Source organism: Geotrypetes seraphini, chromosome 1 (assembly GCF_902459505.1).
Source record: "Geotrypetes seraphini chromosome 1, aGeoSer1.1, whole genome shotgun sequence".
NCBI lineage: Eukaryota > Metazoa > Chordata > Amphibia > Gymnophiona > Dermophiidae > Geotrypetes > Geotrypetes seraphini.
In genome coordinates this window covers 164,523,440-164,811,797 of record NC_047084.1, presented here as the reverse complement: position 1 = coordinate 164,811,797, position 288,358 = coordinate 164,523,440, and the positions used below count along the sequence as shown (strand labels likewise).

Genomic DNA, 288,358 nt, shown 5'->3' with positions numbered 1-288,358 from the left:
ATACTTGTACAAGCAATGTAATTTTATAAGAAACATTTAACACATGCGTACTGGCACACCCATGCAAAAAAAAAAAGTCTTTATACAATTCCTCTCTCAATGATTCAGCCCAGGCCTTAAAGGCTAAAAAGGTCTTCTTTCCATGTGTTGAATCAGTGCAAAGACAAATCTGAATTGGCATGATTTTTATTCATACTTCACTTAGTCGATGTGATTAATATTAAGCGTTTCATCACTGACACATGTATGACATACAGTAATCTCCATCTCCAGTTTGTCCTCATTCCCTCTAGCAAAGGAGAAATAACACAGAGATACAACAAGCCACTTGAATATTCAGGTAGCATTGCTACCGAGGAGCTAACTTAAGTTCAGGATGTAAATGGAGTAATTTATCTGTGAAGCAGCTACTTTAGAAAGGATTCAGATCTTTCAGTGGTTGAGTGTCCTTAGAATTCTGCCTCTCTCCTGAATTGTATCAGAGATACAGATCGTGTCTTCTTTTCTTTTTGTGGTGAAAGTACAGTAAATATGGAATTGCTTCCCATGGCACATTCGTCTTAAATTCTTTGCTTTGTCATATCAGATCTTTGAGGAATGGTCTGGTGGTTAGAGTTGCTGCCTCGGAACCCTGAGGCTGTAGGTTCAATCCCAGTGCTGTTCCATTGCACCAGGTACCATAGTTACATTGTGATCCCACTGGGACAGATAGGGAAAATACTTAAGAGTACCTGGTTACTATTCAATATAAACTGCTTAGGATATGTGGGATATAAATAAATATCTGAATAAGCTACTGGTAGAATTACAACTGCAGTAGCAAAGACTTCCTTTAAAAGGATAGGAGAAAGCAAAGTACTGGGTGTCAGGTGAAAAGCGTGCCGGGACAAAGGCGCGCCCAGACAATTGAGCGCAGCACGGTGGTGCACGCCACTCAAAATTAATGTTTTTAGGGCTCCGACGGGGGTGTGTGGGGGGGAACCCCCCCCCCCCACTTTACTTAATAGACATCGTGCCTCATTGTGGGGGCGTTGTGGGGGGTTGTAACCCCCCACATTTTACTGAAAACTTCACTTTTTCCCTGTTTTTAGGGGAAAAGTTAAGTTTACAGTAAAATGTGGAGGGTTACAACCCCCCCAAACCCCCCATAACGCCGGCACGATGTCTATTAAGTAAAGTGGGGGGTTCCCCAACAAAACCCCCCGTCGGAGCCCCTAAAAACAGTAATTTTGAGCGGCATGCGCCTCTGCGCTGCGCTCAATTGTCTGGACGCGCCTTTGTCTTTCGCGCCGTGTCTATGAACCAAAGTACTGTAATTCTGAATTCAACAACAACAAAATACCCCATAAGGCTGTTAGAGTGAAACAGAGTAGCAAGTTACATTTGTTGAGAGACTTTAATCTCTGGCTTTTTTTCTTTTTAAAGTGCTGGTGTATGCTATGTGCAAGGTTTACCGTATATACTCGAATATAAACTGGGATTTTTGGGCCAAAAAATGGAGGTCCCGGTTTATATTCGGTGCAATGCCCCCTCCCAGAATTGTTTAAGGCCGCTGCCGCCACAAGGCTCTGCCCTCCTTCCTCCTCCCTGCCCTATCATACCTCTGCCGGTCCCTGGTGGAGGTGCAGTGGGTCCTCTGCCAATCTCTGGTGGAGGTGTAGCGGGCAGGAGCAAACTTTCTGAACTCCTGCCCCGCTGCCAACTGGCTGCACAGATCCACTCTGTTCATCTCAACGGCGTGAGTAGCAGCGCGATTTCACGCTGCTTCTCGGTGCTGAGTGACTTCTGTACCGGCTCCCGCAAACTCTCAAATTCACTGGAGCCAGTACGGAAGTCGCTCAGCGCCGTGAAGCAGCGCCTAATCGCGCTGCTGCTTGTGCCTCCGAGATGAACAAAGTGGATCCACGCAGCCGGTTAGCTGCGGGGCAGGAGTTTAGAAAGCTTGCTCCTGCCCGCTGTACCTCCACCAGAGATTGGCAGAGGTATGAAGATAGGGCAGGGGGGGACAGAGGGCAGAGTCTGGGGGGGTGGAGAATGCAGAGTCTGACAGGGGAAGGAAGAAAGGGTGCAGGGTGCAGAGCCTGAAAAGTGAAGGAAGGAAGAGTGCAGAACCTGACAGGGGAGGAAAGGAAGGAAGGGGGCTGGGTACAAAGCTTGGCAGGGAGGGTGCAGTGCCTGACAGGGGAGGAAGGAAGGGTGCTGGGTGCAGAGCCTGACAAGTGAAGGAAGGAAGAGTGCAGAGCCTGACAGGGGAGGAAAGGAAGGAAGGGGGCTGGGTGCAAAGCTTGGCAGGGAGGGTGCAGTGCCTGACAGGGGAGGAAGGAAGGGTGCTGGGTGCAGTGCCTGACAGGGGAGGGATGGAGAGAAGGGGGCTGGGTGCAGAGTTTGGCAGGGAGGGTGCTGGGTGTAGAGCAGGACACTTGAATATTAAGCCACCCGACTTATATTCGAGTCAACAATTTTTCATCTTTTGGGGGGAAGGGGGTCTCGACTTATATTCGGATCGACTTATATTTAGGTGTATACGGTAATAGTTTTAATAGTTTGAAACAATTTGATATTCCACACTTCAATAATATGTCAGAGTGGATTACAATAAAAACAAATACAGTAAAATAACTTTAATAAAAATACTTTTAAGGCAATGGCCTATTAATCGTCAGAGCTGGAGTTCACTAGGTTCAACTAGAATCAGTTCAGATTGTCAACTGTTCAACAATGAACAATGAAATGTATTGAAAACAGAAAAACACCTTCAAATTAATGATGGAATGTTACTTTTATTTGGGTTTCTGTCAGGTACTTGTGACTTAGATTGGCCACTGTTGGAAACAGGAAACTGGGCACACTGGTCTGACCCATTGTGGTAATTCTTATGTGTGGTGATGAGGAACATGTTTAAAAAAAAAAACTCAACTCTGCCACAGCACTTATAAAATAAAATAAAAAATCCAATATTCAATACCTCTCTATGGATACATTTACGCCCACATTCTATATATGGCACCTCAAATTGTGCGCCCAGTTTAATTGAATAATGAGCCAATAGTTGGCATAATTGGGCGCTTGCAACCAATTATTTCAGTTAATTGAGTCCATTTAGGATCTGCCTGCATATCTTCTTAAGTGCTACTCTATAAAGCTAGGCGCAATTTTTTTTAATGTTTTTTTTAACACAGCTGAAAAGAGGGCAAGGCGGGGGGGAGGGGTATGGACAGGTCAGGAGCATTCACTACAAGATGAAATTTGGGATATCTGTACCCACCTTATGTGCGAGGATTTACACTAGGTGTCAGTTGGTTTAAATCCTTGAATCCAAAGTTGGGAGCAGATCCTGGTGCTATACATATACTATTTTATAAATGGCACTCAACTTGGAGCATTTTTTCCTGTGCCCAAATACGGTTGCTATTTATTTATTCAATTTTCTATACTGTTCTCCCAGAAGAGCTCAGAATGGTTGACATGAATTTACTCACTAGAGGAACGAAGAGAGAGGGGGGACATGATTGAGACGTTCAAATATGTCACGGGCCGTATTGAGGTGGAAGATGATACCTTCTGTCCTATAGGTCCTTCGACCACCAGAGGGCATCTGCTGAAAATCAGGGGAGGGAATTTTCGAGGTGATTCCAGGAAATACTTCTTCACAGAAAGGGTGGTCGATCATTGGAACAGTCTACCTCTGCAGGTGATTGAGACCAGCAGCGTGTCAGATTTTAAGAGAAAATGGGACATTCACGTGGGATCTCTAAGGGAATAAAGTCAGGGGGGTGGGTCATTAGAGTGGGCAGATTTGATGGGCTATAGCCCTTTTCTGCCGTCATATTCTATGTTACTATTTATTATTTCTAAAGTGCTGAAAGGCGTACGCAGCGCTGTACATTTTAACATAGACCAGGAGTATCCAACCTGTGGCCCGAGGGCCGCACGTGGCCCCGTGATGTATTTTGTGCGGCCCCGGTCGAGGGCGATGCAGTGTTTTCCTCTGCTGCCCCCGGGTGTTTACCGTCTTGCCGGCTCTCTCTTCTGTCTTGCTGCAGCGTTGGTTGTGTGTTTGTGCGGCTCCAGAAAATTTTTTTTCGGCCAATGCAGCCCAGGGAAGCCAAAAGGTTGGACACCCCTGCAATAGACAGTTCCTTCCCAGAAGAGCTTACAAGCATTTTTCCCTGTCTGTCCTTGTGGGCTCATAATCTATCTAATGTACCTGGGGCAATGGGGGGGGGATTAAGTGACTTCCCCAGGGTCACAAGGAGCAGCATGGGTTTGAACCCACAACCTCAGGGTGCTGAAGCTGTAGTTTAACCACTGCATCACTTTAGAAATTGAAATGTAGTAGAAGTGAGCCAAGCATAGGACAATGAAGCCATTGTGACATCACTGATGAGGTTGGCTTAGTCATTGGTGGAATAAGGCATGATGATGTCACAATACCAGCTCTGGTTATCAGAGGCTGAAACTTTTCACACTGTTTATTTAATCAGTTTTCTATTCCATTCTCCCCAGGGAGCTCAGAACAGTTTACATGAATTTATTCAGGTACTCAAGCATTTTGCCTTGTCTGTCCCGGTGGGCTCATGTTCTATCTGATATACCTGGGGCATTGGGTGACTGAATCTAATCCATAGTGCCTAGATTTTTGGCATTGGCCTTTTATAGAGTTGTTCTCGTGTGCATAAATGGAGGAGAATGTGGCATAGTGGTTAGAGAAAAAAGTGGAACTGGTACTTTGTTGTACAATTTATTTGAAAAATGGTGCAGTGGTCAATAAAATAAAATATACAATAGCATGAAATGCACAATATAAATTTGGCATAGACCCGGCATGGGCTGTGTTTCAGTCATGACAACGACCTTCCGGGGTCCGGTCTTGCTATGAGCCACAAATTTAAAAAATGCAAAAAACTCAAACCATTGTGTACATAAACAGTATCTAATATAATAAAACGCTAGCCGCGCATGCGCACTCCATCTGCATTTCTGTTTTCCGTGCACTGTAGGGCACCGCAGGTAGGAGTGCGCATGTGCGTAAAGCTCTCTCTTTCCCTCTCCCCCGAGGCGGAAGTCGGCCGCGGCGGCTGTCAGCGGCCCGAGGTGGCTGCTGGCTGCGGCGGCTGTTGGCGGCTGCAGGCCGCGGCAGCCAAGCCCGGATGGCATTTAAAAATAAAACAGGCAAGTTTTTAAAGTCCTGAAAAGCCGTCAGCTGTGAAGTATGCAGGCGGCATACTTCACGGCCGATGGCTTTTCAAACCCCACCACCACCGCCGCCGCCGCTGTACCTTTTAAAACCCTCCCCCCCAGCTTTTTGGTTAAGGCCTGGCTTCTTCGGGCAGCAGCAGCATTTAAAATTCGCTGCTGTTGCCGGCTTCAGGCCTTTCTCTCTGGCGGGTCCTGCCTGCTTCATGTTTTCATGAAGACAGGACCCGCCAGAGAGGAAGACCTGAAGCTGGCAACAGCAATTAATTATAAATGCTGCTGCTGCCCGATGAAGTTGAAGGAGGAAAGGGAGCAGAGGGGGACAGAATGGTAGGGCATGGAGGTAAGGAGAAAGGTATGGGGGGGGAGGAAAATGCTGCACAGGGAAGTGGGGTGGGAGGGAAATGCTGCAGCACAGGGAAATGGAGGGGCAGAAAAAGGAAGGGAAGCGTACTGCTGGGCAGGGGGAGCAGGAAGGAGGTGATGGACAGGGGGGAGGTAAAACAAAGGGAGAAGGGCTGCTGCTTGATAAGGTGAGCAGTGATGGGGTGGTGGAGGACACAGGGGAGGTAAAAGGAAGGGAGAATGGACAGGGGGAGCAGGCAAGGGGTGGTGGTGGAAAGCCAAGGGAAAAAACCAAAAAGAAAGAAAGACAGAAATACAGAAAGTGGCTAAGGAGAGAGAAAAAAAATAAAGACAGACACACACACATATATTCTAGCACCCATTAATGTAACGGGCTATAAGACTAGTAGTCTGTAAAACAGTTAGTGTTACAATTAGAAGTTGTGGGTTCAAACCCTGCGCAAGTCACTTAATCCTCCACTGCCCCAGGTACATTCGATTGTGAGCCCACCAGGACAGACAGGGAATATGCTTGAAGTATCTGTATGTAAACCACTTTGAGAGTAGTTGCAAAACTACAAAAAGGCAGTATTCAAATCCCAGTCCCTTTCCCTGATGTCATAATGCCTCATCAGTGATGTCATAATGTTCTATATTTGGCTCACTGCTGATATTGTGCTGGAGGAGAGTGTGGCACATTGGTTAGAGCTACAGCCTCAGCACCCTGAGGTTGTGAGTTCAAAGCCCACACTGCTCCCTATGACCCTGGGCAAGTCACTTAATCCTCCACTGCCCCAGGTGCATTAGATAGATAGTGAGCTCACCAGGACAGACAAGGAAAATGCTTGAAGAATCCATGTATAAACCACTTTGAGAATGGTTACAAAAAGGCAGTATACAAGTCCCATTTCCGCATGCTCCTGCTGCCTAAAACTAGACAACTACGAGAGCAATTCTATAACTGGGCACCTCCATATATGAAGCCAGAGGGTGCACAATAGAAGCCTCTTCAATAAAGAAACTGAAGCACCTAACACTGTGCTCTCCAAGCTGAGTAGGTATTCACCAACCGCATTGCCGCCAGTAGGGGTGGTGCTTTAATATTGCATAGGTGCCAGGCCTGTCCCCGACCTGTCCATGCCCTTCCCAGGCCCATGCTCCCTTGCAGTTGTGCACTATGGAAACTGCACACCCATTTTGTAGAACACCGACTAGACAGTTACACATAGGGTTTGCCAGATTTTACGATTGTAAAATCCGGACACTCTAGACCCGCCCCCCCAGGCCCGCCCATCTCTGCCCCAGTCCTGCCCTAGCTCCATCCCCTGACGCAATTGAGAGGAGCAGGCTTTTCAAAACCCAGACAAAGTGCCAGCTTTTGAAAAGCCATACGGGGAAATCCAGACATCTGGTAACCCTAGTTACACACATGCTCGTAACTGTCAGTTAGTGCCCATAAACACCAATTATAGTCAATAATTATTGGTTATAATTATTCAATTAAATTAGGTGCATAACTGGCCTTTTTTCTATCATCTGGGAGCTCAACTTTGCACGCTGTCAAGCTAGACACGCAAGTTTACAGAATGAGGAGAATTGAACAGATGATACAAGGCAAGCCAGAGGAGAGGTGACAAAAGTAGTAGGTCAGGGGTAGGCAATTCCAGTCCTCGAGAACCGGAGCCTGGTCAGGTTTTCAGGATATCCACAATAAATATGCATGAGATAGATTTGCATCTCAAGGAGGCAGTGCATGCAAATCTATCTCATACATATTCATTGTGGAGATCCTGAAAACCTGACCTGGCTCTTGAGGACCGAATTGCTTAATCCCTGTACTAGGTGAAACAGTGTTTGACAGGCGTTTATCCAATATTCATGTGAAAACAATTCTATAATGCCAATAACGTATGTATGTTACAGAGTGCTGGCACTTCCGTGTGGGATTGGTGCCAACAGAGGCATAGCAAGGGTAGGTGCCCCCCCCGTGCCCTCCTCTCTGCCCTTCCCCCACACCATCCGTGCCAAACTCCCCCCGTGCCACACTCGCGCCCTCCTTTCCTACCCCCACACCTCTTTAAATCTTCATGTGAGCAGCTTCTCCGATCTATCGCTTGCACTGGCCTTGGCTTGCCCTCTGAAGTCACTTCCTGGACCCGTTACCCAGAAGTGATTTCAGAAGGAGCCAGGCCAGCACAAGAAGCAGGCTAGAATAGTTGCTCATGCTTGTGAAGATTTTAAAGAGGTACAGAGGGGGGAGAGGACATGGGGAGGAGCAGTGAGGTGCCGGCACCCTCACCCAGGTGGTGCACAGGGCATTCTGCCCTCCCCCCCCTCACTACGCCACTGGGTGCCAACAATTGAAAGCTGAAGGGAATCACTACCACTTTTACTGGTCATTTAAAAACCTATATATTAATGGCAATCCCATTAGCATGATAATTGAAAAACTAATATCCGTTCTCTAATGCACGCTTGGCACAGAGATCTCATCGATCAGAGGAAGGTGGGAATCCAAAGAGAAGGCGTAACGTAATTTGTAGCTATGCAGGGTTTGTTGCAGGATACCACAAGAATGAAGACACCGACACTGCAATCTTCTTTAGGATATTCAACAAGCATTCTGTTACTCATGCTCATTACTGAACATTTGACACATTTGAGATCAGCAATCGGCATAAAATGAAAATCTGAAACTTCAGACAGCTTCTTAAAATATAATTTCACTTGTAGGTGAATGCCACTGAATACATTAGAGGCTAGATGTACCCTGGCAATTGACTGTACAAGTACTGGTGCAAATTTAATATCTGTAGTAATTACAAAGGCATAATAACTGTCACAGGAGGGCATTATCAGATAGCTAAGATAAACACAGAATTTTGTTAGTAGATTGGCAGAATTGAAACGTCCTATTTGAAATTTCAGACAGGTCTTACAACTTGGATGTTCAAAGAGGCATTTAAATTGGATTACAGTACAATATCTGTTTTATCGTTACATTTTTTTTGTGGGCTGGGATATATAAGATTGTCTTAATGCCTAATGTTTACCGTTTCATAGCTAACTGGATATACAGGTACTCGTTGACTTACGACCTATGCAGTTTATGACTGTTCAACTTTACGATACGTTTACAACAGTTTCCCTCACCACCTGTTAACAGCGCCAGTCTCCTGCACTCCCAAGTCTTGCTACGCAGCGCGAGAGTAAGCCGGCATCAACGGCTGGTCGCCTCTTTTCTGTCGCCGTGTTCCCGCACGTCGCTCTGCAGCTAGCGAGAACATTCGCCCAGACACGAAAATTTTTAAACAAATGCACGAGCTGTGCTAGCCAATGAAATGGATGAACAGAGAAGGTGGAATAGCACCGCCTGCTGGTCCGGGAACTTCTTCTGAAGTCTAGAAGGGGCGTGAAGTAGCTTGTTGCGATCACTCCCGTTAAACATATTTGTTGGTGATGTAACAGCAGGAATATAGGCCTTAGTCAGAGTCTCTTCAGTACAAGGAGAGATGGTAACATGCTCTCCTCCTCCACATAACCTATATATTCATAACATAGGCCGACTTACGTCCCGATCAACTTACAACCAATTGCGTTCGTAAGTCAATGAATACCTGAACTACTGTTGTGCTTTTTCATCCCCTCCTGGATGTGTCATGAATCTGTACTGCTGGTTATTTTATTTAAGGTTATGTCTGGTTTTATGTCTGGAATAATAACACAGGCCAACAACAAAAAAAATTTGCTTGGTGCTTTGGGTTTTTGACCTGTTCCTGGGGTTATTTGGGGCACTGATTCAGAAAATTGCATTGGATAGAAGAGCCAAACATGAACACCGGGCAAAAAAAGATTAGCCTCCAAGGGAATATATGATGGTTAGAGGACAAAATGTAATCAATAAACCTTTCGTAGCACAAGATAAAATCATACTGCCACCACTACATATAAAGCTGCTGAAACAATTTGTAAAGGCTTTGAATAAAGATGGTTCATGCATAGAGGAGCATAATCAAATAGCACCAGTCCCAGTACAGACCCTTGCGGCACACCACTGTTTACTCTCCTCCATTGAGAAAAATGACCATTTAACCAATTCTTAATCCACAACTGAACTTTGCTACCTGTCCCATGACTCTTTAATTTTCTCAGGAGCCTCTCATGAGGAACTTTATCAAAAGCTATCTGATAAACAAGATACACTACATCAACCAGCTCACCTTTATCCACATGTTTATTTACACCTTCAAAAAAGTCAAGCAAATTGGTGAGGCAAGATCTCCCTCAGCTGAACCCATGCTGACTCCGTCTCATTAAATCATGTTTGTCTACATGTTCCACAATTTTATTTTTTTATAATTGTTTCTACCATTTTACTCGGCACTGAAGTCAGGCTTAACAGTCTCTAATTTCCTGGATCTCCTCTGGAACCCAGTGCAGTGCGGACCGGGAAGCAGAGGGGAGGCAGGCAGCCGGGCCAAGCAAGGGAGTCAGAGGGGCAGTGAAGCGGAGGGGCGGAAGCCGGCGAGGAGGGGCGGAAGCCTGATTGGGGTAGCGGCGAGAGGAAGCTCCGCCCACCCCCACCACGTTGGAGGTCGTCTCGGCGCTCGGGCTCCCCCTTAAAAGCAAGGGAGCCAACGGTTCGCAGCCGTTCGGCGCGCGGCAAAGGCGAGCAGCAAAGGCGCTCGCCTTAGCGAGAGCGCCTTTGCGAAGGAGCCAGGAGCCCAGGCAGCCCAGCAGCAAATTCTAACTAAAAAAAAAAAAAGGACTTTTTTTCTGTTCTCATTTTTCTCTTCTCTATCTATTCTTTCAGCTAGCTGCACGCCAAGCACCACTCCTGCACACCAAGGGACTTCAGGTACGAGAAAGGAGAAATGGAGGCTACAGGAACCCAGCGAAGCTTTCCAGTGTACTGCACCGGGTGTCATATGTATGACTACCTCCCCTCCGGGAGGCAGGCGTACATATGCGGTTGATGTCAGGAACTGGAGAGCCTGAAGAAGGAGGTTGGGAGCCTGAAGAACGAGGTCAGAAGACTGCAGGTGAAGGTCCAGGAGCTGGAGGGACTACACACCATAGAGGAACCAGACTGGGCAACTGAGGATACCACCAGAGAGTGCCACATCAATGAGCAGGTTAGAGAGCTCGAGAAATTAATTAAGGAGGCCTGCAGGATGGTGGAGCCACAGGACCACCAACAAGTCGGAAGGGAGCCAACAGTTGGAAGACAGAATCCACCAGATGCCGGGGGATAGGAACCAATATATGGAAGACAGATTCTACCAGATTCCAGAAGGGAAGGACTGTTTCTACCAGATTCCAGGAGGGAAGGACGGATTCAAACAAGACCTTGCGGAGGAACTGAGCAGACAGAGGAGGCGGAGTCCCATCGGAATCCGGAGGAAGGATTGGCGGATCGAGTCACTGATGTAGACCTGAGACCCAGAAGGAAGCTGAGAAAGGGGAAATCCGCAATCGTAGTGGGAGACTCAATCCTGAGAGAGGTGGACAGTCACATAGCAGGAGGCAGAGATGACCGACTAGTGACATGTCTCCCAGGGGCGAGAACTAAGGACATCACAGACAGAATCGAGAAAATCTTGGAAGGAGCTGAGACGGAGGAAACAGCAGTGATAATCCACGTTGGAACCAATGATGTCAGCAGAAGGAACTACAACAGGACAACACTGACCGAGCAGTTCAAGATACTGGGGAGGAAACTGAAGCTGAGGACAAGGAAGATAGCCTTCTCAGAGATCTTGCCAGTACCGAGGGCGGATACAAGAAGGCAGACCGAGCTGCAAGCAATTAACGGTTGGCTGAGGAGGTGGTGCGAGGAGGAAGGTTTTCACTTTGTACGAAACTGGACAACTTTCCTGGGAAAGAATAAGCTCTACAGGAGGGACGGACTACACCTGAGCACCGATGGGACGAGGAGGCTGGCACACAACATCCAGAACAACATAGACATGGCTTTAAACTGAGGAAAAGGGGAAAGCCGATAGTCGATCTGACATCGACACATCGGACTAGTGTATCAAACAAGGATACTGGACCAGGAAAAGGCGATAGAAGGATCGAGACTGAGTGGACTTTTTTTGATAAAAAAATCCAAGGAGACTGAGTGGACTTTTTTTGATAAAAAATCCAAGGATGCAAAGCAGAGGCCCAGGGAACTAATGAAACCAAAGAGCAGGAAATGGAGGAAACAGGGGAAGCAGGCTGAGGACGAGATAGATACACCACAGGAGGGAGATGAGGATGAAATAGACACACCACATGAGGAGGATAAACAAAGCGAGGCACGGGGACTGGCAGCCCATGAGGGGGTAGGCAGGATCACCAAACCACAAGGAAAACCAACAAGGAAGGTAAACAACTGGGACTTAATGTGCCTATACACAAATGCTAGGAGCCTAAGAGCCAAGATGGGGGGAGTTAGAAGTCATAGCCAGAAAGAAGGACATAGACATAATTGGAGTCACTGAAACATGGTGGTCCGAGGACAACAAATGGGATGTGGTCATACCAGGGTACAAACTTTACAGGAGAGACAGGACATACAAGAAGGGTGGAGGAATAGCGCTATACATAAAGGACTCCATTCCTTCAACCAGGATGGAAACAGCAATAGGGGCGGACAACTTGGAATCACTGTGGGTTAAGCTACCAGGAGGAAAAGGAGCAGACATAAAATTGGGACTGTACTATCGCCCACCAGGACAACTGGAAGCAAACGATCAGGACCTGGAGGCTGAATTAAGGCAGGTATGCAAAAGCGGTAGTGTGGTGGTGATGGGGGACTTCAACTACCCTGGAATAGACTGGAGTATTAGACACTCAAACTGCACAAGGGAAACAAAATTCCTGGAGGCTATAAGGGACTGCTTCATGGAACAGCTGGTCATGGAACCAACAAGAGGAGAAGCCACTCTTGACCTGATCCTCAACGGGCTAGGGGGACCCGCAAAGGATCTGTTAGTACTAGCGCCACTAGGTAACAGCGATCACAACATGATCCAGTGCAAGCTAGAAATAGGAACACCAAAAGTGAAGAGAACCACAACGACAGCACTCAATTACAGAAAAGGGAACTATGAGGCCATGAGGAAAATGGTGGGAAAGAAACTCAGCAGTAGCTCAGGGAAGATGGAGACCGTAGAAAAAGCCTGGTCCCTACTCAAGAACACGGTGCACAAAGCACAGAACCTGTACGTCCCCAGGTTTAGGAAAGGGTGCAAAAAGAATCGAACAAAAAACCCGGTTTGGATAACAAATGCAGTGAGAAAGGCAATAAGTGACAAGAAAGCATCGTTCAAAAAATGGAAAAAGGATCAAACCAAGGACAACCAGGATGAACACAAAGGGCACCAAAAAGAATGTCACCGGGTGATAAGGAAAGCAAAAAGAGAAAATGAGGAGAAACTGGCAGGGAAAGCAGGAAACTTCAAACCATTCTTCAAGTATGTGAAGGGGAGACAACCGGCCAGGGAGGAAGTGGGTCCCTTGGATGATGGAGGCAAGAAGGGAGTGGTAAAGGAGGAAACAGAGATAGCTGACAGGTTAAACAAGTTCTTCTCGTCAGTCTTCACCAGTGAGGACACATCCAATATTCCAGAACCCGAGGAGATCTTACATGGAGACCAGGATGGGAAGCTGGTCAAACTGGAGGTAAGCCGGGAGGATGTCCTCCGTCAGATAGACAGACTAAAGAGCGACAAATCACCAGGTCCGGACGGCATCCACCCAAGGGTACTAAAGGAGCTGAGAAACGAAATAGCAGAAATATTTTGCCTTATATGTAACCTTTCCCTAGAAACAGGGGAGATCCCAGAGGACTGGAAAATAGCAAATGTCACGCCCATCTTCAAGAAGGGATCGAGGGGTGACCAGGGAAACTACAGGCCGGTGAGTTTGACCTCGGTTCCGGGAAAGATGATGGAAGCACTGATTAAGGACACCATCTGCGATCACATAGAAAGCAATGGGCAGCTGAAGGTAAGCCAGCACGGCTTCTGCAAGGGGAGGTCATGCCTCACAAACTTGCTGTACTTCTTTGAGGGAATAAACAGCCAGATGGATAAAGGGGAATCCATAGACATCATTTACCTGGACTTCCAAAAAGCCTTCGACAAGGTACCCCACGAACGGCTGCTATAGAAACTGTGGAACTACGGGGTGCAAGGGTATATCCACCGATGGATCAAACACTGGCTGGCAGGCAGGAAACAAAGGGTTGGAGTAAAGGGCCATTACTCAGAATGGCAAAGGGTCATGAGTGGGACCGCTCCTGTTCAATATATTTATTAACGACTTGGAGACAGGGACGAACTGTGAGGTTATTAAATTTGCGGACGACACCAAACTCTACAGCAGGGTTAGAACCAAGGAAGACTGTGAAGACCTGCAAAGGGACTTAACGAGACTGGAAGACTGGGCAAAAAAATGGCAAATGAGTTTTAACACTGAGAAATGCAAAGTCATGCATGTAGGGAAAAAGAACCCGATGTTCAACTATAAAATGGGGGGATCATTGCTGAGGATGAGCAACCTTGAAAGAGACCTGGAGGTGATGGTGGACACAACATTGAAAGCATCAGCACAGTGTGCGACAGCCTCAAAGAAAGCGAACAGAATGTTGGGTATCATCAAAAAGGGTATCACGACCAGGACAAAGGAAGTCATTTTGCTGCTGTATCGGGCAATGGTGCGCCCGCATCTGGAGTACTGTGTCCAGTACTGGTCACCGTACCTCAAAAAGGACATGGCGGTACTTGAGGGAGTCCAGAGAAGAGCGACAAAACTGATAAAAGGTATGGAAAACTTCTCATACGCTGACAGATTGGAAATGCTGGGGCTGTTCTCCCTGGAAAAGCGGAGACTTAGAGGAGACATGATAGAAACCTTCAAAATCATGAAGGGCATAGAGAAGGTAGACAGGGACAAATTCTTCAGGCTGTGGGGAGCCACAAGTACAAGGGGGCACTCAGAGAAATTGAAAAAGGACAGGTTTAGAACAAATGCTAGGAAGTTCTTTTTCACTCAGAGGGTGGTAGACACATGGAACGCGCTCCCAGAGGCTGTGATAGGCCAGAGCACGCTACAGGGGTTCAAGGAGGGTCTAGATAGGTTCCTAAAAGAAAAGGGGATTGAGGGGTACAGATAGAAGTGGAGGTAGGTTACAGGAGTAGTCAGAAACCACTTCACAGGACGTGGACCTGATGAGCCGCTGCGGGAGCGGACCGCTGGGCATGATGGACCTCTGGTCTGACCCAGTGGAGGCAACTTCTTATGTTCTTAACCCTCTTTAAAAATAGTCATAACATTGACTACCCTGCCTTTTAGGCCATCCAAGTGCCGACTTATGCAGGTTTTTTGACGTGTTTAAATTTTGATTACGAGCCCCTTTTCGTTTCATTTTTAATGTGTTTCTTTCATGCTTAAAAGATATTAATTTAAACACTACATTAAAATATCCTGATTTATTAACGGGTGAGCAGAGTGAAGAGTGGCATATGGCACATGTTCTGTATCTCAAAACCTAGAGCTGATAGGAGAAAACGTGCCATTTTTGAAATCAGCGGGTCAAATATACCCAGAAACAGGTCTAACATTTGAGGTACCAAAATGAGTGTTGACCAGTGTAATCTTTTTTTTTTTTTTTTAATATATATATATAAACTGCATTAATACGATTGAAAAGTGGGGTGTCAAATGCAATTAAATAAACAAAACTGATGTATAAACATGACCAGGGCCATAGCGTTTGGGTTTTCTTAACGCCCACCACCATAGGCTTTTTATACCTGGATACTTGGGGCTACTTTTATCAAGATGCGCTAGTGGTTTAACGCGCGTAATAGCGTGCGTTAAACCGCCGGCCGTGTTAGCTGCTAACGCCTGCCTTGAGCAGGCGGTAGTTTTTTGGCCAGCGCGGGAGTTAGCGCATGATTAAAAGTCACGTGCGCTGACCCCGCTAGCGCGCCTTGATAAAAAGGAGCCCTTAGTACTGGCTTTACCTGTATAGTCACGCTAAACATTCAGCTATAGTGTGGCTACCAGCTCTAATGCGAGTTCTGGAGGTGTAGCCTAGTGGTTAGTGCAGCAGCCTGTGAACCTAGGGAACTGGGTTTGATTCCCAGTGCAGCTCCTTGTGACTCTGGGAAAATCACTTCACACTCCACTGCCCCAGGTACAAGATAAGTATCTGTATATAAGACATAAACTACTTTGATTGTAAGCACAGAAAGGCAGCATATCAAGTCCCATTCCCTTACAGGCAATTTTCAGACCAGTACCTGGATACAGTTAGGACAGCTGTCTTAATTCCCTCTAAATAGTTACCTGGTTTGAGATCTGAACTAGAGAATGACATGGCGACAAATTTCTCGCCATCCCCGCAGGAACTCAATTTCCCCGTGAGTTTTGTGGCTGTCGCTGTCCCTGCTCCATTCCTGTAAGCTCTGCCTTAACCGCACAGGCCTCAAACCGTTATGATTTTAAAGTGTTTGAGGCTTGTGCAGATGAGGACGGAGCTTAGGCATTGGTGGAATGAGGCATTATGACATCACAATCTGAGCTCTAGAATGTTGCTACTTAGGATTTTAATGTGTTTGAGGCTTGTGCAGATGAGGACGGAGCTTAGGCATTGGTGGAATGAGGCATTATGACATCACAATCTGAGCTCTAGAATGTTGCTACTTATGATTTTAATGTGTTTGAGGCTTGTGCAGATGAGGACGGAGCTTAGGCATTGGTGGAATGAGGCATTATGACATCACAATCTGAGCTCTAGAATGTTGCTACTTATGATTTTAAAGTGTTTGAGGCTTGTGCAGATGAGGACGGAGCTTAGGCATTGGTGGAATGAGGCATTATGACATCACAATCTGAGCTCTAGAATGTTGCTACTTATGATTTTAATGTGTTTGAGGCTTGTGCAGATGAGGACGGAGCTTAGGCATTGGTGGAATGAGGCATTATGACATCACAATCTGAGCTCTAGAATGTTGCTACTTATGATTTTAATGTGTTTGAGGCTTGTGCAGATGAGGACGGAGCTTAGGCATTGGTGGAATGAGGCATTATGACATCACAATCTGAGCTCTAGAATGTTGCTACTTATGATTTTAATGTGTTTGAGGCTTGTGCAGATGAGGACGGAGCTTAGGCATTGGTGGAATGAGGCATTATGACATCACAATCTGAGCTCTAGAACGTTGCTACTTATGATTTTAATGTGTTTGAGGCTTGTGCAGATGAGGACGGAGCTTAGGCATTGGTGGAATGAGGCATTATGACATCACAATCTGAGCTCTAGAATGTTGTTACTTATGATTTTAAAGTGTTTGAGGCTTGTGAAGATGAGGACAGAGCTTGCAGGAATGGGGCAGGGACAGGAAAAGAACTTGCGGGGACGGGAAAATGTATTCCCACGGAGACGGGGAAAAATTTGTTCCTGTGTAATGCTCTAGTCTGAACATTGCCACCAACCAGGTAGCTCCCAGTTCCTCTCAGACTCTGACCCCAGTACTTGGTGATCTGCTCAGGTCAGAAGTATTATGGAGTACGTGCCACTTAATATCCTGGTTTGGCCAGGTCAGCAGAATTTATCTGCTTAGGAGTCCCTTCTACTAAGATAACTTCCTTTGAATATTGATCCCAAAATTTCCCTTTGCCTATTGCTGCTACTGAAGAACAAAGGCAACGGTTCCCTCATCCATCCATCCAGTTTCTTTGGATTCATGTGTTTCAAAACAGCAAATAGAAAGTGCTGACATTACAGACAGCCTTGGTTCAAACCCCTGTGAATTTCTTTTGAAAGGTGCCCCCCTATCATAACTTTGAATGTGACAGGCATCACTCTACCAATGTTTGTGTAGAGGTAATTCCTTGGAAACACATGAGAGACTTTTCCACTTTTGAAAGTGTCGGCACAGGAACACCAACACACAACCCACACAGTTCTTATGAGAAAACTACCAAATTTCTCTCTCCCACATTTATCCCCTCCCCCCAAGTCATTCACCAGTTCTAAAAGAAGAAAAGTCAGATATCCATTTCTGGAATCTTCTTCCACATAAGTTTTGTGCTGCTAGATATAATCATTCTGAAGTTGCAAGGGAAGAAACACAGAAATAAACGTGTATCCCTTGCTCCAACCCATACGCTTGTGCACAAAAAACACACACACGCACGCACACACATATCTGGGAGTGGAACAATCTTCCAGGATACATTCGCCAGCAGCAAAATGTTCAGAGCTGTAGGAAACTGCTGAAAAGACTTCTGTTCTGTGAAATGAAATCTAGGGTCTGAGTTTGGCTGAGGGAGAAGGAGTGATGACTCTTGAGGGCTGAGGGCTGGTCACGGAGGCGTTCAATGGTCTGGTTTGTTTTATTTGGTTTATTGATGTCTGTTTTTGAGGCATCTTGTATGACTTATGGCATTTTTTATATTTTGACGTATGTGTGGGTTTGGTCAGTTTTGGTCTTAAATGAATTTTGTTGTTGATATGATTTGTAATTTGTTATAGTGTGTCTCTAAAGTGTTTTGTACGATAAATGTAAATCTTTTATTTTATATGTTAATATGTAACTCGCCCTGGATAAGGGCAGGTGAGAAACAAACAACAAACAAACATCTCTCTATTCTACTAAACCAAGGCCAGTGGTCTCAAACTCGCGGCCCGCCAGGTACTATTTTGAGGCCCTCGGTATGTTTATCAGAATCACAAAAGTAAAATAAAACAGTTTCTTGATCATAATGTCTCTTTAGCTATAAATGACAATATTATTATTAAGACTTAGCCAAAAGGAAAGATTTATAAACTATAAAGAGTTTTACCTCATGCAAAATTGTCATTTCTTTAATAAGACATTAACTATTTTCTCTGAGGCCCTCCAAGTACCTACAAATCCAAAATGTGGCCCTACAAAGGGTTTGAGTTGGAGACCACTGACCAAGGCCAAATGGTAAATATTTCTCTCAGGATCACAGAACAGTTGCCCAACATACTGTAGTTGCTGGTTTTCTTCAATATAATGAAGACAGGATTCAATAAAGTGCCTTAATTAGTTTGGTTGTGTACAGTGGCATAGTAAGGGGGTGTGGGGAGGGTGATACGCCTCAGACACCGTCATGGTGAAGGTGTAGGCACCTGTCCTCTTCTCTGTTCCCCCCACCCCCACTCCTTCCCCCACAATGGTCACACATGCCCGCTGCTTCTCTTCCCCGTACCTCTGTAACATTCCTGGCGTGAACAACAACCCCCAACCTGCTGTTGCGTCAACATCAGCTCTTCCTCTGATGTCACTTCCTGGACCTATGCCTAGAAAGTGACATCAGAGGAAGAGCCAATGCTGCCACGGCAGAAGCTTGGGGGAAGGGAAGCGGTGCGCAGGAGGATGGAGTGGGGAAGGAGCATGTGGAGGTAGAGGGCGGTGAAGAGGGTTGGGAAGGGGCGTCACCTCTCACCCTCGCTACGCCACTGCTTGTGTATATCTTTGAAGGCTCTGTTTTGTTTCCTAATTTGCTAAACTAAACATTAGTGGGCTGTGGCAAGATTGCCTGGCAATTAGAACTTGTGCAAGTCTCTTCTTTTACTTCCAGCTGCTTTTTCTTGACTTGGACAGCCACTGACGCTTCAGGATGGATAGAGTCCATTCTTTGCTCACACTTAAACGCTGTAAGAAAGGCAGTTCTGTAGTTGCTGTTCATCCATCCATAGAGGATGGGGTTGGCAAAAGTTGAGCACATAGCAATGACATGAAATACCGTAAAGATAAGTTTGTACTCATTCAAGAATAAGACTTTCCCATCAATGTCGATAGCGAGCTGAAGTGCAAGCAAAGGCAACCAGCACACAGCAAACACTGCCACCACCGTCACCAACATTTTGGTTGTTTTTCGCCGGCGGTTGTGATAGTGATCATTTGCTCCTCCGGGGCAGATATGATGCTTGAGTTTTGTCCATATCCTTATGTAGGCATAGGACGTGATACTCAGGGGTACAATGTACTGAATCAGAAGCATGGACATGCTATAGATCGTGCCATAATTTACTTTGTCCACTGGCCAGTTCTCTGAGCACACCTGGATTTTGAAATCAGAAGATATCTCAATGAGAGAATACTCCCTGAAGATAGCCAATGGGCTGGCCAAGAGTGCACTGAAAGTCCAAGTAACGCCTATAATCAGGAAGCTGATTTTCATCGAGATTTTGCTTTCCAGATGGTAGACAATGCAACGATGCCTGTCCAGAGCGATGACCATCAAGGTGACTGTAGACACACTGACTGCAAGTCCCTGAGCAAAATGCACCAGGTAGCACAGCACAATCCCGAACTTCCACTCATCCAATAGGGTGTAAGCCAACGTGAATGGTAGACACAGGGTATTGACCATCAAATCTGCTACCGCCAAATTGGCAATAAAAAAGTTAGTTACGGTACGCATGGTTTTAAATTTAATCACTACGTGGATCACCAGTGAGTTTCCGATCACCCCCAAAATGATGATGGAGCAATAGGCAAAGATAAGAATAATTTGTACACCAACCATTTTAGTGAAGTCGATCAGCTCTGGTTTGGAACCCTCATTATATGGTGTAGGGAGGCCGGGCAAATAAAGGCGTGTGTTCAGTTCAGTTTTAACTCCCTCTGTCCTGTTTTCTTCACTCTCCGCTCCAACCATCCCCATGTTTATGCCAAATTGTTCAATTTGCTGAAATGACTGAAAAACAAAGCAATGAAGTTAAACTCTTATGCAGTTCTCAGATGATGAGTTTAGTCATCTCAGTTTATTCCCTATTTGGCATTGCCCTCATTAGCATGCAGTTCAGCAAAATTAATTGTTTCTTCTCCTAAGAAACGCCGAATACTTAACTCTACACAACAAACTATTAATGCCTAACTTTCAGAGGCATTATATAAAGCAGATTAAGAATAGCAAAGAATGGCGAATTTAGCAGAAACCAGTAGGGGGCGCAGCCAAGATATTTTCCTTTTGTTTAGATTCCCGTATCATTTACAGGAATTCTTGGTTTTAAGGGCTTTTTTTCTGGGGTAGGGTTACCATATGGCTGTTTTCAGGTTTTTAAGAATTTGGGGAGCCAGTTGTGAAAGTAGGCCCCCTGCAGCTACTTTAACAACTGGCTCCCAAAATTTGGGCTTGGGCCCCCTCCTGAATTCCATTTTGCCTTTGTTGGTGGGGATGCAGAGCCCCACCAGCCAAATCAATGGACTGCTGCCACTCCCCACTGCTTGTTTTCAGCTCTGAGCAGCATGCCACTACTTCTCAGATCGTAGAAACAGAGAAAAATTATGGCCCATCCAGTCTGCCCATCCACAGCATCCACTATCTCCTCCTCTGAGAGGCTAGAAAGGCTGGGGCTCTTCACCCTGGAAAAGCGGAGACTCAGAGGAGACATGATAGAGACTTACAAGATCATGAAGGGCATAGAGAAGGTGGAAAGGGACAGATTCTTCAGCCTATTGGGAACTACAAGAACAAGGGGGCATTCAGAGAAATTGAAAGGGGACGGGTTAAGAACCAATGCTAGGAAATTTTTCTTCACTCAGAGGGTGGTGGACACCTGGAATGTGCTTCCGGAAGCTGTGATAGGACAGAGTACATTAAGGGGATTGGACAAGTTCCTGAAGGATATGGCGACTGAGGGATATAGATAGAGGTAGAGATTGGTTCATAAAAGGGTATATACAGAAGAATAATGAGGATTGTAAGGTTTTAGCCAAAGGATCACTCACAGGTCACGGACCTGATGGGCCGCCGCGGGAGCGGACTGCTGGGCGCAATGCACCCCTGGTCTGAACCAGCGGAGGTAACTTCTTATGTTCTCTCCCTATGAAATCCCACGTGCCTATTCCATCCATCTGCCACCCTTTCTGTAAAAAAGTATTTCCTTAGATTACTCATGAGAATATCACCTCTTAACGTTATCCTATGCCCTCTCATTCCAGAGCTTCCCTTTCTAATGAAGGAGACTCGACTCGGGCGCATTTACATCACGTAGGTATTTAAACGTCTCTATCATATCTCCCCTCTCCCACCTTTGCTCCAAAGTATACAGATTGAGATCTTTAAGTCCGTCCCATACCTTATGATGAAGACCACTGACCATTTTAGTAGCCTTCCACTGACGCCATCCTGTTAATATCTTTTTGAAGGTGCAGTCTCCAGAATTGCATACAACATTCTAAATGAGGTCTCACCAGAGTCTTATACAGGGGCATGAATGCCTCCTTTGTTTACTGGCCATACCTATCCCTATACACGCTAGAATTCTTCTAGCTTTTGCCATCACCTCTTTGTTTATTTATTTATTTATTTAGTTTTTTATCCCGTCCTCCCAGTAGCTCAGAACGGTTTACAAGTAAACATTCACAATGGAGTGAATTGGACATACAAGATTTAAATACTTGGACATACGAGACTGTGCAGCAGTGTAAATATAGGGACTATACAGCAAATTAAGAACAGTAGTTTAAATATAAGTAGTTTAGTTTAGATACGAGTTATTTGAGTATAGGCTGAGAGTGGACTATACAGAAATTTTTGGCAGAAGATTAGAATGGAGAAAGAAGGGTAGAGGTGGGGTTTAAGGGGTTGGGTGTAGACTGAGGGTGACCTTTAGTTGAAGAGGAGGGTCTTTACCATTTTCCGGAATGTCATTAGTGAGTTCTTTAGTCTGAATTGAGGGGGGAGTTGGTTCCAGAGTTGGGGAATGAAGTGGCTGTAGGAGCGTTTGCGGGCGATTTCTGAGAGGAGGGACCTTCCAGGGGGAATGCATAGGCGTATCTCCGTTTCTGAGCGGAGGGTGCGGGTGGGGATGTAGATGGGTAGCTTGGATTTTATGTAGGAGGGGGTGGTGGCATAAATTATTTGACCACCTTAAGATCATCACATACTATCACAACCAAGTCCCGCTCCTCTTTTGTGCACACAAGTTCTTCAACTCCTAAACTGTACCATTCCCTCAGGTTTTTGCAGCTCAAATGCCTGACCTTACATTTCTTAGCATTAAATATAAAAATCATGCGTATGAAGTCCTCAGAGCTGGAAATAATTAACAGGGAGTGGTAGCAGTCCATTTATTCGACTGGCAGGGCTCAGCATCCCTGCCAGCAAAGGTATGCCTAGTGTGCCTACATGGGGAGAGAGGAATGCGTTGCCCTCCCCCTAGTCTATCTATCCCTGGGACCCCCCAAATTTCAGGGCTGGTTACGCCCAGAGAGAGAGCCCATTGTTAAAAAATTAACCAGCACGCCACTGGTTAGAGGGATTGTTTCTCAGATGGGAAGTCCTTCTCTGCACTGCATGGGGTGTGAGATTTTTACCAGATTTTGGAGAGATGTCCCCTAGGTTAACAGGCTGGTTAGCAGAGGGAATCTCAGACTGCAGCTAACATCTGCTTTGGACGTCCTTTTACTAAGCTGTGATAAAACATAGCCTTACCTGGGTCATTCCCGCATACTAAGGATCATTTTTCCACAGGAGTAAAATGGCCATTTTTTTTTTTTTTTCTATTCAAGTTTAATAAATATTTTGAGAAAATCACAATTTCAAAAATTCAAAGCAATGCACAATAAAACGTGGGGAAGACAGACAAAACCCATTAAGAACGTGGGGAAAGTGTGGCGCAGTGGTTAAAGCTACAGCCTCAGCACCCTGGGGTTGTGGGTTCAAAGCCACACTGCTCCTTGTGACCCTGGGCAAGTCACTTAATTCCACCCCCCCCCCATTGCCCCAGGTACATTAGATCAATTGTGAGCCCACCAGAACAGATAGGGAAAAATGCTTGAGTACCTGAATAAACTCATGTAAACCGTTCTGAGCTCTCCTGGGAGAGCCGAGGCCAGCACGAGCAGCAGGTTAGAGCTGCTGCTCATGCCGGCAAAGAGCTAGAGAGAAGTGAAGGCGCGCACGTGGCGGAGGAGGAGTGGGAAGTAGTGGGGCAGAGAGGAGGAAAGGTGCTGGTGCCCCAATGAACAAGGAGCCCCCCCCTTTACTATGCCACTGAGCTGTATTAATGGCCACGTTAGTGTGTGGCCTTTAGCGCATGAGCCCCTACCACCACCTATTTTGTACGCAGTAAAGGCTCTTGTGCTAGCCAAGTGTTAATTGGTAAGCATGAATATTGTTTACACAATTCCTTTCTACACATCCCCCTCCATATTCGTGATATCCGTATCTATGGATTCGCTTATTCGCGGGGGGTTTTTGTTTTGTTTTTTTAAAATTTATTTATAAATTTCAAATTAACAAATCAAGATGAATCTTGTACAGAAAGTGATTACAACAAAAGGAACAAAAGAACCTCATAAATTTACATAGGAACCAAATATTGTATAATCTCTCAAGTCCACCATATGATCCATGATGTAAAATGAACGGAACTAACAAAGAAATATTAATTAAAGATAATTGGTGCGTGGTTAACTGATGTTCAGGCGTCTAATATCTTAAAGCCCTCATTCTTTTCCCTTCTCCAGGCGGGTCAAGGAGAGAAGGGCCGTCAGCTGGTTTGGCTCAAAGAAAACATATTTCTGAGAATTATATTGTACTATGCATTTGCAGGGATAGCGAAGATAGAAAGTTCCCCCAAGAGCGATTCATGGTTTTAAACAAAAAAAATTACTTTAATTTTTTGGGGCTATTTTAACCCCCCCCTCACCCCCCCCCCCCCGCTAAGCCTTACCTGGTGGTCTAGTGGGTTTTCAGGGCAGGAGCAATCTTCCCACGCTCCTGCCCCGTGCAGATCGCTCACAGGAAATGGCTCGAGAGACTACGGGAACTCAAGGCAGCCATTTCCTGTGAGCGATCTGCATGGGGCAGGAGCGTGGGAAGATCGCTCCTGCCCTGAAAACCCACTAGACCACCAGGTAAGGCTTAAGGGGGGGGGGAGGCTCACAGGGCTAAAAATAGCCGGGGAAGTGGGGGATAAGGGCAGAACCGGCCCAAATATTATTCGCGGTTTTTCCATATTCTCGAGCCAGCTCTGCCCCTAACCCCCGCGAATACGGAGGGGGAAGTGTATTTGCTTACAACGTTCACTACCATTTGCAGAAAACATATGTAACAGTGCACAAATATTTTAAAATCCAAATACTGGTAATAACAACGATAATACTAATACCGTGAGGTGTGTAGTCATAAGCGATAGGCCAACCACCTGTGCTTATAGCAGCAATTCTCCCCCAGAGCTAATTTTGCTCTGTGGCGCACACCATGGTGGGACACACCTAGTGTGCAATGAGTTCAAATGTGCCCAAATCGTGAATAAATTAAATGTGTGCACTGTATCACCCTATTTCCTGCAATGAGTGGATGAGTGAGTCCAAAAAGAGAGTTAGATCGAGCACTTATCTTTAATGCTCATCTCCTATTTGTTGCTCTGCTTACTTTCACAAGTAGGCAGCCGTTCCAACTTTAGGGCCCTTTGGAGCTGTAAATATTCTTTGCTCGTTGCAAGTTAACAGAGTCTGACGGTTCAACAAAGCTTCATTTCGAGGCCATATGCCTCTTCTTCAGGAACCCTAAACGGACTTGCTAAGCAAGAGACAGACACAGGGGGTGGGTAGCCACTGCTTGCCCTGGATCGGTAGCATGGAATATTGCTACACCTGGATTGGCTACCGTAAAAATGGGCTATTGGGCTTGATGGACCATTGGCCTCACCCAGTAAGGCTATTGTTATGTTCTTACATGAACCAAATATAGGACAATTAAGCCATTGTAACATCACTGATTAGGTTGGCTCTGAGGCACTGTGGATCGAGACATTATGACATCACAATCTCAGCTCTAGAATGTTGCTCTCATTGGGGTTCCAGAATCTTACTATTCTTTCAGATGCTGGAATGTTGCTACTCCTTGGGCTTTGGCTAGGTACTAGTGACCTCACCGTGAGAACAGGCTACTGGGCTCGATGGACCATTAGTCTGACCTATCACTGATGAGGCCCATTGTACCATCACTGATGAGGATGGCTCTGAGGCATTGTGGAATGAGGCATTATGACATCACAATCTTAGCTCTGGAATGTTGCTCTTATTGGGGTTCCGGAATCTTCCTATTCTTTGAGATACTAGAATGTTGCTACTCTTTGGGTTTTGGCCAGGTACTAGTGACCTGAATTGGCCACTGTGAGAAAGGGCTCCTGGGCTTGATGGACCTTTGGTCTGACCTAGTATGGCTGTTCTTACGCTCTTATGTCTGCCAAGTATAGGACAATCAAGCCATTGTAACATCACTGATTAGGTTGGCTCTGAGGCACTGTGGATCGAGACATTATGACATCACAATCTCAGCTCTAGAATGTTGCTCTCATTGGGGTTCCAGAATCTTACTATTCTTTCAGATGCTGGAATGTTGCTACTCCTTGGGTTTTGGCTAGGTACTAGTGACCTCACCGTGAGAACAGGCTATTGGGCATGATGGACCATTGGTCTGACCTAGTAAGGCTATTCTTAGGTTCTTATGAGACTTTGTAAACACGAGACAATATAGCTGCGCACACCAGTTAGCACAAAATATATCCACTCTCCCCCCCAGATCCACCCCCAACGCTAAAAAATAAATGTGGGCAATGCACACCGATTCCAAAATTACCACGGGATGCCCGAGCACGCTACTTAGTAAAGCTTTTTTTTTTTTTTTTTTTTTACTGCAGTAAGCATGTGTTAGTGCTAATAAGTACCAGTATATAATATGTAAACCACTTTAACTGTAACGACAGAAAGGCCATATATCAAATCCCATCTCCCTTTCTCCATCGCAGCTTAGCAAAACCTTTTCTGTCTTAATATGTACTTCAATCTTGCAACGGTGCTACTCAGCGCAAGTTTCACCATGCACTTGCTAAAAATGTTTAAATAATGCATGAAAGCCCATTTTAAAATTCATGCAAACATTTTTCAGCACATTTTATTTTTTATTTGCAGCAAATGTTTTGACTTCTTTCCAACTGGATCTTGGCCTGCAATAAAGCTCATGGTAAATTTGCTGAGCCTGGAAATGCAAATGCCAGCCTCATTGTTGTTAGCCTCGGAGCACGTTTTTCTCTCTCTTTTTAAAATCCTTTGCTTTTTTTTTTTTTTCTAGCTATAGTCTGTGGACAGTGTACTGGCACATTAATAAGTGCAGTCGCACTGTGACCCCTATCTGATTGCTCACTGAAAGGCTAATGTTTATAAACCATGCCTTAGAGTTGTGTTCTATGCGGTAAATAAGGTATCACCATCACCCTATGTTCCTTTCTCTTGTTTTATTTCTGTACTATTTCTCGTATTACCTTATAAAGTTTACAGTAAACAAGCTGAATACAAACTGTGTGCACAAAACCCTCACCAAAGCTGGACATAGAAAAGTGAACTAAATTGTCTAGTCCTCTCAAATTACAAGCTACATCCCCAGCATTAGAAAATCAGGCATTAGGGGGAGAGTGTGGCACAGTGGTTAAAGCTACAGCCTCAGCATCCTGAGGTTGTGGGTTCAAACCCACACTGCTCCCTGTGAATCTGGGCAAGTTACTTAATTGCCCCAGTATATTAGATAGATTGTGAGCCTTGGGAGGGATTGGGAGGGATAAATGCTCGAGTAGCTGAATACAGTAAATTCATGTAAATTATTCTGAGCTCCCCTGGGAGAACAGTATAGAAAATTAAATAAATAGTATGAAAAGTTTCAGCCTCTGATAATCAGAGCTGGTATTGTGACATCATAATGCCTCATTCCACCAATGCCTAAGAGCCAACCTCATCAGTGATGTCACAATGGCTTCATTGTCCTATATTTGGCTCACTTCTGCTATATTTTGATTTCTAGAGTGACGCAGTGGTTAAAGCTACAGACTCAGCACCCAGAAGTTGTGGGTTCAAACCCATATTGCTCCCTGTGACCCTGGGCAAGTTGCTTAATTGCCCCAGGTACATTAGATAGATTGTGAGCCTGCTAGGACCGTCAGGGATAAATGCTTGAATACTTGAATACAATAAATTCATGCAAATTGTTCTGAGCTCCCCTGGGAGAATAGTATAGAAAATAGAATAAATAGTATGAAAAGTTTCAGCCTCTGATAACCAGAGCTGGTATTGTGACATCATAATGCTTCATTCCACTAATGCCTAAGAGCCAACCTCATCAGTGATGTCACAATGGCTTCATTGTCCTATACCTGGCTCACTTCTACTGCATTTTGATTTTTAGAGTGGCGCAGTGGTTAAAGCTACAGGCTCTGCACCCTGGGGGTTCAAAACCCTACTTCTCCCTGTGACCCTGGGAAAGTTGCTTAATTGCCCCAGGTACAGATTGTGAGCCTGCTGGGACAGACAGGGAAAAATGCTTGAGTACCTGAATAAATTCATGTAAACCGTTCTGAGCTCCCCTGGGAGAAAAGTACAGAAAATTAAATAAATAAATTAGCCCACTAATTCTATAATACTGTGAGCCCAATTTTAACACCTCTGGGAAAATTCTATAAATGACACTTAAAAATTGGTACTAAATGTAATTGGTGCTAAGTGCCATTCTATAAGGGCATGCCCCCCTTTATACAATCATGTGCAGCCCCGATTCCCATGCCTAACTTTGGGCGCCAGACTTATGTTTGCTGAAACCTGGTGCCCAAGCTGGGTACGCTGACCCGGAATTCTAGAGCTACACACATACCTTTTCAGAACATCCCTAGGCCCCTCCCATGGCCACACCCCCTTTTGGGATATGCACTAGACTAGAAGAGTTAGGCGCCCTGCCTTGTAGAATAGTGTGCAGCCAGATGCATCTGCAAATTGTAGATTGTAAACAATTTTTACTGACATGAAAAAACCAACAGAACGAAGAAACCAACAAGTGACAGAACCTAATGAACAGAGGCAAAAAATCTGCATAACAAAGTACAGCATGACAAAACATGTGTCAGTTATAGCCACCCATAAACCCCGACCCCACCCTTGTTCCCCCCTTCCCGCAAGTCTCACTCACCATCCCCCCTTCCCCCCCTTTCCCAAATGGAGAGGAATGCAAGGGCATGAATAAGAAAAACCACAGACCAAATTCCCCCCAGGGTCTGGACTCTGATGACCCAGGGCACCTAAATGAACAAGGCATCCCCCTCCAAAAACAGTCCCCCCAAACCTATTCCCCCCCCCCTGAGAGCAGAGAGATTGCATCTGCAAATTGTAATGAGTGACAATATCAATGCAGTGGCCCCAAGATGCATTGGGAAGGGAAGCCCCGTCATTGCAGCACGCGGCCCTGTAGGCAGGAGGGTAAATGGAAGTTACAGGTGTACATAAGGTAGCACTAAGGGGCTAACTTCATTGGCAAAATACCCTTAACAAGCTCAAAAATTGGTAAAAAAAAAATAAATGAGCGATAGGCGTCTATCTCATGGTGCTCGGTGGCGCTTAATGCCTAAGTGGGTATTTCTATGGGCAGACCGTGACTTAGGCGCCATTAAGCGTGATTCTCCAAAAACTTAGGCGCCTGAGATATAGGCCTTTAAAACCCCGGGCTTACATTTCAGGAACCTAAGTTTTTACATAGGCGCCACTAGCCGCGATTCTGGAAATGGCGCCTAACTGTGATGGGCACATGACTGGTGTCAGGCACCGGCCGATTTATGCACCATTTATAGAATCAGCCCTTAAATGCTTTAGCATGTAACTGCAAAAGGGTGGGCCACACACGTAAAACATAAAATATTATAAATTGACGTGTTAACATTTGAACCCACCCTTTACATACATAAGTGATAGTGCAAACATTTAGGCACGATCTCCTCACCAGATGCCAGTACAATATACCCTTGCGAATTCGTGGTTCCGAATGCGCCGACTCAATAATTCGCGGTTTTTTACCTGAAGGTAAAATTGCTGCTGAATGAAAGCGACAGCTAAGAATGAGCGATTCTGTGGGCAGGCACGTGCGTGTGGGAGAGAGAGGAGAGAGCCTCGCGATAATATCCAAAGGTGGACACTTCAGCTGAAGCTGTCTGGTGAGAGGGTGGGGCCGGAGTGAGAGGAGGAGGAGGGCGAGTGCCGAGAGCGTGAGGTTTAAGGGCAAGCAGGCGACAAGGGGTTTTAAGTGTTTTGTCTTCTACGCACTGATTCCAGTACTCATCTGATATTCGCAGTTTTTCAACATTTGTGGTCACTCCGAGAACATAAGCCCCGCAAATTTCGGGGGAGTACTGTAGAGAATGACATGGGGAAAAAATTTGTCCCCGTCACCGCCCCGTCTCTGTGACCACCATCCCTATCACCGTGACCACTGTGCCCGCCCCGTACCCGTCACCGCGACCACTGTGCCCGCCCCGTCCCTGTGACTACTGTCCACTCCCTCCTTCCTAGTATGAGGGAATATGTGTGATCATGGATCGCGCAGTCCAGAAGCCCCCTCCCGCCCAATCACTGCATCCTGAAATCTCCCTCCACCTCATCTTAGGTGCCTACTGAGTCCGACTTTAATTCTTCTCCCAGCCACACGCTTTTGATAAGCCACGCGCGCGGCTGCTTGAGCTGTTGAATCTTCTCCTCTGATCCAACGTTCTGTTCCTGGTTGCGTCAGAGGAGGAGAGTCAACAATTCAAGCAGCCACGCACGCATGGCTTATTGAAAGCGTGCGGCTGGACTTGGCAGGCACCTAAGGTGAGGTGGAGGGAGGGAGATGGCAGGACGTAGGATGCGGCGATCGGGTGGGGATGCTGGACCGCGCAATCCGTGCTGGCTTCACTGAGGAGACAAGACCATTCACCGCTCCACGGGGCGGTGAATGGCCTTGTTCCTGTCCCCACAGCGACCACTAATTTTTCTCTCCATGTTTCGGCGGGTTACCCACAGCTACCTACGGGTAACAACCACCGTGTCATTCTCTAGTACTGTACATAGGTTCTTGGCAACGTTGTGTGTACTTCCTTGCATCCAGGTTCAATAGCTGGATTTATGCGAATGGATGTCTACTAGACTCTGTGCAAAACACTGTGTGCATCATTTCCGCTAGAGTGCGCAATAAGCGGGACTTGGGTGTGATTGTATGTCATGATCTTAAGATGGCCAAACAGGCTGAAAAGGTGACGGCGAAAGCTAGAAGGAGGGAGAGGTATGGCCAATAGAAAAAAGAAGGTATTGATTCACCTGTATAAGACTTTGATGAGACCTCATTTAGAATATTGTGTACAATTTTGGATGCAGCACCTTCAAAAAGATATAAAAAGGATGGAGTTGGTCCAGAGGAAGGCTACTAAAATGGTGTGTGGTCTTCGTGATAAGGCATATGGGGACAGACTTAAAGATCTCAATCTGTATACTTTGGAGGAAAGGCGGGAGAGGGGAGATATGATAGAGACGTTTAAATACCTACATAATGTAAATGTGCATGAGTCAAGTCTCTTTCATTTGAAAGGAAGCTCTGGAATGAGAGGGGATAGGATGAAGTTAAGAGGTGATAGGCTCCGGAATAATCTATGAAAGGGTGGTAGATGCATGGAACAGTCTCCCAGAAGTGGCAGTGGAGACAGAGACTGTGTCTGAATTCAAGAAAGCATGGGATAGTCACGTGGGATCTCTTAGAGAGAGAGTGGAAGAGAGATAATGGTTGTTGCGGATGGGCAGACTGGATGGGCCATTTGGCTTTTATCTGCCATTATGTTTCTATGCATTATTTCATCAGCCCTTCAGCAAGAAGAAGGAGCTTTTATCTCCTGCATTAATGTCTATTTCCCACAGCAGGAAAGGCAGCACAGAGCAAGCACCAGTACCATCACCACCACTGTGAAGATTATAAATCAAAAGAGATAATGGAGGGCAAAAGCCCCGTGGGGACGCTAGAACTTCTCAAGGGATGCCTTTTATTCTGCTTCACTTTTCCAGTTGCCTGTGAAGCTTCTCCTGTGCTTTACTATCCTATTCTAAAGTATTCCCTTGCTGGTCCCACCTAGATCCCAGGAAAAAGGAAAGGCAGGTGCAAACAGATGACCAACCTCCCGACGATAAGTTTCACAGTCCCTCATTCACAAAAGAGCATATTATCACAGGAAAAGATGTACTGAGAGATATGCAAAAATGCGAGTCCCCAGTTTATACATCTGTTAGACAACTCATCTTCATTGAAATAAGGCTCAGAAATCTATAATTGGTTCACTATCCCTCCTCCTCCCTCCCCTTTTGTTCCCTTCCCCTCTTCCTCGACCACACTCTCGATTGTTGTACCAGCTAAATGTGATCTAAAAATAATAAAGAATTGTCAAAACCCACTCAAGTATTGTGACATCTACTTTTTGCCTGGGTCACCTTCCCAGAAGACCAGCAGGTCTTGCGAAGGTCGAGGATCTTAATGCATTCCGCTTCATTTTTTCAATCAAGTTCCTTAGATTCAACTTGATGCATTTTATCTGTTCCATGTATTACTTCTTTCTCTACCATGCCGGTATTTTCTGCATTATATTGTAAACGCTTTCTGTCTTTATCTGTTTTTAAGTCCATTATTCTAATTTGTATTTGATCTGTATCCCATGTATTAGCTCACCTTGTTGTGAACCGCCTAGAACTTTTTCGGTATGGCGGTATATAAGAATAAAATTATTATTATTATTATTATCTGGACTGTGGTGGCTCACTTTATGCCCAAGAGCCCGTGACAAAGCACCAGCCAGCCTTTACCAGAGCAAGAAGCAGGGTAGGAAGGTAACCGAAGCAGAGATGAAGCAGACAGAAGCAAGTTCTAATCAAGCGAACATGCAAAGATTTGCTAGGGAATTAGTAATATTTTGTTGGTAAACGTGCCCCCCCCCCCTAGATTCAATAGCATCTCCCTCCCCCCCTCCTATTGAACTTACCACGCCACTTTTTATGCCTTTCTTCTTTTGGGTTTATTTTCTAGTTTTTTTTTTTTTTTTTTTAATTCCAGTGTCTTCCTATCTTCCGAAAAGCAACGAGTCTGTTTTCTTCCTGGAGGCTTCTTGTAACAAACGCAGAAGAGGTAAACTTTGCTGAACTTCCGTCTTAAGGTGCATGTTCGTTCGGTTTTACGCCTCCGGGGCCCATGGAAATGGGAATCGCCTGAGCCTCGGCTTCACCGAAGGCTCTGTCTTCTTAGAGACTAGCTGCTGCGCTTCTCTGCCTGCATTCCTTTCCTCTCGGAACCGCTGGTTCAGCAGCTGTACTGGAGAAGAAGTGAAATGACAGCCTCGACTCCAAAGCCGAAAGCGTGGCCGGACTGTGATCTGCTGACTGTAGCGCTCTGCCTTGCTCAGGTAAATAAAGCGGGGGGGGGGGGGGGGGGGAGGGAAAGGAGGAGGAGGGGCAGCTCACGACCTGAGCCAGACTTTTCCTAGCCCTACCAGTGTAAAGTGGTTTTTTTTATTTTTTGTCTGGTGTGAACAGTTTCCCTGTGATTTCAAAAGTCTGGATCTTTCCACCCGCCTTTTGGAGAGGGCTGCTCTGATGACTGCACCCTGCTGTAGAGCTGATTGAGTGAAGGATCTGGGTAAAAGGACAGGCTGGGTGCCTGTGTGTCTGAGGGAGAGGACAGCAGGTACTCTCACAATGATTTCCTCTAATGAGATGCCTAGCAGAGAATAGACACGGTGTCAAAATTAATCACCGTCCCCCGTCCCCGCGGATAACCGCGGGAAGTAACCCCATGTCATTTTCTAGTGTCTATTTCAACCTCAGTCCTTCTACGCCAGCATTCTTCAAAGCAAAGCTTGTGGGTCAGTGGTTGTGGCCATTCATACTCTGATTCTTCCCTCTCTCCTTAAAGAATGACATGAAGATGGTTTCCCGCGGTTATCCACGGGAATGGTGATGAATTTTGTCACCATGTCATTCTCTAATGCCTAGCTCACTCTGGAGGGCAGTAATCGGTTTTATGTCTTCCCCAGATTATATAAAAAAAATTTAAAAAAACACAAAAACAAAACAAAACACCCCCACAAAGGAAATAGGGCGATATCTTTTTTATGGAATTAAATACATTTTATGATGAGCTTTGGAAGATACCCCTTCTTCAGATCAGAAAAAAAGCAAAGGTAGACAAATATCTGTATATATAAGGAAAACATGAAAGTATTCCGGGGATATGAAGAGGGAGGGGTGAGTGGTCGGGCAGGAGACAGAAAGGTGGCAGAGCAGTTTTAAATGGGCAGGATTCACTAAAGTCCCGAAATCTATCCTATTCGTGTCCTATCCGTTTCCGAGTCATTGTAGCCGGTCGATTCCGTAAAGCTTGTCCATGCAAATGATCCAATCGTAAACACGCCGCTATTAGCACGGAAACATCGATCGACGCACGTGCGCACTGTATTGGTTTTGAAGCTGATAACGCATGCGCTAGCTCTTTCGGACTTCACTGCGTAGAAATGGGGCGTGGTTTAATCAAGCTGGGGGAGGGATAGCTGGCCCTTAAAGTTATATTTGATTTAGGATTTTTTTGGTTATTTGGCATTGATATTTGAAATGTAGAATTCGCAAGGAAAGCACGGGATTAAATCCGCTATTTTCTTGCCATGCGTATTAAAAAGCTGAGATTCACTCTCGCGCTCGCTATGCGCAGTCCAAAAAAATTAAAAATATATTTCCAACACTTATGTACATGAAAGTTTACATATATTTAAAAGTTTAGATATATTTTGGATTTTTGGAGGGGAAGATACATATTTTTAATGGGGTTCTTAACATGCACACGTTAGTTGCTAGGCAGAAGTAAACGACTGGTCCTCAGCAGTCATAACTTTTTGGACAGGAAAGGCCAGTCGGTTTGGGCAAAATGGTTTCATGAATCGACGCGTTAAGAAATTTACATGTCTTTTTACTCATTTGCATGCGCAGATCGGATGGGGTGCGGATGGGGTCTGGAGGAAGGTTAGTGAATCGAGCCGGAGTTGGAAAGTGAGTGCAAATCGAATGGTACATGATCAATTTGCTTAGTGAATCAGTCCAATGTCTTTATAGTGGGAAAGAAAGCCCAAGGTCTCTAAGGTGTCAAAACACCTTATCGGGAAGGGGTAAAACGCGGACCTCACGGACCTGACGAACCACGCGGATCTAAAACCGCACGTCCTTAAAAATCTGAGGTCTGTGTCTGTGGACCTCACGGACCTGACGGACCTCGCGGATCTAAAACCGCACGTCCTTAAAAATCTGAGGTCTGTGTCTGTGGACCTCACGGACCTGACGGACCTCGTGGATCTAAAACCGCACGTCCTTAAAAATCTGAGGTCCGTGTCCGTGCCACTTGTAGTTTCTGTCTGATAGACCTCTATGAGATTTTAACGCTGACAGATCCGTCTCAGCATAGGGAGGGAAAAGTATTAGGATCCGTCAGCGCTAAAATCTCATAGAGGTCTGTCAGAGAATGAGGCCCGCGTTTTACCCCTTCTCCAAGAAAGGTAGAGCAGAGGGGTACATCGAGCGATTCAGAGGAAGGAAAGCAGCCGAGACTCTGCTTCATGCCTACGATCCTCAGACTGAACCCCGGCAGCACCCAGCAACGTCTGGAGACTTCTTTTCCATAACGCACGTCCCAAACCTATGTTCCCGCTCTCTTTGTCTTTCCGAAAACCTATACATAAGGCTTCTGGTCTGCCGCTCCAGCACTAGTCTCTGGCTCTGACAGACCTCTATGAGATTTTAGCACTGACGGATCCTAATACTTTTCCCTCCCTATGCTGAGACGGATCCATCAGAGCTAAAATGTCATAAGTCATAAGTGTTTTACCCCTTCCCCTTATCATCTCATCCCCTGAGTGAGAGAGGGAAGTTCCTTTCACACACCTCCGCTTTCCTGCTTTCTACAGCAAACCCTTATTCCAGCCAAAAATCAAACTGAGCAAGTAGCCCTACCTGCCCCAGAAGAGCCAGCATGAAGTGTTTGATATGCTTTAGTTGTCAAATAAGAAATTTGCGGCTTTTAAAAAAAAAAAAAAATTCTCACATTTAGATCACCTTCCCAAACTGCTGAAAGTATGGTACTTTAAAAAGTTCAAGAAATAATAAGAAACTCAGTCAATATTACATTAAAACGCATCCTCTATAAAGCAAGGGACTAAGGGCTAGATTCACAAAGCAAACCGATCGTGTACCGATTGGTTTGCGACCAGATTTCCCTCCTGCACTATTCACTAACCTCTACTGCGATCCGCTTCAAATCTGTGCATGCAAATGAGGTGAAACGCATTCAAAGTAGGCAGGGACACAATTCACAACACAAAATTTCACATCCGATTGGTCTGGCCGATCAAGAATAGAAGCGACTGCTGGGGACCAGTCACACACATCTCTGCCGACTTTCCTGTTCCATTGCTGCCCTGCACTCAGCCCTGATCTTACACTGCCGCCCTGCACTCTCCCCTCAGAGGTTTTTTCCCTGCCCTGCTTTCTCCCCCATGTCTGCTTGGAGCCCTGGATCTCTGCTGCCTTCCCTGCAGTACGAGCCCACAGGTTTAAAGTAGGGCTGCACCCCACAGTGCAGCCCCGCTTTAAACCCGTGGACTCGCACTGCAGGGAAGGCGGCAGAGAGCAGGAGAGTCTGGGTAGCAAATTTAATCACCTCGCTCATCATACCTATGTCCAGATCATTTATAAAGATGTTGAAGAGTACAGGTCCAAGCACCGAGCCCTGCGATACCCCACTGGTGATGCTCTTCCAATCCGAGTATTGCCCATTTACCCCCACTCTCTGTTTCCTATGCTCCAGCCAGTTTTTAATCCACGTGAGTATTTCTCCCTCGATTCCATGGCTCGCAATTTTCCAAAGTAGTCATTCATGCGGAACCTTGTCGAACGCCTTCTGAAAGTCCAGATATACAGTGTCGACCGGGTCGCCCTTGTCTATCTGCTTGTTTACTCCCTCGAAGAAGTGCAGCAAGTTTGTCAAACAAGATCTGCCTTTGCTGAAACTGTGCAGGCTGGTCCTCATCAGACTGTGTCTGTCAATGTGATCCTCGATGCGGTCCTTTATCAGCGCCTCTACCATCTTTCCTGGTACCGAGCTCAGATTCACTGGTCTGTAGTTTCCCGGGTCTCCCCTTGAACCTTTTTTGAAGATTGGTGTAACATTCGCCACCTTCCAGTCCTCCGGAATCTTTCCTGTTTTGATTGACAGATTGGCTATTAGTTGAAGCAGTTCATCTATGGTCCTTTTCAGTTCCTTGATGATCCTCGGATGGATGCCATCCGGTCCCGGGGATTTATCGCTCTTAAGCCTATCGATCTGCCTGTATACCTGTTCTAGACTGACCGTAGACCCTGTCAGTTTCTTGTTTTCGCTTCCAGCATATAGCCTGATGGGTTCCGGTATGCTGTGTATGTACTCTTTGGTAAATACAGACGCAAAAAATGTGTTCAGTCTATCGGCGATTGCTTTGTCCTCCTTTAGCGCTCCCTTTATTCCTTGGTCATCCAACGATGCGCCTGCAGCCCCGGAGCCAGCCTCTTTCACGGCTTTTCATCAGCAGCTGCTGTAAAGTTAAAAAATTAAAAAGACGAGTCTAGACACATGCGTAGGTTCGCAGACCTGAAATCTGTGCCGGCAGATGGGGGGCGTTCCTCAGATCGCCCCCATCTGAATATTGGAGTTTATGAAATTCATCGGACCTGCCCGGATCGTGAATCTAGCCCAATGGGCCTAGAGATTCACTAAGCCCACCGATTTTACTTGATCCGTGGGCGATCTGAGGCAGGCTGACCGATTCACCAACCATCTTCATGGAAAAGGGGGTGATCGGAGGCACGCCCCTCACCAACACGGATTGCTGGAAAGCGATTCCAATGTATGCGCAGACCATCTACTTTGCCTGTAGATGGTCTGCACATGCGTTTGCTGTCCAGGTTTTTTCTTTTTTTTTTTTACTCATCCCAACTCTCCTGCTCTCTGCAGCCCTTCCCTGCAGTGCGAGCCTGTGGTTTTAACCCGCGGGTTTAAAGCAGGTTAAAAACATGGGCTCGCACTGCAGGGAAGGGCGGCAAGCAGGAGCAGAGAGCAGGAGAGGGAGAATCACGGCAGAGAACAGGGAGGGAGCAGATAGCTGCCTGGTTTTTCCACTCAGGAAACAGGGGATTTCATTTAAAATCTCTGCACAACTCGCCTTACCTGCCGCGTGTGTTTATATTATTGCTGAGTACACACACATATGAAAAGAGCTTTTTTCAGCAGGAGAATCATGGCAGAGAGCAGGGAGATTTTATCCCTCTGTGCCTTTATGTATTTGTGTATTTTATAAAGGCACACATTTACAGCTGCTCCATAGCTTGTGGAAATGTGTGCACAGATTGGGAAAAATTTTGTAAAGGTTTTTTCACATGGTAAGGCTTTTCTTTCACATGTGTAAAATTGTTCTACGTATGGTATACACACACATATATGTACATGTACTAACAAGATGTGAGTCACATGTAAGTATTCTCAGGGGCGTAGTTTGGGTGAGCAGAGATCGGGGTTGTGATGTACGTGTAAATTTTATAAAAGACTAATAACCATTACTTAAATGGAAACTCGTGTGGTGATGCCTTCCTGGTCATCTTATCGCCAGTCTATGAACCGGGGGGGGGGGGGGGAAGACTTCAAGTGCTCATAGCTGCAGACTTTAAATGGCTCTTGTCTGGTCAGCCTCATGTGAGCTATCATTAGTCTTAAAAAAAAAAAACCCCAAAAAACCAAAACCTTTTCTATGAATTATTTTAAGATTTTTAGTTCCAGTTCTTTTTAGTACCAGTTCTTCTTTTTCAGTTTTAAATTTGTACTTAACTTTAGCTGCAAGTTGATAGCTCAACACTGAACTGGAAACTAGATTAGACCAAATCTTGGTTCTCTCAATGGAGCGTCTCCATTTCACTTGACTCAGAGCTTCGTCTTCCCTGTTGTTCCCCATAACTGTCAGAAAGCACAACCCACCATAAAAGAGGCAACTGGCCACTGTTTAGACTTTTTAATTTCTTTAAACATTGTAATATCACACTATTCTTTTAATTACAACACTCTATGGAGAAAAATAAAAGAACCAATGTTTTACCTGGGGAATGTATTAATCCTTTCTATAAGGACACGCCCAGTTTTAACAGAGGGTTTAATGACTTTTATAAAAGATGCTTGTGTACCTGTAGAGTATGCACACACATTTACATTTACATAAGAACATAAGAAGTTGCCCCCGCTGAGTCAGACCAGAGGTCCATCTTGCTCAGCGGTCCGCTCCTGCGGCAGCCCATCAGGCCTAGTGCCTGAACAGTGGTCCCTGATTAATTTTGTAACTTACCTCTTATCCCATCCCTATAATCTACCTTTACTCTTATCTGTACCCCTCAATCCCTTTGTCTTCCAAGTACCTATCCAAAGCTTCTTTGAACCCCTGTAGCATGCTCCTGTTTATCACATCCTCTGGTAGCACGTTCCATGTATCCACCACCCTCTGTGTGAAAAAGAACTTCCTGGCGTTTGTTCTAAACCTCTCCCCTTTCAATTTCTCTGAGTGCCCCCTTGTACTTATTGATCCCCTTAATTTGAAAAATCTGTCCCTGTCTATTTTTTCTATGCCCTTCATGATCTTGAAGGTTTCTATCATGTCTCCTCTAAGTCTCCGCTTTTCCAGGGAGAAAAGCCCTAGCTTTTTCAGTCTGTCAGTATATGAGAGCAAGTATACGTTTGTGTTAAAACATCTGCACGCTACTGCAAATATATCTGAGAGCCTATTTTATAAAGGCATATTCTGCTCTGAAAAACCAGAGCACAATATCTGAAATTTAAATCTAAGCTAACCCTGTAGTTACTGTGCATTTCTCGATATAGAAAATATTCGAAAATTTACGAGCTATGGAATCGAGGGTGAAATACTCATGTGGATTAAAAACTGGCTGGCAGATAGGAAACAGAGAGTGGGAGTAAATGGACAATACTCGGACTGGAAAAGCGTCACCAGGGGAGTGCCGCAGGGTTCGGTGCTTGGACCCGTGCTCTTCAACATATTTATAAATGATCTGGAAATTGGTATGACGAGTGAGATGATTAAATTTGCAGACGATACGAAGTTATTCAGAGTAGTGAAGATGCAGGAGGATTGCGAACATCTGCAACGTGACATAAACACGCTCGAGAAATGGGTCGCGACATGGCAGATGAGATTCAATGTGGATAACTGTAAGGTGATGCATGTCGGTACCAAAAATCTTATACACGATGTCCGGGGTGGTACTTGGAGGGACCCCCCCAGGAAAGAGACTTGGGAGTACTGGTCGACAAGACGATGAAACTGTCCGCGCAATGTGCAGTGGCGGCAAAAAGGCAAACAGAATGCTGGGAATAATTAAGAAGGGGATCACGAACAGATCGGAGAGGGTTGTCATGCCGCTGTACTGGGCCATGGTGCGCCCTCACCTGGAGTACTGCATCCAGCCCTGGTCGCCATACATGAAGAACGACATGGTACTACTCGAAAGGATCCCGAGAAGAGCAACTAAAATGGTAAAGGGGCTGGAGGAGTTGCTGTACAGTGAGAGATTAGAGAAACTGGGCCTCTTCTCCCTTGCAAAGAGGAGACTGAGAGGGGACATGATCAAAACATTCAAGATACTGAAGGGAATAGACATTCCCTCTCCAACTAGAGAGTGCCCTCTCCAAGATAGGGAGAATGAGAGGGCACTCTCTAGTTAAAAGGGGATAGATTCCATACAAACCTAAGGAACGCTCTTCCAGAGGCTGTTATAGGGGAAAACACCCTCCAAGGATTCAACACAAAGTTGGACGGGTTCCTGTTGAACTGGAACGTAAGCAGGTAGGGCTGGTCTCAGGGCTGGTCTTTGACCTGGGGGCTGCCGCGGGAGTGGACTGCTGGGCATGATGGACCACTGGTCTGACCCAGCAGCGGCAAATTCTTATGTTCTTATTTGGATGCATCTTCAAGCCTGTAACAAACGTCCAAAACACAGTGGGCCTGATATTCAGCTGGCAGCGCTTTGGCTGCCTGCTGCCAACCTTAAGCCCAGATATTGAATGCCATGCCATTTCACAACTGGCATCAAATATCCAGTTTTGTTTTTAGCTGCATCACCCTAACCAGTTATGCCGATATTCAGCACTAATTGCCGAAGTGCTTAGGCCCAAATTCTCAACAGTGCGCCGTAGGTTTGGCACCCTGTGTAAGCCACCCTACTGCCACCTAACTTGTTTTAATTGGCTTAATCGGTGCACTAATTGGTTGAAAACTGTGATTTAAGAGAAAAAATGAAGGTGCCTTAGAGAACCTTCTAAAAGGCGGCCGATATCCCACCCACTTAGGTGCTTTATGACGCCTAACACCATTGTAGACATGGTTAATGCTGGAAGCGGCATTAGGTGTCATAAAGCGCCTGTATGGACGCAATTCTTGTGGAAGATAGGTGCTAGAAACGTAGACCTTTAAAACCCTGGCCTATATTTCCAGCACCTATCGTCTATGTAGCCGCAATTCTGTAAATGGCACCATTGCATGATTGGCATGCGATCAGCGGACATTTTTAGGATGACCGCTAGTAACAGCGCCATTTACAGAATCCAGGCTTCAGTGGCTAAAGATAGGCCTGATATTTTGACCACTAAACATAGCCAGTTTGGCACTGAATATCCGTGCCTTGCCAGCTATATTACACAATATAGCTGTTTAGCGGCTAGCCACTAATGGCAAATATTCGGCAAGAAATAGCCGGTAATCTCCCACTGAATATCAGTGGTTAGGTGCCAATATGCTATTTAATCAGCCAGGAGCTGTTTCTCATAGCTTTGAATATCAGGGAGTGTATCTCTTGATAAATGGAAGATATGTTAAACCAGAACACAGTACTATATTAGTTTTGGTCAAGAAGAACTTCATGGGGTTTATTCAAAGAAATCAGTTTTCTGGACTTTTCTCAAATTTATATTCTCAACAGTCACTGTGTTTTGGCTTTTCAGGGTAGTAACCGAGCTGCCTTTATAGCATAAGCTCGAAATAGGCCCTTTTTGGATTCCCCACATACATCTAGGTACCCTATTTTAAATCAGGCCCTAAACATCTACAGTGGAACCTCAGTTTGCGAGTGTTTTGCAAGACGAGCAAAACACTCAGCAAACTTTTGACTCGCAAACCGAGCACTGCCCCGATAAACGAGCACTTACAGCCCAGGAAGCATCGCTTTGGGGAATTTCTCTTCCGTCTTCTGGCCAGCCTTCCACGTCGGGTGCCTTCCGCAGGTTGGAGGACCTCTATCTGGGCCTGCGCGGCCGGGTGCCGTCCCGCCTGCGCGTTGCGTGTGACGTGCACAGTGTCAATCATCGGTGTTGTGCGTGTCGTGCGGGTGGGGCGGCGCTCGTCTGCATGGGCTCGGGTGGGGGCTCTCCAGCATGCGGGGGGCATCTGACGTGGAGGGCTGGCTGGCGGAGGCATCCCTCTGAAGCGGACTGCGGGGTTCTCCGGCGGACATTAGAGGCATCCCCCCGAAACAGCACTGTGGGGTTCTTCTTCGGATGACGGACGGACGGAGGAGACAGCACTGCAGCACCCGGCACCCAACAGGTACAGACCCCGGGTTCTGGAACGAATCGTCGGTGTTGCCACTATTTTCTATGGGGAACTTTGCTTTGATAAACGAGCATTTTGGATTATGAGCATGCTCCTGGAACGGATTATGCTCGTAATCCAAGGTACCACTGTATTTGTATATTTTATAAAATGTGCAACTGTACCTTTCTTCTGCCCAAACTGTCCTGCCTACATATGGTGCACTTAAAATACATGTAATCTATGAGTAGCTGTGCATGCATATATGCACATGCAGTAAATGATTGCACAAGGTTATAAAACTGGCTTTATTTGCAGAAAATATTCCTCCCCCCTTTTACTAAACTGCGATAGCAGTTAGCGCAGGGAGCCGCGCTGCTCCTGATGCTCAGAGTTCCTATGAGTGTCGGGAGCAGCACAGATTCCTTACGCTAATAACCGCTTTCGCAGTTTAATAAAAGGAGGGGGTTATAACATTCACTCCCAAGTATCTGTTTCCCTATTTTTTATGCACATATACCTCCTGTCAATTTTATGACCCCGTTTGATTGAATGAAACACATGGTGAGGGGAAGGGAGGGGAGGGTATTTTGTGGAGTTAAATATTTGAGTATAATGTTGTAGAAATAATATGATTTAATGTATTCATAATTGAGAGATGGATGGGGGAAATGGTTGTTTTCTTTCTATTGATGTATTATGGTGCATTTTATGTAATCTTTTAATGTTATATTATTTACTAGCTGAATGACATGAATGGGTGAAATCTGATTTTCTGTTTGTAGCTCTGCCCACAAGTGCAGGTGGGCCGCAAGACCCCCAGAACATATCACCCCCGGTAGTGAGGGATCTGCATACCAATTTTCGTTCAAATCGGTCCCACAGCTTTTTACATTTTTTCCATTGACTTGAATGGGTGAAATCTGATTTTCTGTTTGTAGCTCCGCCCACGTGTGCAGGTGGGCCGCGAGACCCCCAGAACATATCACCCCAGGTAGTGAGGGATCTGCATACCAATTTACGTTCAAAGCGGTCCCACAGCTTTTTACATTTTTTCCATTGACTTGAATGGGTGAAATCTGATTTTGTTTGTAGCTCCGCCCACGTGTGCAGCTGGGCCGCGAGACCCCCAGAACATATCACCCCCGGTAGTGAGGGATCTGCATACCAATTTTCGTTCAAATCGGTCCCACAGCTTTTTACATTTTTTCCATTGACTTGAATGGGTGAAATCTGATTTTCTGTTTGTAGCTCCGCCCACGTGTGCAGGTGGGCCGCGAGACCCCCAGAACATATCACCCCAGGTAGTGAGGGATCTGCATACCAATTTACGTTCAAAGCGGTCCCACAGCTTTTTACATTTTTTCCATTGACTTGAATGGGTGAAATCTGATTTTGTTTGTAGCTCCGCCCACGTGTGCAGCTGGGCCGCGAGACCCCCAGAACATATCACCCCAGGTAGTGAGGGATCTGCATACCAAGTTTCGTTCAAATTGGTCCCACAGCTTTTTACATTTTTTCCATTGACTTGAATGGGTGAAATCTGATTTTCTATTTGTAGCTCCGCCCACGTGTGCAGGTGGGCCGCGAGACACCCAGAACATATCACCCCAGGTAGTGAGGGATCTGCATACCAAGTTTCGTTCAAATCGGTCCCACAGCTTTTTACATTTTTTCCATTGACTTGAATGGGTGAAATCTGATTTTCTGTTTGTAGCTCCGCCCACGTGTGCATGTGGGCCGCGAGACCACCAGAACATATCACCCCCGGTAGTGAGGGATCTGCATACCAATTTTCGTTCAAATCGGTCCCACAGCTTTTTACATTTTTTCCATCGACATGAATGGGTGAAATAAGATTTTATGTTTGTAAATATGTCCACGTGTGCAGGTGTGCCGCGAGACCCCCAGAACATATCACCCCAGGTAATGAGGGATCTGCATACCAAGTTTCGTTCAAATCGGTCAAGCCGTTTTTGAATTACTGTGAGAATGGCAGCTTTTTACATTTTTTCCATTGACATGAATGGGTGAAATCTAATTTTCTGTTTGTAGCTCTGCCCACGTGTGCAGGTGGGCCGCAAGACCCCCAGAACATATCACCCCAGGTAGTGAGGGATCTGCATACCAAGTTTCGTTCAAATCGGTCAAGCCGTTTTTTAATTACTGTGAGAATGGCAGGTTTTTACATTTTTCCATTGACATGAATGGGTGAAATCTGATTTTCTGTTTGTAGCTCCGCCCACATGTGCAGGTGGGCCGCGAGACCCCCAGAACATATCACCCAGGTAGTGAGGGAGCTGCATACCAAGTTTCGTTCAAATCGGTCAAGCCGTTTTTGAATTACTGTGAGAATGGCAGCTTTTTACATTTTTTCCATTGACGTGAATGGGTGAAATCTGATTTTATGTTTGTAGCTCCGCCCACGTGTGCAGGTGGGCCGCGAGACCCCCAGAACATATCATCCCAGGTAGTGAGGGATCTGCATACCAAGTTTCGTTCAAATCGGTCAAGCCGTTTTTGCGTGATCGCGGCACATACACACATACATACCTCCGATTTTATATATAGAGATAATGCACTGTTAAAATCTGGAAAATTAATAAAGAATGACAAAAGAAAGAATAAAGCACTTTTCTAAATGCTCAATTCCTGTACAAAATTATCCCCATACTGTTTGTAGAGGTAGTGTTTGTTTTCTGTTTCAGTTCACCTCTTGCCTTTATTGTATTTGGAGTTTTCCGTTGTGCCTGTTGAAATATTGAGATTGGTTCAGCTACTGGTCTCTCTGTTCCTGAGCTAATCTCAGACATGGAGAGTTCCTACTTTTTCCCCTGAGGAAGAAAGCTCATTCCACTCCAAATTCATCCCTATATGGAAAAAAAAACCTCTTTGGCAACCTATTTGAGAACAAAGTTGCTCTTGGGATATGGGATGCAGTTTTGACATCTGTTTGTGTATTTTTACGGAGAGGAAACCTGTGTTCAGTTTAACCTCTGGAGGGAGAGCCTGGAAATAGCTTTAGCAGAAACCCCATTGGTTCTGGGAAAGGCTAAGGGCCTCTTCTATCAAACTGCGCTAGCAGTTTTTAGCGCAGAGAACCACATTGTATGGCCCGCGCTGCTCCTGATGCTCATAGGAACTCTATGAGCGTCGGGAGCAGCGCGGACCATTCAGCGTGGCTCTCTGTGCTAAGAACTGCTAGTGCAGTTTGATAGAAGAGGCCGTTAAGAGCCAAGGGAGGCAAAGAGGGCAACAGAAACGTTAACTTTGACTGTCTTTGGTATTAGATTCTCTCCGATTGGATTTTAACTCTGCCTTCATTTGCTATGTTTGTAAGTATCTTTTGTCACTGTATTACTTTTATATTGGATTACACAACAGCTTTTATGTATGCAATGTGAATGTTGATTCGTTTTGGGCCTAGATCAGGGGTTTTCAATCCAGTCCTCAGGGCACACTACCAAGTAAGGTTTTCAGGATATTCCCAATGAATATGCGTAAGATACATTTACAACCAGTACCTTCATTCTATGCAAATGTATCTAATCTAATTCTTAGGGCTCCTTTTACAAAGGTGCGTTAGGGCCTTAATGCGCAGAATAGCGCGTACTAGCCGCTGCCGCCTCCTCTTGAGCAGGCGGTAGTTTTTTGGCTAGTGCGCACTAATCCAGTGCGTGTGCTAAAAACGCTAGTGCACCTTTGTAAAAGGAGCCCTTAGTCTTATATACCAAATCATCTCCTAAAAATAGGAGCTCAATTCGGTTTACATAACTAGTTCACAAAGAAAGATCCATTAACATTCATTGGAGCTATAGTAACATAGTAGATGACGGCAGATAAAGACCCGAATGGTCCATTCAATCTGTCCAACCTGATTCAATTTTATTTTTTTTCTTCTTCTTAGCTATTTTTGGGCAAGGATCCAAAGCTCTGCCCGGTACTGGGCTTAGGTTCCAACTACTGAAGTCTCCGTCAAAGCTCACTCCAGCCCATCTACACCCTCCCAGCCATTGAAGCCTCCCACAGCCCATCCTCCACCGAACGGCCATATACACACACAGACCATGCAAGTCTGCCCAGTACTGGCCTTAGTTCTTCTATATTTGCTATTATTTTCTGATTCTAGATCCTCTGTGTTCATCCCACGCTTTTTTGAACTCCGCAATGAAACATGGTGGTTTTTAAAGTTTTGCGAAGATCTGAAGAGATGAACACGATCTAATTTGAGGAGGTAGTCCATTCCATATCGCAGTTAGCAAGTATGGAAAGGAGCGTGAAATTTTACTAATGGACTTGATTCCTCTTAATGAGGGAAAAAGAGAGCTTATACATATGAATTGTTCTCATGCCCGAAGATCTCATGAGGTTTAGAGATAAAGATATCAAAGGAACAAATAGTCCATGTAAAATTTTAAAGGCACATTTAAATGGAACTCTCAATTGAAATGGAAGCCAATGTAATTTTTTCGTACCAAAAATCTGTCTGGCTGCAGTGTTTTGCATCAATTGCAGTTGTTTTTCATTTCCTTTGAGCAGCGGGTAAAGGTTCAGAGAAATCATAGGGAGGATGAAAGGTAGTAAGGGACTTAAGGACGTTGTACAGCCTTTTTGAGTGATTTCATCTATTGTGGCAGGTTTAGTCATTTTCAAGGGAGTAGTTGAAAAGTGCCAGAAAATCCTTTTATGTACATGATTTTCACTTCCTCCCTTGTTCTTTCATACAATAAACACTGCAGGACTATATTCACACTGCTTTTGACTGTTTATTCAGTTTTCTGCAGTCTCCTTTTTAATAGAATGGATTCCTCAGAGGCAGAAGCTCTAAAACCAGCTGAGCCAGCAACAATGAACATAATTCTATACAGAATCCTGGTTTATGGTTTGTCTATTTATTTAAAGTTTGCCTTTTAACAAAGTGGATTACAAAATCACACATAATATAAATAACAAATATACAATAAACTAAACTAAAACTTAATTTTATAGACCAGGGAGCTCATAATTGATACAGAAAAACATCCAAAAACCGGCCTAAGTCGGCACTTGGACGAACATTGTCAAAATAAGTCCAAGTGCCAATAATAAAAACGGGTTTTGGACATATTTCTAAACAACCTAGGCCTTCATAGTGCCGCTGAATGACCATAGGTAAACGGGGTGTTTCAGGAGGAGTGTCGAGGGCGGGACGTGGGCAGGCTTAGACTTAGTCATACTGCATGTATAACCGAAAGTTATACAGAACAGGATCGACGGAACTTTGACATTGTGACTTAGACCATTTAAAACATGGTCTAAGTCACAAAAACCCACCTAAAGTGACCAGATAAGCACTGCAAACACATAAAACAGACCCCAACACACTACCACAGTGATCACCGACCCCCCCACCCCTATAAAAATATTAATCACAACTTGAAAATTGTGCCTCCAGAACATCATCACTTGGCAGCCTGGCATAGGAAAGCCTAGTCGTGCTGCAGAGGCGTCTTAAGCCGTCTTGGAGGTGGGTTAGGGACTCATGGAGGAGGACCCATGCCCATAAGCCCCTGTAATCACTGCATTGATACTGAAACATGTGCACTCCCCTATACACCCCCAAAACCTTTTTTACTGGCATATAAGTGGCTCCTGCAACCATAAAGGCTATTGGGGTGGTAGGTAAGTGGGTCTAGGGGATTCTGGAGGTGGTTTGGGGGGCTCACCATGACCTATAATGGAGCTGTAGTGAGAAGACATGGCACCCTTTTTGTGACGTTCATAGCAGTGCCCTTTAAGGTACCCCACTATTTAGGTGCCACGTCTGGGTGTTCAGTCCATCACTTTGCAGACTCCTCCCATGTTTAACAGGGCTTGTTCTAGGCATTTTTGACTTGGACAAAAAGTTGGACGAAAATGTGGTATAAAGATGGACAATTTAGCGACTTGGACGATCAGATCGACACGACGTATACTTAGACGATTTTTGAAACGAAAAAAAATGTGGACGTATTTTTTGAAAATGTGTCCTAAGCTCTTTTTTACTTTGGGAGACTTAGACGAAACGGACTTAGATGTTCCTTTCGCTTATGCCCCTCCAGGTCTTTAGCCAAAAAGATGCTCAACTTGGTTTATAATAATGTAAGTATAGTACATAAATATAGAGAAGAATGTAATCTAGAAAGCACAGTTACTTACCATAAGTTATTATCCAGGGACAGCAGGCAGCTATTCTCACATATGGGTGACATCATCCATGGAGCCCGGATGCGGACGGCCTCGCAAGCAGACTTGCTTGTAGAAAACTTCAGATGTTTCGAGTCTGTCGCACCTTGCATGCGTGAGTGCCTTCCCGCCCAGCACAGGGTGAGTCTCCTCAGTTCATATAGCTAGCAGAGAAGCCAACCAGGGGAGGTGGGTGGGTTGTGAGAATGGCTGCCTGCTGTCCCTGGATAACTACTGTTATGGTAAGTAACTGTGCTTTATCCCAGGACAAGCAGGCAGCCTATTCTCACATCTGGGTGACCTCCATCCATAAACCATAAATTAAAACAGGGTTACACTCAAATAAACTGTCTCTTAACATCAACAAATCTAAACTTATGATTTTCCCTTTCAAAGAAGGAATAACGCTTCAGGCTCCCCTGAAGTTTGAATCGCTCCCTATCAAAGTCGTCCCTACTCTAAAACTGTTAGGAGTCACTTTTGACAGTAAATTTTCTTATCACAACCACATTAGCACGGTTGTTCAGAATTGTTTTTATCGTCTTAGAATGATACGTTCTCTTGCAAAGCTACTAGATCCAGCTTCTTTGAATACATTGATCCATTCTCTAGTAATTTCTTGCATAGACTACTGTAACACCCTTTATAAAGGCATTACAAAAAAGGAAATTAGACGACTTCAGATTGTGCAAAATACAGCTATCAAGATCATTTATGGTGCTAAGAAATATGATCATGTCTCACATCTCCTATTCAGTGCACATTGGTTACCCGTGGAACATAGAATTAGTTAAAAAATCTTACTTTTCACCTTTACAACAAGACTAAATAATCAACCGGAGTTTATTAACAGACTTTTAATTCCTTATAATTCTCTAAAATCGCTTCGTTCAATTTCACAAAATCTTCTCGTCATACCTTCATTAAAATTAATCAAAACGTTGCGTTCCAATAACTTTGCTGTCACTGCCCCTACTCTCTGGAATTCACTGCCCAATCATTTGCGCAGTGAATCCGAAATAAAACAATTCAAATCAAAATTAAAAACATTTTTGTTCCAGGATGCCTTTAGACTGTAACTGTCCTTTTAAGGACAATAAATAAACAAATTTTATTGCTCTTTACCCTTACCTATTGTATTTTCCTTTTTTTGTTTCGCTTTCTCTTTTACGATTGTAGTTCTTCCCTTTTTTTCCTAATGTTTGAAGTAAGCCCATCTGTCATATTATGTGTTTTATTAAGTTGTTTTGGTATTATCTAGTACCCCTGACTTTTAATCTATTTTTATGTAAATTTTATATTGTACACCGCTTAGAAATTTGATTAAGCGGTTAAAAATTTTTTTTTTTAATAAACTTGAAACCAGAATGGGATGGTGGGAGCATTGGCAACTTAGGAGAATAAATTTTGTAATACTCTCTGGTCAAAATGGCCATCCCGTCTGGAGAAAACATCCAGACAATAATGAGAGGTGAAAGTATGAACCAAGGACCAGGTGGCAGCTTTGCAAATTTCCTCAATAGGAGTGGATCTGAGGAAAGCTACTGAAGCCGCCATGACTCTAACTTTGTGGGCTGTGACTCGACTCTGTAGATGCAGTCCAGCCTGGGAATAGCAGTCCAGTTGGAGATGGTACGCTTAAAAATCTTTCCATAAGTACAGGAAGAATCCCGTTGGATTGGAAAATGGCTAACGTCATTCCACTCCACAAAAAGGGATGCAGGACGGAGGCTGAGAATTATAGACCGGTGAGTCTCACATCGATAGTGAGTAAACTTATGGAAATACTAATCAAACGCCAATAGGATACGATCCTGAATGAGGAGAATCTACGAGATCCCCATCAACATGGTTTTACGAAGGGAAGGTCCTGCCAATCAAATCTGATCAGCTTCTTTGACTGGATAACAAGAAAGCTGGATAGAGGGAGTCCCTGGATGTCTTGTACTTGGACTTCAGCAAAGCGTTTGATAGCTTCCCACATCGCTGGCATTAGTTCTAGAAACGTAGCATGAAGTAATTTTCTGCGTGCGCTAAAAACGCTAGCACATCTTAGTAAAAGGAGTCCTATATCTTCTTTACCATTGCCTGTATGTGCCCTTTAACAGATAATTGTAAATCAATAATCACTCCCAAGTATTGAGTCTCGGAGGAAAATTTCACGACCATATCAAGTATTTTAACAGAAGTCAGAGTATCTGTACTAGGATTTCTTGATAGCTCCATTATCTTAGTTTTCATAACATTTAACATCAGCTTATTCGCATCCATCCACTCTTTCATCCTAGTCTTAACCTCATTCAGCCGTTCAATAGATTGTGTTAATAAACCGTGAACATGATTCTACCCAGAGTCATCATTCCACTGCAGTGCCACTCTTGGATCTAACCATCTATCATGTGATACTACTAGTCAGTTAAACTAATCAAACCATTAGACAAATTATCAATTGAGGGATTTAAGATACTCCTGCAGCATTTATACCTTCTTTAATTAGCCTGTATATAATGCTTGCACTGTTCCTGTTGTATTAAAAGCCTGGATTCATCAATATTAATAAGTTCATTATGCTTACTGCTCTGCACGATGACTCGGTAGAAATAGACTAACTAATAATCTTCAGAAATTGTGCAATCATTCTCAGTTTAATCTATTATTTTGTAAGGATCATCAGAGTCAAATGCAGTCATTCTCCATTTGCTTTATAGAACAACTGCTCAAATCATCATTGATTCTTTATTCTTATTTTATTTAAATAATCATTTCATAATTTCAGATTTTCTTAAATAATCTTAAATACTGCTTAAAATTTTCAGCTAGAGCACTTAATCTTTTTTAGCTGAAGCTCTGGCGGCTGGGGACTTCGGTCGACATGTTTCGCCGCACTGGCTGGATCAAGGATGTCCACATATATTATCATGTTCCCCCATCCAGCCTATTCCAGGATCAAATACGCCTTAAAATGCCCCCTGGTATGCAAACCTTTGACTGCAAACCACCAAACGATGTTCCTACTCCCACTTCATACTGTGCCAGCGGAATCGACTGCCCCCGCAGATCAGATCCCTTGAAGAACTCCTCAGCTTTAGGAAAGTGATAAAAACATATCTCTTCACCTAACCCCCCTGCCCTTGACCGATGGATTACAAAGAAATGTATATTGGTACCAGAACCCAGTATGTGTCACTTAAGGAAAACTTGTAATGTAAAATCTTGCACTGTAAGAACATAAGAAGCACCATCTCCGAATCAGACCTTCGGTCCATCAAGTCCGGTGATCCGCACACGCGGAGGCCCTGCCAGGTGTATACCTGGTGTAATTTTTAGTCATCCATATCCTTCTATGCCTCTCGTACGGAGATGTGCATCTAGTTTGCTTTTGAATCCTAGGACGGTCGATTCCACAATAACCTCCTCTGGGAGAGCATTCCAGATGTCAACCACTCTCTGGGTGAAGCAGAACTTCCTGACATTTGTCCTGAACTTGTCCCCCCTTAGCTTCATTCCATATCCTCTTGTCCGTGTCGAATTGGACAATGTAAATAATTTTTTCTGCTCTATTTTGTTGATTCCCTTCAGTATTTTGAAGGTCTCGATCATATCCCCTCGCAGTCTCCTTTTCTCAAGGGAGAACAATCCCAGTCTCTTAAGTTGATCCTCGTATTCCAGTTTCTCCATACCTTTTACCAGTTTCGTTGCTCATCTCTGCAACCTCTCCAGCAGTTTTATATCCTTCTTTAGGTTGGGGGACCAATGTTTGACGCAGGATTCCAAGTGGGGTCTGACCATTGCTCTATAAAGCGGCATTATGACCCTCTCCGATCTACTCATGATTCCCTTCTTTATCATGCCCAACATTCTATTTGCTTTCTTTGCCGCCGCCGAACATTGTGCTGACGGTTTCAGGGTCCTATCTATCAGTACACCCAGGTCCTTTTCTTGTTCACTCTTACCCAGAGTTGCACCTGACATTCTATACTCGTGTTCCTTATTTTTTTTGCCTAAATGCATTACTTTGCATTTCTCCACATTAAACTTCATCTGCCATTTCTCTGCCCATTTCTCTAACTGACACAAGTCGCTCTGGAGTTCCTCGCTATCCTTCTGCGATCTGATCGCCCGGCATAGCTTTGTGTCGTCTGCAAACTTGATCTCACTGGATGTTCCTTCTTCCAGGTCATTGATATAAATATTAAATAAGATCGGCCCAAGTACTGAGCCCTGGGGTACACCACTAGTCACTTTCTCCCAGTCGGAGAACTTCCCATTTATGCCCACTCTCTGTTTTCTGTTCTCCAGCCATTTGCCTATCCATCTTTGTATATCCCCCTCTATTCCATGGCTTTGTAGTTTCCTGAGAAGTCTTTCGTGTGGAACTTAGTCGAACACTTTCTGGAAGTCTAAGTATATTATGTCCACCGGTTCTCCACTATCAATTTGTTCGTTCACGGTCTCAAAAAATTGAAGTAATTATGGCATTATCCAACTTGTAAATTATGTGTATCAATTAGGATAAAACTTGTACCGGAAAACTTGCACTGTAAGGATAACTATGGTAAATTGTAACTGGTAAACTGTATATCACACCCTCTTTTACAAAGGTGCGCTAAACATTTTAGCGCATGCTATCCATGCGCGAAACTCTAACGCGTGCATGTTAGTCGATGGATGCGTTAGTATTTAGCATGCGCTAAAAATGCTTAGCGCACCTTTGTAAAAGAGGGGGTTAGTATTAGACCCCTAGTATGTGCCAAGTTAGGATAACAACTTGTATTGTAATCTTGTCCTGAAATTATGTATGTTTAACCTGTAACCCGTTCTGAGCTCTCTGGGGACGGGATAGAAAACAAAATAAATAAATAAATTTATATGATGCAAACACTGTGCTGTGTTAAATTGCAGCATGCAAATATAGTAGTGTGACAAAAGCAAGATGGTTAAAATTAATTCCTTTCTGTGCATGACTGGGTGTCTGGCACCTACTCAGTATACTCGTAACAATTATCACTATGAGACAGCGAGTGGGTGAAGAAGACAAGAGCATCTTGACAGAAAAGTGTAAACATTGAACATGTTTCACTGCATCCCTTTATCCTTCCACTAGAAACTTGACTGATTCTCTCAAAGGTTTCTTATTGACTTTGAAAAAGGTTTGTCAAGATTCAAAAAGATAGGTCCTTGATAATTATTACCAATTTTCTTAGGGCCTCTTTTACAAAGCCATGCAGCAACAGCCCCGAAGCCCTTTAAATCTCTATGGGCTTCGGGGCTGTTATCATGCGGTAGCCGCTAGCCGGCTTTGTAAAAAAGGGGGTTAGTGTAGTTGTCAGGTTGCCTACAACCTGCATGCAAATCCTGTACTGGGATTTCTATCAGGTAGCTGGCCAAATCAGCCATTCATCCACTTTTGCTAAGTTAATGAGTACCTTGCCTTATCCGGAGGATAAAGCTAACTGGAGAAGGCAATGGTGAACTTCTCCACTAATACACTGCCAAGATACTGTCATGCAACTAACAGGTCCCATCAGTCATTCTACAACTTGCATACAGTGGATTACCTTTACTTTTAAACTTGCTGTCTCCACTTCTTACTTCTGGAACTCAATATTAGAGAATGACACGGGGGACAAATTTTGATACGTCTCATCCTCGCGAGTTCTTTTCCTGTCCCTGCCCCATTCCTGCAAGCTCTGTCCTCATCTGCCGAAGTCTCAAATACTTTAAAGTCCGAGGCTCGTGTGGTTAAGGCAGAGCTTACAGGAATGGGACAGGGACAGTGACAAAACCTGCGGGGATGGGATGGGGAAATTTGAGTTCCTGTGGGGACGGGGAAAAATTTGTCACCCTGTCATTCTCTACACTGCACCACTCTAGAAATCAAAATGTAGTAAAAGTGAGCCAAGTATAAGACAATGAATCCATTGTGACATCACTAATGAGGTTGGCTCTTAGGCATTGGTGGAATGAGGCATTATGATGTCATAATACCAGCTCTGGTTATCAGAGGCTAAAACTTTTCACACTATTTATATATTCATTTTTCTATACTGTTCTCTCAAGTAGAGAATGACACAATGACAAATTTTTTTCCTGTCTCTGCCCCATTCCTGCAAGCTTCTTCCTCATCTGCACAAGCTTCAAATGGTTTAAAATCATAAGTGTTCGAGGCTTGTGTGGTTAAGGGAGCTTACAGGAATGGGACCGGGACAAAACTCATGGGGAGGGGATGGGGAAAAATTTGTTCCCATGTCATTCTCTACGCAGTAATAAGGAACAGCTCCTCATACTGGGTCTCTTAGGAACATCTAAGTGACTTATATTGGCCACTAAGTTTACAGCATAACTTTTGTGCACATGTTTCAAGCATGTTCTTCCCTCATGTTTTTGGATTCTAGCATGCATAAAATTTGAATTCCATTTGCATTGAACATTGCAGGGCTAGGTTTCTACACTGTTCTTATGCTGACTTTGCGCTGTTGACTTTAACGCTGGAGCTTTGAGCATCAGTGCTGAATGAAAGATTAGGTTCTTTCCTTTGCTAATCTTCTTTCTTTATTCCAGGACCAGTGGGTAATTCCATCTATCCGCCAGGACTTCGTAGGAAGCCTCAAATCTCAGAGATTTAAACCCATCCCCCCCTTACCTCATCACTGGCTCTATACCTGTCAGTCAGTCTTAAAGCAGATAGGAACATCTGTAGAGGATAACAAGAGAGGGGGAAGGGGTAAATCAATTCTACTAATATCAACAAATGCAAAACAGCAACAATGAAAAATGAGAGAACAGGTTATGAAACATTAGAAACCTGAACGACAAAGACTGTGCTAAAGGGAGAAATAGCCTGCACTATCAGAAGGGTGCACCTGAAACAGAGATCCGACCCCTCCCCACACATACGCACTAAGTGCTAAACCCATTCTGATGGCACTCTCATAAAGGCTGGTCAGAAAAGAGAAATCCAGCTTACCAGTACTTGTAAAGGCAGACGAATGGCAATTCAGCAAGGTATAGGGCGGGTTCCCGGAATAAAGTGTGGCTTTACAAGAAAGAAGATTAGCAAAAGTAAAAACCCAAACTTTCGTTCTTGTACAATCCCACACTATTCCAGGAACAGTGGGACATAACTGAGCAGTCCCCAAAAAATCAGGGTGGGACTGATGAATACACTGCCAAAACAGAGGCACCACATCGATCCTGTAAAACTTGGTGAATGTATGCAAAGAGGACCAGGTAACAGCTCTGCAAATCTCATCCAGAGAAACAGCTGATGACTCTGCCCAAGAGGATGAAACACCTCTGGTCGAATGAGCCTGCAACACGAGGGGGGGTTTCTTTCCGGCCACCACGTAAGCTGTGGAAATGGCCATACAGATCCACCTGAGAATGGTGGCCTTAGAAGCAGGCCTACCTTTGTGGGCAGGACCTGTCAGAACAGATGGTAAGGGGTGAAACTCGTTGGTGACCTCCAGATACCACAACAAAATCCTGCTCACATCCAAGGACCCCAACACCCGGTCCTTCTCCCTCTTACCAGAGGAAGCAATAGCAGGAAGATGGACTTCCTGATTCACATGGAAAGCGGAAACCACTTTCAGAAGAAAAGGAACAGTACGCAGAATCACAGCTGAATCTGTAATATGCAGAAAAGAATCCCGGCAGGAGAGAGCCTGAAGCTCCAAAACCCTACGGGCTAAAGCAATAGCCATCAGGAAGACTGCCTTGATCATGAGATCCAGAGCCGCCTGCTCCGTAGACTCATACAGCGGATGAGCCAGAGAGCAGAGAACCAGATTAAGATTCCAGGTCAGATAGGGAAGGCGCAAGGGAGGCCTAAGTCACAGGACGCCCCACAGAAAATGAGCCATATCTGGATGAGCTGCCAATAAGCTCCTCAGAGAAGGAAAGACTGGCAATCTGCACTGAAGCAAAGATACCGCTAGGCTCTTTGGGCCATCCTACAGAAACTCCAGGACCCGAGGGATTGATGTAAGAGACTGGTCCACTTATCTCAGAGTGCACCAGGCCTAGTAACACCTCCAAGCCTTCGCTTAGACTGCCACTGTGGACTTCCTTTTGCTATGAAGCGACGTGGCAATCACAACCGAAGAATAGCCCCAGCTAGTTAAGGTCGCGTGCTCAAGAACCATGCAGTTAAGACCAAAGCGGTCCGGACCCTGCATTGCAATCGGACCCTGTGTGAGCAGGTGAGAATAACAAGGTAGCCGGAGCCCCCAATCCAGCATACCACAGCCTCCTTGGCCAATCGGGTGTAACTAGGATCACTGGACCCTTGTGGACCACTATCTGCCTCAACAGCCAGCCTATCATGGGCCACGAAAATAAGGTAGAGGAGATCTTCCTGTGGCCAGGGCTGAACCAGAGCATCCAGGCCTTCGCTGCTGGCCTCATGACGGCAACTGAAGAAACGATCTGCCTTTTTATTGGCCGCAAACGCAATGAGATCAAACATGGGACACCTCCACTGATCTACTATGCAATTGAAAGCTCTAAGACAGGGATCACTCTCCGGGGTCAACAACTAAGCAAGGATGATTATCTCATTGTGAAACCTGCTGATAAGGGGGAGCTATAGTAGTTCTCCACAGAGATCAATATTTTACTGAGATTGACAAACAACTCAGTGACGTTCACTACTATACTCCTCTATCTAAAGATCCTACTGATAGCCTGATAGTTACAATTGCAAACATTGTTGATACTGCTTGTTCCCAGGGGAAAATTATTAAGGCAGAGAGTAACCCTACTGGACCACCAGGGATACAGGTAGATCAGGGTGCCTACTTGGATGGCTGGGGGACCTTTCTGGGGGGCGGTTATTGATGTGGCCTGGAGGAAGGGGAAGAGAAAGAAGGGGCATTGTTGTGGTGGGTAGTAATGCTGCCTGATTCAGTTTGTATGAATTGATTCATTTTGGAAAAAAAAAAAAAAAGAAACAGACTCGCCGATTCAGGCCTGCTGTTGGGCTTTTCCCTGCCGGAGTCCTTCCTTTTGATGTAACTTTTCTGTTTCACAAAACAGTTACATCAGAAGGAAAGATTCTGGCAGAGGGAAAGCCCAAGAAAAGGCCTGTGCAGATCTGTGGCCAGGACTAAGAAACTCTGGTACTGTATGTGCTGCTTCTGCCATTGGAACCATGCTGCTTTCAGACCCATGCAGGGTGGGGGCACTGCTGCTATTGCCAGACTCAGACCCATATGGGGGGAGGGGGGTTGCTGCTACCGATAGACCCCGGAGGGAACTGGAAGCAAGGCCCGGAAGGAAGAAAAGTAGACATACTGGGGGGAGGATTGACTAGCTGAGATTGGAGCTGGTGAGAAGGGAAGAGGGTACTGGCAACATGGGGTGAGGGACTGGAAGAAGAGAAGAGAGAGAGGATGCAGGTCACATGGGGTGCGGGACTAGAGGAAAGGGACGAGAGAGTGGGTGCTGGCCCCTCACAAACTGCCAGGGGACAGAGGAGGACATGAGAAGAGGGGACAGGCAGAATTTTTTCTTTATGACTTGACGCTTAGGGATGCCAGACCTTTTTGGAGGAGAGAGAAGGAAAGGTACAGAGATAGAAGATGGACGGTAAGCATGGAGAAAGAAGGAAATGTCAAATGGGCAGGAGACCCTGGCGAGCAAGTTAACAGAAGACAAACAGAAACCAGTGTCTGGGACTAATATGATTTGAATAATAAAATGACGACAGAAAAGGTAGAAAAAAATAATTGTATTTTCTATTTTGTAATTACAAAAAAAAAAGAAAAAAGGTCTTGGCCCTCCATTTTACCATTTGTATCTTTGCTTTCCTGACTACTTGACCAGCATCTCTTAATTTTTCCAGATATATTTTAGCCTGTCTTCTTCTTTCTGTGATCTTTTGTAGTTTATGAAAGCTAACTTTTTTTTCCTTACCTTTTCAGCTACTACTTTTGAGAACAAAAGCGACCTTTTCCTCTTACTTTTACTTACTTTCCTTAAAAAATTGTTTGCTGCTCTTACAATAGCTCCTTTCAGTTTTGCCCACTGCTTTTCTACTTCTTCCAGATGTTCCCATAGAAAGCAAATCGAATCGTATCTAATTGAAAAGTCAATTCAATTGGCAAAATCAAATTTAATTTTTTTTTCCTGAATTAGACTTTCTAGTGGTTAGGAGGGGCTCGTTGGTTACAAAAAGAAAAAGAAAGTTATGTGGGGCCCAGCTGAATATCAGCCAGGGTTGCATAAGCACCAGTGCCCATAGCCTGCCTGAAATTAGCCACCAATATTCATTGTTGGTCTATATCCAGGCACCAGCACTGAATATTGGGAGCTAATTTAGCCAGCAATGTTTAAATATTTGGGAGGAATGTGCCTACTTTTACTAATGGGGAAAAAGAAGCAGGGTTAGGTTGGTAGATGGAAAATTTACATGGGATGCAAAGTACATACAAAGCAGCCATGTTTCTGATCTATCCTGAATTTTAAAATTACCATGTCACCTAATCTTTTTTTGGGTCATGCATCTAATTTGCACATTTTCAAGAGTAAGATATGGATATTTTGCATGCTTGGAACAGGCACCTGAACACAAGAGTATGAACATTCAGGATTGTAGACTCCCGAACCTATTTTATGCCTTATTTTGTCCAATGTTTTATATTAAAATATCTTTCAACAAAGAAAAGTTGAAAAATATCCCACAAGAATTACCTTGCCTATAGAAGTCTTGAGTGTCAAGTCACTAATCTGCAATATGTGTAGAGAGACAGATCATCAAAAAAAAATGTAATCAGAGACCAGTCAAATTTAGTGAGAAAATACAGAAAATAGTTTCAGTTTGCTTATATGTTGCCAGTTTGATTTTAATAACTTCAAAGCACTCCTTGATATGTCCCCTGTGTATCTATTACAATTATAATAGAAAACTGTTTGGTGGGAGGCGAGAACTTGAGTACTTAAAGTGCTGCCTGTTACCTGTAAGAACTGCACCCCGGGATTGGACGCCAGTCCTCGACATCAATACCGGCTGACTTAAAAGCAAGCGCCGGTAACGGCGCGTGGCCATTGGGGCGTGCCCAAAGGAGCATGACTTAAGGGGCACGCCCCTTAAAGACCTGAGATTTAAGGAGGAATTATTGGATCCATGATGGGAAAGCATAAAGCAAGTTACATTATATTCAAACTTCCTCCCAAAAGATAACAGGTCCCGATGAATAAACATTTAACTTCAAGGGTTGAGAACACTCAGTTATCTAATGCCTCCTCTACAGAATCAGGACCCTCCTTTACTATTGGAGAAAGACCAACTCTCCCCCATCCATTAGTTTATTCTCCCATTACTGAAGTGGTTATAAGGAATGGAGAAGCTAAATGTTCTTTGGTAGAGGAACTTTGGGAACCTGTCCCTGAATTAGCAGCCTCCAAGAGTTTGCCTATACCTACGCCTGTTGTCTTATTGGATTCACAATCTGGGGTTTCAGCTAAAGCTATGGATTCTGATATATCTTTAAAAGAAATTTGGTCTATTGTTCTAGAACTGAAACCATGCTAAAGGACAATGTATCCCAATTATGTTCCTTTAGCAAGGTCGCAACTGAGAAGTTTACCGAGTTAAACCTTAAATCAAAAAATTAGAGGAATATGCTTGTGGTTTTGAAACATAGATTAGGAATTTGAAAGCCACCAATCAATCTGCTATAAAAGATAGTTTATTAGTTCATAGGAAATTTGAAATGATGGAAAATCAAATTAGGGTGAAAAATTTACTTTTCTTTTTTAGTTCCAAAAATTTTATTGATTTTAATATACAAGAAGTACAAATAGAGAAATGTTAACGAGGCAAGATACAGACAAGTTGTACAAAGGTAAAAGGAAAATACAATAATATCCATGTAATACAACATGCTGTTCCAAGCCTATTTAGAAGAAGAATATCAACACAAGCATCTAGAATATCCAAAGTATAGAGAGACAGCAGGACTATAATCTAGTAGCAGATTGAGACATGAGACATGATGTGGAATAATTTCTATTGTAGATAACCAAATCCTAGCTTAATATCTGAATACCATCATCCAATGTTGCAATAGGAGTTCACCGGGCTCCAAATCTTAAAAAAGGAACTCATGGACCTGTGTTTTTCCACTATAACGCTTTCATATTTCATTGTGAGGCATACCATATTCCACCAAGTGGTATAGTCATCCTTTCAACAATGTAGGATATTTTTGAGGGCCAGAAATAGGAGGATGTTAAGCAATCTCACATTATGATCTGACAACAGTTGTCGAAGGCCATGATGTCCCAATATAATAATGCGCGGTTTTATGGGCTCCTGTATATTCAGGATTGAAGAGATGGTTTCCCAAACTTTACTCCAATAGTACTAAAATTTACATTTCTTGAACTTTCCTATGACTCATTTATTATCCTCGGAAGTATTATTGAGACAATAGTATCCTTAAACTTCCAAACGCTGGAGAATTAGTGATTTCTAGAATATATTATATTTCCTTAAAGACTAGAATAGAGGGTGTTGAAGGAACCACTGATGTTCTGAGTGGTCCTGAAACCCCTAACTTTACAGCGTTTTTAGAAGATTCCCAGGATATTATTTCTAAAAGAGCTACATTAATGGTGACTTTCTCATCTGATTTAGATAAAACTTTGGTGATGAAAGCATATTCTCGTAATACGAATGCTAACTTTTGTGGTCAAAAAATTCAACTCTTTCCTGATGTAGCTCATGCTAATCAGCTGAGACATAAGGCCTTTTTGGCTCTGAAACTTTAGCTAATCTCAAAAGGTGGAACATCCTATTTGAAGTTTCCCTGTAAGTGTTTAGCCACTTTTGGAGGCAAGAGTTATATATTTTTTGAACCTGATCAATTGGAGAATCTCCTTTCGGGAGGAAGTAAGGTATAACCTTCTCAGTAAAGGGATAAGAACATAAGAAGTTGCCTCCGCTGGGTCAGACCAGAGGTCCATCCCGCCCAGCGGTCTGCTCCCGCGGCGGCCCATCAGGCCTATTACCTGTTGCAGTGGTCCCTATTTCTATATCTATAACCTACCTCTACTCCTATCTGTACCCCTCAATTCCCTTATCTTCTAAGAACCTATCCAAACCTTCCTTGAAGCCCTGTAACGTGCTCTGGCCTATCACAGCCTCCGGAAGCGCGTTCCATGTGTCCACCACCCTCTGGGTAAAAAAGAACCTCCTAGCGTTTGTTCTAAACCTGCCCCTTTTAATTTCTCCAAGTGCCCCCTTGTACTTGTGGTTCCCCACAGTGTGAAGAATCTGTCCCTGTCTACCTTTTCTATGCCCTTCAGGATTTTGAAGGTTTCTATCATGTCTCCTCTAAGTCTCCGCTTTTCCAGGGAGAATAGCCCCAGCTTTTTCAACCTGTCAGCATATGAGAAGTATTTCATACACTTTTATCAGTTTAGTCGCTCTTCTCTGGACTCCCTCAAGTACTGCCATGTCCTTCTTGAGGTGCGGCGACCAGTACTGGACACAGTACTCCAGATGCGGGCGCACCATTGCACGATACAGTGGCATGATGACTTCCTTCGTCCTGGCCGTGATACCCTTCTTAATGATACCCAACATTTTGTTTGCTTTCCTTGTGGCCGTCGCACACTGTGCTGATGCTTTCAATGTTGTGTCTACCATCACCCCCATGTCTCTTTCAAGGTTACTTACCCCTAGCAGTGATCCCCCCATTTTTTAACTAAACATCGGGTTCTTTTTTCCTACATGCATGACCTTGCATTTATCTATGTTAAAGCTCATTTGCCATTTTTTCGCCCACTCCTCCAGTATCGTTAGGTCCCTTTGCAGGTCTTTGCAGTCATCCGCGGTTCTAACCCTGCTGCAGAGTTTGGTGTCATCTGCAAATTTTACAACCTCACATTTTGTTCCCGCCTCCAGGTTGTTAATAAATATATTGAACAGGAGCGGTCCCAGCACTGACCCCTGTGGAACTCCGCTCGTGACCCCTAGCCAGTCTGAGTAATGGCCCTTTACTCCAACCCTCTGTTTCCTGCCTGCCAGCCAGTATTTGATCCATCGGTGGACATCCCCTTGCACCCCGTGGTTCCACAGCTTCTTAAGCAGCCGTTCGTGTGGTACCTTGTCGAAGACATTCTGAAAGTCAAGGTAAATGATGTCTATGGATTCCCCTTTATCCATCTGGCTGTTTATCTCCTCAAAGAAGTACAGTAAGTTTGTGAGACACGACCTTCCCTTGCAGAAGCCATGCTGGCTCGCCTTCAGCAGTCCATTGTTTTCTATGTGATCTCTGATGCTGTCCTTAACCAGTGCCTCCATCATCTTTCCCGGAACCGAGGTCAAGCTCACCGGCCTGTAGTTTCCTGGATCACCCCTTGAACCCTTCTTAAAGATGGATGGGTTTATTAAAGGTCGAATAGATAATAGGCACTAAATAGTCAGGATTGTATTATCCTGTATATTTCTTTTTATATTATTTCTATTCTTGATTTATTTTCTCTTTAACTCTCATGATGTGGATTGTTTCACAATATGTATGTGAGGGTTTTTTTATATTGCCTTTGAAATTTTTAAGTTACCTGATTTGCTTGCTCATATGTGAAAGGGACGTGTAAGTCCGTTTTCATCTAAGTTGCAAGTCGTCCAAAGTTAAAAACAGCCTAGGACATACATTTTCAAAAAATACGTCCAAAATTTTTTTTGTTTCGAAAACCGTCTAACTATACGTCCTGCTGATCTGATCATCCAAGTCGCTAAATCGTCCATCTTTATACCACATTTTCGTCCAAGTCAAAAACGCCTAGAACAAGCCCTGTTGGACGTGGGAGGGGTCTGCAAAGTGATGGCCTGAACACCCAGACATGGCACCTAAATAGTGGGGTACCTTACAGGGCACTGCTGTGAACTTCACATAAAGGGTGCCATGTCTTCTCACTACAGTTTCCTTATAGGTCATGGTGAGCCCCCCCAAACGACCTCCAAAATCCCCTAGACCCACTTATCTACCACCCTAATAGCCCTTAAGGCTGCAGGAGCCACTTATATGCCAGTAAAAAAGGGTTTTGGGGGTGTATAGGGGAGTACACATGTTTCAATATCAATGCAGTGATTACAGGGGCTTATGGGATGGGTCCTCCTCAATAGAGCTTACAATCTATTCAAGGCAGACAAACAAGGGATTAGAAAGTTATGAATTATATGTCCCATAAATCATTTTAAGCATAAACAGACAACCCCCTTGTATCAAGCTGCGCTAGAAGTTTTTAGCACAGGCCAGAGACGTAAATGCTCTAATGCTCGTAGGAATTCTATGAGCATTGGAGCATTTATCGCACCAGCCCGCACTAAAAACCTCTAGTGCAGCTTGATAAATGGGGCCGTATATTTGTTAAACCTTTTTTAAAATTTCATCTGATTAGGAAAAAAGTTTATCTTCAAGCATCTGCAGCGAGTTCAATGAATCAGGCCTTGGAACTATCTGGTTAACTTCCGCTCTAATTAGGGTCTTTGAATCTGAATTATTACAGCCTATGACAAACAGGAAGCTACCTGTGCTAGAAATTGTATTTAAGGATGACAATATAGAAGGACAAAGAAATCTCAGTGAACCTTGAAAATGTAAAAAGCCAACTTGACAAGTTAAAAAGCAGCAAATCTCCTGGACCAGATGGTATACACCCCAGGATAGTGAAATATCTTAAAAGTGAAATTGTAGGTCTCCTATTGGTAATCTGCAATCTTTCATTAAAATTGTCCATGGTACTTGAAGATTGGAAGGTGGCCTATAAGTGCCCATTTTTAAAGAGGGTTCTAGGAGTGATCTAGGAAACTACAAACTGGTAGGTCTGACATCCATGTCAAGCAAAATGGTAGAAACTATTATAAAGAAAAAGATTACTGAACATATAGGCAAACATGGCTTAATGGGACAGAATAAAGATGGATTCAGCGAAGGGAAGATTTGCCTCATCAATTTGCTACAATATCTTGAAGGCATAAATATACATATGGATTTAGGGTCCCAATTCATGTAACGTATTTAGATTTTCAGAGAGTTTTTGAGAGATTCCAGAGAAAATTTAAAAGCCATGGGATATAAGGCAATGTTCTTTTGTGAACTGGTTAAAAGATGGAAAACAGAGTAGGGTTAAAGTGTCAAATTTCTCAATGGAGGAAGGTGAATAATAGAATGCTGCAAGGATCTGTACTGGGACCAGTAATTTTAAAAATATTTCTTATAATACAAATTGGGGTTTCATACAATATTATCTACTAGCTGATGCCCCGGCGTTGCACGGGTATTTAATTATAGCAATAACACTGTAAATGGATTCAAACAAAGATACTTTATAGTGGTGAATGAAAATATTTTTTACAGCTTTATAAAAAGTACAATATTCAAATTATAATGTGAAATATTTGACAAAATGAATACAATACAACTAACACAAAACTTGATTATAAACAACATTTTTAGTTTCACCTCCAGGAGCAAGAACATATACATTCTTGGGTGAACCCACCCTTCCCACGTGTGCAGGTGGGCCGCGAGACCCCCAGAACATATCATCCCAGGTAGTGAGGGATCTGCATACCAATTTACGTTCAAAGCGGTCCCACAGCTTTTTACATTTTTTCCATTGACTTGAATGGGTGAAATCTGATTTTCTGTTTGTAGCTCTGCCCACGTGTGCAGGTGGGCTGCGAGACCCCCAGAACATATCACCCCAGGTAGTGAGGGATCTGCATACCAAGTTTCGTTCAAATCGGTCCCACAGCTTTTTACATTTTTTCCATTGACTTGAATGGGTGAAATCTGATTTTCTGTTTGTAGCTCCGCCCACGTGTGCTGGTGGGCCGCGAGACCCCCAGAACATATCACCCCCGGTAGTGAGGGATCTGCATACCAATTTTCGTTCAAATCGGTCCCACAGCTTTTTACATTTTTTCCATTGACTTGAATGGGTGAAATCTGATTTTCTGTTTGTAGCTCCGCCCACGTGTGCAGGTGGGCCGCGAGACCCCCAGAACATATCACCCCAGGTAGTGAGGGATCTGCATACCAATTTACGTTCAAAGCGGTCCCACAGCTTTTTACATTTTTTCCATTGACTTGAATGGGTGAAATCTGATTTTCTGTTTGTAGCTCTGCCCACGTGTGCAGGTGGGCTGCGAGACCCCCAGAACATATCACCCCAGGTAGTGAGGGATCTGCATACCAAGTTTCGTTCAAATCGGTCCCACAGCTTTTTACATTTTTTCCATTGACTTGAATGGGTGAAATCTGATTTTCTGTTTGTAGCTCCGCCCACGTGTGCTGGTGGGCCGCGAGACCCCCAGAACATATCACCCCCGGTAGTGAGGGATCTGCATACCAATTTTCGTTCAAATCGGTCCCACAGCTTTTTACATTTTTTCCATTGACTTGAATGGGTGAAATCTGATTTTCTGTTTGTAGCTCCGCCCACGTGTGCAGGTGGGCCGCGAGACCCCCAGAACATATCACCCCAGGTAGTGAGGGATCTGCATACCAATTTACGTTCAAAGCGGTCCCACAGCTTTTTACATTTTTTCCATTGACTTGAATGGGTGAAATCTGATTTTGTTTGTAGCTCTGCCCACGTGTGCAGGTGGGCCGCGAGACCCCCAGAACATATCACCCCAGGTAGTGAGGGATCTGCATACCAAGTTTCGTTCAAATCGGTCCCACAGCTTTTTACATTTTTTCCATTGACTTGAATGGGTGAAATCTGATTTTCTGTTTGTAGCTCCGCCCACGCGTGCAGGTGGGCCGCGAGACCCCCAGAACATATCACCCCCGGTAGTGAGGGATCTGCATACCAATTTTCGTTCAAATCGGTCCCACAGCTTTTTACATTTTTTCCATTGACTTGAATGGGTGAAATCTGATTTTCTGTTTGTAGCTCTGCCCACGTGTGCAGGTGGGCCACGAGACCCCCAGAACATATCACCCCTGGTAGTGAGGGATCTGCATACCAATTTTCGTTCAAATCGGTCCCACAGCTTTTTACATCTTTTCCATTGACTTGAATGGGTAAAATCTGATTTTCTGTTTGTAGCTCCGCCCACGTGTGCATGTGGGCCGCGAGACCCCCAGAACATATCACCCCCGGTAGTGAGGGATCTGCATACCAATTTTCGTTCAAATCGGTCCCACAGCTTTTTACATTTTTTCCATTGACATGAATGGGTGAAATAAGATTTTATGTTTCTAATCCACCCTCGTGTGCAGGTGGGCCGCGAGACCCCCAGAACATATCACCCCAGGTAGTGAGGGATCTGCATACCAAGTTTCGTTCAAATCGGTCCCACATCTTTTTATATTTTTTCCATTGACTTGAATGGGTGAAATCTGATTTTCTGTTTGTAGCTCTGCCCACGTGTGCAGGTGGGCCGCGAGACCCCCAGAACATATCACCCCCGGTAGTGAGGGATCTGCATACCAATTTTCATTCAAATCGGTCCCACAGCTTTTTACATTTTTTCCATTGACTTGAATGGATGAAATCTGATTTTCTGTTTGTAGCTCCGCCCACGTGTGCAGGTGGGCCGCGAGACCCCCAGAACATATCACCCCAGGTAGTGAGGGATCTGCATACCAAGTTTCGTTCAAATCGGTCAAGCCGTTTTTGAATTACTGTGAGAATGGCAGCTTTTTACATTTTTTCCATTGACATGAATGGGTGAAATCTGATTTTCTGTTTGTAGCTACGCCCACGTGTGCAGGTGGGCCGCGAGACCCCCAGAACATATCACCCCAGGTAGTGAGGGATCTGCATACCAAGTTTCGTTCAAATCGGTCAAGCCGTTTTTGAATTACTGTGAGAATGGCAGCTTTTTACATTTTTTCCATTGACATGAATGGGTGAAATCTGATTTTCTGTTTGTAGCTCCGCCCACGTGTGCAGGTGGGCCGCGAGACCCCCAGAACATATCATCCCAGGTAGTGAGGGATCTGCATACCAAGTTTCGTTCAAATCGGTCAAGCCGTTTTTGAATTACTGTGAGAATGGCAGCTTTTTACATTTTTTCCATTGACATGAATGGGTGAAATCTGATTTTCTGTTTGTAGCTCCGCCCACGTGTGCAGGTGGGCCGCGAGACCCCCAGAACATATCATCCCAGGTAGTGAGGGATCTGCATACCAAGTTTCGTTCAAATCGGTCAAGCCGTTTTTGCGTGATCGCAGCACATACACACATACACACACACATACACACATACATACCTCCGATTTTATATATATAGATGTAATACAACAATCTGATCTAAGCCTTTATATAAGAGAGAAATACGTACAACATATCTGTATCTTGCCTCGTTAACATCTCTTTTTTTTGTACTTATTGTATATTAAAATCAATAAAATCTTAGAACTTAAAAAAAATATATTTCTATATGATCTACAAATGGGAACAATGAATAAGATGATCAAATTTGCAGATGGCATGAAGCTATTCAAAGTTATTAAATTGCATGCAGACTGAGTGAAATTGCAGGAGGACCTAGCAAGGTTGGAAGATTGAGCATCCAAATGGCATATGAAATTTAATGTGGACAAGTGCAAAGTGATGCACATTGGGACAAATAACTCACGTTATTGATATATGATGCTAGGTTCTACATTAGGAGTAATCTCTGAGGAAAAGGATTTAGGGGTTATCTTTGACAATATGTTGAAATATTCTGCTCAGTGTGGAGCAGCAGCCAAAAGATGCAACAGAATGAATAGAATTATTATGAGAGGAACAGAGAATAAAACAGAGAATATCATATTGCCTCTGGTATCACATGGTGAGATCATATATTGAAGACTGGGTGCAATTCTGGTCACCACATCTCAAAAATGATATAGTAGAACTGGAAAAAGTAAAAAGAAGGGTGACAAAAATGATTGAGAAGTGGAATGACATATATAATGAGAATATATTCAGAGCAAAAAACATACTGTTAGTATGTTTAGCAGGTTATTCCATTCATCCAATAAAGAAACAAAATTGACAGGAGAAAATAATACAAAAAATGGAGAAAAACAGACCTCATATATGGACAGCCGAGACTGCACTGTACCCTAAGTCGTTCGTATCATCACTGGTTTGATAAAAACTTCATAGATATTTTAGCAGTCTCTCATCTCTCAACTGGACTTATGTTTCAAATCTTTCTTTAAAGACTGGATGAAAATCAGAATTCCTCTGCATGAAACTTCATATCAATAGCTACAGCTGGGTAACACTGCATCTGTAGTACAGCATTCATACAATAGAACGTGAAGTCTATATTGAGTTTATACGGCTGTATTCCATTTTTGATTTATTGATTTATATAATGAGAAGCCAAAGAATGTAAGGTTCTTCAGCTTGGAGAAGAGTCAACTGAAGGGAGATATGACTGAATCCTGAATGGGCTGGAATGGATAAATGTGAATCAATTATTTATTCTATCAAAAGTGCAAAGACTAGGGGGGGGACACTGCGTGAAGTTACATAGTAGCACATTAAAAAATAGAAGAGGTTAATATAGCTGGGTTTTAAAAAGGTGTGGACAAATTCCTGGAGGAAAAGTTCATAAACCATTACCAAGGTAGATCCTAGGGAAAGTCACTGGTTATCCTTGAAGTTAAGTGGTATGGAACGTTTTTACTTTTGAGGACTCTGTCTGGTACTTGTGATCTGGACTGGCCACTGTTGGAAACAGGATATTGGGCTAGATAGACCCTTGGTCTGACCTAGAACAGCAACTCCTATGTTCTTATGTTCTAAGTTATTTGATGTGTATTATGGAGATTTTAAAACTGAGACACTCACCTTTGCTGTCACATACAAGCTTGTTTATATTGAGAAAACTTTCTACAACTCTAACAATGAGAACATTTAATAACGATTTTCTGTGATAAAGAGCAACAGGCTTTGCCAAAAGTGGCCATTACTGACTTCTTAATTGCAAACAAAGTAAAGCATCTCTCCCTACAGCTACAAATATTGCCAGAGTAAAATTATATCTTGTATCTACAGAACTACCAAAGGTTTGATTCGTGTTTTCTAATGTGTACTAAATTCTAGAAAGTCAAATAAAAGTCATAATTTTACTGCTTCTCTGAAAAGAAGATTCATAGGTTTAGGACAACATAACATTTACTTTTATGCATTATACTGCACATGTAGGCATTCTTGTGCAGGTAATAGACAGAGGCAGATTTTTACAAAGTGGGCTGCAGAGCAGTGCATGCTAAATGCAAAACTGCCCATAGGAACAGAATGGGTGGCAGCAGTGCACTTTTGTAAAAGGACCCGAGAATGAGGTTTGGATTTGCTCTTATGTATCCATTTTATAAAATTACAGATGCACTGGCATTCAAAGCATTTCATGAAATGATTTCAAACTATGTTTTGGAGAAATAGCCAATTTACACTCCTACATGTTCTTTACGATCACAAAGTGAGAGGCGATTCTGTGTTCCTTCAGCTAGATTGCTTTGTTCAGAATAATCTAATAAGCGAGTCTATCGAAAGATTAAGTTCTTACCTTTGCTAATCTTCTTTCTTGTAAATCCTCACTTTATTCTGGGAACAGTGGGTTGTTTACCTTTTCTCGCCAGGGACTGTAGGAAGCATCAAACATTTGAAGCTTTCACCCCTCTCCCTCACAGCTTACCACTGAACACGTCCCTGCAGTTCCCAGTAAGTCTTCAAGCAGCCAGGAACATCTGCAGAGGATAACAAACAAGAGAGAGCGGAACAGTGAACTCTCCGACAAGTAAATCAATTCTGCTCATATAAACAAATGCAATTAACAATGTAAAACATAATAACAGGTTATGAAACACTGAAAATCTGAACGACAACAGTGCTATAAGGAGACACAGCCTGCACTGTCAGAAGGGGGCACCTGAACTAGAGAGCCTCCCCCCCAAAAAAAATTAAGTGCTAAACCCAGTCTGATGGCACTCTTATAAAAGCTGGTCAGAAATAGAAATCAGCTAACCAGTACTTGTAAGGCAGGCAATCAGTGAATCAGCAAGTATAGGGCGGGTTCCCGGAATAAAGTGAGGATTTACAAGAAAGATTAGCAAAGGTAAGAACCTAATCTTTCATTCTTGTACAGTCCCACTTTATTCCGGGACCAGTGGGACATAACAGAGCAGTTCCAAAAAGTCCCAAAAAGATGAGTCTGCTGCCAACATAGAGGAACCAAAAGCAGCACCCTTCTGGGCCGCTACATCATCCTGTAAAACTTAGTGAAGGTATGCATGGAGGACCATGTAGCAGCACTACAAATCTCATCCAGAGACACCACCGACGATTCTGCCCAAGAGGAGGGCTTTAAACTAGGTAAGTTGGGGAAGGGTACGGGCACAAACAACCTACCTGGCAAGCTAAGCTGCCAATACTTTTTTTAGACTAAGGTAAGTAAACACCGATCTGGGTCAGGGGAGAGTATACACACTTTCGAGTCTGGGGTTGGCTCACATTATAATTCTGGGTCACATTGTAATTCTGGGTCTAGGGGGAGTAAACATTGTAATTCTGGGTCCAGCGAGAGAACATACATTGCAAATTGTACTAAAGGAGTTCAAGTAGCCCAAGCGGGAATACCCCCAGAGGGGACACACATTTCCGAGTCTGGGATAGGAACACACTGTAGTTCTGAGTCTGGGAAGTCCGGAATAGGTGAATGTTGTACCTCTGGGTCTAGGGAAAGTACAAAACATGCAAATAATGCTAAAGGTGTCCAAGTAGCTCAAGCGGGAACATCCCCACTGAGACGTAACAAACATACAACATGGAGGGCTATGTACGTAAACGCCCACAGTCTGGGAAACAAGATCCTGGAATTAGAAACAGAAATGAGGAATGCCGACCTGGATGTGGTGGCAATATCTGAGACCTGGCTCACGGACTCCCACGGGTGGGACATGGTCATACCCGGGTTACAACTTGCTTCGCCGGGACAGGGAGGGAAAAATGGGAGGAGGTGTAGCATTATATACTAAAGATGACATTAAGGTCACCAGAATCACAGATGTCCACTACACTGGGGAATCCCTTTGGGTAAATTTGGCCAGAGGGAAAGACAAATGCCTGTATCTTGGCGTAATATACAGACCCCCAAGACAACAGGATGACCTAGATATGGAATTAATCGGAGATATAGAGAATATCACCTTGCGTGGGGACACAGTATTGTTAGGTGACTTCAACATGCCTGATGTGGATTGGGACACGCTTTCCTCTGCTTCCGGCAGCAGCAGGAGGCTATTAAACTCTATGAAGGGAGCAAGACTCAGGCAACTGGTGTTGGAACCAACAAGGGATCAGGCAATACTGGACCTGATACTTACCAATGGAGAAAGTGTCACAGAGGTCTCGGTGGGCGACACATTGGCCTCCAGTGACCACAACATGGTATGGTTCAATCTCAGGAAAGGTTTCACTAAATCAACCACACTGACCAATGTCCTCAAATTCAAGGACACAAACTTCAAAGAAATGGGAGACTTCGTTCACCAGGTGCTACAAAGCCAAGCAGAAATCGATAACGTGGAAGAAATGTGGTCGACTTTGAAAGCCATCATACAAGAAGCAACAAACCGCTATGTTAAATCAGTAAGTAAACGGCGAAGGAACAATAAGCCACAGTGGTTCTCTGCGGTGATTTCGGACCTCATCAAGGAGAAGAAAAAAGCATTCATCTCTTACAAACAATCAGGAAAACAGGACTCTAGGGAAGTCTATCTGGCCAAGTCAAAACAGCAGTTAGGGAGGCCAAATTCCGCATGGAGGAGTCTCTAGCGAAGAACATCCAGAAAGGAGATAAATCCTTCTTCAGGTATATCAGTGACAGAAATAAGAACTCAGGCAGGATAGTACGTCTTAGGAAACCAGACAGAGACTATGTAGAAGCGGACTCGGAAAAAGCCCAACTGTTAAATGAATACTTCTGCTCAGTCTTCACCCAAGAGGCACCAGGACTCGGCCCTCAGCTACAGACAAGGGTTGACACAGATGACCCGTTTAGAAATTTCGAGCGGTGTCTACTTCAAGCTGTCAAAGCTTAAGGTTAACAAGGCAATGGGGCCTGACAACTTACACCCCAGGGTGCTCAGGGAGTTGTGTGATGTCTTGGCGGAACCGCTATCTTCAATCTCTCCCTTAGTACGGGTAACGTCCCGTTGGACTGGAAGACGGCTAACGTCATTCCACTCCACAAGAAAGGCTCCAAGATGGAGACAGCAAACTACAGACCGGTGAGTCTCATATCAATAGTGTGCAAACTAATGGAAACTAAACGCCAATTGGATACGATCCTGAATGAGGAGAATCTACGGGAACCCCGTCAACATGGATTTACTAAGGGGAGATCCTGCCAATCCAACCTGATCAGCTTCTTTGACTGGGTGACGAGGAAGCTGGATGTTGGGGAGTCCCTGGACATCGTATACCTGGACTTCAGTAAAGCATTTGATAGCGTACCACACCGCAGGTTGCTGAGCAAGATGAGTTCTATAGGATTGGGCGACACATTGACAAAATGGGTTAGGAACTGGCTTGGAGGTAGGCTTCAGAGGATAGTGGTGAACGGCACCCCCTCCGAAATGACGGAGGTAATCAGTGGAGTGCCGCAGGGCTCGGTCCTGGGCCCGATCCTATTCAACATCTTTATAAGAGACTTGGCAGAAGGGCTGCGAGGTAAAATAACATTATTCGCCGATGACGCCAAACTAAGCAATGTAGTGGGCAAAAGCACAACAGACATAAATTCAATGTCCGACAACATGATGCACGACCTACTCCTACTGGAGCGCTGGTCTAGGTCCTGGCAACTCAGCTTCAATGCCAAAAAATGCAAAGTCATGCACCTGGGCAGCCAAAATCCATGCAAGACTTACACCCTTAATGGCAAGATCCTAACAAGAACTGAAGCAGAACGAGACTTAGGGGTGATCGTCAGTGAGAACATGAAGACTGCCAATCAAGTGGAGCAAGCTTCATCCAAGGCAAGGCAAATCATAGGTTGCATACGCAGGAGTTTCGTCAGCCGTAAGCCTGAAGTCATTATGCTATTGTATAGATCCATGGTGAGGCCCCACCTGGAATACTGTGTGCAATTCTGGAGGCCGCATTACCGTAAGGATGTGCTGAGACTGGAGTCGGTCCAGAGAATGGCCAACCGGATGGTCTCGGGACTCAAGGATTTCCCGTACGAGGAACGGATGGATAAGTTGCAGCTGTACTCATTCGAGGAACGCAGAAAGAGGGGTGACATGATCGAGACATTCAAGTATCTCACGGGCCGCATCGAGGTAGAAGAAGATATCTTCTTTTTCAAGGGTCCCGCAGCAACAAGGGGGCATCTGTGGAAAATCAGGGGACACCAGGAAATTATTTTTCACTGAAAGGGTGGTTGATCGCTGGAATAGTCTTCCACTTCAGGTTATTGAGGCCAGCAGTGTGCCTGATTTTAAGGCTAAATGGGATAGACACGTGGGATCTATTCACAGAAAAAGGTAAGGGAGGGTCATTGGGGTGGGCAGACTAGATGGGCCGTGGCCCTTATCTGCCCTCTATTTATATGTTTCTATGAATGAGCCCTTACCCCAAGGGGGGGGGCTTCAGTTCTGCCGTTATGAAAGCCGCAGAAATGGTCAGTAAGAATCCGAACATCAGGATTATCCAGAAAAGAGGCAGATTGTGGCCTCTGGACACTCATGAGGGAACATTTAGCAGTGACCGGCTGTTCCGTCTACAGCTTCAATTCCTGCAGATTCAGCACGGGCACCACACAGGTCCGGAGCCTGGATATCTGCCTGATTCGCCACATCCATGGCCGCCGCAGTGCCACCTGGCAAAAGCAGAGGAATGGAAAGAGTATCTGGAGCAACTGCGGGCACAGCCGGCATATTCCCTGGTACCTCCACAGGGAGGCAAGAAGATAGACCCTGGTCCCTTGGAGCAGGGATCCCTGTGACCAGCACTGAGGCTGGTGGAGGGGAAACTGGCAGAGACTTTTTTTAACTAAGTATGCCTGATAAATCATATTCACAAATTTTGAGGGAAAACCATCCTCCATGGCGGAAGCTGACTTTTGCTCCTCAGAGTTGGCATGCTTAGAAGATACGAGGTTTATCACTAGAGCTGTACTTGCAGTTCGCCAAAACGCCACCAGTGTACTCCCCAGGGCCCCCTAATGCCAATTTTGTGGAAGTCGGGGCATAAGGCGCTTGAATATCCTCTCTGGAGGTCAAAGGCACCGCATTCGAGCAAATCTCATTCCCCCCTCAGCAGGCCGCAGTGCATGTGGAACATGGCTTCGCAACCGACAGCCATCCACCGCAAATGAGACATAAACCCATCCCATTCTGTCCTGGGGAGGTCATCTATGTGGTTTTCTTTTAAAAATAAAGCTGGCAAGTATGAAAAAATAACTTTAAAATCAAATCTGGAAAAATCCAAATGGCCAGAGGCCCTGTTTTGACTAAAAATAACCCAGGAAAACCACAAAGAACCCTCAAAAACAAAGATTATAGGGGTGGGGGTGACATAGGGCATGCAGAGAAACTACCTAAAAACCCCTTTTTAAAGACTCCCCCAAATCTCTGATTCAAGCTGTTAGATGGTTCTCACATAAACATGTGCTGATAGGAAATTGCAACATATACTCATTGCTGAAACTGCATGCAGAGCTGAACACAGCTTACAGTGAGATCCTTTGCCTCAGTGAACTGGAAATCTGGATTTCAAGTCTTCTGACTGCCCCACTGGCCTGACCACCACTGCCGGAGACCTCAACTACAGTGAACACGTCATGCAAACGCCTAATGGAGGAACACAGTCTGGCTTTGATTCCGATCGCGCCTCCAAGGAACCACTCAGCCTGTACTACACCCAACTACCAGACGAACCTGGGGTGAGCCAGTTCCCACGGGAAAGGTCCCGGAGCACCGATCCGATGTGCAGGTTGTTCATGGGGCTTACTGCTGAGCAGGGAAACCTCCCCCCCCCCAGAAGCAGACATTTTCCAACAGTCTGTGATCTCTCACAGTCAAGGACGTTCCCACAAGGAACCTCCACAGCACAGGGGCAAAACCACGACTGAAAATTACTGTAAAATCACTAAAAGAAACACAAGCAGAAAGATAAGCTCCTACAGCCTGGCCTGTAGGAAGTTAAGACTGGGAGCTGCAGAGGAGTGTTCAGTGTTAAACTGAGAGGGGAAGAGGTAAAAGCTTCAAATGTTTTAGGCTTCCTATAGTCACTGGTGGGAAAAGGTAAACAACCTACTGGTCCCGGAAAAGCGGGATTGTACAAGAAGCTATTTTTACAAAGCTGCAGCCATGGGCCATTGAGGTAAATGTATTTACCTCAATGGCCAATGGTAGAAATGTCTACCGCAGCTTTGTAAAAGGAACCCAAAGCTAAGGAATTAACTCCTTAGATGGAATACTTTTATTTCGTAAGGCAGTAAAAATGTATTTGTTTCAAACTTACCCCACCTCCATTTTTACTAAACCAAGGCAGAGACCGAATACCAAATTACAGCATCTCAACCATTAATTGTTAACTTCTCTTCATGAAGTTTGACTATGATGAAGAATGGGTTTTGTCAAAAAGTGTATCCTTCATTCCATCATGACTGCTTGATTCCTTCCAATTTTGGGTTGAACTTGAACAATTTAATCGTAAATTACAACTAAAGCTTTATTTTGATGCTAATCTAATGGAAAGCATTGATTTTTCTATAGTAAAGAGAATCTTCACAGTGCACATCCTCAGGCTCCCTTCATCCAATACTGACAGCATTTAAAGCATTAGTATTATGAGATGTTGAAGATCTGGAGAAGTCATTACCTTGGAAAATGTTAAATTTAACTAAATACTTCTATTGTAAGCAGACAGGCAGATAAAGGGAGAGCAGTGGTGTTACAGAATGATAGATTAAGTTTATACCTTCGATAATCTTCCTTCTGTAAGTCCCTGTAGGATCCCCAATCCCAGCCCGCAATCCGGGAGTTGCAGAAATCCAACACTTTTCTGAGCACATGCTCCACCCCCTTAGCCCGAGAGCTAGAAAACATATTCAGTTAAGTCCCACAGTCAAGAAACATACCTGATTTCAGCAAAGCCTTTGATACAGTTCCTCATAGGAGGCTGTTGAACAAACTTGAAGGGCTGAAGTTAGGACCCAAAGTGGTGAACTGGGTCAGAAACTGGCTGTCGGATAGACGCCAGAGGGTGGTGGTTAATGGAAGTCGCTCGAAGGAAGGAAAGGTGACTAGTGGAGTCCCTCAGGGTTCGGTGCTGGGGCCAATCCTGTTCAATATGTATGTAAGTGACATTGCTGAAGGGTTAGAAGGAAAAGTGTGCCTTTTTGCAGATGATACCAAGATTTGTAACAGAGTAGACACCGAAGAGGGAGTGGAAAATATGAAAAAGGATCTGCAAAAGTTAGAGGAATGGTCTAATGCCTGGCAACTAAAATTCAATGCAAAGAAATGCAGAGTAATGCATTTGGGGATTAATAATAGGAAGGAACCGTATATGCTGGGAGGAGAGAAGCTGATATGCACGGACGGGGAGAGGGACCTTGGGGTGATAGTGTCCGAAGATCTAAAGGCGAAAAAACAGTGTGACAAGGCAGTGGCTGCTGCCAGAAGGATTCTGGGCTGTATAAAGAGAGGCGTAGTCAGTAGAAGAAAGAAGGTGTTGATGCCCCTGTACAGGTCATTGGTGAGGCCCCACTTGGAGTATTGTGTTCAGTTTTGGAGACCGTATCTGGCGAAAGACGTAAGAAGACTTGAGGCGGTCCAGAGGAGGGCGACGAAAATGATAGGAGGCTTGCACCAGAAGACATATGAGGAGAGACTGGAAGCCCTGAATATGTATACCCTAGAGGAAAGGAGAGACAGGGGAGATATGATTCAGACGTTCAAATACTTAAAGGGTATTAACGTAGAACAAAATCTTTTCCAGAGAAAGGAAAATGGTAAAACCAGAGGACATAATTTGAGGTTGAGGGGTGGTAGATTCAGGGGCAATGTTAGGAAATTCTACTTTACGGAGAGGGTGGTGGATGCCTGGAATGCGCTCCCGAGAGAGGTGGTGGAGAGTAAAACTGTGACTGAGTTCAAAGAAGCGTGGGATGAACACAGAAGATTTAGAATCAGAAAATAATATTAAAGATTGAACTAGGCCAGTTACTGGGCAGACTTGTACGGTCTGTGTCTGGCCGTTTGGAGGAGGATGGGCAGGGGAGGGCTTCAATGGCTGGGAGGGTGTAGATGGGCTGGAGTAAGTCTTAACAGAGATTTCGGCAGTTGGAACCCAAGCACAGTACCGGGTAAAGCTTTGGATTCTCGCCCAGAAATAGCTAAGAAGAAAAAAAAAAAAAAAAAATTTTAAATTGAATCAGGTTGGGCAGACTGGATGGACCATTCGGGTCTTTATCTGCCGTCATCTACTATGTTACTATGTTACTATGTTACTGAACAAATCCATGATAAGGGGGTATGGGGAAAGATCCCCAATACCACCAACAAGTCTTGAACTGGGCTGCTCTACAAAACATGAACAAGTAATTATTTAGGCACAAAGGCAACTCAGAAAAACATTGAGGAACAATGTAGAACTAACCTACTGTGTGCAGCAAGCATTCCAAGAAGCAGCCCTTGGTAATGCGCACACTCACAGACAACTTCCCACAGGATCTGGCACAACTGGCTGGAAAATATTCAAGCTTGTATGGAGAATAATAGAGGCAGAAAAGCAGGTTATTCCAAACAACTGAGTATATACAGAGAGGGCTGATCATATGGAATCCTACAGGGACTAACAGAAAGAAGATTATTGAAGGTATAAACCTAACCTTCCATTCTTTTAGGCCCCTTCTGGATTCCATACGCTAGGTAACATACCAAAGCAATGGTTGCAGCTATGGAGGGACAGAAGAGCCTGCCCTTAAGAACATAAGCAATGCCTTCGCCGGGTCAGACCATAGGTCCATCCTGCCCAGCAGTCCGCTCCTGCGGCGGCCCAAACAGGTCACGACCTGTCTGAATCACCAGAAGGGGCCCCCTTGCCACCTTGGTTTCCCATTGAGTCCTATCTTCCCATCGAAGTCCTAACCCTCCGGTCTTGCACATGCACGACCTGGTTGGGTTTAAAACCGAGGTCTCAATAGTGGCATCAAAACTAGCCGCAACATCCACTTTGTAAAATCGGGTAAACATATGAAGAGAGGACCAAGTAGCCGCCCTGCAAATTTCATCATGATGAATTGCACAAGATTCTGCCCATGACATAGCCACACTTGTAGTCGAGTGGGCTTTACATGAAATAGGTGGCTGCTGCCACAGGCAATTTAAGTCTCAGAAATGGCCATTCAAATTCATTGAGCGATCAAAGACTTGGACGCCGGTCCCCCACGGCGAGGTGAAGCAGTCAGGACATAAAGGTGAACAGACAGCCTGAAATCATTAGTCCTCTCCAAATAATGGAGCAAGACTCTCTGAACATCCAACTTGCATAAGATCTGATCTTTGCACTCTGAGCCTGTGGGATGAAATGCAGGTAACCGAATTTCCTGGTTGAAATGGAAGGCTTATTCCACCTTCGGCAGAAAGTATAGAGATCACCACCTGCATCCGTAATACAGAAAAAAGGTTCTCTGCATGAAAGAGCCTGAAGCTCCAATATACGCCATGTCGAGACAATGGCGACCAGAGAGGCTTGAACATGAGATCCAGAAGAGAAGCATCCTTCAGTGGTTCGAATGGGGCCTCTCCAAGGCCTTGCAAAACAATGTTCAGATTCTATGAACTAGAGAGTTGCGCAGGGACAGAAATCCTACCCATCCCCACCAGAATCCCCTCCGTTCCCCCCTAAAAGTTACCTGTCCCTATAAAAAGCAATTATTTCTGACAGTTTTGATTTTTTTTTTAAAGTCTTAGTTTATTTAAACCAACAATAAAATACAATATAAACAAATAACAGTGAATAGAAATAAGAGACATCACCAGAAGGAATTAGAATAGACATTAGGTCATGTGACAAAGTAAGACTGTAGGGTTCCATACTTAAATTGCTATCTTTTTGCGCTTTTACCTTTCAAGTCACTCAGTTTCTCAGTGCATATGAATGGATTATTAATTTATAATTTAAAGACCTGTCTAAACAATGCAGCACCTGAAAAATTCAGATCAATCAATGCAGAGCTACAATGAATGGTTAACACACAAGCCACACAGATGCATTAGGTAAGAACACCCCTCTCCCCAAGCAGTCTCTAAGCGTAAGCTGGAAGAAAGGGAAACAGACATGGGTTAAAAAGGAACAAGAGGGGGGTGGGGGTGCTGCGACAGATATATGAACGGTGTGGTAGCAAATCACAAAGCAAACGTGGTGAATTTCAGAGCCAAATGAGATCTTTGCAGAACAGTTGTCTTTAGATAGGATCTGAACTAGGGGACAGAAGGGAAACTAGGAGTACGGTATACTATTTCAAAGGGGAAGGGGAAGGAGCACAAAAACACTTTGCAGACAAGCCCGAACTATGGAGACAAAGGGGTTAGGCAAGTGTAAGAGAGAACTTTTTCTGAGAATTCAAAACAAGGGAAATGGATAAGGAACAACTCACATAATCTGAATGTTCTGACTCAAGAGAAGAGTACAATAACATCAACACGTTCATTTCAAGATTACCTAACATTTTTTTTAACTCGGCATATGCAGTAGACAGTGATCATGCTCTTCCTCATCATAGCTATCACTGCAGAGATTTTTCTCCTGGTCTTCACTGTTTTGTATTCACTTTTGTTAGGGGATGGGTGGATTTTTACAGTATTTTAAAGCAATAACCAGAGGCAGGCTTTAAAATTAGTCTGCACGGGAATGGGGATAGACTCTGGACTCAAATTAAACAGGCTTCCGGTCTCCTTGGGTCTCTCTTGAAAGGCGTCCAGTGTCCAGTCTCCTCTTAGGGTCTCTCTCAAAAGGCTTCCTTCCAGTCCAGTCTCCTCTCTCGAGTTTCTCAGTCGGGGCCTTTGGGGGGAATTGGGCAGCTAACTAAATACAGGCTGTAACCCCTCCCAACTAATCAGCAGCAAGGCTCTGTGTGTCACATGTGCGTATGTGCTGAGTTCACTGCTCAGCATGACTGTTCCTGCTGTGGCACCAGACCCGGACCGGTCTCTTCATGAAATTTCAATTGTGGATCGACGGAGCATTAGGTAGGCCTCAAGAACCCCGGTTCCATCCCCGTGAGAGTCCCGTATAGCTGGGGGCGATCCCCGTTCATGTGCAGAACTCTAATGCAAATAAAATGCCCCCCTCATAAATCTGGTCATGTCCGGATGAGCAGTAAGCGAACTAGTGCCTCTCTGTGCTCGAAAACATGAAAGGTCTGCAACCTGAAGTTTAAGTGAGGCCACTGCCAGACCTTTGTCTAGGTCAGGAGTGGGGAAACTCCGGTCCTCGAGGGCTGAAATCCAGTCGGGTTTTCAGGATTTCCCCAATGAATATGTATTGAAAGCAGTGCATGCAAATAGATCTCATGCATAGTCATTGGGGAAATCCTGAAAACCCGACTGGATTCCGGCCCTCGAAGACCAAAGTTGCTCACCACTGGTCTAGGCCCTCCTGAAGAAAAACCAGAACAACCAAAATGGGAGCCCTCTCAGGTTCCACCTGATCTTTAGCACATCACTATTGGAAAGCCTTCCCTACTTTGACATAAGAGGCCATAATAGAGAGTTTTCTTGAGTGCAAAAGAGTCGAGATAACTACATCTGAATAACCATGCTTCATCAAGGCTGAGCACTCAAGAGCCATGCATTAGACCAAAGTGCCATGGGTTCTCTATGGGCACCAGCCCATGACTGAGAAGGTATTGATAAAGAAGTAGCCAGAGCTTCTCATCCCGCTGAAGATGGATGAGATCCACATATCAAGTCTGGAGCTAGTCTGGAGCTACTAGTATCACCAACCAGAGACCACGGAGGGAACAAATACCGGAGCTCATGAACCAGCTAAGGCTAAACCAAGGTGTCCAGCCTTAGGCTTAAGTGCTGCGTTTGTCAACTGAAAAAGCATCTGGACTTTGAGTTTTCTGCTGAAGCCATCAAGTCCATCTGGGGCTGACCCCAGCGCTGTACAATCAAATGGAAGGCCATTCTCCCGGGCTCAGGATCTGTTAGCTGAGAAAGCCTGCCTGAATGCTGTCCCAAGGGCTGCTGAGAGAGACAGATGAGCTTCCGCCCATCGAAACAGCATGTGAGCCTCCTGGCCCAAGGAAGCACGTCTCGTGTCCCCTCGATGATTTACGTGCACAACCACTGTGGCATTTTCATCGAAGATCCACACCACTTTTCCTTCCAGAAGGGGCTGGAGAGCAAGTAACACCAGCTGAATTGCCCTGAGCTCCAGACGAATGATCAACCAACGTTTCTGACGAAGAGTCTACTGCCCCTGAATGTAACGGTTCACGCAGTGAGCACCCCAACCCGACAGGCTGTCATAAGAGTCATCCATTCCGATATCCAAAGAATCCTGCCCTGGCGGAGAGTCTCCACCTGAAGCCACCAGCTCAAGCTGCTGCGAGTTGGCTCCATCCAGAGGAGCAGAATCTGAAGGGGATGACACTGTGGAGACTACCGAGGAGGGACTCCTGTAACAGGCACATGTGAGCTCGGGCACAGGGGATTGCCTCCAAGGAGGCTACCATGAATCCTGAAGTTAAAGCCAGGCCATGGGAGCCGGACAGTCCAGAAGAGCTTTGATCTGTTGAAGTTTCTGTCTGCATGCCTCGGGAAGAAACACATGACCCTGCCTGGTGTCGAAGAGAAGACCCAGGGACTGGGAAGGCATCAGGTTGTTCTTCTTGAAGTTGACAATCCACACCAATGCCTGCAATGGAGACACCACTGCACTTTCACACTCCAGACGAGACAGAGCTCAGAACAAACCAATCGTCCAAGTAAAGACGACCTAGAATCCCAACCACCCCCAAACCCCACCCGCCCTCATACTTGGACGATTAGTTGTTCTGAGCTCTGTCTCAGGTTTCTTTAAAAATTTAATATACTGCCTTATCAAATTTCAAAGCGATTTTACATAATATAAAAACAAAGTATAAAAAGAGCGTACATTAAAAACAACTTACAAATAATGCTGCAAACAATCAAACGCACTGACAAACATTGACTTACCGATACAGGATGGAAAAGGGCAGACATACAATTTGTAAAAAGAGAAAGTGGGGGAGAAGAACCAGAACAAAAGGAAGGGGAATAAAATAGTCTAGTATTTTGTAAAATAGGCTAAAATGATTAAAAAATAGCATGGAACAGTTTCCATTACCATCCTTAGAAGGACTACGTATTATACACCAAAAGCATCTTCAAAAAGAAAGGCCTTCAAATTACTTTTAAATTTATCAAGGATGTAATTTCTCTTATGTAATTTGGTGCTGAATTCCAGATAGTAGGGGCCGGATGGTCTAGCCCCAAAATACATTACAGACCTCTTCTCATTCCCAACCAACAGACATGAAAGAAAAACACACCTGAAATTTGTCTCCCCATCAGCTAGAGGGTGCAAATATAAGAGACACCATCAACAATTGCTATCATATCAAGCAGCCATATGGGGTAAAGACCTAGAAAAATTAATTATGCATACAAACAACTATGAAGAATTCAGGAAACACCTAAAAACTTATCTATTCTTGAAATACCTAGGTAACGAACCGGAACATCAACCCCCCTCATAACATCACCACATACCTGAACGTGCAAACTGCTAACCCCAACCCCCAATCGCTAAATATGATCACTCTATGAACTTACGGAATATTTCTACTTCTGTGTAAACAACTTGGCACTTCCTGGCCTTGCACCACAAAAACACCACGTTAACATTATTAAAGTTATCAGATGTACACTGCTATATTCTCTAATTCGTTGTACGAAATATACACTGCTATACTCTTTAATTAGCTGTTCGTAAAGTTTCACTTGATTGTATTTACAGTTTCTTTTATTGTAAACCGCCTAGAAGTCGCAAGATTGTTGGCGGTATATAAGAATAAAGTTATTATTATTATTATTAGTAATAGAAAAAATGCTAGTATGCATAGTGTTAATGTATCTTAAAGAGGGTATGGATAGCAAGTTTTGATTAGATGATCGTAATGTACGATGGGGGTATGGGAGATAAGTAGCCTGTTAATAAAATCAAGTTGGCCGGAAGTTATGGTCTTGTACGTCAGTAACATTATTTTAAAGGAAATTCAATAATCTATAGCAGGGGTAGGGAACTCCGGTCCTCAAGAGCAGTATTCCAGTCGGGTTTTCAGGATTTCCCCAATGAATATGCATGAGATATATTTGCATGCACTGCTTTCAATGCATATTCATTGGGGAAATCCTGAAAACCCGACTGGAATACGGCTCTCGAGGACTGGAGTTCCCTACCCCTGATCTATAGGCAGCCAGTGCGCATTGACCAAATGAGGTGTGACATGATCGTATTTTCGTGCTTTTGAAATAATTTTAATGGCAGTATTTTGAATAATTTGAAGACGTTTTATTTCTTTCTTAGTGATTCCTTTCTATAGTGCATTACTGTAATCTAAACATGAAATAACGAGCAAATGAAAAAGAATATTTAATGAAGATTGATCTAATAAGGTGGCAAGAGATCTAATCATTCGAGTGTGACAGTGCGGTGGAGACGGTGGTATCTCCATTGCAGGCATTGGTGTGGTATGCCTAAGGCCCCGCCCACAGGAGGGGCCTAAGGCTACTAGGCCTATTCCGGTTGGCCCAGGCGCCTCAGGCCCCACTTGTGGGCAGGGTTTGAGCTGCCTGGGCCAATCAGGCCCTAAGGCCAGCCATTCAAGGGATGGCTGGCCTGCCGGCCGGCCAGGCTTGCCACCCATCCGTCCGGCCAATTGTAAGGTGTGGGGGGGATCAAGGGGTCGGCGGGGGGGACCGATCAGGGGTTTGGGGAGGGGGCAAGCGTGGGAGGGGGGTTCGTCGAGAGCAGGAGGGCCTGGGATCCCTCCTGCCTGTATTTAATGGGGGTGGGGGGTAGGGGGTTCGCCTTGTCACCCACAACCTCAGGGCAATGTGTCCAGGGCTGCGGGGACAAGGAAAATACTCTTGTGGGCCGCGGAAGGCGCCACAAGGAAAGGAAAAACAAAAGTTTAGAGTAAGGATTCACCCACAAGCTAGGCAAGTATTTGCAAAAACCAGGACTGGATTTATTTTGTTTCATACAAGTAACTAGGAAGCTTTACTTGTCAGTTCACATACCAGTCAAAACAAAAATGAAAAACAAACTTTGTCAGGATTTTCCTTCAAAACAGCAGTCTCAAAACCTTGAGCTTCAATCTCATAAACAGAAAAGTTTAAAACTCAAGTAGCAAAAAAGGCTCTATATTTATTAGCGAGCCTCAGCTTCAAAGAAAAACTAACAAAAAGAAACAGTCTCTTTCTTTTGGTAGCAAAACTTGGACTAATGTCAATGCAACAGCGCTGTAATCCTTCAGCAATGGAAAGTGCTGATAAGGTGGTGTGCTCCACGTGTTGATAAATGCTACACAAATGAGCCCACTATCCCACCTCAATAAAGTGGGGCAAAATCCCCCACCACACTGGCAGGGTAAAAAGTCCACTTTCTCCAAAAAGGGAGAAAAACACAGCAAACAATAAAGTGTAAGTTCTTTACAGTCTTAATTCCTGTGCTCCCCTGCTTAAGCCTCAACAGGGTAATTAAAGCACAGCTTCAAAAAAAAAACAAAAAAACAGTTGAAACAAAACATTAGCTTTTGTAATCCCCTTAGGCAGTTTCTTTACTTGCCTTGGAACAGCACATTTCCATGGGTTGTATTTCATTCTGGACCTCAGCACTCGGTTCCGGCTCCAACTCCATGGCTTGTGGAACTTCACAGGGATCAGGAGTTAACACAGCACCAGCTTCTGAAAACTCCATACATTCAGGCGTTTGGTGGCACTGCAGAGCTCTCAGCCCTGAGCTAGGCTGCCAGTACTTCGCCTCCAGCTGTTCCCTGTCTCTCCACTTCTCTCTCTCTCCTTCCAACTGCTCAGTCCTAAGGTTAAGAAACTTACAGCCCCGCCCCACACTCCCAGGTGCAAAGGATTTCTGGTTACTAGACTTAGAAAGGCGTGGGGGAGGGGAAGACTGCAGCTCAGCCCCTGAGTTCCCTCTACTGGACACAGTAGGAACGGCAGGCAAAAGGCTAAACTAGGGTTTTAACTGAGCAGATTGGGAACTATCTGCTCTAGAAATGGGCCTTATACTAGGGCCAGTCCTAGCAGGCACACCTTGCATATCACAGCCTGGACACGAGGGGTTGGGCTCCCTCCTGCCCGATCTTGTATGGGGTGGGTCGTGTGGCCAGGAGGGCTTGGGCTCCCTCCTGGCCTGATCATTATCGGCGGGGGGAGGGTTCGAGGATCGCCGTGGCCAGAGGGCTTGGGCTCCCTCTTTCCCCGATCGTAGTCGGGGAAGGTTCGGGGTGCCGCGGGGCAAGAGAGCTTGGGCTCCCTCTTGTCTCCATCGAGTTGGGGAAAGTTTGGGGTGCTGCGGGGCCAGGAGGGCTTGGGCTCTCTCCTGGCCCGATCAGATCGAGGGGAGGGATGGATCGCTACAGGAGAGATGGGTCATCTCCTGCCGCTTTAGTGATCCAAAGTGCCGCGTTTGGTGGCACTTGGTGGTATCGCTATTGCGGCAGGGGAGATGAGGCATCTCTCCTGCCCCGATGGTTGCGGTGGGGGGTGGGTAGGTTGCCGGGCTGATCACACCAGCCATCAGCTCAGCGGCCCCTTTTTCGGCACTTATACCTGTTTTGACTTGGTCTAAGTCAAAACATATAAGTGCCGACTAGGCAACCTGTCAAAAGGTTTGGTTATACCTGCTGTACGCCTAGGTGTAGGTCGGCTCACCTCCCACCCTTTCCTCTTCTCTATAAACGCCTCTTTTCGCTCTGTGTTTAGAGGCAGGGGAAAGGCCTAAGCTGGTTTTAGATACGTCTAAAACCAGCTTTGATTATGGGTACTTGGACGATCAGGAATTTTGATTGTCCAAGTACCTATTTAGGCCACTTTTTTTAGACTTTTTATTATTATTATTATGAGCCCCATAATCTATAAGATAAGTGGCCATACTTTTGAATTTTTCTACTAGGTTTTGCAGTGCTTGTTATGAACACTTTCATTGAAGAGTCTCTCATTTTTTCCCTGATGTGAAGTTTGGAGCATGGAGCCTTTTTCTTTTGACCAATGATTTGGGTGTATCAACTGCATTTGTCCTTAGAGGTGGTAGCAGTGATTCTCAGCTACTCTGTGGAGTAGCTTGAACCAAGGTATTTTTTCTCCACTTAAGATTTATACTCTGTCTTTGTTTTCTTCCTGTACATTGGAATAGAGTAGATATTATATTGTGGGTTTTTTTTCTACTCCGTTCCCTTTTTGCTATTTGGTGGTTGAAATAAACCATAATTATTGTGTTACCCAGTTTGTTGGCCTCTCTAATTTCTAATAACATTTTAGCATGTCTGTTCCTTCTGGTCAGGAGGACGGTAGTACATGCCTTTTACTATCCTTTTCCCCCTTACATATGGAATTTCTACCCTAGGGATTCCAAGGTGTGTTTCTGCTCCTGTAGAATTTTCAGTCCATTTAAGGCCCTCCTTAACATATAATGTTATGCCTCCACCATTTTGATTCACCCTATCAATGCAATATACTGTAGCTTGTACTCTGGCATGACAATGTCCCATTGGTTATCTTCCTTCCACCATGTCTCAGAGATGTCTATTATGTCTATCTTTTCATTTAGTGCAATATATTTTAACTCTCCCAATCTTGTTTCTTAGGCTTCTTGTATTTGCATACAGACATTTTAAACAATGTTTGTCAAATCTATTTACAATTTGCTCAGCAGTTGGCATGGATAATTTTACAATCTTTAAAATCAGCCTACTCTGTATTTAAGGAAACCTGGTCTACTGTAGCCTGTATTGTAATCTCAATAATGGGATTCTCTGTCTTCCCTTTTATGATGATATATTTTAAAGATACCTTGTTCTGAACCATGCTCTTTTGAGCGACTGTTGTCCTTCCCCCAGTTTCTAGTTTAAAAGCTGCTCTATCTCCTTTTTAAATATCTATATTGTGGCCGGGCCAGTCCCCCAAATAGGTGGGAAGCTGGGCTCAGACCACAGGTAGATTTATTGTAGTGCCTTTTATGTGGCTGGATGAATGAAAAACCCAGAAGACGGATTTTTTAGGGACTGCACTCAGGTTTATTAAAGTTTCAAAAAAAAAAAAAAAAAAAAAAGAAAACATGTTGGAACAGGTAATTAGTTCTTCACATTCTCTAAGGCACCACATGTGCTCAAGTCCAAACAACCTGCCTTGAGCTTCCAGGTCAAACTAAACAATGCTGGTTAACATGAAAAGGTTTAATTCAAAAGCAATAATCTCAGAATGTGTCCTTAGTTACTTGGTGCAGCCAGACACAGCCCGTGCTGGCTTTCAGATTCCTCATACAATTGATTCAGACCAAGAGGAAAACAAAATCATTAACTTCTCTTTACCAGTTTGCTCATAAGTAGGGCAAAACGTTTGTTCAGGGAATATCTTCACTTAATTAGATGGAGCTGCCCTTTTGCCCTGGTCCTATCCTTGCTGTAGTTCAAGGTCTTAATGTACCCGGACTGGATTTCTCCTAGGACTGGAAGGACCTCTCATACCTCACTCCCTCCTATATCCATGTCCTCTCCAGATTCACTCTCATTGGGAAGGCTGCTCATTTCCCAATTATTAGTCCTGTAGTCACGGTTGTTTCTCCACCCATTAACTTCAGGCTGTTCCTCCCATCCCCCTCTTTGCCTGCCTGCCAGCTCCTTCAGAACGTTCTCTCTCTGAGGGTAAATCCCTGGGTCTCCCCCCCCCCAAGATTTGCTAGGCAGAGCACTGTACCTCCCAGAGATTACACTTCCTTCTTTGATGGGTTGACCTCCTGCAAACATCCGGGGTTGGGGAACTGGAACTCTGGAGTCCCCGCTTGTGTCCCCGCTTGTGGCTGCACACCACGAGTGCTGATTCCACCCCCTCCTGGGTTGGTTTTCTGTTTCTGGGTTTGAGGAAAGAACTGATAGGGGAGATAATTAGCTTTCAGTGCCCTCCCCACCTGGCTGTGGGGCTGTGCTATCCCCTGCCTCTGCACCTTCCCTCCTGGCTGAGCCAGCTGTCTCTGCTCCAGGCCAGGTTTTCCAGAGCCCCCTGGGGAGGTTTAGACATTCTTTTCACTGGGACAGGGGCTGTCATAATATGTACAAATTAAACTTCACTCTAATTATTTATTGTTATACTATTACAAAATCATCATTTATACATATAAGAGTCAACACTTAACACATGCAGGTCCCCGAGTGGTACCACCTTTTTTACAATGGGTTTCTAATTAAAACGACTATTGCTGCTGAACATGTCGGGACTTATTCCTGCACATCCTTATACCTTTTTACAAAAGGCTTTACCCTTCATTGAACCATTTGTAAAATATCTGAGAAATTGTGAATGTCCCAGGTTGAATTTGTTTTCTATTTCACATTGCATTTGCAGATTTGTCCATGCTTTGGTACATTGGCTTGTCAATATGGAAAATGATCATTAAATCTCAGTCATTTTTAAAGCCGAGATTGGCCCACAATTTGTTTCACAAAGTCTTTCAAATCCCTTTTAGGCTCTCCATTTACCACCTTATACGTATAAGCCAACTGCTCTATGAAGGCTTCAATTTCAGGGACCAAGTTGAAAAACTTATGCTTCCCACTCTAAAATATAACTAATTTTGCAGAATGCCATACCCCAGCTTGTATATCTCATGCTGCTAGCACCTGTTTGTAGATTCACATTTTTCTGTTTTGTCTCATGGTCTCGGCACTCAAATCTAGAATAACTTTCAAGTTCCAATGTTCACTTTTTTGAACCTTTTGCTGTCTTGCTAAATTCAGGATGTCCTCCACTTCCTAGTAACACAATTGTATTAGGAATGTCCTTGACAGAAGATTAGGGTGAGGGCATGGGTGCATTTATGTAGAATCTTGTGGATAAATTGCTCCCTTCTGTTCCCTCTGGTATACCCAAAATTCTCAAATGGGGTTTCTGCTCCTGTTCTCCAACACTTCCAGCTAAGATTACAAAATTTACATCTGCTTTTGCAGTACCCCAGCTGTGTCTCTCTCCTGCTGTTCCTCCACTTGAAACATTCTGCCCTCCAACCTTTCAAGTCTTCTCTGCAATGCTTCCAGTCTGATCTCAAACCCACTGACATCAGTAATCTCTGATTTAGCACTATTCAGTTCTTGGAGCACTAACACGACTTCTGGCATTTTCCTTGCAGACAGTGTCTTATTTAGAGTACCCATAAAGGAGGCAATTCTGGTCGGGCTCTTCTCTTTGCCATGGCCTTGCTTTGAGGCCTTGTTCATCTTAAATAATAAAATGCTAGCCGCGCATGCGCATTTGCCTAGCGTGTTCCCTGATCCCTTTTCTGTCGGGATGTGGCAAGACAAGTGCGCATGCGCGCCCTTCCCTGCTCTCCACCTCACAATACAGACCTCACCACGCCGCCCCTTCACAACGGCTGCCACAAGCATCGCCGAGCGCACCCGAGGGCAGAGGCAGCCCGCGCGCACGGTGGACGGAGCGCGAGGATGGCCGCCCGCCCGCAAACTGTTAGACTTTGAACTGTCATGTGGTACCTGCAGAGAATGAATGAGGAACTACTTACTGCTTCCTATGTAGTAAAGGGGGTTGGGGAACCGCCCCAGGCACCATCTTGGGGGCGCCAGCATCTCTCCTCCTCATCCTTCCCCATTGTGTGCATGCCTTCCCTTCCCCCTCCCCCCCCCCCCCCCCATGCCTCTAACTCTTCATCAGCAGAAGCAGCAGCTCCATCCTGCTGCTTGCATGGCCTCAGCTCTTCCTTTCAAGAGGGAGAGCCAAGGCCGGTACTGGAGGTAGCTTAGAGGTGCTGCTCTTGCCGGCAATGCTAAAGAGGTATGGGGGAAGGGAAGGGGCGCACGTGAGCGTGGTGGGGGGGTGGGGAAGGAACACGGTTGGGCCCCAGACCCAGAGCCGCCATGAAGGGGGGCATTACAAACATAATAAAAGCAGGTTGTTCATAAAATAAAGGTCAGATAATTGTAAAAAGTCTCAAATTGAGTAGTACTGGATTTCCTATGAACAATATTGTCTAATTTTAGCATCATTCACACCTCCTCACAGACTGAGTAGTTGTAAGAAGCTCTTTAATCCCTCTTATGGCGGTTTTTTCTCCTCCTGGATATTAATCGGTAGCCTTCTATATCTTGCTGCCTTTTGCATTGAATGTATTTGCCCCATGGAACAAATGGATTGTATTTCTAGCTGCTATACTTATATTGCCTTATCGTTTGCCTTGCTACTGTGCTCGGTCCCCTAAACGTGTATTCAGTCCTACACACTGCACATAGCAGTGTTCTCCCCAGCGCTTTTCAGCCGGGCGCAACACCCAGCAAATTTAGATGCCCGCCCGGCTGTCATCTGCCGAATCCTGCTGCCGCCACTGCTTAATGCGCAGCCTGAAGAGCCGCCGAAAAACCCGCCGGACTTTAAACAAAAAAAACCCCAGCAAGCGACTCAAACCCGGCTTCCCTCCGAAACCGGAAGTTACGTCGGGGGGAGGGGGGGGGGTTGAGAAGAGAAGCCGGCACGGACCATTAGAGCCCCGGAGCATACAGGAGATAGGCCAGCCACGGAGGGAAGCTTACTTGCTCTTGCTTACTTCGGGCCTTTCTCGCTGCCGGGTCCTGCCTACTTTCTGTTTCCGTGAAGGCAGGACCCGGCAACGAGAAAGGCCCGAAGTAAGCAAGAGCAGCAAGTTGTAAACTTCCCTTGGTCGCTGACCTATCCCCAAAGGGCAGCCACAGAGGGAAGTTTACAACTTGCTGCTCTTGCTTACTTCGGGCCTTTCTCGTTGCCGGGTCCTGCCTTCACGGAAACAGAAAGTAGGCAGGACCCGGCAGCGAGAAAGGCCCGAAATAAGCAAGAGCAAGTAAGCTTCCCTCCGTGGCCGGGTGTGTGAGACGGGGGGGGGTGGGTGGAATGGGAGGAGTAATGCTGCTGCACCCAATTAGGGAGGAGGGGGGAAGAGAAATGCTGCTTCTGCTGTACCCAATTTGGGGGGGGGGGAGAGAAATGCTGATGATACTGCTGTACCCAGTGGGGGGAGGGGGAAGAGAAATACTGCTGCACCCAATTGGGGAGAGAGAGGGAAGGAGGGAGAAGGAAGATCAGGAAAAGGAGGAAAGAGATGCAAAGACCATGGGAGGGAGGGAAAGGAGATACCATACCATGGAGTGGAAGAGAGAGATGTCAGGGCATATGGGGGGGAAGCAGGGCCAGATTAAAGGATAGGCCCGGTAGGCACAGGCCTAGGGACCGAAATAGTCAGGGGGGGCCTGCCAGTGCTGTGCTTTGAGGCCTCACCCTTGCTGGATTCGCTGGCAGCAGCAGCAGCCTCATAATCATCCCGGGCGACCCCCAACCCGATCCGACCCTCCTATCTCTCCCTCCTTCCTTCATCAGTGACGTGCCAGAGGGAATCATGGCAGGAGAAAGCCCTGAAGCAGCCTGCTTAGAGTAGAGCAGTGCTGTTTAGAGTCTCGTGATGGGAGGGTGGGAGAGATAGGAGGGTCGTGGGGGGGGGGAGAGTAGCAGTCTGCCCCGGGTGTTCGACCTGGCGTCATGAACTACTTCGGCTAGCATCAGCATTTACAATTCACTGCTGTTGCCAGCTTCAGACCTTCCTCTCTGCCGGGTCCTGCCTACTTCTGTTTCCATGAAGGCAGGACCCGACAGAGAAGAAGGCCCGAAGCTGGCAACAGCAACGAATTGTGAATGCTGCTGCCTGAAGAAGTTCATGACGCCAGGTCATGGGTGACAGAAGGAGGAAAGAGAGCAGAGGGGGAGAGACTTGCTGCACCCAACTGGAGGGAGAAAGAAGATGAGGGAGGGAATGAAACGAAATGCCAGAGATTGGAGGGAAGGGAGGAAGAGATGCCTGGGCATGGAGGGAAGGAGGAAAGTATGCCAGACCAAGGGAAAAGGAAGGGGGAAAGGAAGGAGATGTCAGAGCATGGAGGGGGAGGGAGAGATGGAAGAAAAGGAAAGGAGTGAGATGCTAGAGAATCAGGGAAGGGAAGATACCAGAATGTGGGGTGCGAAGGAAAGAAAGGAGAAGAGAGAGATGCCAGAGCATAGGGGACGGGGTGGTGACAAAGAGAGAAAAATGGAGAGGTGGCCGAGCTGAAATCAATCATGTACAAAGGAGAAGAGAAGGGGCATAGGATAGACAGTTTATTGAAGGAGCATAAAAAGAGGGAAGATGCCATATGGAACGGGGAGAGGGCAGACAGTGGATGGAAGGGGCTGATGCTGTATGGAAGACAGAGCGGACAGATGTTGGCTAGAAAGAAGAGTGAAGACAAGATGATTAAAGCAAAAACGACAAAAGGTAGAAAAAATTATTTTGTTGCTTTACGTAGAATCAAGTATCTATTGATTAAAGTTTATAAATAGGAAATGGAAATAAGGCAGTTTTTTGGGGACTAAACCCCTTTCCTCAGGTCAGGACTGGATACCATAACAGCAGGGGTGCCCAAATGGTCGAGCATGATCGACCAGTAGATCGCAGAGGCAATGTGAGTCGATCGCGTTGCCTTGGCAATCTTTTTCTTCCTGCCTCCCTGAGCCAGGCCAGACGTGTAGAAGCGCCGGACTCACAAGACTTCACTTCCGACGTCAGAGAGGAAGTTCTGGGCCAGCCAATCACTGCCTGGCTGGCCTGAAACTTCCTCTCCGTCGTTAGAATTGACATCAGAGGTGAAGTCTTATGAGTCCGGCGCTTGTACATTCCTGGCCTGGCTCGTGGAAGCAGGGAGAAATCAGCATGGTGGCTTAGGGGGCAGGGAAAGAATCGGGGAAGTGGAGAAATTGGCGCGATGGCTTGGGGGGCAGGGGGAGAGAGAAAGAAAGAGAGACAGAAAGAAAAGGGGAGGGGCAGAAAGAAAAAAATATTGGATTTATAGTCAGAAGGAAGTGCAAACAGAGATTCATGAAATCACCAGACAAAAAGGTAGGAAAAATGATTTTATTTTCAGTTTAGTGATCAAAATGTGTCTGTTTAGAGAATTTATATCTGCAATAGCGGTTTTTAGCGCAGGGAGCCTATGAGCATCGAGAGCAGCACAGGGCATTCAGTGCATCTCCCTGCTCTAAAAACCGCTATTGTGATTTAGTAAAAAGGGAGGGGGTATATTTGTCTATTTTTGTATAGTTGTTCCTGAGGTGACATTGCATAGAATCGTTTGACTTGATCTCTTTGAAAACCCGTGGAATATAAATGATAATTAACATTTTCTCTGCATACAGTGTGCTTTGTGGTTTTTTAAAAAATTTTATTGTTGGTAGATCATTTTGACTTGGTCATTTTAAAAGTAGCTCGCAAGCCCAAAAAGTGTGGGCATCCCTGCTGTAGAGCCTTTTCTTGTATGACTGGATGAGCTATATTTATCTTTTTTTTAGTTGTTTAAATTCATGCAGAAATAAATGGCTAGATTGAACCTAATGACTTCATTAACGCCTGTCCCTTTTTTTTAACTTCTATACCATTTGAACGAGGGCAAATACTTCTTAAATTTAGTAAAAATATTCTGGCACAAGTGTCAAACCTTAAAAAAGGAAGTCATATTGAGCATTGGAAAATAATAATAATAATTAACTAATAAAAATAGGGCTCCTTTTATTAAGTTAAGATAGTGGCTTTAGCGTACGCCACGCGCGCTAGATGCTAACGCCAGCATTGAGCTGGTGTTATTTTTCCCACGTAGAGCAGGAGTTTGTGCGCGCTAGACATATGTTAGTTTAGAATAGATAGGTATAGATTAGTTTAGTTTAGGTTAGGGCCCTGCTGAAAGAGTCTACCTTGACGTCGTTGCAGGCTTACAAATCTTTTGGTCAAAGAGTGCGGTGACAGAGAAAAGTGTGTATTCGGCCCATGGAAGAAGGGGGGTTTGTGGGGGGGGGGGAAGGGGTGCGTGGGGGGCTCAATAGGATTGCTCAGTAAGGGGGCCCAGAAATTTCTGATGACGGCCCTGCCTAAAAATACCACCTTGTCTAATGTAATCTCTGATCAGATCCTTAAGAGTGATGCAACTATGAATGCTGGACAGTCTCCTCCAGTAAACAGAGCTTTAAAGCCTGCAACCATACAGAACCAGATGGTCAAAGGGCTCCGAAGTGTAGTATTGCCAAGGGATCTGTCTCACAAGTTTCTGACGCTGGCAGATGTAAGCATAGCACAAGAAATAGAGACTTGTGGCATTCTGTGTAGAAAGCTGATGCATAATGAATTTACTATTACCCATGTAATAGTGCCAAAGCAGTCTGCTGGACCAGACTACAGTACAGTGATATGGAGAATGTGGAAGAATTATTCAGTGTTCAAGATCAACATGATCTCCTCACAGAAGAAAGACGGAGAGAAAGAGAGAGGCCGGGACCAAAGGGGAAAGACAGGAGGCAGATACTAGAGAGGGGGGAGAGAAGGGAAGGAGATAGAGATGTCAGACCATGGGGTGGAGTGGGAAGGAAGGAAAGGAGAAGAGAGAGATGCCAGAGCATAGGGGTGGAGACAAAAAATGGAGAGGGGTTGAAGCTGAAATAAATCATGTACAAAGGAGAGAAAGGGCACAGGATATAGAGTTTATTGAAGGGACATAGAAAGAGGGAAGATACCATATGGAACAGAGAGAGGGCAGACACTGGATGGAAAAGGCAGAAAGGGTGGACAGTGGATGCAAGGGGCAGAGAAAGGGTGGACAGTAGATGGAAGGGGTAGAGAGAGGGTAGAGGCTGGGTGGAAGGGGCAAAGAGAGATGACAGATGTTGCATGGAAGGGAGCGAGGACAAATGCTGAATAGAAAAAAGAGAGTGAAGAGAAGATGACTAAAGCAGAAACGACAAATGGTAGAAAAAATATATTTTTGTTGCTTTATGTAGAATCAAGTAGTATTGTAACTGTATTGATTCAAATTTATCAAAAGGAAATGGAAATAAGGCAATTTTGGAAGGGAATAAACCCCTTTCCTCAGGTCAAGACAGGATACCATAACAGCTGTATACTGTACTGTCTTGAAGAAAGATTTAGCCTTTGAAAGCTAATTGAAAAATGGATTAGTCCAATAAAATGGTATTTTCATATTTCTCATTATTTTATTTCTATTTGTTAATTTGTAAAGTGTTATGTAGAAGTTTTTTTCAAATTTACATCTACTGTCTTTATATTTTGCACAGTATTAGGGGACATGTGTCACTGTTTCTGTGGTGTTGCATTGTATGCAGAGTCTGGTTTCTTGTTTCAGTTTAACTTTTGTCTACATATTTCTATTTTTAGTTTGTGATTATTCCATATTGGGCGAGGGTGTATCTGTGTTCTGTGTGTATGAAAAGGACATGGCTTTCTGTTAACATCGACTACAGGATCAATTGACTGTGTAGGATCTGGTTTGTTTAGTTTTACAATGCGTGTGTTGGTGTTCTAGTGCTCACTGCAGTGTTTAAGATGCTGCCTTTTCCTAGATGCACCCTTATTGTGTGACTCATGGATTATTACTAAAAATATCTTTTTTTATATAGAGGAGGGGGTTGTTAAAAAAATGATTAGCACTGGCTGTCATATATACTAGGTACACCACTGGATTTAATGACTCTATTCTAACTTTACTGTTGACGTAGGTGTTGTCCCCCCCAACACAGACACACATTATAAAGAATTAAATTAAAGTTGTATTATCATCAAGTAGCTTTCAAATGACATTATAAGCAAATAAAAATAAAATATTTTTAATACATTGCTAATTATTACCTGCATCTTTACCTATACTGTTTTGCCCTAGCTCTTACTTTGCACTATAGCAAAATAAAAAAGAAGCAGATAAAGATCAATCACACAGGTGCCCTTCAAGGCTCAGTAACACGTCTCCATAAATTATGTGGAAGAGGTCTGGAAGTGGGGATAGCATCTATTTCATATCCTCAGTGAGACCTCAGGAAGGAACCTAGTGATCAAAACATTATTAGAGGTGTTGTACAGCCATTTCTTGTATGACTGGATGAGCTATATTTATCTTTTTTTTTAGTTGTTTAAATTCATGCAGAAATAAATGGTTAGATTGAACCTAATGACTTCATTAACACATTTCCCTTTTTTAAACCTCTATACTATTTGAAAGAGGGTGAATATCTAATTATTCACTTCTAGAATTGGATACTTCTTAAATTTAGTAAAATTATTCTGGCACAAGTGTCAAACCTTAAAAAAGGAAGTCATATCGAGCATTGGAAAATAATAATAATTAACTAATAAAAATAGTATACATTTAATTTTCCCCACTACCAAATTGCCCCGCCCCGCCCCACCCGGCTACTTTTTCATGCCACCCGGCTGGAAAAAATTTCTGGGGAGAACACTGCATAGGAATTATCTCACTGTTGCCGTTCACCCTTTCAATCTGTTGTTCTGTACATCTGCTGTGTGTGAATTTGTAACTTTGCTGCTATCTTTCCACTGTGCATGTAAAATTGTAACCCGTTCTGGGCTCCTCTGGGAGGACGGGCTAGAAAATCAACTGCTACTGCTGCACAGGGACCTGGAGGGGGAGGGAAATGCGAGCAGGAAGAGGTGATGATGGACAGGGGGAAATGAAGGGAGGCCTACTGACCAGTGAAGTACCACAGGGCTCGGTCTTGGGTCCAATCCTATTCAACATATTCATAAGTGATATGACCCAAGGGATCAGAGGAAAAATATCATTGTTCGCCGACGACACCAAACTGTGCAACATAGTAGGTAAAAGCACTATGCCTGACAATATGACACAGGACCTACTACTATTAGAACAATGGTCATCGACTTGGCAGCTTAACTTCAATGCTAAAAAATGCAAAGTGATGCACCTGGGTAAAAGAAATCTGTGCAGGACTTACACGTTAAATGGTGAGACCTTAGTTAGGACCACGGAAGAACGGGATTTAGGAGTAATCATTAGTGATGACATGAAAACTGCCAATCAGGTGGAAAAGGCTTCCTCTAAGGCAAGGCAAATGATGGGTTGTATCCGTAGAGGTTTTATCAGCAGGATGCCAGAGGTCATAATGCCACTGTACAGATCCATGGTGAGACCTCATTTGGAATATTGTGTTCAATTCTGGAGACCACATTACCGGAAAGATGTGCTGAGAATGGAGTCTGTTCAGCGGATGGCCACCAGGATGGTCTCGGGGCTCAAAGATCTTCCGTATGAAGTAAGGCTGAATAAATTGCAGCTGTACTCACTTGAAGAACGAAGAGAGAGAGGGGACATGAACGAGACATTTAAATATATCACGGGTCGTATCGAGGTGGAAGAGGATATCTTCCGTCTTATAGGACCTTCTTCCACCAGAGGGCATCCGCTGAAAATCAGGGGAGGGAAATTTCATGGAGACTCCAGAAAGTATTTCTTCACTGAGAGGGTGGTCGATCATTGGAATGAACTCCCACGGCAGGTGATTGAGGCCAACAGCATATCAGATTTCAAAAATAAATGGGATATTCATGTGGGATCTCTAATGAGGTAAGGGCAGGGGGTGGTGAGCAAAATCAAAGAGAAGGGTCAATAGAGTGGGCAGACTTGATGGGCTTTGGCCCTTTTCTGCCATCATTTTTCTATGTTTCTATGTTTACTGCTGAACAGGGGGAACAGGAAGAGGTGATGATGGACACGGGGGAGGGAATGAAGGGAGGCCTACTGCTGGACAGGGGGAGCAGGAAGAGGTGATGATGGACACGGGGGGGGGAAATGAAGGGAGGCCTACTGCTGGATAGGGGGAGCAGGAAGAGGTGCTGATGGACAGGGGGGAGGTAAAACAAAGGGAGAAGGGCTGCTGCTGGATAAGGGGAGCAGTGAAGGGGTGGTGGTGGACACAGGGGAGGTAAAAAGAAGGGAGAATGGACAGGAAAAAGCGGCTAAGGAGACAGAGAGAAAGAAATGAAAACAGACACACACATATATTCTAGCACCCGTTAATGTAACGGGCTATAAAGCTAGTATATATATATATTTTTAACTTCTCCTTTTGAGCATGCGCAGCATTGCCTTACGGACATACAGAACAGGAGAGTCACCTCCACAAGCCAATCGTGTACACCAAAACAGTGGAGATGTCCAAACACAACAGGTGAGCTGATGTGTTAAACAACTTTCTTTTATTCATTCAATGACTCGACATGTACATGTTTCAGCCAGAAAGGCCTACATCAAGAGTTCAGGCAGTAGCGGCAGCCGCTACTGCCTCACCTGTTGACTTTGGACATCTCCACTCTTTTTGTGTACACCACTGCCGAACACCAGGCCCTGCAGAAAAGCAAATGTTATTTGACTGTCTTTTATGAGCTGCAGTAGCATCTCCAAGGGTCAGCAAAAAAGGTACAAAGCAAGTTCACTGCAGTCTGCTCAGCATAGTGGCGCAACTGGAAGTTTGGCTTGTCAATTCAAATGCTATGTAAATAGGGTTTTTTAAAAAAATATATACATAAAATAACAGCAGCAAACCATGTCATGGTGCCTTTTCTTGGCAAATTTTTGATGTGATTATCACTACATTTTTGGCTAATGGTTTGTATGTTGAAAGTACAAGAAAGCACAGAGTTGTCAAAAAAGCAAGCACCATTTTGCAGTGGTATTGGTTTATTTCAAATTATTTAGCCTGCATGAAAAAGCACAGTTATTTACTGTAACAGGTGTTATCCAGGGACAGCAGACAGATATTCTCACAAGGAAGTTTAAAGTGAGTACAATTTTAGAACCATCTGTACCGGGCTCTGTGGATATCACCTACATGTCAGAATATGCTGCCTGCTTGTCCAAGGATAAACACATGCACAACATTATTTATTTTAGAAATGATTCACAGAAGTAAAGATTAACAAAAAAATGTTTATGATTATCCAGACAACTATATGTTAAAAACATTAGGAAGATAAAACAGTGTACTTCCATTTAAGATTGTTCAGTGACCAGTTAATTAGAGAGAGTAATTTTCATTTCAAATGATCTCATTGTTTGGCATGATAGACCAAAAATATTTCATCCCATTCAATTTTACAACATTTTTGTAGTATACTGCAAGCTGTTATTGGTATTTGAAGAGTCATTACTGTATTCCCATATACTTGAGTTATATCAGTCAGCACACATAGTATTATAAAATTGATGAATGTGAAGGTTAAGTATTCTGTGTCCTGGCTGGCTGTCATTTAACATTTTATTTGCTTTTCTAGTAAGGTCTTCTGAAGGATATAGACTGTTCCCCTTGAAAGTCAATAAATAGTTTTAAAATTTAAGTTTTTAAATATGAGGAAACTGTTCTAATTTTTATGATAATTTAAAATCTTGGAAAATATATATAATAGCAATAACTACAGTTGCTCCGGTGTGTCATGTATTTTCTGTTAATGTCCTGTTGTGTTAAAGGCACTTTTGCATGATTCTTAGAGATCATGTAAGTGGAGAAATTAAATCTAAGCTTACCAAATGAAAACTATGCCAATATTTTATAATAGGCTCAGTGAGCACTGAGCTTTTTATAGAATATGTATAGGGCTGTTAAAGATTTACATATATGTGGTGTTATACACAAAAAACGGCTATTTTATAAATATATATGTACACAAAAAGAGTGGCATCATATGGGGGTCATATATGTAGTGCTATTTTATATTCAGCAATGACATCCATATGTATGTGATGGGGTACACCGACATACGCGCGCAGGACAATGGTGCGCCGTCAATCGAGCCCCATCAAATGCGCCCACCTGCAGGACAATGGCGCGCCATCAATTGTGCTGTTTAGATGAGGATTATGGGAACCCTTTAGGGAGCAGCGCAGGACCAGGCAGGCAGGCAAAAAGCTTGCGCCTGCCTTGTGCGCCGTTCTGCCATAAGAGATCAGGAGGCAGCTGTCTAGTGAGGGAAGGGCAGGAGCGCAGAAAGTTCCTGCCGATACAGCACTGGATCGATGGAATTAAAAAAAGTTACCAGTGTGTGTGTGGGGGGGTGTTTTGTTATATTTGCACCAAGTCTCACCCTTATTTCCACCCACTTTTTGAGGGGATAAAAGTGCGTCTTATGGAGCAAAAAATACAGTAAGTAAAATGTCAAGTAAAATTCAAATCAAAATCACTTATCTGAAAGATGTCTGAAGCTTGGTCCAAATTGTGGTGATCTCCCAGGTCAAAAATCCATTAAGCATTCCAAATGAGTCTCCCAAAAACCAAAAATGTGAAAAGTGAAATAAATAAATACAAATTCAAAAACTGTTGTAAATTATAGTTCAGCAATCTTTCAAAATCCAAAGCTTTCAAATCTTTTCTGATGGTGAAACGTACATTTCTTGACTCAGGCCAAGTTTCACTTCGCTTCTTCAGGAGGAATGAGGTGTAACAGTAGTTTCAAGGATATGTAAGAACAAACCTGTCTGCTCAAAAATACAAGAATATTAATAAAATTAAATGCAAAACTTGCATCTAACCTGTAATACCTTACATAATATATTTTGCGATTTATAATTCTATTAATGGCGGTTCACCACTCAAGTTTCCATTTCTTCTTGAAAGTAACTGACAAAAAAATGCCAAGCGGCAAGATAACTATGCTGTGACAGAGATTCTCATATACACTGAGGAAGTGGATTTGAACATAATGTGATGATATCACTTCCATGTGTTTTGTGCAATTGGCCACTCTGTTTCATGATTCAGGCCACTGGAGACAATATCCCATTCAAAAATAGATTTTTGTTCCTTATAAATGAGAATTTGTGAGAAATCACCTTCCCCGCGCCGTTGTATTTTCAAAAAGTTTCAAGTTTTATTTAAATTAATCGCTTAATTGTACTTCTAAGCGATGTACAATACATAGCTAAAATCCATACAACTTTCGGGGAAACAATACAAGCAACATATGACAGATAAGACTTACGCAGCATAAGGGAAAAGGGTAAGAAATACAATAGTTGATAGAAAATAAGACAAATAGGGGAAGGACAAAAGGGAGGGTGATACTGAAGAGTAAAGGGAGATCGGAAAACAGTCTCTGACGGGACGTTCCAAATCTGAAGAGCTACAACAGTCACATTCCAATGTCACAAATCACAGGTCCTCTAGTTGATATCCTTGTTGTATCCAATGATTAGTTCAAGGGGCCTCAATTTTCCTTGTTCGTATAGTGCTCAAATGCTCAATTATTCAGATCTTAAAAATCATGCATATACTTTGCAGCAAAGATTTGTCCTCAACATACCATTAAAAAAAAACATGAGTTATATCCACCTGAATTTTAACTTTTACAGTCACCTATTTGGTTAATTTTAAAATGTAAGATATATTAAGTAATTTGATAGATAGTATATAGATGTATGAAATTTATTTAAGGTTATTTATATGGTAACAAAATAGGTATTTAAAATTATGAATTGTCATAAATTAGATAATTATACTCACTCTGTACAGTATTTGATTATTTGTTGAAGTTATATGTTATATATGTTATATTAACAATTGATTATGAATTTTTATGGAAGTTTTTAACACAGTCATAAGGGTGTCAATTTTGCATGTTATAATTGATTTTTGAAAACAATGTTTTTGTATTATGCAGAGCTCCTTTATGAACCCTTGAAAAAGCCCTTGTGGGCGAAACGGGTCCCGTCGGGGCATGCTAGAGACACTGCATTAAAAGGATAAGTAAAAAAAGAATTGCTGTTGTTCATTTGTTTTTGAAAAGAATAGTAAGAAATTCAGCAACAGACAAGCAAGCTGCATTTAAAGAGGAGGCAATTAGATGAGCCAAAGCTGGATCATTGGCTTTGCTAGCTCTCTTGCCATCCTGTCTTTGACTCAACTAAGTGAGGGTTGTGATTGCTTTGGAGGGGGCCATCCCAACACAATATTTTTTTAATGGGCATAGATATGCATGTATAACATGTACATCATCTCTGGCCATTAAAAAGAAAAAAAAACCCCTCCTCTTCTTGACCTGAACAGCAGGAGGCTGCTTCAGGGCTTCCCCTGCTGGCTCTGTGCATGTGTCAGTTGCTTTCTCCAACGACTGATTACTTGGGATTATGGTGGCCCTCCACGAAAACTCATTTGCATTTGAAACTGTTTCAACATCAATCGCTGTTTTCAAAATGGACTATTTACCGGCACCATAGCAACCCACAGAATTTTAATGATGATTTTAGAACATCTGGTCCTTATGAGGACTGACAAGTGATAGCTTCCATGGCAGTCCCTGAGAGTGGGTAGGTTGTCAATGCTGTCCCCTGCCAGCCCAAGGCAAAGGAGGGTTTGGTGGCTCACCCATGTCCACAAGCAGCTGCTGTAGGATTTGAACTTGAACCTGGGGTTTTTGATTCTCAGTCCACTGCTCTAATGATTAGGCTACTCCTCCACCCACCTATAAATAAAAATGCAACTACTGTACTCTGTTTAAAGGATAGTAAAAATTTAATGACAGAATTTTTAGTTAGAATAATTAACATAGTTAGTTAGAATAATTAACATGATTTCAACATTAAACACATAAAACTTTCCATACTAAAATAACTTTGTTACTATTAATATAACAAATTCAAAAGAATTTTAAGTTTGAACTGTGAATATATTAACAAAAATTATTACATTTTGTTTTGTAAATATAAACTATACTCGTTTAACTAAAATATACAAAGACTATATGTCTCATTCTTCTTATGCCAACAGTCTGCTAGGACATATGCTTTGGCAGTCAAAGAAAATAAAAAAATAAAACAAAATCATCTTTTTCCTTGCTGTCTTGGAACACATAATAGTTAATAAAATTTCTGGCCAAATGGCTTAAAATTCAAGTCATTCCTGCAAACTGGCTAATGCACTGTAGTAGTAACACCACTAACATCTGCATGTTAATAAAGGACTATAAAATAAGTAATAATGAGAAACATTTTAACACAAACCATTGGGCCCATAAAATGTTGTTTACAAATTGTAAATATTAATTTTATACTAAGTTAAATAATTCAAACAACCTACTAAGAAAACATTTAATAACTTTTAAAACTTTTTTTATTAGTGACAGTTGAAAAAACCCCTCAGGCATCCTTAACTCAAAATAAAAATTCACGGCTGTGAATAATACATACTGTTAATCCAAATCATATCCACAAGTTCAACCAAAAAGTAAAATTACTTTTTTTTCACTCAGTAAATAAAACTTTCATTTGATTAAGCCTTTTTTTTTTTTTAAAAGAAAGAGGCCTGATTAGAAATATACAATCGCTGTCCAACATGACTGCCATTAGTTAATGGAATTGTTGGTGACAAGGGATAGCCTGGATACGAATAAGGTCTTGATGTATATGGTAATACGCTGGGTGTCCCAGAGGACAAGGTGGTATTGACTGGGGACATATTATTCACTGGACTGCGACGAAAATTGTAGTCTGAAAATAAATACAAAATAAGTTTATTCACATACACACATTACAAATTCTAATGTATTCAAAATAAAAAGTACAGAACATTACATGTGAACTATTGACTTTTGACTTGGTTATTTCTAGTTATTTAATATTCTTTTTTATTATAAAGTAAAATTATGTGCATTTACTTATCATTCCCTTAAAATAGCAGTTCAGTAGTCAGGCATAGGCCAAGGAAATGTGTAAATCAGATAATTATTTACTTGCAAACATATAAATCATAAGATAAAATAAATCAACCATATAAATGGAAACCAAATTATTAGCATGCATTTAAAAGCAAAATTTCAAATCTCACAATAAATAACATGCAGTCAAAATTATGATAAAAATATGCATAAAAACTAGTGTGTACAAAAATGTACACAAACAGTACATAACTACTAGAAAGTTGACCGTGCATCAAAAGTGTGTACAAACAGTGCATAAATGGCTATTAGTACAAACATACTTATTAACCAAGTGCAAAAAAACCAAGCAGTCATTTATAAATGCAGACAGCGATCTGAACCTAATACTCCAAAACACCATGAAACAGGATACATACCTAAAGGGGACTAAAACACACCTTCCCCTAAAAATTGAGTAGAAACCCAAACAGCCTAAAGTAAAAAATAAAATAAAACAAAATATTATATATATATATATGTATATATATATATATATATATAATATTTTGTTTTATTTTATATATATATATATATATATATATATAATATTTTTGTTTTATTTTATTTTTTACTTTAGGCTGTTTGGGTTTCTCCTCAATTTTTAGGGAAAGATGTGTTTTAGTCCCCTTTAGGTATGTGTCCTGTTTCATGGTGTTTCGAAGTGTTTGGTTCAGATCGCTGTCTGCATTTATAAATGACTGCTTGGTTTTTTTGCACTTGGTTAATATATATATACACACACATACACACTAGTGTTTTAGCCTGTTACATTTGTTACAGTAACGGGTGCTAGAATAGCCTCACCTATACCCTGACCCTGACCCCACCCATGGCCCTCCATCTGGCCTCCAGGACCTCCATTACTTACCTGAGGCGGCAGCAGCGGTCCTGACATACCAACCCCTCCTCCCTCAGTGCCAAAAAGCAGCAGCGGTCCTACCATTTCCATCTCTCCCTTTCCTCTTTTCACACCCTCTCTGACCCTGTTGCACCCCTTTTGCCATCTTTCCCTTTCCTGTCCCCTCCGTCCTTCCCCAAGGCCATCTCTCTCTCTCCTGCTCCCGCTGTACAGACAGGCAGCCTTGAATGCTTGCAGGGTCTGCTGGAATATATTAGGGTGGGATAGATTCAGTTTGCAGCCTTTCTTTCGCAAACCCCATCTCTATCCCCTTCCTGAGTGGGTGTGACTTTGTTAAGAGTTTTGATTATAGTATGCTGCTTGCCCTAGGGTAGAGTCCCATGGTTCCAGTTGACCATGAGCGCTCTGCTCCAATGAGCTTTGACAGGCTCAAACACTGCACTATTTGTAAGTGCAAGGGTGTTGGAACAGCAGGGAATTGTACAATTTGTGTAGCCTGCAGAGGCCCTAATATGTCTGATTCCGCAGCAGAGGAAGGAGGCTCAGATCTTGCTATAATGGTGGCAGCCCTGGTTCTTTTGTGAAGTTTATTTTTAAGTTCAAAGCCGCCGCCGCGGCTTCTCTCTCGATCCTCACCTGCATCGGAAGCCTTCTCCGACGCAGGTGCGACTCGAGAGAGGAGTCGCCGCGGCGGCTTTGAACTTCGGCCGTGTAAATAAAGAGGGGGTAGTGTCTCTGCTGTCCAGTTTTTTGCCCCCCACCCACCTTCCCTACAGCTCCGATGGAGGAAATATCTGGAGGTCCGCCAGTTGTTCCGCAAAGAAACTTTACATGCCGAGGCTGTAAATAAAGAGGGGGTAGTGTCTCTGCTGTAGAGCTTTTTGCCTCTCCCCCCTTTCCCTCCGGCTCCGATGGAAGAAAATCTGGAGGTCTGCGAGTTATAAGCGTGCATGCACACTCCTGCTGGCCACGGACCTACTGATCACGGATCACGCAGGTAAGAGTGCGCATGCATGCTTGGCGTTTTATTATAGTAAATATATATATACATAATAATAAAACGCTAAGCACGCATGCGCACTCTTAATGCCTGATCTGTAGTTCCGTGGCCGGCAGAGTACACATGTGCGCTTACCACGCATTTCTCTGTCTCGCAGCAGGCTTGCCGGCTCCGACCAGACAAAGTTCATTTTTTTTGTTCAAACCCCCGCCGCGGCTCCTCTATCGAACCTCACCAGAGTCGGAGAAGACTTCCAACTCTGGCGAGAGGAGACGCAGCGTCGGCTTTGAACTAAAAAATGAACTTTGGCTGGCCGGAGCCAGCAAGCTCGCTGCGAGACAGAGACATGGCTCCCTTACTGCCCCCCCCCTTCACTTCCCGCGGTCCCGACTACAACCTGCCGATTCCAGCAGTGTGGGCAGCACTCTACACACGCTGCTTCGGGGCCTTCTACTGCCCTGATTTGCTCTGCTGTGTCTCTGATGATGTCATCAGGGACGTGCCAGAGTAAATCAAGGCAGTAGAAGGCCCCGAAGCAGCGTGTGTAGAGTGCTGCACACGCTGCTGGAATCGGCAGGCTTGTCGGGACCGTGGGAAGGGGGCAGGGGCAGTAAGGGAGCCGTCCAGACGCGGGAAGAGAAAGGGGAGGTATGGGAAACGCTGCTGCTGCACAGGGAAGTGGTGTGGGGGGAGGGAATGCTGCTGCTGTGGCTGCTGCACAGGGAAATGGAGGGGGAGGGAATACTGCTGTGGCTGCTGCACAGGGAAGTGGGGGGAGAGAAATGCTTCTACATTGGAGGCAGGGAGAGAGACAGATAGATAGAAAGAAAGACAGACAGCGGGAGGAAGGGAGACAGAAAGAAAAAGAAGACACGGGGGCAGGGAGAGACACAGAAAGACAGACAGACAAAGGGGGCCAGGGAGAGAGACAGACAGAAAGAAAGAAATATATTCTAGCACCCATTAATGTAACGGGCTAAAAACAGCACTTCAGAATAAGATTACAAAAAATCATGAATACTCTGTAAAGACAACTGCATCATTGAATCACAAGGTACACACTACTTAAGGGCAGCAGCATTTCTTCTCCACAGGCAGAAGCAGTGAATCTGCCATACTATGGTAACAGACTAGTTTTTAAGCCTCCTAATAGTGTGGAAAGGTCAAATCAATGCTAATTTAATATTTCAGAAACTACTCAAGACATTCCAAATCCTAAAAAAATCCAAACTGTAAAAGTATATCACCTAATAAAAAGGCTCCTATCACAAACTTAAAGCATTCTAATAGCAAATTAGTAGAGATTGTAATCAATCTTTTAAACACATGAAAAATCAAAACTGAAGGGTCATACAAGATGCAGCTGACTGTGCCCACCTCAAAACATTTTTATTTTAATATAAAATTAAACTGCTGGAAAAATGCTCTAAAAGGCTAAAGCGCTTAAATGTTTTATGCATCCCAGTGGTTATTTAAAATGTGTTCTAATGACCCAAATGACAACACAGGAACAAGGAAGTGCAGTAATAAATAGGAAACAACTTACTTTGTGAGCCCACTAAGAACAGAAAAACAAAAAGTACCTTTACCCACAAAAAGGTGAGAAAGTAAAAAATAAAATACTAAACAGCATATAAGATAATGACCTATATGTAGTCACTACCTAAAAAATAAAGTGTCCTTTTCAATGGTCTTGTAAAAACAGATAAATCTGTCTCCTGATTAAGACCTTTAGGAACCAAAGTACAGGTACTCATTGACTTACGACTACAACTGGTTCCAAGTCGTAAGTTGATCTGGACGTAAGTCATAAGAACATAAGAAGTGCCTCTGCTGGGTCAGACCAGAGGTCCATCACGCCCAGCAGTCCGCTCACGTGGCGGCCCAACAGGTCCAGGACCTGTATAGTAACCCTCTATCTATCCCTTTTTCCTTCAGGAAATTATCTAATCCCTTCTTGAACCCCAATACCGTACTTTGTCCTATCACTCCCTCTGAAAGCGCATTCCAGGTGTCCACCACCCTATGGGTGAAGAAGAACTTCCTAGCATTGGTTCTGAATCTATCCCCTCTTAATTTTTCCGAATGCCCTCTCGTCCTTGTATTTATCGAATACAAGAATCTGTCCCTCTCCACTTTCTCTATGCCCTTTATGATCTTGTAAGTTTCTATCATGTCCCCTCTAAGTCTCCGCTTTTCCAGGCAAGAGAGCCCCAATTTCTCTAATCTTTCAGCATATGAAAGGTTTTCCATCCCATTTATCAATCGCGTCGCTCTTTTCTGAACCCTCTCGAGTATTGCCATATCCTTCTTAAGGTACGGCGACCAATACTGGACGCAGTACTCCAGATGCGGGCGCACCATCGCCCGATACAGCGGCAGGATAACTTCTTTCGTTCTGGTTGCAATACCTTTCTTGATTATACCTAGCATTCTATTCGCCTTCTTAGAGGCTGCTGTGCACTGTGCCGACGGCTTCATTGTGTTGTCCACTAATACCCCCAAGTCCTTTTCTTGGGTACTTTCACCCATTTCCAGCCCTCCCATCGTACTGTACTTCGGGTTTCTGTTTCCTACATGCAAGACTTTACATTTCTCTACATTAAACTTCATCTGCCATCTCGTTGTCCACTCCCCTAGTTTGTTCAGGTCCCCTTGTAAATCTTCACAGTCCTCTTTAGTCCTAACTCCACTAAATAGTTTGGTGTCATCCGCAAATTTTATTACTTCACATTTCGTCCCTGTTTCTAGATCATTTATAAATACATTGAACAGCAGTGGTCCGAGTACTGACCACTGCGGAACACCACTCGTGACCCTCCTCCAGTCCGACTAGTGGCCCTTCACCCCTTTGTTTCCTACCCACCAACCAATTTTTGATCCATCTATGTACGTTTCCTTCCACCCCATGGTTCTTCAGTTTCCGTAGTAGGCGTTCATGGGGTACCTTGTCAAAGGCTTTTTGGAAATCTAAGTATATGTTAAATTAAGGCAAGCATATTAGACTGGGTAATGATATTTTAATCATCTTAAAGCAATCTGTTAACATTTTCTTTCTTTCTAAGTCAAACAATACAATTGTGGAAAAACAGACAAAAATAAGAAATACAGTACAGTAAAGTACATTTAATTCATGGCACCATTGGTGTTTGGCTGCGGATTGTCGATATCTCCTTTATCAGACGAGGCTGCGGACCCGGTGATGGGTAGAGTTGCTCTTTTCATAAACATAGTGAGCTTCGTCTGAATTTGCTTTTTTTTCTCTTTATAAATTTCGCAATTAGGACAAAATGTGTCATGTGCCATCCGTTCAATCCTCGCAAATCGTTCAATGTTTGGGTCCATGTCTTCAAGATGGGCGAGGAGTTTATTCAGTAGAGATAAACCTTCTGACAATCCCTTTGTGGTGAATATTTGTTGTGGCACCTCATCCTCTTGGTCTTTCTCTAATTCTCTTATTTTTTCTTCCGCCACTCTTTCTTCTTCTAATTCTATCAGCTCTTCATTCCTAAGTTCTCCTGATTCCCAGTCTAGCAACTCTTCAACATCTTCCATTTCACATTCCAACTAAAGGTCTTTTGACAGTTTCACTATTTCTTCACGAATCTCATCAAGTTCTTATTCACTGTTAATTCCAGCAAAGGTATTCACGTGAAGGGGCATAATAAAAAAAAGCGTCTAAGTCCCCTTTTGGCCTAAGTCCTTAAACGTTCAACCCAGACGCAGGGGAAAGTGTCCATAACCAAAACAAATGTCCTTGTTTTGATTATGGCCTTCCTCTGCCTAAACGCACAATCACCACTACGTCTAAAAGTACACCCACATCACGTCTACACTTTTCAGCCATAATGAAACAAAAAAACGCCTAAGCCACAAATGTCCAACAGAAGGGCTTTTAGGCGAAGGAGGAGCCAGTTCTTTGCCTAAAAGCTGGATTCTGTAATCAGTGTTTGCCAAAAACAACACCGGTTACAGAATCCCCCCCCCAACCATCCAGGCAGGAGGATGCCCAAGCCCTCCTGCCATGTCAAACACGACCCCCCCCCCCCCGACAACATCGGGGCAAGAGGGAGCTCAAGCCCTCTTGCCCCGGCCAACCGCGGCACCCCTGACGATATCATGGCAAGAGGGAGCTCAAGCCTCTTGCCCCGCCGATTAACATCGGGCCAGGAGAGAGCCCAAGCTCTCCTGGCCCCAGCGACCCCCATCCGACAGGCAGCCCACAGCAGAATGGGGCCGGATTGGCCCAGCCCTCCCAAAGCCCCGCCTACAGGTAGGGCCTAAGGTGCCTGGGCCAATCAGAATAGGCCCGGGAGCCTTAGGCCCCTCCTGTGGGTGGGGCCTTAGGCACATGGCCCTATTCTGATTGGCCCAGGCGCCTTAGACTCCACCTGTAGGTGGGGCTTTGGGAGGGCTGGGCCAACCCGGCCCCATTCTGCTGTGGGCTGCCTGCTGGACGGGTTTGGCACCCGTCTGTCCGGCCAACGTTAAAGAGGTACGGGGAAGGGGGGTGGGGAGGTCGTGGGGTCGGCCGGGGGTCACCTGGGGGGGGGGGGCCGATCAGGGGTTCGGGGGCGCGGACGTTGGGGGGAGGGGGGTTTGTCGAGGGCAGGAGGGCCTGGGATCCCCTCCTGCCCATAATGTAGTGAGGGGTGGGGGTAGCCGGGGCCAGGAGGGTTTGGGCTCCCTCCTGGCCCAATCGAGTAGCGGCGGGGGGGTCGCCAGGGCCAGGAGGGTTTGGGCTCCCTCCTGGCCCAATCAAGTAGTGGCAGGGGGGTCGCCAGAGCCAGGAGAGCTTCGGCTCCCTCCTGGCTTGCTCGTTCTCGGCGGGGGGGGGGGGGCACGATCGCCTTGGGGCAAGAGGGCTTGGGCTCCCTCTTGCCCCGATGTTGTATGTGTATGGGGGGGGTAATGCATCGCGGCAGGAGAGATGGCTCATCTCCCCTACCGCAATGCCATCACTCCTCTACCGGAACTGCCGCGACAGGAGAGATAGGGCATCTCTCCTGCCGCGGGTCGCAGCAGTTCCGGTAGAGGAGTGATGGCATCGCGGTAGGGGAGATGAGGCATCTCTCCTGCCACGATGGTTGCGGTAGGTCGGTTGCCGGGCCGCTGAACTGATCGCACCAGCGGCCATCAGCTCAGCAGCCCCTTTTTCGGCATTTAGACCTAGTTTGACTACGTCTAAGTCAAAAAGGTCTAAGTGCCGACTAGGCAACCTGTAACTGTTTTGGTTATAACTGTTGTACGCCTAGGTGTAGGTCGGCCCACCTCCCGCCCACTGCCCGCCCTTTCCCCTCCTCTAAACACACCTCTTTTCTCTCTGTGAGTCTAGAGGCAGGGGAAAGGCCTAAGCTGTTTTTAGATACGTCTAAAAACCAGCTTTGGTTATGGGTACTTGGACGATCAGGCTTTTTGATCATCCAAGTAGCCATTTTAGGTCACTTTTTAGACATTTTTTTTTTTTATTATTACCCCCATAGCGCTTAACACACTTCTTCCATATACCATTCATACACTTTTCTGTCACTGAGTCCCAAGTAGTAGCAAGATTTTTTTATACACTTAAGAATGTTATACTGTTTCTAATAGTCATATAGTGATAGTTCAGGGTCGGCATCTATAGCAGCTATGGCTTGGGCGAAAGTGGTTCCGAGATAGTTTGCCTTCAAAGTAGCAATCGCCCCTTGGTCCATCAGTTGAATAAGTGGTGTAGTGTTCGGGGGCAAAAATAACACTTTCACATTGGGATAGAAATCAGCTAAGTGATGTGGAGGTCCAGGCGCATTATCAAGCAACAGTAAAATTTTGAAGGGGATTCCTTTTTCCAAACAGTACTCACGCACTTGAGGAATAAAACAATTATTGTATCAATTCTCAAATAAGCCCTGGTTCATCCGGGCATTATGGCTTGATCTATAATAAACTGGCAAAGTGTGCTTGTTCACATTCTTAAATGCACGTGGATTTTCAGAATGTTAAATTAATAAGGGCTTCAGCTTGAACCCATTGATATTCCCTCCAAACAGTAGAGTGAGTCTATCCTTGTGTGCCTTAAATCCTGGCATGCTTTTGGCTTCTTTGTGGACGTAAGTGCGTCCTGGCATCCACTTCCAATATAACCCTGTTTCATCCACATTAAAAATTTGCTCTGCCAGGTAACCCTCCACCTTATTTCTTCTAAACTATCAACAAACTTTTTAGCTCCTTCCTTATTTGCACTCGCTGCTTCTCCAGTCATCCGAACATTATGCAACTGGAATCTATTTTTAAACCTCTTAAACCAACCAGTACTTGCCACAAATTCTTCTCCAGCGTGTTCCTTTAAAGTCCCTAACAGACTTCTAGCCTTCGACTATACTGTAAAGAGGCTTAACAGCGTCCGCTTTTGAATCTGATCTTCCATCCAAATGTTTAACAATTTCTCCATTTCATGGATGGGCCCAGTACTTTGCTACGTAATCACTGTTGACCGCAAAGGTGCAGAACCTTTCACAACTTCATGAATTCTATTTTTGTCCTTTATAATAGTCGACACAGTAGAGTGTGATAACTTTATATCACATGCGATCGCATTCACTTTCTTTCCTCCTTCATACTTTGTTATTATCATTTTAGTGTCTAGATCTATGGCCTTTCTTTCCTTTTTGGAATGCTGAGGAGTGGACAGAGATAATTTCCTCTTAGTAGTCATTTTAAGGGCATGAAATCGCCAAAACAACAAGGCACAAACTCACGTGGGGCAACACCCCTGCGTATGTTATTACGCTGCACAGTGAGACTTGGGAGAACGGAAGTCGTGTCATAAGGTCAAACAGTCGTAACTTGCATAAGTCATAAGTCAACGAGTAGCTTCAAATTTAAAAATAAAACAATCCGTCAGTGTCTCCACCTCTCCTATGAGACTTAATTTTAAGTAACAAATTAGAGCAAACCAGTAAAGTTTCAATATAATTTATTCATCACAAGCAGATAAAAGATAAGTAAAATTGCCCTTAAAAGTCCAATATGGCCATGTTTTGTCCTTTACCAGGGCTGAGTCTGTGGCTACTTATAAAATATTCAGCAGGTAAAATCTAAGGGCTCCTTTTACAAAGCCACGTTAGCGGCTTTATCGCATGTACCTTTGTTGCGCGCGCTAACCCCCCACTAGTTGAAAAACTACCACCTGCTCAAGAGGAAGCGGTAGCGGCTAGCACAGCCGGCAAATTAGCGCATGCTATTATGCACGTTAAACCGCTAACACGGCTTCGTAAAAGGAGCCCTAAGTATAATCTGTCTGGTGAAAACTATTGTGTTCTGACAAGTACAGCTTTAGCACATGTAGCAACTACCTACAGTGAATGTCACAGCTATCCCAAAGATTCTTTTCTTGTGTGGAGATCAATATGTGGTTGCACAGATGGTGTTTGAGAGCATTTTGGTTTCCTATAACATGAGATGATTTTCCAAGGACTGTTGAGAAAAGATAGTGTGCATCTATCAAAGCAGGGGAAGAAGTGTCTTCAGCAGCAGACTAGCTAACCTACTAAAGAGGGCATTAAACTAAAATCATTGGAGCTAGATGATCAAAGCCCTCACATAAGTGAATCATTACCTCTACACACATGGGAAAAAGAGGCAATGTCTGGAAAGCAGTATATACTAAGGGAAAAAAGGTTTTGAACCTAGAGGCTGTGATGGAAGAGACTGATTTGGATTTAATGGCAATGATAGAGACATGGTTCATAGATAGAAGACATGGAAAGAGATTTGATTGAAGACATTCAAAATATAGCTGTAAAAGGGGAAGTATCGCTAGATTATTTTAATATGCTAGATTTGGGATTTCCTTATTGCAGAGACTTCTAGAAGAAGGGAGATCATGGATTCTCTACAAGGAGAACTGTTCCAGAAGTTGTAATGGAATCCAAGTGGAATGAGGCCATACTGGACTTAATAATAATAATAACAGTTTATATACTGCAGGACCGAGAAGTTCTATGTGGTTTAAAATGATTAGAAATGTTACAGACTGAATAGAATTAGCATAGTTAAAATCTATTGATTAACAGCTCTAGAGATCAGTTATTGTGGGAGAGATTGTGCAAATCAGCTTCCTATATACTTTAGGAACAGATATGTTTTTAGGTGTCTCCTAAATTCCCCATAGGTTTTGGTAAGCGTAAGTAATTGTTTCAGATCATTTCCCCATAATGCTGCTTGATAAGAGAAAAGATGTTGGTGATTTCATTTAAATTTACATCCTCTAACCGGGGGAAGAACAAAATTCAAGCTTGAGCTTCTATTGGTTGAAAAGAATAGGTTGGTTATGTATTTGGGGGCTAGGCCGAATAGTACCTTAAAGCAAAAGCAACCAAATTTAAACTTCACATATGCCTCCATCGGCAGCCAATGCAGGAGTCGGTAGGAGAGAGTTATATGATCGAACTTCTTCAACCCAAAGATCAGCCTAACTGCCGCATTCTACACTAGTTGTAATCACTGCATATTCTTCTGGGAAATTGCCAGATAGGTGATATTGCAGTAATCCAGTTGGCTCAGTATGAGGGATTGTACCATGATGATGCATCAAAATATGTTCTAATGGACCGAAGCTTCCAGAGAGTAAAAAACCCCATAGTGTTAAGAATAGGAGTACAGTTGAACGCCAATTATCCAGATTGCTTCGGGAGTGGGGGGGGGTGTCTCAGTTTATATTTGAGTTCCCTTCAAAGTACCATTCCTATCACTCTCACTCCCAGTAGTGTTCCTTCTCTGCTTCTGCCACCACTGCTAACAGAGTTCCCTTCAAAGTACCATTCCTATCACTCTCACTCCCAGTAGTGTTCCTTCTCTGCTTCTGCCACCACTGCTAACAGCCCAGCCCTCCCCCCAAACCAGAAAACGTTCTCACGTCAGCACGCCCCCTACAAGAAAAGAGAACATTCCCCTTCCCTCTCCAGACAGACATCATTAACCTCTCTCCCAGACCCAGAGGAAGGACCCCAGGCCTACCTCGTTTCCCTGGTGGTCTAGCAGTACGCTGGACAATCAAAAGTAACAGTGAAAGATGTATGTCAACAATCTAGTATCAAGTACCACCCCAAGTTGACACCTAGAAGTTAGGCTAAATGAGGAAAAGATCTCAGATTCACCACTTAGGGAATATATATGGTTCTCCCTAAGAGTATATTTGTGGTGATGAGTTTCTTTCATCGATCAAAAACCTCCACCCTATCCTAAATTGCTAATCATTTATATTTAATTAATTTTTAAAATTTATTTTCAATGTTAGCAATATTATTTCATAACTAGTCTTTAAGCCCATTACATTCACGGATGCTAGAATAGATGTGTGTGTCTGTTTTTCTTTCTTTCTCTCTCTCTCCTTGGCCGCTATCTGTCTTCCTTTCTGTCAGTCTCTCTGGCCCCCTGTTTGTCTGTCATTATTTCTATCTGTGTCTCTCCCTGCCTGCCTGTATTTCTCTATTGTGCCATGCCTGCCTGCTCCATGGCTCCCTTGTTTCTCCCCCCTCCCAGAGCACAGCATGATTGGTGTCTGCCCCTCAGCACACCCCTCCCCCAAAGCAGCCCCCTTTCCCTCTCTCCCTGGTCCTGCTTGCATTGCTCCCAAACCCAGCTTCCTGGTCTCTTCTGGCCCACCGGCACGAACCGCTGCCGCTGCTCCCCTTCAGAGCAGCCTGCTGAGGATTGTCAGCCAGCTGGCTGTAGCGAACCTCGCAGGCCGCTCTCCACCTTGGTAGCACGTTCCCTCCGACACGATCCCGCCCCTGGGGATCGTATAAGAGGGAGCATGCTACCGAGGTGGAGAGCAGCCTGCGAGGTTTGCTACAGCCGGCTGCCTATCCTCAGCAGGCTGCTTTGAAGAGGAGGGCAGACAACGAAGAACAGCAGCAGCGACAGTGGGCCTTACAGTGAGTGAGGGCGGGAGGGGGGGAGTCGCTGGCGTGTTCCCTACGTCCGTGTTCAAAAATAGAATTCGGCACGGAGGGACACATCATGCTGTCTGGGAACACGCCGTCCTAAGTGCGCATGCGCACTTAGGGTTTTATTATAGAGGATATCAATGATTGAATAAATATATTTCATTAACAGGGGCCACTCATTCTACAAGCTGTAAGGCTCAAAAATAGCTCCCTTATATATATCTAAAAAAGTATTGGGATGAAAAACAGACACTTATCTGTAGGTTGTGAACCAGTAGTTCAAAGGCTGTTGTCCAAAATCTGTGCGTACTCAAAATAAAAGAGTCTCTACATGCTCCCAATACTCTCGGTGTAATCTCATAAAGTTCTAAGTGCTCTGGTGCTCTTCAATTGATCTGTTGGAATCACATTAAGTTCATTTCAAGATGGCGCTTAAATCTTCAAAAGACGCCAGCGCATGCATGCTGATACTTTTGAAACAGGCACGCTCATTGGTTCTCAATATCTATCATGCCGTCAGGAAACAACAACGCATATGTATTCTTGTTATTAATTAAAATATTAATTCTTAACTTATCCTGATGATTCAGACATATAAAAAACTTGTGCATTGTAATTCCAGTAAATAAAGTGTTAGAAATATGGCTGTGGTTTAATGTTCATCATTGATAATTAGAGAAGGGATCCAACCAGTACGGGGGAATCCATCAAAAAAATGACACAAAAAACATGGCTCACAGACCAGAAAAAATGGTAAAACTTAAATTCTAAATAAAGGCTGACCAGCCTAGCATAGTGTCGAGTTCATTTGAGTACATACTGTTAAGCCTGAATATCCATCAAGATTCCCGTTGTTTAAGGCGATTAATCCTATTGCCTCCTCTGATGGACTTGGGTTCTAGGTCTATAACAAGACAACATATATCCTTGAAATGATGTTTCATCGTCTTACAGTGCTCAACTATAACTTCAGAGCATCGTTCGTGTTTCAAATTAGATTTATGCTCCCACATTCTTGTTTTGAGATTTCTCGATGTCATACCTATTGAGATTTCTCGATGTCAGTAAAACTTATTGCAGGGACAAATGATAAGATATACTACAAAAGGATGTATTGCAGTTAGTGAAATGCCTAAGGACATATGTTTTTTTGATCTATGGGATTTGTAAATTCTTTATGTTCTTTGGTGACATTGCATATATTGCACATACCACATCTGTAGTGTCCAAACACTCTATTTACATTACACCATTCACGCATCCCCCAATCAGAGACGTCAAATGAAAAAAAATGGTACGATGGCCTTCTAGCCACACAAGCAGCAAAACTAGACTACCAACTCTCCAGTTTACTGATAACGACCCCAGACTACAAATCGTTCAGAAAAGAAATAAAAACCATGCTATTCAAGAAATCCTTGAAGACAAACTAACACCGCAAGACTCGTCCCAATTCTCTGAAGCAACCCGCTCTACTCAATTCCTCTGGAAATGGCCACATAATGCCTTTTGTAATCCGCCCTGAATAGAAATCACTAATGTAATGTAATGTACCATAGAAGGACTTAAAATTTCTTTGAGATTTTGATTTCTAGAAAGCACAGTTACTTACCGTAACAGGTGTTATCCAGGGACAGCAGGCAGATATTCTTAACACATGGGTGACGTCACCGACGGAGCCCTCGGTACGGACCTTTTTAACTAGAAGTTTCTAGTTGGCCGCACCGCGCGTGCGCGAGTGCCTTCCCGCCCGACGGAGGAGTGCGTGGTCCCCAGTTAGGATAAGCCAGCTAAGAAGCCAACCCGGGGAGGTGGGTGGGACGTAAGAATATCTGCCTGCTGTCCCTGGATAACACCTGTTACGGTAAGTAACTGTGCTTTATCCCAGGACAAGCAGGCAGCATATTCTTAACACATGGGTGACCTCCAAGCTAACAAAGAGGGAGGTGGGATGGTTGGCCATTAGGAAAATAAATTTTGTAACACAGATTGGCCGAAGTGTCCATCCCGTCTGGAGAACGCATCCAGACAGTAGTGAGTAGTGAACGTGTGAACTGAGGACCAAGTGGCCGCCTTGCAGATTTCCTCGATGGGCGTGGAACGGAGGAAAGCAACAGAAGCAGCCATAGCTCGGACTCTGTGGGCCGTGACAGTTCCTTCCAGTGAGAGACCGGCCCGAGCATAACAGAAGGCAATACAGGCAGCAAGCCAATTTGAAAGTGTCCGTTTGGAGACAGGACGACCCAAACGGTTGGGATCGAAAGATACAAATAGCTGAGGAGATGATCGGTGAGCTCTGGTACGATCAAGGTAGTAAGCAAGGGCACGCTTACAATCCAGCGTGTGCAACGCCTGTTCCCCAGGATGCGAGTGAGGCTTAGGGAAGAAGACGGGTAGCACAATGGACTGGTTAAGGTGAAAAGCTGAGACCACCTTGGGAAGGAATTTAGGGTGGGTACGCAGAACAACCTTGTCATGGTGAAAAACAGTGAAAGGTGGGTCGGCAACCAGTGCATGCAGTTCGCTAACCCTCCTGGCAGAGGTGATGGCAATTAGGAAAAGCACCTTCCAGGTAAGAAGCCTGAGCGAAGTTGTGGCAAGAGGCTCAAACGGAGGCTTCATGAGTGCGGAGAGAACCACATTCAGGTCCCAGACGACAGGAGGAGGCTTGAGAGGCGGCTTGATATTGAAGAGCCCTCTCATAAATCTGGAAACCAGAGGATGAGCCGTGAGGGGTTTTCCGAGAATAGGCTCATGAAACGCAGTGATGGCACTGAGGTGGACTCTGATTGAGGTGGTTTTGAGGCCAGCATTGGACAGTGAGAGCAAATATTCCAAGACAGTTTCCACCGCTAAGGAGGTAGGTTCCTGATGATGTCGGAGACACCACGAGGAGAATCTGGTCCACTTCTGATGGTAACATTGGAGAGTGGCCGGTTTCCTGGAGGCGTCCAAAATGAGGCGGACCGGTTGAGATAGATTCTCCGGAGAGGTCAGCCCGAGAGAAACCAAGCTGTCAGGTGGAGGGAAGACAGATTGGGATGCAGTAGAGACTGATGCTGCTGTGTAAGCAGAGTAGGAAACACAGGAAGAGGAATGGGCTCCCTGGAGCTGAGTTGAAGCAGGAGGGAGAACCAGTGTTGACGAGGCCACCGAGGGGCGATGAGAATCATGGTGGCGTTGTCCTTGCGGAGTTTGGACAAGGTCCGCAACATCAGAGGAAGTGGAGGGAAGGCATAGAGGAACCGATCCCTCCAGTCGAGCAGGAATGCATCCGGAGCCAGACGGTGAGGGGAAGCGAGGCCAAACGGTAGCACTTTGTACTGATAGTGGTGGTGGAGCACCTGGAACCGCAGGTAGCGGCGAGAGTTCTGATGGATGGAGATGTGAGTGTAGGCCTCTTTGAGGTCCAGGGAACATAGCCAGTCGTGTTGAGAAAGTAGAGGGTAAAGTGTGGCAAGGGAGAGCATTCTGAACTTTTCCTTGACCAGACACTTGTTGAGGTCCCTGAGATCGAGAATGGGACGGAGGTCTCCCGTCTTTTTGGGTACTAGGAAGTAGCGGGAGTAGAATCCCTGACCCCTTTGATCTGGAGGTACTTCTTCGATGGCATTGAGAAGGAGGAGGGATTGAACCTCCCTCAGGAGGAGGGGGGTTTGAGATGAGTGAGAAGCAGACTCTACGGGAAGGTTGTCCGGTGGAAGAGTCTGGAAGTTGAGAGAGTAGCCGTGGCGGATGATGTTGAGGACCCACTGGTCCGACGTGATGACTTCCCAACGGCTTGAGAAAATGATGAGACGACCCCCGATAGGCTGTGGAAGAGGCAGCGAGGGTGGATGACTGGCTATGCCCTGGAGAGAAGAGTCAAAAGGGCTGAGATTGTTTAGCAGGCTGAGGAGGCTTGGAGGGTTGAGTGGCCTGAGACCGAGCCTGGGCATGGTGCTGCTGTTGACGGGGTCGCCGAGATTGTTGGGGAGGCGGATTGAGTGGCCTGGCTGAGAACCTCCGCTGGTAAGATGATTGAGGCCGATAGGGTCGAGCAGGCGGAGCCTTCTTTTTCGGCTTGATCAGGGTGTCCCACCTGGTCTCATGGGCCGAGAGTTTCTGGGTGGTGGAATCCAGGGACTCTCCAAAGAGTTCATCCCCGAGACAGGGGGCGTTGGCCAAACGATCCTGGTGGTTGATGTCCAGGTCGGAGACTCTGAGCCAGGCTAAGCGACGCATGGCTACGGCCATGGCAGAGGCCCGAGAGGTGAGCTCGAAGGAGTCGTATATTGAGCGGACCATATATTTTCGCATCTGGAGAAGACCAGAGATGTGTTGTTGGAATAGCGGGACCTTGCGCTCAGGAAGGTATTTCTGGAGGGCAGACAGTTGTTGGACCAAATGTTTCAGATAGAAAGAAAAATGGAAGGAATAGTTGTTTGCCCTGTTGGCAAGCATGGCATTCTGGTAAAGCCTCTTGCCAAACTTGTCCATAGTCTTACCTTCTCTGCCAGGAGGGGTAGAGGCATAGACACTGGAGCCCTGAGTCTTTTTTAAGGTGGATTCCACCAGAAGGGACTCATGGGGCAATTGAGATTTGTCGAATCCAGGAATGGGAATGACACGGTAAAGGTTGTCCAGTTTACGGGGGGCTCCCGGTACCGTGAGGGGATTTTCCAAGTTTTTGTAGAACGTTTCCCGCAGGATGTCATGCACGGGAAGCTTGAGGAACTCCTTAGGAGGTTGCTCAAAGTCTAAAGCCTCTAGAAAGGCTTGAGACTTTTTTGAGTCAGATTCCAGAGGAAGGGACAGGGCAGCAGACATTTCTCTCAGAAATTTAGAAAATGAGGACTGCTCTGGTTTAGAGGTGGCATCGGGTGCCGATGGTTCCTCATCAGATGAGGAGGGATCCTCCTTGGTACCGAGAGGAGTTTCCTCCCATAAGTCAGGGTCCCTGACTTCTGGTGCATGTCGAGACACCGGGGTGGAGGGCGCGGTATGGCGAGTTTTGGACAAAGACTTTCCAGAGCGCACCGAAACGGTACCAGGGGAGGACGACCGGCGTCTATCTCGGTCCCGAGAAGAATGCCGTACCGCCTGGTGCCGAGGAGGATCCAATGTGGCCTGAGAATGAACCACCGGATCGCCCTGAAGTTGTTGGGCCGAAAGGATCGGCATGGATGTGTTCACCGGTACCGAAGGGGTGGACACCGGGGGCTCGGTACGGGGCTCGGGCCGGTCTGGTACCGGAAGGAGCGGTGCCAGGATAGTGGGCAACAGTTGTTCAAGTTGTTTCTTCAACTGTTCTTGGAGTTGAGCCTTTAAGATGGCCGAGATACGGTCATCTAGGGGTGGCATCGGAACCGCTTTCTTTTTCTTCGGTTCCTTAGATGCCGCTCCACGCCCCGGCGATGAGGAGGCCGATGACGAGGCACTCACCGAGATCGGGGCGGAGCGTTTGCGGGACCGGTGCGATGCCGGTAGGGACGGTGTCGCCACCGTAGCTGGAGGGCACTCGAGGGAAGAGGAAGGCTTCTTAGCCGGCTTACCTGGCGCCAGCGACGCCGATGTGGGGTCGGTCGGTGTCGAGGTCGACGGTGCCGATTTTTGGGGTACCGCCGTTGAAGGTGAGGAGTCCATCGCCGACTCGGTGCCGAAGAGAAGAGTTTGTTGAATTCTTCGGTTTTTAAGAGTTCTCTTTTGAAGAGTGGCACAGCGGGTGCAGGAGTCCGCCCGATGCTCCGGACCCAGACACTGCAAGCACCAATTGTGTGGGTCAGTTATGGAGATCGGGCGTGCACACCGCTGGCACTTCTTAAAACCGACCTGCGGGGGCATGAAGGGGAAGATAGCCTCCGCAAAATCGAAGCCCGAGGCCTGTATACTGGCAACAGGCCCCGCCGGGGCAAAAACGAAAGAAAAAAGGGAAAAAGCAAAGTTTTTTTTTTTTTTTTTTTGCAAATCAAAGAAAAATAAACCCGAAGGTAAAGAGAGAAAAAATAAGGAAAAAAGCGCGAGCGGGAAGGCAAAAAAGTGGTTTCAACGGCCGTTGAAAAAACACACGCGTCTTCTTCGCTCCGCGGAAACGAAGAAACTGGGGACCACGCACTCCTCCGTCGGGCGGGAAGGCACTCGCGCACGCGCGGTGCGGCCAACTAGAAACTTCTAGTTAAAAAGGTCCGTACCGAGGGCTCCGTCGGTGACGTCACCCATGTGTTAAGAATATGCTGCCTGCTTGTCCTGGGATAAAAAGCTATCCGTAATCTTTTTTTTCTCGAAAACAGGATGTAAATTCACTATCTCCCAATTTCTTTTTATGATTTATAAGGGAGCTATTTTTGAGCCTTACAGCTTGTAGAATGAGTGGCCCCTGTTAATGAAATATATTTATTCAATCATTGATATTATGAAATAATATTGCTAACACTGAAAATAAATAAATAAATAAATAAAATATAAATGATTAGCAATTTAGGCTAGGGTGGTTTTTGATCGATGAAAGAAACTCATCACCACAAAATATACTCTTATGGAGAACCATACATGTTCCCTAAGTGGTGAATCTGAGATCTTTTCCTCCATTGTGGCGAAATTCTAGGTGTCAACTTGGGGTGGTACTAACAGTAGGCTGGGACAGGAGCGATCCTACTCGCTCCTGTCCATGTTCTTTCAGCGATGAAAATAGCTGCCAATACTTCCAGTCCCAGTCCCTGGAAGTCTCAGCATCTTTTTACATCGCTCAAAGAGCATGGGAAGGAGCGAGTAGGAATCGCTCCTGCCCCAGCGTGTGCCGCTAGACCACCAGGGAATCAAGGTAGTCCTGGGGTCTTACCTCTGGGTCCGGAAGGGGATTGGTAGTGCCTTTTCTTGTAAGGGGGTGGGCGGTGAAGAGGGTGTGCGCAGATTTTTTTTTAACAATTATTAAAAACAAAAGAAAAAATATTAATGTCCAATCATCTGGATTTTTAATTTTACGGACTACTACCCTCTGCCGAGTATAGTCTAGATAATCTGCATTCCACCAAATTTCTGATGTTATAATGGGTGATCATCTGGCATCCAGTGACCACCGGATGGTGTGGTTTAATATTAAAGACAGGTATAGAAAAGGTTCATTCAAAAGTAAATGTTTAAGACTTGAAAAGAAAAAAAAAAAGCAAAAAGCAAAGATATTTTTAAAAAAATATATATTTATTGAAAACTGTAACCAAGACATGCAGGGAGACATTCCCCAAAATACAAGGCCAATATCAAGAATACAATACAAAGATATAAGCAAAGCAATGAACCTCCTTGAAATCCCAAACAATGCATCATACCTGACCGTGCCCCAGTCACAGCCTTATTTCAGTGTAATCCCCAAACAAACAATCCCAACTCCCACCACTCAGCCACCACCATTACAGAACCTCAATTCCCACCACACCCACCCAATCATACCAGCAAGCAACTTACACACTACATACATGCAAGCCTGACCCCCCCAAACCCCCCTCCCTCCATAAGAGAAACAGCACCTCCCTATGGGTCTCCTTGGGTAAATTATCCATCAGGTAGCCTCATCCGTCAGAGTCAGCAGAGTCCCCCTCAAGGCCACATAACTTATCGTCCAAACGACTCGAGGACTTAAACGTCTGTATATCCAAGTGTGCAATCTCTCGCACCTTAGCTAGCCACTGCGGAAAGGAGGCAGCCCAGTCCGCAACCCAATATTGTAACAAAAGCTTTTTAACCATAAGAAGCACCATCTAGATGAACCTCCGATAAAGAAGGGACACCCCCCTCCCGAATGAGTTCCCTCTGATCCCCCAACAATAGCAAACTTTAGTCCAATGGAACAAGGCCCTGCAAAATTTGCTCCAGGATGAAAGACCCGTAGCCAGAGTTCAGTATGCATATACTCCAAAAATGAGTGAATGAGAATGCCTGGTTGTCGCTTGCATTTAAACTAAACTAAACTTTAAGTTTGTATACCGCATCATCTCCACAGAAGTAGAGCTCGACACGGTTTACAGGAGTTGGTATAGAAAGGAACTACAATGAAAAGTAGAAAGACTTAGAGAGAAAAGTTTAGAGGGACTTCGTATATCGATGAGGGAGGGGGTCATAGCATTTTAGAGAAAAGCCAAGTTTTCAAATGTTTTCGAAAGAGTTGGAGGGAGGCCAGGCTTCGAAGCAGGGTAGTAAAGATGTTAGTACACAAACTCTCCTCCCATAAACCCATTGTCACACCTCATGTTCGAGAGATATAAGCACCATGCAAGATCTTATATTGCACCTTTCAGGTCCACAGTACCCCCCATATCATGGACTTGGGTAAAAAGATTTTAAAAATTGTGGTTTCTCAAATGGTATCCCCAAATCTCTCTGCCACCTCAGCCAAAGGGCATCCATAGGAGTCTGCTTCATAGCCAACTTCAGCACCTTGTATCAAGTAGAAAGGGTATTCAGTTCAGGAGTAACCTGAATAAACTGAACATCCAAGGGACCACTGAGCCACAATTCCCCCATCTCCTCTGCAATGTATCGTAATAGTGCCTGACCTGAAGATAGGCCCAAAAATGAGCAGCAGGAATACCCCGCTCAGCCTGCACTTGGGCAAAAGATGGAAAGATGCCCCCTCCCAGGTCAAAAAAAATCCCTCAAAGTACCACACCCTCTCTGCTTCCACTCTCAAAATACCGACGTCCCCATCCCCGGTGGAAACTCCACGTCGCCCAGCATCTCCAGCAATAAAGATGCTTTCGGCACTCTCTCCTGTCTCCAGCACCACCATTGGCAAGCCTGTCTAATCGAGGATATAAGTTGTAGCTTTGCCCCCTTCCCCCCCCCAGGAAGGCCATGGCTGGTAGATAAAGGAATGGGGCGAGCACCACGAGGTCCACCACCCTCTTGGGGAATATCTAAAGTGGCCCGTCCAACCCTCATGAGTAAAACGAAGTAAAGCCGCCACAATGTAAAGCCGGAGATCCGGCAGATTCAAGCTCCCAACCTTTTTATCCAGTAATGACTCAGTGTAGCCTATACAGGCCCCTTTGCCCCGCCAGATGAACGATGTAACAGTGGATCTAAAAGTTTTTTCGTCCCTGTTCACTATCCATAAAGGTAAAGTCTGAAGCGGATAAAGTATCTTACATAGTAAAACCAATTTCGTTAAAGCTATCTTACCCCACAAGCCTAGGGGCAGATCCTTCCATTGAACGCACAATGCTCTAATGTTCTCAAGATGGTGTTGAACATTGTACTGATACATGAACTTGACATTGGGACTAAGACAAAACCCCCAACTACCGCATGGATTTGTTAACTGGCAGTATTGACAACTGATCCTGCCAAGCGGCCCTCCAGGTAGAATCCAGTGGTAAATGTTTAGACTTGTCACAATTAACCCGTAAGCCTGAGATACGACCAAAATGCCTCACAAGGTCCAGAATTTTATCCAAGTGCAGAGAAGTTTGATCCAAATATAGGATATCATCCACAAAAAGGTTAATACGGCTCTCCTGGGTCCCTATTCTAATGCCCTCTATGCCAGGATCTCCTCTAACTTTCTGGGCCAGAGGTTCTAATGCCAGAACAAAAAGAAGCAGAGACAAGGGGCAACCCTGATATGTCCCTCAAGCTAACAAAAATGGTTCTCAATTGACCATTCACTAAAAGGTACAGCTATAATCAAGCGACTTCTAGGCGGTTCACATTGAACGAAGGCTGGACAGTCAGCGAATAACAAGAAGCCTAGAATAGAAAAGCTACATATTAATTGGAGTTCCATGGTTAAAGAATACATGAAAATTGGAGCTTCCTGAGAGATTGAAATAGTGTTTATAGAGGGGAGTATCATAGTGAGAGAGGGTGGTCTGTTTTAGTCAATGAATTTGACTATGAATCCATTCTAAGAGTTGTCCTTCCAGCCCATATTTACCTAACACCCAAAATAGATACTGCAGGATATGTAATCGAAGGCCTTCTCTATATCTATCCCCACAATAGCTGCTTGTCTTCCCCCCCCCTTCATCTAGAATAGAGTGCCATCAGCGCCCGAGTCAGATTCATAGAGGCATAAGCCCACCTGATCTTTGTGAACAAGAATGGGAAGAAACACGTTCAGGTGTTTAGCCAACAAAGCTGCTCGCTATTTGGCATCCTGATTGAGTAAGGATCTTTACCAAAGGATCTTTACCGGGGTTCAGAAGGACAACATGGGCCAAATTACAAGACTCCAACCCCCTTCTGAACATGCAAGGCATTGAAGGTATCACTCAGTGCAGGCGCCACCATGTATTTTATAGTATTCTGGGCCAAAGCCATCCAGGCTAGGTGCTTTGATGAGCTTCAAGGCCTTGATACCCTCTCTAATTTCTTGGGCTGTGATAGGCGCATGCAAAAACACAACTTGATCCTCCGTCAAAGAGGGTAGTTCCAGACCTTGGAAAAAAGAGTCTCTATCCATATCCTTGTAGGGCCTGGCCATGTACAACCCCGCATAAAACTGAACGAATCATTGTCGAATATGAAGCGCCGGGAGCGGGACCGCAGAAGACAAATGTGACTAGGTATGAAGGAGTAATAGACCCTAATCGATTTTCAGAGAGTTGTGTTTGTTAGAAGCTAGCTAAAATAAAGGTAGACAAAGCAATGGGACTGGATGGTGTCATCCTAGGGTGCTGAAGTTCTGGTAGCTCCGCTGACTGACCTTTTCAATGAGTCTTTAGAGTCAGGAGTGGTACCGGAAGACTGGCGAAGGATGGATGTGGTCCCTCTCCATAAAAGTGGAAGTAAAGAAGAAGTACAGAATTACAGGCCAGTAAGACTGACTTCTGTGGTAAGCAAATTAATGGAAACACTTAAAACAGAGAATGGTCAAGTTTCTGGAATCCTGTGGACAGGACAGAGGCAACATGGATTCACTAGAGTTAGGTCTTGTCAGACAAATCTGATCAATTTCTTTGACTAGGTGACCAGAGAATTGGATAGAGGTTGTGTGCTAGATGTGGTGTATTTAGATTTTAGCAAAGCCTTTGACAGTGTTCCACACAGATGTCTAATAAATAAACTGAGTGACCTCGGGATGAGTGGAAGGTGATAGAGGGTAGTGATCAAGGGAGATCGCTCTGAGGAAAGGGATGTTACCAGTGGTGTGTCTCAAAGTTCTGTTCTTGGACCTGCTCTTTTTAACATTTTTATAAACGATATTGCTGAATGGTTGTTGGGTAGTAAGGGTTGTGGATGATACCAAAATCTGCAATAGAGTAGACATGCAGGATGGTGTGAATAACATGAAGAAAGACCTGGTGAAGCTTGAAGAATGGTCTGAAATTTGGCAGCTAAAATTTAATGCTAAGAAGTGCAAGGTCATATATTTGGGCTGCAAAGGAATGGTACAGATTAGAGAGTGAAGAGCTTAGGTGCACAACAGAAGAGCAGGACTTGAGTGTGATTGTATGTTATGATCTTAAAGTGGACAAACAGGTTGAAAAGGTGACGGTGAAAGCTAGGAATCTCTGAGAGAGAAAGAGATAATGGTTATTGCGGATGGGCAGACTAGATGGGCCATTTGGTCTTTATCTGCCACCACCCATTTCCTGATGTTCCTTCCCATCCTCTCATACCTCTTATTTTTATTTTATGATGTAATTACTCCTTTTCCCTTCCCCTATCTCCTTCTGTATCATTTATGTCAAATGTAATCATCTTAACCTTGTTCCCATCACCCCTTTCTTATTTTAAAAAAAATTTGTTTTATATTATTTTAGCATTGTAAACTGACCAGATACATATCGATGGTCGGTATATCAAAATTTGAATAAACTTGGAAACTTAGTTTCTATATACTTATGTCCCTTATGATCTTTGATAGACAAAATGACTTGAGGGTTCCGATATGGGCAGATCAAACTGGTCAAAAGTCTGCCAGACTTCCCGCCCTACCTGTGGAGCTTGTATTGCTGATAATAAACATCTTGCTGGGCCCTCTAGGCGAGCAAATGGTCAAGCTGTTTCACCTCCTGTAATCTCTGCTTCTACAATGCAGTTAAAGAAGCCATATGAGTCCTTTGCAATCACTGAAGTTAGGTAGAAAGGGTCAAGAGGTCCACCTCCTGTTTCTTCCTTTTATGAGAGGTTTCAGCTGCCCAGAATACCCCTGGATCGATCCCCAGAGTCTGATTATTAGCACAATAATCCTGCCATTGTTCCCTCAAGTAATTATGGAACTCAAGGTCCCCATACAGGTATCTCAGGAATTGCCAGATACATTCTACAAGGTCAGATACAATTATCAACGAGAGCACCACTGGGGAGTGATCAGACAATGGCGTGTCCAGAATACTAACATTGTCTACGCGGGGAAGCAGAGAGGGCGGCACCAACCAGTAATCCAACCTTGCATAAATTTTATGAGGGTTGGAATAGAAGGTGTATGCAAGTTCATTAGGATGCATAAGTCTCCAAGCATCTAGCATAGAGGTGCCCAAATGGTCAATCGCCGAGTCGATTGTGTTGCATTTGCGATCTTGTTCTTCCTTCTTCCCTGAGCCAGGCCAAGCGCGTACAAGCGCCGGACCCACAAGACTTCACCTCCGACATTAATTCTGAATCGCTGTCTGGCTGGCCTGGAACTTTCTCTCCAAAGTCTAAATTGACATCGTTGGTGAAGGCTTCTGGGTCCGGCGCTTGTACACGGCTGGCCTGGCTTGGGGATGCAGGAAGAAATCGGCATGGTGGCTTAGGGGGACGGGGGCAGCAGGGAAAGAGAAAAAAGAAAAAAAAAAAAATCAGGGAAGTGGAGGTATAGGCATGATGGCTTGGGGGAGAGAAAGAAAGGCAGGCAGGGGGAGAGAGCAAGAAAGAGAGAGAAAGAAAGAAATATTGAATTTACAGAAGAAGGAAGTGCAACTAGAGACTCATGAAATCACCAGACAAAAAGGTAGGAAAAATGATTTTATTTTCAATTTAGTGATCTGCTATCTACATTTTGCACTATGCCCCCCCTTTTATTAAACTGCGATAGTGGTTTTTAGTGTCGGGAGCTGCGAGGGGCATTCAGGGCACCTCCTTGCACTAAAAACCGCCATCACGGTTTAGTAAAAAGGGAGAGGGTATATTTGTCTACTTTTGTATAGTTGTTACTGAGGTGACATTGCATATTTTAAAGTTATCTGCCTTGACCTCTGAAAAAAATCCCAAATACAAATGATAATTAACATTTTCTCTGTGTACAGTGTGCTTTGTGTTTTTAAAAATTTTATTGTTGGTAGATCATTTTGACTTGATCATTATAAAAGTAGCTTGCAAGCTAAAAAAGTGTGGGCACCTCTGATCTAGCAGATCCAAGTGCTCAGCCAAAAATTTTCCCCCTTGGCTCCGTGGTCCCTCGGATACTTCTTGGGTGGATTATAATCCAAGTGGGATTAGCAGTAACATTGAAATCTCTCCCCAGAATGAGTTGATATTCTGGATACAGAATCACCTTGACTAAAATGTCAGAGATAAAATGATGATTATAGACATTAGGTGCATACAAATTACAAAATATCCATTTGCTGCCCCACAGCTCATCCAGCACGATCACCAGTCTACCCTCCTTATCTGGTAAGACCTTGTGCACATGTACTGGGAGTTGCTTATGAAATAACACAGCCATTCCCTCCCCCTCCCACTGCCTGCTATTACAGGCGGAGAAACACACCTCACCAACCCAATCTCTCCACAATTTCAAATGTTCAAGATCCAAGAGGTATGTTTTCCTGAAGAAATGCAAAATCCACCCGTTCCCTCTTGAACCAATTCAATATTTTTTTTCCTCTTGATAGGGGAATGAAGGCAATCCACATTCATGGAAGAGATTTTCAACTTAACCATGCTCTACACCAGTCTGAGCCTGCAGATAATGAAATTTGTTTAGCCAGTAGTAGTGGATCTCCCAGCCAGACCACCACCCTCCCCACACACACACAGAAAACCTCAGAATAGTAATCCAGAGGCGCTCCCCCCCCCCCCACACACAATTACTCCCGAGAGGAAAGGAACTAAGTAGCACAGAAGAAAGGACAGACTTCATACCGCACACACTCCCCCCTCCATCCCCCACCGCTCGAGAAATCTTCCCCAGAAGCCCCCAAAACAGTGATAGTAACCATAAAGGAAAAATAAAAGAAACAATAAGCATAAACAGCAAAACAATATCATGGGTAATGGTCTAGACTTCTGCAGCAAGCTCTAAATGGAATATAATCACCATTCCTATGCCCCCATTCATGGGTACTCAACAGGAGATAGGTGTGACCGGAGCATTCCTATGCAACAGTGCATGTCTGCTCCAGAGGGCATCCTGGTGAAGAAAAAAGTATGTATGTGGGATGGCCTAATTGCTAATGTCCAACTGCAGTGCATCACCAAGAGCGGTACCATAGGTCAGCAGCAGACTGTCCCACACTTAGTAACAGTAGATCAGAATCTCCTCAGCTTAGTTTCAGGCAGACACACAACCCGCTGCCTGCGTCCCCCGCTTAGGCTGTCCGCAGAATAGCTGATATCCAATAGCAGGGCCCCAGCAACAACAATACAAGAAGGCAATAGGGCAAGTGGAGACAGTTCCATTGTAGGCAACAGCCGATCAAGAACACCTCAGCCCAGTCTCAGTCAATCACCAAGCCAGTTGCCTGCACCCCCTCCTAGACAGACTGTTCTCTGTCCGCTGGCTGTGCAGCAAAGTAGGTTGACAAGAGTCCAAAAAGCATTGCGCAGCAGCTTTATCCTTAAAGTATACCACTTTACCTTTGCACCGGACCCACAGGCTTGCTGGATAGACCAAGGCCACATAGGACACTGCACAATCTGGAATGACAGGCTTGCACCATGAAGGAAGTAGCTGCTGCCGCTTTAAACGGTTTTTCAAAATAATGTCCACCCTGCGATCCAGAGAATCCTTAAGCAACACTCTCCCATCACTAGGGAGAGCTATGCGCCTGATAACCTCCAGTACGGTGGAATCCACTTTGGGCTGTTCAAAAACTTTCAGAAAAATCAGGCGCTAGGGAATAAAGTTTAGACATAGCTTTAGAAGACCAGAAAGAGCTCTCTGGAGAGTCCCACTGTTCCGTAACCAGCCAAAGAAGCTGTGGATGGGATGGAAAAAAGGAAAACAGCACATTAGAGCAGTCCATGACCGAAGTGGAAAGAGGAGAATCCAATTTGAGCTCTTTCAGAACATTAGCAATGAGAAGACGGACAGCATGCTTAAAATGTCTACATATGGAAGGGTTATCACCCAAATCCGGACTCTCAGGACAGCCGAGATACTAATCCTGGCAAGGGTATCAGCTGGATTCAAAATAGAAGTAGTGCCAGGAGACAGCAGAGGCATAATATCTGAATGGCAACTACTGCAATTGAGGTCTGCCACCACAGGATGAGAGGGTTCCTGAACAGGAAGCTCAGCTACCTGAGAAGGTCTCTACGCACCTGCTGGATAAGTTGAATGAGTGGAGTCCGCAGAATTCGCTTTGCAGAGAAGCCAAATAAATTCCGGTGAAAAGTCACACCCTACAACCATGGCAGGGATCTGTTGAGGCACACATGCCCCACCAAAAAAGAGTTCCCAGACTCAGAATGCAGGCGTTTTGCGCCAGACTCCAGAAGGACTGCTGGGCGATATTTTTTCCCTGAAGTCACAGACCCAAGCTGGCTCCCCAGCCCTAGAGTACGCGGAGGAGGCAAATTTCAAAGCTCCCGCCCCCATCCCTGTGTGCTATGGTACGTGGTACACGGTCGCTGATATGGCGCAATCAATGAACACATCCAGCAGATTAGGGGCAAGGGAATTCATCTCAAATAATTTTTAAAGAAATCGAGGGGTATTGAGGCAGAAATAAAACTTTGAAAAAAAATCCAAGATGTCTGCTGTCAGCGAATTGCACCAAAAATGGCAAAAATAAACAATAGCGATTTGGGGAAAATAAAGAATAGCAATTTGGGGTCTGGGGAGGTGGAAGACATGAACACTACCTACAGAAACTGTGAAAAACGACTTTAAAAGTGTTCAGCAAGCCACTCCCGAGGTTCCCATAGAAAATAAAGGAGGTTTACTCACAGTTCTGCAATGTCATGCCTGTCAGCAGTTTTAGAAACAGCTGAATGGAGGAAAAGGATTTTCTGCCTCAGAAACTTCTCCAAATAACCAAAGTTGAAAATCTTCTGACTGCCAGTTGGCTGGACACTATGACCTCTGTCCCTACAAATCCTCGCCACGCGGTCAGGAAAGGCAGCCTGTGCTTTGAAACTGGGTGGATTTTACTCCTGGACACATACAGCCTGCCCTTAACACCCGTGACAAGATCAGCGGACAAGCAAACTCCCAGAAGAAGGGTCAGCAGACAAGCAACTCCCAGAAGAAGGGACCCCAAGTTTAGTAAGGGTGGCACAACTGGCTGGCTCCACAGATCCACCAGAGTTTCTCTATGAAGCAGCAGTCTGGCACTGCGGGACTGCATCCTTTCCTCCAACAGGGGATCACCTGGAAGGGGTCTCAAAGTTCTCTTTCTCGGTGGCTTCAGTGCCTTAAGTGAAAAAAAAACAAAAACCCCAAAACAAGAAAAGAGGCAGAGCAACCGCAAAAGACTTCTGTATGGATTGCTTGCAGAAATTTTAACTGGATATGTTTTCTAGCTCTCAGGCTAAGGGAGTGGAGAGAATGTGCTCAGAAAAATGTTGGGTTTCTGCAACTTCTGGATTGCTGGTTGGCACTGAACGCATGGAATCCAGAAGCAACATAACAGAATTTCTGTTAAAAGCAGCTCTGCAAATTATAAAAACAGGTAAACAAGTAAAATGCAATATAGAAAAGACATTGAGGAACAATATAGAACTAACCTCCTGTGTGCAACGAGCACCCACATGAGAGATCCTTCAGTCAAACATACTCACAGAAGAGGAACACTCCCCACAGAATCTGTCAACTGGCTGGAAAGTCTTCAAGCCTGCAAGGATAATAACCGAGGCAGAAAGAAGCAGGCTATTCCAAACAACTGAGCGTACAAAGAGAGGGCTGGTCATATGGAATCCTATAGGGACTAACAAAGATTATCATCCAAGGTAAAAAACTAATCTTTCAGTCATACAAGGCATCCGAGAGATATAAGAGGCAGCCATCTCAATTTTCGCCACCTCCTGATCCACCAAAGACCAGTTATCAGACTCACGGTCAAGGACACGCTTAGCCCACCAAAACATGGCCCAAGTCACAAGACTACCACATATGGCCACCTGGACCCCTAAGGCAGAGGCATCAAAATTCTGCTTAAGAAGGGCCTCCAACTTATGCTGCTCAGAGTCCCGTAAGGCTGAGCCGCCCTCTACGGGCACCATATGCCGCTTGGTGAAAGCCGAGACCACTGCGGGATGGGATATAGACGAGCCATGGAGTACGCAAAACGAAAAGGCACCTCCGGCGTCTTCCACTGCGCCAGGACAATATCTCGAATATCCTGATGCATGGGAAAAGAGCGGGATGTAGAGCAGATCCCCCGAAGCAGAGGGTCCACCACATGTGGGGTCTCCTGTCTACTCCTCGAAGCGCAACACTGAGGAAACATGAAGAATCAGCTCCAGGAGCTCATCCCGCTGAAAAATGCGCACCACAGACGCATCTTCACCAGTAGATGGAACCACAAAGGCCCTACTACCAGCATCCGTTCCCCCCTAGAGGATCCTGGAGGTCTTGCAGAAGGTTCAAGACCTCATCCACAGAACACTGCTCCTCAGAAACAAAATATTTGTCCCAAGCCACCCATGGACGCTTGGGTGAGGGGGGACGCAGCTGGCACTGAGGGAGGCTGAACCAGATGTGGAGGGGATGTGGAGGGGACCCCCACCCCCCCCGAGACCGCCTGGGGCGGAAGCAGGACCCCCAATCGCTGGAAAGCAAGCCTTGCATAAGGTAAAAAGAAAATCAGGGGGGAAATCCCTGGCAGCCCAATGGGACTCACTGCCTAAGCAGAGGACCCACTAGAAACCTGCCCCTGTTTCCCCAATACAGCAGGAAGATCACCTGAGGCTGCAGATAAAATGGAGGTGCTTCCCGCCCAAAATGGAGAGGTTCCTGCCAAAAATGATCGCTCCAAGGCCTGAACTGTCCCAGCAGCTAAAACAGGCAAGCTGGCAGCAGCGGTAAGCGAGTCCCCAGCATCTTTGGCGTTAAGGGAATCCTTTTTACTCTGACCGTCGATGGTTGGGGAAATCCTTGTGTGGGTGGCGAGGGAAACCTGGGATCTCCCGCTGTCAGCTGCCAGTTCGTAAAGCACTCACAAAGGGGAAGCCTGGACGCCAGCACCAGATGCCGACAAGGATTCTCCTTCGCGGTGGCTTGCACAGCGCTTGCACAGGTCAGCCGCGAGTGCCTTGCGTCTGGACCACAATGAGCACTTTCTCCCAGTGAACGTGCTCATTGCGCAATACGTGACCTAGCTGTAAAGAAAGTGCTGGTTAACACAAAAATCAATTATACAGCACTGACGAACCTCTTCATACCGGCACTGCCTCAGGATTTATTTAAAAATTTTTATACTGCATAAAAACTATGCAGTTTACAAAATTACATGCATACACATTAAAAATACTAAAACATGTTTTGACAGAATAAACACAAAAAAACATTAACTAACAGTATCATTATTAAAAGCTTTTTTAACAGAACAGACTCTACTGGCCATCAAAGCTGTATGCCTTGCCTGTATTGGTGGCAAGGCTTACAGCTGAGGCACCTCTACAAAATTTTGAGGAGGCGGAGGAAGGGGGGGGGGGGGAAGAGACCCAGCATGAGCCCCGCTGGGTGTGACACCCCTGAGGTCAGATGGGCCCCTAGCACCAGAATGGGGACAAGGAGCCCTACACAAAAAACAACAGCTTTCACAAGGGGAGATGGGTACAGCTCACCACCTGCTTGGAGACTGAGAGAAAACTGGTAGATAGAGGGAGGGACAGCTATTTAAGTACTATGACCAAAAGTTTGGTCTCAGTTTCCACTAGTGCTGCCCGATTCAGGAAAATAAATTTCCATTCGATTCAGCCTATTGAATCAATTTTTTGATTCGAATTTCCTACCCTATTGGGTGTTTTTTTTTTCAAACATCCTGGTGGGTTTATTTTATAGCCTCTTCACCCACCCCACCCTTTGCCTTCTCCTACCCACACTGGTGCTGTGATGTAAACAAACTAAACAAACAAAAAAAAGACTTTTCCTCTCTGTTAAATGCTAGCTCATGTTCACGGTCTAATACCAGCTCTGGCAGGATTCACATTTCAAATATGACACATTGTAATCATAAAACAGAAAATAAAATTATTTTTTCTACCTTTTGTTGTCTGGTCATTATTCAAATCAGATAACTCGCTTGCCAGAATCTCTTGCCTATTTGTCATTTTCTTCTTTCTCCGTGCTAACCATCCATCTGCCATCTCTGTTCTCCCCTTCCCTCCCCCGGAGGTCTGGCATTTTTCCTTTTTTTCATCTCCATCCACAGATCCACCTTTTCTCAACTACCCTTTCATCCAGCATTTCTTCCTCTTTCCACATCACCCCTTTTCTCTTTTTCTCTTCCCAACTACCCTCCTATCCAGTATCTCTATCCCCCCTACACCATCCCTTGTGTCCAACTTCTCTCCTTTTCTGTTCCTTCCCTCCCTAAATCCCATTGTCCACCATTTCTTTCCCTCTCCTCTGTTTTTAGACCCATTATTTCTTCCCTCCCCCTCCCGATCCGGTATGTCTCTTTGACCCCCCCCCCCCGTCCCTCCCTCCATGTACTTCTACACCAGGGCCCCCTCCCCACAAAGACCTGCAAGTTCTCCCCTTCTTTATAGCGTCCTCTGGCTTCCCCACTGGCCTAGTCTCTTGACTACAAAATTGCTTGCCTGTATTTGGAAAGCTGCTGTATTCTACACACTGCAAAACTCCAGAGGAGCTGGTTTGAAACCACGAGCATAAGATGTGGACTACGAAAAAGCACAGTTACTTACCTTAACAGTTGTTATCTAGGGACAGCAGGCAGCTATTCTCACATATGGGTGATGTCATCCACGGAGCCCGGATGTAGACAACCTCGCAAGCAGACTTGCTTGTAGAAACTCAGAAGTTTCGAGTCTGCCGCACCGCACATGTGCGAGTGCCTTCCCGCCAAGCACAGGGCGAGTCTCCTCAGTTCAGATAGCTATCAGAGAAGCCAACCAGGGGAGGTGGGTGGGTTGTGAGAATAGCTGCCTGCTGTCCCTGGATAACAACTGCTACGGTAAGTAACTGTGCTTTATCCCAGGACAAGCAGGCAGCCTATTCCCCATCCGAAATCTGAGGTACTGACAGGAGACCGGATGAATGGGAATGTGAGTGTAAGCCTCCTTGAGATCTAGAGAACATAACCAATTTTTCTGATCTAATCTAATCTAAATCTTAAGTTTATATACCGCATCATCTCCATGAGAATGGAGCTCGACACGGTTTACAAGATAATATGAAAATAGTGAGTAGAGAAGAAGAAAAAGGATTACATGAACTTATGTGTAGAAGGGGGGAGAGAAAGGGGGGAAGGATAGAGCTACAATTTGCTGAAAAGCCAGGTTTTCAGTTGTTTGCGGAATAACTGAAGGGGGTAAAGGGATGCCAGGGACAGCATGCAAAATTTTTATTTGACTAAAAATTTGTTGAGAGCCCTGAGATCCAGAATGGGTCGCAGATTGCCCGTCTTCTTCGGAACTAGTAAGTAACAAGAGTAAAACCCCCTGCTCTGCTGTTCCAAAGGAACTTCCTCGATGGTACAGAAATGAAGCAGAGCTTGAGCTTCCTTAAGAAGAAGGGCGGTCTGGGATGGATTGGAAGGATACTCTCTTGGAGGAAGCTCTGGTGCAGGGATCTCAAAGTCCCTCCTTAAGGGCCGCAATCCGGTCGGATTTTTAGGATTTCCCCAATGAATATGCATTGAAAGCAGTGCATGCATATAGATCTCATGCATATTCATTGGGGAAATCCTGAAAACCCGACTGGATTGCGGCCCTCAAGGAGGGACTTTGAGATCCCTGCTCTAGTGGAACCTCAGTGAAATGAAGAGAGTATCCTTCTCTGATTATTGACAGCACCCAGAGGTCGGATGTAATCTCTCCCATCGATGGAAAAAATGATGGAGACGACCTCCTATGGGGGGAAGATAGGACGGAGGCAGAACAATGGACGTTATGCTCTGTTTGAGACAGTCAAAAAGGCTGCGCAGTCTTAGGCGAAGCAGAAGGCAGGTTTCTGTTGCTTCTGCTGCTATTGTTTCTTGGGAGGTGCTTGAGTGTAAGGAGCCGCCCTTGAAGGATAACGCCTCTGGAAGGATGGAAGAGGTCGAGAAGGTTTTGAAGGAGCTAGCTTTGGTCTGACAATTGAAGTAAAATATTTTTCATGCTCAGACAACTTCTTGGTGGCGGCCTCTATGGATTAAAAGAAGTCATTGCCCTCACAAGAAATATTAGCCAGACGGTCCTGTAGATTGGGGGCCATATCAATGGTGCGAAGCCAGGCCAGACGGCGCATCGCTACTGAGAAAGCAGTGACCCTGGAAGAAAGTTCAAAGGCATCATGAGATCACTGGAGAAGATGTAACCGGAGTTGAGCCAATGTAGCAGAGAGTTCTAGAAACTCCGCATGTCTATGTTGATCCAGATTTTTCATAAAACTTGGAAGATGATCAATCAAGAACTTAAAATAAGTAGTGAAAATAAAATTGTAGTTGCGGACTCTAGAGGCCATCATGGAATTCAGATAAAGGCAACAGCCAAACTTGTCCATGGTCTAACTCTCTCTTCCAGGAGGTACTATGGCATAGACTCTGGAAGGATGGGTCCTCTTCAAAGAGGATTCCACAAGGAGGGATTGGTGAAATAATTGTGAATTCTCAAACCCCTTGCAATGTAGAGTTCTATACCTCGATTTCAATTTGCCTGGAACAGCAGGTATAGCATAAGGAGTCTCCAGATTTCGTTTGAAAATTTGAGACAAAAGCCTGTTAAGAGGAAGCTTGAGTGACTCTGCAGGAAGTTCAGGCAGATGCATTTCCTCTAAGCCATCTGATGAAGAAAGGAAGAAAAGGACAATTGATCCGCCAGAGCCTGGCCTCAAGAAGGACTCAATGACCTTGAGGCACCTTGAGTGGAGAACGAAGGCGAAGCCTCTCTGGTGTATTGGTAACCCACGGAATAGACAGACTTGGAGGAGGCATTGGAAGCAGTGGAGTCCTTGGGGGTCTGCAATTGGTGACCCCGATCGATGAGTTGGAGGCCTCGAAGGCCTGGATGGAGGTCTGGATGAGGAAGAAGACCTGCGCCTCGATGTGGGCCTCAATCTATGACGAAAATGCTGCCTGGAAGTAGGTCTCGGGTGAGATCGAGGAGACTTCGTATGCCTGGAAATGTGTCGTACCACTAGTGAATGAATAGGGCTAGAAGCTGTAGATCGAAACCCCATAGATTCAATGGTTTGGATCGAGGAATCTCGAAGCACTCCCAAAGATTTGGCTAGAAAGACCAAGTTCCTGGAAACTGTAGGTGATTGCTTCCTTGAAAAACTTGTCAAGGAAAACATGAGAGGAAACGCAATTCTGGACTTAATTCTAAATGGGCTGCAAGGACTGGCACAGGATGTAGAAGCAGAAGGGACGCTGGGAAACAGCGATCACAATATGATCCGCTTCAACCTGGAAACAGGGGTGAAATATCGGTCCAGAACGACGGCCATGGCGCTAAACTTCCAAAAAGGGAATTACGAAGGATGAGAAGCATAGTGGGGAAGATTAAGAAGAGGATAAACACTGTAAAGACGCTAGAGCAAGCTTGGTCTCTTTTTTTTTTGTATAAACTGTTTATTCACAAGAGCAGAAAATACACGCATGACATAGGAATCTTATTTTTTCCAATACAAAATAAAAGTCAACCACCCAACAAGAGACCCTAGAAAACAGTGAGAGTCCAGGCTTGTGTTCTGATAGCCTGGATCCCTCCAGATCCAATCCCACCCACCCACCTTAACCCAAGACCCCCCAACCCCCTCCCTCAACCCACTGGCAATACGGGGACTACTGGCTTCCGCAATCGATTGACCACCTGGCTTTTGATCATAGGGGGCAAAGTGTCCAAATAGGAGGCCCAAATGGACAGAAAAAGCTTGCTCCGAGATCTAGAAAACTGAGCGGACATGGACTCCCAGACCATTAAAAGATGAAATTTATTGCGCCAATACCAGATGGTGGGTGGGGAGTCCTGAAGCCAATGATTAAGAATACATTTCTTCCCCACAATATAACCCTTATGAATAAGCAAACTATCACCTGCAGAAAGTCCTCCCAAATGGCCGTCCGCCAAAAAAAAAATAATCCCTTCCACCGACGAGGGGAGCGGATAACCCACCAAAGATTCCAAACAACACCTGACCTCCAACCAAAACGCAGAGATAGAGGCACACAACCACACCCCATGCGCCAGAGAGTTAGCAACCCGGCGACATTTCAAGCAAATAGCGGTAGGGGCACACCCAAAATAAAAGGCCTGTTGCTTGGAGACATAACCCCGATGGAGAACCCGAAATTGACATTCCTGGAGCTCAGCGCTCTGCACCACCCGAGGAATCTGTTGCACCAAAGGAGCCAAGGACGCCACCCGCGGGCGACACCCCAGGTTCCGGGCCCATAAAGTCAAGAGCCGCTGGTAATCCCGCCTAGGCTGCAAAGCCACCAATCTATGATGATATTGAGAAATAGAAAGCCAGTCCCACTGAGCATCAAAGAAAAAGTCATGCAAAGTGACAGCAAAAGATTGAGTCAAAGATTCCCTGGGCAAAGAGACTACATAGTGAGAAAGCTGCATATAAGCAAAATGATCCGTCGAACCCAAGGACCAGGACGCCTGGAGAGCCAAAAAGGGAACAACACTGCCATCCATCTGTAGAAATTGCTCCAAAGAGCGGAGCCCTTTCCGCACCCAACGTTTAAAAACAACATTTTCCTGTCCAGGACTAAAGGTCGCATTGCCCACTATGGGCAGCAAAACAGAACTAAAAGGCGAATGACCCCAAAACTGAGAAACACACTTCCAAGCCCGACGAAGCGGCTCCACCAAACAACTACGGGCCCCAGGGCCCAACCGCACCTTCCCATCCCAATGTAAAAGATAAAGCAGAGCCCATGGGAAAAAATAATCCTGGACATGCCAAAGCAAGCAGGCTAAATTATACAGATGAACCGAAGGAAGACCCATACCACCCATTGCCCAGGACCCTTGAAGAAAAGAATGATGCATTTTACTTTTCTTGCCCCCCCAGCAAAAGGACAACACCAATCTCTGGAGACTCAGGAGATCCTTTTTCAAAAGAAACAAAGGAAGCGTTTGCAAGACATATAACCATTTAGGGAAGATAATCATCCAAAAGAGATGAACACGGCCCATTAATGAAAGAGGAAGATTCAACCAGCGACGCAAGAGCCCCTTAGTCTCCTGCAACAAACGATCTACATTTAAACGGTACAACGCGGAGACATCCATGGACAACAAAATACCAAGGTACCGAAAAGAGTGACCCGCCTAGCGCAAAGGAAAATCCGATCCCCAATCCACCCGCAAAGAGTCCGGGAACGCCAAAGCCTCCGACTTCTGCTGATTCAAACGAAATCCAGAAAAATCCCCATACTCGCGAAAACACTCCAAGAGGGCAGGTAGGGAGGCCCGAGGATCCGTCAAATAGACCAAAAGGTCATCGGCAAAAGCCGCCAGTTTAAAATGATGAGCCCCCACTACCATTCCCATGATATCCGGGTTACCCTGAACATCCCGAATAAGAGGATCCAAAGTCAGGATAAATAACAAAGGCGAAAGGGGGCAACCCTGGCGAGTACCCCTACAAATTGGGAAAGGATCGGAAAGAGTATCATTGGCCCACACGCAGGCTACAGGGTCTGCATAAAGAGTCCGCACTGCCTGAATAAACCAAGGGCCAAGACCATACACTCGCAAGACCTCAAACAAAAAGCCCCAATCCACCTGGTCAAAGGCCTTCTCGGCGTCAAAGCTGATTATCAAAGAAGGCACCTGATCCGTTGCAGTCCGTTCCAAAGCCGCCAAAATACGGCGCACATTTTTAGCAATCGCGCAGCCCTTCACAAAGCCAACCTGCTGATCTGAAATAAGACTCGGGAGTACCAAGGCAAGACGGGTAGCCAAAACTTTAGCGAAAAGCTTAGCCTCAAAGTTCAACAAAGAAATCGGTCTGTACGACTCGGGTCTATTCGGATCCTTCCCAGGTTTCAACAGGACGATGAGCTGAGCTACATTCAAGTGGCGAGGAAGCGCCCCCAACCCAACCGCCTCATTAAACACCAAAGCCAACAAAGGCGCCACCTCAGTTCGCAAAATCTTATAAAACTCACTACGCAAACCATCCGGGCCAGGAGACTTACCCAGTGCACTAGACTGGATTGCCCGCTCAATCTCCTCAGCTGTAAACACAGCCTCCAACTGCGCCTGAGAGGAAGCTGAAAGAGTCGGGAGATCCTGACCAGCTAAATATACCGCCCCATCAAGCGGAGGGTCGGAGGGAGCAGAATATAGATGCTCAAAAAAATCTCGCAAAACCCTATTAATATCCCTATCAGTATGCACTACCTCCGAGTTCCGCGTCTGAAGAGAAGTAATACGGGTGCTACCCCGCTGCTGCCGAACCAACTTTGCAAGAAGTTTGCTACTCTTATTCGCAAAACGATAAAGATGAAACCAATAATGCTCCATAGACCGGCGAGCGTGTTGATGTAACAGAGAATTAAGCGAACACTGGGCCTCCAACAATCGAGCACGATCCGGAAGTGCCCGGGTACTGCCATAACGTCGATGGAGAGAAGAAACCATTCTCTCCAGTTGAAGCAGCTCTCGCTGTCGCGCTTTACGCTGAAAACTAGCATAAGAAATAATCTCACCCCGAAGGACAGCCTTTGCCGTTTCCCAAGCTAACGAAGGAGTGGCAAAATGAACTGCATTAGTGTCCTGAAAAAAGCGCCACCGGGCTATCAGATGTTCATGAAACTTGCTGTCTCGATAAAGATGGCTAGGAAAGCACTAGCCACGAGGGGTCCCTGGTGTCCGAGATAACTGCATATGGTCTCTTTTTAAGGATATGGTCACCGAGGCACAAAATCTATATATACTGCGTATCAACAAGGGATCAAAGAGGAAAAAGAATAAAGAACCAGCGTGGCTCACTGTAGAGGTTAAGGAAGCAATCAGAGACCAAAAAACCTCATTTAAGGAATGGAAAAGATCAAAAACGGACAAAAACTGGATTAAGCACAAACAACATCAACGCAGTTGCCATAAGGCGGTAAAAGGGTCCAAAAGAGACGAGGAAAAAATAGCCAAGGAGGCAAAAACCTTCAAGACGTTCTTTAGATATATTAAAGGGAAACGACCCGCGAAGGAAGCGGTGGGACTGTTGGATGACCAAAGAACAAAGGGAGCGTTAAAGGAGGACAAAGCAATCGCAGATAGACTGAACACATTTTTTGCATCTGTATTTACCAAAGAGGATATACACAGCATACTGGAACCCATCAGGCTATATACTGGAAGTGAAAACGGGAAACTGCTATATGCTGGAAGTGAAAACGTTCATTTTAGAAGAGGTATGCAGACAGATTGATAGGCTCAAGAGAGATAAGTCCCCGGGACCGGATGGCATCCATCCGAGAGTCATCAAGGAACTGAAAGGGGCCATACTTGAATTGCTCCAACTAATAGCCAATCTGTCAATCAAAATGGGAAAAATTCCGGAGGACTGGAAGGTGGCGAATGTTATGCCGATCTTCAAAAAAGGTGTGAGGGGAGACCCGGGAAACTACAGACCGGTGAATTTGACCTCAGTACCGGGAAAGATGGTAGAAGCGCTGATAAAGGTCCATATCATTGATCACCTTGACAGACGGTCTGATGAGGACCAGCAAGCACGGTTTCAGCAAAGGCAGATCTTGTCTGACAAACTTGCTGCACTTCTTCGAGGGAGTGAACAGGCAGATAGACAAGGGCGACCCGGTCGATATGTATATCTGGATTTTCAGAAGGCGTTCGACAAGGTTCCACATGAACGACTACTTCGGAAAATTGCGAGCCATGGAATCGAGGGTGAAATACTCACGTGGATTAGAAACTGGCTGGAGCATAGGAAACAGAGAGTGAGGGTAAATGGACAAAACTTGGACTGGAAGAGAGTCACCAGAGGGGTGCCGCAGGGTTCGGTGCTTGGACCCGTGCTCTTCAACATTTTTATAAACGATCTGGACATAGTTATGACGTGCGAGGTGATTAAATTTGTGGACGATACGAAGTGATTCAGAGAAGTGAAGATGCAGGGGGACTGCGAAGATCTGCAACCTGACATAATCAGGCTCGAGGAATGGGCATTGAAATGGCAGATGAGGTTCAACGTGGACAAGTGTAAAGTGATACATGTCGGTAACAAAAATCTCATGCACGAATACAGGATGACCAGGGCAGTACTTGGAGAGACCTCCCAGGAAAGGGACTTGGGAGTTCTGATCAAAAAATCGATGAAGCCGTCCTCGTAATGTGCAATGGCGGCAAAAAGGGCGAACAGAATGCTAGGAATAATAAAGAAGGGGATCACGAACAGATCGGAGAAGGTTATCATGCTACTGTTCCGGGCCATGGTGCGCCCTCATCTGGAGTACTGCATCCAGCACTGGTTGCCGTACATGAAAAAGGACACGGTACTACTTGAAAGGGTCCAGAGAAGAGCGACTAAGATGGTTAAGGGGTTGGAGGAACTGCCGTACAGCGAAAGATTAGAGAAACTGGGTCTCATTTCCCTCGAACAGAGGAGATTGAGAGGGGACATGATCATAACATTCAAGGTAGTAAAAGGGATATACTTAGTATTGAAGGACAGGTTGTTCATCCTCTCCAAGGTAGGGAGAACAAGAGGGAACTCTCTAAAGTTGAAAGGGGATAGATTCCTTGCAAACTTAAGGAAGTTCTTCTTCACACAGAGAGTGGTAGAAAACTGGAACGCTCTTCCAGAGTCTGTTATAGGGGAAAACACCCTCCAGGGATTCAAGACAAAGTTAGACAAGTTCCTGCTGAACAAGGATGTACACTGATAGGGCTAGTCTCAGTTAGGGCGCTGGTCTTAGACTAGAGGGCCACCGCGTGAGCGGACTGATTTGCATGATGGACCACTGGTCTGACCCAGCAGCAGCAATTCTTATGTTCTTATGTCCTTGTATAGAGTGTGAGGATTCCAGATGAGACACTCGCAAAGACTCGATTCCATGCATAACGTATGAAGATTCCAATCGAGACACTAGCAAAGACTCGACTCCTTGCATAGAGTGAATAGATTCCAGACCAGACACTCGCAAAGACTCAACTCCTTGCATAGAATGTGTAAGATTCAGCTCGAGGCACAGGCAGGGACTCGATCTCGCGGGAGATTGCTGATTGCCCAGGTTAGACTGCAGGAGGCAGAGTCGAGGCAGAACCGTATTTGCTCAGTAACTGAACAAATTGCTGCTCTAACATGGTATGGAGAGAAGCTTGCAATTATGGATTCGAGTCTGAAACTGGACCACTTGCTGAGGCTATAGATTCCAAGGTGGCGGTAGATACATGCTTCGACTTGGAGGAGGATTGCTTGAGGCCTACCGCAGGAACCTTCTGCTTAGGTATCTGACCTGAGGGGAGCTCAGGGGAAGATAAAGCAGGTGTACTTGAGGTCAAAGACGATCTGAACAAGGAAGGTCTGATGAAACTCGAGGTCGGAGTTGTGGAAACAAGAGGACCCTCCGTTGACTTCTTGACTGAGTCGGAAGTCAAGGTCAAGGGTGTTGCTGAAGAGTCCATCTTGAACAGCTTTTCCATTTGAACCTGACGACATTTCAGGGCTCGAGGTTGAAGGTTTATTACCCCAGTTTGTCTTTTAATTTTAAAGTAATTATTTTTATTTACGATATATTTGTGATTTAAGAAATCCAATTTTATTTCTTTGTAAAACACTTTGTATCCTGAAAAGCGTTTAATCAAATAATATAATAAACTTGAAGAGTAGCACAGTGCGCGCACGACTTCAGACTATGGTTAGGCCCGAGACAACGAAGAAACCAGCAGTGTGGTTGCGTGAGGGATATCGCACGCTGACACTGGCTACACTTCTTGAAGCCCTTGACTGGCTGGGACATAGGAGGAAAGATAGCCGCTGCAAAGTTGAAGCCCGCAGGCTGTGGGCGCGCAACCCGTCCCGCCAGTCAGCCAACGAAAAAATAAAACTTATTTTTTTAAACTAACAAAAGAAATAGACACAGCGATTCGCAAAAGAAAAAACACAAACCATGGTGAAGAGAAGGCACGAAACAAACGAAGTTCAGTTCAGAGAGTAAAAGTACTGACTTCTCGGCTCCGCAGAAAACTGAGAACTGAGGAGACTCGTCCTGTACTGGGCAAGAAGGCACTCACGCATGCGCGTTGCGGCAGACTGAAAACTTCTGAGTTTCTACAAGCAAGTCTGCTTGCAAGGCTGTCTGCATCCGGGCTCCGTGGATGACATCACCCATATGTGAGAATAGGCTGCCTGCTTGTCCTGGGATAACTCATTTTATGGTCACTCCATCATTGTTTAGAAGTGAGGCGATCCCAAATACAATGAATACCTTGGTCAAAACTTGAAGGGGAAACAAGCATTAGCCTTCCTTACATTTCGCAAAGTCAGGAAAGATCAACCTCATGCAATCCACAAGAGCAACTAAAGAAAACACAACTTGCTTTTTGCATGATCCTACAACTTAGATTAAATCACTCTGGCTCTTGCAACCCACCTTTGTTTCCCAGCTGCTGGGGAATGAGGTTTGAATGGATTCTGTAGCACACACACACACACACACACACACATTCTCTGTCCCTCTCAAGAAAAAACTTACCCCCTCTCCCCATTAGGTGTCTTCCACTCACCACCCCCTTTCTCCACAGAGCAACACTGTCAAAGCGTTCTGATTCCTTTTGAGGACGAGCTGTTGGTTCAGTGAAGGGAGGGAGGGGAAGTTTACACGTTGCTTTGTAGCCCTTTTCTCACCCCACCCTTACGAACCTACAGTTTGGCTCGATCTGATCTGAAAAGTGTAGTTACTTACCTGTAATGTAGGTTCTCCGTGGACAGCAAAATAGTCAGCCACATATGGGTGTTGTCCCAACAGCTCCCAATTTGCGGATAAGCTCTCCAATAGCTCAGAGAGATTTTTTTTTTTCTGAGCACGTGCAGTGCCCGGGCCCCACTGGGCATGCCTGAGCCCTACCCATTTCCCCCTGCTTCCCCCTATTCCCCAGGATGTTCCTAGCTGTGGCCGGGTTGGCCGTATGGGGAAGCGGGTGGGTTGTGTGGCTTAATATCCTGCTGTCCACGGAGAACCTACGTTACAGGGAAGTAACTACACTTTCTCCTAGGACAAGCAGGATGAGTCAGCCACATATGGGTGACTCCCTAGCCGAGGGATGTACCAACTGGACCTGCGCCGTAGCGCTCTGTGCATCCCTCGCCTGGCTGTGGAGGCCAAGCCGGGCAGGGAAATCAGGCGAAGCAGGTGAAGTTGTGGAAACAAGGTTTTTGATAAAGTGCTGTGTTAACTGAGCAATAATACTCACAGAACAGTGAAACTGGTCAATAACAATCAATGAACAGTGAGAAACCATCTGGTCAACAGTGACAATTTGTACTTGCATGTGAGAATTCATACTTGCCTATTCCACATTCAGTCTAGACAGGAGTGCTGGAAGACCTACTTAATCAATATCTATAACACCCTACTTGATCAGTGTTTGTCGATATTTATAACCCCTTACTTGATCAGTGTTTGTCAAGGCTGTGCTAGTGGTTGCTGTCCCTCCCACGAGGGAAGAGCCACTTCCAAGACTGCTCGGCCGACTTCCAAGACTGCTCAGCCGAATGCATTTGGAGCGTGGAATGCTATGTCGAGACAGTAGTGCTTGGTGAAGGTGTGCATGGAGGACCAAGTGGCTGCATCGCAGATATCCCCTATTGGTGTGTGGTGCAGATGAGCCGTTGTGGTGGCTATGGCTCTGCGCTGGTGGGCGTAGGCTCCCACCTGCGGTTGACGCTGCGCTCTTCTATAGGTGGGGATGCACTTGGATATCCAGCGCAAGAGCCTGCGTTTGGTGGCCGGCAGTCCTGGTCTGTTTTGGTCATAGGAGACGAACAATTGAGGCTTGTCTGGTCTGTTGCATAATCAGGGCCCGCACACAGTCCAGGAGATGTCGCTGGGGTGGCTGTGTGCCTCCCTATGGGGGGATGTAGAGTGCCGGGATGCACGCTGAAACCATCTTCGGCAAGAATCGGGGGTGGGTTCTGGGTACCATCCTGTTCTCATGGAGGAGTGTGTCGGGGGGTGATGGACCAGGGCCTGGATCTCGCCGATACATCTGGCCGATGCAATGGAGGTCAGGGTTTTCCCAGCCAGGAATACGGGATCTGCCACCCCCAAAGGTTTGAAGGGGTCGAGGTGAGCTGATGCGGCACCAAGTTGAGGTCCCATCCGGGCGGTGGTGGTCTGACCGGTGGGTGCAGATTGGACAGTCCCTTCATGAAATTTTGTGATTACTGGAAGCCTCGACACTGGTTTGTTGTCTAGGCCAGTGTGGTATGCCGCGATTGCACTTAGGTGGACCTTGATGGAAGTGGGTTTTAGGTCCCACTGAGATAAGCTCAGTATGTACTGCAGGATGTCCGGTATGGGCCAGTTGTAGGGGTCTCGCAGCATGTCTGTGCACCGGTAGCGGAACCTTCTCCATTTCAACCCATAGCATTTTCTGGTTGAAGGTCTTCTGGCTGCCATAATAATGTGCTCCACGTCTTGTGGTAGGTTCATCCTCTCATCATCCATGCGGTCAGGGCTAAGGAACGCAGGTCGTGGTGGAGGGTGGAGGCTCCCGTGTCGTGTTATGAGAACTGCACTGATTGGGAGGGGTAGAGGTGGGTGAACAGCTATCCCTTGCCGGAACGGGAACCATGGTTGCTGGGGCCTGAACAGGGCAATCATGATCACCGTTGCTCTGTCCTGAAGGATCTTCTGCAGGACTTAGGGTATGGCGGGTAGGCGTATAAGAGTCTGTGGTTCCAACTCGCAGATAGACCGTCGGGGCTGAGACGGCGATGAGTTGATCTCTTTGAGCAGAGGGTCGAGTATTTTGAGTTCAGTTTGGTTGCAAACGGGTCGATGCTCGGTGTGCCCCAGGTACTGAAGATCTTCTTTATCGCCGCTGGGTTGAGACACCACTCATAGGGATCCAGCTGGCGGCTGAGGCTTTCTGCCAGGTCGATCTGCTTCCCCGGGAGGTAAGTTGCCTGGATGGGGCATTGAATGTAGTTGGTGAACTCCCACATGCGGCAAGCTTCCTTGCATAGTGAGGCTGACCCTGTCCCCCCCTGCTTGTTGATGTAGTACATGGCCACCTGGTTTTATGTTTGGGTGAGGACTGCCCTGCCTGTCACCCATTGTTTGAAGGTTTCGAGGGCATTCCCTATGGCCCTGAGCTCCAGTAGGTAGATATGGAGTGAGGACGCCTGGGCCGACCATATGTCCCCTGTGCGAAGATGGAGAAGGTGTGGCCACCAGCTGGTGAGGTGGTGGTCTGGTTTCCCTTTCGCTAAGTTATCTCGGGCCGTTCACCAGTGAAGCGTCTTATGTATGGGCTGGCGAATGGGTATCTGGGTGATCAGAGGTTGGGTATACTGGTCCCAGTGACGTCTGAGGTGCCCTTTCAGGTATATCATGTGTAGTCTGGTGTGCTGGACAACAACGACCGCAGCCAACAATGAGCTGCTGGCAGGGATGCACTGGGCCAGGAATGTCATGGCGTCGATCTGGTAGTCCAGGACAGCCTTGGTCTGTGTGGTGTCGATGACTGCCCCGATGAATGGTATCCCCTGGGTAGGTATCAGGTGGGATTTCTTGTAGTTGATGAGGAACCCCAGTTCTTGGAGGAGGGTTATGGTGGTTGTCGGGGCTGCCAGTTGTCGAGATAAGATAGGACACACACCCGAAGGCGAGGATGTGCCACTGCCACACACTTTGTGAACACTCTTGGAGCCGATGAGAGTCCAAGGGATAGGACCTTGTACTGGAGGTGCCTGTCTTGGCTTTAGAAGCGACGATGCCTCCTGTGGGCTGGGTGCATGGGCACGTGAGTGTATGCATCATATAAGTTCAAGGATACTAGCCAATACTCGGGCTGTAACAGGGCCAAGACTGTACCCAGAGAGTGCATCTGGAATCATTCCTTGTGTATGCACCTGTTGAGCTTGCAGAGATCCAGGATCGAGCGTTGTCCTTGTCCATGGGGATGCGGGGGTTCCTGGAGTAAAAACCCCTTGGTGATCTCTGTTCGGCACTGCCTCTATTGATTCTGCCGAAGCAGGTCCTCTCCTTGCTGCAGGAAAATTGGGTCGTCAGATAGAGGGTGCCCCACCCACTCTGGGGGCGGGAGTGGAGACGAATTCGGAATCCCTGCTTGATGATGCTGAGGGCCCACTAATCTGATCCTGCTGGCCGGAGGGTGGTCAAGGTTCTGTTTTTGTTTTGGGGAGAGGGCTGCCCTTGGATGCCCCTGCCCCTCAAGCGGTGCTTGTTTGCGTAGCAGTTATGTTACTGTTGCGAGCGCTGGGGCACAGACTGCTGCCAGTGTGGACTGGCTCGGTGGTGAGCTGGAGTCCCTGTTTTATTTTATTTATTTATTTTCCCTAAATGGCCTCCTGATAAAGCCGCAACTGGAACTGGAGCGCAGCAATTCGTGCGCTCAGCATTGCGCCCTCGAAGGTCTTTTTCCCCGTGGAATCCAGGATTTTTCAGGTCCTTCCCTGACGTAGGGGCGTTAGAGGGGGGGTGTCGTGCTGCCCTGTTTCTCTTAAGCGCCAAGGCTACCGCAATGTCCATGTATGGCTGCTGCGGGTTGTCGAATCCCCGGGCCGGAAAGATCTGGTACTTCAGTCCCAGTCTCCTTGATGTTGGTTGCCCTGTAGAGGGAGTCTGCCAAATCTTGTCTCTGCAGTCCAGGAGGTTCTTGTGTACTGGAATCGCCACTGCCTGCCTGACGTAGTTCAGGCATTGTAGTTATCTGTGTTGGGTACTGGTGGTCCACCCATGTGGATCTTGAGAAAGGCTATGAGTTTCTGGAGGAACTTGGGGGTAAGTCCTCGTTTGTGGGGGGGGGGTTTTTTGGTGTTTTTTTTAAATAGTTATTTATTTATTTTTGTGGGTGGTGACTCGGGGCGTGGCTGGAGGCTGGTATGTTGCTTGTTCCTCCGTTGCTTGGGTGCATGGCATGCCGCTGGAATGCGCCATGTTGTTGTGCGTGGCTCCCTCTAAAGGGGGGCATTGGGAGGAGTGTTGCCCGCTGAGAGAGGAGTTGGGTCAGCAGGAGGATTAACTGTTGCTGCTGGTCCCGCCCAGGTGGTTCGCAGGTTCATGTGCTGCTCCATTTGACTGGTTGGGTGGCTCCATGTACCCCACCGACATTCTCTGTCTTTCTTGAGAGGGGGGTGAGTCTGCAGAGAGGGGGCAGGATGCACCCCTTCATCTGTGCCAGTGCTCCTGGCTGCGTTTCCCACTGGCAGAGAAAGAGGCTGTAGAAGCCTGGACCAATCAGGCCTTAGGCATAGCGGGTCCGCCCATCCCCACTAATCCTAAGGCCTGATTGGCCAAGGTGCCTAGCCTGGGCCAATCAGGCCTTAGATTTAGCGGGGATGGGCCGGGAAGGGGCGTGCCGTCTCATTTCCATGAGGCAGACCCGTCGGCTGGACGGCAGCAAGATCCATCCAGCTGACCAACATTGAAAGGTTAGTTGGGGGAGGGAGATTAGTTGGAGCGGGGGGTCGTTGGGCTTTCCGGCAGGAGGAGTTGGGCATCCTCCTGTCGGCAATTACGAGTTTGGGGGGGGGAGGGGGTTCCGGGGTTCCAACAGGAGGAGTTGGGCATCCTCCTGTCGGCGATTACGAGTTTGGGGGGGGAGGGGGTTCCGACAGGAGGAGTTGGGCATCCTCCTGTCGGCGATTACGAGTTTGGGGGGGAGGGGGCTCGGGGTTCCGACAGGAGGAGTTAGGCATTCTCCTGTCGGTGATGGGACAGGCGGCCGCAACAACCACGGCCGCTATACATATTGCAGCAGGGAGATCCCTTGCTGCCATAAGTATAGCGGCCGCGTCTAATTTAACCCGATTCTCTAAAGACGCCGGTTACAGAATCGGCGTTTAGTATAGTACGTCTCTCCCGGGCGGCCTGCCTGGGGAGCATTTTTTTTTTAAAAACATGCATCCCGATTGGCTGATTAGACAGCTGTAGGACGTCTACAGCTGCCTAAAATCGGAACGCACTTTTGGAGAATCAGGGCCTTAAATGTTTTTCTGGTTTGTGATACAGTTTTTTCTGGTTTGTGATACAGCTTTTCTGGTTTGTGATGACCTGTACCATATACAGGTAATAAATGTCTTTTTTTCAGCAATAAATGTGTACTGTATTCTTCTTCATGGAAAAATAAGACATCCCCCTGAAAATAAGACCTTGTGCATATTTTGGAGTTTTTAAAAATATAAGACAGTGTCATATATTCGGGGAAACAGGGTAGCAGAGTCCCTCCTGCTAGCTGTGAGCTGTGGAAAAGTGCAGTGAACAGCTCTTTAAGCTGAGGAGTTTCAAACCCCCACCTTTGGAGAGGCGTGATCTGACATGCCGCATCACTGATGACATCAGCAGCATACTTTGTGAGGAGTTCCCCGGGACTGCCCCTGTTGCAATTGATTGCCAGCGGTTTCCATCATGGCTGGTTGCTGAGACCCTGCCCAATCGGAAAGGCTAATGTGAAAAGCAGACTCCTCATTCCCGACATGAGGGGGGGGAGGGGGAGAGAGGTCTGCACTGCAGACTCTGCAAGACCCCAAGAGGGAAAAAGCATCGAGTTTATTTTATTTTTTTCAGAATGTGGGGAGATTGCTGTACAAGCTGAACTCTGGAGCAGCATGTCTCCTGCCGGTGGGAGAGGTCTGCAGTTCCCCCCGAGGGAAAGAAGCATGGGAGTTTATTTCTCCTTAAGTTCAGATTGGGAGGAGGGTGGGGCAGAGCCCTCGGGGCTGCAAAAGATTATCAGAGGTTTTCCCAAAAACAAGCAGATAAGACTTACCTTTGGGGCTGGAGGGGGAACCCCGATCGGCTGTCTGCAGAGGCTGGCTGTACGCGGCAGCATGCAGGGACTCCGGGGGCGATTTCTCAGTCTGGAGGGCGAAAACCCTGATCTGCTGACTGCAGAGGCTGGCTGTACGCGGCAGCATGCAGTGACTCCGGGGAAGATCTCTCAGTCTGGAGGGCGAAAACCCCGATCTGCTGACTGCAGAGGCTGGCTTTACGCGGCAGTATGCAGTGACTCCGGGAGAGATCTCTCGGTCTGGCGAGACCCCTATCGGCTGCCTGCAGAGGCTGGCTGTATGCGGCAGCATGCAGGGACTCCGGGAGATATTTCTCTGCCGGGCCAGTGCAGGCGGGGGGATTAGCTGAGCCAGGGCATCCTGGAGGCTCCTTGCCGCTGTAGCTTGTGGATCCCCCGCTGCTGCATTCCGATGAGGATTGCTGCTGGAGGAAGATTCTCGGGCCTCACTTCTCTCCATGAAGTCTCTCAGTGCCCTCTTCCTTCGCTTGCGTGCACGTGGAGACCTGTGTGCACAATGCAAGCAACACGGAAACCTCGTGCACCGGATCCAATCAGTGGGCGCACAATTCGTGAGGATCCAGTGCATTCATCCTTCTCCTGCATCCCAGTCATTTCTTTAGATGATTCAGCCATCTTCAAGGTGATGAGTAGAAAAGTTGTAATGGAGAGCTGTAGAAAATCCGACCGATGGGAATGGGCGGAAACTAAAGACTGGGGATTAGGGGGAAGCAGGGGGAAATGGGTAGGGCTCGGGCATGCCCAGTGGGGCCCGGGCACTGCACATGCTCAGGAAAAAAAAAAAAAATCTCTGAGCTATTGGAGAGCTTATCCGCAAATTGGGAGCTGTTGGGACAACACCCATATGTGGCTGACTCATCCTGCTTGTCCTAGGAGAAGTACTCACACAGAATCTGTGTGAATAGTTTCAGTTCAGATCGAGCCAAACTGTAGGTTCGAAAGGGGGGTGGGTGAAGAAAAGGGCTACAAAGTAACGTGTAAACTTCCCCTCCCTTCGCTGAACCAACAGCTTGTCTTCAAAAGGAAGCTCAGTTTTTTGTTTTGAAGAATACTGCTGCGAAGCTGATCTTTGGAAAACATAAATTTGACCATGTGACCCCTTTGCTTCAGAGTCTTCATTGGCTCCCGGTTTATTTTAGAATTCAATTTAAACACGCTTGTATTTCTTTTAAAATTCTACATGGTATCTTTAATCCTCTTATTCCTTTATTTTGGAATGTTTACACATTCTCCTTTGCAAGAGGTATCCAACAATTTAAACTCCCCCCTTCCTTCTAAAAAAGGGATTAAAGGAGTCAAGATCTTCAGTCAATCTTTGGTCTTTAAATTCTCTCAACTCTGGAATGATCTCCCTCCTTTTTTTTTTTTAAGGAGTTCCAGTTCGTTTCAATTTTTCCATAAATCTTTAAAAAATATTCTATTTGCCAAACATTTTGAAAATTAATTCTTTTGAAATTTTGCTATTATCTTCTATTTATCATTTGTAAATCTTTCCCTGTTTATTTAATTGCTGTAAACCAAGTCGAGCCTTCTCAGAATGACTCGGTATACAAAGTTAAGTTTTAGTTTAGTTTAGTTTAGTTTAGAAACAGCAGGGAGGCAGGGCTTGGGAAGAGTACACCAGATGCCAGGACTGGGACAAAGGGGTAAAAGTGTAGCATTCCCATGAGCGTGCGCGGCCTGTGGCTGATGGAGGGGGGGGTACTACATTACTTTCTCCTCACTTGCGCTCTGTGAGAGGCCTCTGTTGTCTTTTGGGTTTGCCAAAAATGCTGCCCTTTATTGAAGTTTAGAAGCTGTGTATTAAAACTAAATCTGAAGGCATGGGGAAGAAGGTTGGGCCCTGAATCGGCGAGGGCGATTTTTTTAAAATACGAATCAATTCACCCAAAGTGAATCGGGAATCGATTCGAATCGGGAATCGGGCAGCACTAGTCTCCACCTGCTGGTCATGATGAGCTATTACCCACCAGTAAAGGTTGTACCAGTCTGGAAAAGTGACAAAGAAAAAGGTAGATTAGTGATGTTATAAGCTGTGAAGCCAATACGCATTTAAATTACACATGGGTTATTTTATAACAAAGTGCCTATATCAAAGTTCCAGAAAAAACCTAATACCAGTTTTTATAAAGACAATAGTTATGTATCTGCCTTTATAAAAAGGCACCCAGATCTATCCCCAGTAGTGCACAATCATATACAAATCTACACCTGCTGTAAAGGTATGCACGTTCTCTATGCATTTATGCACACATTTTACAAAACACAAGATTGTAATTCAACCACTTTTCCACATGTCTACACACAATCATATTCAGCTGTGCAATTTTAAGAAAGCAATTGTCCACATGCAAACTATGCTTTACACATAGAAAACGTTTTATAAAATTACCCTTTTGCTGACAAACTTCGGAACCTAAAAGAAACACTGAATATTTTTTTTAAAAATAGACCGACTAAAAAGCATCAACATTCTCACAGCCCAATTTAAAGCACTTTTCCAGGTAGCACCACCTGTTAACTAGATAAGTACTACTAATTAAGACCAGTCAGCAATTTTCAGCACCATGATCCAGAGCCAAGTGATAAATATCCCGAGAAACTGCCACTATCTGGATAACTATCACAGTAAACTAGATAACAGCAGCAGTTGGGCACCAATATCTGGATATTTGTCATTGCTGAATATCCAGGAATATACTGATCAGTTACAAACTCAACACCCCCCACCCCTTTTTATCAATCCTATAGGCGGCTCAGCATTTAGCTTGTGCTGCTCAGGAACACAGCTTGATAAATGAGTGGGGTTAGATTATAAAGCACTCTGGGGACAGGAAAATACCTACAGTACCTGAATGTAACCACCCTGAACTACTGAGAAACGCACACACTAAATCAAAATCCCTATATATTTAAACACAGCTGGAGTTTATAGAAATGCTGACTGCACGAGTCTAAAATATTGACCAGTAAATGTTTTAACACAATACGATATTATAATAAGAAATATCATTAAACCATAATATAATATAAACAAAACTAATAACATTTAATGCAACATTTTAATAAAAATGAATATATTTAAAAACATACCTAAATGTAGCAGTGTAAACTGTGCTGCCAATTCTTTTGCATCTTCTAATGCTGTACACAATTTGTCTGGCATGAAATAACTGTGGGTATTATTTGCAATAGTTGGAATGACTACCTTATAAACCAGTAGTACTTTTCCATCTTGATTTGTGGTTGAATACAAATAGTATTCTGGTGGTGCCCAATTATTTTTGTTGCAATAGTAATCTAAATGCGTAACAGCAGAATGAAAATGGTTGGATTTTAAAGAATACATACTAATTGGAGTGAGTTTTGTTCCTGGATAAAATGGATAAGTGCACCTTTCAAGTTCAGGTGAGCTTGGACTTGGCTGACCATTAAGACGAGCTGGAAGACTTGGAGGCCTTCCCAAAGGCTTTTGGTTTCCATCTTCTTTATTTACAAATGTAAGAAGATTTTCAGAGTTGGGGCTAATCTGACCATTCAAATGCTGTCTCCAAGTTCCTTCTTTATTTACAGGTTTTGCCAAAGTTACTTCAATACTTGCCCCATCAATGCATTTCCCATTCATTATGGACATAGCAGCAACTGCATCTTCTCGATTAAAAAAGTGTACAAAAGCATAGTCTCTCAATTTCTTCACACGTTCAACTGATCCAGATTTGAATTTATTAAATTCTGCTTTAATTGTATCTTCTGTAGTAGAAATCATTAAGTTCCTCACATAGAGTACTTTAACTCTCTGCATCGTTTCCTCATCAACTTCCTTTTCTGGGTCAGCCCAGTCTACCTGAATAGTATGACCCCAAAGCTGGAATGTTCCTGCAACAGAAAAAAGATTAACCATGTAAATCATTTTAATTTTTTTTCATATTATAATTTCTACTTTAATCTCACAAGAAAACTAAAAAGAGCCTATCTATTTGGATACCATATCATTACTTTTGTTCTTTCAATGGCACAACAAAGTCGTGTAAAAATGTTTATGCAGGTGACTTTACCCTGTCAAAACAGCTATACTAAGACATAAAGACCCTGAATAGGGCAATATTACCCATAGCAGGTGTTCTACAAGGTCAAAAGGCCATGTGTTCTCATGTGACATCACCAGACAGAGCCCTGGAGCAGATGCTACCCAACATTCTATCTTTAAGAAGCTTTTGGCAACGTCTCACTATGTATATTGAATGCCTTCTCACAAAGCGTTAGCATATGAAACCAGAAGTGTAACAACATAGCTAGAAAAATACAACTCCTAAAGGAGCCCTCCTTTCCTAATTGTGTAAAGTTAGTCTATATGTTTTGGCATGTGTTTACTAACTTATCCTGGTCCTATTTATTAATCTAATTTTAACTTGTTTTTAAGATATTTTTTATTTTGTACACCGCCTAGAAATGTGATTAAGCGGTATAAAAAATTTTATAATAAACTTGATAAACTTGAAAACTTGATGAGATTGAGAATACATGACCTACTTTGCCTCAGAGAACACTTATTACAGGTGAGTAGCTGCACTTTCTCTGAGGACCAGAAAAAAAGTTCTCACATAAAGAGATTATGTACTTACCCTGGTAAGCTCTTTTCTAGTAGATAGGTGAGACATTCTAGACCAGGTCTGCCCAAGTCCAGTCCTCGTGATCTACTGGCAAGCCAGGTTTTCAGGATATCAAGTACTGTACCTAATTTCATTTTAGTTTGATGCATTGTAAACCGCTTAGGCAAAATGTAGGAGCGGTATATTAAATTTTAAATAAACATAAACATATCCACAATGAACATGCATGAGAGAGATTTGCATACCAAGAAGGCAGTGTAGGCAAATCTCTCATATGCATATTCATTGTGGATATCCTGGCCTGCCAGTAGATCTCAAGGTCCGGACTTGGGCAGCCCTGTTCTAGACAGTAGGGCTATTTACTACTATTAATTATTTATATAGCACTCCAGATTTTTCACTCTGCCTCTATAGTACTTCACTCATCAAATTAGCGCCCTCTACAGTTAGTACTAAAGCTCCGAGGAGCACCGAATGTACATGAAGTAGAGACACTTGTAGCAACAGGATCAAACCAATTATTCTGCTCAAGAATTCAATCAACAATAAAGAGACATGCCAACACCAGCTTCAAAGAAGTTGAGAAATCACTCCCCAATAAATGGAAAATATATCCAAATTCTTTCCAGCCCACAAGGGCTGACAGATATCCAAGAAACAGCTTGGAAAGGCATAAACAGCTCAAAAACTAAGCAGACACAGTAAATACTGGGCAGGAGTCTACAATGTCTCACCTATCTACTGGAAAAGAGCTTACCAGGGTAAGTACAAAATCTCTTTTTCCAGTGCAATAGGTGAGACATTCTAGAGTAAGGATGTACAAAAGCAGTCCCCCAAAGAGCTAGGGTGGGCTTGCAGCACTGGCCCTTAAGACCGAGGACCTGAAGGCTGAGTTCTGCCTTGCAGCAACATTCACTCTGTAAAACGTGAACAACGTGGGAAGAGAAGACCACATTGTAACCCCGCAAATCTCCTCAGGAGGGACAGATTTAGCTTTGGACAAGGAAGAAGCCACACTCCTGGTAGAAAGCACCTTGACGGAAACAGGGGACTGTTTCCCAGAAAGAATGCAGGCTGACAAAATGGCCCTATGGATCCATCTGGCTATAGAGGTCTTGGAAGCCGGAGCACTCTGCTTAATTGAATGAGTCAGCAGAAACAGATGGTCAGAGGCGAAACTCATTAGTGACCTCCAAATAACACAGAAGAACCCTGTGTTCGACCAGTTTCTTCAACAGGTGGTCCTGAGTCGAGAAACCTGTTGGCAGAAAGGCAGGCAAACACACTGCCCAAAGAACATGAAAAGCCAAAACAATGGCCTAGAGTGTCAAAACCCACAGAGAAGCATCTAAAAGAAGGCCAAAGAGAGCCTAGATAAAGCTAGACAGCACCAGGCTAAGATCTGAGATAGGGATAGGATGGAAACCAGCTGTCTGACACGACGAACTATGAAAAACCCAGCGCCGGCAAAGGCTTTGTCTCAAGAGTTGGTAGGAAGAATACTAAGGTTAGCTCTGCAGATTATGACAACGCTGACTTCCCTTACACCAGTAGAAATGAATTAGATAGAGACTGCCAGGTTGAGCACAGGCAGACACTAGCTCATCATCTTAAACCTATTTGCAACCCTGTTAAGGCAGTTAAAGCTGAAACACAGTATGGCCTTTTAAGGTAGAGTCACTACAGAGAAGAGAACACTGAGCACACACAGATACAGAAAGAGTTGAATCCCTTCCCCCTCTCTAAGCTGAGGAGGTGTGGCCTGGAGCAGGTTAAAGTGAGGCCAGTGAGAAAGGAAAGGGGAGAGCCACAGAGAGCATGTGGAGAGACAGAGGAAGAGCTCGAGGGCTTGCCACTTGAACCGGATTCAGACCATGAGAGAGATTGGGAAATGAAGGAGGAATCTGAAGTGCCTCTAACCACAGCAGGAAGAGTTAGAGCCCATGGAAACTTGTGAATTGCTGGGAAGAGAGTTTTTTTACAGAAGCTATGGACATAAGTCAGTAAGCTGTGAGTTTAGAATGAACTTTATTCATGTTGCTGATGAATTTCTGCTCTGTTATATTTTGGCTCTCTGGGTTAAGCAAACCCACTTAAATGCAATAATCAGAACTCTACAGAGTTAATCTGTATGTTTACAAAGCAGTTCTTTTGTCTTTGAAGTATGTTTGCATTACAAAACCAGCCCGAAACAGCTGAGTATTAATTAGCCATCTGAAATGGAGCCGTGCAGGCTGAGCAACACACTGCAGGCTAACTAAAGATTTGTTTTCTGTTCGGCGTATGCTGTGTTTTGTTTTATTAACCCCTGCATTCCAACGCTGATGTTAATGAACGGGAAGGGGTAAAATGCGGACCTCACGGACCTAAACCCGTATGGCCTTAAAAATTTGAGGTCTGTGTCGGTCCATGTCCGTGCCGCTTGTAGTTTCTGTCGCTGACAGAACTTGATGAGATTTTTGCAGTGACGGATCCGTCTCAGCATAGGGAGGGAAAAGTGTTAGGATCTGTCAGCGCTAAAAATCTCTTCGAGGTCTGTCAGAGCCAGAGACTAGTGCTGGAGCGGCAGAGCAGAAGCCAAGAGAGCGGGGACATAGGTTTTGGACATGCATTATGGAAAAGAAGTCTCCAAACTCCAGCACTAGTCTCTGGCTCTGACAGACCTCGAAGAGATTTTTAGCGCTGACGGATCCTAACACTTTTCCCTCCCTATGCTGAGACGGATCCGTCACTGCAAAAATCTCATCAAATTTTTAAGGCCATACGGGTTTAGATCCGTGAGGTCCGCGTTTTACCCCTTCCCTTAATGAACTGGTTTTTGCTCATAAGCCTTGCTGAGAAACTTCTGTTTAAAACCAATCTTGGAAAAGCTTGAGTTTCTATTTTTCTCTTTTTGCTCAGTCTGGCTGAAGCTTTCCCAGCAAATGTTTGTTTATTAAAAACTTTATATACCGCCTAAAACTTTATATAACAGCCTAAAAGGATCCAGGCGGTTTACAATGCATAAATCACATTCAAGAAAAGAACTCCATTAAAATAGAAAAGGAAAGATTAAGAACAAAAGTTTTTAAAAAAAATTCATTTTTTTCTTTATAAATATTATAACAAACTACATCTCCATAAAAAACATTCTAATGGCAAAACAGTAAAACACTCAAATCTCAATGAACCATAATTTATAAAGATAGCTAAAAATTCTCCATTACAAAATCAACCATTACATAAACACAGATCACAGTCCCTAACTCCGTTCTAATTTGGGAAACCCAATTGAAAGAAATGTGCTTTTAAATGTCTTTTAAAATTTTATATAGGATTCTTCTTTTCTCAAGTCTATGGGCAGGTTATTCCTTAACCACGGAACTAAATAAAAGAATGTAAAATCTCTAGTTGACGCAGATGTGCCTTCAAGATGTGAGGAATGACTACCCTATTATCGTTCAGAAATCGTAATAGACACCTTAGGGCATAAAATAGCACCAAGTTAGAAAGATATGAAGGCTGTAGCAGAAATAATGCTCTATGTGCCAATCTCAGGATCTTAAATTTAATCCAAAATTCCATTGGTAGCCAATGGAATTTTTAATACAAAGGTGTCACGTGATCATGAATATATGCCTGGCCTAATAATCTAATTGCAGTATTCTGCACTGTTTATAAGCGCTTCAACTGTGCATATACTAAATTACTATAATCTAACTTTGATAATACAAAGGCTGAAAATTTAGATGACAGTCAATTATAATCCCCAAATACCTGAAGCTATTTACTAGTTTTATACTACAATTATTTAAAGAAAGATCTAGATGAGATGTTGCTTTATCTCCTCAGATACAACATGCTATGGTCTTAGACCAAGGATCTCAAAGTCCCTCCTTGAGGGCTGCAATCTAGTCTGGTTTTCAGAATTTCCCCAATGAATATGCATTGAAAGCAGTGCATGCACATAGATCTCATGCATATTCATTGGGGAAATCCTGAAAACCCGACTGGATTGCGGCCCTCAAGGAGGGACTTTGAGACCCCTGTCTTAGACATATTTAGAACCAATTTATGTTCATTTAGCCATTCTTCTATTCTGTTTAAGCTAGCCAAAAGATGACTTAAATCTAATGAAGCAGGTGATAGTCTATAGACTAATAAGATGTCATCTGCATAAATATATGTACCGATTCCCAGTACCTGGATTTGTCTTGCCAAAGGGCTCAGAAAAATATTAAATAGAACTACTCTTAGGAGCTCAGGTCTGCTCAGACCCAAGTAAAACAAGACTTAGCCAAAGTGGTTACATTGCTGAGCACAGGTATATTTTTCTGTGGAATGTTTTTGTTTTTTTTTTTTTTTTTTGCTTTGTTGCTCTGCTTGAAATAAATGCTGGTGTTCACACTGTATAAAAACTGCTCTGGTGAAGGGGATAAGGAGATTCAAACCAGAAGTCCAGAAGCAGGGAATGGACTACAGCCAAACTGCTGGATTGCAAAAACCAGTGTATTAGGAAAATCCTGCATTTTTGTTTCTTTTGCCTTATGAAAAGCCATTTTCAGCAATGTCTGACCAATGGTCAGAAATAAAACTTGAAACCTTGTTTTTGAATCATCCTGACTGTGTGTTTGCCTTTTTGGAGTATCTTTCACTTACCTGGTGCAATTCACCCTAGACAGGTGCCTAGGAGCGAGTCCTGAAGGGTTCCCTGGTAGTAGGGATCATATCAGATCCGTGTTTGGTCACGAGTTGCCCAGTCCGCTGCGCATTATCAGGGACTGTGGTTGCAACAGGACTCCCCTGCAAGAATGGAGTGACATCAGGATGAGCTGCCAAAGAGGACCAACTGTTCCGGGTTCTAAGTAAGAGAGCCCGGCTGCCGAGACCTGCAGAGAAGCCACTGTAAAGCCAGTAACTTTCCAGCAGGAAGAAAGGCAAGAATCAGCAAGATCGGAGCTGAATACGGATCCATCTGGATTTGGACGCACCAATATTGGAAGGCCTTCCATGCTGCAGCATACGCTGACCCCCAAGATGTATGTGCACCCTCGCCCAAGAAACTGCATCCTAGTCCAGTGTTCTTCCTAGGGCTTTTTAGCCGGGTGCTCCGCCCGCCTAATTTAGATGACCGCCCGGCTGCCATCCATCACGAATCCTGCTGCTCAACATTTTTTTTTTTTTTTTAAAAGCCCACCACTGACCGGCTTGGAGATTTGCCGCCTTAGCCCGTGGTGAACTCATGCTTCGGGGCTCTAAGGTGTGCATGCCAGCTTCCCTTCTCTTCCCTCCAAAACCGGAAGTTACAGCCCGGGGGGGAGGAGAAGAGAAGGGAAGCCGGCACGCACACGTTCGATCCCCAGAGCATGAGTTCGCTACGGGCAGCGACGGAGGGAAGCTAAGGGAGACAGGTCAGCGACGGAGAGAAGCTAAAGGAGACAGGTCAGCGACGGAGGGAAGCTTACAACTTGCTTCGGGCCTTCCTCGCTGCCGGGTCCTGCCTACTTTCTGTTTCCACGAAGGCAGGACCCGGCAACGAGGAAGGCCCGAAGCAAGTTGTAAGCTTCCCTCCGTCACTGACCTATGGAAAATAGGTCAGCGATAGAGGGAAGCTTGCGACTCTGCCGATGGGATGGATGGGAAGAGAAATGCTGCTGCTGCACCCAATTGGAGAAGGGGATAGGGGAAGAGAAGAGCTGCCACTGCACCCAATTGGGGAGGGGATAGGGGAAGAGAGGTGCTGCTGCTGCACACAATTGGGGAAGGGATAAGGGAAGAGAAATGCTGCTGCACCCAATTGGGGAGGGGGAAGAGAAGTGCACTCAATTGGGGAGGGGGAGGAGAAGAGAAGTGCTGCTGCAGCAGCATCCAATGGGGGACAGAGAGGGAAGAAGGAAGACCAGGGAAGGGAGAGGACAGGAAAGAGATGCGAAGACCATGGGAATGAAGGAAAGGAAAGGAGCTACCAGACCGTGGAGGAGGGAGAGATGCCAGAGCATATGGGGGGAGGGGGAGGAGGCAGATGCCAGACCAGGTAAAAGGAAGGAAGGAGAGAAAAGAAGGCGAAGAGATGCCAGATAATGGTGGGAGGGGGAGATGGAAGGAGAGGAGAGAGATGCCAGAGCATGGGGGAAAGGAAGGGAAACTAAAGGAGATAAAATACCAGACCAGAAGGAAAGGAAAGAGAGGAGGTGCCAGAGAAGGAGGGAGAGATAGGAGGGAGATGCCAGGGCATGAGGGGAGAGAAGGGAAGGAGATTGAGATGTCAGACTATGAGGTGGAGTGGGAAGGAAGGAAAGGAGAAGCGAGAGATGCCAGAGCATAGGGGAGGAGGTGAAGCTGAAATGAATCATGTACAAAGGAGAGACAGGGCACAGGATATACAGTTTATTGAAGGGACATAGAAAGAGGGAAGATGCCATATGGAAAAGAGAAGGCGGACACTGGATGGAAAGGGCAGAGAGGGTGGACAGTGGATGCAAGGGGTAGAAAGAGAGAGAGGGCAGAGGCTGGGTGGAAGGGACAAAGAGAGAGGACAGATGTTGCATGGAAGGAAGCAAGGACAAACGCTGAGTAGAAAGAAGAGAGCGAAGAGAAGAAGATTAAAGCAGAAACGACAAAAGGTAGAAAATTTTTTTTTTTGTTGCTTTAAACAGAAATTAAGTAGTATTGTAACTGTATTGATTAAAGTTTATAAATAGGAAATGGAAATAAGGCAATATTTTGAGGAATAAACCCCTTTCCTCAGGTCAGGATAAGATACCCTTCTGAAGGGGTACTCAAATGGTCGATCGCGATCGACCAGTAGATCGCAAAGGCAATGTGAATTGATCGCACTGCCTTTGCAATCTTTTTCTTCCTGCCTCCCCGAGCCAGGCCAGGTGTGTACAAGCGCCAGACTCACAAGACTTCACCTCTGACATCAATTTTGATGATGGAGAGGAAGTTCTGGGCCAGGCAATCACCGCCTGGCTGGCCTGGAACTTCCCTTCCGACATTAGAATTGATGTTAGAGGTGAAGTCTTGTGAGTCCGGTGCTTGTACGTGCCTGGCCTGGCTCGGGGAAGCAGCAAGGAGAAATCGGCATGGTGGCTTGGGGGGTAGGGAAAGAATCGGGGAAGTGGAGAAATCGGCGCAATGGCTTGGGGAGGGGACAGAGGGAGAGAGAAAGAAAGACAGGCAGGGGGAGAGAGAAAGAGAGACAGAAAGAAAAGGGGAGGGGCAGAAAGAAAGAAAGAAGTATTGGATTTACAGTCAGAAGAAGGAAGTGCAACCAGAGACTCATGATATCACCAGACAAAAAGGTAAGAAAAATGATTTTATTTTCAATTTAGTGATCAAAATGTGTCCGTTTTGAGAATTTATATCTGCTGTCTAAATTTTGCACTATGGCCCCCTTTTACTAAACCGCGATAGTGGTTTTTAGCGCAGGGAGCCTATGAGCGTCGAGAGCAGCACGGGGCATTCAGTGCAGCTCCCTGCGCTAAAAAACGCTATCGCAGTTTAGTAAAAGGGGAGAGGGTATATTTGTCTATTTTTGTATAGTTGTTACTGAGGTGACATTGCATATTTTAAAGTCATCTGCCTTAACCTCTGAAAAAACCCCCAAATACAAATGATAATTAACATTTTCTCTGCGTACAGTATACTCTGTGTTTTTTAAAATTTTATCATTGGTAGATCATTTTGACTTGGTCATTTTAAAAAGTAGCTCGCAAGCCAAAAAATAGTGTGGGCACCCCTGCTGTACTGTCTTGAAGAAAGATTTGGCCTCTGAAAGCTAATTGAAAAATGGATTAGTCCAATAAAATGGTATTTTCTGATTTCTCATTATTTGTTTCATTTCTATTTGTTAATTTGTAAAGTGATTGTTATATAGCAGTTTTTTCAAATTTACATCTATTGTCTTTATATTTTGCATAGTATTAGGGGACGTGTCACTGTTTCTGTGGTGTTGCATTGTATGCAGAGTCTGGTTTCTTGGTTCAGTTTAACTTTTGTTTACATAGTTCTATTTTTAGTTTATGATTATTCTATATTGGGCAAGGGTGTATCTGTCTGTGTGTATGAAAAGGAAATGGCTTTCTGTTAGCATCGACTGTAGAGGATCAATTGACTGTGCAGGATCTGGCTTGTTTAGTTTTACATTGCGTGTGTTGGGGTTCTAGTGCTCACTGCAATGTTTAAGATGCTGCCTTTTCCTAGGTGCACCCTTGTTGTGTGACTCATGGATTATTACTAAAAAAAAATATTTTTTATATAGAGGAGGGGGTTGTTAAAAAATGATCAGCACTGGCTGTCATATATACTAGGTATGCCACTGGATTTAATGACCCTATTCTAACTACTGTTGATGTAGATGTAGTCCCTCCCCACCCACCCCCACACACTATAAAGAATTAAATTAAAGTTATATTAACAACAAGCAGCTTTCAAATGACATTATAAGCAAATAAAAATAAAATATTTTTCATACATTGCTAATTATTACCTGCATCTTTACCTAAACTGTTTTGCCCTAGCTCTCACTTTGATCTTTATCTGCTACTTTTTTATTTTGCTGTAGTGCAATCACACAGATCTCCTTCAAGACTCAGGGGTCCTTTTATCAAGGCGCAGTAGGGGTTTAACGCGCAGAATACCGCGCGTTAAACCGCCTGCCGCGCTAGTCGCTAACGCCTCCTTTGATGAGGCATTAGTTTTTTGGCTTGCCGCGGGGGTTAGCGCATGATGAAATGTCCGATGCGCTGACCCCCGTAGCGCACCTTGATAAAAGGAGCCCTCAGTAACATCTCTCCATAAATTATGTGGAAGAGATCTGGAAGTGGGGATCACATCCATTTCATATCCTCAGTGAGACCTCAGGAAGGAACCTAGTGATCAAAACATTATTAGAGGTGCTGTACAGCCATTTCTTGTATTACTGGATGAGCTATATTTATCTTTTTTTTTTTAGTTGTTTAAATTCATGCAGAAATAAATGCTAGATGGAACCTAATGACTTCATTAATGCATTTCCCTTTTTTAAACCTCTATACTATTTGAAAGAGGGCAAATATCTAATTATTCCCTTCTAGAATTGGATACTTCTTAAATTTAGTAAAAATATTCTGGCACAAGTGTCAAACCTTAAAAAAGGAAGTCATATTGAGCATTGGAAAATAATAATAATTAACTAATAAAAATAGTACACATTTAGGGCTCTTTTTACTAAGCTGCAATAGCGGTTTTAGCATGTGCTTAGCACGTGCAGAATTGCCGTGCGCGCTAGACGCTAATGCCAGCATTGAGCTGGCGTTAGTTTTCCCGCACAGCATGGGTGTTTGCGCGCGCTAAAAACAGTAGCGCACCTTAGTAAAAGATGGGGTTAATTTTCCCCACCACCAAATTTCCCCATCTTGCCCCACCCGGCTAGAACAAATTTCTGGGGAGAACACTGTAATCTAGCCTAGAACTTGAAGATGATCCCATGCCGAAGGAGCTGGATGCTCCAAAAGCACATAAATCTGTACACACAGCTTCTGTCTGCAAGGACTCCCAAGCATGTCAATGACTGCATAGACTGCAGAGGATTCAGTACGACGATGAAAAACCAGCCCAAGTCCACCAGCAGCTGAAGCACCTGCTCCACTATGCGACGACCCTCGGCCAACGAGGGAGCTCTGATCCACTAGTCATCTAGAAAAGATAAGCTGCCACCACCACCATCACCTTGGTGAAGGTCTGAGGCCGGCCGCTCCAAAAGCACATACAGCTTCTGTATGTGAGGACTCCCAAGCATGTCAATGACTGCATGGGCTACAGAGGACTCAGTACAAGGATGACAAACTAACCCAAGTCCATCAGCACCTGAAACACCTGCTCCATCATCTAGAAAAGGGTGAACTTGCAGACTCATCTTTCTCAGGTAAGCTGTCACCTCCACCATCACCTTGGTAAAGGTCTGAGGCGTCGTCACCAGCCCAAAGGGCAGGGCCGGAATTGGTAAAGCTGCTCCAGAACATGAAACATCATGTGGACCGAAAATATAGGCATGTGCAAGAACGCCTCCAGAAAGGCCCCCAGAACCACTGCTGCAATGACCGATCGACTGCACAGTCTCCATTTGGAAGCGGAGAAGTTCGAGAGCCGCATTCACATGCTGACGATCCAGAATAGGCCTCCAATCATCAGAGCCGTTCTTTGGCACGCTAAAGTATACAGAGTATCTGCCTGAGCCCGAGAGGTTGCATTACACTGGCTCTATAGCTTGAATATCCAGCAAGCACTGTACAGTAGTTTGGACTCTTGAGTACCTTATCCAGTTGTCCGGATGGCAAAACCCCAAACCAATCTGACAAGAGGCTGGGCAAATTTGAGTTTGTATCCTTATCAAATGTCCAAATGTTCATTACCGAATCCATGAGGATCTCCAGGCCTGTGCCAAACAATAACTGCCCCTTAAAAGATAGCCTTGCTAAAGTCGCCGTGGAAGTGGAAACACCAGCCCACTGCCTGACCCAGAGCATACAGCAAGCCGAAAGGAAGAACACTGACACCTTCACCAGCACTGTCAAAAGGTCATATAAAGCTTCCACTATATAAAGTGTCCCAGCCAGCAGCAGGTGAGGAGGCTCCACCGCATCAGTCTCTAATAGCATGCGTAGCCAAGAGTGTGCAACAAAAAATGTCGCCATAGGAGCTCTGATGCCCAAATTGGCTGTTTCAAAAAGTTTTCCTGAGGACCACAGCCACACGGTGGCCCTGCATAGCTTTCAACACAACACCTCCTGCACTGGGAAAAAAGGTGCGCTTAGTCACTTGTGCCAGAAAGGAATCCACCTTGGGCTGCCCCAAAAGCTGCAGACACTCCTGCGCCAGGGGATACAAGCGGTACATAGCTCTAACATCTATTCAAAGTACCTTCCAGAGAATCAAACTGCTTAAAGACCATAAAACTCATATCCGGATGCGAGGGAAAGGTCGCAGAATGCGAGTGTCCACTACAAAGCCTGGACAGAGCCAGCTGAGTGTCTAAACTCAATTTCTGCAAAGATGCAATAGTAAGAACAGACAAAGCTGCAAATTTGATCAATCGCAGGACCACCACCAGGATCCAGAGCCCCCAAACTAAACTAAACCTTAGGTTTGTATACCGCGCCATCTCCGCAAGCGCAGAGCTCGGCACGGTTTACAGAATTAAGAGGAAAGGAACTACAATGAAAGGATATAGGGGAGGGACTAAGAAGATATAGAGGGACAGAATACTAGAGAATGGGAGGTGATTAGATTTTTGAAAAGAGCCAAGTTTTCAAGTGTTTGCGGAAGGATTGGAAGGAGCTTGAATTTCTGAGTGGGGATGAGAGGTTATTCCAGAGTTCTGTGGTTCTAAAGTGGAGGGATGATGGTTCATTACCGAATCCATGAGGATCCACAGCTCTAGCACACAAGCCTGGATCCCCTGATCCGAGAAGGCCTCCACTGTCAAATAAATAATCAAAGAGGTCACATCAGCAGCCGGATCAGGTGGTGGCAAGGACATGCCCAAAGGCACCATGTCACGTAAAAACGCCCTGGGAGGGACTTTTTTTTAAAAAAAAGAAAACATAAAACAAACAACTCTCATGATTTTAGAGAAGGTATCTGGCTCCTGGGGCATGGTATCACCCTTAAGATGACTTAAATTTGCGTGTCTTTGACTGAGGAGAATCCGCAGCCAAGCTGACCGAAGAACCAGCCATGCCGAGGTCCAAAAGTAATGGAGGCCACCCCACTGGGCCAGCTGAGCATCTGGTCACCTGCTTCTGTAGGGAGGGGGAAGGAAAGCTAAGCCGGTTGCTACAGCTCCCCCAGATGCACTACACATCAGATGGCGCAAGGACACTATAAAAGCACTAATTTGCATAATCCTTGCGTGAATTCACATGCGGAGACCCCAAAGACTCCATCCCAGCAGTTTTCTAGGCAAAACTGTAATTTTAAAGAAGCAGGGAGAAGTAAAAAAGATCACTAAAAAAGTCTAAAATGGCCACCAGCACCACATTCGCACCAAAACTGCAATATTTCTTACACTTCCTAACGTCCAAAAATAGCTACTTTAGGATTTTTCAGGAGTGAGAACACAGGGAAACACGCAGAAACTCAGATAAACCCACTTTTTAAACTTTCCCCAATGTCTCTCACAAGCTGGCAGCTCCTTCTACGCACTGTGACCCGATACACTGGAATCCACCTGTTCACAATGCTGGGAATGCTCTCACAAAGCTGATCTTCGGGCTGCCAGCCAGACTCCAGTCTGACTATGCTCCATCTCAGCAGGCCACGGGATGCGCACCAGGACGAGCGGAGGTGCGAAAACGCAGCAGGCATGCTGCTGCACAATGCTGAGCCCCCTAAGCGTGCCTAATAGTCTGCGCTTTGCCTCTGCTTAACAGAAGGCGAGACTACTTCAGGGATGGCCCTGAGCTCCAAGCAAAACTATGCTGACTGGCTAACAGGTACCCAAAAGGGATCGGCCTGTCAGCTACAGACAGGAGTCTGTGAATTCTCAAGCAGGAAAGCTCCAATTTTGCTTCAAACGTGAAAATACCCGCAAAAGGGATGAAACTACATTGAATTTAAAACAATAAAATGGGGAGAGCAGAATACACACAGTTGCAGACATGCTTGCAGTAGGAAAGACTGTAGAGGATGCTAAACTGATCAGTGAAGTACTACAGAGGCAGAGTGAAAAATCGGAGTGGATTACTTCTGCAGAGCATGAGAGTATGGGGAAATAACCCTATTGTCACCTATTGCACTGGAAATGAATTTTATTGGTTGCTATTAAAGTGTGATTCATTTGAAGACCAGGCTCTTTCTGCTCCTGGTATAATCCTTACTGAAGATCCAAATGTTGATAACCTAGCCATGGTGACCTGCAGCAAGAACTAGTTAGTAGACATTTATAATACTTCTTTAATTGATTTTATTTTATTTGAGTATTCTCTTTCTATCAAGTTAATGGAATTCTTTGTATCTTTTCTGATATTGTAAACTGCTAAGTTTTGAATAAAGATTAGCAGTATAGTAAATTTAATAGAATGAAATGAAATTAGGAAAATAATTGAATTTATACTACATGTACTTACAGAATGCATCCTGTAGAAAATTAATAATAGTTAATTAGTTGAAAACAGCCCAATCTCCATTTCATTACACAGTATGAACTTTCCAGACTGTTCTTTATATGATTCAACATTCAGTTCTCTAGAAAAACTGGGACACCTCCAAGAACTGAACGTCCTTCAGGATGTTCTCTTAGATTTCATGGATGTTTTATATCAGAAGTCTACTTGATTTTTTTTTTTTTCCCATTATTTTTTATTTTCAAATTTTTCATAAAGTGAACAAAATATTAAAGTACAATTGATGAATATACAATATCACTTTTATATCTAATACATCATTTTTCTAAATATATTTTCCCCCTCTCCCTCCCCCCACCCTTCTATTACTTTTTCAATCATATATTACATATTATATATCATATTATATCATTTTATGTAAAACTTATTTTCACTACCTTCCCTCTATGTGTGTCACAAAAAAGTTATTAAAAGGAAGAAAAGAAGAAGAAAAATTCTATTGTTTATTCATTGCAATATTTTGTCAATGGCCCCCATATTTTTATAAATTTGTTATATGTCCCTCTTTGTATTGATGTTGTTCTTTCCATTTTAAATATATGACATATTGTATTCCACCAAAATGTATAATTTAGGTTATTATAATTCTTCCAATTATTGGTTATATGTTGAATGGCAACCCCTGTCATAATTAATAAAAGCTTGTTATTTTCTGGTGAAATTTGACTTTTTTTCCTCATCATCATTCCAAATAATATTGTATCATATGATATTGCAATATGATTTTCCATCAATTTATTAATTTGTGGCCAAATTGAATTCCAAAAAGTTTTAATGTAGGGACAATGATACAATAAATGATCTAATGTCCCTGGTTCTAGATTACAGTGCCAGCATTTATTGGACTTAGAACTGTCTAATTTTTGCAAACGTGTAGGAGTCCAAAAAGCTCTATGTAATAAAAAGAACCAAGTTTGTCTCATAGATGCTGACACTGTACATCCCATTCTCCAAGACCAAATTAGTGGCCATTGAGATGCATTAATCTGATGTCCAATCTCAATGCTCCAAATATCTCTTAGACCATTTTTTGGTTTTTTATTCAAATATCCAGATATTAATTTATACCACAATGCGGCTTGATGTCTTTGGAAGTCTGCTTGAAAACATAAGAACTTTAAACTATATTGATTATTTAATGTTTTCCATTCAGGGAACCCAACCTGAATGGCCTGCTTCAATTGCAACCATTTAAAACTTTGTGTTTTATTAAGACCAAATCTATGTTGCAATTGTGAAAAATCCAGCAGTTTACCTTCTGAAATAACATCGTCTAGAGATCTAATGCCTGCAATAATCCAGTTCTTCCAAAGGATTTGAACTCCGCCTATTTTGATCTTGGAGTTTATCCATAGAGATTGATTAGTTGATTTGTTTATTGGGATAGGTGTTAATTTACTAATAAACCTCAATGTTTTCCAAGTATCCATTAATATTTTATTTTCTCTGTATCTTCTAGGTATGTTAATACTTGGCAGATGAACTAAATTTAGGGGAAACATAAGGCGCCATTCCAAATATAACCAATCTGGTGCATTATCTATAAGTTCTGGGAGGATCCAATACATACCCTGACGTAGAATATAGGCTTGATGGTACCTATAAAAATTTGGAAAATTTACCCCTCCTTCCCTAATTGATTTTTGCAAAGTTACTAAAGCTATTCTAGGTGTTTTACCAAGCCAAAGAAATTTTGTTAAAATACTATTTAGCTTTTTATAAAAGGACCCCTGAAAATAAATAGGTATCATACTCATTTGGTAGCAAACTACAGGCAAGATCATCATTTTAATAGTTTGAACTCTCCCCCACCAAGAAAGATGTAACGGATTCCATTGCTCACATAACTCTGTAACTCTTTTCAATACAAATTTTTCATTTTCTTTTATTGTATCTTCAATTGTATTTTTAACTTGAATGCCAAGATATTTAAATCCTTCTTCTTTCCATATAAACGGAAAAGCATCAAATAATCCTTTTACACAATGAACATTTAAAGGTATAATTTCAGATTTATTCCAATTAATTTTATAACCTGAAAATTTGCTAAACTTATTAATTAATTCCAATAGAGAAGATAAGGTAGATTCTGGATTTCTCAAATAAAGTAAAATATCATCAGCATAAGCCGAAATTTTATATTCCATATCTGAATATGGAATACCCTGTATCTCCCCCGTTTGCTGTATTGCTAGCAGTAAGGGTTCTAATACAACATCAAATAATAAAGGAGATAAAGGACAGCCCTGTCTAACTCCCCTTTGCAATTGAAAACCATCAGATATCATATTATTAATATTTAATCTTGCAATCGGGAAGCTATACAAAGTTTTTACCATTTGTATAAATCCAGAACCTATACCAAACCATTCTAATGCCTGATACATAAAATCCCATTCTACCCTATCAAACGCTTTTTCTGCATCCAATGAAACTGTAAAAGTCGGTTCATCCATTTTTTTTTATAAATTTAACATATGAAACAATAATCTAGAGTTATTAGAGGAATGTCTTTTAGCAACGAAACCCGTTTGATGCATATCTATAATGTGTGGAAGAGCTTTGGCTAATCTCAAAGCCAAAATTTTCGCCAAAAGTTTATTATCCACATTTATCAAAGATATAGGCCTGTAATTTGAAACCAAAGTAGGATCTTTATTTGGCTTAGGCAAAACTATTATTATTGATTCAGCCATAGTACCTTTAATATCACCTTTTATAAGTTGTGTCTGATATAAATTTAGTAAATATGGGGAAAGGACATTTTGAAATGTTTTATAAAATTCTACTGTATAACCATCACCACCTGGAGCGGATCCAACTCTTAAGAGATCTCAATGCTGTTTCTAATTCTTTTAATGATATAGGTTCATCTAAGCTCCGTTTTATATGATCAGGAACCTTCGGTCCATTAATTAAATCTAAAAATTTTTTACCATCTTTTTGTCTCTCAAAATAAGGCTCGGAAGAATATAGTTCTTTATAAAATTTTAGAAATTGTTTTAAAATTATATTTGTTTGATTTGTTATTATACCATTATCATCTTTTATTCCATTTATATTAGTTCTTCTTTTTTTTGCTTTAAGATAATTTGCCAATAATCTTCCCGCCTTATTAGAATTTCCATAATACATTGCTTGCTTGGAAAACAAATCTCTTCTTATCATTTTTGAAGTTAATTCATTATATTTACCTTTTGCTTTCAAAAGAGCTTGCAAAACTTCATATTCCCATTTACTTACCAATTTAGCTTCTAATATTTTTATTTCTTTTTCTAATTCTATATATTGTATATTAATCTGTTTCCTAACAAAAGCTGAATATGATATAATATTACCTCTCATAGTTGCTTTAAATGCATCCCATACATTCTCAATAGATGTATCCTTCACTAAATTTATTTGAAAGAAATCATTAATTTGTGTTTTAAAATTTTCCAAAAATTTGTCATCCACAAGCAATGCATTATCAAATCTCCAAAGTGGTCTACCATTCTCTAATTGATCTAATTGTAATTCTATCCATACTCCCACATGATCCGAAATAATAATAGGATCTATGGAAGCTTTAATCACCTGTTGCACTATATTTGTTGAAACAAAAACATAATCTATTCTTGAAAATGATTTATGAACCTGTGAACAAAATGAAAATTCCTGATCATTAAAATGAAGAATACGCCATATATCTTTCAAATCACATGATTGAGCCAAATTATCTAAACCTAAAGATTTTATACTTTTACCTGGTTTTTTATCCAATAATGGATCCATTACAGCATTAAAATCTCCAGCCACCACTAAATTAGAAGCAGCCAGTGGTAACAACTTACTCTGTAACTTTTTAAAAAATTCTGATTGATTCGAATTAGGGGCATATATATTAAACAACGTCAGGGCATTATTTCCCATACTTATATCAATATGTATCCATCTTCCATGTGGATCTGAATTTATTACCTTAATCTTGGCATTACATTTTTTATTTATAAGAATTGCTACCCCTGCTTTTTTACCCTCTGCTGGAGCAAAAAAACATTCTTTTACCCACCCACCCGTTAGTTTCTGTGATTCCTTTATATTAAGATGGGTCTCCTGCAGACAGTAAATATCCGCATTTTGCTTTTTTAAAAATGCTAATACTTTTTTCCTTTTGATTACATGATTCAGGCCATTGACATTAATAGAATATATCTTAAAAGACATTATATATTCTAATACTTATCATTATAATCTTTTTCCCTTCTTCTTTCATTTTTAAAATCCAAAAAATATTCTCTATGACACACATATTTACCCCTAAAGTATTCAATCCCTTATTAATCTTTCCTTTAATAATTCTAATAAATCCCATCTTTTTCCCTCCCTTTCCCACCCAATATATTGACTGCTTAAGGACACACATTGGAACCGTAACCCGAACATTCCCCTCCCCTCTAGGCAACCAATATTCAATCAATATCCCCTTCTATCTATCTATATTAATCTTTACTATCTTTAATCATTTTTTATTCTTGACATTTCATTAATGTATCTTTATTTTTTCCATCAATTTTTAATTTATATTTTCCTAATATTATAGTTTACATCATAAACTTATATCTTAAACATATATTTAATATGGTATTGATATTTTTCTTATATCTTATACTTTTTCTCTTTATATTTTTATTGTCTTTTCTTTAGTTCATATTTTCCTTTCTTCAGTATTTCAATGTCTCATATTTTTATAATTTTTCAGAATGTCATCAAAACCAATCTTGATGTTTTATATTAAAATGACATAGGTTCTGACTTTGAAAGAAAGGCTTTTAGTTTTTCTGGATCTTCAAAATACAAGGATTTATCTCCAGATGATACTCTCATTTTTGCCGGATAATATAGTCCGTATTTATATCCCTTTTCTTTTAATTGAGGTCTCATGTCTAATAGTTTCTTTCTTTTATTTGCTGTGTTTTTTGCAAAATCCGGCAAAAACCATATTCTAGATCCTTTGTAGTTTAGATTTTTGTCTTTCTTGGCAGCATTTAATATTTCTAATGCTTGTTGGTATCTAAGCATTTTGAATATTAGTGGTCTTGGCCTGTCTTTATTTTCTACATTTTTTACTGGGATCCTATGCGCCCTTTCTATTTCTAGTGGTTGTTTTAAGTCCAGTTGTAATATTTTTGGAATTAGGTTTTCTAGAAATTGTATAGTATTTTTTCCTTCTAAATTTTCTTGTATTCCAAAAAGTTTAATATTTTTCCTTCTTCCTCGATTTTCGTAGTCTTCCAGTTGATCTTTTAATTTATTCAGTTCCAGACTGTCATTTTTGCATCTGTTTGTTTCACCTTCTATGACCTCCATTTTGTTTTCTAAGACAGTTGTTCTTTTATTATTTACTTCCATTTGTCTATGGATATTTAATATTTCTTCCTTCATTTCAGCCATATTGGTCACATTTTCCTTAAGCATTTGTTTTATTTGTCTCAATTCTTCCATAACTTCTGCTTTACTCAATATATCAGGTTCTTCAGCAGGAAGTGGGATCTTACTTGGTGTAATTTGATCCTGCTTCTGTCTTTTTGCTGACATACCAGCCTCATTTTTATTTTGTCTGGTACTTGCCATATTCCTGAATTTATTTTATATTTTTACAGATTTTACCTTGTCCAGAATCTTTATGTTCAATGACTCATAGATTTTCTCTTTGGTATTTATTCTCTCTGAACTTTTATTTAGTTTCATCAGATGGTGGATATTATAAGTTGTCACAGTTTTTTATCACTTTTATTTTTCTATCAGTTATTTTTGATGTCATTCAGCACAGAAGAAAACAATTAGTTTTTTATCTTCAGGGCTTTGCTTTAACACCGTCAGAGGAGACTACATCAAATTGCTATATCTTTATATTTGACAGGCACCAGCCCTCCACAAAATCAGTCTTTTTCTGTTGTTGGCAATTCAATGCTCAATATTCTAGCTTCACTCCTTCCAGTATCTTGCCCTCTATATTTCTCCTTATGTCTTGTAAAGAAAACAGGCGAAGGGTTAACTGATCTTCTTGACTCTTAGCCCTCAGGGTCCCAATTCAGCGCTGGCAGGAGAGGGCTGTTTCAAACCACTACAGTTCTAGAAATAAGTTGACAGTGGTTTCTCATCAAGATCGATCCCTCTTTAACTCCTTTCACTGTTAGTCAATTCAAATTTTCAACTGTCTTTCCTTATCTCCGTGTCACATTAACACAGAGGAAAGCCGGCAAAAAAAAAAAAAAACATCACTGTCTCCTTTCTTTCTTCAATACCAGCGGTATTATTAGATTGTTTCCGTTGAAAGAATTTTTTTTAAATCTCTGTCATTTATCTCCCAATGTCGCGCCGATCTAGCGCTGAGTTGTTTTTGATGTCTTTCAGCACAACCGGTTTTTTATCTTCAAGGCTTTGTTTTAACACCGGTGGGGGAGGGCTACATCAACTGTCATATTTTTATCTTTGACAGGCACTAGCCCTCAACCGAAATCTAAAGGATTCTGTCGTTAGCTAATTCAATATTCAATAGTCTTCCTTTACAAATACTCTTTCCGTATTTTACTTTCAATGTCACTCTTAATAATAGAAAAAGAAACCGGCGAAAGAGTAACTGCTCTCCTTAACTCTCCGCCCCCAGGCTCCGTCTCAGTACCGTAGGAGAGGGCTACTACCAACCGCCACAGCTTCAGAATTGATCGGCACCAGCCTCCCACCAAAATCAGTCTTCTTTTTCTTTTACCGTTGATCAGTTCAAGTATTTAGCAGCCCGCACCCGCACTAGCACAGAGAAAAGCCGGTAAAAAAAAAAAACAGTCTTACTTGTCACCTTCTCCTCAGATTTTTCTCAGTGCCGGTGGAGAAAGTATTATCAAATTTTCTCTGTTGGTAAATATGTATAAGTTTTATCAATCCGCATTAAATTTTCTGTAAAAAATCAACTCAAAGGGGAGGAATTTTATCATTTATTGCCTAGCTGAGAGGAGCGTCGCGATCACACTTCCATCTTGTGTTCGCGTTAAGCCACGCCCCCCAGAAGAAGACTACTTGAAATATACAACATGAATGAGTTTTGACAAACTGGTTTAACCATTTAAACAAAAAACACCTCTTTCCTGAGGCCGACAGGCTTTCCACCTTGTCTCTCCATCATGTCCTACAATGAGGTCCTAGGGTTTGTATACCTGGCCTGAGTCTGAACACTAATAAGTCAAACAAAAAAATTCTTTACCAATCCTAGAAGGACTCATTCAAGACTTACAGTCCCACCCAAATTTCTCAGGATTCTTGTACATCAGACACTACAAAAATTATCTAGATCTTTTGAAACTGTTCCCATCAGTCAGAGAAAGCAATCGATGCTTCTGGGCACCTGCTTCCATACTAGACTCATCCCCATAATCTGCTAACAACTGCTGTTCATATTGAATTGTAGGAACTCCTGGCACAAAACTCCTCTTCTGAACCAGAGATCTAGCTCCGTAACCCTGGCTTGCCTCCAATTCTATCATTGGTCTACAACTACTACATGGTCAACTAGAAACTTCTTCCTAAATGTGTAGGCCTACACATCTGCTCTCTAAGCAAAACAATGACAAGACTAAAGAGGCAAAGGCAGTTTGCAATATGCATCGCTGTCTCTCAGGGAAAGAGGGGGGACTGGGGGAGGTTCTTTCTGGTTCTTGGGTAGAGGTTGGGGAGAGCTGTTTTCTCGGGGGTTTCAGAAAATTGGTTAACACTGTTATTGATGGTACTAAGATGACTTTTGTTCATGAGTTCTGCTGATGGACTGTGCCCTGTCTAGATGTCTGTTCTTTGGGTTGTAACTGCAGTGTTTAAATAAAGAATTACACAAAAAAAGGAAGCAGCCTAGGCTGTATAAGTAGGTTGAAAAGCTATGTATATAAATATTTAAAAGGAGATGCTGCGAGCTGAAATAGAAATACTTCCTTTGAAGTGATTTTAGGAATTTAAAAAATCTAAACAGCTAGCGATTTACCTGGAATTAGTTTTCTTCTAGCCATAGCAGCAGCTCTGTGAGACTCGTATTCGACAAAAGCAAAGCCTCTATTTTTAGTTTTATCAGTTGCACTTGGATATACAATAGCATCCACAACTCCTTCCGTAACCTTCTTCATTTCATCCAAGATTTCTTCTTTTTTCTTTTCTTTTGGAATGGCACCAATAAATAATCTACAATTATCCAAACTCACACAGACACCAATAAATTTCCCAGGTCGAATTTCATAATTATTAAGCATTCTAATTGCAAGTTGTGCTTCCTCTTTAGTGGTGTACATCACAAATGCATAACCTCGATTCTCACCACTGAATTCCATCATAAGTCTGAATTCATATATTTTTCCTGCTCTTTCAAATACAGGAACTAATTCATCTTCATACATATCACGAGGAATCTTTCCCACAAAAACTTCACAACCTCGAGGAGGAGGAGGACCTTCCCATCCTAAGAAATAGAAAATGAAAAATTCATTAATAATAATTCATTGAAAATGTTGTATACACTTTCTAATTTATAAAATAAGATCTTCAAATATTAGTATGTTCTATAAAAAATGTAAACATTGACTATTAAATTGACTCAGTCATAATTAAGTGCTAACGAATAAGCAGACAAAGTAAAAAAAAAACAAAAAACCCCACAACAACAAATATATCTTTCCTACTCACCACAACCCTGGTCTCAAAGTTTTACCCATTTATTAAATTTTTTCTGCTTTTTAGCAAATAAGAGGAAGTAGTTACTAAGCTGCAGTATACGAATTAGAGCTGTAACAAACAGCATATTTGGCCACATGCAAAAAATGAAAATCATACATACACACACAAATACCAAAGAAACATTAGGTTCTTACCTCAATCTTCTTTCTTGTAGATGGGTCTAAAGTCCAGTCTTGTATCTGAACAAACAAGTTGCTTGCAGAAAACTGTCAATCATGTTTTCAACTCCACCTCCATCCCAGGGAGCAGTCTCTCTCTTCTTCTTTTCTTCAGCTCTCCTGAAAGGCAGAGATTTCTCCAGCACCAGACAGATTCCAAGGGCTGAAGGCAGGTGAAACCCAGATAAAGGGCAGAACTTCAGCACCACTAGACATCTACAAGAAAGAAGATTATAGAGGTAAGACTAATCTTTCTTTCTAGTGCACTGTATCTAGTGGTCCTAAACAGTAGGGACAAACCAAAGCAGTCTCCAGCTCAGTTTGCCAACATTGCATTTTGATAAAGGCGTTTACCGAATTTGTCCATCGCTTCACCCTCTCTGCCAAGAGATACAGAAGCATAGACACTAGACCCTGCAGACTTCTAGAGCCTCATGAAGAAGTTGAGGTTTATCGAAACCAGAGATAGGAACCACTCTGTATAAGGACTCAAGCTTCCTAGGAGCCACAGGAATGAATAGTGGAGTTTCTAGATTTTTGTAGATTTTCTCTCTCAAAATATTATGAAGTGGGAACTTCAACAGTTCCTTTGATGGATGGTCATAGTCTAAAGCCTCCAAGAACTGTTTACTATGTTTGGAGTCTGCTTCTAGCAGAATGGCAAGGTCTTCAGATATTGGACGAAGAAATTGTGAAAAAGTGGACCGCTCAGAAAAGATGGCAGGTCCCTGAGAAGAACGTTGAGGTGAATCTGACCTAGAAGAATCCTCATCATCGATGGAGAGTGGTTCCTGCTCAGAGTCTCCCAGTAAGTATGAGTCTTGAATGAAATAGGGATGGTTTCAAAGACTCTGTGTGTGTGTGTGTCGAAGACTCTATGTCGAAGTCTCGAGGTGCTTGATCTTATGAGAGGCCTTCCGGGACCGTACAGAGTCACCTCTCCAGATGTTTGCGTCGAGGACTACTGGCGCCATGGAGATGGATCCGACTACTCCCATGTCGAGTGTCTCCGCGCAGCTGGAGCATCAGTGTGAGGGGCAATCAGTGTCGTGGGCTACTCAGACTGGAGCGGCACCAGGAGAGTCGGTGTCGACATGAGCATAAGCTGTGTCAGCACCAACATTTGAAAATGCTCACCCAGTTCCTCCCGAAGCAAATTGTCAATTTTTTGCTTAAGGGAGAGCACCGGTACCGTTTGCTTTTTTGCCAGTACCACTGGTGCAGTGCTCCGGTCCAGCGATGAGGAGGCTGATTTTGAGGCACTCACCGAGATCGGAACTAGGTGCTTACAGGACTTCTTCGAGGTCGGCATGATTTGGCTCAGTGCCATTTTAACCTGAGTCCCAGATGGAGTAAGGGAAGGCATCTTAGCCGGCTTACTTACAGAGACAGTATGGTACAACACCGAAGGCACGTCAGATGTTACTGGTAGTGTCGATATGTGCGGTGTCGCCTTGGTTGGCGCCACCAGTGTCAGTAGGGATGATGTCGGTTCCCCTTCCATAGCGACACCAAAAAGTTTCTGTTGTTGAAGAATGCAGTTTTTCAAAATCCTCTTCTGAGGGGAAGAACAGCGCGTGCAGGTTTCAAGACGGTGCTACGGCCCCAAACACTGGAGACATCAGCGATATGTGTCAGTCACAGAGATGGGCCGAGCACAGCGACTGCACTTTTTAAAACCCGTCAACGGGCGTGACATGGACTGGACGACCGCCACGGCTAAATTGAAACCGGTGGCCAAGGCAGACAGCAAAGTTGCTTACCTGTAACAGGTGTTCTCCGTAGACAGCAGGGGAATGGAGCCACACTTGTTGGTGAAGACTCTGACTGAGCCAATCGCATCAGACTCTCCCCTAGATATAGTAAGCTTTTGAGCTTACTCAGCATGTGCAGGATTGCCCTGCTCCTCGAGCCTCCTCCCCTGCTCCTGTCAGTTTTGTTCCTAGCATAAAAGAGGAGACGAGGGGATGGTGGGTGGGCAAGTGTGGCTGCATCCCTCTGCTATCTAAGGAGAACACCTATTACAGGTAAGCAACTTTGCTTTCTCCGGAGACAGGTAGGGGAGATGCAGCCCCACTTGTTGGTGAGTCCCAAGCTGAGTAAGCATACGGGAGATGGAAACAGTCTATAATGCAAAGACGTTACGTAAAACTGATTGTCCAAAGCGAATATCTTGAGCTAAACTTTGGTCTAAGCAGTAGTGTTCGGTAAAAGTATGTACAGATGACCAGGTAGCTGCTTTGCAAATGTCCTGTTGAAGTTGCTGCAGCTCACAGCCTATGGGCCCCAATGGAACCATGGGGCTCCAGATGAGCCCTTGTGTAGCAAAAATGTATGCAACGTGAATGCTGAAAATGCAAAATTTGAAGCTGTTGAGCCATGATTCTTGAAGAGAGCATAGCGCCCTGGTAGACCTTGCAGCCTGTAGAATCCAAAAGACGACAGTCCTTATGATGTAGGCAGCTGTCCAGGCCTACCTCGGTAATGAGACCTCGAACGCTATATACTGGTTTCAATAAGTATATATTTATTTATCCAATCAATAACACCTTACAGGAATAAATCATTTAGTATATAGCGTAACAGAAGGTGACCTCTAGGCCTAGAGGTCCTCTGATGTCTGTTCTGACCTCTCCCTTCTAAAGGCCTGGTTTTTATACATTTCTTAGTGGCCAACACCACGTTGGTTTACATCACATGATACATCCTTATTGGTTATTTACTTATGCATTACTGCCTAGCTACATTCATTTATTGGCTATTCTCACCTACGTCATGTTATATGTCCACTCTGTTTTCCGTAAAACCTACCTTTTCCCCGAAATGCCTGTTTCCCCACCATATTAGTATTTCCGAGCACAAGCCCCCCTCCCAACTTTAAACATCTCCGATACTTTCTATTAGATGATTTTTCTTATGAATTCTTTCTTCTGAGAATTCTGTCTTCTGACCATGGCCTGTTTATCTCTTTATGGTATCTGGCTAGGTGGGCCTTGGTGTAAAACCACAGCTAGCCCACAGCCTCAGGACCTGTTGCTTTTTCTCTAGTTTTACTTCTACAGTAGCTAATTGAACTCATAAAACAGCGTATTTCTCCATCTTTGCATGCTCTTCAGTTAATGGTGAAATATCTTTCCATAGTTAATCTACTGTTTCTATCATCTGCAGAGATAGATAAGGTAGATGTCAGTTGCAGGGGATGAGGGCAGTTTTTCTGTAAAGAGAAAAGTGATCTTTGTCTTTCTCCCATCCCCCTTCACCTGGCTTGCTAATGTCAGGACTTACAGGGATGTATCCCACTTCACCTGGCTTGCTAATGTCAGGACTTACAGGGACCAGAGCTTCCATGCTTTATCCTCTCTCACTTACAAAGAGGAGCATTAGTGATGGACCTTGTGGCCTTACCTTTTTTAATGGCTGACTCTGAAACCATCAAATGGTGAGGAAGTTGGAGGGATTCATGCCCAGGTGCCTTATGCACCTGATATTTAATTTGTAGGCGTCTGGACGCCGTGGAAACTGACCATGGTTTTTGCCAATTATGAAGTTGGAGATCTTTGAGGATCTGATACACTGGCAAGGCAATAAGCTTTGTTACTGGAGCCTTACAGGATTGATGGATGGTCTGGAAATCTTTGCTACCTGAGGGAGTTGACCCCAGATTAAGATCCAGAAGAAAAGATACCTTCTATAAAAACTTTGGATAGGACTGCTCCTCAGTGACAGCCTGCTGAGGTAGAGGCAGGTCAGATTCTTCCTCCATATCTAAAGGCTCCTGCTGTTACAGCCATTCTGTGGGAAATGATGGCCCCTGGGTAGATGAGCAGACAGGGGTTCCCAGGCTCCAATCCAGTTGTGGAGCTATGTCAAGTTCAGCTGGGAAGTATATCAGACTATCACAACATCGCTGGCCATTGCTGGCCATTGGTGGGGCTGGCTGGCTGAGGCTCCAAAATAGGAACAGAAGGCACAGGATATGGTTGCTGAAAAAGCACAGTTACTTACCGTAACAGGTGTTATCCAGGGACAGCAGGCAGCTATTCTCACATATGGGTGACGTCATCAGCGAAGCCCGATGTGGAAGCTCGCAAGCAGACTTGCTTGAAGAAACTAGAAGTTTCGAGTCGACCACACTGCACATGTGCGAGTGCTTTCCCGCCCAGCGCAGGGCGCGTCTCCTCAGTTCAGATAGCTAGCAGAGAAGCCAACCAGGGGAGGTGGGTGGGTTGTGAGAATAGCTGCCTGCTGTCCCTGGATAACACCTGTTACGGTAAGTAACTGTGCTTTATCCCAGGACAAAAGGCAGCCTATTCTCACATATGGGTGACCTCCAAGCTAACCAGAATGGGATGGTGGGAGTGTTGACAATTTAGGAGAATAAATTTTGCAATACTGTTTGGCCAAACTGTCCATCCCGTCTGGAGAAAATATCCAGACAATAGTGAGACGTGAAAGTATGAACTGAGGACCAAGTAGCAGCCTTGCAAATCTCCTCAATAGGTGTAGATATGAGGAAAGCTACGGAAGCTGACATTGCTCTGACTTTATGGGCTGACTCTCTACTGTGTAGGGGAAATTCAGCCTGGGCATAGCAGAATGAGATACAAGCAGCCATCCAGTTGGGAGATGGTACGCTTAGAGATAGGATGTCCCAACTTATTGGGATCAAAGGAGACAAAAAGTTTAGGAGCAGTTCTGTGTGGTTTGGTGCGTTCCAAATAGAAGGCAGCTGGAGTCGAAGAAGTAGAAGCCTCGGCTGGAAACCATGGTGTGAAGGAACCTGGAGACTTGGACGAGGCACTGGAAATCGGAATATCCTCGAGGGCCGGCATCGAAGACCTGGAACGAGGAGTTGGTGGTCTTGTCGAGGCCGGAGGGGATCGAGGCTTCGAGGAATGATGCCTGGAAGAATGCCTCGAAGCAGGCCTCGAGTGGTGTCGAGAACTGTACCTCGAACTGGATCTCGAGGACCGAGCAGAGGTCGCCTCGGAAGCAGAAGATCGAAGATCTATAGGCGTGGAAGAGGAGCCTCGAAGCACTTTCGAAGACTGGACAGCCTTGGTAGAGTGTCTGGTCGACGCACTCACATAGAATCTCCTCCATGCGTTTCGTGCTTGGAAGCCAGACCTGACACTCGCAGAGACTCTGCTCCCTGCATCGAGTGTGGAGGATCAAACCGGGGCAAAGGCGGCTCGACCTCGCGGGAGACTGCTGCAGGCCCAGGCTGGAGAAAAGTGAGCAGTGTGGGTCCCATGTTAGTAAGGACTTTAATAATCTGCTCCTCCAAAGAGGTCTGGGACGAAGCCGGCAAGGAGGGTACCGCGTCTGAAACCGGCCCACCTGCCTTGGCTGAAGGGTCCCGCACAGTGGTGTGAGAGTTTCGACTTGGGAGGCTTCGACACTTTAATCACCACTGGCGGAACCGAGTGCTGAGCTATCTGACCTGAAGAGACAGGAGAAGATATCGCAGCAGAGGGTGTTGAAGCAAGAGCCGCTCCAAACGACGAAGGTCTGATGAGGCTCTAGGTGGAAGCAGTAGAGGCAGAGGCTTCGACGGGGGTTGAGGCTGAAGATGCCTTCGATGTCGAGGGATTAGTAGACTCCATCGCGAAGAGGCTATCCACCAGGATGCAACGACGCTTAAAAGCACGAGGCTTAAGTGTTTGGCAAGGCAGGCACAAGATAGGATGATGCTTCGGCCCAAGGCACTTGAGGCAGCATCCGTGAGGGTCCGTGAGAGATATCGTGCGCTTGCACTTGCAACACCGTTTGAAACAGGCAGGGGCATAGACAAAAAGACAGCCGACGCAAAGTTGAAGCCCGCAGGCTGCGGCCGAGCGGCCTGTACCAGACGAACGAACGGAAACCAAATTTTATTTTTTTTTTTAAAGAAAGAAAAGTAAAAACACAGCGATTCGTGAGAAAAATAAAACACAAACCGCAGTGAGAGAAGGCATGAACGTACGAAGTTACCGAAGAGAGCCAAAAAGACAGACTTCTTGGCTCTGCGGAAAACTAAGAACTGAGGAGATGCACTCTGTGCACTGGGCAGGAAGGCACTCATGCATGCGCGGTGTGGGCGACTTGAAACTTCTAGTTTCTTCAAGCAAGTCTGCTTGTGAGGCGTCCGCATCGAGGCTCCTTCGGATGACGTCACCCATATGTGAGAATACCTGCCTGCTTGTCCTGGGATAAAATCCCTAAATCAAATTGAAAAGAATTCCACCAAGATAGACAAGATCACATGCAACCACACAGACTTATGAAGATGCATCACAGGACAGGCTCGAGGGTTTAGGGGTCACGCTCCCCAATCCCTCTGCATGTATTTCTGTAGGGGGTGGGAGAGCAGCCCCCTCCCGATCCAGACCACAGGAGCCAACTTTTCCAAAATGCTAAAACCCAATGGAAATGACCTTTCCCCGGGCTTAATCAGCCACAGAGCCCACCCCCCTGCCCTGGCGAGCTGACCGGTGTGTTTACTGCCTGGGCAGCTGCAGCGCCAGCGCACCCTCCTCTGAAAGACCCCGTCCACGAAGATGCCGTTCTTGCCCAGGCAGCGCAGGTAGAAGTGTGGCTCCTGGAAGCTGAGCTGTAGGTGCCGGTGCAAGATAAAGCTCGAATGGCTCATGTTCACGTCCACTGAGCCCTGGCTTGAGTTGCAGCCTATGGTCACCACCAGCTGCCGCATCAGGGCTCATTAGTGTTGGCGCTCTTCCATTACCGATGGCAGCACGTGTCTTTCTCAAAGTCGAAGGTCCCCCCGCCGGAATTTTCATTGGCTCAGCTAGGGCACAATGGACCAATTGCAAACAACCTCAGAGTTCTAAGGTCGTTTGTGATTGGCCCGTTGTGCTGGAGCTGAACCAATGAAAAAAAAAAAACAACCCCTCAGCAATAGGAGGTCCGGAACCGGCCAAAAAGTAGCCCAAAATATCGGAGAGATTCAGAGAACTGCTGTAGTCCCGTCAACTAGATTTTGAAAGGTAATTGTTGTTTCACTATTTAACAAGTGCCTCTCCAGACTGTCTGTCTGAAATTCACAGCCAGGCGCTCACTTAAATTAGCCGAGCGGAGCGCCCAGCTAAAAGTCGCTAGGAAGAACACTGCAACATTGTATTAGCACTACAAGAAACATACAAAATGAATGTAAATTCTATTTACAAACATAATATATATGCTTACCAGGTGGAGGACCACCAAATTTCCTTTGCCCATTTTCTTGTACCATGTTGTACCCAGTCTTTTCCATTAGAGCCAATAAAGCAGCTTCATTCTGTGTCCCAGTTCGTGCTTTGCTGCATCCATTTGTAATATCTGAACTTTCATCATTCATAATTGCAGCAGCTTTAAAATAGAAAAGCAGAACTGTAACATAACTGAATACAAATTATCCAAAATCCATAAAATTATTTTAATAAAAATGGACTATTTAAGAAGCTGTGTTAAAATGACAGGTTTTAATGTGTTAGTTCCCACAGGATTTACCTGGTTCACAATCATAGCCCAAGGCCATGACCTTTTAAAAAATAATTTTAAAACAGTAATAGATCCTGAGATTTCCCCATGTCTTTCCCTGGTAAATGGACAAAAATAGAAAGGAAGCATCTTTCTAAGCACCCCTGAAAAACATTCCTAATAGTGAGAAAAGTCAGTATCAAAAAATCCCTCAGCTTAACACCGCCCACCACCACCACCCTGAAAGTATTGCTCCTACCAACTACTTTGACCAAAAAAAAACCAAAAGACCCCATATCAACTTTCTCCACTCCAGACTTTCATCCTTCCATGTTTACCGCATGATGCTTTGAAAAGCAGCAATACCCAATTGTTTCCGTCTCAAAACCACTATCAGCAAAAATGGCCCTGTCTAACTCATGATTAGCCAGTGCCTTTACTCACAAATGCTAGGGTAGGGGTGCCCACACTTTTTTGGCTTGCGAGCTACTTTTAAAATGACCAAGTCAAAATGATCTACCAACAATAAAATGTTAACAAAACACAAAGCATAGAAAATGTTAATTATCATTTATATTCAGGGGGTTTTCAGAGGTCAAGGCAATGACTTTAAAATATGCAATGTCACCTCAGTAAAAACTATACAAAAATAGACAAATATAACGCTCTCCTCCCCTTTTACTAAACCACAATAGCAGTTTTTAGTGTAGGGAGCTGCACTGAATGCCCCGAACTACTTCCAAAACTCATAGGCTCCCTTTGCTAAAAAAACACTATTGCGGTTTAGTAAAAGGGACCATAGTGCAAAATATAGACAACAGATATAAATTCTCAAGACAGACACATTTTGATCACTAAATTGAAAATAAAATCATTTTTCCTACCTTTGTTGTCTGGTGATTTCATGAGTTTCTGGTTGCACTTCCTTCTGACTGTGCATCCAATATTTCTTCCCTTCTTTCTGCCTCCTGCATACTTCCTCTCCTCCAGACCTCGTTCCATTCCCCAATCAACATCTCTCTCTGTCCCTCCATGAATCCAACTTTTTCTTCCTCTCTCCCTGCCTGCCCCCTGCCAACCAACACACCCCATTCCCTTCCAAAACTTTAAACCTTTTCTTCCTCTCTCCCTGCCCCCTCCCATTTTTTTCTCTCTCCCTGCCCCCTTTCTTTCTCTCTCCCTGCCCCCTTTCTTTCTTTCTCTCCCTGACCCCCCCTTTCTTTCTTTCTTTCTCCCTGCCCCCCCTTTCTTTCTCTCTCCCTGCCCCCTTTCTTTTTCTCTCTCTGCCCCCCCCCACCACCGCCGATTTCTCCCTGCTTCCCCGATGCCAACGCAGTAACAGACCAAGTGCGTGCAGCCACTGCACAAGCGCCAGGCCCACAAGCCTTCCCTCCTGACGTCAATTCTGATGTCAGAAAGGAAGTTCCAGGCCAGCCAATCGCTGTGGATCTATGGATGGAGATGAAAAAAAGGAAAGATACCAGACCTCCAGGGGAGGGAAGGGAAATGGAAGGGGAGGACAGAGATAGAAGATGGATGGTTAGCATGGAGAAAGAAGAAAGGAGACCCTGGCAAGCAAGTTAACAGAAGACAACCAGAGCCTGGGACCAATAAGATTTGAATAATGACCAGACAACAAAAGGTAGAAAAAATAATTTTATAGTCTTTTTTGTGATTACAATATGTTATATTTGAAAAGTGTATCCTGTCAGAGCTGGTGTTAGACCGCAAACATGAGCTAGGATTTAACAGACACAGAGGAAAAGTATTTTTTGTTTATTTTGTTTACACCATAGCGTCAGTGTGGTTAGGAGAAGGCAAAAGGGGTGAAGAGGCTATAAAATAATTCCACCAGGATGTTTGGGGAAAAAAAACAAACAACACACCCACTTGGGCAGGAAAATTGAATTGAAAAAAATCGATTCAATAAGCTGAATCAAATTGAAATTTTTTTTCCTGACTCAGGCAGCACTAGTGCACAAGATAAGACTTCTTTTGCCTGCCTCCGGATTTGTTTCTGGACTTGCTGGCAGGTCGGCTGGAGGAGTCAATTGTGTGTGCTACCCTGCAGCATCTCTTGGACATCCGAGCAATAGAACCCATTTTCAGAACACGAATTGGGCCTAGGCAGAAACTCCTTATACTTTATTGTGCCAAAGAATTGCTTGAAGGACTTGAGTCCCATTCCGAATCTCTAACTGGTCAATCACTTCCTGCAGATTTCTCATTTCCAAATGGAAACCGTGTCCACAGTCATTGCTGCTTTCTCTCCAGGGATGTTTCTAGCGTCCTTGAATCTTACGGAAGCTTACATCCATATTCCAATCTTTTTGAAGCATCACAGGTTTCTGCGTTTCCATGTTCTACAACAGCATTTCCAGTTCGTGGCTCTTCCCTTTGGGCTTGCGACAACTCCCCGCACTTTCATCAAGGGTGATGGTGGTTGTAGCGGCATTTCTCCATCGGCAGGGTGTCAAGGTCCATCCTTATTTGGACGACTAATTGATCTGGACTCTGTCTCAACACGAGTGCAAACGTGCAGTGGAGATGATAGTGTCTCTGCTACAGCGCTTGGGTTGGATTGTCAACTTTTAAAAGAGCCAGTTGACTGTCACAGATCTTGGGGTATCTGGACCTTCTCTTCAATACCCGGCAAGGTCATGTATTTCTTCCTGAGCCACGCAGACAGAAACTTCAGCAGCAGATCTGTGATCTACTGGGCCTTCCATCTCCCATGGCCTAGCATTGTCTGCAGGTGCTGAGGTCTATGGCAGCCTCCTTGGAGGTGGTCCCCTGGGCCTGAGTGCATATGCGCCCTCTACAGGATTTCCTCCTCTCTTGGTGGTCTTCAGATGCTGTTTCCCTGGACAGAACCAGCTTGCAGCAGTCTGCGCTGATGGCTTCAGGGAGTGTGCTCTCCGCCAGAACAAGTCTCTTCAGATCTCAGAGTAGATCACTCATATGATGGATGCCAAAATACTGAAGGGATAAAGACAGATTGTTCACCCTCTCCAAGGTAGGGAGAACGAGAGGGCACTCTCTAAAGTTGAAAGGGGATAGATTCCATACAAACGTAAGGAAGTTCTTCTTCACTCAGGGAGTGGTAGAAAATTGGAATGCTCTTCCGGAGTCTGTTATAGGGGAAAACACACTCCACGGATTCAAGACAAAGTTGGACAAGTTCCTACTAAACTGGAACGTACACAGGTGAGGCTGGACTCATTTAGAGCACTGGTCTTTGACCTGGGGACGCTGCTTGAGCGGACTGCTGGGCACGATGGGCCACTGTCTGGCCCAGCAGAGGAAATTCTTATGTTCTTATCCTCTGGATAGATTGGAAGAGTTCATCCACCATTACAGAGATTGTCGAAGTGAAGGAGTGATCAAAATGTGTCGACAGGGTGGGTCGAGAAAATGCTTGAGTACCTGATTGTAAAAACCGCTTAGATAACCTCGATAGGCGGTATATAAAATCCTAATAAACTTGAAACTTGAAAAAAGAATTTGAGACCACCGAGATGCGAGAGTCCATTGAGGTGCTCAGAGATGAAGTCTCGCAAATGGAGTAACATGCATCATGGAAGCCATGTGACCCAGCAGTACCATCATTTTCCTAGCTGAGAGTGATGATAGGTGAGAAGCCTGAGTGCAAAGCTGAACCAAATTTTCTAGTCTTTGCTGAGGGAGAAATGCTCTGAGATGAATGGTGTCTAGCAGAGCTCTGATGAATTGCAGATTCTGAGAGGGTTGAAGTTGAGATTTGGAAAAATTGATTTTGAACCCCAATTGCTAAAGGAAGAGAATTGTTAAGCGAGTCGCTGCAATCACCCCTTGAGAGGTTGGATCTTTGATCAGCCAATCGTCCAGATAGAAAAACACCTGGAGACCATGTGTCCCCAATGCAGCTACCACTACCACCAGGCACTTGATGAATACTCTGGAAAAGGATGCAAGGCCAAAGGGCAGGACCTTGTATTGATAATAGAACTGTGCTACTTGAAATCTGAGGAATTTCCCGGAGGTTGGATTAACTGAAAATGTGAGTATTATCTAGAGAGCTTAGCCAGTTGTTGCAATCTAGGAGTATATAAAGTTGCCAGGGACAACATCCAAAACTTTTCCTTCACTAGAAATCTGTTGAGGCCTCTGAGGTCTAAGATTGGACGTAGACCTCCCATCTTCTTTGGGATGAGAAAATACAGGTAGTAAAATCCGTAGTTTCTCTGTGCAGGTGGAACATCTTCTATAGCATTGAGAAGGAGGGATTCTATCTCCCAAAGAAGAAGGGACGTCTGCTGAGGGATGAAAGAAGACTCTCTTGGCGGATGGCCTGGAGGCATAGTGATGAAGTGAAGAGAGTATCCCTCTCGAATGACTTTTAGCACCCAGGGGTCTATGGTTATCAGTTCCCAATGAAGATAATACAGCTGGAGCCGACCTCCATTTGGTTGTGGAAGAGGCTGCAGGCTTTTGAGGAGCTGCTGATTTGAGATTTTTGGTTTTTCTGCTGTGGTCTAGGAGCAGCTGGTTTCAAAGAAAAACATCTTAAGGTGGCTTAAAAGATTTAGTGGAGAAAGTGTCACAGAGGTCTCGGTGGGCGACACATTGGCCTCCAGTGACCACAACATGGTATGGTTCAATCTCAGGAAAGGTTTCACTAAATCTACCACACTGACCAAGGTCCTCAAATTCAAGGACACAAATTTCAAAGAAATGGGAGACTTCGTTCACCAGGCGCTACAAAGCCAAGCAGAAACCGATAACGTGGAAGAAATGTGGTCGACTTTGAAAGCAACCATAGAAGAAGCAACAAACCGCTATGTTAAATCAGTAAGTAAACGGCGAAGGAACAATAAGCCACAGTGGTTTACTGCAGAGATCTCAGACCTCATCAAGGAGAAGAAAAAAGCATTCATCTATTACAAACAATCGGGGAAGCAGGACTCTAGAGCAGACTACCTGGCCAAATCAAAAGCCGTCAAAACAGCAGTCAGGGAGGCTAAATTCCACATGGAGGAGTCTCTGGCAAAGAACATCCAGAAGGGAGATAAATCCTTCTTCAGGTATATCAGTGATAGAAGAAAAAACTCAGGCGGGATTGTACGTCTTAGGAAACCAGACAGAGACTATGTGGAAAAGGATTCGGAAAAAGCCCAACTATTAAATGAATACTTCTGCTCAGTCTTCACCCAAGAAGCGCCGGGGCTCGGCCCTCAGCTACAGACAAGGGTTGGCTCAGTTGACCCGTTTAGTAACTTTGAGTTTACGCCCAGCAGTGTCTATGGTGAGCTGTCAAAGCTCAAGGTTAACAAATAAATGGGGCCGGACAACCTGCACCCCAGGGTGCTTAGGGAGCTGAGTGATGTCTTGGCGGAGCCACTGTCCGCGCTCTTCAACCTCTCCCTTAGTACAGGCAGCGTCCCGTTGGACTGGAGGACGGCTAACGTCATTCCACTCCACAAGAAAGGCTCAAAGATGGAGACAGCAAACTACAGACCAGTGAGTCTAACATCGATAGTGAGCAAACTAATGGAAACTCTAATCAAACACCAATTAGATAAGATCCTGGATGAGGAGAATCTACGGGATCCCCGACAACATGGATTTACTAAGGGGAGATCCTGCCAATCCAACCTGATCAGCTTCTTTGACTGGGTGACGGGGAAGCTGGATATTGGGAAGTCCCTGGACATCGTGTACCTGGACTTTAGCAAAGCATTCGATAGCATACCACACCGCAGATTGCTGAGCAAGATGAGTTCTATAGGATTAGGTGACACATTGACGCAATGGGTTGGGAACTGGCTTGGAGGTCGGCTTCAAAGGGTGGTGGTGAATGGCACCCCTCCGAAATGACGGAGGTGATCAGTGGAGTGCCACAGGGCTCAGTCTTGGGCCCAATCCTATTCAACATCTTTATAAGGGACTTGGCAGAAGGGCTTCGAGGTAAAATAACATTATTCGCTGATGACGCCAAACTAAGTAATGTAGTGGGCAAATGCACAACAGACGGAGATTCAATGCCCGACAACATGATGCACGACCTACTCCTACTGGAGCAATGGTCTAGGACATGGCAACTCAGCTTCAATGCCAAAAAATGCAAAGTTATGCACCTGGGCAGCCAAAATCCATGCAAGTCTTATACCCTGGCGAGATCCTAGCAATAATGGTAGCAGAATGAGACTTGGGGGTAATCGTCAGTGAGGACATGAAGTCTGCCAATCAAGTGGAGCAGGCTTCGTCCAAGGCAAGACAAATCATGGGCTGCATACGAAGGGGTTTCGTCAGTCGTAAGGCGGACATCAATATGCCATTGTATAGATCCATGGTGAGGCCCCACCTGGAATACTGTGTGCAATTCTGAAGGCCGCATTATCGCAAGGATGTGCTGAGACTGGAGACGGTGCAGAGAATGGCCACCGGATGGTCTCGGGACTCAAGGATCTTCCATACGAAGAACGGCTTGACAAATTACAGCTATACTCGCTCGAGGAGCGCAAAGAGAGGGGAGACATGATCGAGACGTTCAAGTATCTTATGGGCCGCATCGAGGCGGAGGAAGATATCTTCTTTTTCAGGGGTCCAACGACAACAAGAGGGCATCCGTGGAAAATCAGGGGCGGGAAACTACGAGGTGACACCAGGAAATTCTTTTTCACTGAAAGAGTGGTTGATCGCTGGAATAGTCTCCCACTACAGGTGATTGAGGCCAGCAGCGTGCCTGATTTTAAGGCCAAATGGGATCGGCACATGGGATCTATTCACAGGGCAAAGGTAGGGGAGGGACATTAAGGTGGGCAGACTAGATGGGCCGTGGCCCTTATCTGCCGTCTATTTCTATGTTTCTATGTTTCTAAGGCTTAGATTTGGATTTAACCAAAGCATCCCAATGTTTCTCATAATCAGTGAGCTTTTGTGTGGCATTTTCAATAGTCACCAAACAATTCCTCCCCCAAGCAGGGGATATTGGCTAATCTGTCCTGAAGACTGATGTTCATATCTGAGACTCTTAGCTGACATAGCTGAGGCTCTTGAAAATAATTCAAACACATCATAAGCCAATCTTGCCATATATCTTCTAGCTAGGGCAAGGGTATGAGATATGATGAAATTCCTGTAAATGTTGTTGATGAACGTATCTATCAAAAGAAGGCAATTTCTTAAGAAGGTGCTTTACATAGCAGGAAATATAGAAATTGTAATTTAGAACTCTATTCGCCAAAATAGAATTTTGGTACCTGCAACGTCCAAATTTGTCCATAGTGCGCCTTCACGCCCTGGTGGTATCGAGGCATAGACTCTCGATGAAGTAGATGTTTTCAAAGTTGACTCTACCACTTGTGACTGGTGCTGAAGCTGTGATTTATCAAAACCCGGAGAAGAAAATATTTTATATAGAACAGGGGTGTCAAACTCAAATCACATAAGGGACCGAAATCTAAAACACAGCCTAAGTCATGGGCCAGATTTTTTTATTAAGATACTTACCCCCCTCCTTTGTCGACGCGCAGTGTGGACCCCAGTGCATCAGATCAATCGCCGCCACCAAACCCCACACTGCGCGCCCAATCGGTGTTCCTTCTGTTTAGGGAATTGCTGCCTTCCTACTTATGCATGCCATTTCCCCTCATTTGCATGGGCAGATCGGATCGGGTGGGAGATTGATCGGGGAATGCTCGCAAACTGGTCGAGACTAGATGCACATCTCCTTACGAGAGACATAGAAGGATATGGGTGACTAAAAATTACACCAGGTGTACACCTGGCAGGGCCTCCGAGTGTGCGGATCGCCGGACTTGATGGACCGAAAGTCTGATCCCGAGATGGCGCTTCTTATGTTCTTAGTCTTAGTAGAAGTATGGGGATACAACCTCTCCAACTACAGGCCAACTACAAAATAAGTAAGACTTTTCCTCTCTTTTAAGACCTAGTTCACGCTTGCTGTCTAGCACCAGCTCTGGCAGGATACACATTTCAAATTTGATATATTGTAATCGCAAAATAGAAAATAAAATTATTTTTTCTACCTTTTGTTGTCTGGTCATTTTGCTTTTAATCCCAGTTTCTCTTTCTGATTTTGTCTATCTTCTAATTATTCCAGTGCCTGCTGTCCATTTTTTTCTCTTCTTCTCTCTTGCTCTAGTCTTTGTCTCTAGCATATTGATTTTTCCCTTTCAACTTTTCTCCTTTTTTCTTTTCTGCCTCTGTCCACTCAAATCTTGCCCTCTTTCTCATCTTTCTCCTTTTAAAATTTTCATTTACCTATCAATTTTCCATCTTCTCTTATTCTGTAGCTCTCCCATTTCCCATCTCACTCTTTTCCCAGCCTCCTATTTCGTTCTATCTCTCCTCCTCTCTCCTCTTGGTCTAACATTTTGCTCTCTCTTTTCTGTTGTTCTTCTTCCCTCCCCCTTGATGCTGAATGAGATGGAAGGAAAAAAAAAGAGAGAGAGAGAGATGCTGTATCTCTTTCTCCCTTCTACCACCAGGCCTAACATTTCTCCCTCTTTTCCATCTCTAGTTCCAACTTCTCTCTTTCCCTTCCCAATGCCCCCATCCCATCTCTCCCCTTGTATGATTGCCTGCCTCCCTCCATCCCCCCAGGTCCACCATTTCTCCCTTTCTCTTCCCAACGGTTCTCTCTTCAAGTATCTTCTTCCCACTTCCTTCACACTACCCCAGGTCCAACCTCTCTCCCTTCATCTTGCTCTCCTTTCAGCCCAGCTTGCTCTTCCCTCCAGCGCCAATCCCTCTCTCCTCACAGCCTAGCTTGCCTTTCCCTCTAGCGCTGGTCCCTCTCTCCTTACAGCCCAGCATGTCTTTCCTTCCAGCGCCGGTCCCTCTCTCCTCACAGACCGGCATATCTTTCCCTCCAGCACCGGTCCGATGTCGCCACCAAGCCGAGGAATCTGTCAGCCTCAGCAATTCAGGAATGTTGTATGTGGCTCCTCCTCCTGCTTTTCGCCTGCCGTGGTCCGTCTCCGATGATGTGCAACTTCCTGTTTCCGACCGGGTGGACCTCGGCAGATGGAAGACAGGAGAGGGAGCCATGAACAACACTGCCAAATTGCTGCCAAAGCCGGCAGACTTTCCGGCATGATGGTGACGTCAGACTGGCGTGAAAGGAAGTACCAACACTGGAAAACAGCCAACGTCGTTCCTCTACATAAAAAGGGTTGCAAGGCTGAGGCTGCGAACTATAGACCGGTAAGCCTCACCTCAATAGTGTGCAAACTCATGGAAACACTAATTAAATATAAATTAGATACGATCCTGAACGAGGGAAATCTCCGGGATCCCAGCCAACATGGATTCACCAAGGGTAGGTCATGCCAGTCCAATCTAATCAGCTTCTTTGACTGGGTAACAAGAAGACTGGACTCAGGAGAGTCCTTGGACGTCGTGTACCTGGACTTCAGCAAAGCGTTTGACAGCGTCCCACACCGCAGGCTGCTGAACAAGATGAAATCGATGGGATTAGGAGAGACTCTAACTGCATGGGTTAAAGATTGGCTTAGTGGCAGACTTCAGAGGGTGGTGGTTAATGGTACCTTCTCTAAAATGTCAGAGGTGACTAGCGGAGTGCCACAGGGTTCAGTCCTGGGCCCACTCCTCTTCAACATATTCATTGGGGATCTGACTCAAGGGCTTCAAGGCAAGATAACCTTATTCGCTGATGACGCCAAACTATGCAATATAGTAAACGGCTATAATCTACAGGATGCTATGGAGCAAGACCTGCGTACTTTAGAAAGATGGTCCTTGATCTGGCAGCTGGGCTTCAACGCCAAGAAATGTAAGGTCATGCATCTCGGTAACGGAAATCCTTGCAGAACCTACACCCTGAATGGAGAAACTTTAACCAGGACTACAGAAGAACGAGACTTAGGAGTAATAATCAGTGCTGACATGAAAGCAGCCACTCAAGTGGAGAAGGCTTCATCTAAAGCACGGCAGATGATAGGTTGTATCAAGAGAAGCTTCGTCAACAGGAAACCTGAAGTCATGATGCCATTGTACAGAGCCATGGTGAGACCTCATCTGGAATACTGTGTGCAATTCTGGAGGCCACATTACCGTAAGGATGTGCTCAGAATTGAATCGGTTCAGCGGATGGCCACCAGGTTGGTCTCGGGGCTAAAGGGTCTCCCGTACGAAGAAAGACTGAGCAAATTGCAGCTCTACACTCTCGAAGAGCGTAGGGAGAGGGGAGACATGATTGAGACATTTAAGTACATCACGGGACGGGTCGAGGTGGAAGATGATATCTTTCTTCTCAAGGGACCCTCGACCACAAGAGGACATCCGCTCAAACTCAAGGGAGGGAAGTTTCGTGGAGACGCCAGGAAGTACTTCTTCACGGAGAGAGTGATTGAGCATTGGAACAAGCTTCCAGTACAGGTGGTCGAGGCACGCAGCATCCCAGACTTCAAGAACAAATGGGATACCTATGTGGGATCCCTACGAGGTCATGCCAAGGGATAGGGTCACTAGGACTTGAATGAGCGGGTCAGTAGAGTGACAGTATAATTAAATTGTACTTTAGGGGGTCAGTAGACTTAAGAGGGTGGGTAAATGGTGTGGGCAGACTTGATGGGCTATAGCCCTTATCTGCCGTCAACTTTCTATGTTTCTATGTTTCTATATGCTGGGCTCTGAGAAGGGGGAATTTGGGAGCATTGCCGCAGGCCACATAAAAAGGCCAGGCAGGCCGGATTCAGCCCACGGTCCTTGTGTTTGACCCATGTGATATAGAGCGTCCAATAATCTGGGAGCCACTGTAATGATTAGGGGCTTTACCCAGTTCTTGTGAAGAGTCTCTGAGATTACCATGCAAAGGTAGCCTGAGAAATTCATTAGGAGGCTCATCATAATCTGAAGCCTCCAAGAATTCAGCACTGTAGGCAGAGTCAGCTTCTAGCTTAACTGGGAGCTCTTTGCCCAACTGCCGAATAAATTTTGTAAAGGAAAGTCTTTTAGTAGGAGATTTAGCCCTTGGAGACTTTTTCGAGGTACTGTCATAAGTCTCTGTTGTAGACTCGAGTAAGTCCTCAGCTGAGTCAGACTGTAAATCAGTCATAAAAAGGCTTTGGTGAAGAAGTGCATTGAGAGGATCGATGCCGAGGAGGATGAACGACATGACACTCTTTTACGCTTGGAAGACCGTGAATGAGAGCGGTGCTTTCTTTTCGAAATTCCTGAAGAACGATGCTTACTGGCCTTGGAGCGTTGAGATGAGAAGGAAGAATGACAATGCCTCTATGAACTGGAGTGGGGCCTCGATGGAGAACTGGACCTACGATGTGGTCTACGTTTAGGCGTGGAACGTTGATACTGCTCTGGAGAGCCAGCTGGATCGGTACTGAGGGAGTCAATGTTTGTGTAAAGAATTTACTTCATAAACAAAGGGAGATATTGAATGATAGAATCTGTGATAAAAGATTCAACAATATTGCCAATCTATCACAGCTCTTCTTATATATATAATCTTCTAATTTAATAGTAAAGTGCTCAGACCACATAACCTTTAATTAGATGATAACACCTAACTGTGGTTATTATAGGGACCATCATTGCCTTTACTGTTCCTAACCCAACCCTAAACACACAAATAATTGTAAAATGACTTATCTGAAATCTATCAAGTTGGGAGTTCGGTAACCACAGTTTCCAAGTTTCAAGTTTATTAAGATTTTATATACCGCCTATCAAGGTTATCTAAGCGGTTTTACAATCGGGTACTCAAGCATTTTCCCTATCTGTCCTGGCAGGCTCACAATCTATCTAACGTACCTGGGGCTCTGGAGGATTAAGTGACTTCCGAATGTGCCTGTGCCCAGTGCTCAAAAATGTGCAGCAGTGCTAGTGTAAAAACTTAAATCACCAAATTAAAATCCATGGCCCCCCAACTCGAGTTTCAGCTCTTCAACAGGAGGGGTCACTATTAAGATCATTAAAACATATAAAGCATCATCATTCATATAACTTTATTTGCGTTATCAATCTTATATTCTCTATCACTTCTCTATACCTTAAATTGCTCATTCATAACTACCTAAAAAGCTTAATCTCGTACCTTATATCGGCAACAAATGCTCAGAATGGAACAACGATAAAGGGGCTCCTCTCTAAACAACGTCTCCAGATCCGCTCTTTATAAAGCTATATTTCAGCTGGCCGGAAAGCACAGTTACATACCGTAACAGGTGTTATCCAGGGACAGCAGGCAGCTATTCTCACATATGGGTGATGTCATCGACAGAGCGTGGATGCGGACGCTTCACAAGCAGACTTGCTTGAAGAAACTCGAAGTTTCAAGTCGCCTGCACCGCACATGCACGAGTGCCTTCCCGCCCAGCGTAGGGCACATCACCTCAGTTCAGATAGCTAGCAGAGAAGCCAACCAGGGGAGGTGGGTGGGTTGTGAGAATAGCTGCCTGCTGTCCCTGGATAACACCTGTTACAGTAAGTAACTGTGCTTTATCCCAGGACAAGCAGGCAGCCTATTCTCACATATGGGTGACCTCCAAGCTAACCAGATTTGGATGGTGGGAGTGTTGGCAATTTAGGAGAATAAATTTTCTAATACTGTTTGGCCAAATTGTCCATCCCGTCTGGAGAAAGTGTCCAGACAATAGTGAGAAGTGAAGGTATGAACTGAGGACCAAGTAGCAGCTCTACAAATTTCCTCAATAGGTGTAGATCTGAGGAAAGCTACTGAAGCTGCCATAGCTCTAACCTTATGGGCTGTGACTTTACTGTGTAGGGGTAATCCAGCCTGGGCATAGCAGAATGAGATACAAGCAGCCATCCAGTTGGAGATGGTACGCTTAGAAATAGGATGGCCCAACTTATTGGGATCGAAGGAGAGAAAAAGTTGAGGAGCAGTTCTGTGTGGTTTGGTGCATTCCAAATAGAAGGCCAAAGCACGTTTACAGTCTACAGTATGAAGAGCAACTTCTCCAGGATGAGAATGAGGCTTTGGAAACAACTTTGGAAGAACAATGGATTGGTTTAGATGAAATTCCGAGACCACTTTAGGGAGGAATTTAGGATGAGTACGAAGAACCACTTTGTCATGATGGAACACTGTGAATGGTGGGTCAGCAACTAAAGCTTGCAGCTCACTGACTCGTCGAGCAGAAGTGAGGGCTATGAGAAACACCACTTTCCAAGTGAGATACTTCAGATGAGCCTTGTCAATTGTTTCAAATGGAGGCTTCATTAGTTGAGTAAGGACAATATTGAGGTCCCAAACCACAGGAGGCGGTTTGAGAGGAGGTTTAACATTGAAAAGTCCTTTCATGAATCTGGAAACCTTTGGATGATCAGAGAGGGGTTTCCCTTCAATAGGCTGACGGAAAGCCGCAATTGCACTGAGATGGACTCGGATAGATGTAGACTTGAGGTCAGAATTGGATAAATGCAAAAGGTAGTCTAAAACAGAAGATAAGGAGGAATGCTGAGGCTCCTTATGATGAGAAAAACACCACGAAGAAAATCTAGTCCACTTTTGGTGATAGCATTGTCTAGTGGTAGGCTTCGTAGAAGCTTCTAAAACATCTCTTACAGATTGAGAAAACTGAAGAGGGGTTATGTTGAGAGGTACCAAGCTGTCAGGTGTAGAGACTGCAGGTTGGGATGAAGCAGAGATCCTTGACTCTGTGTAAGCAGAGAATGAAAAACTGGTAGAAGGTATTGCTCCCTGCTGCTGAGTTGAAGGAGAAGGGAGTACCAAGGTTGTCTCGGCCACCGAGGAGCTATCAGAATCATGGTGGCATGATCGTTCTTCAACTTGACCAGAGTCTTGAGAATGAGAGGGAATGGAGGGAATGCATAGAGGAAAAGATTCGACCATTCCAGAAGAAAAGCATCTGCCTCGAGGCGATGAGGAGAGTATATCCTGGAGCAGAATTAAGGCAGCTTGTAGTTGTGGGGAGCTGCAAAAAGGTCTATCTGAGGCTTTCCCCACTGTGAAAAAATGTTTTGAAGAGGGGCGGAATGGAGTGTCCATTCGTGAGGTTGCAGGAGACGACTCAAGTTCTTCGCCAAGCAATTCTTCGCCCCTTGAATGTAGACAGCTTTGAGGAAGGTGTTGTGGCGGATTGCCCAGTCCCAAACCGTTCGAGATCTTGACAAAGGGAGGCAGATCCCGTCCCCCCTTGTTTGGTTGTCCGTCCGAATGAGGACTACTTGGTCGTGAAGCAGATGTTGAAAAGCATTGAGAGCTTTGAGGATCGCTCTGAGTTCCAACAGATTGATATGAGACTGACGATCCGTACTGGTCCAGAGGCCTTGAGTACGGAGACCATCGAGATGAGCGCCCCAAGCGTAGGTCGTAGAGTCTTTCGTGAGAACCTTCTGATGGGGGGGGCGTTTGAAAAAACAAGCCTCTGGAAAGATTGGAAGAGAGCATCCAACGGAGAGACTTTTTCATTGAAGGAGTGACTGAGATGTGTTGAGAAGGAGGGTCACAAACTTGCGTCTATTGAGATGCCAGGGTCCACTGAGGAATTCTGAGGTGAAGTCTGGCAAAAAGAGTCACGTGTACTGTGGGGGCCATGTGACCCAGAAGTACCATCATGTGTCTCGCTGAGATGGAAGAGCGGGAAGACACTGTATGACAGAGTTGAAGAAGAGCTTCCAGACGTTGTTGTGGAAGGAATGCTCTGAGTTGGACAGTGTTCAGAACAGCTCCAATGAACTGTAGTTGTGATTTGGGAAAGTTGATTTCGAATCCCAGACTTTGTAGGAACCAGGTAGTCCGTTGGGTCGCTACAATAACCCCTTGAGATGTGGAATCTTTGATGAGCCAGTCGTCTAGGTAGGGAAATACCTGAAGACCTTAGAGCTGCTGCTATTACTACCAAGCACTTGGTGAACACTCTGGGAGATGAGGCCAGGCCAAAGGGTAGTACTATGTATTGAAAATGCAGATTCCCCACCCGAAATCTGAGGTACCGACGGGAGGCCGGATGAATGGGAATATGAGTGTAGGCCTCCTTGAGATCCAGAGAGCATAACCAGTTGTTCTGCTTGAGAAGAGGGTAAAGGGAAGCCAGAGCCAACATTCAAAACTTTTCTTTGACCAGAAATTTGCTGAGAGCCCTGAGATCCAGAATGGGTCACAGATCGCCCGTCTTCTTCGGAACAAGGAAATAATGGAAGTAAAAACCCCTGTTTTGCTGCTCCAAGGGAACTGGTTCGATGGCATGGAGACGAAGCAGAACTTCAGCTTCCTGAAGAAGAAGGGCGGTCTGGGATGGATTGGAAGGATACTCTCTTGGAGGAAGCTGTGGTAGAATCTGAGAGAAATGAAGAGAGTATCCTTCCCTGATGATGGAAAGTACCTAGAGGTCGGATATAATTATCGTCCATCGCTGGTAAAAATGATGGAGACGACCTCCTATAGGGGGAAAATGAGACAGAATCAGAACGGTGGAGGTTATGCTCTGTTTTAAACAGTCAAAAAGGCTGAGTAGCCCTATCAATATGGCTTTCGTCCTAACTTCAGCACCGAATCCCTATTGTCTTCCCTGATTTCAAGGGTTCAACAACTTCACTCTCGAAACAAGTTCGCTGTCCTTCTACAACTTGACCTTTCTGCTGCTTTCGACGTTGTTCACCATGATATTCTTGTTTACCAACTCTCTGAGATAGGTATCAACTCCACAGTCCTAGGTTGGTTCTCTAAATTCCTCCGTTCTCGTTCTTACATTGTTAACATGAATGGCACCTCATCCTCCCTCTGGAAACCGAATTGTGGAGTCCCGCAAGGCTCTCCATTATCCCCTATCCTTTTCAACATCTATATGTCCTCCTTAAAACTCCTCCACCTATCCCCCCTTGAAACAATTTACACTTATGCAGATGACATCCTCGTCCTCCTCGAGACAGATTCGAACCTCACCGACCTAAATACGAACATATCCTCTTGTATAATGAACATACAATCCTGGGCCCACACTGTGCAAATGAAATTGAATGAGTCCAAAACAAGACTTCTTTGGCTCAGTCCAAAACTAGATCACCTACCCACCTCCATTCCACTACCCTCTGGCTCCATTCCACTACCCTCATCACATCTGCAGCTTGAGTTCTCGAGCAAGGTCTTGGGCATCATCATTGATTCCACATTGTCCTTCAATGACCACCTCCAATCCTTGGTAAAAAAAAATGCTTTTTCAGCCTTCACATGCTGAGGAAAGTTAGATCCTGCTTCCATCAAAAACATTTTACCCTCCTTGTCCAATCCATCATCCTCTCCAGATTGGACTATTGCAACTCTATCTACTTAAGCCTAACTAAGAAAAACCTCCACAGACTCCAACGGATTCAGAATGCCGCGACCAAGCTCATCTTCGCTAAAAGTAAATTTACATAGTAACATAATAACATAGTAGATGACGGCAGATAAAGACCCGAATGGACCATCCAGTCTGCCCAACCTGATTCAATTTAATTTTTTTTAAATTATTTTTCTTCTTAGATATTTCTGGGCAAGAATCCAAAGCTTTACCCGGTACTGTGCTTGGGTTCCAACTGCCGAAATCTCTGTTAAGACTTACCCCAGCCCATCTACACCCTCCCAGCCATTGAAGCCCTCCACAGCCCATCCTCCACCAAACGGCCATACACAGACACAGATCGTGCAAGTCTGCCCAGTACTGGCCTAGTTCAATATTTAATATTATTTTCTGATTCTAAATCTTCTGTGTTCATCCCATGCTTCTTTGAACTCAGTCACAGTTTTACTCTCCACCACCTCTCTCGGGAGCACATTCCAGGCATCCACTACCCTCTCCGTAAAGTAGAATTTCCTAACATTGCCCCTGAATCTACCACCCCTCAACCTCAAATTATGTCCTCTGGTTTTACCATTTTCCTTTCTCTGGAAAAGATTTTGTTCTACGTTAATACCCTTCAAGTATTTGAACGTCTGAATCATATCTCCCCTGTCTCTCCTTTCCTCTAGGGCAGGGGTGCCCAACACGTCGATCGCGATCGACTAGTAGCTCAGGAAGGCAACGCGAGTCGATCGCGGAGCCCATCCCGGGTTCCGTGACAGACTCGTGTTGCCGTCCTGATCTACCTGGCCGATCAGCCTTCCTCTCCAGTGTTCGCTCTAGGGCCTTTTAGCTGGGCGGTCCGCCCAGCTGTCATCTGCTGTTGCCGCCGCTGCTGAACATTAAAAAAAACAAAAAAAAAACCGGCTTGGAGATTTCAGCCCGTAGCGAACTTATGCTCCGTGGGTCTAACGTGTGCGTGCCGGCTTCCCTTCTCTTCCCTCCGAAACTGGAAGTTATGTCCGGGGGGGTGGGGGGAGAAGGGAAGCCGGCACGCACATGTTGAGAGCCCTGAAGCAAGCGTTCGCTATGGGCTAGTGAAGCATTTGCTCTTCTTGCTGCCGGGTCCTGCCTACTTTCTGTTTCCGCGAAGGCAGGACCCGGCAGCATTTCCCCCAATAAGTCGATCGCGATCTTGGGCCAATCAGCCTTCCTCTCCCCGACGGCAGAATTGACGTCGGGGAGAGTAATGCAGTCGGCCGAAGCAGGGAGAGCTTGGTGCGTCGTCGGCTTTCGGGCCTGTTATTGGTGGAGGTTTGGGTCCTGGTCCCCGATGGCAGTGGCAGTGGCTTGGGGGAGGGCAGGGAGAAAGAAAGAAAAAGGGCAGGCAGGGAGACAGAAGGAAAGAAGAGAAACAGAAAAAAAAGAAAGGGAGGCAGAGAGAAAGAAAGGGCAGGGAGAGAGGAAGGAAAAGTTGGGGGAGGGAACGAGGTCTGGAGGAGAGGAAGCATAGAGGCTAAAAGAAGGGAAGAAAGATTGGATGCACAGTCAGAAGAAGAAAGTGCAACCAGAGACTCATGAAATCACCAGACAAGGTAGGAAAAATGATTTTATTTTAAATTTAGTGATCAAAATATGTCTGAATTTATATCTGCTGTCCCCTTTTACTAAACCGCAATAGAGTTTTTTAGCGCAGGGAGCCTATGAGCGTCGAGAGCAGCGCTCTAAAAACTGCTATCGTGGTTTAGTAAACAGGGAGGGGGGTATATCTGTCTATTTTTGTATGGTTGTTACTGAGGTGATAGTGCATAGAGTCATCTGCTTTGACCTCTTTGAAAAACCCTGGAATAGGAATGATAATTAACATTTTCTGTGCGTACAGTGTGCGTTGTGTTTTTTTTAAAATTTTATTGTTGGTAGATCATTTTGACTTGGTCATTTTAAAAGTAGCTCGCAAGCCCAAAAAGTGTGGGCACCCCTGCTCTAGGGTATACATATTCAGGGCTTCCAGTCTCTCCTCATACGTCTTCTGGCGCAAGCCTCCTATCATTTTCGTCGCCCTCCTCTGGACCGCCTCAAGTCTTCTTACGTCTTTCGCCAGATACGGTCTCCAAAACTGAACACAATACTCCAAGTGGGGCCTTACTAATGGCCTGTACAGGGGCATCAACATCTTCTTCCTTCTACTGACTACGCCTCTCTTTATACAGCCCAGCATCCTTCTGGCAGCAGCCACTGCTTTGTCACACTGTTTTTTCGCCTTTAGATCTTCGGACACTATAACCCCAAGGTCCCTCTCCCCGTCCGTGCATATCAGCTTCTCTCCTCCCAGCATATACGGTTCCTTCCTATTATTAATCCCCAAATGCATTACTCTGCATTTCTTTGCATTGAATTTTAGTTGCCAGGCATTAGACCATTCCTCTAACTTTTGCAGATCCTTTTTCATATTTTCCACTCCCTCTTCGGTGTCTACTCTGTTACAAATATTGGTATCATCTGCAAAAAGGCACACTTTTCCTTCTAACCCTTCAGCAATGTCACTCACAAACATATTGAACAGGATTGGCCCCAGCACCGAACCCTCAGGGACTCCACTAGTCACCTTTCCTTCCTTCGAGCGACTTCCATTAACCACCACCCTCTGGCGGCTGTCCGACAGCCAGTTTCTGACCCAGTTCACCACTTTGGGTCCTAACTTCAGATCTTCAAGTTTGTTCAACAGCCTCCTATGAGGAACTGTATCAAAGGCTTTGCTGAAATCCAAGTAAATTACATCTAGCATATGTCCTCGATCCAGCTCTCTGGTCACCCAATCAAAAAATTCAATCAGGTTCGTTTGGCACGTTTTACCTTTTGTAAAGCCATGTTACCTCGGATCCTGTAACCCATTAGATTCAAGGAAGTACACTATCTTTTCTTTCAGCAACACTTCCATTATTTTTCCAACAACTGAAGTGAGGCTCACCGGCCTGTAGTTTCCTGCTTCATTCCTGTGACCACTTTTATGAATAGGGACCACATCCGCTCTCCTCCAATCCCCAGGAATCACTCCCGTCTCCAGATATTTGTTGAACAAGTCTTTAATGGGACTTGCCAGAACCTCTCTGAGCTCCCTTAGTATCCTGGGATGGATCCCGTCTGGTCCCAATGCTTTGTCCACCTTCAGTTTTTCAAGTTGCTCATAAACACCCTCCTCCGTGAACGGCGCAGAATCTATTCCATTTTCTCGTGTAACTTTGCCAGACAATCTCGGTCTTTCTCCAGGATTTTCTTCTGTGAACACAGAACAGAAGTATTTGTTTAGCACATTTGCTTTCTCCTCATCACTCTCCACATATTGGTTCCCAGCATCTTTTAGCCTAGCAATTCCATTTTTTATTTTCCTCCTTTCACTAATATATCAGAAAATTTTTTATCTCCCTTTTTTACATTTTTAGCCATTTGTTCTTCCGCCTATGCCTTCGCCAAACGTATCTCTCTCTTGGCTTCTTTCAGTTTCACCCTGTAGTCCTTTCTGCTTTCCTCTTCTTGGTTTTTTTTATATTTCATGAACGCCAACTCTTTCGTCTTTATTTTCTCAGCCACTAGGTTGGAGAACCATATCGGCTTCCTTTTTCTCTTGTTTTTATTGATTTTCTTCACATAAAGGTCCGTAGCCATTTTTATCGCTCCTTTCAGCTTAGACCACTGTCTTTCCACTTCTCTTATGTCCTCCCATCCTAACAGCTCTTTCTTCAGGTACTTTCCCATTGCATTAAAGTCTGTACGTTTGAAATCTAGGACTTTAAGTATCGTGCGGCCGCTCTCCACTTTAGCTGTTATATCAAACCAAACCGTTTGATGATCGCTACTTCCTAGGTGAGCACCCACTCGAACATTAGAGATACTCTCTCCATTTGTGAGGACCAGATCCAATATCGCTTTTTCCCTTGTGGGTTCCGTCACCATTTGTCTGAGCAGAGCCTCTTGAAAGGCATCCACTATCTCCCTACTTCTTTCTGATTCCGTAGACGGAACATTCCAGTCCGCATCCGGCAGGTTGAAATCTCCCAACAGCAGAACCTCCTCTTTCCTTCCAAACTTTTGGATATCCACAATCAGATCCTTATCAATTTGCTGCGATTGAGTCGAGACTACACCCACGTAGATAGAAGTTCCATCTTCTCTTTTCAGAGCAATCCATATCGCTTCTTCCTCTCCCCAGGTCCCTTGCATTTCGGTCGCTTGCATATTGATCTTTACATAGAGAGCTACTCCTCCACCTTTATGACCATCTCTGTCCTTCCTAAAAAGATTATATCCCGGTCAGTGTTCCCGCTAAGCTGCGTTGGCCTGCGCTCACGCACAAAATATTATATCGCAGCGCACAAGTTTCTCTTCACAGCGCACACACGCGTCGCAAAGGTAAGGGGAGGCTATAACAGCTCCTGCAGCTCTGCACTTCCCCACAATTGCCATGCTTCGGTTCCTCTTCTTCCTTCCTTCCTCCCCCCCCCCCCCGCGGGACCCTGCGGCACCATCAACTCTTACTCCCTCTAATGTCGGCCCTGCAGCTCCAGACTTCCTCGCACCTTCTCCCCTCCCCCTTTGGATCGCTATTATTTTAAATGTTATAGCCGCAGAGCTGTATCCATCAGTGGAGATGTCTAACCTCGGCCTGCCCCGGAACTCTTACTGCAACAGTGACTTCCTGTTCCTGCCTAGACGGGCGGCTGCTGCAGTAAGAGTTCCGGGGCAGGCCGAGGTTAGACATCTCCACTGATGGATACAGCTCTGCGGCTATAACATTTAAAATAATAGCGATCCAAAGGGGGAGGGGAGAAGGTGCGAGGAAGTCTGGAGCTGCAGGGCCGACATTAGAGGGAGTAAGAGTTGATGGTGCCGCAGGGTCCCGCGGGGGGGGGGGGGGGGGGGGAAGGAAGGAAGAAGGGGAACCGAAGCATGGCAATTGTGGGGAAGTGCAGAGCTGCAGGGAAGAGTGTTGCGGTACCCAGCTGGAGGGAGAAGGAAGATGAGGGAGGGAATTAAAGGAGATGCCAGGGCTTGGAGCATAGGAGGAAGGTATGCCAGTCTAAGGGAAAAGGAAGGGGGAGATGTGAGAGCATGGAGGGGGAACGAAAGATGGAAGAAAAGGAAAGGAGAGAGATGCCAGAGAATCAGGGAAGGGGAGATACCAGACTATGAGGAGAGGTGTGGGAGAGGGAAGGCGAGGAGAGAGATGCCAGACCAATGGGGTGAAAGGAGAGATGGAAGGGGGAGGCATACAGTTTCTGGAAGGGGCATAGAAGGAGAGAAGATGCCATATAGGGGAAGAGAGACGGCAGACAGTGGATGGAAGGAAGAGAGTTACAAGAAGATGAGGAAAGGAGAAACCACAGAAGACAAAGGTAGAAAAAAATTTCTATTTATTTATTGCTTTAGGAGACATGTGTCACTGTTTCTGTGAAGCATTGTATGCAGAGTCCAGCTTCTTGCTGGTTCAATTTAACCTTTGTCTATGTATTTTTATTTTATCCCCCCTTTTACAAAACTGTGAAGCGTTTTTAGCACCAGCCTTGGTGGTAGCAGCTCTGATGCTCAGAATTTTATGAGCATCAGAGCTGTTACCTCCGTAGCTAAAATCCACACTACAGTTTTGTAAAAGAGGGAGGGGTTAGTTTGTGATTACATATTCCTTACTAGGCGAAGGTGTTTTCTGTGTTCTGTGTGTTTTCTGTTAGGATTGACGGTGTAGGATTGATCTGTGCTGGTCTGGCTTGTTTAGTTTTACAATGGGTGTATTGATGTACTGCTCACTGCAATATGTAAGATGCTGCCTTTTCCTAGGTACTCATGTGTGACGTGTGGTTTGTTACTAAAAATCATGTTTTTCTTACAGATGGGGGGGGTGCCAAAAAATGATGGGCCCCGGATGTTACATATGCTAGGTACGCCACTGTATGTAAAGATACCAGAAAGCTGGCGTAGCAAAAACTTCTAAGTTTTGAGTATTTAACCCTCCCACAATCTCACGGGCACTCGTTTCAAGTTTATTGAGATTTTGATTTAAACGCAATATCAAATATTTTCAATGCGTATAACAAAAATAAATTTGGGGAAATAAATAAAACCATTTGAACCAGTGTTCCCGCTAAGCTGCGCTGGCGCACAAAATATTACATCGCAGCGCACACGTTTCTCGTCACAGCGCACAATCGGAAGAGGCGTACGGCAGATGGCAGGGCGGCGAGAGGAGAATCGGGCGAGTTGGCTCATAACTTGCTGGCGCCCGATATTTTTGGCTCACGGTGAAAAAAGTTTGCTCACAACACCCGCCCGCTTAGAGGGAACACTGATCCCGGTATGTTTGCATCTCATCCATGTGATTCACTGAACCATGTCTTTGTGATAGCGACAATATCTAGATCTGCCTCTAACATCAGGGCTTGCAGATCATGAACTTTGTTGCTTAGACTGTGAGCATTTGTGGTCATCGCTTTCCAGCTATTTTTCAGCGATAATCTCCTTTTTCATATGGATTTTTGTGTCATTTCACTTTCTGTTGCAATACTAAGAAATGAGTTGCTGATATTGCTTATGTTGCTGTCTTTACTACCATCACATCTTTTCTTTTGCCGGGGGTGGTCTCTATAATTGTCCTTCGTACATACACCACCCCCACCTTCTAGTTTAAATGCCTAGAAAAATATTGTCTAAATTTCTCTGCAAGGTTTCTTTTTCCTGCTGTAGTAATATGTAGCCCATCAGTGCAATATAGCTTCTTGTCCTTCCATGTATTTCCCCATCCTCCTATGTACCTGAAGCCTTCTTGATGACATCAGACTTTGAGCCATCTATTAAAGTCCTCTGTGTTTTTCACTCTTTGCTCTACCTTTCCATATGCAGGCAGTATTTCAGAAAAAGCTAAAGTCTTTACAAAAGGTTTCACGCCCTCACCAAGCTCCCGAAAAGCTTTCTGTGCTGCAAGTGTGGAGTTGTTGGCCAGGTCATTTGTTCCCAGATGGATAACAACATCAGTGTTAAAATCCTTAGTTTCTTCCTTAATTAAAGTCATTATTTGCCTGGAACTCCTGGTAGCTGAGGATCCTGGAAGACATTTCACTATTTTGGTCTCCTCGCCCTGTGTTCCAAGGTTAATGACTCTGATGATGGAATCCCCCAACAGTAATCGTTTTCTATTTTTGGCTTTTTTATTTGTGCTTAGGGTGACCATGTCTCCCTGCTCCTAGCCAAGCTCCACTGGCTTCCGATAATCGCCAAGGCCCACTATAAATGCGCCTGTTTAACTTTCAAAATCCTATATGGTATCCTCCCTCCCTTTATCCCTCTTTCTTGGAATTCCTCAAACCCTAATATCACCAGATCCTCCCACAAATTAAAACTATCCTTCCCCTCGCTAAAAGGCATTTCCCACACAGGAAAGCTAGGGACCTCCCTCCACTTCAAAATCACTGAGCTCTGGAACAACTTTATCTCCCCTCTTCGGAACTTGAGCTCTCTCCAAGTTTTCCGCAAACATCTGAAAACCTGGCTTTTCTCAAAAAATGTAAGCCTCCCTCCAACTTAGGAATCAAGGAAACTCTTATATCTTGGCATCCCAAGTTCTCTAAATTTTCTTCACACTTTTACCTCTAACCCTCTGTTGTAGTTCCTTCCTATTTCTCCTACTGTAAACCGCATCGAGCTCTACGAACGTGGAGATGGTGCGGTATACAACCTAAGGATTAGATTAGATTAGGTGCAGCAGAAGGTTGAGGTTTCTGTTGTTTCTGAGGCTGCTGTTTCTTTAGAGGAGGGCAATTATATGGAGCCGTCCTCGGAGTAAAACGCCGCTGATAGATAGGTGCAGGACATGCAGGTTTTGCAGGAGCTGGCTGTGGCTTGGGTCTGACAATAGAAGCAAAGGATTTCTCATGGTCAGACAATTTCTTTGTGGCTGCCTAGATGAATTCATCGAATAGGTCATTGCCCTCACAAGGCATATTAGCCAAGCGGTCTTGAAGATTAGGGTCCATGTCAATTGTACGAAGCCAAGCAAGACGACGCATAGCCACAGAACAAGCAGCTGCCCGGGCAGACAACTCGAAGACATCGTAAGATGACTGCAGGAGATGTAATCTGAGTTGGGATAAAGAAGCCAGCACTTCTTGAAATTCAAAATGCTTTTGAGTATCCAGATAAGTCAAAAACTTTGGCAATAGCAAAAATAAAGAATTCAAAATAAGTAATGAATTGAAAATTATAATTGAGGACTTTAGAGGACATCATGACATTTTGATAGATGTGACATCCAAATTTGTCTATAGCTTTCCCTTCCCTTCCAGGAGGAACGGTGGCATAAACCTTGGAAGGATGGGACCTCTTCAAGGAGGACTCAACAAGCAGGGATTGATGAGATAACTGTGAGTTGTCAAACCCTGTACGATGCACAGTTTTATACCTAGAGTCCAATTTTCCTGGAACAGCTGGTATGGAAAACGGTGTTTCCATGCATCGACCAAAAGTCTGATTCAAAAGCTTATGAAGTGGAAGCTTAGGAGACTTTGCCGGAGATTGAGGGAGATGCATGACTTCTAGATACTCCTTAGCGTATTTGGAGCCAGTATCTAATTGAAGATCCAAGTCCACAGCCATCTGACGAAGAAAAGATGAGAAAGATAGCTGATCTGCTAATGCTTTGCCTCGAGAAGGACTCGAGGACATCGAAACAGCATGGGTCGAAGATGATGCTTCGGCAGGAAAAAAGGCATCAAAGGAATATGGTGACTTGGACAAGGCAATCGAAACCGGGACATCCTCGAGGTCCGGCATTAGAGACCTCGAACGAGGAGTCGGTGGTCTAGTCGAGGTTAGAGTAGATCGAGGCTTAGTGGAGGAAGGTCTTTCTTTAAAAGAACTATGCCTGGAAGGATGCCGCGATGAAGGCCTCGACCGTCGATGAGAACTGTGCCTGGAAGCAGATCTCGAAGATCGAGGAGAATTCACCTTGGAGATGGAAGCAGCCAATGGTATCAACGAATGTATTGGACTGGAGGCTGTAGATCGAAGCTCCAGAGGCTTAGTGGAGGAACCTCGATGCACTCCCAAAGACTCTGCTCCTTGTATAGAGTGTGAGGATTCCTTCCGAGGCACTTGCAAAGAATCTACTCCTTGCTGTATGTGCACTGATGCCAGACCAGACACTCGCAGAGACTCTGCTCCCTGCAAAGAGTGTGTAAGGTCAGCCTAAGGCAGTGGAAGCGGCTCGATCTCGCGGGAGACTGCTGAATGCCCAGGCTGGATGAGAGGAAGAAGCTTCGGTCACATATTAGTAAGAAACTGAATGAATTGCTTCTCCAAAATGGTCTGGAAAGAAGCCGGCAAGGATGGATCCACGTCTGAAACCGGACCACCTGCCTTGGCTGGAGGTTCCTTCGAGGTAGTGTGAGTGTGCTTCGACTTGGAAGTCTTAGGCACCTTAATCACAACCGCTGGAACCGACTGCTGAGCTATCTGACCTGAGGAAAAGCACAGTTACTTACCGTAACAGGTGTTATCCAGGGACAGCAGGCATATATTCTCACATGTGGGTGACGTCATATACGGAGCCCCAGCGCGGACAGCTTTTCAAGCAAACTTGATTGAAGTTTCAAGTTTGCTACACTGCACCACGCATGTGCATGCCTTCTTGCCCACTAGAGGGCGCATCCCCACCTCGTGGTCCTCAGTTCCCTAACCAGCAAAGAAGCCATCCCCGGGGAGGTGGGCGGGTTGTGAGAATATATGCCTGCTGTCCCTGGATAACACCTGTTACGGTAAGTAACTGTGCTTTATCCCAGAACAAGCAGGCATGATATTCTCACATGTGGGTGACCTCCAAGCCAACCAAAAAAGGGCAGGTGGGAGGATGGCAATTTAGGAAAACAGATTACGTAGCACCGACTGGCCAAACCGACCGTCGCTTCTGGACAAAGTATCCAGACAGTAGTGGGAGGTGAACGTATGAACCGAAGACCAAGTGGCAGCTTTACATATGTCCTCCACAGGAGTAGATCGGAGGAAAGCAACAGAAGCTGCCATCGCCCTGACCTTATGCCCCGTGACTCTACCATGGAGCGTGAGACCAGCCTGAGCGTAGCAAAAAGAAATACAAGCAGCTAGCCAGTTGGACAAGGTGCGCTTGGAAATAGGATGTCCCAGCCGATTAGGATCAAAGGACAAAAATAATTGAGGAACCTTCCGATGAGACTTGGTACGTTGGAGATAAAAGGCCAACGCCCTCTCACAGTCAAGCGTGTGAAGCGCCGCCTCACCAGGATGAGAGTGGGGCTTCGGGAAGAACACCGGAAGAACAATGGACTGATTGAGGTGGAAATCAGACACAACCTTAGGTAAAAATTTAGGATGGGTGCGAAGAACCACCTTGTCATGATGAAACACAGTAAAAGGTGGATCCGCAACCAAAGCCTGCAGCTCACTAATCCGACGAGCGGATGTGAGCGCAAGCAAAAAGACCACCTTCCAAGTGAGAAACTTAAGATGAGATTTGTCGATAGGCTCAAAAGGAGGCTTCATCGGTTGAGCTAACACCACATTAAGATCCCAAACTACAGGAGGAGGTTTCAGAGGAGGATGAACATTCACGAGACCCCTCATGAAACGAGTTACCAGAGGATGAAGAGAAAGAGACCGACCCTCGATATGCCGATGGAACGCCGCAATGGCACTGAGATGCACCCGAATGGAAGTCGTCTTCAGCCCAGACTTAGACAGATGCAACAAATATTCCAGCACCGAAGACACTGGAACCGAACTCGGGTCCAGATGGTTCGAGGAGCACCAGGATGAAAATCTGGTCCACTTCTGGGAATAACAAAGCCTAGTCGAGACCTTGCGCGAGGCTTCCAAAATCTCCCTCACCGACTGAGAAACAGGAACCGAAGTCAAGGGGAAAGGAACCAAGCGGTCAGATGTAAAGACTGAAGATTGGGATGAAACAGCGAACCCCGACTCTGAGACAGCAGAGAGGGAAAAACAGGCAGAAGCAGAGGTTCCCTTACACTGAGTTGAAGGAGCAGGGAGAACCAGTGCTGTCTGGGCCAACGAGGCGCAATGAGAATCATAGTGGCCCTGGTCGATTTGAGATGTACCAACGTTCTCAAGATCAGAGGAAAAGGAGGGAACGCATAAAGGAACCTCCCCTCCCAGTCGAGAAGGAAGGCATCGGCCGCGAGACGTCCCGGGAGTACATCCGAGAACAATAGAGGGGCAGTTTGTGAGTCTCCGGGGAGGCAAACAGATCCATCTGAGGAGTCCCCCAGCGGTCGAAGACCTCGCGTAGAACCCGGGAGTTCAGCGACCACTCGTGCGGCTGGAGAAGACGACTGAGTTTGTCTGCCAGACAGTTCCTCTCTCCCTGAATGTAAACCGCACGCAGGAATATGTTCTGGGAGACCGCCCATTCCCAAAGGCGCAGGGCTTCCCGGCACAGAGACCAAGAGCCCGTTCCGCCCTGTTTGTTTACATAATACATTGCCACCTGGTTGTCCGTCCGCACGAGGACTACCTGATCGTGTCGCAAGTGGCAGAATGCTCGAGCCGCCAGAAAAATGGCCCGAAGCTCCAACACATTGATGTGACAAAGACGGTCCTCTGCCGACCATAGACCATGAGTCCGCAGACCGTCGAGATGAGCCCCCCACGCGTACTCCGAGGAGTCCGTGGTCAGGACCTTGCGATGCGGAGGAACGAGAAAGAGCAAACCCCCTGAAAGATTGGAAGAGTCTGTCCACCAACGGAGCGAGCGTCTCAAAGAAGGAGTCACCGTTATGGGACAAGAGACCGGATCGCAATCCTGACGCCATTGAGAGGCCAAGGTCCACTGAGGAAGCCTCAGATGCAACCGGGCGAACGGCGTGACGTGGACCGTCGACGCCATGTGGCCCAGGAGTATCATCATGCGCTGAGCTGAAACTGTGGGCCTCAGCGAAACTTGTCGACTCAGTCGAAGCAGGGCCTACAACCGAGGAGGGGGGAGGAAGGAACGGAGGCGAACCGTGTCCAGCACGGCTCCGATAAACTGCAGGGATTGAGTCGGATCCAAATGAGACTTGGGGAAGTTCACTTCGAACCCCAGACGTTGAAGGAAGATGATAGTCTGTTGGGTCGCTGAGATAACCCCCTCCCTGGTAGGGGCCTTGATCAGCCAATCGTCCAGGTAGGGAAAGACCTGCAGCCCCCGAGATCTCAGGGCTGCCGCGACCACCACCATACACTTTGTGAAGACTCGAGGGGACGAAGCCAGACCAAAGGGGAGGACCCGATACTGAAGATGCCAATCCCCCACCTGGAACCGTAAAAACTTGCGGAAAGCGGGATGCACCGGGGACATGATTGAGACCTTTAAGTATATTACTGGGCGTATAGAGGTGAAAGATGATATCTTCAGTCTTATAGGGCCCTCAGTAACCAGAGGACACTCGCTGAAAATCAGGGGAGGGAAATTTCAGGGTGATGCGAGGAAGTACTTCTTCACTGAAAGGGTGGTAGATCATTGGAACGAGCTGCCTCAGAGGGTGATTGAGGCCAGCAGCGTGTTAGATTTCAAGAGAAAATGGGATATTCATGTGGGATCTCTAGGAGAGTAAGAATCAGGGAGTGGGTCATTGGTATGGGCAGACTCGATGGGCTATAGCCCTTTTCTGCCGTCAATTTCTATGTTTCTATGTTTCTATGTTTCTATGAGTATAGGCTTCCTTCAAGTCCAGGGAGCACATCCAATCCCCTTCCTCCAACAGAGGGTACAGAACCGGAAGAGACAGCATACGGAACTTTTCCCGGATCAGGAATTTGTTGAGCTTCCAGAGGTCCAAAATGGGACGCAAGTCCCCTGTCTTCTTTGGGACTAAAAAGTAACGGGAGTAAAACCCCCGTCCCCGTTGTTCTGGGGGTACCGGTTCCACCACCCGTAGGCTCAACAAGGCCCTGGCCTCCAAAAGGAGAAGGGGAAATTGGTTCCGGTTGCACGGACAAGTTCCGGGTGGACGGTCCGGCGGCGTGGCTGAGAAATTGAGCGAGTAGCCCTCGGAGACGATCCGGAGCACCCATGCATCGGATGTAATCTCGGTCCAAGCCACATAAAAGGACCCGAGTCGACCCCCGATTGGAAGGGGGTCGGGCGATATTGCGGAGGGGGCCCGCCCCCATCCGCACAGTCCGTCAAAAGGACGGAGCCGGCTTGGACGCTCCCTGCGCTGGAGGTTTCGGTTGTCCCCCTCTACCCTGTTGGGGCGGGCGCCGAGCCGGAGGTCTAGAAAAGGCCGGCGTAGACTTCTGCGGGTATCTTCTCGGGGGCAGCCGGAATGATTTTTGCGGCGGGGGCCGAGGTTTCGTCCAGACCAAAGAGGCCAAGGAGCGCCCCTGCTTCGACAAACGTTTGGTCGCCGCCTCCAGGGATTCATCGAATAATTCCGAACCCACGCATGGTAAATTGGCCAGGCGTTCCTGTAGGTTAGGATCCATATCGAGGGTACGGAGCCACGCCAGGCGGCGCATAGCCACCGCAAAGGCTGACACCCTCGAAGCGAGCTCAAACGCGTCATACACCGCGTGGAACAGGTAGAGCCGCAATTGAGACAAGTTGGACATGAAGTTGGTAAACCCCTCTCTATGGGAATCAGGCATGACCTCCCGATACTGAGGCAAGTCCTTCACCATGCTACGCAGATAGGATGAGAACGTAAATGCGTAATTGAGTACCCTGGTCGCCATGAGGGAATTAGAATAGAGGCGACGACCAAACTTGTCCAGAGTGCGACCCTCCCTACCGGGCGGGACCGCCGCCGAGACTCTGGAGGGCTGCGTTTTTTTAAGCGCCGACTCCACAAGCAACGACTGGTGTGAGAGTTGCGGTTTATCGAACCCCTTAGATGGAATGGTCCGGTACTTGGACTCCATCTTAGACGGCACCGCAGTGACTGTAAGAGGGGAGTCCAAGTTTCTGAGGAAGGTTTGTTGTAATACCTTATTCAAAGGAAGACGAGGAGTTTCCCTCGGGGGAGTGGGAAGGTCCTGTTCCTCGAGGAACTCTTTAGTATATTGAGACCCTGCCATTAAGTCGAGACCCAAAGCTCGTGCCATATCGTGCACGAACCTGGAGAAGGAGGACGTCCTGGCGGGCGGCGAGGGAGTTCGTGACCTCCCCGCCGAACAGAAGGGGGAAGCCTCGAGGGAATACCGCGGTTCCCTGCCAGACCCCGATCCCCAAGAGGCCACATCTAGCGACCTCGAAGGGGTTGGGGAGCGCCTACGCCCCGAAGAGCCCTTGGGGGAAGCCCCCGGGGTCCGAGGCACCGAGGCACGTCCCATCCGTCTCGGCGAGGAGTCTCTCGAACCCCCTCTCGCGGGGGACCGAAACAGTCGAGGGTTGTCGAGGCGGAGCTCCGAGACCCGCAACGACTCGCCCTCGAGCAGCGAAGAGCGACCACGTCGTCGAGGAGAACCCCGAGCACGTTTGGGCTTCCTCGGACGACGCCTCGCCCGAGGCCGGCCTGAGGGCGAGGAGCCCCGTGAGGACCTCGAGGAAGAGGACGATGATATTCTCCTCACCCGGCGCACCTTGTCCTGAGGTCTAACGCTCCTCTCAGGTTGGGTCCCCGAGGTCGAAGCCGAGGGCAAGGTCGGAGTCGAGGTCGGGGCCGTCCCAGCACCCGAAGTCGAGAGTACCGAGACCGAGGCCGCCGAGGCCGGGACCGTCGAGGCTGGTGCAGTCGAGGCCGAAGCCTGCTGCAACTGCTCGATGGCTCCGGACAGCTCCGAGGTAATTAAGGCTCGGAGCAAGTCTTGGAAAGCCGGGATCCCCATCATGGCCGGTAGATCCGAGGCCGGGGGGTGCTCACTGGAGGGCGACCTCGGTCTTGAGTATTCCCTCGGGGCACTAGGTTTGGCTACCTTGGCCTGGGCCGAGGACGACCCACCCGCTGTCGAGGAGCCCGAGGATGGCTTCTTCATCGATCCTGGGGCTGAGGACGGAAGCGGGGACTTACCCGAGGCAGGCTTGGACGGAGCAGCAGGCTTCGATGAAGTCGAGGGACGCGGTGAGGTCGAGGATCCCGAGGCCGAGGTCAAGGCCGGGGCCGAAGCCGAGGCCTTCCCCGCCGCGGAGTCGACCGCGAAAAGCTCCGCCATCCTGGCACGGCGTCGGCGGAGCGCTCTGGCCAGGAAAGTCGAGCACCTGTCACAAGAGTCTGTCAGATGCTCGGGCCCTAAACAGAGCAAGCACCACCGGTGAGGATCGGTAATAGAAAGCAACCGATCACACCGGGTGCACTTCTTAAAACCCGTCAAGGGACGGGACATGAAAACCCAAAGGCCGGAAACAAACAACGGCCCACGGCCGCGGCTCACGGGAGCCCCCGGAGCTGAACCGAAGAACAAAAACTTTTTTTTTTTTTTTATAAAACAAAAAAACGATTGACAAATTTAAATAAAGCACAGCGACCGAGCGAAATCACCCAGACGCGGTGACAGAAGGCAAAACTAGCAGAGCTCAATTTCCACAGGGCTTCTGGCTCCGCGGAAAAAACTGAACTGAGGACCATGAGGTGGGGATGCGCCCTCTAGTGGGCAAGAAGGCATGCACATGCGTGGTGCAGTGTAGCAAACTTGAAACTTCAATCAAGTTTGCTTGAAAAGCTGTCCGCGCTGGGGCTCCGTATATGACGTCACCCACATGTGAGAATATCATGCCTGCTTGTCCTGGGATAACAGGGAAAGATACAGCAGATGTCTTCGAAGAAAGAGCTGCTGCAAACAACGAAGGTCTGATGAGGATCGAGGTGGAAGTAGTAGAAGCAGGAGGATCCTCGGTAGGAGTCGAGGCCGAGGCCTCCTTTGAAGTCGAGGGATTCCATCTCGAAGAGCTTGTCCACCAAAATACGACGACGCTTGAAAGCTCGAGGCTGAAGCGTAGCACAGCGCTTGCACGATCTAGGATGATGTTTCGGCCCAATGCACTTGAGGCAGCGACAGTGTGGGTCCGTAAGAGAGATTGCGTGCTGGCACTCGCTACACTTCTTGAAGCCCGTGACAGGCCGGGACATAGAAGTGAAAATAGCCGCCGCAAGATCGAAGCCCTCGGGCTGCGGCCAAGCGGCCTGTCCTGGAAAACGGACGGAAGAAGAAAATTTTTTTTTTAAACTGAAAATAAAATAAAGAAGAACAGCGATTTGTGAGGAAAAAAGTGACAAACCGCAGTTCAGAGAAGGCACAAGTAACGAAGTTAATGCAGAGAATCAAAGACGGACTTCTCGGCTCCACGGAAAACTGAGAACTGAGGAGATGCGCCCTATGCTGGGCGGGAAGGCACTCGCGCATGCGCGGTGCAGGCGACTCGAAACTTCTTGTTTCTTCAAGCAAGTCTGCTTGTGAGGCGTCCGCATCCGGGCTCCGTCGATGACGTCACCCATATGTGAGAACAGGCTGCCTGCTTGTCCTGGGATAAGTGACATATCCCTGATATAAAACAGGTTTATAACTTAAACCACTCTATATCCAAATTTAACCCATTAGGCGTAAGAGTTTTCCAGTTATATATAAATCTCTGTTCTTTCCTTTCCAGGAGTTTAGATAAATCTCCAGGATAATCCTTAATCTGGAGCAGAACTGTGTATCTTAGATCTTCTACAGCATGGGCTTCCTGCTGGGCAATGATGGTCCCTATAATAACCACAGTTAGGTGTTATCATCTAATTAAAGGTTAAGTGATCTGAGCACTTTACTATTAAATTAGAAGATTATATATATAATCTTCAGCTGTGATAGATTGGCAATATTGTGTAAAGAGTTTAAACATATCACTCACGTGGAACAATGCATTGAGCTTTTTGCAGAATGAAAGCACCGGTACCATTGGCCTTTCTGCCTGTACCATCGATGCCACATCTTGCCTCGGAGAGGGTGACCTGGAAGAGGATGCACACCTCGATGTAGGGGAGGCAAGACGCAAGAGAGGTCATCGCTTGGTCATCGAGGGACTTGATGTAAGAGTGACCTGCGAGACTTGTTGGGAAGCTGGCGGCTTCTTAGCTGGCTTACCAGATGATGTGATGTCTCCCGACACCGGTGACAATGTCTTCGATGCTGAAGGCTGTGGTGTCTTCTCCGTGTCCATGCAGTCAAACAGTTTTTCTTCTTGAAGTCTCTGGCTCTTGATGGAACATTTCTGCAGGGTAGAACACCGCACTCAAGAATCTACACGGTGTTCCGGGCCAAGGCACTGTAAGTACCAACTGTGAGAGTCAGTGATGGAAATTGGCCACTGGCACCTGCAGCACTTTTTTTTTAAACCTGTTAACGGCCGGGACATTAACGGAAAAAGCGCCTCAGCCAAATTAAACTCAGTGACTGAGAAAAATGAAAGGGCCTCGCAGGCCGAAGCACACAAGGAGAAAAGGGGGCGGGGAAGTGTCTACTTTTTTTTATTTTTAGAATTGCCAGCGGTCCATCGTGCCTAGCAGTCCACTCCCACAGCGGCCCTTAGGTCAAAGGCCAATGCCCTGAGAATTATAGAAACTGAAAAAATAAAATTGGGGCAAAAAATGCTGACTGTAGCAGGTGCCAAGCTTTGGAATGCGTTGCCTGGTATTCTACGATTTTGTGATGGCAGACTGAATTTTAAGAAAATGTTGAAAACACAATTATTTATTAACTAGTCTTTAAGCCCATTATATTAACGGGTGCTAGAATAGATTTGTGTGTCTGTCTTTCTTTCTGTCTCTTTCTCTCTCCTTGGCCGCTGTATGTCTGTCTGTCTTTGTTTTGGTGTCTGTCTCTTTTAATCTGACTCTGTAGCCCCCTGTCCTTCTCTGTGTGTCTTTTTTTCTGTTTGTCTCTAATCTAATCTAATCCTTAGGTTTGTATACCGCATCATCTCCACGTTCGTAGAGCTCGACGCGGTTTACAGTAGGAGAAATAGGAAGGAACTACAACAGAGGGTTAGAGGTAGAAGTGTGAAGAAAATTTAGAGAACTTGGGATGCCAAGATATAAGAGTTTCCTTGATTCCTAAGTTGGAGGGAGGCTTACATTTTTTGAGAAAAGCCAGGTTTTCAGATGTTTGCAGAAAACTTGGAGAGAGCTCAAGTTCCGAAGAGGGGAGATAAGGTTGTTCCAGAGCTCAGTGATTTTGAAGTGGAGGGAGGTCCCTAGCTTTCCTGTGTGGGAAATGCCTTTTAGCGAGGGGAAGGATAGTTTTAATTTGTGGGAGGATCTGGTGATATTAGGGTTTGAGGAATTCCAAGAAAGAGGGATAAAGGGAGGGAGGATACCATATAGGATTTTGAAAGTTAAACAGGCGCATTTATAGTGGGCCTTGGCGATTATCGGAAGCCAGTGGAGCTTGACCAGGAGCGGGGAGACATGGTCAAATTTACTTTTAGCGAAGAAGAGCTTGGCCGCGGCATTCTGAATCCGTTGGAGTCTGTGGAGGTTTTTCTTAGTTAGGCTTAAGTAGATAGAGTTGCAATAGTCCAGTCTAGAGAGGATGATGGATTGGACAAGGAGGGTAAAATGTTTTTGATGGAAGCAGGATCTAACTTTCCTCAGCATGTGAAGGCTGAAAAAGCATTTTTTTACCAAGGATTGGAGATGGTCATTGAAGGACAATGTGGAATCAATGATGATGTCCAAGACCTTGCTCTGCCGCGTCTCTGATGATGTCATCAGGGAAGTGCCAGAGTAAATCAGGGCAGTAGAAGGTCCCGAAGCAGCGTGTGTACAGTACGGCAGACGCTGCTGGAGTCGCAGGTTTGTCGGGACCGCAGGAAGGGAAGGGGGGGAGGCAAGGGAGTAAGTGAGCCAGTCGGATCGCGGGAAGGGGCGGCAAGGGAGTGAGCCTGAAGCCGCGAGTGTGGGGCCGTTTCTGTAGCCGCGCGAGGTGGAGAGCAGAGAGGCTTCTCTGGCGCGCATGCGCACTCTGCCAGCCACATCCCGACAGATCAGGATTCAGGGAACACGGGATAAGAGTGCGCATGCGTACTTAGCATATTATAGATGCCTTCATGTGCTAATGCTATTTGTTATTGAAGCGTTACCGTCCTGTATATGTTGTTATGGGATTTTGTCTAACCATCTTGTAGGATGAATTTGAAAAAGGTTTTAATAATGATACTGTTAATGTTTTATTGTGTTTGTTCTGTCGAATCATGTTTTAGTATTTTTAATTATGTATGCATGTAATTTTGTAAACCGCATAGAGGGGCATAATCGAAAGGGACGTCTAAGTCCATTTATGTACATCTCGCAAGTCGTTCAAAGTTAAAAAGACCCTAAGACATGTTTTCGAAAGAGATGTCCAACTTTTTTTTACTTTCGAAAATCGTCTAATTATACGTCCTGGCGATCTGATCGTCCAAGCTTCTAAATCGTCCATCTTTATACCACATTTCTGTCCAACTTTCTGTCCAAGTCCAAAACGCCTAGAACAAGCCCTGTTGGACGTGGGAGGGGTCTGCAAAGTGATGGATTGAACACCCAGACATGCCACTGCTGTGAACTTCACAAAAAGTGTGCCATGGCTTCTCCTCCCTACAGCTCCCTTATAGGTCACGGTGAGCCCCCCAAACCACCTCCAGAATCCCCTAGACCCACTTATCTACCACCCCAATAGCCCTTATGGCTTCAGGAGCCACTTATGCGCCAGTAAAAAAGGGTTTTGGGGGTGTATAGGGCAGTGCACATGTTTAAGTATCAATGCAGTGATTACAGGGGCTTATGGGCATGGGTCCTCTTCTCTATGGGTCCCTAACCCACCCCCAAGATGACTTAAGCTGCCTCCGGGCTGGACGACTAGGCTTTCCTATGCCATGCGGCCAGATGATGATGCTCTGGAGGCTGAAATTTAGAGTTGTAAATAAAATTTTGTATGGGGTGGTGTGTGGGGGTCAGTGTTATGTGTTTGAAGTAGAGAGCTGCACGGGAACGGGGACGACGGGAATCCCGCGGGACCCGCGGGCATCCCATGGGGACGCCCCCTAGTGTCGCGGGGATCCCGTAGGGACGCCTCCGAGGGTCGCGGGGTTCCTGCGGGGCTGGATGTACTCAGTCGCGTGGCTCTTCTTCTCCCTACTTGCTCTGCTTGCAGCACAGAGCCGAACGGAAGTCTTCCCGACGTCAGCGCTGATGTCGGGAACACTTCCGTTCGGCTCTGTGCTGCAGGCAGGGCAGGTAAGGAGAAGGAGAGTAGCCTCGCGGCTCGAGTGGCTACCAAGGGAGGGGGGTGGTCCGCCCCGGGTGCAGCACAGCCGGCCAGGTCCCCTTACTTTTGTGGCGCTTCCCCGACCGACCGACAACAGCCCCGGTCCGACAAACCTCCCTGCCCTGTAGCCGCGAATCTAAATTACCTTCTTACAGCAGCTGTAAGAAGGTAATTTAGATTCGCGGTTAAGGGCAGGGAGGTTTGTCGGACCGGGGCTGTTGTCGGTCGGTCGGTCGGGGAAGCGCCACAAAAGTAAGGGGACCTGGCCAGCTGTGCTGCACCCGGGGCGGGAGAGGAGGGGGGAGAAGGATGCTGAAAGCACTGGGGAAGACAAAGGGGTGGAGAAGGATGCTGAAAGGCATGGGGAAGATGGGGGGGAGAAGGACGCTGAAAGGACATGGGGAAGACGGGGGGGAGAAGGACACTGAAAGCACATGGGTAAGACAAAGGGGTGGAGAAGGACGCTGAAAGGACATGGGAAGACGGGGGGGGGTGGGTGGGGTGGAGAAGGACGCTGAAAGGCCATGGGGAAGACAGAGAGGGAGAAGGACGCTGAAAGGACATGGGGAAGACAGAGGGGGGAGAAGGACGCTGACAGGACATGGGGAAGATGGGGGGGGGAGAAGGAAGCTGAAAGGAAATGGGGAAGAGAGAGTGGGGAGAAAACGCTGGCAGGGAAGAAGACAGATGCCAGACTATGGGGGGAGCGGAGGGAAGAAGATGGGTGCCAGACCAATTTGGAAGGGGGGAGAAAGGGAGAGGCACAGTAACAGAGCAAATGGAAGACGCAGAAGGAAGAGAGACTGTGGATGGAAGGAATTGAATGAAAACAACAGGAAAGCAGAAACCAGGCAACAAAGGTAGGAAAAGAATTCTATTTCTTTTTTTTTTTTTTGCTTCAGGATAAAGTAGTATATTAGTTGTGTTGATAAAAATTTATAAACATTAGAGGCTCTGGTAGAAACCCGTTTACATAGCATGTATTCTTCCCAATTAATATTTCCAAATTAATAAAGCCTTTTTGCTTATTTGTAAATGGGTTTCAACCAGAGCCTTTAATTCAGTAGCATAATTAAATGAAATAACTATTTCTGAAGTTTATAGGGACGGGCGGGGACGGAGGGGATTCCTCACGGGGACGGGTGGGATTCCTCACGGGGACGGGTGGGACTTTGGCGGGGACGGGTGGGATTTCTGTCCCCGCGCAACTCTCTAGTTTGAAGTGCTTATCTGGTGAGTTTAGGTGGGTTTTTGTGACTTAGACCGTGTTTTACATCCAAGTTCCGTCTAAGCTCTGTTGTAAAACTTTTGGTTTTACATGCTGTACGACTGTCTAAGCCGGCCCATGTCCCACCCAACTCCCGCCCTCGACACACCTCCCAAAACGCCCCGTTTAGCTTTGGACGTTGAGTGGCACTATGAAGGCCTAAGTCGTTTAGAAAAACGTCCAAAACCCGTTCTTATTATTGGCACTTGGACGTTTTTGAGAAATGTTCGTCCAAGTGCCGACTTAGGCCGGTTTTGGACGTTTTTCTCTTTCGATTATGAACCCCATAGTTTTTATGCGGTATATAAATTTTTAAATAAATAAATGATAAATAAAATAAAAGCACAACTTAGCTTTGCGGAAAAGAACTGAGGTACTACGTCAAGCGGGAAGGCACTCGCGCATGCAGGCAGTTTGTTAACTTTCTTAAATTGGAGATACACTTTTAAAGCTGTCTGTATCGGGGGCTCCATGGATGACGTCACCCACATGTGAAAATATGCTGCCTACTTGTCTTGGGATAAACTATAGATTTAACACATTTAACAGAACACCAGGCAGGAGGGGGAGAAGGGCCGATGAGGTTGTTTCCCTTTCTAGTGCGGCTGTATAGTTAACTGACTGACAGCGCACGGGGATCTGAGGCCACTCCCCTCGTAGTATATAGAAAAAGTATTGACTAGTCAGAGACAAGTGTAGAAAAAGAACACTCACCACCGGTCTCTACTTTAAAGTATTATATTTAACACAGAGGGGTATTAGTGATAGTATTTAGATTGATCTCTCTGTATCCTGCGTATATTATTGGCTAAACTGCAGTTCCCCAGGTTTGCAGGCCACTATACTAACCACTAGCCTACTCCTCCATTCTTATTATAGAACAGCAAATTTCTATCTGGATCTCCATAGGAGCCAAGGCCATGGGAGAGGGAATGGGCGGGTCAGGGGTGTTCCCTTAAAATGCATGCAGCATTATAGAATTCAGGGAATCCACATCCAACTTACACACCAGGATTTATACCTAGTTTCAGTTGGTGTTAACTCCTAGCACCCAAAAGTAAAGCGTGAATCCCGGTGCTACGCTCTATTCTATAAAGCATTCTAATCCAGGCATACCTATTATAGAATACCATTCAGCACCAAATTCTGAGCGCCATTTATAGAAATTCCCCCATGTTGCCTTGTAAAGTTTTTACACACTGGTACATTTGTAATTCTGCTTTCCAAAAAATGCAATTCAAAATGCAATTTGCAACTTAGTGCAGGGTTAGAGCATGCTTTGTTCATACCAGGCTCCTGCAAATTAGGTTAAAAATACACTTATTTATGTCTTAAATGTTTACATACTTCCCCAGTCTGTAGCGATACACCAGTCCTTAGCTTTATTTCAAGTTTCTTTTCTTCATTTACTTTTATTTTATTTGCTTGGAGAAATGTACATTAATAGAAGCTTCTCATTTGAGCTCAATCTTGACAGGACCTCCTCCTAGACAATAAAAGAAAAAACCTCCACTGATCTGCATCAACAAAACATTCAGAACCAGAAACTGCAATGTGAAACAGTACCTACAAACTGCGAGTTGAAACATAACTATTTGGTTATCTTCAAGATTCTGATATACTGTTGAAACAAAAGTTCAACCCCCCACTGCATTAAATTCCAGATGAATTTCACATAGGCATGTGAAATTAAGAGATTAGGTTCTTACCTTGATAATATATTTTCCAATAGATAGGAATGGTATGCTGAACCTTAGAGTACTCCTTCCATTCTTGTGAGTATACTGCAGAAAGATGTCAAGTTATAGCTTTTGAAACCTCCTTGTCCCAGAAGCCTGCTGCGCCCTTCAGTTCATTCAAAAGCATGCAAAAACTTTAGACAGAGATAGGAGGGACAATGGAAACTGATCTACTCATAACACTATAACAGTCAATAATAAAACTGTAATGAGTAAATGAACAAACAATACTACTGAACAATAACACACATCAAATAAAAGCAACACCTTGAACATTACTGGAGTTCAATTATCTCTTTAAATTCTATTTACTAACCGATTCTGAAACCATAATCCAACTGTAAGAGATGTCTTGGCTATGGAGAGGACCATGAAGTATAAGGCAAAAAAAGAGTGGTGGGGGGGGAGAAGAATTCAGCAAACCATTCCTATCTACTGGAAAAAATTATTATCAAGGTAAGAACCTAATCTCTTTTTCCAGTGCAATAAGAATACTGTGCTGAACCTTAGGGACATACCTAAGCAGTCCCTGAAATCCCAAGTGACAGCATAAGCCTGCTTTCAGTACTGAGGATCCAAAACTGGAATCCTCTTGCACCACCACATGCACACGTAAGAATTTAGTGAATGTGTAGGGAAGACCATGTCATAGTTCTCTCTCTCTTTCATAAGAACATATGAATTACCGCTGCTGGGTCAGACCAGTGGTCCATCGTACCCTGCAGTCCGCTCATGCGGCAGCCCCTTGGTCAAAGACCACTGCCCTAAAACTAGCCCCACACCTGCGTACATTCCGGTTTAGCAGGAACTTGTCTAACTTTGTCTTGAATCCCTGGAGGGTGTTTTCTCCTGTAACAGCCTCAGGAAGAGCGTTCCAGCTTTCCACCACTCTCTGGGTGAAGAAGAACTTCCTTACGTTTGTACAGAATCTATCCCCTTTTAACTTTAGAGAGTGCCCTCTTGTTCTCTCTACCTTGGAAAGAGTGAATAATCTGTCTTATCTACCAAGTCTATTCCCTTCATTATCTTGAATGTTTTGATCATGTCTCCTCTCAGTCTCCTCTTTTCAAGGGAGAAGAGGCCCAGTTTCTCTAATCTCTCACTATACGGCAACTCTTCCAGCCCCTTAACCATTTAAGTCGCTCTTCTCTAGACCCTTTCGAATAGTACCGTGTCCTTCTTCATGTACGGCGACCAGTGCTGGACATAGTATTCCAGGTGAGGGCATACCATGGCCCGGAACAGTGGCATGATAACCTTCTCCCATCTGTTCGTGATCCCCTTCTTAATCATGCCTAGCATTCTGTTTGCCCTTTTCGCTGCCGCCTCGCATTGCGCAGACGGCTTCATCGACTTGTCGACCAGTACTCCCAAGTTTCTTTCCTGGGTATTCTCTCCAAGTACATCAGACATCCTGTATTCGTGTATAAGATTTTTGTTACCAATATGCATCACCTGGCATTCTGAGATATGTCGTGCTGAGGTAATAGCAACCAGAAATACGGTCTTTAGCATCAAGACCAAGAGGGAAGCATCCCTAAGGTGCTCAAAGGGAGCCTTGGTGAAGCTAGACAGCACGAGGTTGAGGTCCCAGAAAGGGAACAATGGCTTAACCTGCAGTCTGATGTGAAGAGTCCCATTCAGAAATCTAGCAACATCAGGATGAGTCCACAAGCCAATCTGTCAAAGGCCAGGCAAATTCCAGCTTGTAGCCTGACCGAATAATGTCTCAAGACCAACTAGTCAGATGAAATGCGAACCCAGGCAAGCAGGAATGCTGAGTGTGCCCTCAATTTGTAGAAGGGCTTCCCTCAACCTGATGTCATTGCGTCTTTTTGGCAGAGGGTGCAGCATGGGAGACGGACAGCTGGTATCGCATGTAGCTGGTATACCTGGGCCGAGAGCCCTGGGAAAATCTCTGCGACGTGGCACTCACATAGGGGAGGGAATGCTGGGAGCCGCAAAAATTAGAGTAATCCGAACCTCTAGAGGTCCTAGGTCTGCTAGTAGGCAGGGTCTTAGGGCAATGGTCCACCACAAAATTCATGAGGTCATCTAGGCCCTTGCCAAACAGGGAAGTACAGTCAAATTGGCCTTGAGTGGAATCACCAGCCCACTGTCTGATCCAGAGCATCCTGCAGGCAGAAATAGAGTTTACCAACACTTTGCCAAAAACTCACATAACATAATAATCAGCTTATATATTTGCCCGACAATATGCAAGGAAATGCTGTTCAAGTGGACATGATTTGGAGCTCTTTTCATGATTTAGATTGGAATAATTATACCAAACTATATAACAAGTATGTTAGATCTTACTATGTTTTGGATTCTTGTCCACCAGAAGTTATGAAGACAGCTCTATTAGATTTTAAACTAAGCTTGTTGAATTATTTAACTGATAATTTAAAGAATGGAAAATTTTTTACCAATAATGGTCATATTAAAATAACTCCAATTCCAAAAAATCATAAAGAATCTTTAGAATAATTAACTACATTCCAGTTGCATCTATTCCATAGAATATCTCGATCAATTTTCTCTTTTGCATGAATCTCAGTTAGGTTTCAGACCTTTGTTTAGTACGGAAACAGTAATTGTGGCTATTTTGGACAATCTACATTTTTTGTTCAGTAAGGGCCTCAAATGCCTTGATCATGCAATTTGATACAAGTTCTGCATTTGATTTAGTGGACCATGGAAAACTGTTACAATGTTTAGATGCTATTGGCATTAGAGGAGCAGTATTAGATTTGGTTTCGGGGCTTCCTTATGTCTCGCACCTATCAAGTTCATTTTAATTTTGACTATTCTGGCATTTGGAGTAATCCATCCGGGATGCTAGGATATATTAGGAAAAGGATTGTAAATAAGACCAATGATATAATACCTCTGTATCACTCTATGGGAAAAAAACAAACCAGATCTTTTTCCTGCCGACTCCTAAGGTGGATCCTAGCATCAATAAAAAGAAATTACTGTATTTTTTGCACTATAAAATGCACCTGACCATAAGACGCACCTAGGATTAGAGGAGGAAAACCAAGAAAAAAAACTCACGAGAACTGATGGCAGCCATTCAGGGAGCAGAGCAGGGCAAGGCTGGAGCGCAAAAAACTCATTCCTGCCTTGTGCGCCACTGGCCACAAGAAACGAGACAGCCATCCAGCAAGGGAGAGGCAGGAGCACAGAAAGCTCGCTCCTGCCGATACACCACTGGACCACCATAATTTAAAAAGGTATCAGGGGGTAGTGGTGTAAAAATTGTTATAGTCACTCTATAAGACGCACAGATATTTCCACCCACTTTGGGGGGGGGAGTGTGTCTTATGGAGCAAAAAATACAAAATGTTCTTACCTTAATATTATCTTTTCCAGTAGATAGGAGTCTCATTCTGGACAAGCGGGTTATCTCCCTAAGGCTGTGAGCCATATGCAGAAGGAATTCACTCTGCATTTTTTCTGTGACCCTCCTACTTTACCGGGAGCTCTATTGTCACTTGCAGTTAGTACCCAAGAGCTCCATCAAAATTATGTGAAAAGAAAATGGGAAACTTCCCAAACCAAGAAACCGTTCTGCTTGAACACAGCACACGAACAATCAATGAACAAGTAACAGTCAACAGAAGCATCAAAGGAACTCAGATAGTACCCCTGTAGATGCTAAAAACATTAAACAGTATTCTTCAGGGCCCAAAGGGCTCACTGACATACCTGGAGAAGGACAAACATAATGAGAGTAGGTAGGCACAGAAAGGACAGGGTAGGGGTCCAGAATGATACACCAATCTACTGGAAAATATATTGTCAAGGTAAGAACAATCTCTTTTTCCATTGCAATAGGTGTGTCATTCTGGACAAGCGAGACATACAAAAGTAGTCCCAGAAATTGAGGGCAGGCTGACTGCATCGGCCCGTAACACTGAGGAACCAAAGGCAGAGTCCTCTCTTGCTGAAACATCCACCCTGTAAAACTTTGCAAATGTGGGTAGAGTGGACCAAGTCGCAGCTCTACAAATCTGCGCTGGAGAAACTGCCCTAGTCTCTGCTCCATGGCGAAGCTACACTTCTAGTTAAATGTGCCTTAACAGAAACAGGGGACTGTTTCCCACAGATAATGTAGGCTGACAAAATGGCCTTATCTGGAAATCGTGGCCTTGGAACTGGGCACACCTCGCTTAGTCAAATGAGTCAGCACAGATGAGTCTAAATTTGGAAACTTCCACATAACGAAGATGTACTCTTCTCACTTTTTCAAAATGTGGTCCTGTTTATTAAAATCAGTGGAATACAGGTGAGCGGACTTCCTGATTAACAGGAAATGCTGAAACCACCTTCAGCAGAAAAGAAGGAACAGTGCCGTAGAGAGACGCGAGTCTCCAAGATTTTAAGGAAAGACTCTCTACAAGAAAGCCCGGAGCTCCAAGACTCATCTCACTGAGGTCATAGCTACTAGAAAAAACACCTTTTGACGTCACGTCCCAAGAGGGATGCTTCTTCCAGCAGCTCAAATAGAGCTTTAGTGAAACCTCGCAGAACTACATTAAAGGTCCCACAAAGGGAACGTTGGTCTGATACAGAGAGCACCTTTCAGAAATCTGGCCAGTGTAAGTTTGTAATTAAGAGCCCTGCTACTTATAAGAACATAAGAATTGCCGTCAGACCAGTGGTTCATCATGCTCAGCAGTCCGCTCCCACCGTGACCCTTAGGTCAAAGCCCAGGGCCCTAACTGAGTCTGGCCTTACCAGCGTACGTTCTGGTTCAGCAGGAACTTGTCTAACTTTATCTTGAATCCCTAGAGGGTGTTTTTCCCTATAACAGCCTCCGGAAGAGCGTTCCAGTTTTCCACCACTCTCTGGGTGAAGAACTTCTTTACGTTTGTACGGAATCTATCTCCTTTTAACTTTAAAGAGTGCCATCTCGTTCTCTCTACCTTAGAGTGAACAACCTGTCTTTATCTTCTAAGTCTATTCCCTTCATTATCTTGAATGTTTCAATCATGTCCCCTCTCAGTCTCCTCTTTTCAAGGAAGAACAGGCCCAGTTTCTCTAATCTCTCACTGTACGGCAACTCCTCCAGCCCCTTAACCATTTTAGTTGCTCTTCTCTGCAGTGGCGTACCAAGGGGGGGGCGGGAGGGGCGGTCCGCCCCGGGTGCCAGCCCTGAAGGGGTGCTCCCGGCCTTGCCGTTCAGTCCCCCCACACCCCCGAAGGATCGCTCGCCCCACTGACCTTCCTGCACCACCTGTGAAGCAGCAAGCAGCAGGATCGCGAGGTCAGCTATCCCTGAGCTGCTTGGGCGCTGCTTCCTGCGCCGCGGTCCCGCCCCTCCTCTGACGTCAGAGGAGGGGCGGGAACGCGGCGCAGGAAGCAGTGCCTAAGCAGCGCAGGGATAGCTGACGTCGCGATCCTGCTGCGGCTGCTTCATAGGTGGTGCAGGAAGGTCAGTGGGGCGAGCGGTCCTTCGGGGGTGGTGGGGACTGAACGGCAAGGCCGGTAGCATAGGTAGTGCTGCTTCATAGGTGGTGCGGGGAGGCCAGGGGGGCGAGCGGTCCTTCAGGGTGGGGCGGGTGGGCAGGCAGGCAGGCAGGCATTCAAGGGGGAGGGGGGGTGACAGGCAGGCAGGCCTTCAAGGGGGGACAGGTCTACAAGGGGGGACAGGTCTACAAGGGGGTGGGCAGGCCTACAAGGGGGTGGGACAGGCCTTCAAGGGGGGTGCAGGCCTTCAAGGGGAGGGCAGGCCTTCAGGGGGGTGCAGGCCTTTGGGGGGGGTGCAGACCTTCAAGGGGGGGACCGGCCTTCAAGGGGGGGACAGGCAGGCAGGTCTTCAAGGTGGGGGGACAGGCCTACAAGGGGGAGGGAGAGGCCTTCAAGAGGGGGACAGGCCTACAAGGGGATGGGACAGGCCTTCAAAGGGGGACAGGCAGACCTTTAAGGGGGGACAGGCCTTTGGGGGGGGACCCTGGTTTAGAAGTACACGGAGGGAAGGGGGTGTTCAAAGAGACATGCATATGCCAAACTTTGGGGGGGGGATGAAGAAATAATGGGTCTGAAAATAGAGGAGAGGGATAGAAATGATGGACCATGAGATTTAGGGAGGAAAGGAACTGAAAGGGAGAGAAATTGGACACAAGGGATGGTGTGGAGGAGGGATAGAGATACTGGATAGGAGGGTAATTGGGAAAAGAAAGGAAGAGATGGTGGACTCTGGGGTGGTGGGGAAGGAGGGAGAGATGCCGGATGAAAGGGTAGTTAAGAAAAGGTGGATCTGTGGAGGGAGATGAAAAAAAGGAAAGATACCAGACTTCCTGGGGAGGGAAGGAAAATGGAAAGGGAGGACAGAGTTGGCAGATGGATGGTTAGCACGCAGAAAGAAGAAAGATGGAGACCCTGGCAAGCAAGTTATCAGAAGAAAACCAGAGCCTTGGACCAACAAGATTTGAAATATAACCAGACAACAAAAGGTAGAAAAATTAATTTTATTTTCTGTTTTGTGATTATAATATGTCAGATTTGAAATGTGTATCCTGACAGAGCTGGTGTTGGACTGCAAACGTGAGCTAGGATTTAACAGAGAGAGGAAAAGTCCTTTTTGTTTCTTTATTTTATTTACACCACAGCGCCAGTGTGGTTAGGAGAAGCCAAAGGGGGTGAAAAAGCTATAAAACCCACCAGGAGTTTTGAAAAAAATCACCCAACTGGGCAGGAAAATCGAATTGAAAAAACCAATTCAATAGGCTGAATCGAATCGAAATTTTTTTTCCTGAATCTGGCAGCATTAGTTTGCGCTACTGTCTTAGACTTTAGGACCTGGGATTGGGGAGAGATGGCATCCTCAGTACTTTATAATGCAAGTGAAACGAGGATTTGGTCAGACTTTTGAAGGGTCTGCAGAAAAAAAATATTGTATAGGCCGGGGACATGAAACAGCAGGAAATGGGAACTTTTCTTCCTTCTATTTTTGTGAATGGAAAGGCTGAGGATGTCAGAGAGTTCAGTTAAAATATGTGCTTTATAAGAAAATATAATAATGTGTTTTATAAAGTTTATAGCATAGCTGGCCTACCCAGTGAGGTGTTTCTAGTGGTGGTGGTGGCAGCGTGTCAATGTGTTGAGAGGAAGAGGTGGTCTGGGAAATTCTGCTGAGCAAACTCCAGGCCCATTTCCACCCCCCAGTTAGTCCACTCCACTCAATTGGTTCACACACTGAGTGGGTCTTTGGGTGTTGTGTTGGGATCTCTTCCAGTGGTTTATCAGTATCTCCTTCTGGTCCAAGGAAGGAAACTTTGTTATCCTTAGCATTGACCTACAGAATATGTTTGTAACAGCGCTGCTTGTGTGGCATTAGGCTATGTAGTGATCGAAAGAAAAAAACAGACCTTTGCACATTTTTGCACTATATGGTGGGTGTATGAGGAGATTCACATTTCCTGCACAGCTAAGTCCATGTGAAGTTACCTTGTGCTGTATTTGACATCTAGCAAGGTCTCTGTTTGAAAGGAAAGATCTAAACTTAAAAATGAAGTGGCCAGAAGTTATGGTAAAAGCAGATAGTGTAGCTGGTTTTAAGAAAGATTTGGACAAATTCCTGGAGGAAAAGTCCATAATCTGTTATTAAGACATGGGGGAAGTGTCTGCTTGCCCTGGATCGGTAGCATGGAATGTTGCTACTCTTTGGGTTTTGACCAGGTATTAGTGTCCTGGATTGGCTACCATGAGAATGGGCTACTGGGCATGATGGACCATTGGTCTGACCCAGTTAGGCTATTCTTATGTTATGTTCTCATCTGTAGGGGCCTTTGTTTTCACTTCTTATTTTAATGTATTTTTTTTCTGGGAACTTATCAGTGTTTTTTATAATAGGAACAAAAATGGAAGAGAATTAATGTGTGTGGGATGAGGGGGTAACTAATTTCTTCAGCTAAATAATTCAATCCACTTCAAACAGACATAGGAGAACTCACGCACCATTCACACACCCTCCAACCAAAAACGTCAAAAGGAAAAAAACTGTTCGACAACCTCCTAGCCATTCGAGCTGCAACACTCGACCCCCAACTCTACAACCAATTGACATCGACCACAGACTGCAAAACCTTCAAAAAGAAATAAAAACCCTTCTATTCAAAAAAACACATAAAACCGAACTAACACAATCAGAACTGTCCCAAGCATCACCTGCAACTACTCCATATGTACTTCTGATGTCATGACAATTCAGACATAATTTATGTTATGTTATGTTTGGAATATAAGAAAATTTTCACTGCCTGTTTCTATTCTGACCATTTATTCCATTTCATGGTCATTACAAAAAATATTTTTTTACATGGGGGGGGGGTGTCAAAAAATGATGGGCCCCGGGTGCCACATACCCTAGGTACGCCACTGCTTCTCTGTACCCTTTTGAGTAGTACTGTGTCCTCCTTTGTGTACAGCGACCAGTGCTGGATGCAGTATTCCAGGTGGGGGCGTACCAAGGCCCGGTACAGCGGCATGATAACCTCTAATCTGTTTGTGATCCCCTTCTTAATCATTCCTAGCATTCTGTTCGCCCTTTTTGCTGCCGCCATGCATTCCGCAGACGGCTTCATTGACTTGTAGACCAGTACTCCCAAGTTTATTTCCTGGGTGGTCTCTCCGAGTACTGCACCGGACAGCACAGTTACTTACCGAAACAGGTGTTATCCAGGGACAGCAGGCAGATATTCTTGACATGTGAGTGGCATCATCCATGGAGCCCCATTGCGGACAGCTTTTCAAACAAAACTTGATTGAAGATCTTCAAAGTTTGCTAGTGCTGCACCGCGCATGCACATGTGCCTTCCCGCCTGAGTCAGGGCGCGCATCTCCTCAACATGGCCTCAGTTCTTAGTTTACCGCAGAGCCAGAAAGCCCTGTCTCTCAGCTCTGCGTCGAATCTAAGTGCCTTCTTGCACCGTGGCTTGTTTTGTTCGTGTGAGTCACTGTGCAGCGCGTCAAAAAAAAAAAAAAAAAAAATTGTATTTTTGATTTTTCATTTGTGCGGCCCGGGGGACCCCGGGTTTCCGTCCAGCCGCGGCTGGAATTTTTCCTTATGTCCTGGCCTGTTACCGAGTTTAAAAAGTGCACTCAGTGTGGTCGGGTGATTTCTATTACCGACCCCCACCGTTGGTGTATACAGTGCCTGGGCTCCGACTACCCAACCGAGTCCTGCCCGCGTTGTGACACTCTCCAACCGCGGGCTCTTTCAAGTTCAAGTTTCAAGTTTCAAGTTTATTTACATTTGATGTATCGCTTATTACAAATTTCTAAGCGATGTACAATTTAAAAACCAGCAGATTGTGGTAATACATACAATTTTACTACTTTGGACAGTTGACAAAACAAATTGAGACAAACATGATTGAGAAGGAAGGAAGGGGAAAGTTACAGTTGCATTGTTTGTTAAAATTTACATAGAGGGGAGAGTACAATAGGTATAAATAGGGGAGAAAAAAAAAAAAAAAAAAAAAAAAAAGGAAAACAAAAGAAAGAAAAGGAGAAGAGAATCTTAAAAACATATGAGTTTAAAAAAAGATCATTTCATAAGTCAAATGCATCTTGAAACAAGTAGGTTTTTAACAATTTTTTAAAAGAGACAAGATCCTTTTCATTTTTAATAAAATTTGGGAGAGAGTTCCATAATGAGGGGGCTACCACTGAAAACATGTCTTTACGTCTAGTGCCAATAATTCTTAATGAAGGGACTGAAAGTTGGTTAGATAAAGATGATCTTAAGGATCCTTCAGCCCTTATTCATGTATAAGATTTTTGTTACAGACATGCATCATCTTACACTTATCCACGTTAAGCCTCATTTGCCCATCTTCGTTTCCTGCATATAGCCACAGTGAGGCCCTTGTCAATGCCATCTTGAAGAAAAGCCAACACCAGTATCAAGAGCTGAAAACGGCTCTACATATTCTTGAGCACACCAATGCTGGAAAGTCTTTCACACTTTAGGGTAGGCAGAAACTGTTGTCGACTTTTTAGTCCTGAGAAGTGTGGCAATGACTACTTCTGAATATCCTTTGGGCTCTAATGCTTCGTATTCGATTGCCATGCCTTAAGAGCAAAGTAATCTAGATCCTCCATACATACTGGACTCTGCAAAAGGAGGTCATGATGCACCTTCAATCGGAGGCCGTGGCCTGTTCAAAGACACTGAAGATCTGCACGACCAATCTGGAGCCGCCATCTCTCTCTGATGACTTGCAATCCTTTGAATGATCCAGCCTCTCATGGGCCAAGGAGGAAAGATGTATCAAAGTAGGCCCTGAGGCCTCAGCTAGACTAGAGCATCTAGACCCTCGCTTCCGGGCTCAAATCTTCAACTGTAGAATCTGTCTGCTTCTTGTTTTATCCTGTAACCATGAGGTCAAAGTGAGGATGACCCCAGTGCTGAATGGCCTGAAACGCTGCTGTCGACGGCATCCACTTGCCAGTCTGACTGCTGAGGAAGTTGCCCTGAACATTGTCCACACCTGTGACATGCACTGCCAATAGTGCCTGAAGATCATGCTCCGCCCAGTGGAACAGCAAGCAGGCTTCTAGACAGAGATGCACTCTTGGTGCCTCCCTGGCGATTGACATATGCCACTGCTTTTGCATTCTCAGAGAAGACTGACAACTAGACCTTCAAGAGTCTTCTGCAATTTCACCAGAACCAACCAAATGACAGGCAGTTCTAGCCTGTTTGACCACCTCCTCTGAGAGGGCATCCAATTCCCCTGAATCAGACGATAGCTGCAATGAGTTCTCCTGCCTAGGAAACTAGCATTTGTTGTTACGACCACCCAGGAAGCAATTCGAAAAGGCATGCCCTTGGAGAGGGACCGAGGACGGAACCACCAATTCATGCTGGCTTGCGCCTCCAGCGATAGAAACTTCTGTAATGCGCCCACCTGTGGAGACTAGTGTGAGAGTAACGCATGCTGGAGGATGCATGTGGGCTCTCACCCAAAGCACCACATCTATTGTGGCTGCCATGGACCCCAGGATTGAAGATAGTACAAATCCAACGGAGCCAACTTGTTCAAGAGACAAGAAATCTGAGTGCACAGCTTCTGTCTGCGTGCCTCTGGAAGATAAGACACGGCCAATAGCCATGTCAAACAAGACTTCCAAGTACTCCAGGAATTGAGTCGGCATCAAATTGCTCTTTTGGTAATTTACAATCTGACCCACATCCTCCAGGTCTTGGATCACCTGATCCGTTGAGCTTCAACCCTCAGACGAGGGGACTCTGATCTGCCAGTCATCCAGGTAGGGATGCATTTGCAGCCCCTTCTGGCGCAATTCAGCTGCTACCACAACCATCACTTTAATGAAGGTGTAAGGAGCTGTCATGAGGCCAAAGGATAAAGCTAAAAATTGATAATTATTTTCCAGGACATGAAATCTGAGAAATTTTCTGTGGTCTGAGAAAATACGGATATGCAAGTAGGCCTCCATCAAATCTGGAGAAGCTAGAACTCTCCCGGGGTCACTATCCCATTACAGATAGAACCATCTCCATGCGAAAGCGCAGATCTCTGAGCACTGTATTTATGTGAGCAAGGTCCAGAATGGTTCCAATTGTCGGAGCTTTTCTTTAGCACAATAAAAGAATATGGAGTATCTCCCCAAGCCTGAGTCTTTCAGGTGGCACAGGCTCTACGGCCTAAATATCAAGCTTGTACCTTGATCACCTTTTCTGGGTGTCCTGTGGGATAGTCCACAAACCAATCCATTAAAATCTGGGTAGCTTGTAGCCGGACCGAATAATGTCCAGAACCCAATGGTCAGACTAAATCTAAACCCAGGCCTGCAGAAACACTGAAAGTCTGCCCCTAATATGAAGAGGGACCTCCCTTGGCTTGGCAGCATTGCAATTTCTTGGTGGGTGGAGTAGCACAGGAAGCGGAGGCCTGGTTACACTTGGATCCGAAAAACCTCTACCTATAGCACTGGGAGAATCTCTGCAATGTGGAACTGGAACACTGATGAAAGCATCTGGAGCCATGAAAATTAGAGCACCCTAAGCATCTCGAGGTTCTGGATCTAATACCATTCAGGGTCTTGGGGCAACTGGCCACCATGCAGTTCATGAGATCATCCAGGCCTTTTCCAAATAGCAGCTGCCCCTTAAAAGGGAGTCTGGCCAGGGTAGCTTTAGAGCAGTAGTCTCAAACTCACGGCCTGGGGGCCACATGTGAGCCCACCAGGTACTATTTTGAGGCCTTCAGTATGTTTATCATAATCACAAAAGTAAAATAAAACAGTTTCTTGATCATATGTCTCTTTCACTGTAAATTACAATATTATTATTATTAAGACTTAGCCAAAAGGAAAGATTTATAAACTATAAAGAGTTTTACCTCATGCAAAATTGGCATTTCTTTAATAAGACATTAACTATTTTTTCTGAGGCCTTCCAAGTACCTACAAATCCAAAATGTGGCCCTGCAAAGGGTTTGAGTTTGAGACCACTGCTTTAGAGGTAGAATCATCAGCCCACTATCTTATCCAGAGTATTCTACTTGCAGAAATTGAATAAGCAAACACGCCTTACCCAGGATACATAAAATGTCATACAGAGCATCAGTTATAATCCACACCAGATAAAAGTAGCTGAGGGGTAGGTTCATCTCCCTCACTCTCCAAAGTGCACAGCTGGACAAGCATAAGAGACAAAGGATGCTGCCAAGGCAGCTTTGACTTCCAAAGCCACTGTCTAGAAAAGTCTCCTGAGAACTACATCCACTTGGTGGTCCTGCATATCCTTGAGCACCACACCACCTTCACTCGGAAAGGAGGTGCACTTGATAATCGATGCAACAAAGGAATCCACTTTAGGCTGACTAAAAAGCTGCTGACACTTCTGTGCCATAGGATATAGCCTCGACATGGGTCTTACTACTTTAAGAGATCCTTCAGGAGAATCCCACTGCTCTGAAATCAAGACATTAATGTTTGGATGCCAGGGAAACGCAGAGGACTGAACCCTCACTCGATACATGAGGGAGCAGGAGGTAGAAGGAGCTGGCTGTGTCTAAATTCATGCAAAGACTCCAAGATCTGGTAAGGCAGCAGACTGAAATAAACACAGAACCGTGGAGTTGTCCCCAGGTTCTGGAGGCAAAACAGAATCCAAAGTGTCAGAGTACATCCCCTGCCACAGGAGGATCATCCAGAGCAAAATCATTATTAGTATGTCCTGCAAACAGGTCTCCTGAGTTTCGAACAGCAGCAGACTGAGAAGCAGATGCGCTAAGAGGTTATGTCTCGACGAGGCAATCCAACGAGCAACTGGACTGCGCAGGAGCACAGCTCTCCTGAAAAGCTTTCTATAAAAAACTCAATTTCATGAGAGACAAGATGGCGTCGTAGCAGTAGGATGAGTTTAGAACTCCTCCTGCCTTTTGGAAATATTTCCTGCTTGCGGCTCTTAGGAATACAAACATGCCTAAAAGAAGAGGTACAATCCTGGCATGAATCTGGGATATAAAAGCCCAAGGACTCCATCCTAACCAGTTCTGAGTCAAAAAAATTTAGTTTAGAAGTGCAGGGAACTTTTAAATAAAAGATTGCTAAAAATCCAAGATGGCCACCGTCAACATTTCTGCACCACAAATTGTAAAAAAAAATCTGGACTTGTTAACAAAAAACCCAGCAAATTTAGGATATTTTGCCCCCCCCCCCACCCCTCTGATTCATCTCAGAGGTTGTAAACAGCCTTACTCACTGCAGCCTGCCTCAGCTCTTTATAGTAGCTGGAAAGGAGAAGAATCACTCCCTCGTGCTAAAAATTATTCTTCAATCCTGATCTTCAGGCTGCCAGCAACAGATACGCTACCAGAAGGGGGAAGTGAAAAAATGTAGCAGGCACCCTGCAAGACACCACCAAGACTCCTATGGATGTTCAATAGCCTGCGCTCAAACCCCTGCTAAGCAGGTGAGGGAAGGTGAATAGGGAAGGCCCCAAGCTTCAAAATACTTGTACAGGCTGGCTAATAGGTACCACCAGGGATCGGTGTGTTAGCTGCAAACTTCAGGCTGCTGCTTCTCTTCGCAGGCAAAGCTGACACTAAAAACGATAAACTCCAAGCACTAAAACACCAAAGAAAAATTGAGCACACCAAATAAAATAAGAACATAAGCATTGCCTTTACTGGGTCAGACCAGAGGTCCATCATGCCCAGCAGTCCGCTCACGTGGCGGCCCGTCAGGTCCAGGACCTGCATAGTACTCCTCTATCTATATACCCTTCTATCCCTTTTTCCTTCAGGAAATTATCTAATCCCTTCTTGAACCCCAATACCATACTCTGTCCTATCACACCCTCTGGAAGCGCATTCCAGGTGTCCACCCTTTGAGTGAAGAAGAACTTCCTAGCATTGGTTCTGAATCTGTCCCCTTTTAATTTTTCCAAATGCCTTCTCATTTTTGTAGTTTTCGAAAGTTTGAAGAATCTGTCCCTCTCCACTTTCTCTATGCCTTTCATGATCTTGTCTCTAAGTCTCCACTTTTCCAGGGAAAAGAGCCCCAGTTTCTCTAATCTCTCAGCATATGAAAGGTTTTCCATACCCTTTATAAATCGTGTCGCTCTTTTCTGGACCCTCTCGAGTATCGCCATATCCTTCTTAATGAGAGCAGAGCGCTTCCTTCTGGCTCACACAAGAGAAAAACTGCAGGTGGCAGTACAGCTCCTGGTGAAGTAGAAAGGTCACAGAAAAAATCCGGAGAGGATTCCTTCTACATATGGCTCACAGCCATGGGGAGATATTCTGGACAAGTGGGTTGATACCTATTACATTGGAACTAAGATTTGTATTATTCTTCTCCATGTGCTTCACATGTTGCATTTGTACACATAAGTTTCATCTCCTATTTGAATATCCAGTCTTCCAATTTCCTAAGTTTTTCCTGCAATTTTTCATAGTCCACATATGATTGGACAACTGAATAATTTTGCGTCATCTGTAAATTTAATTACCTCACTTGTCATTCCAGATCATTTCTAAATATGTTAAACAACACCAATTCCAGTACAGAACCCTGTGGCACTCCGCTATTTACTCTTCTCCATTCAGAAAAATGGCCATTTAAACCTACACTACCAATTCCTAATTCAGTTCCTACTAGAGCTCATTACAAGCTCACCTAATGCTCAGATTTTTTTTTCTTTCTTGCCCTCTCAAGCCGCCGCACATTAAAGGTAGTGACTGTGTCTCAAGGCACCCGGAAGTGTGTGGATATCACTGTGATGACATCACACTCATGCTTGACATCATCATGTCGATGTCCACGTGTATGTGAAGGCCCTCCAGCCAGGCCCTGAGACGCCAGTAGAGGGTGCCAGAAGGGACGAGGGCCAGAGAGAAGGATAGGTGCTGGCACCCACTGATACAGGATGTGCCTCTCGCAACGAGAGGCACATCCCTAGGCAATCAGCTTGCGCCAGTGCCTCTCCTCACCCCCAGTGTACCACGGCACACCTGAAATCTCAGGAGGCATACAGTTTGAGATACACTGCCTTAAGTTGTAGAATGATATCCTTCCAATATTTAGGAATGTCATATTTATATTAAAAAAAAAAAATTCAAGGGCACACAAAGATTATGGGGTCCTTTTTCTAAGGCACGCTAAATCGGTTTAGCGCACCTTAGCAAAAGGACCCCTTTTTTTTGAAGCTGCAGTTGTTTGTCTGTTGTAGGATATTAGTTAGTGAACTGGAGGAATGCATGTTTTCTGGTTGATTATTTGCTCTCCAATGTGCATGGATTTTTTAATGTAATGTTTAGGGTAGCCTTTGCTACTATATTACATAACACTGGTCAACAAAAAAAAAGTTTTTCATTGCTACTGAGAACTAAGAAGTGTTTTTAGTTAATTTAATGATGCTGATTACAGATCTGTAATTGAAATTCAGCTAGCATGTCAGGTTTCTGAGATACTCGTTACTGATTTTTTAAAAAGTTTGCTCTTCAACCTCTCCCTTAGTACAGGCAGCGTCCCGTTGGACTGGAGGACGGCTAACGTCATTCCACTCCACAAGAAAGGCTCAAAGATGGAGACAGCAAACTACAGACCAGTGAGTCTAACATCGATAGTGAGCAAACTAATGGAAACTCTAATCAAACACCAATTAGATAAGATCCTGGATGAGGAGAATCTACGGGATCCCCGACAACATGGATTTACTAAGGGGAGATCCTGCCAATCCAACCTGATCAGCTTCTTTGACTGGGTAACGGGGAAGCTGGATATTGGGGAGTCCCTGGACATCGTGTACCTGGACTTTAGCAAAGCATTCGATAGCGTACCACACCGCAGGTTACTGAGCAAGATGAGTTCTATAGGATTAGGTAACACATTGACTAAATGGGTTGGGAGCTGGCTTGGAGGTAGGCTCCAAAGGGTGGTGGTGAACGGAACCCCCTCCGAAATGACGGAGGTGATTAGTGGAGTACCACAGGGCTCAGTCTTGGGCCCAATCCTATTCAACATCTTTATAAGAGACTTGGCAGAAGGGCTTCGAGGTAAAATAACATTATTCGCCGATGACGCCAAACTGAGTAATGTAGTGGGCAAATGCACAACAGACGAAGATTCAGTGCCCGACAACATGATGCACGACCTACTCCTACTGGAGCGATGGTCTAGGACATGGCAACTCAATTTCAATGCCAAAAAATGCAAAGTTATGCACCTGGGCAGCCAGAATCCATGCAAGTCTTATACCCTTAATGGCGAGATCCTAGCAAAAACGGTAGCAGAACGAGACTTGGGGGTAATCGTCAGTGAGGACATGAAGTCTGTCAATCAAGTGGAGCAGGCTTCGTCCAAGGCAAGACAAATCATGGGCTGCATACGAAGGGGTTTCGTCAGTCGTAAGTCGGAAGTCATTATGCCATTGTATAGATCCATGGTGAGGCCCCACCTGGAATACTGTGTGCAATTCTGGAGGCCGCATTATCACAAGGATGTGCTGAGACTGGAGTCGGTGCAAAGAATGGCCACCCGGATGGTCTCGGGACTCAAGGATCTACCATACGAAAAACGGCTTGACAAATTACAGCTATACTCGCTCGAGGAGCGCAGAGAGAGGGGGGACATGATCGAGACGTTCAAGTATCTTACGGGCCGCATCGAGGCGGAGGAAGATATCTTCTTTTTCAAGGGTCCCACGACAACAAGAGGGCATCCGTTGAAAATCAGGGGTGGGAAACTACGAGGTGACACCAGGAAATTCTTTTTCACTGAAAGAGTGGTTGATCGCTGGAATAGTCTTCCACTACAGGTGATTGAGGCCAGCAGCGTGCCTGATTTTAAGGCCAAATGGGATCGGCACATGGGATCTATTCACAGGGCAAAGGTAGGGGAGGGACATTAAGGTGGGCAGACTAGATGGGCCGTGGGCCCTTATCTGCCGTCTATTTCTATGTTTCTATGTTTCTATGTAATTGCGAGTATGAACTGTGTCTCAAACTTGTGTTAAGGAATTTACTCTGGAAACAAACATGAAGACAATAAGGAGACATGTTACAGCAATATATTTATGCCTCTCTTAACGCACACAAAAGTGACATCAGCATGTTCAGAAATGTTTGAGACACTTGCTTTTACACTTGAACTGTACATTTGTCTCTCTTTGCAAGAACCAACAATAGTCTCCCATCATACTGGGATTGAACTTTCCCTGGTATCTGCTTTCCATCACCTTGATATTTTGATGAAATCTTTCCCCGTGCTCATCGCTGACATCACCAAGATTGGGTGGGAAGAAGTCGAGGTGAGAATCTAAGAAGTGCATTTTAAGTGACAATTCTGGCATCCATTAGCTGATATGCTGTTAGCATGTTCTCTACAAGCTCACCATTATTCTCTGATCTGTGACAGATTTTCTCACGATGTACTAACGGCAGGTGCTTCATCTACCAGGTACAGATTCATCTCGGTTTGGCCAGTTTGCGCCTGTAGTGGTTGTCATCATCATGACTGTTCCAAAGACACAAGAAGCACATGTATTTGGTGTACCCCAGCTGCAGATCCAGGAGTGACAACTTTGAGATTACCAGAGTTTCCATTGGCGATCTGCATAGCATGTGAGTTTTAAAAGTGCCTCCATCGCCTCGTATGTTTCCTTCAACCTAACTACATGAGCAACAGAACAGATGGTTTCTGGTTTTCTATTTTGTAAAAGTACCGCTTTAAGGCTTTCTTTGCTTAAATCAATGCATAGTCTCCACTCATCAGAAACATGTTCATATTCCAGTTCACGCATGAGACCATTAATATCAGTACAGAAACAAATGTTTCCTGCCATTTGGTAAAAGGAAGCCAGGATGGTGTGACGATCACGGAAAAAATTCTGCTTTCTCCTTTGACAGTGACAAGTCTCTAACCAGATCATTAAGAACTTCTTGAGTTAGCAGGTGAGGTTGGTTTTCATTCATTTCAGGTTCATACAACTCCTCCACAGCAGCAAAGGCACATTCTTCATCTGAACTTTCGGCACATTGTACTACAGATGTGGAAGGAAAAATTGGAACTGGATTCTCCGAGTCATGAGGAACGGGTTTAATTGCCGACGGACAATCAGGATACACCATTGTGAATCCAGCAATTTTGTCATTTTTGTCTGAGTGATGATTTGTTGGTTCATGCCACACCATGGGTACAGCAAAAGGCATCTTCTTCCGTTTCCCATTCAGCCACTGTGTTAATCCGGAATAGCAGAGTGCAGAACACATAAGGTGCCCACGCTTTATCTTGGTCACCAATTTTACAGCCAAAATAATGCTTGTATGCACATTGAAGTCTGCTGGACAGATTCTTTCGCTGATTTTGTGCAATAAATTGTCCGCAGACATAACAGAAATTATCAGGATGGTTAACACAACCTCATCTATTCATAATAAATTATATCTTAGACAAAAACAAACAAAATATAAAAATTCACAGGTAGAAAAAGCAGCACAATCACATTTTTAGTATAAACTTTCAAATTACTAGTATAGTGATCAATGAACTGTCTTAAAATGCAATATTGTATTACAGAAACAGTAAAATACCAACGCTTCACGGTAGTGTTATTGACAAAAATGATATAAACACAAACTGACACATAACTTAAAAACAGGATGTGATAGACAAAAATCGTTTTCAGATTTAGAGAGTCAGCATGTGGCCCTTGTTAATGTACAGGTGACAGAACTCCAGTAGCAAAATTCTTGTTGACCAGTGTATAATCGTCTTTCTTTTCTTAGGGACCCTTTTACAAAGCCACAGTAGTGAGCCCAGGTACATGTGACCTGGATTGATCACCATGAAGATGGGATAGTGGGCTAGATGGACCATTGGGCCGACTCATTAAGGCTATTCTTATGTTCTTAAATGTGATGCAGCCCATACACTAGGACAGCTGTGCCCAAATGGTCGATCGTGATCAACCAGTAAATCGCAAAGGCAACACGAGTCGATTGCGTTGCCTTTGCGATTTTTTTTCTCCCTGCTGCTTTCCTGAGCCAGGCCTGGCGCATACAAGCACCGACTCACAAGACTTCACCTCTGACATCAATTCTGACATCTGAGAGGAAGTTCTGGGCCAGCCAATCGCTGCCTGGCTGGCCTGGAATTTCCTGCCCGACGTTAGAATTGAAGTCGGAGGTGAAGTCTTGTGGGCCCAGCACTTGTATGCGCCAGGCCTGGCTCGGGGAAGCAGCAGGGAGAAATCAGCGTGGTGGCTTGGAGGTGGGGGTGGGGAAAGAATCGGAGAAGTGGAGCAATCAGCGCAATGGCTTGGGTGGGGGGGCAGGGGGAGAGAGAAAGAAAGGCAGAAATAAATAAATATTGGCTTTACAGAAGAAAGAAGTGCAACCAGAGACTTATGAAATCACCAGACAAAAAGGTAGGAAAAATGATTTTATTTTCAATTTAGTGATCAAAATGTGTCCATTTTCAGAATTTATATCTGCTGTCCATTTTTTGCACTATGGCCCCCTTTTACTAAACCGTGATAGTAGTTTTTAGCGCAAGGCGCCTATGAGCATCAGGAGCTACGAAGGGCATTCAGCACAGCTCCCTGCGCTAAAAAGCTATGTGGTTTAGTAAAAGGGGAGGGGATATATTTGTCTATTTTTGTATAGTTGTTACTGAGGTGACATTGTTACCGAGGGCATATTTTAAAGTCATCTGCCTTGACCTCTGGAAAAAAAAACCAAATGCAAATGATAATTAACATTTTCTCTGCATTCAGTGTGCTTTATGTTTTTTTTTATATTTTATTGTTGGTAGATCATTTTGACTTTGTCATTTTAAAAGTAGGTTGCAAGCCAAAAAAAAGTGTGGGCACCCCTGCACTAGGACTTGCTACAACAGCTTTGTAAAATGGGTCCTTAGCTTTTAGCCTGTAAGGTAGCTTGACCTGCCTGCCAGAAAATCATTGATACTATGCCTAAAAACAGTTACTGGCAGCCATCATATAACATTTACAACTCACATAATTCGGTCTATCCAACATTATATAAAACAATAATAACTATCAAACTATGCCTCTGGTCTGTTCCTATCTAGGCCACACCTCCTCCTCCCCCCCCCCAACAGCGCTAGCGTTTTTAGCGCTAGTCACAGTGATAAGAGCTCCGAAACTCATAGAATTCCTGAGGTTTGGGCTGTTACTGCCGCGGCCGGCGCTATGGTTTCTCCTTTACAAAGCCGCACCGGTCCCGGTAGTAACAGCTCTGACGCTCGAAAGAATTCTATGAGCGTCAGCGCTGTTGATAGCGCGGCCAGCTTTATAAAGGAGGGAGTTATTCTTATTCCAGTTTCTTCGCTTCTTTGCCTCAGACCATTTCCTGATAGCTTATACTTTCTATTGGAATTAAAAAAAGCAGCATATTTCTAGCACATGATAAAAACAGCAGCATTTCAATTAGTACTAAGGATGGAAGCTGGTAAGTTTCAGTTCTAGTATTAGTTTACAAACATTTTATATTTTTTTTCCCAAATAATAAGTTCTCATTGTTATAAGCCTCAAAAGTAGCGTCAATAAACTGAGACACATTAAGTCAGTCCAATAAAAAAAAATATAACCAGCATTTGAGTTAGTTCATCGACCTGTTGAAGATAATATCAAAATCAAAACTCTCAACTAAAATGTTAAAATATTGGTAGCATTTATAAGGGCCCTCTAGTTCTGTGGGTGCTGGAGTACTTGAGCAAACTCTTCACTGTGTCCAGGGAGGTGTACTATCCATTCAATTTATCACCCTCCCCTCTCTCCCCCCCCCCCCCCCCCCCCCACACACACACTCACTCGTTTTGGAAAGTTGCCTCCTACGGTAGTATTTATGCTTACACTAGCAACAACTGTCATATTCAATCAATTTTTGCAATGAAATAACATTCTAAATCAACCAACTTCCAAAAGTATGGTGCACATCTATTAAATGTATTCTAATTTTGTCCAGAAAGGGCTTTTCTGCTTGTCGGTAAAAAAAGGTACGTGTTTTCAAATTAGTTCTCTTAGTAACAATAAATAACTTGAAAAGAAATCATTGTAACATAAAAAAAGGAAAGCAAAACGAATGCTTGATGGTGTGGGCCTGTGCGGTACTGTGACGTCACACGAGGGTTCTGCTACACTCTTTTGCAGCATGCGGCCTAAATAGCCTCTCTACGTTCACCAACCCGACGACTTCATGGGAATAACCCTACCAGTACCAGACGTCACCCACTCGTTTTTGAATATTGCTTTACGCCGCCCCTGCCGCAGCCGTGCGAGAGGCCCCGATTCAAGGGGCGAGGACGGCGAAGCAGTTACAACGCTAAAACCTAGGACGTCTGGTCAACAGGCGTTATCTTCTAGCTAGATTATAAACGAAGAACACCAAAATGTAAACAAAACAAAAAATGACTATTAAATTACTTAAGCTTTCGATCGCTTCCTATGCAGTCAGTTGTCTAGTGAATAAAGGATCCGTCATCGTGTTTCTATGTCAGACGATGACGGTTATGCTACGGTTACTCGCAGCTTGTACGCACGGTTCCTAACCGACTCCTCCTCCACCTATTGCTTCGCTCAAGTTTTGCAATTGTTTGTAAACGTCTCACCCGTTAGAGACAAGGCAGAGTACAAAAATTGTGAGGAAGCACTGAGTAGCCTCCCTCTCCTGCGCTGTCCTCGTGCTTCACAAGCTGCGCAGGGCCTTTTCCAACAAAACGTTACAAATCACTGAACAGCAAAGCGCGGCAACCGACTTTTTCTTGCACGCGATTCTTGAGAGGCGCCAATGAGGCGACTTTCACATGCTCGACGTAACCCAACAGACAAACCGTTAACCAACCAAAATCTCCCTCTTCGAGAAGAGGGCGGGGAGAGTTATGAGGCATGTTCTGACCGTCGGGCACTTCAAAATCGTCTGGTTTAGAATACCCTTGGGGTTAGGTTTTGCTGAGAGAAAGGGGGGATTTCTTGGCGTGTCTGTAGAAGAGCTGCTAAACTTCCTAAGTACGAATGAAATTTTGACCAGTTCTGGTTTTTTACATTCATTTGGGATTTGTAGCTCTTGATTCTACCCATCGAAATCAGTACTGCGGGTCAACATCAGAAATCCAGGACTAGATTATGATGTCCTCATGGAATTGAAACGAGTAGAGCAATGGCACTCTATCAAATGAGGGAGATTTGGGACTTTATGCCCAGGTAATTAAGGAGTTTATTTAAAAAAGAGAGAGAGAGAAACATCCAAAATGTGGCATAATGGAGCAGATGGGTGCTTTTCTTGAAACTGATTTTGTAGACGGTTTTCTATGCTGTTTGTCTGCTATGCATCTAAATTTCAAGAGGGCGATGTTGGAGGAGTGGTTTGGGATGAACTAGGATTTGGATGTTTTTCTGCAATAATGGAGCATTGTAGAATACATCCAGGGCACAATTTGGACATTTGAGGCTAGACCCATCTTAATAATGAATAAGTGCCAAAAAGGTGCCCAAACTGACCAGAGGGAGGGAAGAAAGCATGACACCCTCTCCCCTCCCCCGCCCACCAAAGATGTTGATGAAACATTACATACTTGGAATAGCCTGATGGGTGGTATAGTGAACTACAGAGATAGGGACTCAGGCCCATAGCCCATTCTAACTGCTACACTTATGGAGGAATATATGACCTTCCAAAACCCATCCAAATCCCACTGTTATATATATGTGATACCTGCAGGTATAAAAGGACTATTGGTGTGGTGTATAGTTGGGTCCAGTAGGTTTTGGGTGGGTTTTGGAAGGTGAGCCATGTACCTGGGCCTTTTTATGTGACGTTCACTGCAGTGCCCCACTGCTCTGTTGGGATGTCTGTGTGGCCATTCTACTAAAAACACTGGCTTGTTTTTGTTTGTGTGGTGTTCTTTTGGTCTTTTTTTTTAATGGTTCAAAAAGATCAATGCACTGCACAAACACATCTGAGAAATGGCCATTTTCGAAACAGAAAGATGGGCGTTTCCTGTTTTGAAAATGATCGTGTTTCTCCACTGGATTTTTGTGGGTATTCTGTAAAACATCTAAACTTGGACTTAGCCGTCATATCAAAAATGACCCAACGTGTACATTTTTAAGTTGGTTCTGCTATCAATTAGTGAGAGTCTTAATGAGGCTAGAGAAGGTCCAGTTTTGTGCATGAGTTGATCAGCATTCTTCATATATGGAAGGCTACCTACACAGCACAATGATTTAGGATGGGATAAAATTTTAGATCTGTCATAGAAATCTGAAAGATTTTTGCTGATACAAAGAATTCATATGTATTGTAGGTGATTACTAAAACAGAGGTCCAACAGCTCTGAAGAAGTGGCTATATTTCCATGAAATCTTAGTGTTCGTGGGAATGGGAGGGACCCATATTTAAGTTTAGATTTATGATTTTGTGGTTAAGTCCACCCTTGTGTTTGAGCTCATTCCATAGGTGAAAGTTTCTTATGCCAATGATGTCTATGAGGTAGAACTAAAGTATACAGTAGTTCACCTGAGATCTTTCATGTGGTCAGACGTCTTCAAACAGAGTATAATAAGTTGGGAGAAGTGGATTGTCAGCTGTGATATATGACATTGGATAAATATAACTAAAAATTTGCATAATTTTTTTAATCAATCTTAATAAAGATTTATCTCAGAAAAGAAAAGTGCAGTGTGTCTAAAAGTTTACTGAGGCAATATCTGGCTGTAATCTCCTCCATTTCCTAATATCTGAGCCCTTTTGTGCTTTCTTTTCAGGTGCTATGATGTGTCAAATATTTACCTGTGCATTCCATGACAAGCTTTTTCATCAACATTGTGGTCCCCCAGTGATACACCAAAGCATACGCCAATGATCTGAGTGGTATATTTAGATTCAATACAGATGGTTAGAAACATGGCAGGTAAAGACCAAATGGCTCATCCAGTCTGCCCATCCACAGTAACCATTGTCTCTTCTTCTTTCTAAGAAATCCCACGTGCCTATCCCATGCTTTCTTGAAATCAGACAGTTTTTATCTCCACCACCTCTTCCAGAAGACTGTTCCACGCATCTACCACCCTTTCTGTAAAAAAGTATTTCCTTAGGTTATTCCTGAGCCTATCACCTCTTTCATCCTATGCCCTCTCATTTCAGAGCTTCCCTCATAGCTCCCCTCTCCCGCCTTTCCTCCAAAGTATACATATTGAGATCTTTAAGTCTGTCCCCATACGCCTTATGATGAAGACTACACACCATTTCAGTAGCCTTCCTTTAGACCAGCGATATCGAACCCTTTGCAGGACATTTTGGATTTATAGGTACTTGGAGGGACGCAAAAAAATAGTTAATGTCTTATTAAAGAAATGACAACTTTGCATGAGGTAAGTACCTACAAAGTGGATTATCTGAAATTGTCAGAAGCAATTAAGGAAATATTTATAAATTATAGTTTATAAATCTTTCCTTAATTGCTTCTGATAATTTCAGCTATACACAGATGAAAGCAGTGCGACATGCAGAAAGTGAAAAACTATCAAAGTATCAACTGCAAGAGACAAGATTTCGGACCAACTATTTTGAGACCCTCGATATTATAAAGAATGCTTCTTTATGAAAAACATATGCCTAAGGGCTCCTTTTATCAAGCTGCACTAGTGGTTTAATGCGCGTAATAGCGCGCGCTAAACCGCCGGACACACTAGCCGCTACCGCCTCCTCTTGAGCAGGCAGTAGTTTTTGGCCAGCACAAGAGTTAGCGCGTGATGAAAAGTCACGCGCGTTAACCCCACTAGCACGGCTTGATAAAAGGAGCCCTAAGTGTCCAGTGGTCGCGTCCACAACCACCTTCAGCTCTCACCTTCTCCAGCACTGGACACACGCACAAGATGCACTGCCTCCAATGGTTACCTTATGTTCTGGAACGTTGCCTGCTCACTGCTGTAATCTCACGCGTCTGCGTGATTGTGAGAAATATTACTGAGATGGAGTGGAGAGGACAATCGCGTACAACAGTGAGGCGGGCAATGTTCCAGAACACGACCGCCGGACACTTAAGGCACAAGTTTTCCATAAAGAATCATTCTTTATAATACCAAGGGCCTCAAGATGCGGGCCGCATGTTGCTCCCGGGCCGTGAGTTTGAGACCACTAGACCGACTCCATTCTTTTTATATCTTTTTGAAGGTGCAGTCTCCAGAATTCTAAATGAGGTCTCACCAGAGTCTTATACAGGGGCATCAATACCTCCTTTTCCCTATGGGCCATACCTCTCCCTATGTACCATAGTATCCTTCTAGCTTTCGCCATCAACATTTCAACCTGTTTGGCCACCTTAAGATCATCACATACAATCACACTCAAGTCCCGCTCTTCTGTCATGCACATAAGTTCTTCACCCCCTAAACTGTATTGTTCCCTTGAGTTTTTGCAGCCCAAATGCATGATCTTGCATTTCTTAGCAATAAAATTTAGCTGCCAAATTTCAGACCATTTTTCAAGCTTTGCTAGATCTTTCATATTATTCCCATCAGCTGGAGTGTCTACTCTATTCCATAAAAAATTTCATCAACTTCTGAGATGGTCAGGTGGGGAGGCCTAGACTACTTGACATGGAATGACCCTCCTGCTAGGGTTGCCAGCCTGTAGGTTTTAAGCCAGCCTGTCTGGATTTGCAAAGAACAGGCTGGCTGTCAGCAGACCCTAAAAGCCGTTTTTGTTTTTTGCTGAGGCATTTCACCTCTCTCCCTTCTCCATGCTGCAGCTTTTGATATTCCAGGCCTTCCCCAGCACTATCAGCCAGTTTAAACACATTGTCTTCAGCAGCCTTGAAGCATTCCATTTGCTGTAGTTTACTGTATCTGAGAGTACAGGAAGTTGCAGCAGCGGGAAACTTCCAGGCCGCTGAAGGCAGCATGTTTAAGCTGACTGACGTTGCCAGTGCCAGACTAGAAGATTAAAAGCTACAGCATGCAGGAAGGAGAAGAGAGAGAGGTTTGGATCCCATAAGGGGAGGGAGTGGAGGAAGAGAGAAATGCTGCACTGGCTTGGGAGGACAGAGGGAGAAGGGAGAAAGAGACCAAATCACAGGAGATAAAGGAGATAAAGATACCAACCAGAGAATGGTCTGAAATTTGGAAGCTAAAATTTATTGCTAAGAAATGCAAGATTGGGGGGGCAGAGAGATGGAAGTAAAGGAGAGAGATGCCAGAATACCAGGAGGAGACAGGGAAGGAGAGGAGAAAAAATGCCAGACCACTGGCAGGAGGAAGAGAGGGAAGGGAAGAAGAAAGAGAAGCCAGACACCGGGAGGGGGGTAGAGGAGAGAGACATGCCAGATCATGGGAGGGAGGGTATGGAGGGAGATGCCAGAGTACAGGGAAGGGTGAGATGGAAGGGAAGGAGACAGAAATGCTAAACTGGGGGGGGGGGAGAGATGTCAAACTACAGGAGTTAGGAAAGGAGAGAGATGCCAAACCACAGTGGGTGAGAGAGAAATGCTGATCGCAGGTCGAGAGAGGTGGTGGAGAGTAAAACTGTGACTAAGTTCAAAGAAGCATGAGATGAACACAGAGGATCTAGAATCAGAAAATAATATTAAAAATTGAACTAAAACCAGTACTGGGTAGACTTGCATGGTCTGTGTCTGTATATGGCCATTTGGTGGAGGATGGGCTGGGGAGAGCTTCAATGGCTGGGAGGGTGTAGATGGGCTGGAGTAGGATTTAACGGAGATTTCGGCAGTTGGAACCCAAGCTCAGTACCAGGTAGAGCTTTGGATTCGTGCCCAGAAATAGCTAAGGAGAAAAAATTTTAAAAAATTTAAATTGAATCAGGTTGGGCAGACTGGATGGACCATTCTGGTCTTTATCTGCCGTCATCTACTATGTTAGGACAGGGACACGCAGAAAAGATGCTAGGCACACAGAGGTGTGATGTTGGATATGAGGGGTAGGGATATTAAGATGAAGAACATGTGAGGAGGATAGAGGAAAAAAGATAGGACAGATAAGGGATGCAGAGGGAATAAGGGTGTTGGACATAGAGAGAGAAGACATGTGAAATGGAGAGGATACCGTGTAAGAGAATTTGGGGAAAACAGAAAAATAACAAGAGAGAGAAAATGATCATGCAACAAAGGTAAAAAATATCGTATTTTATTCTGAATTTATTAATTGGAATGTGGTCAGCTTTGGCAAATATTATTCTCTGATATCTTGTATTTCAGTTTATATTTATGTACAAGTGCTTGAGATTTCCAGTTCAGTTTTTTGCTTTCATTTACTGCACTAACCCCCCCTTTTACAAAAACGTAGCACGGTTTTTAGTGCCAGCTGTGATAGTAGCATCTCCAAAGTTCATAGAAATTCTATGAGTGTCGGAGCTAGTGCTGCCCAATTTCTGATTCAAATTGATTCACCGATTCACTTCGGGTGAATCGATTCAAATCGATTCGTTATGACAAAAAAACGAACTCAAGCAGGCAGCATATTCTTAACTGATGGGTGACGGCACCGACGGAGCCCCGGTACGGACAATTTTAGAGTGATTGCACTCTAAGAACTTAGAAAGTTCTAGCTAGGCCACACCGCGCATGCGCGAGTGCCTTCCCGCCCGACGGAGGCGCGCGGTCCCCAGTTTCTTCAATTCCGCGGAGCTCAGTAGACGCGTTTTTTTCAACGGCCGTTGGAAAATCTTTTTCTGCCTTCCCGCTCGCGTATTTTTGCTTTTTTTTTTTTTTTATTTCTTTATTCAGTTTTTCTTTTTCTATTTAATTTCTAAAAAAAAAATAATAATTTATTTTTCTTTCTTTTTTCGGGGTCGCCCCGGCGGGGCCTATTGTCATCATAGAAGCCTCCACTTTCGATTTGGCAGAGGCCATGTTTACCTTCATGCCCCCTCAGCCAGGATTCAAAAAGTGCCAACGGTGTGTCGTTGACCGACCCGCACAATTGGTGTTTACAGTGCTTGGGTCCGGATCATAGGGCTTCCACCTGCACCCGTTGCACTACTCTTAAGAAGCGTACCTTAAAAAACAGGCAGCTTCAACAAAAGCTTTTGTTCGGTCCCGAGATGGCTGATCCCTCGGCATCGACACCGACGTCGGCGGCTTCTTAAGCCGGCTAAGAAGCCTTTCTCATTGGAGCGTCTTCCGGTCGCTGTGGCAGAGAGTCCAGTCCTGCCGACCTCGAGGCGCCCCCCGTAAACGCTCCGCCCCTATAGAGGTGAGTGCATCCTCCTCGGCCTCCTCATCCTCTGGGCGTCGAGCGGCACCGCAGGTACCGCAGAAAAAGAAAGCGATACCGGTGCCTTGTACCTTCCAGTTCCGGTCCGGTCTGACCCGCCAGTACCATCCGTGGAGCAGCCGCTATTGTCGGTTTCCACTTTATCGGTACCGGTCCACTCTGCCTCTTCGGCTTCCATGCTGGTGCTATCTGCGGAACCGAGAGGTCAGCATCGTGCGGTTCAAACAGCCGACCCCGCACCGATTTCTGACTCCCGGCACAGACAACCACTGACTTCCCCGGGTACCGCATCCCTCCGTTCTGGGAAATCGTTGCGCAAGACCAGGCACACCAAACCCTCGACGCCAGACTCCCGGGGCCGTACTTCACAAGTCAGAGACCCTGATCTTTGGGATGATTCAGAAGAGCCTTTACTATCTGATGCTGAGCCCTCTTCGCCTGAGGAGGACCCTTTTACACAGGATCCTTCGATCAAACCTGATTCATCTTCCTTCACCTCTTTTTTGAAGGAAATGTGTGAGTCTCTCTCTATTCCTTTGGAGACTGAATCTAAAAAGTCCAAAGCTTTTCTTGAGGCTTTGGATTTTGACCAACCTCCTAAGGAATTTCTAAAATTACCCCTCCATGATATTTTAAGAGAGACTTTCTATAAAAACTTGGAGACACCTTTAACAATTCCCGGTGCTCCCAGGAAATTGGACACTTTATACCGAGTAATTCCCATTCCAGGCTTTGACAAGCCTCAACTCCCGCATGAATCATTACTTGTGGAATCCACTTTGAAAAAGACTGTCTATGCTTCTGTCCCTCCTGGCAGAGAGGGCAAAGCTATGGATAAGTTTGGCAAACACCTCTACCAAAATGCCATGCTTGCCAATCGCTCAGGTAATTATTCTTTTCACTTTTCTTTTTACCTGAAGCATCTTATCCAACAGCTTTCCTCTTTTGAGAAATATCTTCCTGGTAGGAAGCTTGCCTCATTCCGTCACTGCACATCTAGTTTATTGCAACTTCGCAAATTCATGGTGGGTTCCATCTATGACACCTTTGAACTTACATCCAGGGCTACAGCAATGGCGGTTGCTATGAGACGTCTCGCTTGGCTTCGAGTCTCCGAACTCGATGTCAACCACCAGGACCGCCTTGCCAATGCCCCCTGCTTAGGTGATGAGTTGTTTGGCGAATCCATGGATTCTACCACTCAGAAACTTTCTGCGCATGAGACTCGCTGGGACACTCTTCTCAAAACCAAAAAGAAGCCTCCACCCGTCCGGCCCTTTCGCCAACAGTCGTCCTATCAGCGTCGCTATTCTGCTAGACCCTTACCATCTGCTCCTCAGCAGCCAAAACACCAGCGTCCACAGCAACGCCAACAACCTCGTGCACAAGAGCAACAACAGGTGAAACCTCCTCCACCACCGAAGTCCACTCAACCCTTTTGACTCCACTCTCCAGGGCCTAGCCAGTCTCCTTCCATAAACCCTTCTGCCTCAACCCATAGGAGGCCGTCTGTCTTTTTTTCTCAGCCGTTGGGAGATCATCACCTCAGACCAGTGGATGCTCAATATCATTCGCCACGGCTATTCTCTCAACTTCCAGACTCTTCCCACCCAAAGTCCTCCAAAAGAGTCTGCTTCCAACACTCCTCAGTCCTCCCTCCTCCTTCAGGAGGTCCAATCTCTTCTTCTGAACGCCATAGAGGAAGTTCCTCTAGATCAGAGGGGGAAGGGATTCTACCCCTGCTACTTTCTGGTTCCCAAAAGAACCGGGGACCTCAGACTAGATCTCTGAGATCTCAACAAATGCTTGGTCAAGGAAAAGTTCAAAATGCTTTCTCTGGCCACACTTTATCCTCTTCTCACTCAGGGTGACTGGCTGTGCTCCCTCGATCTCAAAGAGACCTACACTCACATCCCAGTCAATCTGGCCTCCAGACAGTATCTCCGCTTCATGATCAATCGCTGTCATTACCAGTACAAAGCGTTACCCTTCGGTCTTGCTTCCTCTCCCAGGGTATTCACAAAGTGTCTCATTGTGGTGGCCGCTTTCCTACGCTCTCACCGTCTTCAAGTCTTTCCTTACCTGGACGACTGGTTAATCAAGGCCCCTTCATCTCAGGAAGTACTTCAAGCCACCAACCAGACCATTCTCTTTCTCCAACTTCTGGGTTTCGAGATCAATCTGCCCAAGTCGCATCTCATTCCCACTCAGCGGCTTCAGTTCATCGGAGCGATCTTAGACACTGTTCTCATGAGGGCGTTTCTTCCACCTAATCGCCTTCAGACCCTTCTTCATCTTTGTCAGCAGGTGTTTTTACAGCTGTCCATCTCTGCAAAACAAATGATGATACTCTTGGGTCACATGGCCGCGACAGTTCATGTCACCCCCTTCACACGTCTTCACCTGCGCACTCCTCAATGGACCCTAGCTACCCAGTGGTCCCAGGCGACGGATCCTTGTTCGCGACACATATCTGTGACATCGTCTCTTCGACAGTCTCTGCAATGGTGGTTGAAATCTTACAATCTCTCCAGAGGTCTTCTGTTCCATCTGCCTCATCATCATCTCGTCATCACCACAGACGCATCCCCATATGCCTGGGGAGCTCACTTGAACGATTTCCAAACCCAAGGTCTTTGGACTGCCCAAGAAAAGAAGCATCACATCAATTTCCTAGAACTCAGAGCGATGTTTTATGCCCTCAAGGCTTTTCAGCATCTCCTCTTTCCTCAAGTTCTACTACTTTGCACAGACAATCAAGTAGCAATGTACTACATCAACAAACAGGGTGGGACGGGCTCTCGCCTGTTGTGTCAGGAGGCCCAAAAGATTTGGTCTTGGGCGACTGCTCGCCAATTGTTCCTGAAAGCTGTCTACATCCAGGGAGAGCAGAATTCCTTAGCAGACAATCTCAGCAGAATTCTCCAACCCACGAATGGACTGTCGATCCCATAACTCTCCAGTCCGTTTTCGCTCAATGGGGCACTCCTCAGGTGGACCTTTTTGCAGCTCCTCACAATCATCAACTGCCCCAATTTTGCTCCAGACTCTACTCCCCTCACCGTCTGGCAGCAGATGCGTTTCTCCTGGATTGGACCAATCTATTCCTTTATGCATTTCCTCCTCTGCCTCTCATGTTGCGGACCTTGTTCAAGCTCAAGAGGGAACAAGCCACCATGATTCTCATCGCTGCAAGGTGGCCCAGGCAACATTGGTTCTCCCTTCTGCTTCAACTCAGTTCCAGGGAGCCCATACTTCTTCCACTGTTTCCTTCTCTGCTTACTCAGCATCAGCAGTCCCTCCTACATCCCAGCCTACAGTCTCTGCACCTGACAGCTTGGTATCTCTCGGGCTGACTTCGGCCCATTCACTTCTTTCTCAGCCTGTCTGTTCTATTCTTGATGCTTCCAGGAAGCTGGCCACTCTTCAATGCTATCAACAGAAGTGGACCCGATTTTCTTCCTGGTGCCTTCTGCATCATCATGATCCAACTTCGCTAGCAGTAGAACTAGTGTTGGATTATCTCCTTTCTTTGTCTAGCTCTGGTCTCAAATCTACTTCTATCAGAGTCTACCTCAGTGCCATTACTGCTTTTCATGAGCCAGTTCACGGAAAACCTCTTACTGCTCATCCTTTGGTTTCCAGATTCATGCGGGGACTTTTCAATGTGAAACCACCTCTCAAGCCCCCTCCTGTGGTCTGGGATCTTAATGTGGTTCTTTCCGCCTTAATGAAGCCTCCTTTTGAACCATTGGCCACAGCTCATTTCAAATTTCTCACTTGGAAAATGGTCTTCCTTATTGCTCTCACCTCTGCCAGGAGGGTCAGTGAATTGCATGCACTAGTTGCTGATCCACCTTTCACAGTCCTTAACCATGACAAGGTGGTTCTGCGTACACATCCAAAGTTCCTCCCTAAGGTTGTGTCTGACTTTCATCTTAGCCAGTCCATTGTCCTGCCTGTATTCTTCCCGAAACCTCATTCTCATCCTGGAGAACAGGCTTTGCATACTTTGGACTGTAAGCGTGCTTTGGCTTACTATTTAGAGCGCACTAAGCCTCACAGATTGTCTCCCCAACTTTTTCTGTCCTTTGATCCAAATAAGTTGGGCCATCCTGTTTCTAAACGTACGTTATCCAATTGGCTTGCTGCTTGCATCTCGTTCTGTTATGCTCAGACCGGACTGCCACTGGAAGGTTCTGTCACGGCCCATAAGGTTAGAGCTATGGCAGCGTCTGTAGCTTTCCTCAGATCAACTCCTATTGAGGAAATCTGCAAGGCTGCTACTTGGTCCTCAGTTCATACTTTCACATCTCATTATTGTCTGGATGCATTCTCCAGACGGGATGGACACTTCGGCCAATCTATTTTACAAAATTTATTTTCCTAATGGCCAACTTTCCCTCCATCCCTCTTTTGTTAGCTTGGAGGTCACCCATTAGTTAAGAATATGCTGCCTGCTTGTCCTGGGATAAAGCACAGTTACTTACCGTAACAGGTGTTATCCAGGAAACAGCAGGCAGATATTCTTACGTCCCACCCACTTCCCCGGGTTGGCTTCTTAGATGGCTTATCCTAACTGGGGACCGTGCGTCTCCGTCGGGCGCGGTGCGGCCTAGCTAGAACTTTCTTAGTTCTTAGAGTGCAATCACTCTAAAATTGTCCGTACCGGGGCTCCGTCGGTGCCATCAGTTAAGAATATCTGCCTGCTGTCCCTGGATAACACCTGTTACGGTAAGTAACTGTGCTATTTGTCGGCTCCCTGAGACCCATTCGGGCTTTCTCTCTGCTGCCGGAGTCCTTCCATCTAATGTAACTTCTGGTTTCGCGAAACTGGAAGTTACATCAGAAGAAAGGACTTCAGCAAAGGGAGCGCTGAGCGGACCTCTGTGTGTGGATCGGCAGCAGCAAGGTGATTGGTTGGCTGGCTCTCTCCTTCCTGGCTGGAAGCATTTCTCCTCTCCCCGGCCGCATCTACCTTTCTTCTTCAGGCAAAAGTGGCAGTAGCGAATGTGATTCCCTACCCTGCCGCTACTCCAGGCGACTTCTCTCCATTCGACTGCCCAAGCGGAAACAGGAAGTTTTCACTGAGGGCGGGCCACAATGGAGAGAACACGCAAGGAGTGGTGGCAGGAGAACTCTGTGGATAGCTAAATCACTACCACCACTGGCAACATCAAAATAAAGGTAGATGGGGGAGAGGGGGATGGACTTGGGGGAGTTGGTGGACCAGAGAGGGAGAGATGAGGAGAAGATGAATGGGAGAGAAGAACTTGGAGGAGGGGGGAAGATGGATGGTGGAGGGGGGAGGTGGACTTGGGATCATGGAGAGGGGAGATGGGGGATGGAAGAAATAATGGATCTAAAAACAGAGGAGAGGGAGAGAGATAGTGGACAATGTGATTTAGGGAGGGCAAGGAACAGAAAGAGCAGTTGGACACAAGGGATGGTGTGGGGGGATAGAGATACTGGATAGGACCGTAGTTGGGAAGAGAAAGGGAAAGTTGGTGGACCCTGGGGTGGTAGGGAAGGAGAGAGAGAGATGCTGGATGAAAGGGTAGTTGAGAAAAGGAGAGATGGTGGATCTGGGGATGGTGCAGCTACGGGAATGGAGACGAAAAAAAGAAAATATGCCAGACCTCCGGGGGAGGGAAGGGAAATGGAAGGGGAAGACAGAGATGGAAGAAGGATGGTTAACACAGAGAAAGAAGAAAATGACAAATGGGCAAGAAACCCTGGTAAGCGAGTTATCAGAAGACGTTTGTCGCAGAGCCTGGGACCAACATGATTTGAATAATAACCAGACAACAAAAAGTAGAAAAATAATTTTATTTTCTGTTTTGTGATTAGAATGCGCCAGATTTGAAATGTGTATCCTGCCAGCGCAGGTAATAGACCGCAAACGTGAGCTAGGATTTAACAGAGAGAGGAAAAGTATTTTTTTGTTGTTTATTTTGTTTATACCACAGCGCCAGTGTGGGTAGGAGAGGGCAAAGGGGGTGGAAAGGGGGAAGAGTCTAAAAAATAAACCCACCAGGATGTTTGAAAAACATCCAATTGGGCAGGAAAATCAAATCGAAAAATTGGTTCAATAGGCTGAATTGAATTGAAAATTTTTTTCCTGAATCAGGCAGCACTAGTTGAGCTGTTACCACCGTGGCCAGCGCTATAAATAGCGCTACAGTTTGGTAAAAGTAGGGGTAAATGAATAGATAGATATAATAAACATCTCTGACACCTGGTGGAAGGAACATAACCAATGGGACACTGTGAAACCAGGGCACAAATTATATTGCAGTGATAGGGTTGATCAAATTGGTAGAGTTGTAGCATTCTACGAGGGTCATTTAATAAATAATACACACTATTTTTTTTTTATTTACATGTTTTATTTTTTTTCAAGTATTTCTTTACAGTCCTTCAATATAGTCTCCCTGATTTGCAATGACTGAGTCCCAACGTCCAGGAAGCTTCATTATTCCATCCAAAACAGCATTTTTGTTCAGTTGCCGAATGGCTCAGGTACCGGCAGAAAAAAGTTCTTCCAGAGATGCAAAATGATGTCCACACATAGGTTGTTTCAACTTTGGAAAAGAGTTGGTCTGGTGGACTCATGTCTGGCTGTAGGGAGCATGAGGTAACACCTCCCAGCCGTATTTGTGTAGTTTTTCAGTGACCAGTGGAGAGCTCCATCTTCCCCACAGCCAAAAGAATTTTGACAATACTGGACCTGATACTTACCAATGAAGAAAGTGTCACAGAGGTCTCGGTGGGCGACACATTGGCCTCCAGTGACCACAACATGGTATGGTTCAATCTCAGGAAAGGTTTCACTAAATCTACCACACTGACCAATGTCCTCAAATTCAAGGACACAAACTTCAAAGAAATGGGAGACTTCGTTCACCAGGCGCTACAAAGCCAAGCAGAAACCGATAACGTGGAAGAAATGTGGTCGACTTTGAAAGCCACCATACAAGAAGCAACAAACCGCTATGTTAAATCAGTAAGTAAACGGCGAAGGAACAATAAGCCACAGTGGTTCTCTGCGGAGATTTCAGACCTCATCAAGGAGAAGAAAAAAGCATTCATCTCTTACAAACAATCAGAGAAACAGGACTCTAGGGAAGTCTATCTGGCCAAGTCAAAAGCCGTCAAAACAGCAGTTAGGGAGGCCAAATTCCGCATGGAGGAGTCTCTAGCGAAGAACATCCAGAAAGGAGATAAATCCTTCTTCAGGTATATCAGTGACAGAAATAAGAACTCAGGCGGGATAGTACGTCTTAGGAAACCAGACGGAGACTATGTAGAAGCGGACTCGGAAAAAGCCCAACTGTTAAATGAATACTTCTGCTCAGTCTTCACCCATGAGGCACCAGGACTCGGCCCTCAGCTACAGACAAGGGTTGACGCAGATGACCCGTTTAGTAATTTTGAGTTTACACCCAGCGGTGTCTACTGCGAGCTGTCAAAGCTTAAGGTTAACAAGGCAATGGGACCTGACAACCTACACCCCAGGGTGCTCAGGGAGTTGTGTGATGTCTTGGCGGAACCGCTATCCGCGCTCTTCAATCTCTCTCTTAGTATGGGTAACGTCCCGTTGGACTGGAAGACGGCTAACGTCATTCCACTCCACAAGAAAGGCTCCAAGATGGAGACAGCAAACTACAGACCGGTGAGTCTCACATCAATAGTGTGCAAACTAATGGAAACTCTAATCAAACACCAATTGGATACGATCCTGAACGAGGAGAATCTACGGGATCCCCGTCAACATGGATTTACTAAGGGGAGATCCTGCCAATCCAACCTGATCAGCTTCTTTGACTGGGTGACGAGGAAGCTGGATGTTGGGGAGTCCCTGGACATCGTAACCTGGACTTCAGTAAAGCATTCGATAGCGTACCACACCGCAGGTTGCTGAGCAAGATGAGTTCTATAGGATTGGGCGACACATTGACGAAATGGGTTGGGAACTGGCTTGGAGATAGGCTTCAGAGGATAGTGGTGAACGGCACCCCCTCCGAAATAACAGAGGTAATCAGTGGAGTGCTGCAGGGCTCGGTCCTGGGCCCGATCCTATTCAACATCTTTATAAGAGACTTGGCAGAAGGGCTGCAAGGTAAAATAACATTATTCGCCGATGACGCCAAATTAAGCAATGTAGTGGGCAAAAGTACAACAGACATAAATTCAATGTCCGACAACATGATGCACGACCTACTCCTACTGGAGCGCTGGTCTAGGTCCTGGCAACTCAGCTTCAATGCCAAAAAATGCAAAGTCATGCACCTGGGCAGCCAAAATCCATGCAAGACTTACACCCTTAATGGCGAGATCCTAACAAGAACTGAAGCAGAACGAGACTTAGGGATGATCGTCAGTGAGAACATGAAGACTGCCAATCAAGTGGAGCAAGCTTCATCCAAGGCAAGGCAAATCATAGGTTGCATACGCAGGAGTTTCGTCAGCCGTTAAGCCTGAAGTCATTATGCCATTGTGTAGATCCATGGTGAGGCCCCACCTGGAATACTGTGTGCAATTCTGGAGGCCGCATTACCGTAAGGATGTGCTGAGACTAGAGTCGGTCCAGAGAATGGCCACCCAGATGGTCTCGGGACTCAAGGATCTCCCGTACGAGGAATGGCTGGATAAGTTGCAGCTGTACTCACTCGAGGAACGCAGAGAGAGGGGTGACATGATCAAGACATTCAAGTATCTCACGGGACGCATTGAGGTGGAAGAAGATATCTTCTTTTTCAAGGGTCCCGCGGCAACAAGGGGGCATCCGTGGAAAATCAGGGGCGGGAAACTGCACGGGGACACCAGGAAATTCTTTTTGCACTGAAAGGGTGGTTGATCGATGGAATAATCTTCCACTTCAGGTGATTGGGGCCAGCAGCGTGCCTGATTTTAAGGCCAAATGGGATAGACACGTGGGATCTATTCACAGAGAAAGGTAGGGGAGGGTCATTGGGATGGGCAGACTAGATGGGCCGTGGCCCTTATCTGCCATCTATTTCTATGTTTCTAACCTCATTCAAAAGTCAAACAAATGATGATTTTTGCTTATAATCATGAAGGCATCATCATTACAGACAAAGTTCCACGTGGAAGAAGTGTCACAGCAGTGTATTATCGTGATTTTTTTGCAAAGAATGCGCATAAAATGCACAAAACCCAACCTCAGTTGCTCTTGGCTGGGCCACTCATTCTTCACGACAACGCCCGGCTGCACATAGTGAATGTCGTCATTGAAAAACTACGCAAATACGGCTGGGAGGTGTTACCTCATGCTCCCTACAGTCCAGACATGAGTCCACCAGACTTTGACCTTTTTCCAAAGTTGAAACAACCTATGCGTAGACATCATTTTGCATCTCTGGAAGAGCTTTATTCCGAGCCATTCAGCAACTGAACAAAAACGGTGTCTTGGATGGAATAATGAAGCTTCCCGGACGTTGGGACTCAGGCATTGCAAAGCAGGGAGACTGTATTGAAGGATTGTAAAGAAATACTTGGGGAAAAAAAATAAAACATGTAAATAAAAAAAATAGTGTGCATTATGTATGAAATGACCCTTGTATGTTAAGGAGGGCCTTGAATAGACCAAAAATTCTGTGGGAACCAAAACACACCTTTGAATCCCTATGGATAGAAATTCCATGTGTAAAGGAGAAAAGAAGAGTGATCCGCCTGACCAGGATGAACAGACAGATGCTGAAATGTTAGAAATTAGGGAGGCAACAAACTGGGTAACAATGATAATGGGTGATTTCAATTACTCCGATATTGACTGGGTAAATGTGACATGAGGGAATGCTAGGTAAAATTTGATGAAATCAAAGACTGCTTTATGGAGCAGCTGGTTCAGAAACTAACAAAAGGCAAAGCAATTCTAGACCTAGTTCTTAATGGAGCGAATGAATTGGTTGCAGGAAGTAATGGTGCTGGGGCTACTTGATAACAGTGATCATATAACATGATCAGATTTGATATAATCTCTGGAGTAAGTACACACAGGAAGTCCAACACAATAACATGAAACTTTAAAAAAGGAGTAGATCTAGATCTATCTCAGGCTGCTAGTTATAGGGCTCCTTTTATCAAGGCGCGCTACGGGGGTTAGTGCGTCAGACATTTCATCACGCGCTAACCCCCGCGGCAGCCTAAAATCCTAACGCCTCGTCAATGGAGGCATTAGGTACTAGCGCGGCAGGCGGTTTAACGCGCGTTATTCCGCACGTTAAACTGCTACCGCGCCTTTGTAAAAGGACCCCATAGTCTGTAGCAAGCATACCTTTTATGCCAAATTTAATAGAATTTGTTCATAGTTGTCTCCCAGCTAAAAGATTATATTATGCATTGGAACCTGCTATTACCCTCTGAACATGGATTTAGAAACTCTCACAGCACAGAAACATACTTGATTGACCTGGTAACTAGGGTAATATCAGCTCTAAGTAAGGGTCAAAATTGTTATTATTACAATTCAATTAGAGAATGACACGGTGGCGGTTCACCCGCGGCCACCGCATTTTAGCCGCGGGTCACCTGCCGAAAACGGGGAAGAAAACTAGCAGTCGCTGCGGCGACGGGGAATGGTCTTGTCCCCGCAGTGAGGCATGAAGGATCGCACGGTCCCCGCAGCTCACACCCGCCTGCCCAATCGATTCTAGTGTTTAGCCAGCCCTCTCCCTTCTCCTCACCTTAGTTTGTAGATTTTCTTTTTCGGCGACCCGCACGCTATCAGAGAGCCGCGCACCCGCTGCTGCTCAGTTTCGATCTTCTGCTCTGACGCAACCGGAAACAGGAAGTTGCAGCAGAGCAGAAGATTGAACACTGAGCAGCCGCGCGTGCGCGGCTCTTTGGGAAAGCGTGCAGGTCGCCGAAAAAGAAAACCTATAAACTAAGGTGAGGAGAAGGGAGAGAGCTGGCTAAACACTAGGATCGATTGGGCAGGCAGGTAGTGGCTGCGGGGACCGTGCGATCGCTAGTGTTCCCGGCTCAAATTGGAAGGAGGGAGTGAAAGGGAAAAGGATTCTGGGCCAAAGGGATGAAGTCGGAAAGAAAAACCCACAGCAGGAAAGAAAGGGAAGGACTGGCAGGTGAGCCAGATGCTAGAAGCAGGGGGGGGGGAAGAAAGAGGGAAAAAAGCTAGATGGGGTTGAAAAGAAGAGACACACTGGTATGGAAGAGGAAGATAGGGGAAATCTGGACACAGGAAGGTAACAGAAAGAGGGGAAATTATGTGCATGGGGCATAGGGACAGAGACATAAAGGGGACATGCCATGGGGATGGTATATGGACACAGGGGGGGCAATGACAGATACATAGGGGAGATATTAGAAATGGAGAAAATAGGAGCACAGAAGCGAGATGGTTTGTGGGGATGGGACAGGGACCGAGCTTGCAGGCTCCAGTGGCTTGCACAAATTACATTGTAACGTGCCATGAAAATAAGAGGAAGGAAGGTAGATAGGCCACGCGAGAGGAGCTGAAGGGTAGTAGAAAGGAACAGATGGTAAAGGAGGAAGGGAAGGGTGGTGGTGGAAAGGAATAGAACAGACATTGAAGGAGGGTGGAGAGGAACAGACCCCCAAGGGAAATGTGGAAGACAGAGTGGGAAGAAGACAGATGCCAGACTATGCGGGAGCGGAGGGAAGAAGATGGGTGCTAGACCAATTGGGGGGGGGTTAAGGGAGAGGCACAGTAACAGCAAATGGAAGACGCAGAGAGAAGACACACAGTGGATGGAAGGAATTCAATGAGAAGATGTGGAAAGCAGAAACCAGACAACAAAGGTAGAAAAAAAAATTATATTTATTTATTTATTTTTTGCTTTAGGATAAAATAGTATATTAGTTGTGTTGATAAAAATTTATAAACAAAGCCCTGCCAGCTGAACATCTCTTTCTCTAGTTCAGCAGCAGGAACTTTGATTTATAAGAAAGGAATAAGCTAAATATTACAGTACTAAGGCTTATATGGATGCAGCGGGGACGGTGACGGGGCGGTGAATGGGATGGCAGTGGCGGTGACGGGGCGGTGAAAGGGATGGCGGTGACGGTGACGGGGCGGTGAAGGGAACGGCGGTGACGGGGCGGTGCAGAGGATGGTGGGCCGGTGACGGGGACAGATTTTTTCCCCGTGTCATTCTCTAAATTCAATATCTCAGCTGCATTGAAAATATGCTTACCACTTCTTCGCTGTGGAGTATGATAGGCATTTGTCTCTGAAGAGCAGATTCTGTATAGGACACCAGTCTCAACAGCTGCCTAAGCAGCTGCTGAGACTCGCACATCAGCATCCTTTACAGTATTGTATCTGCCCTAATGGACAGATGTCTAACCCTGCCTAACTAGCCCGATTCTCTAACTGGTGCCCATGTCACAGGCACTGGTTAGAGAATCGCGTTGCCAGCATCTGATTGTGGCAAAGGACTCCCCCTGCTGCAATCAGCTGAGCAACCGTGGCAGGGATCCCCTTCCTCAACATCAGTCAGCAGGAAGGATGCCCACTCCCTCCTGCTCTCAAACTCCCGAGCCATCCCGCAACCATGCCCACTCACTCCTGCCCCCAAACGCCTCTCCGAGAAGTCCCCCAGCAGGAGGATGCTCACTTCATAGGAGAGGCCTTAGGCACCTGGGCTAACCGGAGTCTTAGGCCACTCCCAGTGTATCCCAGAATGCACTGGGAAGGAGGCCTAAGACTCCGGTTAGCCCAGGTGCCTAAGGCCCTATGGGAGGGGCCTTAGGCATTTGAGCCAGTCAGAGTCATAGGCCCCTGCCTGGTGTATCCCAGAATGCACTGGGAAGGGGAAGGCCCACCATTTTGGAGTGGCAGGCCTTCCAGTCGGAGGGTGTGAGCATCCCTCCAACTGGACTTTCTTTGTACAGGTATGGGGGATGGATGGTAGAGGGGGAGGGGGGTTGTTGGGGTAGACTTAGGGTGTCGGGGAGGGTTATGCTTTAGGGGGGTTCTGGGGAGGTGTTGGCAGTTCCAGGGGAGTGTTGGCGGGAAGGAGTGGGCATCCTTGCCAGGGGACTTCTCGGAGGGCAGGCAGGAGTGGGTATCCTTTCTGCCCCACTGCTGTAGGAGGGGTTCGGTGGCAGGAGGAAGTGAGCATCCTTCCTGCCAGCCGACATCACAGGGAATTTCCTGCAATGGCCATTCAGCTGATCGCCGCAGAGGGATTTCCTTGCTGAGATCAGCTCAGCAGCTGCATCTATTTGAAATGTAACCATCATTTTGCTGGCCTATATTTCAGGCATCTGTCACAGCCCTAGGGAGATGCCTAGGGCTGCTTAAGCTCGCCGAAGGCCACTTTCAGGCAAAACCACGCTCACGCCCAGCCTTGGACGAGCTTAAGTGTCCCGATGCATCTACCTTAACTGCGACAAACACCTACAGTGTAAGCGCCTGCCTTGAGGGTTGGTTTTTTTTTTTTAGAAAATGTGTGTCCTGATTTGCTAGTTAGACAGCGGTAGTACCGCCTATAATTGGGATGCATTTTATAGAATTTTCCCCTATGTTTGTATAATACATTTCTGGATTTCTTTTGGAGTTTTCTTCTGCAGGAATAGGAACTTCTTGACAGCTTGGAGTTCCAGACTTGAAAATTCCACACTTTTCATTGATATGGGTCAATCAATAATCTGAAACAATGTCAAAACATAGTATTATGATTTTGTAAATTGGCACTTTGCAAAATAAAATACAGTAAACCCTCGATTATCTAGACCTCATTTTTCCAGATTTCGGATTTAATGGACAAAATATTCGGCATCGGGCACTTCCGAGAATTGAACTTTGGGCATGCGCACTGTCAGAAAATACACAAGCCTCTAAAACAGAAAGATCTGTTTCCAGCAGCAAATTGGCTATATATCATTTTGCAGCCGCTTGGAAAGCGGTAAAGTGTGAAACAATAGTGAACGGATGGAATAAACTATTAAATGACATCGAGAGCGAGTTACAGTTCCATGGATTTGAAGTGGAAGATTTTTACACAATGATGAAAAATGCTGGCGAAAATAATACAACAGAAGAAGCTCTATTAGAATGGCTGGAAGAAGATGAGGGTGATCCTGGGTATCAAATAATGTCAGAGAGTGAGATAGCTCAAGAAGTTATGAACCAAAAACTGACAGATGACGAGAATGATGAAGAAGAGCCCACAACAAAAAATAATGAAAATGAGTCAAGTTAGAAGTCATCTTGATGACTTGGTTTTGTTTATCGACTCGTCATTGGACCCTGAGTTGCAGCAATATTATTTGCATTTTGCAATTTTAGAGAAATTATAATTAATAATCAATGTTCCAAAAGGCAAGTGACGTTAGAAACAGCTTTTCAGTCAATACGAGAAAAAACACCCCAACTTGACTCATTGTCAACTGCAATACAGTAAATTAGTTTTTCTTATGATGTGTTTATAAATAAATTTTAATTTTACAATATGTATTTGCTTTATTATTGTGCTTTATTACAGTATTTTATTTTCTTAACTCAGTGTAAACAAAAAATGCGCTTTTATCACCATCATTTCCGGGACATTCAGGTTTTCTGGATAATCGTGTTTCACGGAAACCCTTCCCACCCCCCAAGCAGTCCGTTAAATCGAGGGTTTACTGTAATACTCTTTTCAACTTCAGTGGCAAAATAATGCTTAGAATTTAGGAAGTTGGTTGGGCTGAGAACGTTTCAGCACCCCCTTGTATAGTGAAAGAGTTGGGTACCAAATCTGTTATAGAATACTAGCATAAGTTTGCAGTTATTTGCCAAACTTTAGGAATAACCACTTACATCATGTCTATGAGAGGTATAAATGCCGGAGCCTAAAATCAGCAGTTGGGTGTGTAAATGCAACTATTTTATAAAGCATTCTTTGAAATAGTTGTAACACCCATGCTCTGCCTATGCCCTATCCATCGGAATCCACCCTTTGCTGTTAAGCACTAGAACACTTACCAGCCGATATTCAAAGTGATTTAGCTAGCTGCTAACTGATTAAATCGCTTGGTCGGGGCTAGCTACCAATTTTCAGCAGCACTTAACTAGCTAAGCGCTGCTGAAATTCGTGGTTAGCACCTAACTCAAAGCTGGCTATGTTGGGAGCATTTCAGGGAGCATCAGCACTTGGCCACTTAAATATTCAGCTTTTAAACGGCCAGGTTTATCGCATAAATGGGACTGCATAAAAGTCTGTGCTATCTTTATGCACTACCCCACGATCGCTTAAGTGCTGAATATTGAATTAAGCCAGGTCAAAAACAACTAAATATTCAAAGCCGAAACCCAGACAGGACCTGGCTCTGAATAACAGTGAATAACTCTGTCGGCAGTGAGCAAAACACTCACTGCCGCTGGCTGAACTTTGACTCCCCCCCTTATGCGCCAAGTTATAGAATAGTGCCATTTCAGTCCTGCCTAACATCCATTAACTCCCATTGCCGTGCCAAAAGCTTTGCACCTTATAAGAATTCCCCTCAATATGCCTCCTTGAAATTTTGTATATGCCTCTGACTTTCCATATACATAATGTCTGCTTACATACAAGAGGCCACTGAAAATTTCTCAGCCCAACCAACAAAGTTGGGGCAGTCTCCATCGAGGGCTATACACTAAGGGGCTCATAATCAAAACAAACATCTAAAAAGTGGCCTAAATCGGTACTTGGATGATCAAAAAGCCAGATCGTCCAAGTACCGATAAAGCTGGTTTTAGACATAGTAACATAATAGATGACGGCAGATAAAGACCCGAATAGTCCATCCAGTCTGCCCAACCTGATTCAATTTAAATATTTTAACGTATCTAAAACCGGCTTAGTCCTTTCCCCTGCCTCTAAACGCATAGAGCGAAAAGAGGCATTTTTAGAGGAGGGGAAAGAGCGGGAGGTAGGCGTGTGATCTAAATCCAAAAAGAAAAGATGGTTTCAACACTGATATAACAACCATAGGAAAAGGCATTTTTAGGCAGTCAACCTAAATTTCAGAAGGGTGTAAAACAGCAATTTTCTCACTATCGCTACCTCTGAATTTCATTAGTGGGGTAAAGACGTTTCTTTTTCAGGGTAAAACTAAACTATGAATTGTCAGCAATTCCTTGTTCAGTGAACAAAAGTAACCCAGCAAGAAGCAGGGACAGTGCAATTTTGGCATCAGCTGGAGGGGTGGGGGTGGGGGGTAAGCCCTTGCTATACAATGAAATAAAGAGAAAATTTTCCACTCTATCCACTGTTCTGTCATTTTTCATGTAAAATGAATGGCTCCACATTTATCATCACTATGGGAAATGGGAATCCTGAGAGTTAGTGTGGCATTTTAAGTTCTTAGCCACAAACTGGGAGGCTTTGTTGACCTGACAGAGCTGCTCTTTTGTGAGCTTTGTATCTGGGATTTAGACATTTACATAACAGATTAGCATTTAGCAAAATTCCCAGTAACAGATTCCTCTATTTCCTGACCTTTTCTGGTTGAGGGATTTGGGGATAAACTAATACAGGTTTTCAGTTCCCCACCTCCTTTGAATTGAGACAGCAACACATTTATCAGCAAAGTAAATGTAGAATCTGTTGACAATTAAAGTTGAATGGTTCCTGATTTCACCTCTGCTGTTTCTCCTTCTTGAGTTTCCACCTAGTAACACTGAGGTCAATTTTCAGTGGTCCATAGAATGCATAACTTTTAAATGGATAAAGGTATCTGTTTAAAGCTATACAGATTTTCAGGGAGCTGAAACACATAAATTAGCTTGCTGAAAATTCACAAAGATTTTTTCTGTTGAAATATTTATTAAAATTTATCATATTACATGTCACATCATAATTCATCATAACTGTACGTATGCCTTTTGCCACAATAATCTTACCATTCTAATATTTAACCTCATATCATTAACATGCAATTTTTCATCCCCTCTAACAATTTTCTTAGGAAGGAGTGGGTGAGTAGTGGTTAGAGCAACACCCTGAGGTTGTGGGTTCAAATTCCATGCTGCTCCGTGTGACCCTGAGCAAATCACTCAATCTTCCGTTGCCCCAGGTACGTTAGATAGATTGCGAGTCCACCAGGACAGATAAGGAAAATGCTTGAATAAACTTTCAAATTTTCTAGAGTACAGCTTTGTTTCAGATACCAGTTTTCTCCCTACTCGCCCAGACATTTGTCTGGTGCTTTTCATGCTCTATTTGTATGTAATCCTTCAAGTCTCTTAATAAAGGCACAGACGCCGAAACACTGTCAATGTCAAGTCTTTGAGTCCTCACAGTGCTGCTATCATTAAAGTGAATTTTGAACTGTATACCCGTGGCTTATTCATTGACATCTCGTCATCACGACTTTGCTGTTGTGTGTACATAAGAACATAAGAACATAAGAAGTTGCCTCCACCGGGATCAGACCAGAGGTCCATCGCACCCAGCGGTCCGCACCCGCGGCGGCCCATCAGGTCCATGACCTGTCAAGTGTTCCCTGCCCTTAAAAAACCTATCCTTACTTCTATCTGTATCCCTCAATCCCCTTTTCCTTCAAGAATTTATCCAAACCTTCTTTGAATCCCTGTAGTGTCTTCTGCCCCACCACTACCTCCGGGAGTGCGTTCCATGTGTCCACCACTCTCTGGGTGAAGAAGAACTTCCTGGCATTGGTTCTAAACCTATCCCCTTTCAGTTTCTCCGAGTGCCCCCTTGTACTTGTTGTTCCCCACAGTCTGAAGAATCTGTCCCTGTCTACCTTATCTATGCCTTTCAGGATCTTGAAAGTTTGTATCATGTCTCCTCTAAGTCTCCTCTTTTCCAGGGAGAACAGCCCCAGCTGTTCTAGCCTGTCGGCATATGAGAGGTTTTCCATACCTCTTACCATTTTCGTCGCTCTTCTCTGGACCCCCTCAAGCAATGCTATGTCCTTCTTGAGGTACGGCGACCAATACTGGACACAGTACTCCAAATGCGGGCGCACCATTGCACGGTACAGTGGCATGATGACTTCCTTTGTCCTGGTCGTGATACCCTTCTTGATGATACCCAGCATTTTGTTTGCTTTCTTTGAGGCTGTCGCGCATTGTGCTGATGCTTTCATTGTTGTATCCACCAGCACACCCAGGTCTCTTTCAAGGGTACTCACATCTAGCAATGTTCCCCCCATTGTATAGCTGAACATCGGGTTCTTTTTCCCAACATGCATGACCTTGCATTTCTCTATATTAAAACGCATCTGCCACTTTTTGGCCCACTCTTCCAGCTTCGTTAGGTCCCTTTGCAGGTTTTCACAGTCTTCCGTGGTTCTAACCCTGCTGCAGAGTTTGGTGTCATCTGCAAATTTGATAACCTCACATTTCGTCCCTGTCTCCAGATCGTCTATAAATATATTGAACAGGAGCGGTCCCAACACCGACCCCTGCGGAACTCCGCTCGTGACCTGTTGCCAGTCTGAGTATTGGCCCTTCACTCCAACCCTCTGTTTTCTGCCCGCCAACCAGTGTTTAATCCATCGGTATACATCCCCCTCCACTCCGTGGTTCCTCAGCTTCCTAAGCAGCCGTTCGTGGGGTACCTTGTCGAAAGCTTTTTGGAAGTCGAGGTAAATTATGTCTATGGGTTCCCCTTTGTCTATCTGGCTGTTTATTCCCTCAAAGAAATGTAGTAAGTTTGTGAGGCAAGACCTTCCCTTGCAGAAGCCATGTTGGCTCTCCCTCAGCTGCCCATTTTTTTCCATGTGCTCGCAGATGCTGTCCTTAATAAGTGCTTCCATCATCTTACCCGGAACCGAAGTCAAGCTCACCGGCCTGTAGTTTCCCGGGTCTCCTCTTGATCCTTTCTTAAAGATAGGCGTGACATTTGCTATTTTCCAGTCCTCCGGGATCTCCCTAGTTTTCAATGATAGATTACATATTTGCTGGAGTGTTTCCGCTATTTCCTTTCTCAGTTCTTTTAGTACCCTTGGGTGGATTCCATCCGGGCCCGGTGATTTGTCGCTTTTTAATCTATCTATCTGTCGTAGGACGTCCTCATGGCTTACTTCTATTTGCTCCAGCTTTTCATCTAGATCCCCACTTATAATCTCCTCAGGTTCTGGTACATTGGATGTGTCCTCGCTCGTGAAGACCGACGAGAAAAACTTGTTTAACCTGTCTGCTACCTCTTTTTCCTCTCTTACCACTCCCTTTCTGGTTCCATCATCCAATGGTCCCACTTCCTCCCTTGCCGGTTGCCTCCCCTTCACGTACCTAAAGAACGGTTTGAAGTTTCTCGCCTCCCCAGCCAGCTTCTCTTCGTATTCTCTTTTTGCTTCCCTAACCACTCGGTGGCACTCTTTCTGGTGTTTTTTGTGTTCCTTCCGGTTTTCCTCAGTTTGGTCCTTTTTCCATTTTCTGAATGATGATCTCTTGTCGCTTATCGCCTTCTTCACTTCCTTTGTTATCCACACCTTGTTTTTTGTTTGGTTCTGTTTGCGCCCTTTCCTAAACCTGGGGATGTACATGTTTTGTGCTTTTTGCACCGTGTTCTTGAGTAGGGACCAGGCTTTCTCTACGGTCTCCATCTTCCGTGAGCTGTTTCTGAGTTTATGTCTCACCATTTTCCTCATAGCTTCGTAGTTCCCTTTTCTGAAGTTGAGTGCCATCGCTGTGGTTCTCTTCACTTTTGATGTTCCCATTTCTAGTTTGTACTGGATCATGTTGTGATCACTGTTTCCTAGTGGCCCTACTACTACCACCTCCTTTGCGGGGCCCCCTAGACCGTTGAGGATTAGGTCAAGAGTGGTATCTCCTCGTGTCGGTTCCTGGACCAGCTGCTCCAAGAAGCAATCCCTCACAGCCTCCAGGAACTTTGTTTCCCTCGCGCTGCTGGAGTGTCCAATGCTCCAGTCTATCCCAGGGTGGTTGAAGTCTCCCATAACCGTCACCCTTCCGCTTTTGCATTCCTGCCTCAATTCTGCTTCTAGGTCATTGTCACTTGTTTCTGGCTGTCCAGGTGGGCGATAATAAAGTCCCAATTTTGTGTCGGTTCCCTTTCTTCCTGGTAACTTAACCCATAGCGATTCCAAACCTTCTGCCCTTGTTGCCGTATCCATTCTGGTCGAGTGAATGGAGTCCTTTATGTATAGCGCTATTCCTCCTCCCTTCTTACATGTCCTGTCTTTCCTATAGAGTTTATAACCTGGTAGTACTACGTCCCATTTGTTGTCCTCAGACCACCATGTTTCTGTGATTCCAATTATGTCTAGGTCCTCTTTGTTGGCCATGACTTCCAGCTCTCCCATTTTGGTCCGTAGACTCCTTGCATTGGCGTACAAGCAATTTAAGTTTTGGTTTTTTACTTTCCCTGTTGTTCTTCCTTGTGGGTTGATTCTCTTGTCGTCCCCTTCTTGGGGTGCCAGCCCCTGAGTCCCATTTTGTTCGTCCCCTTCCCATGGTGTGATTTCTTTGTCCTCAGCTGTCTTCCTCATTTCTGCATGTCCTTTTAGTTCCTGCTGTTTTTCCTTCTTTTCGCTCTCTAATTTCACTTGTTCCTTGAACTCCTGTAGGTCGTCTTTGAGTTCTTTTTTGCAATTTTCCCGCTTGCCTTGGAGGCCTACTTTGCATTTTTCCCTTTCAGTGTCTTCCCTTGATATTCCTTCCCGAAGCGTCGACACCAGATCGACTGTCAGCTTTCCCCCTCTCCTCAGTTTAAAGCCTTGTCTATTGTGCTCTTGACGTTATTTGCCAGCATTCTTGTTCCTGTCGTGCTCAGGTGCAGTCCGTCCCTCCTGTAGAGCTTGTTCTTACCCCAAAAAGTTGACCAGTTCCTTACAAAGTGGAAGCCTTCCTCTTCGCACCATCTCCTCAGCCATGCGTTTATGGCTTGCAGCTCGGTCTGCCTCCTTACATCTGCCCTCGGTACTGGCAGGATCTCTGAGAAAGCTATCTTCCGTGTCCTCAGCTTCAACTTCCTTCCCAGGGTCTGGAACTGCTCGGTTAGTGTAGTCCTGCTGTAATTTCTTCTGCTGACGTCGTTTGTTCCAACGTGGATTATCACCGCTGTCTCCTCTGTCTCCGCTCCTTCCAGGATCCTCTCGATTCTGTCGGTGATGTCCTTCGTTCTTGCCCCTGGGAGACATGTCACTAGCCGGTCCTCTCTCCCTCCTGCTACGTGACTGTCAACTTCTCTCAGGATTGAGTCACCCACTATGACTGCAGATTTCCCCTTCTTCAGTTTCCTTTTTGGTCTTAAGTCTGTATCTTTGGTGTGGTCCTCTACTTCTCCTTCAGAGTTCTGGTGGGTCTTGGCCTCCTCTCTCTGCTCGGATATTCCACAAAGTCCTTCTCCCCCGGCGTCTGGTGGATTCCGTCCTCCATCTGGTGGATTCTGTCTTTCATCAGTTGGGTCCTGTCCGACTTGCTGGTGATCCTGTACCCCCACCATCCTGCAGGCCTCCTCGATGAATTTCTCGAGATCCCTAACTTGCTCCCCAATGTGGCTGTCTCTGGTGGGGTCCTCAGTTGCCCAGCACGGTTCTTCTAAAGTACGGAGCCCCTCCAGCTCCTGGACCTTGACCTGCAGTCTCCCGACCTCATTCTTCAGGCTTTCCAGTTCCTGACACCGACTGCATATGTACGCCTGCCTCCCGGAGGGGAGATAGTCATACATATGACACTCTGTGCAGTAGACTGGGAAGCTCCGCTGGGTGCCTGCTGCCTCCATTATCTTCTTCTCCTTTCTTTAGTCTCTCAGTGTGTGTGAGGTGTAAAAGTGGTGCCTGGCGTGCAGCTACCTGAAAAAGAAGAGAAAGAGAATAAGTAAGAGAAGAAAATACCTACAGTTTGTGGTTTAGATGTAGCTGCTGGGCGCCTGGCTCCTTCACAAGGCTCCTTCGCGCTCCGACGCTACTGGTGACTCGTGGGGGGTGGGCGGAGCTTTCTCTCGCCGCTACCCCACTCTGCCTGCCTTCGCCTGCTGTTCCTCCCTCGTGTCCTCGCTCTCTCCTAAGCCTCCTCCAAGCTCTCTCCTGGTGCCTGCTTGTGCCTGCTACCTCCCCGACTCGGCCCGAAGCAAGTGTACTTCCATTAACTCCTGGATCACCCCCACCCCACTACTGGAGGAGTAGCCTAGTGGTTAGAGCAGCTGCCTCAGCACACTGAGGTTGTGAGTTCAGTTCCCATTGCTGCTCTTTATCTCCTCAGTCACTTAACACTTCATTGACCCAGGTTCAAAATAAGTACCTGTCTAAAATATGTACAAGTGAAGTCAGCGCCGGAGGCTAAGTTCCTGTGACCATCTTGCTAAGTGTTGGAACTTTACTCTGATTGTTTTTGTCTGCATTTTCAAATTTCACTGGACTATTTTCCCTTCACCCGTGGTGTTCTGTGATAGCTCTACCCACCTGTGACATCTCTGGGAAGTGTTGCACATTTAGGGGGGAAATCAGCGCCAGATGCAAAGTGTGCCAGAGGCCATACGCCAACTCTGTCACACCAATGAAGGAGCATGATAAAGGAACTCCTTTGTGTGGATTTTGGAGGATTGAGGGGGACTATTCTCATTTAAATTTGTACGTAGTGATTTGGATGTGTTGTGCTTTATGATGGGTTATATTCTAGTATGTACTGGATGGGGCAGATATGGTTTTCTGATAGGCAGGAAAAAAATGAAACCGCATTACTTTGATTCCAGTGAAAGTACAGAGGTCTATCTTTTCTGTTCAATGTTCTGTTAGCCTGAATGTATTTCTGATCAGTGAGACATAAAGCAGAAATACTAATTGATCTATTTTGATCTTGTCAACCTGAAATATTCAATATTACAGAATCCTGGTTACTATATTCAAACAATGTGATGATTAATCTGTTGGATGTTTTAGACTATACGGTCTTTTCTAAGCCTCATACTGTCAAGAAGGGTGGAGGTCTAGTAATTCTAACTAAGAAGAGTTTTGCATTTTCTGTCGTGGATCTTGCTTACCATCAATGGTTTTGAATTGTTGTATCTTGTTTCTAAGCAGCTTAATATTCTGTTGCCTTAGACTCGGATTCTCTACATTGCATCAATATCGACAGCCGCCTATAAAGCCATCAGTGGAGTCATCGTCCTTTATCCACATCTCTATTATACATATTATTCCTGCTTGACTATTTGTTATCAGGTCCTTTAATATTAAGGTTTTGTTGTGGATTGAGTGTATGTGCATTCATGTACATACCTAATTTCATTTTAGTTTGATACTTTGTAAACTGCTTAGGTCAGTAAAATACAGGAGTGATATATCAAATCTTAAATAAACATATTGGTACATAGTCTACTTCTTGTAATGATTCTGTAGTGTATACAATCTCTGCTCTTGTATTGGGGTATTATGGGTTTCATCTTCCTATTTCCTACAATCACATCTGGGGCTCCTAGTATTCGTGATGGTATTTAGTCTAAACAGAGTTCTTGACTTGAACAAAAGCTGTATTTGGTTTTGAGTCGGCGTGCTCTACTGAAGGGTATTTTATTTGTTGGAATGGTGCAAGTTGGATTGTAGTTATTGTGTTAAGCTCCATCAGTTAGTCCTACTTTAATTAAGATTAAACCTATTAATATCAGGCTTGCTATCTGTGCCCAATTCATCTTGAATCTTATTGTGTGGGCTAGTTGTCCGGCAGCCATAATCGAAAAGTTTGATAGGTTGCCTGGATGGAACTTAGTCCAGTTAACCAGTCCCCCCGCCCCTGTAATGCGACCCCACCAAATGATGCCCAATCTGCCCTGCTGACACCCCGTAAACACCTCCAAATGTTCCCCAGCAGGAGGGATGCCAATCGTTCCTGCCGACACCCCGCAAACCCCTCCCCCCATGTTCCCTGGCAGGAGGGATGTCCAGTCCTTCCAGCAGATACCATGTGAACCCCCCCCCCCCAAATGATCTGCGGCAGGTTAGAGCATCATGCTTTTAGGCAAAGGACTGATCCCTCCCACGCCTAAAAGGTGTTGTTTTGGGTGTTTGGGATTTGGGCAATTTTTTAAATTTTTTTTTCAAGAATAGGGATTAAAGGTAGACGAAGTGGCGGTCTGGGCGATTAAACTCCTGAACATACAGATAGGCCATTATCGAATTAAACCTCATTTTGGATGGTTTTTGTTTTTTTTTCAAGAATGGACATTTGCCTGCTGCCTACTTTGGGTGCCTAGGGCCTTAGGTCAAAAGAGGACTTAGACATTGTTTTTAATTATGCCCCTCCACGTGTCTATGTAGCACAGAACTAGAATTTTCCACAGGCGAGAGACTAAAGATAGAAAATTCCTCCAAAGCACTAAGAGTTACACTAGACTCAAACTTAACCTTCAACACATATATCACCTCTTTAGTGTAAAAAATTCTTTAAGATGAGACAAGTTAGGACAATAAGACCAATCCTAACCCAGGCCAATTTCAAGACAGTAGCACAATCTGTGTTAATACCATACCTTGACAATTGTAATTCATTATATTGTGACATTATAGAAAAAGAACTCAGACTACGACTACTACAAAACACTGTCGCCAGATTAATTTTCAAGTATGCTATTTGAACAATTACACTGGCTGCCAATGAAAAAGCGAATGCAATTCAAGATAACCGGTATGATTCAAAAATCAGTCTATGGAGAAAACTTGAATGCGCTTCCAGAGGATGTAATAGGGCAGTGAATGGTAATGGGGTTCAAGAAGGAATTGGACAATTTCCTGCTGGAAAAAGGGATAGAGGGGTATAGATAGAGGATTACTGCACAGGTCCTGGACCTGTTGGGCCACCGCGTGAGCGGACTGCTGGGCACGATGGACCTCAGGTTTGACCCAGCGGAGGCATTGCTTATGTTCTTATCAAAGTCCCACACTCCTTCTTCAATTCATGAGTATCACAACGTTTATCCTTCCCATCATCTCAACAAGTTCAGAGAAAAAAGATGTTTGAGGCTACCTTTGATTACCAAGGACCTCTTATCTGGAACAAACTGCCAACATCCTAAGACAACGCAACACTTATCTTTATTTCCAGAAGAAACTAAAGACATACCTCTTCTCTCTATGGCCAACCTCCTATCTTTTACCTCTTCCCTTTAACAACCACAAAATCTGACTTAAAAATGTAACTTGAAGAACTAGATTCAATTCTTATTGTAAACCACATAGATTCCTTGTAGAGAACTGTGGGATATAAGACACTCTATGGCAGTGGTCTCAAACTCAAACCCGTTGCAGGGCCATATTTTGGATTTGTAGATACTTGGACGGCCTCAGAAAAAATAGTTAATGTCTTATTAAAGAAATGACAATTTTTCACTGTCCCCAAGAAGTCGGAGCTTAATTATTAATAGGTTGCGGATTTGAGCTGTTCTAGGCGGTGGGTGTGTGGACCCGTGGGTGCCTCTCCCCGGCTATGGTTGTTATTTTATCATTTTTTTTTGTTTGTTTGTTTGTTTGTTTTTGTTTTTACGTGTTTTAATGGGAGTGGATGTAGGGGGGCTAGTGTTCCTCTCAGGGCTCATCAGAGTACAGAGCTCTGTTTACATGATGTTTTGGACTTTGGTGCTTGGGCCTCCCCAGTAGCACTGGGTTGGGATGCTGCTGGTTCTGGGCTGGCATTTTCGTGCTTCTTCCTTCTGCTGCTTGGATGGTTTGGTTGGGGGTGGGTTGGGGAGGAGTAGGGTTTGGGGTGGGTGGGTGTTGGGGGATTTGTTACTCTTTTCACATGCTTGTATTTTTGCAGTGTTCTTTTTGCTTCAATAAAAATTGCTTTACACTAAAAAAAAAGAAATGACAATTTTGCATGAGGTAAAACTCTTTATAGTTATAAATCTTTCCTTTTGGCTAAGTCTTAATAATAATATTGTACTTTACAGTGAAAGAGACATATGATCAAGAAACTTTTATTTTACTTTTGTGATTATGATAAATATACCGAGGGCCTCAAAATAGTACCTGGTGGACCGCATGTGGTCCCCAGGCCGTGAGTTTGAGACCACTGCTCTAAAGCTACCCTGGCCAGACTCCCTTTTAAGGGGCAGCTGCAATTTGGAAAAGGCCTGGATGATCTCATGAACTGCATGGTGGCCAGTCGCATCAGGACCCTGCATGATATTAGATCCAGAACCTCTAGATCAGGGGTGCCCAATAGGTCGATCGCGATCAACTGGTAGATCACCAGGGCAAAGTGAGTCGATCGTGGAGCCCATCACGGGCTCCGTGATAGACTCACTTTGCCTTGGCGATCTACCGGGCCGATCAGCGTTCCTCTCTCCGACGTCAATTCTGCCGTTGGAGAGGAAGTTTGGGCCAGCCAATCGCTGCCTGGCTGGGCGGAATTTCCTCTCTGATGGCAGAATTGACGTCGGGGAGAGGAATGCTGGTCAGCCCGACACAAGGAAGCAGAGAGAGCTTGGGGTGGGGGCGGTGGCTTTGGGGCCTGTTCCCCTATGACAGCGGCAGCGGCGGCTTGGGGGCCTGTTCCCCGATGGTGGTAGCAGTGGCTTGGTGGAGGGCAGGGAGAAAGAAAGAAAGGGGGCAGGCAGGGAGACAGAAGGGAAACAGAAAAAAAGAAAGGGGGCATGAAGAGAGAAAAAAAGAAAGGGAGGCAGGGAGAAAGAAAGGGCAGGGAGAGAGGAAGAAAAAGTTGGGGGAGGGAATGAGGTCTGGAGGAGAGAAAGCATACAGGCTGAAAGAAGGGAAGAAAGATTGGATGCACAGTCAGAAGAAGAAAGTGCAACCAGAGACTCATGAAATCACCAGACACCAAAGGTAGGAAAAATGATTTTATTTTCAATTTAGTGATCAAAATGTGTCTGAATTTATATCTGCTGTCTATATTTTGCACTATGGCTCCCCTTTTACTAAACCACAATAGCGTTTTTTAGCGCAGGGAGCCTATGAGCGTCGAAAGCAGCGCTGGGCATTCGGCACAGCTCCCTGCGCTAAAAACTGCTATTGTGGTTTAATAAAAAGGGAGGGGGATATATTTTTCTATTTTTGTATGGTTGTTACTGAGGTGACAGTGCATAGAGTCATCTGCCTTGACCTCTTTGAAAAAACCCCAGAATAGGAAAGATAATTAACATTTTCTCAGCGTACAGTGTGCTTTGTGTTTTTTAAAAATTTTATTGTTGGTAGATCATTTTGACTTGGTCATTTTAAAAGTAGCTCACAAGCCCAAAAAGTGTGAGCACCCCTGCTCTAGATGCATAGGGCGCTCTAATTTTCATGGCTCCAGATGCTTTCGTCAGTATTCCAGTTCCACATTGCAGAGATTCTCCCAGTGCTATAGGTAGAGGTTTTTCGGATCCAGGTGTAACCAGGCCTCCGCTTCCTGTGCTGCTCCACCTACCAAGAAATTGCAATGCTGCCAAGCCAAGGGAGGTCCCTCTTCATATTAGGGGCAGACTCTCGGTGTTTCTGCAGGCCTGGGTTTAGATTTAGTCTGATCATTGGGTTCTTGACATTATTCGGTCTGGCTACAAGCTGGAATCTACCCAGATTCTAACGGATTGGTTTGTGGAATCTCCCACAGGACACCCAGAAAAGGTGATCAAGGTACAAGCCACTGTGAGAAGGTTGCTTGATATTTAGGCTGTAGAGCCTGTGCCACCTGAAAGACTCAGGCTTGGGGAGATACTTCATATACTTTTATTGTGCTAAAGAAAAGCTCCGACAATTGGAACCATTCTGGACCTTGCTCACATAAATACAGTGCTCAGAGATCTGCGCTTTCGCATGGAGATGGTTCTATCTGTCATGGGGTAGTGATCCCGGGAGAGTTCTAGCTTCTCCAGATTTGATGGAGGCCTACTTGCATATCCATATTTTCCCAGACCACAGAAAGTTTCTCAGATTTCATGTCCTGGAAAATAATTATCAATGCCAACGCGCCCATAGACTAACATGCATGCATTAACTTTTAGCGCGCGCTAAATCGATTAGCACACACTAATCAGTTAGCGCACCTTAGTAAAAGAGGGCCCTAGTCTTCTAATATTTGAATTAGTTTCTAATTTTGATCCACTTGTACCCATTCTACACCACTCAGGATTTTATAAACTTCAATCATGTCTTCCTTGGTCACTCTTCTTTGAACCTTTTCTAGTTACAGTGTGTCTTTTTTGAGATAAGGCGACCAGAACTGAATGCAATACTCAAGGTGAGGTCGCACCATGAAACGATAGAGAGGCATAGTAACATTTTTTAGTCTTGTTAACCATCCCTTTTTAAATAATTCCTAGCATCTTGTTTGCATTTTTGGCCACTGCCGCACATTGGGTGGAAGGTTTCAGCTTATTGTTTGCAATGACACCCAGACCTTTTTCTTGGGCACTGACTCCCAAGGTGGATCCTAGCATCTGGTAACTATGATTTGGGTTATTCTTCCCAATATGCATCACTTTGCATTTGTTCACATTAAATTTCATCTGCCATTTGGATGCTCAGTCTTCCAGTTTCTTAAGGTCTGCCTGCAATTTTTCACAATCTGTATGTGTTTTAACAAGTTTGAACAGTTTTGTGTTATCTACAAATTTTATCACCTCACTCGTCATTCAATTTCCAGATCATTTATAATAAGCTACTCTAAATAGCACCCATCCTACAGTACTGATCCCTGCGGCACTCCACTATTTGTTCTGGGCCAAATTCCTCAACCTAATTCCCACCATCCACAACCCTCCAAACCCTGAATCCAACTGGCACAATTGGATCACCCTCTCTGAGACCACCTACCACTCCTTGCCCCACTATCCACTAAAACGTTCTCCTATACCCGCAAGGCCCCCTGGTACCTTCCCCTCCACAGACAACTAAAGCAGAAATGTCGAACACTAGAACGAAAATGGAAAAAAATCCAAATCCCCTACTGATAGACAGTCCTGGAGGACTTCCATTAAGTTCTACAACACCGAATTAAAAAAATCAAGGAAGAACTACTACGGCAACAAAATCTGCAGCTCCAACAACCAAAGTAACACTTTGTTCAATATTTGGCATTCCATATCCTCTAAACACGATTCCTCCTCACTCCCCTCTTCTCCATCTGCTAATGATCTTGCAAAATTCTTTAATGAGAAAGTGACTACCTTACGATGCTCCTTTCCCCCAACCCCCGCCTACAACTCTCTGGTGCTCACTACCTTCACACCTAATCTAACCGAGGCCAACCATATCCCAGCCGATAGATCCTGGACCGCCTTTGAGCTCGTTTCTGACTCCCAAGTCTCTAAACTCTGCCTCAAGTTAAAATCTTGCAACTGCACCTTAGATCCTTTCCCCTCCTACTTATACGAGAACATTCCAGCTCGGGCCATCTCATCTCTCACCAAACTCTTAAACTCCGCCCTGCTCTCAGGCCTATTTTCGACAGAAATGGGACGCATCTCCTTATCCCCTCTCTTGAAAAAAGCTGATCTGGACCCCTCCACTCCTTCCAGCTATCGCCCAATAGCCAACATTCCTCTCCTGACCAAAATGCTGGAATCTATCATAGCCATCCAACTCTCATCCTATCTTGAGAGATTCTCCATTCTCCTACCCTACCAACATGGATTCAGACCCAACTACAGCACTGAATCTCTCTTAGCCTCTTTGATCTCAAAGGTCCAACAACTCCACTCCTGCAACAAGTTCGCTGTCCTTCTTCAATTCGATCTCTCTGCAGCTTTCGACATTGTCCACCACGACATACTAATCCTCCAACTCTCCGAAATTGGCATAAATTCCACAGTCCTAGATTGGTTCTCAAAATTCTTACATTCCCGCTCCTACTTCGTTAACATGAATGGTACCTCACCTTCCCCTTGGAAACCGCTCTGCGGAGTCCCCCAGGGTTCACCTCTATCCCCGATTCTTTTCAATGTTTATATGTCCTCCCTGAAACTCCTCCACCTATCTACCTCTGAGACACTTTACACCTACGCCGACGACATCCTTGTCCTTCTCGAAACTGACTCTAACCTCACCAACCTCTCTGACAACATCTCAACTTGCATAACAAATCTCCAATCCTGGGCTCTCACCGTTCAAATGAAACTAAATGAAACCAAAACAAAACTTCTTTGGCTTGGCCCGAAATTGGATCAGCTACCCTCCCTCCTAACAGGCTGGGGAAGGGGGCCTCTGGTGGCAGGAGGGAGTGTGCATCCCTCCTGCCGTTTTTTTTCAGGGAGGCAGGGAGTGAGCGGGCGCCTTCGTGGCAGGAGGGAGTGAGCATCTCTCCTGCCTTTTTCTTCGGCGGAGGTCTTTCCGGGTAGGAGGGCGTGGGCATCCCCCCTGCTGTTTTGGGGGGTTTGGGGGGAAAGACAGTGGCTTGGGGGTGCTAGCACGCAGGGGATTTTTAATGGGACAGATGGTGCGCAGAACATCTGTTCCATTAAAAAAAACAGAAGCCCTGACAGCAGTGACAGGAGGCTGCTTCCCCTGCCACTACTGTTAGGGCTCTGCGCATGTCTCAATTGCTTACTGAGCAATTGAGTCAGTGGGTTTGCATGCAAATGATTTGCACCTCCGTGCAAATCATTTCCATGCAAATTTAATAGTGAATCAATCACTGTTGGAAAATTGGCCAAAAGCAATGGAGTCACTATTGTTAGTGAATCTAGCCCTTTGTTCTGCAATCTGATGGACTGGAGACAAAAAGTGTATCTGAATTCAAGAAAGCTTGGGAGAAGTACCTAGGATCTTGAAGGGATAGTAGATGGCAGGGATGGACAGACTGGCTAAGTCATGTGGTCTTATCTAATCTAATCTAATCTAATCTAATGCTTAGTTTTGAATACCGAGACTTCAATCCAGGAAAGCTCAACTCGGTTTACAATGATTAAGTTAGGCTAATAAGGGCATATAGAGAATTCTCAAGAAAGATTAGTTTCTAAAATGTTTAGTAAACAGAATGGTTTTCAGAGACTTACGAAAATAGGGAAGGGAACCAGAATTTCTTAAGCAAAGTGGAAGGTCGTTCCAAAGTCGAGTAAACTTAAAAGACAGAGATTGCCTTCATTTTTTTCTCTGTTCCTAAGTTATAAGATTATCTGTGTTAACAAAAAACTACTGGATTTGTACATTTAAACTTATTAGAATTCATTTGTTATTTAAAATTTGATCTCATGCATTTTATGTACTGTATTAGCATGGGGCACAAAATAAATGAATTATATTACAAACTGAATACATCATGTAATATTGCCTAATCATTATGAAGAAAACCAACATCCACCACATCAAATCATTCTTAGCAAGTGAATGAGCCACCAGAGGGCGCAATGTCTTTTAGTAAAGAATTACAGTACTGGTACCAGATGAAAAAGACATGAATTCAATTACGAGTATATGAAGATCCATGAATTCAATTACGAGTATATGAAGATCCATCCCTTTGTAAATCTGGATTTCTGGATGCCCTTCTCCACCCTGCATTCCTCATTTGTGATGCAATTAGTCCTTGGATCTTTAATTATCATATATGGATGAAATAAACCTGTTTCAATTTAGAAATGGGATATACTGTCCTTTAATTTTGATTGTTATGAAATTTATCAACTAGTGAAAAGAAAACTCGTGCAATGAGGCAGACAAATATTTATAACTAAAATAGTGAGGGATCCATAGCAAGAGCCATATGAGATAAGACTAAATTCAAACAACCATACCTGGAAAGGTGGCCAGGAAAGCACAACATAGCTACTGTACCTTTATGTAATGTAAACCTCTTTGGTTGTACCACAATAAGGTGGTATGTCAAGTATCACATGAACAATGGATCAAATAAGTTCCCAGATGTGGCAAAATGCAAGGAAAATGGATATAGAAAGGATACCACCAAATAAAGAAATCCTGTAGTAAATCTCCAATGGAATAGCTATGTCACTACACTTCATTAAATAATGCCTCTTGATCTAGTAACCATCAAAAACGTGAATAATTTAGACTTCAAATCCTTGTATATCTGTGCAAAATCTCACAAGCCAGTTTTGTATAGTGAGCAAATCATAAATCTGACAAGAGGCACTGGAGATGTCAAATCCAACCGAGTGGTCAGAGATCCTTTATTAGCAGTTTGTATCAAAGTTTAAAAACAAGCATTTAATAGAAATTGCTAATAAAGGATTTCTGACCACTCGGTTGGATTTGACATCTCCAGTGCCTCTTCTGTTTTGTTTCGAGGCTTGGTACCTTCTTTTCCCTTCCCTAGAGCAAATCATCTCACAACATAGATCCAGTCATACTTTGTGACCCTTATACTAAACTGTTAAGCATTTAACGCCAAATATAGTGTCGAGATTTTTGGCACAGAAATTTGCACTTGGATCTAAAGATCCACGAGCAAATTAATTAGTTTCTAAGCCAATCAATTATTTCAGTTAATTGGTATTCTGTTACATCCCCAACCTACGAACCGGGTCTTGCAAAAAACCACACATTTTTTTCTCTCTGCTCCTCCTGCTTAACTGAGGAATATAGAGACCCCCCTACAGTTTTTATTTCTGCAAGCAAACTGTGCAGAAGTGCTTTTGATCTGCTCTGCTTCTATTTCATGGTTTTTTTTCTTTGCATAAGTTCATCTTTTTTTGGTAGCTTTGGTGTCTTGAGACCCCTTTTGGAGGGGTTCTCTGCCTGGGAAAGGAAAGCAGTTTCCATAAAGCCAGACTGCAGCTTCATAAGACAAGCTTTGGGTGCAGCCTGTGGAGCTAGCCTACTGTGTGCCACCTTGAGGCTCGGGGTCATAAGAACAAAAGAATTGCCGCTGCTGGGTCAGACCAGTGGTCCATCGTGCCCAGCAGTCCACTCATGCGGCGGCCCCCGGGTCAAAGACCAGTGCTCTAAAATGAGTCCAGCCTCACCTGTGTACATCCCAGTTTAGCAGGAACTTGTCCAGCTTAGTCTTGAAACCCTATAGGGTGTTTTCCCTACAACAGACTCTAGAACCATTTTAGTCGCTCTTCTCTGGACCCTTTCGAGTAGTACCATGTCTTTTTTCATGTACGGCGACCAGTGCTGGACTCAGTACTCCAGGTGAGGAAGCACCATGGCCTGGTACAACAGCATGATAACCTTCTCTGATCTGTTTGTGATCCCCTTCTTTATCATTCCTAGCATTTTGTTTGCCCTTTTTGCCGCCGTAGCGCATTGTACAGACGGCTTCATCGACTTGTCGATCAGAACTCCCAAGTCTCTTTCCTGGGAGGTCTCTCCAAGTACCGCTCCAGACATCCTATTTTCGTGCATGAGATTTTTGTTACCGACATGCATCACTTTGCACTTATCCACGTTGAACCTCATTTGCCATGTCGCTGCCCATTTCTCGAGCTTGATTATGTCTCTTTGTAGATTTTCGCAGTCCCCCTGTGTCTTCACTACTCTGAATAACTTTGTATCGTCCGCAAACTTAATTACCTCACTCGTCGTACCAATGTCCAGATCGTTTATAAAGATGTTGAAGAGCATGCGTCCAAGCACCGAGCCCTCAAAGAAGTGCAGCAAATTCGTCAGGCAAGATCTGCCTTTGCTGAAACCGTGCTGGCTGGTCCTCAGTCCCTCCCTTCCTCTTATCCCACCCCATGCAGCATCTTTCTATCTCCCCCCTTGCGCAGCCGAACCCTTGCTGACACTGCCATCTCTCTCTCCCATTAGAACGCCACCGACTGCAAGACCGATATACCTTGCAAATGGCAGCATCAGCAAAAATCTAATCAGGCTGCTTTGCGGCCATCTCTTTTCCCTCCCGAGTGTTCCGTGTGCCGTGTTACTGATGACATCTGCTCCCACCAAGCCTTTGT

General features: G+C 45.0%; 3 protein-coding genes across 5 annotated transcripts; 1 reads left to right on the top strand and 2 right to left on the bottom strand.

Moving 5' to 3' along the window:
• Nucleotides 1-18,891: 18,891 nt before the first annotated feature.
• Nucleotides 18,892-32,807, bottom strand: NPY2R (neuropeptide Y receptor Y2). Its single transcript, XM_033941182.1, has 2 exons — nt 32,396-32,807; nt 18,892-20,274 (listed from the first exon to the last, which is right to left on the bottom strand). The coding sequence occupies exon 2, from the start codon at nt 20,239-20,241 to the stop codon at nt 19,081-19,083; it is 1,161 nt and encodes a 386-aa protein (XP_033797073.1). The 5' UTR covers nt 20,242-20,274; nt 32,396-32,807; the 3' UTR covers nt 18,892-19,080.
• Nucleotides 32,808-103,558: 70,751 nt separating this feature from the next.
• RBM46 (RNA binding motif protein 46) lies at nt 103,559-248,167 on the bottom strand. 3 transcript variants are annotated; one of them, XM_033936296.1, is made up of 6 exons: nt 247,985-248,166; nt 225,474-225,612; nt 186,063-186,224; nt 177,977-178,444; nt 155,307-156,089; nt 103,559-103,940 (listed from the first exon to the last, which is right to left on the bottom strand). In XM_033936296.1, the coding sequence occupies exons 3-6, from the start codon at nt 186,211-186,213 to the stop codon at nt 103,741-103,743; spliced, it is 1,602 nt and encodes a 533-aa protein (XP_033792187.1). In that variant the 5' UTR covers nt 186,214-186,224; nt 225,474-225,612; nt 247,985-248,166; the 3' UTR covers nt 103,559-103,740. The 3 variants fall into 3 exon arrangements, with proteins under 3 accessions (XP_033792187.1, XP_033793071.1, XP_033793874.1); XM_033937180.1 differs by having other exon boundaries at nt 225,474-225,609; XM_033937983.1 differs by lacking the exon at nt 225,474-225,612 and having other exon boundaries at nt 247,985-248,167.
• On the top strand, nt 248,168-268,872 carry LOC117357775 (jerky protein homolog-like). Its single transcript, XM_033939280.1, has 3 exons — nt 248,168-248,576; nt 250,140-250,285; nt 268,365-268,872. Exons 2-3 carry the CDS (start codon nt 250,267-250,269, stop codon nt 268,817-268,819), a joined length of 474 nt encoding a protein of 157 aa, XP_033795171.1. The 5' UTR covers nt 248,168-248,576; nt 250,140-250,266; the 3' UTR covers nt 268,820-268,872.
• Nucleotides 268,873-288,358: the final 19,486 nt, after the last annotated feature.

Bases quoted from the DNA above. Each gene is read 5' to 3' on its own strand.
- NPY2R (XM_033941182.1), bottom strand. From the start codon at position 20,241: ATGGGGATGGTTGGAGCGGAGAGTGAAGAAAACAGGACAGAGGGAGTT.
- RBM46 (XM_033937983.1), bottom strand. From the start codon at position 186,213: ATGAATGATGAAAGTTCAGATATTACAAATGGATGCAGCAAAGCACGA. The intron at 178,445-186,062 runs GTAAGCATATAT...TCTATTTCTTAG, and splicing joins ATTTGGTGGTCCTCCACCTG to GATGGGAAGGTCCTCCTCCT. The intron at 156,090-177,976 runs GTAAATCGCTAG...TTTCTGTTGCAG, and splicing joins TAGAAGAAAACTAATTCCAG to GAACATTCCAGCTTTGGGGT.